The 208,979-nt window shown below is 39.1% G+C and overlaps 2 protein-coding genes, 2 non-coding genes and 2 pseudogenes across 5 annotated transcripts; 2 read left to right on the top strand and 4 right to left on the bottom strand.

The window, feature by feature from the left end:
• Nucleotides 1–7,154, top strand: part of LOC134384205 (MICAL-like protein 1) — an 11,035-nt pseudogene extending 3,881 nt beyond the window's left edge.
• Nucleotides 7,155–32,198: 25,044 nt separating this feature from the next.
• Nucleotides 32,199–32,511, bottom strand: LOC134384973 (large ribosomal subunit protein eL37-like; annotated as a pseudogene).
• Nucleotides 32,512–82,270: 49,759 nt separating this feature from the next.
• Nucleotides 82,271–190,865, top strand: DIPK1A (divergent protein kinase domain 1A). 2 transcript variants are annotated; one of them, XM_063107093.1, is made up of 5 exons: nt 82,271–82,388; nt 162,615–162,749; nt 183,931–184,038; nt 186,183–186,359; nt 187,633–190,865. In XM_063107093.1, the coding sequence occupies exons 1-5, from the start codon at nt 82,335–82,337 to the stop codon at nt 188,443–188,445; spliced, it is 1,287 nt and encodes a 428-aa protein (XP_062963163.1). In that variant the 5' UTR covers nt 82,271–82,334; the 3' UTR covers nt 188,446–190,865. The 2 variants fall into 2 exon arrangements, with proteins under 2 accessions (XP_062963163.1, XP_062963164.1); XM_063107094.1 differs by lacking the exon at nt 162,615–162,749.
• RPL5 (ribosomal protein L5) lies at nt 189,930–200,279 on the bottom strand. The gene is made up of 8 exons (XM_063107095.1): nt 200,191–200,279; nt 198,852–198,921; nt 198,651–198,766; nt 197,225–197,359; nt 195,528–195,730; nt 193,848–194,025; nt 191,271–191,359; nt 189,930–190,088 (listed from the first exon to the last, which is right to left on the bottom strand). Exons 1-8 carry the CDS (start codon nt 200,191–200,193, stop codon nt 189,989–189,991), a joined length of 894 nt encoding a protein of 297 aa, XP_062963165.1. The 5' UTR covers nt 200,194–200,279; the 3' UTR covers nt 189,930–189,988.
• Nucleotides 191,044–191,176, bottom strand: LOC134385358 (small nucleolar RNA SNORA66). Its single transcript, XR_010024339.1, has one exon. It is a non-coding gene; the product is annotated as a small nucleolar RNA SNORA66 (small nucleolar RNA).
• LOC134385360 (small nucleolar RNA SNORA66) lies at nt 193,194–193,330 on the bottom strand. The gene has a single exon (XR_010024341.1). It is a non-coding gene; the product is annotated as a small nucleolar RNA SNORA66 (small nucleolar RNA).
• Nucleotides 200,280–208,979: the final 8,700 nt, after the last annotated feature.

Genomic DNA, 208,979 nt, shown 5'->3' with positions numbered 1-208,979 from the left:
CAACTCTGTACCCCACACATCAGTATAATAAATTATGTTTCAATAAAAAAAAGAAAGAAACATAAGTTACTTTTCCCTTCCTTTTGGGTTCCTTGACAATTGAACATGTCCACTGTTTTGGGGGGGGGTTCTTTTTTGTTTTTTGTAAGGAAAGTCAAAACTCCTTGATAAACTGCAGTCATATTCAAGGGTTATTAGAGCCATTCATAATTAGATAATTTCAGTAATATTGACCTAATAGTTTTAGATAATACTAGAATCAGGTCAGTATACAACTAAGGTTAGAAATTAATCAATATAGCAGATCATCAAGATCTTTTCTTTCTCCAACTTTAAACAGCTTTTGATTACACTATTGAAAACAAAACTTTAATTATAGTGATACTTAGAAATACTTAAAAACTTGTAAATAAATAACATCAATTATGTTTAAAAACAATCCTTTTGTAAAATCCATGTGCTTTCCGTCTGCTTTTTTTTTTTTTTTTTTTTGAGTTAGTGGGAAGTGCTATGCTTATGGACAGGCTATTTAATAATTTTAGAATGAGTTTTCAAATAATCCTTTGTAGCCGGAATTTGATAGTTTGATACCTATTATGTCTTAACTACTATTAACATTTCTAAAAAGTTGTGATCTACAAGGATTTCTTGTATTTTCATATTTTTTAGGTTGCACTTACTCTCCTAGGAAGAGCTCGCTTTTAAATTATTTAGTTTCGGGCTGGCCCGTGGCTCACTCGGGAGAGTGCGGTGCTAATAACACCAAGGCCATGGGTTCGGATCCCATATAGGGATGGCCGGTTTGCTCACTGGGTGAGACTGGTGCTGACAGCACCAAGTCAAGGGTTAAGATCCCCTTACCGGTCATTTAAAAAAAATTAAATAAATAAATAAATAAATAATTTAGTTTCATTTTTGAATCTTTAGCCCTTTAAAAAATTTTAAACAAGTTATACTATACTGTGATTGAAAAGAAACAGTGGAAAAGAAATGGAAAGGAAAGCCATAAATATTAGTCATAAATATTTGTCATAGTTGACAAATGTTGGGAACTCTAGGTCTATGTAACTTTCCTAAGTTGCACTCTGTAGTCTCAATTGATTTCACTGAGGATTTTTTTTTTTTTTTTTTTTTTTTTTGGTCAATCGAGTGATGATAATTTCTACATAGATTTCATTCTTATTTTCCCCAGCTTGCATTTTGACTCCATAGCAAACTCAGTGTGGGTAATGAGTATATTGTATTTCACAATAATATGAAAATTATTGCTCTGAATTTTGTTTTAGAGTGCCAACTGCTGTGGTATTCACTTGTTTCAATCAACTATAATGTATAATGTCAAAACAATACATTGGAACTAATAGCTCTTAGGGTAAAAATTATCCATGTACAGATGGTGACAAGAGTGATCACTTAAACTCTAGATGTATAAATACTATAAGCACGTATTCAGAGTTGTGAATGGAATCAGGATTCCCACAGTATTAACCTACTTTCAATGAGCTGAGCATATAAAGAAAGTGAAACATAATCTGTTCTATACATTTTTCACAATCTCATGCAACATGAGAAATGGTTTTGTAAGGGTAGAAACCCTCAACTGCTGTTAGACCACAAAAAGTCCATCAGTTTACAGCTGGAGGCTTCTATCCATGCAGAATATTTGGTACTGTTATGGACAATAGTCCCACTGTTTAAATTAATAGATTCGTATCCTTGGAGTAAAGTGCTTTTAAGATATGACATGGCTTTTGCTTTGGTTTTGATTTTCCTTTTATTTCTAAGGAACTTCTGTAAAAGGATCCCTTTGTTTACATATAACATGTTTTCATTGTAATGTATAAATCTATAACATTAGATTTTTCCTCTGTATTTTCACAAAAGCAAAAAAAATTTTTTTGTACAAGCCAATAGTTGTCTCTAAAACATATTTTTCTCATTATAAAGCATTGATATTATCTCCTGAAAAATATTAAAAACTATAAAGCAAAAATGTTTAATTACTTGTAATATACAGAGGCTAACATTTTGGTGTCCATATTCCCATATAAAATACTTCTTTTAAAAGGAAGAAAGAAATTTGATATCCATGATTTATTTAAATTGGAAGTAGAAAATACTGAGTGTGATTAAATATATTTGTAAATATTTTCTTTTCTAATACCTGTTTTTGGAGACTACTGATAAATATCTCCAGGAAACCAGAAGTGAAGACAGAGGAGATTCTCAAGAAAAGATCAATTAATTTCAAAAAAGCTTTAAACATATGACATTATAAAATATCACCATAAAGAAGAATGAGAAATGAATAAACATTATCAAGATGTATCTCTAAACTGATTAAGAACATCAGAAAAGCACAATAAAATAATATGAATCTTCATACGTTACCTCTTTCACTGATCTTTAACTTCCTGGGAAGTAGGAAATATGTATCAATCAACTTTGAATTACCCTATTATCAAGTGTGGTACTAGGATCACAGAAGATAATGAATGCTTCAATTCATGATAATCAAGCTTTGAGCAAAATTCTGACTTACTATACTGTTTTTTCACAAGATGCCTGTTAAATTGAGTTGAAACATTTATGGGATTGGTGTCTGCAAGAAATATTCTTGAAATATTACGCTTTATAATTTAATCTCAATAAGCTTTTAGAGTTGAGAGTCATGTATTTCTTGCTAAGTCATCAAGAAGCATCCAATTTAAATTATAATAAAAATAAATTATAAAATAGAGAATTATACTTGTAAAAGCCTATTGAAATGAACAAAGGCTGGTAATGTAATTTTTAAAATACCATCAAAAAGAGATTGAGTCGCAATCCAGAAAAAGTAAAGTTGGAGACTAAAATTTCATTAGTGTGCTTAGAGCATAGTGCTATAACACCACGGTCAAGGGTTCAGATCCCTGTACCAGCCAGCTGCCAAAAAAATAAAAAATAAAATTTCATTAGTGTTTCTCTAGAACTTTTCAAGGAGAGAGAACCTGGACTACTCAATTTGAGTATTTCACTTGGCAGGAGAGCCAGTCTCATGTGAAACATCAAATATTCACAAAACATGTTTAAGAGGAATATCACACATGGGTTCTTTGTTTTTTGTTTGTTTTTTACAAGAGCAGGACTTAAATCATACCCTGAGTCTCTGGTCACGAAGATGTATAAATAAGACATACAAATAAACTGCACTGATAATCAACCAAGTGTATTTATTAATTTAGACTAGAAGAATATAAACACTTTAATTATCAGTTAATGAACATATTTGGAGATGGAGATGGAGTATGCTGCAGAGAGTCATTTAAAAACGAATCATTTAAAATGCAAATAGAAGGGTCAGCCCGTGGCTCACTTGGGAGAGTGTGGCGCTGATAGTACCAAGGCCATGGGTGTGGATCCCTACATAGGGATGGCCGGTTGGCTCACTTCGGAGAGCGTGGTGCTGACAACACCAAATAAAGGGTTTGGTCATCTAAAAATAATAATAATAAAATAAAATAAAATGCAAATAGATATTAATAAAGGAGCAAGAAATAGAACATCTTAGAGCAGAACTTCAAGATCAGCACGAGACACAGAGGTATGAAAATACACAGAATATGATTGGAAGCAAACACGAATCTTTCCCTCCTTTCCTTCTTCCTTCCTCTAATAAAGGTTAACTTAATGACAGGCATTGTGCTAGAAGCTGGAGACACAGAAATCAAAAGCCTTTATGGACCCTACCCTAATAGTTAAGTGAAGGAAAAACAAACAATTGCAATACAAGTTAAATGCTTTAATAGAAGTAAGAACAAAATTCTGTGAGGAGGAAGTAAGTAGTTCAGCACGGATGTCTACCTACTTTTGCTCCTTGTAAGTCAGCTGCTGCTATGTTACTCATCTCACACACTACTAGCTTTTGCTCCCAATATATTTTTATTCCAACCTTGACTCTCCTGACAAATTGTGGACTCTTGGCTCTTCACTCTGGCTCCAAAACACTCTGGCCTTTAGGACATGTGGCTTACTCCAGTTCCATGCCATTTAATTCTACTCTTTCTAGTACATTGGCTTAGACTAGATTTCTCGAGTTTTGTATTTTTGGGTGCCATAATTAAAAGTGCAGATTCCTTCCTTCGCTGTGTTAAACCCTGCCTTTAGCTGACCTTCCTACTGACCTTTCTCTGAAAACGCCACCCAGTGCTCAGACAGCTAACTTAATCTTCCACTATGGCAACAGAAAATAAAATTCAAATGGCCTTCAACCATATGAAAAGATGTTGTAGTGGATTGAATTGCATCCCCCCAAAACTCTCTGAGGCTTGAATTGTGTCCCCCAAGTTTTATGTATTAGAACTTGACCCCCACTGTGACTGTTAAGAGGGTAGGAAATCCTATTATGGTAATTGAAAGCTGGAGCCTTGAAGAGGTGATTGGGTTGTAGGACCGTGCAGTAGTGAATGGATTAAAAATGGTGATTGGGGGTGTGGTTCTGAGGGCTTTAAAAGAAGAGGAGTCTGTTGTGCTCTCTCTGCTCTCTGCTTCTACTATCTTGCAATGTGGGACCCCTGGGTCACTGTCACCACCACCAGATGGACTTTGGACTTCTCAGCCTCAGAAACTGTAAGCAATAAATTTCGTTTTTCTTTATAAATTACCCAGCTCCAAGTATTCTGTTATAGCAACATAAAATGGACTAATATATAGATGTTATCATAAGATAATTGCAGAGGCCGCCCTCTCCTGACTCCCCCAACGGAACAGAGGCAGCTGGACGCTTGTGCCCACGGCCAACTCACAATGAGGGAACTGGGCCGTGAGATTTTGATTTACTTTCCAAGAATAATGTCTTGGAGAATGACCGTTTTGCCTTTGAAGTGGCTGAGAAGGAGCTGGGAATCCCTGCTCTCCTGGACCCCAATGACATGGTCTCTATAAGTGTCCTTGACTACCTCAGCATCATGACCTATGTGTCCTAGAATTACAACCACTTTGCCAGTCCCGGCCAAGCCAGTATCTCACCACCTAGAAAGGACCTGGCACCCTTGTCCCTGCCATAAGTAGCACCTACTACAGCAGAACCAGGAGATGGGGCTTGGGTGAGAGCTCTCCCTGGGCAGCTTCTGGGAGCAGGGCACCCACCTGCTTGCCAATATCACGTGCACCTGGTACAGTGGTTCCTGGCTAGGGGGCAGGCTGTATCACAGACACTGCTTCCGTAACCTGTTCCCTGGGGCTTACAGGAGTGGGCCCAAGGACGAGACCTTTGTGTGTGCGGAACACTGCGCCAGGATGGGCCCTGGGGGGCAGCCGGGTACCAGATCAGGGCCCACACACCAGCCAAAGCAGCAGTATCAGCAGCAACTCGCAGAAGCAGCAAAGGATGTCCAGGGAGGCAGACCCTGTGGCTGAGGCAGATGGACCCAAGGCCAGCCTGGAGGCCTGGCCTCAGATTCGCACCAAGCCCTGAGTTCCCAGCAAACCACAGGAGCTGGCCAGCTCCCCGGCCAGCTGCCCCATGCCCACCCCCAGGAAGGCCTCTGAGAGCACAGCACTGCCACCCCCCATGCCTGGGCCCTGGTTTAGCCCACAGCAGGAGAACCTGGTAGAACACGGTGGCAGTATCAGCCTAGTGAATGGAAGCCTGCACGAACTCCCTGTCCCCAAGCCAAGAGGAACACCTGAGCTGTTAGACTGGGATGCCAGCCCTCAGGAAAGACCCCCATGGACCATGCTTGTGTAAGCAGAACCAAAGAAGAATCTGACTCCACTCCCCGCAAGCAGCAGCCCTGGGCCTCCAAGCCAGAACAGCAGGAAAGAAGAGAATGGAGGTGTGGAGGAGGTTGCCCAGCAGAGCCCAGAGGCTAGCTGGGGGCCCAAGCCCTACAATGCTTTTAAAGAGAAGGAGTCCCCAGCTCCATACCCTGCCCCCAGCCCCGCCCTGACCTGTCCAGAGTCCACACCCAAGTCCTTGCACCCCAGGTATGGCATTACTCCCATCAGCAGCCCCAAGACAAAGAAGTGCCCTGGCCCCCACCCCAAGCACCCAGCCCAACCTGCTCACTCTCCATGCCTCCCACCTCTGGCGTGAAAAGCCACCCTCTGCCACGCCACCACCAGCCCTCAGGGTGGAGAGCCTGTCATCCAAGAGCTCCAGCCAGACTGCTGGTGGGGAGCTTCTGGAGGTGCCAGTGGTGCCCAAGAGCTTCTTAGAGCCTGCTTTCTATGCTTCTGGCACCCCAGCCACCCTGGGCAACTCTGCCAGCCTCTCTGCCTACTCCTCCTTGTCCTCCTCTGGGGAGCTGGTGCAGCCTGGTGTGGAACAGGCACCTCAAGCCAGCCCTGGCCTTACCCCCAGGACTAGGTACAGCCCAGGTCCCCAGGCAGCCAAGCCCTGCAGTGGTGCCACACCAACCCCTCGTGCTGGTGGGAGACAGGAACCCTGCACCTTCCCCTGGAACCTCAGGCCCATAGCTGCAGGTAAAGTCTTCCTGCAAGGAGAATCCTTTTAACCAGAAGCCATCACCTGAAGCATCCCAACCACAAAGAAGGCCACAAAGGGATCCAAGCCAGTGAAGCGCCAGGACATGGCTTTCCATTCATCAGATGCAAGGTCCAGGCTGACTAGTACATCCCTGAGGAGGACATCCATGAAGAGATGGACACTACTGAATGCCAGCTGGATACCCTGGAACACTGTGGGGTCCTGCTAGAGGAGAAGCTGCATGGTGGAATGAATGAGGGCCTGAGGACAACATGCTGGTGGACTGGTTCAAGCTCATCCACAAGAAGTACCTACTGATGTGGCAAGAGTCTGAGCTCATCTACATCTTCAAGCAGCAGAACCTGGAACAGCGCCAGGCTGACATTGAGTACAAGTTCCGGTGCCTTCTCAACAAGCCAGAAAAGGACCGGATAGTCAAGAACTGGGGCCAGTAGAAGATACTGATGACCTTCTACTGCAGGAGCATGTGACCTTCATTGAGCAGCACAACATCACCATCAGCTGCCTGGACAAGGACCGGCAGAGGGAGGAAGAGGAAGACAAGATGTTGGAAGCCATGATCAAGAAGAAAGAGTTCCAGAAGGAGGACAAACCCGAGGGCTTTAAATATAAACTAACTGAAATATCTTGCACTTCTCAGACTGCTAAAAAAAAAAAAGTGTGACTACACACTTTGTTGATGAGGTTATAGAAATAAACTGCTGTTAGGAGTGCAAAATGCACACCCCCCTGGAGAGCATTTGGAGGACATTTCAATTGCACTTATTCTTTGACCCAGCAATCTCACTTCTGGAATTCATCTGTATTAGTCCATTTCTGTTGCTTATAACAAAGTACATGGATCTGGGTTATTACAAAGAAAATGAAATTTATTGCTTACAGTTTCTGACGCTGGAAAGTTCAAAGTCCAGGGGACACAGCTGGTGATGGCAGAGTATCATATTGCAAAAATGGTGGAGCAGAGAGAGCCTAGAGTAATCTCCTCATTCACTCTCTTTGTAAAGCCCCCAGAACCACGCCCGACCACCATTATTAATCCATTCACTACAGCAAGATCCTACAATCCAATCACCTCTTCAAGGCCCCACCTTTCAATTACCATAATAGAATTTCCCACCCTCTTAACAATCACAGTAGGGACCAAGTTTCTAATACATAAAACTTGGGGCCACAATTTAAGCTTCAGTGAGTTTGGGGGGGACATTCAGTCTACTACATCATCCTCCAAATATATTTGTATTTATACAAAATGACATATTTACAAGGTTATTTGTTGAAGTATTGTTTGTAATAGCCAAAGACTGGCAGTAGCTCAAGTGTCCATCTGTCTTGGTCTGTTTTGCTGTTGCTATAACAGAATTCCACACACTGTATAATCTATAAACAATAGAAGTTTTTGGTTCAGGGTTCTGGAGTCTGTTAAGTCCAAGATCAAGGGATTTCATCTGGTGAGGGCCTTTTTGCCACATGATCCTATGGTGGAAGGTAGAAGGACAAGAGAGGGCTGAACTATTACAACAAGCCACTCTGCAATAACAGACCCATCCCCAAGAGAAGGACATTAGTCCATTCATGAAGCTCTTATGGCCTAATTACCTCTTAATAGTCCCACCTCTTAATACCATCACAATGGCAATTACATTTCAACATGAGTTTTGGAGGGAACATTCAAGCCATAGCACTTTCCATAGCAGTGTTTCTCAATCTCAGCAATAATCGACATTTTGGACCAGACAATTCTTTGTTGTGAGGCTGCCCTATGCATTGTAGAATGTTTAGCAACATCCCTGCCTCTACCCACTAGATGCCAGTAGCACTCTCCCCCAATACCAAAATGATTGCAGACAATGCCAATTGCATTGTCTGTGGGAGAAAAAAATCTCTCCCATTCTCACAATGAGAACCACTGATGTATAGAGAACTGGTTAAATACACAATGGTATACCCACAAATGCAATACTATGCCGCTGTGAAAACAGTGAGGAGGTTTCAATGTACTGTTATGGAACGTTGATTAGATAATAAAAAGCATGGAGACAAGAGAAGAAAGGAAGCTACTGTTTTGATGATTACCAGGATGCTGAGAAGAGGCAAAGAGGAGCCTGTATCTCCATTACCCATAATAGTTTTTTTTTTTTTTGTGGCAGCTGGCCAGTATGGGCATCTAAACCCTTGACCTTGGTGTTATAACACTGCACTCTAACCAACTGAGCTAACCAGCCAGCCCTCATAATACTTTTTTAAAGTATATTTTATAATAAGAAGGCAAGAAAAGAACTGTGGTTGCTAGAGATGGGAAAAAGGGAGGGGGAGGAGGGATAGTGAGAAATTGGTTAATGAAGACAAAAGAGCTAGTCAGGAAAAATAAGTTCTATCGATGCACAGTCAAGCTAGGCATCTACATATAACATTAATTTACTGCATGTTTTCAAATGGCTAGAAGAGAGAAGATCAAATGTCCTCAGCACTAAGAAATAATTATATTTTGTAATGATGAATATGATAATTATCTTGATTTGATCATCACACATTGTACACAGGTATTGATATTCAGCTCTGTACCCCACAAATATGTATAACCCATTACGTTTCAATAAACAAATTTTAAAAAGAATATCAGCAACATACATTTTAAAAATTTAATAAAAGTAGGAGGCTGGACAGTTAGTTCAGTTGGTTGGAGCACAGCCTTGCAACACCAAGGTCAAGGGTTCAGATCCCTCTACCAGCCAGCCACCAAAAAAAATAATAAATTAAATTAAGGTATATTTTAGGTAACTTAAACTTTTAGCTATGTGAAAAGTCTGTAATTTTCATCAAGATTGCAGTCAAGGTAAATAGTGAATCTATAGAAACAGAGAGCAAAGGGTAGTTTTATAAGACATAACAACATGTCTTATATAATTTGAAGTTATTATTTCTAGAAAGTATTGTAAGATTGGTTGCACTTGCTTTTAACTTAGGCTCTTAAAAAGCCTAAGACTCTAAAGACCTCTTAGACTCTAAAGAATTTCTCAGAGATCTGTTCTAGAATCTATTAATAACAAGCTATGGAAGTTATAAACTTATATTCTTCCAATGCATTTTAATTTCATTTTGAAGATACTTTATTCTTTATAGTTCTAAGCCAGAAAAGTATCAAGCTGCTGCCTTTATGTTCCCAAGAATCTAAAACCATCCTCCAGTGGTGACTCAAATGAAAATAGCTACTTCATAAGAGAAAAAGATATCCTGCTGATAATGTATGTTAATGATGAAATCCATCTTTGATTAATCCTGCAGCTGAACCCTGAGCTCCATGGAGATATGTTTATTTCTCCATCCATTCAATATCATGTTTAAGTTCTACTGTGCACCAAGCATTACTTTAGGTACTGAGAATATAGCCCCAGCCATGAATGATACATTTCTTGCTTTCAAGAAATAGGGAATTAAAACTTAAAAACCCCATATCTACAGAATGTTATGGGAGTACAGAAAAAGAAGCAGTGAGCAATTGGTTTATGAATCTGCCTTGTTTTGTTTTTAGTTTTGTTTGTATTATTCCTCATGATCATAGTGAATGTCTTGCTCTTTCATTGTCTACAAAAAAAAATCTACTCATCCTACAGAATCCAGTTTAAGTTCTGCAAGATTCCACCTCCTTTGAAAAGTCTTCCTGGACCACTCCCAAGCCATTATAAATGTAATACTTATTTGTTGATCATATACTATGTGCAAGGCCCTATTTATGCAATGCTTTTATTATGTTCACATTAGCACTATATGACAGCGATTATTATGCCCACTTTACAGGTGAGGAAAATGAGGCTTAAAGAAGTTAAATAACTTGCCCAATTCTCGCTGCTCCTAGTAGTTGTGCCAAGATTTTTAAAAGGCCCGATTCCAAAGCCTGTACTCATAAACACTGCACCTAACGGTATGCCGTTGTGTTAGTTTGAACTTTCATAGCATAGGTCAATTGTATTACTCATTCATTCATTCATTCATTCATCAGGCATTACGTGTCTATCACATACCGATCACAATAAATGACTCTTCATTTACTGCCTAGGCTATTGTTCGTTTGCTGGACTCACTGTGTGTTGTGCATATGCATGAGTAATTGTCTTGCCTTTTCAGCTTGATTGTAGACTTCTCTTATGGGTGAGAACTTTCAGGTAGGCCCTACAATATAGCTTTCAGCTTGTATTTGACTATATTGAGCTGATTCCTAAATCTTTTTTATTTTACCTTGAAATGCCCACAGATCTCTTTCTTCCCTTGCCTTCCCATTGCCAGTGCCCTAATACAACTCCCATGATTTCTCGCCTTGTCTCCTAACTGGTCTTTGAGCCTCCATTTTCTTCTTCTGCCTTCAAAGATTCTTTCTCCCTGCAGCCCAGAATTGTCTTTGTAAAATATGCACCTGATGATACAGTTCCTCTTCTTGAACACCCTGATTCCACAGGACAAATGCGACATTCCTAGTCCATCGCCTCAGGTCAGAACCCTCATCTCCTGGGTTGCTGTCTCCTGCCCCCTGCTGTGCACTCCCCTCTCCAGCCCTCTATTCCAGTCACATTCCCCAAATAAATCATGTTCTTCCAGATCCCCGGGGCTTCTGCCATGCTGTTCCCTCTGCTGGAATGAACTTCCTCTCCTTGTTCAGATTGTGACTTTATCCTCATCCATCAAACACAAGTTCAAATGTTCTAGACTTTAGTTCCATTAGTGCCCAAATTGGAAGCTCCTTCCTCTGTGCTTCACTTTGTTCACACTTCCCTGTTTCACTTGTTTACACTGTGATTTATTTAGATATTGACTTATCTGTTTCTTCCTTTTAGCTTGAGCTCCTTGAAAACAAAGGACTATGTCTTTTTCCTATATGTGTTATCATAGGGCAGGCTCATAATATAAATAGGTGATAAATCAACAATTAGATAATATTTCTTTTTTTGTGTGTGTGGCATTTATTTTTGCCTATGGTTTTTCATTAGACTTAATCTACATATACCCATAAAAGAGTTTTAAAAAAACAAAAAAACATGTGCTGTTTGTTATGTGTTTGCTTCTCCTAAGATTTTTTTCTTTCCCACTTCTGTAATGGCAGGGAACCCAGGGATTGTACTAAAGCATGTATTGGAGACCATCCTTCCTTGGTCCCCACTCACCATATCTGATTCTGAAATATTAAAGGAGCCTACAGACTTGTCCTCACTCCTAAGTCATAGAGGTACTTTTTGATTCGGATTGATGTCCTAGTCTTTTTTTCATTTGGACCATTCACCAGTCAACTGTGATTTATTATAATGGCAAACATAAGTCACAACAGAAAGACAAAATCAGATAAAGTCACTCTAATGGCTTCTACCAAAAATTAAACCCTTTCCTCTCCTATCTTCAATGGTCAGAAGCTGGTTTTCCCTGGTCCTTATCAGCATGTCTGCTGTTTTCTGCTTATTTCAGGGAAAAGGCACTCATATTTATTAACCCTCAGGGAGTCAGTATCACAGTGAAATTGAGCAATGCTGTTCCTGAAGCTGGAGCACACTCTTCCCTGTCCAGCTCTAACTGTACTCTATGTATTGAAGTGTTTCAGTGTTGAGTACATTTTTAAATATTCTAATTTCTTCAAAATTAATGATCCACGTATGATATGTATATGATTTATACTTGCTTACTGCAGTGGATTGAATGCCCCCCCCCCAAGTCATTAAAGCTTAATCCCCACTGTAACTGTTGAGGGTGGGAAATCCTATTATGTTAATTGACAGGTGGGGCCTTGAAGAAGTGATTAAGTTGATGGTTTAAGGTGGTCATGGGCATGGTTCTGAGGGCTTTAAAAGGAGAGTGCATGAGCAGCTATCTCTCGCTCTGCTTCTGCCATCTCATAATGTAATACCCTGTGTCATTGAAGCCACCATCAAGGAAGACCCTTACCGGATGTGTTCCCTGGACTTTGGACTTCCCAGCCTCAGAAACTATAAGCAACAAATTTCATTTTCTTATAAATTACCCAGTTCTAGGTATTTTTGTTATAAGTAACAGAAACTGACTAATATAGAAAATTGGTACCAGAGAAGTGGGGTATTGCTTATAACAGATACTTGAAAATGTGGAAGTGGCTTTGGAACTGGGTGTTGAGGAGAGGCCGGAAGAATTTGAAGGAGCAGGCTAGAAAAAGTGTAGCTGCTCGTGGGAGTTTAGAAGACAAGAAAACGAGGGAAAGTTTGGAACTTCTTAGAGACCTGTAATGATGGTAAGCAGAATGTTAATAGAAATATGGACAGTAAAGACCATATTGAGGAGGTCTCAGATAGAAATAAAGAGTTTTTTGGAAGCTAGGGCAAAGATCACCCTTGCTGTGAACTGGCAAGGAACTTGAATGCATCCTGTTCATGACCAAAAGTTTTATGGAATGTGGAACTTAAAGATGCTGAACCAGAGTATTTGGTGGAAGAAATGTCTAAGCAGCAAAGCATTCAGGAAGCTGCATGGCTACTTGCAACAGCCTATGCTGAGTTATGGTGGCAAAGGCATGATGTGAAGCCAGAGTTTACAATTCAGAAGAAAGCAGAGGGCAAAAACTTGGACTTTTCAGTCTGGCCACAAAAGCAAGAGTCTAGCCTAGTGACTGTTTGCTAAGGAGATTAGTACAGAAGAGAGGGACTACCAAGGGAAGAGGAAAAAGAACATGATGACATTTCAGAGCTCCTCAAAGCTGTGTCTTCCATTACAGGCCCAGAGGCTTAGGGAGAGAGAATGGTCTTATCCTCCATGGTCTCGCTACCCAGGGCCACCTCAGGATGCTGCTCCCCACACCAGCACCCCAACTGCTTTGGCTTCTCTAGCTATGGCTAAATTTGCCCCAGGTGTGGCTGGACCAGCAGCTTTGGAAAATACAAGCTGGAAGCCCTGGCAGTGTCCGTGTGGTCTGCAGGCTCACAGAATGCCAGAACTGTGAAGGCTTAGGAGCCTCTACCCCAATTTCAAAAGACGTATGGAAAAGCCAGAAAGCCCAGAAAGAGATCTGTCACAGGGGCAGAGTCACCACATAGAGCCTTCATGAGAGCAATGCCAAGCGGAAACATGGGGTCAGATTTGCAGCAGATAAACCCCATCAGCACCATGCTTAGTGGAGCTGTAGGAGCAAGATTGCTATGGAGACCCCAGATTTGTGGAGCTGCAGGCATGTAGTGCCAGCCTAGGAGAGCTAAAGCATCACCTGACATCAGTAAAGCCACAGGAGCACAGCTGCCCAAGGACTTGGGGGCCCGATCCCTGCACCATCTTGCAGAGGATGCCGAACATGGAGTCAAGGTACATGATTTGTCAGCTTTGAGATTTAATGCCTGCCCTCCTGGGTTTTGGACTTGTTTGGGACCTGTTACAACTTTCTTTTGGCCTTTTTCTCTCTTTTTGGATATGTATCCTACGCTCGTCTCACCATTGTATCTTGAAATCAGATAACTTGTTTTGATTTCACAAAAGGGACTTTGAACTTTGAACTTTTGGATTGAAACAAGTTAAGACTTTGGGGATGGAATGAATGTATTTACTTGTGAGCCAGACATAAACTGTGGGGTCCAGGGGTGGAATGCAGTGAATTAAATGGCCCCCCAAAGTCATTAAAGCTTAATCCCTGCTGTAACTGTTGAGGGTGGGAAATCCTATTATGATCATTGAAAGGTGGGCAACCTCCTCCACACCTCCATTCTCTTCTTTCCTGCTTTTTTTTTTTTTTTTTTTTCGTGACCGGCACTCAGCCAGTGAGTGCACCGGTCAGTCCTATGATCATTGAAAGGTGGGGCCTTGAAAAGGTGACTAAGTTAATGGTTTAATGGTGGTCATAGGTGTGCTTCTGAGGGCTCTAAAAGGAAAGTGCATGAGGAGCTCGCTCTCTCTCCGCTCCACCATTTGGCCATGTGAGACTCCTGCTTTACTGCCAAGGAAGACCTTCACTGGATGTGTTCCCTGGACTTTGGACTTCCCAGCCTCAGAAACTGTAAGCAATAAATATTGCTTTTATAAAATATCCAGTTCCGGGTATTTTGTTATAAGCAACAGAAATGGACTAATACACTTACCACACTGTAGAACACTTAAGGGCAGGCACCATTTCCATAATCTTTATGTCTACTATAATACCTTGCACACAGTGGACACCTAACAAATATTTCTTGAATTAACTGAATTGAAACCAGGACTGGCCACATAATATGTGGAGCCCGCTGGGAAAAAATTAAAATGCAGGACCCCTTGTTCAAAAAGCAGGGGGAAAGTGCCATTAAAAGTACTAAAATAACGATGTTTATAGCAGCATTATTCATAATATTCAAAAAATGGAAATAACCCAGATGTCCATCAACTGATAAACGGATAAATAAAATATGGTCTATTTATACGATGGAATATTATTCGACCATAAAAAGAAATGAAGTACTGACACATGCTACAACATGGTTGAAACTTGAAAATGTTATGCTGAGAGAAGCCAGACACAAAAGACCACATACTGGACTGGTTGGTTAGCTCAGCTGGTTAGAGTGCAGCCTTATAACACCAAGGTCACAGGTTCGGATCTCTGTACCGGCCAGCCACCAAACCCCCCCCCCCCAAAAAAAACCCCACATATTGTATAATTCCATTTATATGAAAAAACCAGAACAGGGAAATCTATAGAGACAGAAAGCAGATTGGTGGTTGCCTAGGACTGAGTCTGGGAGAGGGATCTGTAGGAGTAAGAGGATGATAGCTAAAGAGTACGTTTCTTTTTGAGGTGATGAAAATGTTCCAAAATTGACTATGATAGTGGTCGCATCTATCTATGAATATATTAAAAACCATTGAATTGTACACTTTAAACAGGTGAATTATATGGTATGTGTATTATATTTCAATAAAGCTGTTTTTTATTTTTATTTTTATTATTTTAATTTTTTAAAAAGATGACCAGTAAGGGGATCTTAACCCTTGACTTGGTGTTGTCAGCACCACGCTCTCCCAAGTGAGCCATGGGCCGGCCCTAAAGCTGTTTTTTAAAAGTGTATTAAAATATAAAGCTTTTTCCTCCCTTCCAAGGTCTCTTTCTGGTCTTGCAATGGTATTTTTTATTTGCTATTTAATGTTGTTCCAAATAAAGAAAAATTTTAATTTAAAATTATTAGCATGGATTTTAATGTTCATCTTTGTATTATGCAATGCCAGTTTTAAATGCAAATATCAGAGCATTTAACTCATGCAGAATCACCAATTTTACCCAATTCACGTATTGTAGCTTAAACATTCACATGTATTTTGTTCCTACCAGAACAGCAGAAACATTGCACAAAACTAACTGATCTGTTTTTATTTCACTTCTTGATATGCACACATTTTACCAGCACTATCTTCAGCTTGCTGATGAGTAAGGAAGAACAGAAAGGAAAGGAACTATGGGTTGCTATTTTTCCCATTCCTTATATGGCGTCATTTTCAGCGTTAGTGGTTGGCTAATACAGGGAAGCACTATAAGTATGAAAGGATAGGATATAGTTCCTTGGTCATTTGTTTCTTAGGATGCCATTGCTTTCTTTCTGCATTCAAAGCAAGTTCTGGTTTGAAAGGAAAACATGCTCTCTCAAGACTGTCAGCACCCCACTTAGTTGTGGATGTAACACGCTAGTCTTGTACTTGCTTCGTGTCTTGCTGCATGCACTCCCAGGTATTGTGGGTCTACACTGGAATTCTGTGTTCATGGGGCAAATCTAGAGAGCTGTATGCAAATTTGGCAGCAAAGAACAGAGAAGACGCAAAGCTAATCTGCTCTTGCCAGTGTCACATTGGATTTTACTTACAAACTATAAGTTCAAAGATAAAATTATTAAGAATTTCAAGATGAAAACAGCAGAGCATCCAACCAAGTGAACCAAGTGTGGGACCTTCTTAACATGGGCCCTGTGTAACTGCCCATGAAGCCAATGCTAATTGAAATATTCAACTTCTAAATCATTTCAGATACATCTTTGGATAAGCAATGCATCTGAGGGCATAACATTTCCTGAGTTCTAATGTTTTTTCAAACTGAGTGACTTCGAGCAAATGATGTGTTGTTTGGCAGGCTCTCAGAATTGAATTGAAAGTTTTCATCTCTCTCTTATCCTGTCCTGAACTGAAAAAACTAGAAGAGTAAACTGCTGAGTCATTTTGCTCAATTCATTAAATTGGGGAACAGATGGCCCTGTTCAAAAGGTTTTAACCCCCAAGAGGGGCTGTGGTTGACTGAGGGAACAGGAGAGGGTTTGAGCAGTTGCATGTTGCTGGGAGCACGGCTGTTGTTCCATGGGGCATGCATCTGCTCCGGACGTGCATCAGGTAAAACAAGAGAGGTCTGATGCAAAGCTCTTCAACCTCCCAACCCTCTCTCAGAAGCACAGCAGAGCATCAGAATAAATGAATAGAAAGGCAGTTTGTAAATTAATATTGTAGATACTCAATGATAATATTTTAAGTATTGTTTTTTATCCACACGTAATTTAATGGCCTTTTGGGCAGGCCAGTTAGCTCGGTTGGTTAGAACGTGGTGTTGGTAACACCAAGGTCAAGGTTCGGATCCCAGTAAAGGCCAGCCACAAAAAAATAATAACAATAAATTTTAAAAAATAATAATAAAGTAAAAAATAATAAAGGTCTTCTATACAGATTGCCTACGAGAAATATTGAAATAAGTTATTTATAATACTCACCATTTAACCAAAAAAATACTTTCATCAGGTTTATAAGGCTAAAGCACAGAACACTTCTAAGTTATTTTATAACTATTATAGTAATAGGCGCTCAAAACCAGTTACTGAATGTAGAATTAGAAGAATCTAATTTTGAAGAAAGCAGTTTAAGCTGGGGTGATAGGCCACTGGACGCTATTGAATGCAGTAAGTTCTACTATCCATCATTCTATTAGTAAGAAATGCCTGTTAATTGACACTTCCCTTTTTAACCTAGTACTATATAATGATTATACAGTTTCATATGTGGCCCTGAGACTCATGTAGTAATTCAGAATTTTTAAATGGTGACATTGCATTTAATTTTATTTTAATAATATTATAATATTTCAGCGCTTTGAAGATTTAATTCCCACAATATTTTATTTATAGCATACACATGCTGTTTGATTATCAATACACCCTGTTCTCGGACCAACTATAAAGACTTTAGTAAGTAAATATTTTATTTACTTAGTTTCTAGATTAAGATTTCCAAATTTATATAATGTATCAAAAACATACTTCTGTTTTTTAAAAAAAAATTGTTTTCATTATTGTCAAATAAATGTAATGTGTTTATTTACTTTTCCAGGCCCCTGTCCTTATAAGCATATAAAATTCACTTTTGTTGACTTCTTGTGTCATAAGCCCTGCTATTGATATAACATACTCTTTTAAAAGCTTCATGATGAAAGTGTAAATTTTATCCCTGTGCAGATGGTTGATACACTACTGATTGGTAAAGGGAGGTGGAAGCATGAGAAATATCCTAGACCAATTTTCATTGGCATTGTTCAAGCACAGAACAATCAGGGAGCCCACCTGGGATCTTCTGCTTTTAAGAATGCTCAGTGCATGAAAAGACATCAACCTAAACTTTTTAAATGATGGTGCATCCAGTTTGGTTGTTTTTTTAAGAAAACTATTTTACTGTTTAACTAATGCCAGAGAGAGATGTTTTTACTTCTCTCTCGATTAAATTTCCTGGGCATAAAATTACAGAAATCAAAGCTTTCCCTACATTTACTTTTCCATTTCCTTTATTTGAATTTTGTGAATTCCCATGGTATCGGACTTTGTATTCAGGAAAGAGCTTTATCATGGATACCATTAATCCAAGCTTCATCTAAAAGATTCTTTATTCAAAAGAAGTAAGTCTAGTTAGTAATCTAAGAACCTATAAATGGTCAATGCCAGTATCGATCATCTGTGAACTGGGAAGTTGCCTTGTAAACAATGAAGCCAAAGAGAAGCAGCATCCCTTCTCTATCAACCACACTGCTAGATTGAGGAAATGCTAAGAATACAATGTTTTCTAATAAAAACAGAGCAGGTGACAAAACTTTCCCATATTCTCTTTGTGAATAAGATATTAAAGTCACAGCGTTTTGTTTCATTTGTTTTTGGCAGCTGGCCAGTATGGGGATCTGAACCCTTGACCTTGGTGTTATAACACTGCTCTAACCAACTAAGCTAACCAGCCAGCCCAAGATATTAAAATGTAAGCAGGATGATGGCATCACATCAGGATGGTGGCTTCATAGTTGATGGGACACTGTACCCGAAGGATATCTACCAATCTGGAAAGAATTTTATAATAAAGTATCCTGGACTAGTTCTTGGATTTGCCTGTTTCAAGATTTATATCAGTAATTTAGATCATGGTTTTGAAGTTTTTTTCTGTTTCACAGCATAACTGCTCACTCAAGCAGTCTTCACAGAAGACAAATACAAGAAGTAGATAAAAATGGAATGGTTCTGGAAGCAGGGGGGGTGGTGGGTGAACAAAGGCACTTCTGCACACTTCTAGGTCTTTCCAGAGCTCAGCTCAGTTGGAGAACTCCTGACCCAGGTTAATAATACTAGCTAACTTTTATTGGGACTCTCTATGTGCCAGGCATTGTGCTAAGAACTTTACAATCTATTATCTCATATAATCATCACTACACCTTTCTATGAGAATCCCTTATTAGCTATTATCCCATTTTACAGATAAAGAAACTAAAAGTCAAGAGCTGTTAAGTCCATTGTTCATGGTCACACAGTGGTAAATAGTGCAGCAACCCAAACCCCAAAACACAAAGTCCAGCCAAAGTACACTTGGTTTCTTTGTACCTGCTTTCCCATCTCCTGTCTCCTTCTGCCCCTTCCCCCTTTCCCAGCTACTATTCTGTGGCTTCTCTTTATACACTGTGGCATACTTTGATCAAATTTGTCGCCTTGTGGTTAAACACAGTTTTCACCCTGTGATGTTTCTGTTTCTTCTCTGATTTAATCTGACACTTACTTCTGCTTTTCTAGGAGCCCCGGCATCTGTCCGCAGTTTTGTGATGCCCCAGGTGTGGCCCCCAGAATGCCAGATGTGGGGCAACAGTTGGTACTGTGAAAATTAAGAGTGAACATCAAGTGTGCTCTGTTTCTTTTACTTAGAACAAGACCCATGTGAGATGAAATTAAATGTTCTGGTTCCCACACTTGTATGTGAACTTCTTCCTTCCTAACAATTCACTAACTTGAGCAAAAGTATTTCAATGTTGCTTCAAAAAGAAGTCGGTTATTCTATACTGGCATGTATTATGAAAAAAATACTTGTAAGATATGTGAGGAACTTAACTGCTTATTTCTTTCTCTCATGGCATGTATATAATATATATAGTATATATAATATAATATATAGTAAACACTTCAAATACAGTAGGCATTTAATATTTGCATAAAATTAAATGTATAGATAGAAAGCATCTTTCTGTAACGTTCAGCAACAACATATGTAAAGAAAAATATTTTTTCTTTTAAAGTGAATTAGACAAAATATTTTCATTTGGAACCTTCCAAAGTTCTCTCCGTGATATAGTCCAAAAGAACTATTAGTTCAAAGAGTGTGGGTTACTGCAAGAACCTGATCTTGGCTTTCATCACAGCAGCTTCCTAGGAAGGAGCCTTGCAGAAGGCCAAGGAGATGAGGCCCCAGACTGCTCCTACCTCCACAACTGGTTTGTTCAGACCCCACTGTCACTCATAACTCTCTGTGAAGGGACAATGTTTTTTCAAGCTGCTTTAGGCTCCTATGTCCACCATGGGATCAAATATTCCTGTAATTCTCTAGGCCCAGGGGAACTCCTGCTTCTCTCAAGAAATATTAAATCAGGAAAGCGCTGCCCATTTGCTTGCCAAAGCCCCAGCTTTGATACTTTCTGTCGGTTTTCAGGTTGCATAATCAATATCATTTCCAGAGCTTGGAATTCATTAAGAGAAAGATGTAATAGTCAGGCAGTTGGAGATCAAAATATCACCTTAATTATGATAAAGTCTAGTTTTGAGGACGTAGGTTAGCAGCAGAACTCTACAGACTGACCCACCCACTCACAGGCCTCACTGGGTGGCCCTAGACCTATCCCTGTAAAATTCACAGTATAGAGGAACAGCCCAGAATGTGTGTATTGTCTGTGGGAGGGTAGATGCCAAAGAGCAACAAGGAAGGAGCATGTTCATCTTATTCAAACTTTACCAGTCAGGTAATTCACTTCCATGGGGGTGGAGTGAGAGGAGAAATGGTCTGAGATGAGAAGATATGTAGACTTCTGGCAGTAGCCAATGGCCTGACCATCTGGCCAGGGGCTTGGGGAAAAAAGGACAGGGAGATTTCAAACAAGGAGCAGAGGAGTGTGGTAGGGCATAAGAGAGTAGGCACCCAGTGTGAAGATTTTTGTGTCATGTTAATACCCGCCAGAAGCATCCTCCACAGAAGTGCTGAACAAAGTAGGCACAATTCTTAGCTAGTTGATGTTATCCAGCCTTTGTCATTGTCAACCTTAGAGCAGGCACGATCGGCACATGAACAGACTGGCTGTGGTGGCAGAAGTGGAAGCTATGCATCAACTCAAAAGCATGGACTCCCACTTCCCAGGGTCAGTCTAGCCAGTGCTGCCTCTCAAAGTCCAAATTGTCAGCAACATAGACCAATGTGGGGGTCCTCATGAGAAGGCCAGTTTGAGGGTCCCTTCTATCCTGGAAGGTCAAGTAGTTCATCCTCACAGGGATAGATACGTATTCCAGATATGGATTTGCCTTTCCTGACCACAGAGCCTCAACTCACACCATCTTCTGGGGGCTTATGGAAAGCCTGACCCCCAGACATGGAACCCTCTCCAACACAGCCTCTGACTAGGAAATTCTTTTCATAAGGAAGGAGCTTTGGGAATGGGTCCATGACTCCATTTCCTGTTTGAATGACACGGTCAGAAAATAATGTAGGTTTTCCATTTCTCATTTGGCATTGCCTGAGTAGACATTGTGGGATTGTTACATTTTGTTTTTCTTATACACTGTTATAGGCTGAATTGTGTATCCCCCAAAGTACCTATGATAAAGTCCTAACCTTCAGTATCTGAGAATGTGACTATATTTGGAGACAGGGCCTTTAAAGAGGTAATTAAGGTAAACATGAAGTCATATGGGTGAGCCCTAATCCAGTATGACTGGTGCCCTTATAAGAGAGGAGATCAGGACACAGACATACAGAGAGGAAAGACCAAATGAAGACAGATGGAGGAGGCAGTCATCTACAAGTCCATGAGAGAGGTCTCAGATGAAATCGACCCTGCTGACAACCTTTTTTTTTTAAGAAAGGCAGATTGACACATGGAGTGTCTTATTTAGATCTGTCTGGAATCTTAGAAGTTTGACTACCCTATATTTTCCTACAAATGGACTTTGAGAGCTTGTCTGGAGGTCCCAGTAGGGGAACACAACAACTCATATACCCTTGACCAAAGAATGGTCCTCTTCTACTGGGGAAGATCGTCCTCTTTGACCGAGTGTGCAGCTTTAGAAGGAATGCACATGGAGGGGTGAGAGGTAAAGGGGACACTTGCCTAGTTAGATAGATCAGCCAAATGAACCCTGGTGATCAATGAGGTGGCAGATGTCGAACCTCCTCACATCCCCTGCCCATACCTTGATCTCAGACTTCTAACCTCCAGAACTATGAGAAAATAAGTTTCTGTTGTTTAAGCCACCCAGTCTGTAGTATTTATGACAGTCCTAGCAAACTGATACATATGTCAACTTAATAATAACTAGCATTTACAGTTAGTTTTACAGTTTACAAAGCAATGTCTTCTACATATTTTATTTGAATCTCATCACAACCCTCTGAGGTGGTTGTTATGATGTTATCCTTTTCATTTAGGAAATTGAGGACATGCGAATCCTGAGATCACATAGTAAGTGACAAAATTAGGTCTCAAGCCCAAGTGTTATGACTCCAGTTCTTCTCTACCAAGTAGGGTCTTGTCCATTTAAAAACTATCAGTGGCTTTCCATTGTCCAAATTCCTTTTGGGGGGGTAGGGGAGGCTGGTTGGGGGTGTGAACACTTGACCTGTTGTTATAACACCATGCTCTAACCAACCGAGCTGTCTGGCCAGCCATTTCCCAAGCTCTTTGCTTCAAAGGGCATACGAGGTCCCTCTAGTTCTTGCGTGCCCTAGTTTGCCAGTTCCATCTATCACTCATCCCCTTTCAACCCATGGTTTATCAGTATGGAATTACTCACCACTCTGCACATCAAACATACCTTGCTCTCTCATGCCATGGGTGAGCTATTTCTCCAGCTGAGATGCCTTCACTTCTTTCTCAACTTGACAAATTACTGTGTATGAGATCTAGCTCAAACATCACCTTCTCTGTGAACCCCAACATGACTTTCTCTCCTCTGTGATCCCATATTTTGTATACATTTCTACAATTGCACTCATGTCATGAAATTGGAAAGCAAATTAACAGAGTGGAAAGGGCCAAGGTTTTGAAGCCCAGCACACATAGCGTCCTGACTCTGCCATGTTTCATTCAGTCAAACACTCATAGCTTTTATTAAGCATGAATTACATGAAAGGTACTGAGCCATGTTCCAGGGATACGGATATGACAAAACTGTCCTCATCCTGAAAAATTACAGTCCTAATGCAATCTACTTGAGGGTTTAGACAAACAGTAAGTTAAAATGTAAAGAGACAAATACACTGCACAAAGGAGAGTGAGAGAAAGGCAAGATACCTCCCTAAGCCTCAGTCTCCTCATCTGCACATGGGGAGACGCGCACCTGCCCCTTTGGGTTGATGGTAGAATTAAGTGAGATATAACATGTAAATCATCTAGTGAAGTGCCTGGCATAAAGTACTGAAAATATTGGGCCTATTATTGTTAAGTTGTGGTTATTTCTGTTTCTGTTTCTCCTGCTTGACCATGGATAGAAGCTCACTGAGGGCCAGAAACAGTCTTACTTATCTTTGCTTCATAATATTTTTTGAATGAGCTCATGATGCATGAGGGACTGAGATATGTTTAAAGAATCTAAGACCAAGTTAAGAAGGTTAAGAAAGGAACCAGAGGCTGGCTGATTAGCTCACTTAGAGTGTAGTGCTAACACTAAGGTCAAGGGTTCAGATCCCTGCACCAGCCAGCTGGGGGGGAAAAAAAAACAACAACTATAGAAACCCTGAAAAACTTTTCAAACTTCTCAAAACATTCCCTTTTTTCAATTAGTAAAACAAGTAGGTCTTCCTTCTGTGATTTATGTCTCCTAATTTATCAAAAATGACCAAATCTACTACCTTAAGCAACTCAAGAGAGCAACAGATCTGGAACAGGTTGATTTTGATATGAAAAAGGGGAGTAGTACGTGTAGATTTGACAAAATATAAATTCAAATCCCCTGATCTTTTCCCCTTCAATGATTACCAATACTTTATTACAGAGGATTTAAAACATATATTTAACTGAGAAATTGGTAAATGATAGAAGGCTGGGAGACCCATGTCTCAGGAACATTGTCTCTTCTTTCCCCCTCATGGCAACCCCGGAGGGGAGTCCTGGGAACGTGGTCAAAAACTAAAACAAAACACGGCTTTAATAAATTTTATGAATACCGTGTATGTAAATAGAAGCTTCTATGACTTCATTATAATCATTTTTTTTTAGCAACAAAAAATGATCATGAGATAAATGCACATCAGTCTTCAAGGTCAGATTCTCTTGAAACAATCCCAAGCTATTAACTGCGAGGGTAATTAAATTGTAATTTAAGCACATTTTAAATAGCTTAACAAATCTTTGTCCAGTGAAGCATTCCTGGAGGAGATGCCATATTTCTAGATTAATCTTAAAAGTTTTCCAGCTGTATGTGCAATCTGAATTTACGCTCCAAATTACCAAATTCATATTCTACTCTCTGCCATTCCATCTATTTTCTTCAGCTTGTATACGGATTCTGCCAGCCAGGTGGTCTGTAGCTTGCAATTGACAACACTTACCAGCTGTTAAATTTACACATCATTCTAATTTAAATGCTTAATTGCTCTCAGTGCACTCAATTTACAGCTCATAAACCCCTCCCAGATGGCCACCAAACCTCTTTGCATATGATAGATTCTAAAGTTAAATGAACCGTAGTGTCCCTTGGTAGAAAATGAAATATCTGAAAAATCTCGTTATCCTCTTTGAATGTTTATAATTATTTGTTAGAAAAAATTAACATCTGAGGGTTTTCTTTAGGTTCACTTTGGAGAGAAATAAAAGGTTAGGTTCAACATCTGTTGGATTTTCTACTAGTCCCTTAACATATGAGGGTATGTAGGGAAAATATAGAATAATGATCAGGGCTCCTCAGATGTTCAGAATCTTGCTGAGCATTTGTTGTAAATGGCCACGTGCGCCCAGGTATTCCTTGGTTACTATCTAATGTAATTGTGTATGGGCACCCAGGTGTCCTGGGTTATGGACCTAAGTATAAAGGACTAACTGTTCTGATACATGGCGCTTCTCACGACACTCCGGGAGGCCACTAGGCCACTAGGGCGGCTGCTCCTAGCTTCTGAATAAAGCTTATTAATTTTTTACCCATGGTCCCTGGGATCTTTTCCTATTACCTAGCTCATGGACCTGCATGTGAAGGATTTGTGACTCAGTCTGTACAATGGGCTTGAGGGGTCTGTAAGCTCTAGCCCTAGCTTGACAGGGTACTTCAAAAAGTTCATGCAAAAACAGAGTTAAAGATAACATGAAGAGGTCAGCCTTGGGAGAGTGTGATGCTGATAGCACCAAGGCCACAGGTTCGGATCCCTACATGGGGATGGCCGGTTAGCTCATTTGGGAGAGCGTGGGTTAAGATCCCCTTACTGGTTATCTTTAAAAAAAAAAAAAGATGATATGAATCTTTCCATGAACTTTTTGAAGTACCCGCATACATGCTCTTTGAAACTGGAAAACAAGAAGGCTCCTGCCCTTATCTATATAGTGCCCAGGATGACCGGGGGGGATAAAGAAAATATTAAATACTTTGCGACAATGACTGTGTCATCACTAACTATCCCAATGTCAATGGCATCTAATTAAGGTAAAGAATACAGGGGCTGGGCCCTGGCTCACTTGGGAGAGCGTGGTGCTGACAACACCAAGTTAAGGGCTAAGATCCCCTTACCGGTCATCTTTAAAAAAAAAAAAAAAAAAAAGTTAAAGAATACAGGTACTCTGTCATAGTCTGGTTGGAGAGTCTGTGAAGTCCCTTCTACTATCTACATGCCCCCTTACCTGGGAAGTTGAATTTTAGGTTTGAAAGAACTCATCTCATTCAACTCCATCTTTTTATGGATGACGAATCCAAGCCCAGAAAGATCAAGAGGTTTGCCCAGCTAATGAGTGATGGAAGGCATGACCGGAACCTCAGGTCCTTGCCTCCTTGGGCAGTGTCTTAACCACTTGACCACCTAGCCTCTCTTGTCCCCCAGTTTGTTGCCATCAACTACAGCAAGGAGAAAAGGCAGAAGATAAGTGAGCCTTTCTTAAACCTTGCACAAGATACAGAAATGAATTTTTATTCAACCTTTGATGCCCAAGTGGTTTCTGCTTCAAGCCAAACCTCTATGAAAATAGAGGTTCACACTAGGCTAAATTATGGAGTGCTTTTTGACTTAATTGAAAAGGATTCGCTATTGGATTCCCTTAAATATCTAGCTCCCTAGCGAATTTTTAAGTTGGCTTATGCCAGCCTCAAGAACATATTTATTATGTAAATTAAGGTATTTATGCATTCAAACTAATTAGCAAGTGTTTATAAAGTACCTATTTGTATACCAGATGCTATACAATTTTTAAAAATAGTAAGTGCAATATAAGCCATGTTTCCTGCTGAGAAGTATGTATCTTAGTTGTGAGCACAAGACAACTTGAAAACAAGACAGTATATAATGAAGTGTTAAATTGTACAATATGGAAAATTTGTAGGCCATGTATAATAAAGGGAAAAAAAGTGAAAAACTTTGTAAAACTTAAACATCTCTGAAGTAATTTTGTTTGTGTGTTTTTCTGTTTATTCATGGGCTGCCAAATGAAAACAGGTTAAAAGCAATGCAGATGAGAAACTGTCTTACTCCTTTTGCAATACATGTTAGGCAGGTTTGTAAGGGTTTTGACGCCCCCTAGTGTCCAATTGTAATGATACTGCTCATCTGCACTCAACTGTTTTGTGTTCTCTAAGAATTTTTGATGCCAAAAATACTGTAGAAGGCTTTAATTTAAAACCACTTTTCAAAGTTTTATTTAGAATAAGAGAGACTGTACGGCGTAGTGGTTAAGCACGTAATCTGTGGAGCTAGACTGCCTCAATCCAAACACCACCTTTGCCACTTACAAGCTATTTGAGTTGGGTAACTGCAGCTGAACCATTCCATGTCTCAGCTTCCTTCTGTAAAATGGGAATTATAATAGTATCCTCTTCGTGAAGTTATGATGAGGATTAACTGAGGTAATATTTGTAAAGCACTTAAAATAGTGCCTATCACATAGTAAGCATAATACAAATGTTTGCTAAATAAATTAGAAGAAATCACAATAAAGATCATCGTTGTACTGATAATAATTTATATTTTTGCCAATTTGGGAAAATTATTTAACTTCTCTTGGCCTTAGTTCATTTCATAAGAAATAATTATGTGTCAGGAATTTTTTAAAATAGATTTTATTTTCTAGAACAGTTTTATTTTATTTTTTATTTTATAACAATAATTATTGAACAAACAGTGATAGATAATGTCACTCCTCTGTTAACAAGTGTCTTTCTGAAGAGTTGACATTTCAGTTTATTTTGAATGACAAAATACTGTTCTAAACTGGCTAACTCTATTTGCAGAGAAGCAAAAGTAAACTAGAAGGTATTAAGTCATGTAATTGAAATGGCAATTTTTTTGTATATAGCAAGACTTCTCTAACTTAATATTTACATTTCATAATTATAATACATGTAAAGCTGCTTATAAATATCAGTTTCTTCTTTCCAATACTTTAACATTATTTATACTTTTCTGTTTTGAAGAGTTCCACGTTGATTGAATAATAAATTTTAACATATTTCATTTTTCCTTAATTAATAAAGATAAAGTTCTTTTACACATACAAATGTCATCTATATATAATTACCTGAAATAGAAATATTCTTCTAAGTAAACAAAAAAAGAATGCCAGAACAGTTTTAGATTTACAGAAAAATCGAGGAGAGAGTAGGGAATTCCCATATACCCCAAACCCAGTTTCTCCTATTATTGCCCTTTTGCTTTAGTACATTTTTTACAAACTATGTACCAATACTGATACATTATTATTAACTAGAGTTTATAGTTTATTGAGATTTCCTTAATTTTTGCCTTTTACTGCTCCAAGGTCTCATCAAGGATACCACATAATGTTTAGTTGTCATGTCTCCTTAGGCTCCTCTTGATTATGACAGTTTCTCAGACTTTCACTGTTTTTAATGACCTTGACAGATTTGAGGAGTACTGGTCAGGTATTCTGTAGGATGTCCCTCAATTGGAATTTAACATTTTTTTCATATTAGAGTGGGATCATGGGATTGTATGAGGAAGATCACAGAGGCGAAGTACCATTTTTATCACATCATATCAAGGGTATATACCATCATCATCATTTATGACTGATGTTGACTCGATCACCTGGCTGAGGTAGTTTTTGTCAAGTTTCCCCACTGTAAAGTTACACTTTTTCCTTCCTTTCCATAATCTTTGGAGGGAAATCACTATGCTCAGCCCACACTTAAGGAGTACGGATTTATATTCCCCCTCCTTGGGGGCAGAATAGCTACATAATTTTTGTGGAATTCTTCATATGAATAATTTGTTTCCTCTCCCCCACTTATTAATTCATTAAATTACTTATTTATAAGAGTATTAACTCATAGATGTGTGTTTTATACATTGGTTATAATCCAATATTACATACACATATATATTTTTTTTCTTCTCAAATTGTCCCACCTTTGGTCATTGGAAACTCTTTCAGTTGGCTTCTCTTGCTTCTTTGACATAACCCCAACAATATGATTTTTGTTTTTTAGCACTTTCTTACTTTCCGGCACTACAACATGTTCCAGGCTCGTCTTATATATTTTCTGCCCCAGTCTTAGAATCAGCCATTTCTCTAAGAAAAGCCCTTAGTTCCTTTTATTGGAGAATGGTATTAGAAATCAAGATGTAGGTGGTCAGTATCTACATGCTAGGGAATGTGCTAGGTCTTTTAGGACCTCTCAGCTAACAGATCAAAGAAATGTTTCTATATGTAACTATCCATATCCATATTAAACTAAACATGAGTTGTTACTGATGTTTCCCATTCTAGTCCATTACTACATGAAACGTTTTAGGCTTCTCCCCTTATTTATCTGTAAATTCTCACTCCAACAGTGAGAAAACTGGCTCCCATAATTTGCCATTCATTGACTCAGTCGTTTAGTCCGGGTATATAGGTATAGCAGTATCAGAATTGTTAACCCATATCCCCAAGTGAAACAACTTTATCATCTAAAACAGAGTTCTTATGTATAATTTATTTTGCCATTAGTCTTACAGATTCCACTCATTTCCAAAGTTACTTAAGGGCAGTACCTTTCCCCCCTCACTTTTTCAGTGACGTTGTTTCACACATTTTTAACACAGTTAGATTTTGCTGTCATGGTCTGCTTTCCTTCCTGGAGCTCTCCTACCTCCTACATGATTTTATTTTAATTTGCATGCATTAAGGCTAACTCTAACAGTTTTTTTTCTTACAATATCCACAGAACTGGACTGGTGTATTGTAACACACACACATGCAACATATTGAAGGACTCCATCATCCTTCCTGTTGGTAGATGGTTCTACTGATGGGACAGCTATTCAAGCGTGTGGGGGTGACTGAAGAGACTGTCTTATACGAGTGTGTAAAGAAAGACTTACCTTTGATCTCTGGATGTAGCGGCAATTTCTAGCCCCCCCCACCCCACCCCAACATCTGTGCCCTGGGCCTCGGAGCTTTAGAAAACTTGTTATTTTTTGCTGGCCAGAACAGGTGTTGTACAGTTCTACAGTGCTGGCAAATGCGTAATGTCATACATCCACCATCACAGTATCATACAGAATAGTTTCACCTCCTAAGTATCCCTTGTGCTTCATCTCCCCACCCCACACCCACCCTGAACCCCGGGGAACTGCTGCAGTTTTATTGTCTCCATAGTTTTGCCTTTTCCAGAATGTCATATAATTGGAATTATACAGTATGTAGCCACTTCAGGCTGGCTTCTTTCACTTCAAAATATGTATTTAACTTTCCTCCATGTCTTTTCATGGCTATGTAGCTTATTTTTTTAAATCTCTGAATAATATCCCATTGGATGGATGTACAATTTATCCAGTCAAGCAATGTTTTAATAATTGAAAATGCAAAGATAAAGAAGAAATCACCCTTATCCTGGAGAGGTTCATTGTCATTGGAGTTGGTGGCACATAAATAAATTATGGCATGATGTGAGCTGTATTACATGTATAAGCAAAGTGCTGTGGGCACCCATAGAAGAGAGTGGGCATCTTTGTGAGAATGGGATGGGGGGTAGGTACAGAGAAAAAATGGTTTCTGTCTTGGGCTTTGAAGAAAAAGTAGGCATTTGGTGGTGAGCTGGAAAGGAAAGAGGAAGGTGATTGTGCAAAAGGAACCTACAAACAAGTACTGCAAGGAGATGAGAGAGACTGCGTCGGGTCTCAGATAACCAGTACATTTTAAAAATCTGCGTATATGACCCCAGAGTTGGATTTGTAGGCCAGAAGGAAGGGGCTCTGTGGTGCCCCTTCACTCTAATAATAACAATAATAGTAACTCTCACATGGACAGCACCTACTATGTGTCCAGCACAGTGCTGGAACTTTATACACCTTTTTCCCTCACAGAACTGGACTGGTGTGTGTGCAACACACACACGCAAGATATGGAAGGACTCCATTATTCTTCCTGTTAGAAGCTGCTGCTACTGATGGGATTGCTATTCAAGAGTGAGGGGGTATCCTACATGTATAAAGAAAGACTGCTCTTTGACCTCTGGCTGCAGTGACCACTTCCTCGGCTGGCTCCTTTGCTCTAGGCCTCAGAGCTTTAGAAAAGCTGTTGGACTGCCAATTTCTGCATTTTCTTTTTTTCTCTGACGGGTAAGGGGATCGTAACCCTCAGCACGGTATGGTCCTCATGGAGCTCAGCCAGTGAGCGCATGGGCCGTCCCTATATAGGATCCGAACCCACAGCCTCAGCGTTACTAGCGCCGCACTCTCCTGAATGAGCCACGGGGCCGGCCCCCAATTTCTGCATTTTCTGAGAGTGGCCACCTCCTCTGATTTATCCAGGGACCAGGCCTTGAGATCGCCTCATTATCTTCTCTATCTCTAAGACTCTCTATGTACCTAAACAATTCCAGAAATGAGCCACGATAGGAACTGAGATCAGAATTGGAGGACACCAAGCTTTTCTTTTATGAAAATAATAAAATGAGATCAACTTTCTCTTGACTCTGCCCCAGGTAAGTTTCCTAAGGAAAGTCAAAGCAATTCTGAACAGCAGTTCTGTTCATCTGCATTTATGCTGTCTACTTCCTACTCAGAGAATTCAGAACTGAGCTATTCTCCCTCATATTGACTCTATAATATGCGGTAAAGCCTTGGGATTGGGCCAACACTCCATGGAGGCCATCAGAACAGCACTCTTATGGAATAAAATTCTCTAGGGGAAAGAGCTATAAGAATGTAGAAACTGGAAAAGTAAGAGCTGCCTCAGTTCCAACTCTGTTCAGTCACCATGACTTTTGGCACTGGAAGATGTCATGTGAATTTGTACCGAAAAACAAATTACCAGTTTGGGATAATCTCTGATGAAGACTTGGCAACCCTATTGACTCTGCAGATCTTTTTCATATTTCAGCCAATGCAATGTGCCAGGGAATGTGTATTGAGTGGCCTATCACATAGCTAAAAATAAAGCAGCAGTTAATTTGACACCCACTACTAGATGACAAAAACAGAACCACCAAGTAACTCATAATAATTATTTCTAACATTTCAAATACTGGTAATTGAGTTTCCTGTATTCATTTCCTAAAATGCAAACTCTTCCAAAAATTAAACTCAAATTTGTTGTAGAATAAAATTTTAGGATCTGAGGAATTATAGAAAGTCACAAATTGTAAACATGTATCCTTCTCTTCATGTGATTAGTTAGTATTTAGTTTATGGTTCTCATGATTTTATCATTATTGTAATCATACCTTTCCCTTTTGGAAAAAAGTTATTTTCGTTAAGTTAAACTAGAGGTAGCTGTGTATACAACCAATTCTGCTAGCAGACTGAAGCATCGGAGGGTAGTACTCAAGTGTACTCGTACCCTCTGTGCAGCAGAGGCTTCTGGCTGTCCTCTAATAGTATTATTATTTTTTAAAATTTATTTTTATTTTTTAAAACCAGAACATTTAGGGCCGGCCCCGTGGCGCACTTGGGAGAGTGCGGCTCTGGGCCGGTGTGCTCACTGGCAGAGCGCGGTGCGGGCGACACCAAGCCATGGGTTGCGATGGCTTTTTTTGTCATGAAAAGGACAAAAAAGCAAAACAAAACAAAACCAGAACATTTATTGCATAACCAATCATTGAAATTCTTAAGGTGAACTGGATGCTGCAACAGCTGCTTTCTTGGGTTTAGGCGTTTTTCCTTCACGGAATCCATGCCTGAATCTGTGGTATACAATTTTTAGGTGCCTCATTAGAGTGGCAGTATTTTGTCTTTCAGCCTTGGCACTCCAGTTATACTTTCTCTTGCACTTGGCAGGGTAGCCACATTTGCCACAGGTTGACTTCTGAAACTGGTAGTCCTAGGCCACAGCAGTGGTATAACATATGCATTTCATTTTGATGCTTTCCAAACAATGACATTCCCTTTGTCATCTCAATTCTGTGGCCAAGACCAAAAGAGTTGTCCTCTAGGGCTGGCCAGTTAGCTCAGTTGGCTAGAGCACAGCTTTATAATCCCAAGGTCACAGGTTCAGATTCCCATATTGGCCAGCCACAAAAAGAGAGAGAGAGAGAGAGAGAGAGCGAGAGAGAGAGAGATGTCCTCTAATGTTCATGGTACCCGCCAGTTTTTAAGCGGGCCACATGAACACTCAGAGTAAAGACCACATTTCCCCAGCCTGCCCTGCAGGTAGGTGTGGCTCAGTTCAGGCAAATGAGAAGTAAGCATAAGTGTTATACAGCAGTCTTCCGGAAACTTTCTTAATTTAACTTTCTTTTTGCTCCTGTCCTTCTTTCTGCTGGCTGGATGGCAGATCTGATGGCTGGGAGTGAGCCACTATCATAGACTGTGAAGTGATCTTAGAAGAGAAGCCAGGCCCACAGACCAACTTCAGGGAGCAAAATCACCACACCAGTTCAGGCCTGTCTCACCCCGGCCTTTTATGTGAGATAAACTTCTATTTTGTTCAAGTCACTATCACTTGTAATGGGACATAACTTTAACCATTAAACCCCACAATCTCTAGCATATCACCAGAGCAGAATATATAGTAATAAACATTTATTGAATAAATATTGCAAATTTGGGTTTTGGGAATGTACATTATTTTTGTTGATCTAGAAGTTCATGGGCTGAAACAGGACAACAGTGAGGTCATCCAAGGCAAGAGGGAAATGAAACCAAGCTGCTCAAGCAGCCAGAGACCAGCATTTGTCAGGCAAATAAGGAAGAAACAGTTAAAGCTAAGGCTCAAAGAAAAAAGACGCCACTCAGTCTGGCAACTTAGAGGAAGGGAACTTTGGGAACATCCATCTCTGGCCTGGAGGGTAATGAGCAAGTAGCTCAGGGTCTACCTCAGTGGTTCTCAACTGGGAGTGATTTTGCTCCTCAGGGGACATTGGCAATATCTGGAGACATTTTTGGTTGTCACGACCGGTTGGGAGAGGAGTGGTGCTGTGGGTATCTACTGTGTAAAGACCAGAGATGCTGCTAAAAATCCTACCATGCATGGGACAGCCTCCATAATAAAGAATTATCTGGCCCAAAATGTTGATAATGCCGAGGTAAAGAAGCTTTGGTCTAGCTGACTGTAGCTATACAGTTTGGACCCCAAACTCCAGTCACTCTTGGAGTTCAGGCCAGAGGTAAAATGGGTCATTTAGCCAGCCTGGATAGTAGCTTGGAAATAGACAATCCAGACTTTTGTGTTCAGCGTCACTAAGCAGACTTCGTGACCAAGCTGAGAACCTGCAAATTGCTCTCTGAATATTAAATAGTTCATACCTCCAGGTTCTTCCCACAACACAAAGATTATTGTGCCCTACCCAAGGCTAACAGAGGGTGTGACATGCTCACAAGCCATTAAGGAGAGTCTCGGATATAGAACAGATATGCACTGGGATCCTAAGGTCTCAGTTATAGAAGTTCTCTCCCGTTCTGAATGCAGGGAGGGGAGTGCAATTGACAAGCAGCTTCTCTTTCGATGTGTGTCATCTGAGTCCTAATGGTGCGAATCATCCTCACATTCCCAAGGCCGGGGTTTGCGCAGGAGAAGGTCCATGCCAGAGGCAGCTGAGAAGCCATATCCATTGTTTTTTTTTTTTTTTCCCCCACAGAATGAAATGTTTATTGATGAATTTGTTCATAATATATACCTGCCCTATTCTGAGAGGGTGAGGGAACTAGTGCTTTGGTCTGGAGAATGATTTGTTGTTCTACTTTCTGTTTCAGTAGGGTCAGAAGACAGTTTTAGTTGGCATTTCCACTGGTTTCCTTCACTTTTTTGTTTTTTAAAACTAGTTCAAGTTTCTGCTTCAGACACTGGAAGGTGAGTAGACTCCAGGTTTTTAGACAGGGACAGACACCTTATGACACTTGTTATACTTGATTCTACAGTTGACTTGCCGTTTGAACTGGAATAAGCCTCTTACTTTTCCAAGAACCACTTTTCCTTATAGTGGGAAAGTCAAAATTATCATGAGCTGGAGGGGAGGCCTGAGTCAGAGAGAGAGGAAGAGCAAGTTGATTGAACTGGTCTGGCTGCTAGGCCCTATGTACATAATCAGCAAGCTTAAACCTCAGAATATCCTTGTTGACTCTGGGATGACAGAACTATGGAAATAAAGTCCTGTTTATATTCCTGCATCTGTGTTAGCATACATACATTTATTTCTCATATTAATTTGATAATAATAATAACTTTTATTTCTCAAAAAAATTTTTTGCCCAACTGCATTAAGTATTAATTGCACACTTATCATACACAAAGTATTATGCGTGGTGTTACATGGTTCCTGCCCATAAAAGGCTTTTATTCCATTGGGAAGTAGATTCACACAAATAAATCACAATACAAGGTAGAAAGTCATAATGCCATAAAAGAGACATAAAAATAGTGTTACAGGTTCACAGGAAATGGAATGATTAGTATTGTTGGAAGAGGTAGGTTCAGTTATTCATTATTTTGTTTAAAAAATATTTATTGTACCTGTGCTATAGGCCAGGCAGTTTGCTAAATAATGGAGATGCAAAAATGAATGAGACCGAAGAGCCCTTAGCTGAATGGGGCAGAGAGACGTACACGGAGAGATGGTGTTTAGTGTCATAATGTTGAAAATTCTGTGTGATTTCTTCAAAGGTCAGAAACGGGGGTGAGGGCAGGTGGGGGAGAGGCAAAGGAAAAGAATAAGCAAAAGCTCAGGGGGCCAAACCAGCTTGTATTTCATCAGTCTCCATGTGTTCCCACCACATCCCAATCCCTACTTACACCCATTAGACACTAATTTAGGAAGGGGCTTCTTCCTGAATGTGCTCTATAAAGCCCATGGGAAGAGTTTTTTTGTTTTTTTAATAGGTACACAATAATTTTCTCATTAGCAACTATCCAGGTTGTTTCTGATTGAAAATTATTATTAAAATGATAAAACAAATATCCTTATACATGTGTCTTTGTGTATGTATATAAATATTTCTACAGGCTGAAGTTTTAAAATGGAGTAATAATAAACTAATTTCAAAGATGAGTCACCAGTAGATGGGGATCTCAGACTCCTAGGGAGATGAGAGATGTGTGAGAGAGCACTAAGCCCCTGAGGTAGACAGGGAAGACGGAAAAAGGCAGACAGGGAAGATGGAAATCTCTGAAGACACACTCCACCTACCTCTTAATTTCATCTAATGGCAGCTCTGTCTATAACCTCAAAACCAAGGTTTGCCAAATAGGTCTGCAACCCTTCCAGCATTCTGCCTTAATGAGACTCATGCAGTCTTCTGTGACTGGCTTTATTTAATTAGCACAATGTTTTCAAGGTTCATTCATGTCGTAGCATATATCAATCCTTCATTCCTTTTTATGGTCAAATATTATTTCATTGTATAAATATACTGTATTTTGAAATGCATTAAATAATTGGTGAATATTTGGGTTGTTTCCATTTTTTTCCTATTGCGAATAATGCTGCTATGAACATCTGTGTACAGTTTGGATACGGACATATATTTTTCAGTTCTCTCGGTTATATACCCAGGAGTAGAAAAGCTTGGTCATAAAATGGTTCAATCTTAAATCTGAAGCTCCAGAGAGGTTTTTCTTTTTTTTAAAGACTTTATTTTTTAGAGCAGTTTTAAGTTTACAGCAAAATTCAGAAGGTACAGAAATTTCCTCTACACCCCCTGACCCCCCCACATGCACAGCCTCCCCCATTATCAAAATAGGGAAGCTTTTGAATTTTCCATATTTCAGTGTGAATTCCTTCAAGGAGCAATTCCTTCTCCTAGCACCTTGGAGAGAAAGCAGAGGGAGGGGAAGTGTAATTTTGGATCTTCGGGCAATACGGAGGAAGACATTTGTATTAGGACCTGTGTGACAGAAACTGACCACAGCTAGATTAGGCAAAAGGGGCATTTGGAGGCAGCCTCTCTTAACTGCAGAAGGGATATAGTTGGAACTCAAGGATATCTGGAACCAGGAGCTCCACGACCTTCACTCTCTCATCTCTCTGCTTCTCTCAGCATGACGCTTCACTCTCAGCTCAGCTTCCTGCACAGCAGAGAAGGGCTGTAACAGATGCCCTGCCTCAGCTCTCATGGCTTGCCACTAGACAGAGACCGAATATTTTTCCTAAGCTCCAAGTCAAAAAATTCCAGGGATGGATGCTAATCTACTTGGTTTCTAATGTGACCTGGCTGTTTTTTGTTTTTGTTTTTTATTTTGGTGGCTGGCTGGTGCCGGGACGTGACCCTTGACCTTGGTGTTACAACACCATGCTCTAACCAACTAAGCTAACTGGCTAGCCCTGATGTGACCTAGCCTTGACCAGGCAATGAAATGCTCTGTGGTCAATGCATGAGATACTCCAATTGGCCCAGTTTTGGTCACATTCCCACCCAAAGACTTATCAGTTGTGGCCGAAGGGCAGGATTTGTAATAACTTGGCAGCTCCAGAAGAAAAAGGCAGTTCCCTGAGGAGGGGAGGAGTGCTGAGCCACTCATATGAATACTAGGTGTACACCAGAACAGCCTGGGTAGGTTGTCATGGCCTTGGGCAGTGTGAGAGCCTTGGGGGCCAGGGAGTGACAGAAGGTTCAGAGAGAGATTTAAAGCAAAGACAAACTCCTAATACTTTAAAATTTTTCCAAGGCCTGAGAAGTCCTAACAGCCCTGCATAGCCTCCCTAAGTCATCCCTGGCTTTTGCTTCTGATAATCCCACTAACTACACACTTACTGAACTGGATTCTTCAGAGGCTTTTTACCTTCTGCTATTCAGGTAGTTGGGGAAGGAAATGTACCCAATTCTGTTCATTAGTAATTCTTCACCAGAGGATTAGGTTGTAACATGAACCACAAGGCTCTAAAGCAGCATATCATATCAAATATCATACTGCTCTGCTCTCAGGATGTTTTCTGGCTCCCTCCTGCACTGTATTCACAGTATTCACATTGAAGGTCACTTCTTCAAAGAGACCTCCTCACCCACCCAGACATCCTCACCTCTACTCTCGTATCTGCATTCATTTTTCTTTATCCCATTTATCATTACCTGATGTCTATGGTCTCTTTATTGTCTATCTCCCGACAGAATATAGGCTACATGAGGGCAAGGATTGTGTCCACTGCAGAGCCGCCACACCCAGGGCAGCAGCACTGGCCACATAATAGACTCTTAGTAAATATTTCTCAGCTCCTCTGATAGAGTGGTGGTCTTCACACTCAGGGTGCAATATTAGGAAATCATGATGTCCTTTTAGGGGTAATAATGTATTTGATTTCATCTTATGGGGTAGGAACAGTTTTCTTACAGAAAAATAACTATATGCACATACTTTTCGTGGGTATCTCAGCTGGGCCTAAACTATAATTCAGACATCAATTTGAGCATGTGGATCCTATGACCACCCCACCATAATCCTACGTTATCATTGGGTAAGTGGCCGAAGGGTTCATGGTATTTGTATATGTGTATAAGAGTATAGGAAATGGAATAAAATGATACTCATCATATTTGAAATAAGGGTTATCTCTGAGAACCAAGAGGGATAATGTTCAAAAAGGACTTTAGCATTAGGTTAATATTCTAATATTTTTAAAAGAAGGATAGATAGAAACAGAGACACAGAGAGAAATATTTTTAAAAACAATATACATGAAAAAAGATTGGAAGCAAATATGCCAAAATATGAATAGGAGTTAATTTTGAGTGGTAGGAATATGGCTGAATATTTGCCACTTGATTCTCTTATTTGTTTTTCAACTCTCCCTCACTAAATAAAATATAACATAAAAACAAAATTAATCATAAAAATGGATGAATTAAACTATTGCAAAGATGAATTTTACTGTTCTAAAGTGATGCAATAACTTAATTTTTTTCTGCAACACCAGATTCACATTCTTGCACTTTTCGTTCCTAAGCCTAGAATTTATCTCCCTCTCTTTTCTTTCAAACTTTTCCTTTTTAATACGGAGCTGATGTTCTGAAAACCTCTGGAGAGGAAAGATGTCAGTATGACCTTATCTTGACTTTACAGAGTCATTTTAGATTCATAACTGATTACGTATTATCTCTAACCAGCAGAGTGATTCAGCTCTTTGAATGAATAGAATTTTAATGTCTCTTTCTACTAATATCTTGCATTTTTAATATGCTTTGTAGAGTAGATTAAGTCTTAGAATCCATAAAATCTATGGTAAAACTTATTTGATCACAAAAGTCTTTAATTGATCCAGTAAATGCTCTGCATCCCTTTTTAGCACTCAGAATTTTAGCAATCACATGACTGAAACTGTCTGAGCTACAGAATTGTCCAGGGCAGGGATTTTTGTCTGCTATGTCCATTGCTATTCATCTCCCCAGTTCCTAGCACAGAAAGTGCTCAATAAATGTTTGTTGAATAAATACATGAATGGATTTGAAACATTTATCAAATTCTTACTTGTATAATGCTTAATTTAAGACTTGGTCTACTTTGTCTGCGGGTGACAGTCTCTAATAATATGCATAATAAAAGCACCAGAAAATGAGAGACTAGACTGGTCAGACTTGGGTCACATGCCCGCTGGGGGAGTGGGTGGCAGAATTAAGATTGGGGTGGGACCCACTTATATCAGGAATCAAAAATAGTAAAACTTACAGAAGCAGAGAGTAGAATGGTGGTTACCCAGGGCTGGGGGAAAGGAGAAAAGAAGAGGTGTCGGTCAAAGGGTATAAAGTTTCGGTTATGTAAGATGAACGAAGAGAGCTACTGTGCAACATCGTACCTGTAGTTAACAATACTGTACTACACACTCAAACATCTCCTGAGAGGTAGATCTTATGTAAAATGTTCCTATCACACACTCACACACACACACACACACGCACACACACACACACACACACACACAAGAGGAAACTTTTAGAGGTGATGGTTATGTTTACGGCATTGTTTATGGTGATGGTTTCATAGGTGTGTACTTATCTTCAAACTCATCAACATGCAACATGAATTATGTGCAGACTTTTATATATGAATCTGTCCTCAATTAAAAAATAAAAACTATTAGAGTGGGAGAGAATCTGCTGAGGAAGAGAAGTGCAGTTACTGACAGAACAGGAGATGGGGTATTGGGGATACAAAAATCACAACTGTGTACTGAGACCCCATGAGCACATCGTAAACTATTCAATCACATTAGAAATTTCAGGGACAAAACTTAAAATGAGAAAGAGGGAAGAAATGGTAAGTGTTATAGTGAGGGGCAGATACTGGAAGACAGAAGAGAGGATCAAACAAGTGAAGTAGAGAGCACTTGGGGATGAAAAAGGGGAGGGAGCCACGCAGCAGGTCAGCAGGTGGCTGAAAGCTCCCAGAGGGTCTTGAGCTAGCAAGGGATGCAGACTGTTTATGTTTTAAAAAGATCGTTCTGCCAGCCATGTGGGAACCGAACACAGAGAGGTGGCAAGAGTGGAAGCTTGGAAACCAATTAGGAGGTCATTTTTGCCATCTGCACAAGGGATGCAGAGGTAGAGGGGTAGCAGGCCAGGTAGTGAGACATGTTAGATTCATCAGACATTAAGTGACTATTTACACAAATAATTAACTGCAACTGGGATACGTGCTACAGAAGAGATGAATAAGGCAACTTTGACTGGTCTGGGGGGGCAGGGGAGGAGTCAGGTAAAGTTTTGGTGAGCATATGACATTGAAGCTGGGACACAAAAGATGAGTAAAGAGGAAGAGGAGAAGAAAAATTTCCAGCACAAGGGATGCAGGTGGAAAGCTTTGAGGCCAGGAAGAGCGCAGCTCCCTCCAGGACCTAAGAGGAGGCCAGTGACCGGAGCAGAGAGCAGGAGGAGAAATTATGTGAGATGGGGCTGGTGGCTTCAGCAGTGGCCAGATCCTGTAGGGGCTTATAAGCCTTATAAGACTGTTGAGTTTTAGCCTAAGAGTAGTAGGAAGCCATCGAGGGATTTTAAGTCTGAGAGGAACATCATCTAATCCCTCATTTAACATATGTTTATTAAGCATCGCCTGCATGACAAGATCAGATTCACAGTTTAGTACTTTGACTACACTAAGGGAAATGGATAAGAAGAGTAAGAGAGTGGATAAGAGGAGCAAGACCAGGGGGCGGGCTTGGGTGTAGACATTGGGAGACAGTGGTGGTTTGGACCACAGAGAAGACTGTGGGAATAGAGACATGTGGATGATGTGGTGATTGGCAGGCTGGGGAGCAGGGGTGAGGAAGAGGCTGCACATTAGGCATTGGCAGGGGGGATTCAGCAGTGGACCAGGACATTGCATCAGATGAGAACTAGTCAGTCCCCTGCATCTTACCCTATAGTAGCTTAGAATGTCCTTAGAGGACTGTGATAAAACTTGCAGAATGACTAGCAGGAAACAGATGGCACACAACTTAGAATAACACTAAGTGGGTTTACTTAGAAAGGGTTGCTCATAAAGATGTGGGCAGGGTAGGGAACCACAAGGGATCAGCTGAGGCCCAAACTAGAAGTTTGGCAAGGAGCTGTTATCAGAACCCAGCAGGAGATAGTCATATAGAGAAGGTCACCTTGAGAGAAGCTGTAATCGTGGTCTAGGGACTCACAAAGAAGCCAGGGGAGTAAACATTTTCCCTGACTCATTTTCCTTCCTCTCATCAATCCACTGCCTGGGATTCCCACGGGTCAACACCAACTAGAAGCCAGAGGGCTTGGAACCTCTGGTGTGGGGGTATCAGGTCAGCCTCCAGGCGGGACACAAGGGTGAAAAGTGAACCCGGAGGGCAAACAGAAGTCAACCAAACTCAGCCTACCTAATTTACAATTCAAATTCTCACCTCTGGGACTACATAGGGGTAGGATTTCAAACACTTTAATTGGGAATCAAAAATAAAAGAAGGAAAATGTTCTCAACTGTTGGTGGACGTAGAAGCCCATCCTTTTTTAAAAAAACTAAGGTATAGTTGACAAACAAATATTGTATAATTTATGGTATAAACATGCTGTTTTCATATATGTATAGATTGTTAAATCAAGCTAATTAAAAAATCCTTCACCTCACATACTTATCTTTTTTTTTTTTTTTTTTTGTCTTTTTCGTGACCGGCACTCAGCCAGTGAGTGCACTGGTCATTCCTATATAGGATCCGAACCGCGGCGGGAGCATTGCCGCGCTCCAAGCGCTGCACTCTCCCCAGTGCGCCACGGGCTCGGCCCCATACCTATCATTTTTGACCTGAGAGCCCTACCCATCCTTATCTGTTATTCAAGATATTTGGTTGTAAATTCTCATCAAAATAACCTTTTGGGATCTGCAGCTTTTGCCAATCTTTCAGCAAAATTTTCTAAAATACATTTTTAGAAGCAAAGATTTTACAGCGAAGTTCAAAAAAATTCAGTTTGCACCCTGCACAGATATGGGTTGTTTTCTACAAAGACAACCTAAGCAACTACCGTGAGTTTAAAGGCATCAAGACCAGGGAATCCTGGCCAGAAAAAAATTATTCTGCTGCATCATGAATCTGAGCTACCCAGGCTTTCTGCCTTTGTTTTCTCCATTACCCAAGTTACAGCAGTTTTGTTTTTCTAAGCACATTGTCTTTTTTAAATCCATGATATATGGAAAAGTTGTCATTCTTGCTTAAAATTCAGCCAGTCAGCACAGTTTTCATCTGTGACCTAGTAAAGCAGGTTAGCCAGGTATCCTATTTGTTTGCCCCCTAAAATGTTATAATCCTGGAAAAGGCTTTTAATATTTTTCTTAATGGCTCTGGTTTCCACTGCAAGTTAACAATGATTACTCGTGGTCTGACAGTTCCCTTGGCACCACACCAAAAACAGGAGCGCGAAAGCACATTCTCAGCCAGAGAGGCTTAACATCTAAGCCAGACATTCAGCTGAGAATCCAAATTTCCTTCTCTTCTCTACCTCCTCCCTCCCTTGAACAAAAATGTCATCTGGCACGTTCTTTGGTTTCCTAACTCCAGAAAGTTATTTGAGCCCAGCAATTCCCAAAAATGTCACAGCCTTTTTAAGTCAGTATAAATGTCAACCTGTTTTCTTAAGTAGAATATTTGTCTCCAAGTTAAAAGAAATTGGTACTTTTTCTCTACTTAGAATGTTGATTATCACTTGCACCGGCCACCAAAAAAGAAAAGAAAAAAGAAAAAGAAAAAAAAGGAAGTTGATTATCCAGTATTGTCTTGGGGCAGAATTGCAGCCTGAGATTAGTAATGCAGACGGGTCAACAGCAGGTTGTGATGCAGATCCAAAGAGAGTGGAATGCGACCCCTTTTCTTCCTTATTCTCCTCCAGCTCTGTCCCTGACCCCCCCTGCCCACCTAGGACAGCTCTCCCCTCCAGAAAGAAAAGTGAGAGGAGGAGAAGGGGAAGGCTGCGTGAAGAACTTGGGAAAGCTAATCAAAGTTCAATAGCAGCAAAGAAGTTTCCATCAAAAGCCTTAGAAGTGAAAGGCAACTTAATTTAGCCTTTTAGTTTAAAAAATTAAGAGCAGGGAACAGAAAATTCTATTTAACAAAGATAAAAATTAATTTTAAAAGTCCAATTCTAAGTTATAATCACTTGGGGGCAAGAGAGAGACGGCAGAGAAAGACAGGAAAACGAAGAAGGGGAGGGAGAAATAGAAAAATGACCTTAATGGTAGTCAAATTCCTGAGAAGCACAGATCTAATGTACTAATTAGGACTAATTTATTAATTACGTTCTTTTTTTAAGTACAACCCCTTAAGAAAAGCTGATAAATAACAGTTAGAACCTTTTTTTTTTTTTTTTTTTGGCTGTTGGCTGGTACAGGTCTCTTGGTGTTATCAGCACCATGCTCTACCTACTTAGCTAACCTGCCATCCCTGAACTTATTTTTTTAAAAGATATTTCTACCCAGAATTTGGAAACCTAAGCATTTGTAAAATCCTCTATCTTTATTATTTTAAAAGTAGAAAAACTCTTACTTCCTGATATGGAAAATGGAAAGTGTCGTATCATATGTTACAGACGAATGGGTCGAGTTACATGGGTTGATGTTCCCATTTTAAGATCATTTAGAATATTGCCGCAAGAGGTGTAAATTGGGCAGTGGGTTTTTTTGTTTATTTCTTGTTTGGGGCAGTTGGCCAGTATGGGTATCTGAACCCTTGACTTCGGTGTTTACCAGCACTGTACTCTAACCAACTGAGCTAACCTGCCAGCCTAGTTTTTACTTCTTAAAAACTTTCACTAATGGAATTACTTTGTGTGGCTGATGAAATTAAACTGAAATACAGAGTTCCCTTTTCCCTCTTTTACACGAAATCAACCTCAAAAAGTTGAGGGGAGCCTACAAACATCTTCAGCTTCTTTCATAAAATTTGAATATCCGCAGGCCTCTATCCTGTAAGTACAAATGAGGTCATATAGGCATTTTTATGCACATTTTGTGAGTTCATAATCCCCACCTAGTCATGATTTCATCCTCCTTCAAAGTTCTCCCTCCCAACTCCACACAAGTGTTTCTCTAATTCTCCAGGGAGTGTCTCATGTACTGAGGAAGTTGAGCAAGTTCTGGCCCCACCAGACTACTGTAGGGCATCTCTGTGTCATGAGGCCATCTGCTGTGTGGGAGGAGTGAAGGGAGTCACTTGGGCTCTCAGTTCCCTTTTGGATGGCCCCCCTACCCTTCCCACTCTTAAAACTCCAGGCAGCTGTGTGGTGAGATGGTCCTGAGGTTGCTACCTGGGCTCCTCTGCTCTTGTGAGGCCTAGGAGTAAGATGAGGGTCAGGGAAGGGGCTGATGACTCCGGTGAGACCCAGTGAAAGGGATCCCTTGAGGGAGGGACTTGGGCCTGGCTCTCCTACTAGGACTTTTATAGTTGCCATGGTTTACAGCATAGCATGCTAGAGTAGGAGACCAAATGGGATTTGGGATCAAATTCTGGACCAAAACCAGCGCTATTTTGCCTGGCTCCATCCCCTGGGTATATGACTTTCAGGGACTTATAGGGACCATGCATATATCTGGTTGGTGGGTCCCATCAGTCACATTCAACACAGTCTTGCGTCAGAGATGCCCCACAGCAGAAAGGGTTTGGATAACTTTTACTTTGCTTTGCCTTAAACTTTCACTAGGAACCTCAGAAAATCTCTCTATGAATAACTCAACACAGCGACACTGATTCTTCCCATCACAAAGCAAATCAGCCAGGATGTATGAAAAGAAGTTTTATTAAAAGCAATTTGTGAGGGCCAAGCCCGTGGCGCACTCGGTAGAGTGCTGCGCTGGGAGCGCAGCGACGCTCCCGCCGCGGGTTCGGATCCTATATAGGAATGACCGGTGCACTCACTGGCTGAGTGCCGGTCACGAAAAAACGACAAAAAATAAATAAATAAATAAAATAAAAGCAATTTGTGAAAGCTAATTCTTGTTCATCTTTAACAGTAAAATAATAGGGTTCCGAAGTCCACATAGTCCCTCAAAAACTTTTCCCCAGGGTTACTAGCAGTACTGAGCATTGCACAATGGTTCTTGACTTTTGATCTGCCCCATTTCTTGCTTTTGTAACATGGTTTTCCAGCTCTCACTTACCTGTCTGATTTCTGACCTCGCTATGATACTATGTCAGATCTGGGTCAGACCCCACTACCATGCAGGGAGATTGGCTGGACTCCCACAGGCAAATGGATAGCAAAAGGCAAAGGCAGTGGTATTTCTTGGCAGGCCTGGAAGCAAGAAACTAGAGGGCGAATTCTAGAATTGTGTCCAAAACCAAGAGCCAGTCTGAACCAGAGAAGTGTATCCAAACAGCTCATCAGGGCAAAGAGACTCAGTATTGGTCAAGTTGGATGGCATGAGGGAGGGAGATCTTGGGTAGTGGGATTGACTGAGGTCATAGAAGGTGGCAGAATGAATTTCACAGAAACCAAGGCCTGGGAGATGTTCGCTCACTTTCCTTGAAGGTTTTGCACAGGCAGGCCATACCCATTTAAAGGTAGCAGGGTGGGATGGACAGACATTGTTTCCTGATTGTATCCTGATAGGACCTCACTCCCTGCCCGCAAACTCCCCTCTAGCTTATTACAAACTCCACCTCTACACTCCCAGAGCCTGCGCAGTTGCTGACCTGACTTGTGAAATCTACATCACCCTAACTTCTATTGGTCTAGTTTATAAATTAAAATTCTCTGCTTTACATTGGCCTCTAATTTTTGTGGGCACTTGGACAAGACATTTCTTGCTGATAAGTGACCCTTATCTTTTTCTGAGCAATGTATCTAGTAGAATAGCCCAGACCTTAAAATTTGGCAAATCTGAGTTTGGATCCCACCTTGACAACTTACCAGCTGTGTGATTTTGGTTAAATTACCAAAGTACTCTGATCCTCAGTTTTCTCATTTGTCATATGTGGGCAATGAGGTCAACTGTAGCGTAATACCCGGCAGCATAAATGCTTTTCGTTCTCCTTTCTTTCTAACCCATTTTGTAAGGAAAAAAGTGAAGAGAGAAGCTGTGGTTTTGAGGGTGTCTAAAGTTCTGAATTATATCTCACCAAGAAGAGAAACGGGATTCTCTGGGCTTATGAGTACTATAATAATGAATGTTCCTGGCAACAGATGAGTATCCTAACGTCTCAATCCCAAGATTAAGAATCATAAGAAAAGCAGTGGTGTCTGCAGTGTCTGTGTCATGAATCAACACTGTTGGAACACTTTGGTCAAATCTTAGCAGTGATGTTTTTTGCAGTAGCCCTTTTCTTTCTTCTCTTGGCAAAATGCCATGGCCTAATTTTTAGAAAGTAACTTGGATAGAAAAAGGAAAAGCCCGAATATTAATCAGTTCCCATGCTTATAAATAGTAAACAGAATTAAAACTGCCTGATGAAATTAATTCATTAAAAAACCTCTTTCATAAGAGCAAAAAGAATTCTAAAAAGGCATAAACAAATAAATTTAAAAGCTTGGCATAATATGCCTATAAAGAAATAATCTTTTTTTCCCCCCAAGCAATAAAGGTGATGGTAGAAAATGATGGATAATTAATCAGAATAAATGTAGTTAAGAAGAGCTGTTTTATAAAGTAAAAACCAAGAAGTGAAGAAAAACCCAGGCAAAGATTTCATAATAAATAATAGAAATGATTAATAGACTGACATTAAGGAAAATAAGTGGCTCTCATAAATGAGTCTTGACTCAGGAAAAGCACTCAATGATTTAGAAACAGTGGAGATAATCTCATGATAGGACCACTGCACGATGGGCAGCTGGGGAAAACAGGGAGGTACATGCTATAAAACAGGCACCCATGGCTTGTGATTGGACTTGAAAGCCTGGCATCCCTCTTGCTCTTTTATGGAAAGATATTATTCTAGGTACAGGAGCTATGAGTCACTGGGCTAAGCTTGCTAATATCCTCATGCCCTATAGATCCTTTCAGAGTGTCTGAGACTTGGAATAACAGGTCAACATGCACCTCCTTCCTTCTACAGCAATCCCAAGGCTTCTCCCAACCCCCCCATCCCTGGGACATAAGAAATGGCTAAGTAAAAAACGCAAGACTTTAGCCAGCTCCTGATACAGCAGGGTCAAAAAATTTGCAAAATCTGAGTTTATCTATGATTGCCTTATAGACGGTCATGGATTTTGGTTTGTCTTAGGCTTCCATTCCATCTTATTTAAAACCAAAGGATAATTCTCTAGGCAGCCAGCCTAATCTCCCAGAATACCACAGGATTAAGGAAGAAGTCAAAACTGGCATGTTCCAGATGATGGCAAAGGACACAGGCCTGCCTAATTTGAGAGTATGCTGTTAGGGCTGGCCTAAAACCAAATCCTGGGTTTAGCCACCACTCCCCAATGTATTTTGCTTTGTCATGGTACTGGAGACCACAGGCAGGAAAGATTATGTGACCATATCAGTAACAAATGAAGTTTACTTTTCTTTCTATTCTGTGGCTTCTTTGCTCAGTAATCTTACTTCTTTATTAAGCAACATTAATGGTAGGGTGAGGAGTGGTGTTGTAGAGATTCTATGAAAGAGGGGCGCAGCAATAGACGGTTGAGAAAGAAGAGACTACACCCCATCGAGTCCCTTGCTCCTTACATCGCTCCTCTAAACACGTTTTCTCCACTCCTCAAGCAAAATTAAGGCCCCGTCTTCATGCAACCTCCCTCATCATGTCAACTGATTCTTCAATTTAATCAATCACTTATTTATTCAAATGATTATTGAATGCCTGTGATGTACTGTGTTATGATCTCTGCCCTCCAAGAATGCCTAAGGCATTTACTCCTTATCATGCTTGGTCATATCAGACAATCAATCATTCAGTGTGCATTTGTACATATCTGTGTCAGTTATTGTGCTCATACTGTGAGGTCTCCAAGATTGCCCCTGTGAATCCACTTGGGAAGACGAGATATGCCCACTTATCATCAAAGAATGAATGATAAGTGCCAAACATATGATACAGACAGAAAGTATGGCTCAAGAAAAAAATCACTGTGGGCTCATGTGGCCAGTAAAGGAAGACTTCCTGGAGATGCTGGGGCATGAGTAGTCATCAGATAAATGGAGAAAAGTAAACCAAAAACAGTGTAAGAAAAGGCACAAGACCTGCATTTAAAAGGCATGTTGAAGGAACAGGGATATGACAAAACTGACTTAGGGGCTCCCCAGCTGAGAGCAACCCTAAATGCTACAATGTCACCCTGAACATGAACCTCCTGAAGGCCCTAGTAAAAAGAAGCCAGGTCCCCTTCTGCATTTCTTCTTGCTTGACCTCATGGCTTTTCCATCCTTATAATGGCACCACAAGAGAGGGCTCTACCCTGAACCCCTGTTAGAAACCAAGGCCCTGCCTTCCCACCTCATTCCTGAAATCCCATTTCCCAGGAGGTGGGCCCCCATTCCTTCTGGGGCCCTCTATTTTGAATAGATTATCTTGAATGATTCTACTCTGCTTAGAATTTCTGGGGGATGAGATACATGTTAACACCAGAGAATCCCGTAAACACAGCTTTACTTCTTCTACTGTAAAATAAGTTCCTTGATCAGAAACAATGTTGTACGGTATAGCACACTGGTGAATGAGGCATTAAGTCTGTGAATAATATTGCTGACAGATGTATGGTTGGCAAGAAAGGCAGATTATACAGAATTAATTTCTATTCCAATGAGGACAAATTACCAAATTGCTATTCCTTAGCAAGTAATCGAAGAGGGCAATGTAATCAACCTGCCACCAGGTGGCAGTGTTTTCCTGCTGAGTACACACACACACACACACACACACACACACACACACACACACACACACACACACACACACACACACACACACACACACACACACACACACACACACACACACACACACACACACACACACACACACACACACACACACACACACACACACACACACACACACACACACATCTGGGGATCCAAACCCTTGATCTTGGTGTTGTCAGCACTACGCTCTACCAACTGAGCTAACCAGGCTGTCATTCTGTTTGTTTGTTTGTTTTTCGGCAGCTGGCCATATAGTACTGAATTGAGGTCTCAAGGTATGTGGTTGAGGGCTCAAGGTCAGGCTGACATTCAGCAGTGGCAATAGCCAGATCAGCTTTTTTGAACCCCTATTAAATCCATGAATATTTATGCAAGTACTGAAGTGTTTGGGGAAAGACTCTGAGAGTCACAAAATGAGTAATCTTACCCACTGGTCATTCAGAACATCTCAACCACAAAGGCTATTTGATGGTCATTCACATGGGACACAAATATTCTCCCACTCTGGGATCATTCCAAGATATTCATTCATATACATTTCCCCTAAATCTCCAGCTACCAATCCCTTGGTGTTCTGTTCTTCCTTCCAAGTTTTCGAATATGTGACCATACCCTTAGTCCTTACCCTTTGATTTCTACAGATTTGCATCTCAGTCCATCTCTCTTTCTTGGCAAATGGGCTGTTAGATGTACTGATCAAAGTTATGCTTAGTGGGAGAATTTCCAGTCTTAATCATTTTTCAGGCCACACCTAAGTTGGACTGCTGTTGCAGTTCAATTTTGTCTGGTAACATCAAATCATGGACAGACATCAGTAAACCAGGCTTGAATTTCTTCTTCCCTTGTCAACTGATTGTAGGGAAGTTCCCATGAGGATGTAGGTGTGGATTGTGTGTGAAAGGAGTAGGCACACTGTGAGTCAGTGAGAGCAAACTGCTCATGCAACTTACCTGGGTTTCAGTAAATGCTTACACCTGATCTTATGTATGCCACTTCCCCTGATGATGGGATGCTCTGGGCTTACCAAATTTATAGTGTGGTGGTTCAAAAAACTGTCAGTTAAGATAGGCAACTCACTTCATATTGGGTGTCCTGTGGTCAGATAGAAGTGTTTGGATGCCTTGGTAAGACACATGTATTCCAGAATTGGAAGATAAAACTCCTTGAAGGTTCAGGGGCTAGCTACTTCAGTGTGTTTTTTATGAGTCCAGTGGTCAGAGGCTTGCCAGAATAACCTCTCCAAAGTGGAAGACAAATTGTGGCATCCTTTACCCTCATCATAAAGAAAGAAGCACAGAGCCTGGAGCTCTCTTTGGATTCTAGAGCAATATATTCCACACTTAGGAATATTGCTTCCGCCCATATACTGGGTGACATGGAAGGATGCCAGCTTTGAGGGGGCTTTGAGCAAGAAAGGGCACTCTCCCAAGTCCAGGATATGATGCAAGCAGCCCTGCCACTTGGGTCACATGATCTAGTAGGCCCTATGGTGTTGCCGGTGTCAGTGGTGGAAAAAGATGCAGTAAGGGGTCTATGGAGAGCCTTGGTGGGAGAATCACAATGCTGACCCCTAGGATTCTGGAGAAAGATAATACCATGCACAGCAAAGAATTATAAAGCGTATATAATTCTCTTTGAAAAACAGTTCTTGGAAAGTTACAGAGGGCAAGTTACTTTGCTAGAGGCAGAACTCTTTTCTATGGAAAATCAAATGACACAGATGTACAGAACTTCCCATTATGAACTGTATTCTGTCAATCCCACCAAGTCAGAAAGTTGGATGGGCCAAGAGAAATCCATCATAAGATGGAAATGCTAAATCCAAGATCAAGTCCAAGCAGGACCAGAGGGCACAAGTAGGCTGTATGCGCAAATAGTTAACCCTCATGTTACTCATCACAGTTGCATTAGTTTGTCTCCCATGTCTTGTACCCATGGCCTTGTGAAGGGTTTCATATGACTTGTTAAAGTGGAAGGAAAAGCCCCAAATTGGTTTATAGATGGGTTGACTCATTAAGTGCATACAGGCTGAGAATGGATGGTGACTGCATTATGGCTGCATTCAAGGTGGTCCTGGAAAACAGTGGAGAAGGAAAATCTTTCCATAGGCAGAGCTGGGAACAAGTACCTGGTCATCTTCTTTGGTGAAAGGAAAAATAGCCTGAGGTAAGAATACATACAGATTCCTGGGCTGTGGCCAACGGGTTGGCTGTGTGGTTGGAGATTTGGAACGAAAAGGACTGGAAGACCAGAGACAAAGAAATCTGGGTAGAGGAAGGTGGAGGGACACGTGGGAATAGGTACAAAATATGAAGACTTTTGTATCACATGTTAACACCCATCAGAAGGCATCTACCAGACACTAAACAACCAAGTAGACAAAATGGCTTTGCCAATTGATATTAATCAGACTTCATCATCAGCAATCCCAGAGCTGAGATAATGGACACATATAGGAAGTGACCATATGGCCGAGATGGAGGCCACATATGGGACCAACAGCATGGACTCACATTTACCAAGGCCAAGCTAATTACCTCTGAATGTCTAACTCGTAAGCAACAGAGACCGTCACTAAGCCCCCAATATACCATTATTCCTCAAGGAGACCATCCTGGACATTGGAACTCTCCTACTCTGAAAGGGCTAGTGGTTCATTCTCATAAGGATAATACCTATTCTAGGTATCGGTTTGCCTTTCCTACCCACAGAGCCTCAGTCAGGACTACTATCCAGGGACTTATGGAATGCTTCATGCACAGGCATAGAATCCCACACATCATAACATCCAGCCAGGGGACTTGCTTTAGAGCAAATGTGCAGGAATGGACCCATGACCATGGGTTTCACTGGCCGTATCACATGCCCCACCCTCCAGATGCAGCCAGGCTCAAAGAATGCCAAAATGAACTTCTAAAGGGGCATCTGAAGTACAAACTTTGTGGGTTGGTTAATCTGTCTGTCTGTCTGTCTGTATTTGTCAGAGTTACATACCAAAAATGCTAATGGTGATTATTTTTATATGGTGATTTTTTAATTTTCTTCTTTCCACCTGCATTTTCCAAAGTTTCCAAATGTGTCAGTGTTAAATGAACAGGAGGAAAGTAAGGAAAACTCTTCTTTTTCATTGCTCTAGATAATATCCCTATAACTTCTGAGCCCCTTTTCACTCTTGAACTCTCTAGAATCTGTGCAGCTCTTTAAGTGTCATAAACAACATCCGGTACTTCCCCAGAACCACTTTCCCTCAACCAATTACCATAGAAATCTACATTGCTGAAGCAATTACCTCCCATTGTCCCTGGACCCTCTGAACCTACCATTGCTGATGTCCATCAGTGTTCTGAGAGCTTCTTACGGAACATGATAAAGAAATTTACCCTGGTGTCTTCTGAGTTCTAGAAATCTGCTATTCTTTATCTCAAATCCCAGAAACTCCTATTTCACAGTAAATCTGTATTACATATCTGTTGCGGCATAACAAATTACCCCCCCAAACTAGCAGCTTAAAGCAACACATTATCTCACACAGTTTCCAAAGGTCAGAATCCGGGAATAGCTTAGCAAGGTGGATGTGGTTCAGGGTCTTTTATGATGTTGCAGTCAAGATGTCAGCTGGGGTTGTGTCATCTGAAGCCTTGACTGGAGCTGCAGGGTCTGCTTCTACGATGGCTCACTCACATGGCTGTTGGCATCACCTATGATTCTCCTGAGCTAGGGAAGCCATACTTACTCCTTCTCTTGAGCACACATGGATAAACCCTGGATGTCATCAAATCCTTGAGACTTTTAAAAAATAATTTCTCTTCTTAGAGTGCCACTCATGCTGTCATTTCTCCTAAACCCAGAAATGTGTGGAGCTCTTAGGTCACAAAATACAAAGTGCTATGCTTTGAATGTGTTAGTCCCCTCCAAAATTCATGTTAAAATATAACCCCCAATGCAACAGTATTAAGAGGTGTGGTCTTTAGGAGGTGATTGAATCATGAGGGCTCCACCTTCATGAATGGGATTAGATGCCCTAATAAAAAGGGCTTAATGGAGGGAGTTTGCCTCTTTTTGCCTCTTTCAACCCTCCCACCACATGAGGACACAGAGTTCCTCCCTTCCAGAGGGTGCAGCAACAAGGTGTTATCTTGGAAGGAAAAACTGGGCCCTCCCCAGACAACTGAACCACTGGAGCCTTGTTCTTGGACTTCTTAGCTGCCAGACCTAAGAGAAAGTAAATTTCTGTTGTTTATAAATTACCCAGTCTCAGGTATTTTGTTAGAGCAGCACTAACAAACTAAGAAACAAAGAAAGGCCATAGGATATAAAAAGGATAGGTATTTCACTCAGAAAGAACTACTAATTTTATTCTAATTTTGTTCAGAGAAACAAATGAAAAACAACTTACAGAACTCTGATGACTCTCTGGTCATCAGTAATGGTATCAAATAACAGATCTGGAACCTGTAGGCCTAAAAGTATAGAAAGAAAAATCTAGGTTCAGTGATCCATAACAGTTTGATGAAGAGCCGATTACTATTAATTAAATCTAACTTCATTTCCAGGCAAGAGGGGATACAGAAACTAGATTTACTCTTCCTCCAGACACAACAGCAATAAAAAACAAATAAACAAAATACCTTTGAAACTTAAGAAACTATTTTTAAGAAACTAGAAAAAGAAGAGCAAATTAAACTCAGAATAAGCAGAAGAAAGGAAATAATAAAGATAAAAATAGAAATAAATAAAATAGAAAACAGAAAAACAATAGGAAAAATCAATAAAATCAGAAGCTGGCTTTTTAAGAAGATCAATAAAATTGATAAACCTCTAGTCAGGCTGTTCAGGAAAAAAGAGAGAATATGCAGATTATCAATATCAAAATATGAGTGGTGCAGCATCCAGGAAATGCAAATCAAAACCACACTGAGATACCACCTAACCCCAGTTAGGATGGCTAAAATCCAAAAGACTCTGAACGATAAATGCTGGCGAGGTTGCGGAGAAAAAGGAACTCTCATACATTGTTGGTGGGACTGCAAAATGGTGCAGCCTCTATGGAAAATGGTATGGAGGTTCCTCAAACAACTGCAGATAGATCTACCATACGACCCAGCTATCCCACTGTTGGGAATATACCCAGAGGAATGGAAATCATCAAGTCGAAGGTATACCTATTCCCCAATGTTCATCGCAGCACTCTTTACAATAGCCAAGAGTTGGAACCAGCCCAAATGTCCATCATCAGATGAGTGGATACGGAAAATGTGGTACATCTACACAATGGAATACTACTCAGCTATAAAAATGAATGAAATACTGCCATTTGCAACAACATGGATGGACCTCGAGAGAATTATATTAAGTGAAACAAGTCAGGCACAGAAAGAGAAATACCACATGTTCTCACTTATTGGTGGGAGCTAAAAATTAATATATAAATTCACACACACACACACACACACACACACACACACACACACAAAACCGGGGGGGTGGGGAGAAGATATAACAACCACAATTACTTGAAGTTGATACGACAAGCAATCAGAAAGGACATTGTTGGGGGGGAGGGGGGGAGGGAGAAGGGAGGGAGGTTTTGGTGATGGGGAGCATTAATCAGCCACAATGTATATCGAGAAAAAAAAAATTAAAAAAAAAAAAAAAAAAAAAAATATGAGTGGTGGTGTCACAAAATTCTAAAGCTATTAAAAGGGTAGTAAGGAAATATCATAAATAACTTTGTACCTATAAATTCAACAGCACAAAATGAAATGGACAAATTCCTTGAAAGATGCTAACTACTGAAATTCACTCGAGAAGAAATAAGTAACCTGAATAGCCGTATATCTATTAAAGAATTTAATTTGTAGTTAAAAACCTTCTCACAAAGAAAATTCCAGTAAATTGCTTCACTAGTAAATTCTTCACTAGTAAATTCTAGCTAATATAGAAGGAAGAAATAATACCAATTCTATACAAATGCTCCCAAAAAATTGAAAAGCAGAATTTTCTCCAACTAATTCTATAAAGGCAGTATTATCCTGATACCCAAACCAGACAAAGATATTATAAGAAAGGAAAATTACAGACAAATATCTCTTGTGAACAAAGTTTCAAAAATTCTAAAAGTATTTTTAGCAAGTCAAATCAAACAATATATAAAAAGGACAATACATCATAGCCAAATAGGGTCTATCCCAGGAATGCAAGGTTGGTTTAACATGTGAAAATCAATGTAATTCATCATATTAACAAACTGAAAAAGAAAAGCCATATGATCATCTCGATAAATGCAGAAAAAGCATTCAACATAAGTCAACATCCACTGAAGAATTAAAAACTCTCAGCAAACTAACAGAAGGGAACTTCCTCAACTTGATAATGCATACATGAAAAGCCTATAGCTAACATCATATTTAAAATTGGTGAAAGATTGAGTACTTTCCACCTAAGATTAGGAACAACCCAGCAATATTCATTCACACCATTTCTATTCAGCATCATATCAGAGGTTCTAGCAAGTGTAATAAGTCAAGGGGAAAAAAAAGACATCCAGGTTAGAAAGGAGGAAGTAAAATTGTCTTTATTCACAGATGAAATAATTATCTATGTAGAAAATCTGATGGGATCTCCAAAAACCTGCTGAAGCTAAAACAACAACAAGAACGAAAACAGAAAACAAACAAACTATTAGAACTAATAAACGAGGTTAGCAAGGTCTCAGGGTATGAGATTAACATACAAAAATCTATTGTACTGGTATACATTTGCAACAAACAATTGGAAACTGACATTTTGAAATATCATTTACAATAGTGTCAAAAAACATGAAATACTTAGGGATAAATCTGACATAAGATGTGTAAGACCTGTACACTGAAAACTATAAAACATTATTGAGAGCAGTAAAAGAACTAAATAAATGAACAGCTATATCTTGTTAATGAGTGAGAGACTAAATATCGTTAAGATGCCAATTCTTCCCAATTTGTTCTATATATCCAATCAAAATCCCAGCAGGCTTTCTCATAGAAATTGACAAACTATTTCTAAAACATATATGGAAATGCAAAAATCCTGCAATAACCAAAACAGTTTTTTGAGAAAAAAAGGACAAAGTTGGAGGGCAAACACTATCTGATTTCAAAACTTATTACAAAGTTACAATATTCAAGATTGTGTAGTATTGGTGTAAAGATAGACAAACAGGGCTGGCCAATTAGCCCACTCAGAACATGGTGCTGATAATACCAAGGTCCAGCGTTCAGATTCCCGCACCAGCCAGCTGCCAAAAAAATAAAAAATAAGATAGATAAATAGAACAATACAATAGAATAAAATATTATGAACTGAATGTTTATGTCCCCCACAAAATTTATATGTTGAAACCCTATCCCCATTGTGATGGTATTAGGATGGTATTAGGAGGTGGGGCATTTGGGAGTTAATTAGGATTAGATGAGGTCATAAGGGTAGAACTCTCATGAATGGGATTAGTTTCCTTATATGTCATGAGAGAGCTTGCTTCCATTCTCTGCCCTCTGCCATGTGAGGATACAAGAAGTAGACAGTCAGCTACCCAGAAGAGGGCCCTCACCAGACCCCTACCGTGCTGGCACCCTAATGGACTTCCAGCCTCCAGACTGTGACAAATATATTTCCGTGTGTATAAGTCACCTGGTTTATGGTAATATGTTATAGCAGCCCGAATTGAAAAAAAAGACCCATATATTATAGACAATCATTTTCAACAAAGTAAATTCAGTGAAACAAGAATAGTCTTTTCAGTAAATTGTGCTGGAACAATTATATATCCAGATGCAAAACAATGAACTTCAATCCATACCTCATACCATACACAAAAATTAACTCAAAATGGGTTATCTAAAACCATAATACTTTTTGGGTGGGGGTGCAGCTGGCTGGTATGGGTGTTTCAAGGCCATGCTCTAACCAACTGAGCTAACCAGCCAGCCCCTAAAACTACAATACTTTTTAAAAAATAAGATAAAATATTTGTAATATTAGGTTAAGATTTCTTAGCTATAACACCAGAAGCGCAATCCTTAAAAGAAAATTGATAAATTGGACTTCACCAAAATTAAAAACTTCTGTTCCTCAAAGGATACCATTAAGAGAATGAAAAGACAAGCCACTGAGTAGGAAAAACACTGAGAATGAAAAGACAAGCCACCGCGTATGAAAAGCAGTTTCAAAGTATATATCTCATAAAGAAATTGTATTCAAAATACATAAAGAACTCTCACAACTCAATAAGAAGACAAACAACCCAATAAAAAATGAGAGATTTGAAGTCACTTCACCAAAGAAGCTACACAAATGGCAAACAGGCACATGAAAAAATGCTCAATATTATTAGTCATTAAGAAAACGCAAATTAAAACCACCGTGAGATACCACTATGCCATTGTAATAAAAAAGACAGACAAGGGCCGGCCCGTGGCTCACTCGGGAGAGTGTGGTGCTGATAACACCAAGGCCACGGGTTCGGATCCCATATAGGGATGGCCGGTTGGCTCACTGGGTGAGCATGGTGCTGACAACACCAAGTCAAGGGTTAAGATCCCCTTACTGGTCATCTTTTTTTAAAAAAAAAAAAAAAAAAAAAGACAGACAATATGTGTTGTCAAGGGTGTGGACAAACTGGAACTTCTTATGCTGCTGGTGGAAATATATAATGATATACCTGCCATATTATCTAGCTAACTCCTAGGTATTTACCCAAGTGGAAAGTAAGCATATGTTTATACAAATACTTGTACATGAATGTTCATAGTAGATTTATTTGTAATAGTCAAAAAATGGAGCAACCTAAATGTCTATCAGTGGGTAAATGGATAAACAAATAGTGATGTATCCATATAATGGCATACTACTTAAAGTAAATAACAGCAAACTATTGATACACACAACAATACAGATGAATCTCAAATAATTATGCTGAGTGAAAGAATCCAGCCCCCTCCCCAGGAAAAAAGAAGGATGCACACTGTATTATTCCATTTATATAAAATTCTAGAAAATACAAACTAATTTATAGTGATGGAAAACAGATCAGTGATTACCTGGCGAGGGGTACAAGGACACTTGTGTGGTGATGGATATGTTCCCTATTCTTGATCATGGTGATTGCTTCGCAATGTATACATATGTCAAAACTTACCAAATTGCACACTTCAAAACATGCAGTTTATTGTGTATCAATCATACTTCCTGGGCTGGCCAGTTAGCTTATTTGGTTAGAATGTGGCTTTATAACACTGAGGTCAAGGGTTTGGATCCCAGTACTGGCCAGTCACGCAAAAAAAAAAAAAAAAAACCCATTATATCTCAATAATGTTTAAAAAATGGTAAAAGTGATCATTAAGCAAGAATTTGAAGGAAGTGAGGAAATTCACCTTGTGGATAGCTAATGGGAAATTTTTTAAAATTATTAACCAAATCTTTGCTGTGGACATTCTTTTTAACCCAGAAACTTTCCCTTCTTCTGGTATAACAGCACCTTCTGCATCAGTTAGGATTAGTTTTGGCTGCAAGTGACAGCAAATTAAAAATACTAGGAACCTAAACAAGTTAAGAGTTTAATTTTTCCCTTCCATAAATCTAGGCAGTTCCCGGGAGGTATGTCTCCCCTGTGATCATCAGGAACCAAGTTTTCTTCTGAATTGTTGCTACAGTTTCCATTTTGTGATCCTGGCTATTCCAGGTCCAGCCAAAGCATTTCCATCCCAGCTAGCAGGACGGAGGAAAGGGACATGACCCTCCTATTAACGACACTTCCTGGAAGTTGCACACATCCTTCTGCTTCTATACCATTGGCTGGAACTCAGTCAAATGATCACAGGCAGGCAGGCAAAGCTAGGAAATGCTATCTTTATTCTGAGCTGCCATGTGCCCAAATGAAAGTCAGAGGATGAAGGAGAACAAGGCTATGGAGAGACATCTTACTAGTCTTCGCCAAACTCATTTCTTTTTTGGAGACTCTTCTTCTTATAGAAACCATGTGGTTCTAGTGAGGACCGCCAAGCATTATCCTAACATTTCATTGGTCACAGAGACGGGCACATGACCTAAGCTAGGCCAATGAGCGGTGATAAAGATGGGAGGGAGATGGGGACTTGGGAGCGCCTGGAAATTATGGGGCCATTCCTAGGAAAGCCAACATGCAGAGAGCAGTGAGGACTGAAAGAAGGGTTCTGGAGGTGTCTGCCTCCCTGCTCCAGTTACACTTGAAGCGCACCTCTCTACATTGCTCACCCTTATTTATGTTATCTGAGACAATATACCTTTTACAGCTCCCAATTGTTAACCAAAGAGAACATTAAGGGGCTAGTTTTGGCCCTTGAACAGCCTCCTAAGGGGCCAGCTTCACTAGATAATTAACATTATATTTGAAACAATTCATATAAGAAGAAATAATAAATGGTTAGTAAACATATAAAAAGGTGCGCAATCAGGGCTGGCCAGTTAGCTCAGTTGGTTAGAGTGCGGTGTTATAAGGTCAAGGGTTTGGATCCCCATGCTGGCCAACTGCCAAAAAACCCCAAAAAACCAAACAAAAAAAATGCACAATCTCACTTCTAATTAGTTAAATAGTTATTAAAATGAAAGGAAGATAGTCATCTTTGATCCACAATTTTATTTCTAAGACACTGCACTCTAAAGAATGTCTGCATAAGGATATTCATTAAAGCATTATTTGGATAAATTATGGCACATTCATATGATGGTACATTTCATAAGAATTTTATAACAAAATTGCTTATAACTGTAGCCCTATGGTATACATATATAAAACTGTTATAAAAAATAGGGTAAATTTAGGTGGTAGCATGTAGGCAATATACTATAAAATGAAAAGAGCAAATCGCAGAACAGTATATAAAATATAATTTTGGTTATTTAAAAAGTACATATATATATAGAACCTGCCAAAATTTAGGATTCCTCATCTCTCTGAGTAGAACCCTATTTTCATTTTTTAAAAAAATCAGGAGATGAAAATCAAAGGATTCTTTGTTTCTTTGTTGTCGTTCTGTTTAGCTTAAACATATATACATATAATACATGAGGGAACTTCAAAAAGTTCATGGAAAGATTCATATTATCTTTCAATTCTATTTTTCAATGAACTTTTTGAAGTTCCCTCCTGTGTATGTGTGTGCATGTATAGTATGTGTCTAAGGGGGTGTTGTTTCATAATTAGACCAGGCAATGTCCTGATACCAGTCACAGTACCCTTGTCCCTCTGCCTGAAGATGAGCTTGCTCAATGATTTCAATGGGATTGGGCCCTACAATAGGGGTTTTGCTTGTTAGGCAACAAGAGTCGACATCAGGAGAGACATCTTCTACCTCTGCTCAACCTCTGTCAAACTGAGCAGGCAAATGTTCCAAAATGGGAAGATGTTCTGTGCCTTCTATTAATTTTCTCAGGGCATACATTGTGACCCTATGGTGATGGCCAGTGTTAGCCTCTTAATTCATTTGGGACCCTGAAGGACCAACAGGTTCTCCCCAGTCTTTTGTAGAAACACAAAAAACAAGCATTGCTTTCTAAACTAAGAAGCTTAAAGTAGGGTATTTATGGATGCTCCAGAAATTCTTCCTTATTGCAGATATGACTTCTGTCTCCTTGGAAGGATAACAATGATCTTGGTGTATTGTGCTTATGATTAATAGACAATAGTTACAGCCTTTTCATCTCATCTACTCACCAGGAAAAAAAGAGAATCATTACATAACAGAGTTAGGGATATGAGGCTCCTCAGAGGGGATTTCCTTAAAGACGTACATAGACAAAGGTCAGGAAGGAGGCACAAGAAACAGTCCTTGGTGATTACCCAGAGGTAGCAAGAATGAGGAGGATGGGTGTAGGAAAGCTATTGGTGTGGTTTCGGTATTTTGCAAGTGTTTGCTACTTTTGTAATTAAAACACTTTTTTTTTTTCCTGCTGAGAATTCATGGTGTACGCCCATTGTGTGTGTTGGAATGGACCCAAAAATACAGTCTGAAGAAAATCTCGGCCCTTCATTTTCCACCCTGTCCCCATGAGAAAGCTGGGCGGCTTTCTATTTAAGTATGCATACTGGATAGGGGTTTTTCTTTCATAAAGGGCATCGATTCTGGGTTAATTATGCTTAATTATACCATAGAACTTTCACACTTCAAGTTTTTCTCAGAAAATATAATATTGAATTATCTGGTGTTCAATTACTAGCAGAAGTCTAGTTGTAAAAATTATGTTCAGGAGAAATGCCTCAATGGGAACAGACCCATTCTCTAGCCATTCTAAATATTGTCAGGTTTGGAGACGGATCCTTGGAACGATTTCTTGGACCACACTGTCTCAATACAACTCTCCTCCATGGCATGGCCCTTTTCTGACTTACATTTGGAATTTTGCCTTAATCTATATTGAGAGGTATTTGAAGAAACAGTCACATTACATTCACCATTGTATAAACTGTAGGATTATTGTTGATAATGATGGGGTTCAGGACACACTATCCAAAACATGGTACCTTGGCATATTGTATATTTTAAGCTGAAGGACTTTGAGAAACAACATGTGCAAGAAGGATCTTCTGACCTTCCTCTGAAGCAGGTCATAAGACCCCCTCATGTGAGAGGTGCCCTCCCTATACCCTGAGGAAAGGAGCACCTTTATCTTGTAGACACAGGGACACCAAAAGGAATCTGGATGAACCGACCTTGCTGTTTCCACAGTTTATCCAACTTAGCTCATACTTTTTCTTTGTCCTATCAAATTTTGCCACGACTCTCTACTTTTCATCAATCTTAGCAAAAAAACTCAGGTTTAACCACTTCTTCAGATCTTCATTTCCTTATGAAGGCTCCTGTGTCATGTAAAACTCCTATTTAAAAAATCTGTACACTTTTCTCCTGTTAATCTTTTTGTGACAGTGGCTCCAGCCAAAGAAACTTAGAAGGGTAGAAGCAAAAGATAATTTCCCCCCCAACAAGAATTCTGTCTATTCATTACAACAAAGGAAAAACTGATTTGTTTTTGTGAGCATCTAGTCCTCCTTTATCTTATGGAAACTGTGAATCTTGTAATAGCTTTGTTTTTCCTCAGGCACTAGGAAACTCTGAGCCAAATTTGTGTGCTTCTCAGTGTCTGTATAGGAGTTCATGGATGAATTTTAGTGCCAGGATATTATATTATTTTTAACCCTAGGTATTATATTTTCTTACCTTTTTGCTTTTCCTTTGCCCCATTTCTTCATTTATTTTAGTACATTTTAAAACTGTTATATTTTATATATTTTTGTAAACTACCTCAAATCCTTGTTTTTTTTTTTTTTTTTTTTGGAACAAAGGGTACTAAGGAATTCACTTTACTTTTGGAGCATATAATTTACTAGACCCCATGTAAGAACCCAAATGCCCCAAGGGATCACACACACCCTGATCACATAAGTCCTTCTCAGCCACACCCCATCAAGGCGCTGGTTGTCCTCTAAGTAGGGATTGTATTTTAAGCCAATCAGCCTTCCCTAAAAGCCCTATATATATGTGTGTGTGCCGCCTAATAAACGTGCTCTCTCTGGTGGATCGTCAACTGGTGTCGACTCGTCCTTTCATTTGGTGCCAAAACCCGGGATGGAGCTTCTCTCGAGCGGCGACACTTTTTGGATCGCAGCGGCAACACCTTCCAAGTCGCCCCTCAGGGCTCTCTCGAGCTGTAACACTTTTCGAATCTCAGCAGCAGCACTTTCCAAGTCGCCCCTCGGGAACCCCGTCCCGCCAGGACCGGCCTCCCTTCCACTGCTCACCATTGACGGTCCACCCTCATCCATTGTTTTAGGCGCTGGCTCCTTCCACTCACCACCGAATCATCATTAGGTAAGCCCCCTTTCCTAAAGGGCACCAGCCCTTTTTCAGGCTACCACAGGGAGTCTAGATCATCTGGTAGCCCCTAACGACCATACCCCACCCCACCACGGTCTTCATGACCACCATAAATTCCCAAACTATAACAGGTTCCAAAGCCCCGGTAAACTTTTACTTTCATTTTTGGAGGTTAAAAGCCCCATTCTGTTCTCTCCTTCACCCTCCTGTCCACCACTCTCTTCTCTCCACTTCCCGGGTCCGGGACCCGACCAGAAAATCCTGGCGCTAGGTTCCTTCAGGCACCGGGCTTTTGCCCTACAGAAGTGGAGGTCTGAGTGACGACCCACACCTCCCTTCTCTCCTCCTGGTTCGTACCTGAACCTGCTGGGACTGATGTGACCTACTGGGGACGCCCTCTAGGATCCCGCCTTTCCCAACCTGTGGAAGGATCTGTCTTATCACTAATCTCTGTCCTATTTCTGCCTAAATTCCCATTAAGAGACCAGAATGGGCGCTTCCTCCTCCTCCCTAGGGGACTCCTCACTTCAACGCACCAACCTTTCCCTCAGGCCGGATATTAAGCCCAAACTCCTCACCAAATTCTGTACACAAGATTGGCCTTATTATCCTTTAGATAATCAAAACACATGGCCCCCTGAGAGCACACTAGATCCTAACATTCTACGAGACCTCTTTAACTACTGCCAGCGCCTAAAAAAATGGAAGGAGATCCCCTACATCGAGGCTTTTCACCTCTTAGCTCAGAACCCTGCCCTCTGCTCCTCCTGTGCTCCCTCTCAAGTCCTTTTAGCCTGTAAACCATCTTCATAGTCACCCCTCGATTGTTCCACCTTCGACCCTGATGATGAACCCCCACCCTACCGACCTCCTCCTCCCCCAGTGCCTCGGCGTCGGCTCCTCCTCCCCCGTCATCCGCGTCACCTTCTGCACCTCCTGCACCATCCACTCCCCCGTCTTTACCCTCACCTACTCCTGACCCACTAAGCCCCCCTTTCACCCATTCCCGAGGACCTCCCCCCGCCCCTTTAACAATCGCCCCACTACGTGAGGTAGCTGGGGCTGAAGGAGTAGTTAGGGTCCATGTTCCCTTTTCCCTAGCTGACCTTACAGAATTAGAAAAAAGACTAGGCTCTTTCTCCACCGACCCTACCACCTACATTAAAGAATTCCAATGGATCCTGCAGGCCTACAGCCTCACACATCATGACATCTTCATGCTCCTGGCCAATACCCTCCTCCCCGAGGAACGCCGCAGGGTCTGGGATACAGCCCAAACCCATGCCACTGACACCCATCGTACCAATCCGAATCACCCGCCAGGCCCCCAAGCAGTCCCAGAACAGGAACATAATTGGGATTATAACAGCCCAGGGAATCCAGGCTCGAGACCGTTTTGCCTCTTGCTTAATAATTGGCCTCAAAAAATAGGCTCACAAGGTCGTCAATTTCCAAAAAAATTCAAGAAATTGTCCAAAAAAAGGGGGAAACTCCCTCCGAGTTCCTCAATAGATTAACTCAGGCCTTTCAACAATACACTAACTTAGACCCCAACTCAGAAGACGGCCGGCATGTCCTTATGACCTATTTCCTGGCCCAATCCTACCCCGACATTAAAACTAAACTTAAAAAATTAGAGCAGGGTCCTGCAACCCCTCAGACCGAAATCCTGTCAGTGGCCTTCAAGGTTCTTCATAATTGGGAGGAGGAAAAGGAACGTCGAAAACAAAAGGCCGACCACGCCAACTTCCAGATGTTGGCCCTGCTTATCAAACCCCCTGGGCGCCCTCCCACAGCCTCCACCTCTAAGCCTCCACCTAGAGCCTGCTTTAAATGTGGAAAGGAAGGGCATTGGGCCAAGGCTTGCCCCACCCCCAGGCCACCCACCACTCCTTGTCCAAAATGCAAAAAGAAGGGACATTGGGGATCTGATTGCCCCCTCGCCCAAAGGGGTGAGGGACCAACTGCCCCACAGTCCCCCGAACCGTGGACACCACCTATGGTGGGCCTCGCTGAGGAGGACTGAAGGAGCCTTGGGCCCTTCCCGACCATCTCTATAACAAAGCAAGAGTCCAGGGTATCCATGGTTGTGGACGGCCACCCAATATCTTTCCTCCTGGATGCTGGAGCCACCTTTTCGGTCTTAAGGGAATATAAAGGGCCCACCACCTCCAGCAGCTCTCCTATAGTCGGGGTAGGAGGTAAACAGACCTTTCCCCAAAAAACCCCTCTTTTAACCTGCTGCCTTCAAGGCACTCAATCCGTTTTCTCCCATTCCTTTCTAGTCATGCCACAATGCCCCGTCCCCTTGTTGGGTCGGGACATTCTATCACGGCTTCAAGTCTCCATTACTTTGCCCCTGTCCTCTTCCTCTTCCCCCGTTTCCTTCCTCCTAGCGCTAGTTCAAGCCCAAGATCCTACTAATTCCACCCCTCCAAAGAAGTCCTTACCCATGCTAACGCACCCTGTTAACCCCACAGTTTGGGACACTGCCATCCCCCTCTTGCCCAGTGTTCCCGTGTACACATAAAACTAAAAGACCCCTCCAAATATATTTGTCAGGCTCAGTATCCATTAACCACAACAGCCCTCCTCGGGTTAAGCCCGATCATTCAGGACCTATTAAAAAAGGGGTATCTCCGTCCCACTCGCTCCCCTTTCAATACTCCCATACTTGCTGTAAAAAAACCTAATGGCGCCTTTCGTCTCGTCCAAGATCTCCGCCTTGTTAACGCCGCTGTCATTCCCATTCACCCCCTTGTACCTATCAAAACAGTTGGACCCCACTGTACAAGGCTGGACACCCTGTCTAAGAGCCCTAGCAGCGGGGCAGTTACTGCATAAGGAGGCATCCAAATTAACATTTGGGGCACCTCTCACCATTCTCTCACCACATCACCTCAAAGACCTCCTTACCTATAAGGCTCTCCAATCCCTCCCACCTTCCAGAATCCTAACCCTCCTATCCTCATTTCTGGAAAATCCTGCCCTATCCTTCAATACCTGCCCACCCCTAAACCCGGCTACCCTACTGCCTATACCAGATTCCCCCAACACCCCTTTGCACAGCTGCGTAGAAAGCCTTCAGAATTTCATACCTTACCGCTCTTCCATCACTGAGGGGCCCCTGTCTCACGCTGATCTCGCATGGTTCACGGATGGGTCCTCATTCAAGGAAGGAAACACTCATTATACAGGTTATGCCATAGTCTCCCTTGATTGGGTTATAGAAGCCCAACCTTTACCCAAGGGTACTACCAACCAGCAGGCTGAACTTATCACTGCCACGCGAGCCTGCGTTCTAGCTGAAGGAAAAACTCTTATACACTGACTCCAAATATGTCTTTCATATACTTCTCTCTCATGCCGCCATATGGAAAGAACGTGGTCTGCTTAACACCAAGGGTAACACAATCACCAACTCAGCTTTAATCTCCACATTAATTCAGTCATCCCATTTACCTTGTAAATTAGGAGTCATTCATTGCAGATCCCACCAGAGGGACGATTCCCCAATCATTCGCGGGAATTGTAAGGCTGACCTCGCCACACGCACTGCGGCACGGCACCCACAGACACAAAACCAACTTCCCATTCTTCCATATGGCTCCCAAGGTTCACAGACACCCTCTCAGCCTCAACCGCCTAATGATGATAAGTCCTCTCTCTTTCGCTTGCTCCATGACCTGTTTCACTCTAGCCCCCAAGCTTTATCCCAGTTTTTACAAGCCTTCTTCTCAGTCACCCCATCTGACAAAGCCCTCTTACAAAAAATTTCCTCCTCATGCACAATCTGCCAGCGTACCAATCCTAACACCCCTCTCAAACCTGGGCCATACCCCTCCCACCAGGCCAGAGGTCTCAAACCTGCGGCCGACTGGCAAGTCGGTTTTATGCACATGCCTTCTGTCCGGTGCCTCAAATACCTCTTGGTGTTTGTTGATACCTTTTCTGGATGGGTAGAGGCATTTCCAACATCCAATAAAAAGGCCTCCACCATAGCCCAGACTCTCCTTTCCCAAATCATCCCACGATTTGGGATGCCCTCTTCCATTCAATCTGACAATGGACCTGAATTTACCGCCCAGATAATACAAAAACTCTCCCAGTCACTCTCTCTCCCCTGGCACCTACATTTGCCCTTACCGACCTCAGGCATCCGGAAAGGTAGAACCAACAGAACCTTAAAGGACATACTAACTAAATTGTCTCTGGAATTACACCTTGATTGGGTCCGTCTTCTACCTCTAGCTCTACTCAAGACCAGAGCTCTCCCAAAAAGGCCCTCCAATCTTTCCCCTTTTGAAGTCATGTATGGTAGGCCCCTCCTACCCCCGGGGATCACAGCAACTGAAGGACCCATACCACCCACCATGGCCTTACCCTTGCTCTCCCACCTTCGCACCGAATTATGGAAGTACCAGGACTGGCTACTTCCAGATCCTTCACTTTCCAAAAATAACCTTTCAGCCCAGGCCAATTAGTATTCTACACTTCCCCGGAACCCAAAACCCCGCCTAACCCCTAAGTGGGAAGGCCCATGTCCTGTCATCCTTTGCACTCCAACTGCTGCTAAACTTGCCCTGCCAGGTAATCATGTTACTCCATGGATTCATATTTCCAGGCTGAAGCCTTACACTCAGGATCTGCCCTCGGCCACTGAGAACTCCAATAACAAGCTGCAAAAGAACTTAACACACCATTCTTTTAAGTGTATCCCTCATCCTAACCCTTTCAAACTCCGCCTATCCCGGACCTCAGCCTTACCCCCAATTCCGGAGACATGAACCTTCTCCTTGGCCTTCTCCTATTCTTTTCATTTCACCCAGGGAGCTTTCAGGCCCCTCTGCTAGCTCCCCAGGGTCACCCATTTACACCTGGCAACAGATCATTTCTGAAACACTCATCTTTCTCAACCACACCTCACCAGCTCTCTCTCCTGGAAATTGTTTTCTCTCCTCCCCACCATCAGAACCCCTGAACCTTCCGGACGTCCCTCTCTGGGAGCCTGACAACAAACACAATAACACTTTGTTGCCCTGTCACTGTTTCATCAGAAACTCTTCCTCCCTAACTTTTCCTCCGTCTTATTGTAATCTTAACACAACCATTCGTACCCACACCGTCGCCCCACCAGGCTCTTTCTTCTAGTGCAATGGAACCCTCTCTACCTCCATCCTGCCTAATCTTACTGCCCCATGCCTTCTTGTCCCCATCGTCCCTCAACTCACTCTGTACACCAGTTCAGAACTGTTCCATCGGGCTGAGCCCGTGGCGCACTCGGTAGCGTGCTGCGCTAGCAGCGCGGCGTCGCTCCCGCCGCCGCGGGTTCAGATCCTATATAAGAATGGCCGGTGCACTCCCTGGCTGAGCGCCGGTCACGAAAAAAAAAAAAAAAAAAAAAGAACTGTTCCATCTTCTTCATCCCCCCTCAAGGCAAAAAAAGGTCCGCCTTCCTCCCGATCATGGTTGATATTTCCCTAACAACATCAGCGGGTCGGAGCCGGCCTGTCGGGAGGAACCTTAGGACACAGTTTATGGGCGGTCGAAGACATAAATGCTAGACTTGAAGGGGCTCTGACCTCCACTGCCGAATCTCTTTCCTCTCTACAGAGACAAATTACCTCTTTAGCTCAGGTCACCCTCCAAAACCGTAGAGCACTCAGAAAAAGGAGGTACTTGCATCTTCCTTGGGGAAGAATGCTGTTATTATATCAATGAATCCGGTTTAGTAGAAACAAACATCATCAAACTCACCGACTTAGCTTCCAGCCTACGAACCACATCCAGTTCTAACCCTTTTTTTTTTTTTTTTTTTAAAAGATGACCGGTAAGGGGATCTTAACCCTTGACTTGGTGTTGTCAGCACCACGCTCAGCCAGTGAGCGAACCGGCCATCTGTATGTGGGATCCGAACCCGGGGCCTTGGTGTTATCAGCACCGCACTCTCCCGAGTGAGCCACGGGCTGGGCCCCCCTTTTCTTCTTTTATCTTAAACCCTATCCTAACTTGGATTTGGCCCATTTTGGGACCTCTAATCATTATCCTCATAACCTGCCTTTTCTTGCCCTGCATCATTAGGTTTCTTCAAACCCAAGTGGGAAAAATCTCTAATCAGGCCTTTAACCAGCTTTTGCTTAGAAACTACCAGCTTCTAGGTACCGATGAACCCCCCCGCCTCATCTCGTGAGCGCCTCAGCCAATGCTGACCGATGAACCCCCCGCCTCATCTCGTGAGCGCCTCAGCCGATGCTGAAGAGACACCACCTTACAGAGGAAACGCATTCCTACATGTCCTTGCCACCGAAGCCTGGCTGCTCCCTCCAGTCTCCAACTACGAACAATGGAACCGGTGCATATTCGACTTGTGGCTTCAAGGAACGTTTATGGACTTCTCCCCTTTTTTGAAATTACTTGTTTCTCCACCCTCCTTTGGGGTTTCATAATGGGTATTTATGTACCTTCCTCCCTTTGCCCCCCCCACAATGCCCCAGTTCAGCAGGAAGTAGCTCGATGACTTCAACGTCCCCTTTCCTAAAACAAGAAAAAGGGAGGAATGTAAGAACCCAAATGCCCCAAGGGATCACACCGAGGAATGTAAGAACCCAAATGCCCCAAGGGATCACACCCTGATCACATAAGTCCTTCTCGGCCACACCCCACCATGGCGCTGGTTGCCCTCTAAGTAGGGATTGTATTTTAAGCCAACCAGCCTTCCCTAAAAGCCCTATATATATGTGTGTGTGCCGCCTAATAAACAGGCTCTCTCTGGTGGATCGTCAACTGGTGTCGACTCTTCCTTTCACCCCACATGATTCAAACCAGGATTACAAAGTCTTCTATGAGGCTTCTGATTATGCCATATTAATACCAGTGTTCTCAATATTAACATCAAACTTTTTGTCAGAACTCTAGAGTGACCGTGAGAGTAACAGACTCCTAAGTCAACATTGTCTAGATCAGGCTATTGTGTTTTGGGTTAGTGAAAAAAAGTCACTAAAACCTGAATTCTAGACCTGGGTAATTCATTCATTTATTTAAATACTTATTACTAGTTTACTATGTACCAGGCATCCAGTTAGGTTCTGCAGATATAATGGTAAACAAAAAAAAGACATGGACTATGCCTTTGTAGAGTTTACGATCTAGAAGTGAAGACAGACATTAATCAAATAATTACAGAAATGTAATTACAGGTAATTTTAAATGATGATGAGAAGGTAGGACTTTGGGGTCATATGATAAGGGATCAGAACTTTTCTTGGAAGTCAGGAGAGACTTCTCTGAATTGAGACCTGCAGAATAAGTAGGAGTTTGGGGAGAGGATGAGGAGAAGCAAGCAGCATTTTGGGAAATGGGAACAGCATGTGCAAAAGCCATGTGGCAGGAGGAAAAATATTGCCATGGAGAAACTGAAAGAAGAGCCTTGTGGCTAAAGCAGAACATTGGAGGGACAGTGGCATTAGCAAGGCTGGGACAGTAGACAAGTGCAATGCCACTGAACCCTGAATCGTTTCAAATAATGACTAACCATGTGAACTATGATAAATGACCCAACATTTTTAAGCCTGCTTTCTGGGGTACAAAATTCTGATCCTTAAGTGTATGTTGATGCTGAACTACCTACTGAGCTACTACTAAAGTTATAAATGGATTTAAGCTAAACTTTCTCTAGGGACCAGTGGAAATTTCCACTTACTCAAGAGGAAAGCCATCTATGGAAAAAGGGCCCTTGGGAAGTTTTTCAAAAAATCAAATTATGCACTATGAAAAAACAGTCTCAGGTGAGACTGTGATTGATGATAACCTGGAGGAAACAGTGTCTGCTCCACCCCCTTAACATCCACAGAATACTTACAGTATGTAAGACACTTTCAGATATACTATTTTGTTTAATACACACAAAAAGCCTGGGATGTAAGTATCATTTTTTTTCTATTTTGGGGTGAGAAAACTAGGGACCAGAGAAATTAGGTAACTTACTCAAAGCCATATAGCCAGAAGACCTTGAGAAGACCATATAGAGCTGGGATTCAAATTCAGGTAATCTGATCCAAATCCATACAAAAACACTTACCACAGGAGTCTCAACAAGACTGAATGTGGCCCAGAATTGCCTGTCAGACCTTCTAGTGACCATGAAGATGAGGAGGGGAGGGAAAACTGGATCCACCAACTCTCATTCATGAACCCAATTAAAAGGAATTTTATTTTCTAAGGAAATGCCCTCACTTCTGCTATCAACCCAGTCAGGTCTGACAGGGGCAGAAAGTAATTTACCTATCAAATATCTGCAGGAGAAGGCCCCCAGCTAAAAAAAGGAAGTAAAAATACAAACTCTTCTCTCTAGAGAGATAAAAGATTCTGTTTCCCCAGATGGCCTTGACAGGAAGAAGGTTCTGTGAGACCTGTACTTTATAAAGACAGGGAAACGTCACCAGACTTTCATATCAGTATAACTTCGTTAGAGTCTGTAAGGAGGAAGAATATAACATGGTACCAGCTGTCAATACTTATATTTTAATAAGAAAACCACCTTTGGAACAAAATCAGACCCACACTGGGATAAAATAGGATATCCTAGACATGACAAATTCCAACTTGGTGTGGGATTATTGAGAAGCAAACTCTCCAATCCTGCTGAGTCAACAGGCAGGATCTATTTTCAGTTCTCAACTTGTCCCAAGACGCTCTAAGTCTCTTGCCAAATTGAATCATCCCAGCATCTGTGGGTACTTATTAAGAACTCTACATTATCTGAGGAAGAGAGAAACAGAGAGTGTCTGGATAAAAGTGTCCAAAAGTGAAGAAAATTAGCCAACTACCTAGTATGGAGCCATACCATTTGTTAACAGTAGGAAAAGAAGGACCTGTTCTGGCTGGCCAAACTACATATTCTCTGGGCAATTAGGTGTGTTTTGCTACTTCTTCTGACAGTCCCAAACTGGACACCATTTGGCTTATGAATCAAGGTTTTCTCGCAGACTTCTTTGCCTGGGTGTTTCACTTCTGCTGCCCAGATCTCTTGACAAGGGTACGCTCTTACCTCCTGACCTGCCTGGCTTTTGGCATTCCTGGTCTCCTAGAGCATTCTTTTGGGATTTCTGGTCTCCTTGTCCTATCTGCATGCTTAGCTTCTGGCACACTCTGAATTCTGCATGCCTTTGGCTTCTGGATCACTGATTTTTCCTGTGCTTTAGTTCTTGTGTACTTCTTGACTCCTGTTTTTCTATGCTTGCTGGCCCACTGCCTAGAGGATACCCCACTTCCAGCTTCCTTCACCTATTTGATTTCTTTTTTTGGTTTTTTACCTGTTTTTGCAAAGCAACACTATTGTTCACAATCCCAGAACTGTAATATATTTAGAGTTTGAGGTGGAGCAATCAAGAGGAAATGCCTTTTTGGAAAGAGGAAATGTTGGATTAGAGTAGAGGCAAGTTTAGCCTTCTTTAGACCTGAATCTCAAGAAGGCAATAATGGAGTATACAAAGTGAAAAAGATCTGAATTCAAATAGAAAGCTGTTTATTATTGGTAATACTGGTAATAAAATAGTAATCATCTAAGAAGAATTTAAAATAAGAATCCTGATAGATCATTGATTCTTAATAATATTTTGTTTTTCATATCATGAAAATTTAATTCTTTTGAACTAAATGCTTTTAGCTTATCATCAAATTTTTAATATAACAATTTAGATTTTTTTAAATGGGTAAAATAATTTAACATTCACAGACATTTATGATAGAGAAGTTATTTTTAGTATCCCAAATTTGAAACCAGTGTTTAATTTTAAATCTAATTGAATTGTGCTATTTTCATAGAGATACACTGGATCCTTTTGAAAGGTTTAATTTTAGGCTGTAGAAATTTAGGAGAGTTTATTTTTAAGGTACCATACAGCAAGCTGTTTTATACCGTGTTTTTTTTAAATAAATAAATATGTAACTCACTCTTGTCCCTTCAAAAATTATGAATTATGTGACTCTTAGAATTGTACAGTTGGAATTTTCCTTGGAATCAGAAAAACAAATCCATCCAGTCATTTCTTTATTTGCCAGAATAGTAAAACATTTCTTTTATTTTAAAGTGAATTAAAGCAAAGTAGCAGAAGTAGGTAGGAAGTCAGACAGCCTGTGATAGAATTCTGGCTGTGCACCTTCATAGCATGACCTTGGATAAATTATTCAACTCTCCCCACCTGAGAAAGGTTTCTAACTAGCTCCAGCCCTGCCTTTTGCGAACTAGGGTCAAGTCATCTTTGCTACTGGTTTCACCTTGAGGGGATTCTAAACTTTAGCTCTCTCCAGAGTCCCTATTCTTTTTTTTTTTTCTTTTTTTTCTTTTTAAAATTTTTATTGAATGATAATTGATTATACATATTTTGGGGGTTCAATGTTGACATATGTTGATCAAATCAATATTACTATTATATATACTGTTACGAATTGTACTTATTCTTTATGCCCCTTGTCCAATCTCTCCCAATCTCCTTCTCCCCCCCTCCCACCACTGATAACCCTAGATTTCTTCTCTCCCTCTGAAAGAGTAATGGTTACTCTGTTGATTTGTTGCCTAGATGACCTGTCCCATGCTGAGAGGTGTGTTCAATTCTCCCAGTATTATCATAGAGCAGATGCTTCTTCTGTCTCTCTAGAATGGGCTATGTGGAGAGAGACCTCCTCTTCTTTGGTCTCTGCTGGTGACTCTCCTTCTGTCAATGCACTAAAGTGGCTGGTGGACCATCTGTGTGGTGGTTGTAACATCTAGCCACTTTCACAGCAGCCATAGTTACCGTGGTAGCTGTGGTGCACCACCCAGATGGAGGTGATGTTTTTGGAACGCTCCTTGGCACTGGTGGTGTGCCTGGTTGTGGGGGGGTCCAGTGTCCGCTTCTATGCCTCAGGTCCCCAGGTGGGACCCGAGGTGCTGGTGGTGTGTCTGGGCCAGAATTAATTTTTTGTCCTTTGCTTACTTCTAAAATGGGGGAACTTCCTGTGGGGACCAGTACTTGAGCTGTGTGGTTGAGCTAAATTGCTGCTTTGCTGCTGTTTCTCTAGGGAAGGCTTTTTGTGCAACTCAGGCTTTAATGGTTGACCTTATAGGTACTTCCAGCTCTCCAGAGACCTGGTGGACCTGGGTTGTGTAGAAACTCTGATCTGGGCCTGAGTTTTTTCATCAAACCGCACCCCATGCAATTCTATATTCCTGACCAGTCTCCTCTGAGTGGTCCTGCACTGATTGGAGGGCAGATCAGCTGTCCCTGCTGTGTCCCAGTGTTCTCCTGGTGGGCCTGTCTCCCCCACCGCCCTTGCTCCAAACACTTCCCATGGGACGGGCCATGCACCAGTCCCTTGCGATGACTCACTGGCCTCTGAATGGCTCTTTTTTTTTTCAGTTTTGTGGCTCCTTGCTCCTGTGTGGGTCCACGGGTACTCTATTAATGGTCTTGCTGTCCTGAGGGCCACCAAAGCCCCCTTCCCCCTGCCGCCTCCAAGCAACTCCATCTGAAGGGCACAGCTGTGGCTTCTGCCGGCTCCTGCTCAATGCACTTAGCAACTCCAGCCTTAAAGCGGCCACAGCCCGAATGCTCTGAGCAGGTTTTTCTTTCTCTCATCGTGGCTTCTCCCACCTTCATGAACTCCATAGATCCCTGCTCCTCTTCCCCTGAGCTCTAGAGGCCCCAGCTTGGCTGTTGTTGCTTTTTTATAGTTGTACATTGGTTGATTTGTGGAGAGAATGATGCTGGGGGCCATCTATTCTGCCATCTTGACTGGAAGCCTCCAGAGTCTCTATTCTTATATAACTAGACCTTTGTCTTGGCCCCTATTCCAAAATTTAACTCCCATTTGCCTGCAAAACACAATTGATCTCTAGGTTTGGAGCCCTGCCCTGCGTGCACACAGGTAATGGTTATAGAACCTGATAATCTTTGAACAGACCTTCCAGTTACCACCTCCAACCTACTGGTCTGGATTTCAGAGTAGTATATTTCTTTGAACTATTTGATTCTCTGTCAACTTGACTCTGTACAACTGCTGCCATCCAGAGACAACTGCCTTCATGAACTATAGCATAATACCCCGAAATATTTCAAACACCTGTTGACGTGTCAGTATCCCCAAGTTCCAGTCCTATCCCAGTGGATATGTTCAGGACTGGTTCTCTTTGCCTCTCTGGTATTAGCAGGCCACACTCAGCCTACTCCCCAGATGCCAGACATGAGATTCTGTATTGCATGATACTACAGCATCAAGAAATCGTTAGATTGTGTTCATTATAATATGTTTAGTAAGACAGGGACATGGGTGACATAGTTCAAAAAGACCTCTATTAATGTAACAATGGTCAAACGTTTTACAAGAGTTGGTGCCTAAATGGACTAGTTTTGTTTATTAAGAAAATTAATTTGTGTGAGAAAGCTCATTCCCCTATAACTCATAAATGAGGTTTTTACCTAGAGCTTTTTGGGAAAGTTTATTGAATATGGTGGCTCTCCATGAATTTGTTCAATAACAGTAATAATTGTACATGGCCTTACAGCTTGGTATTTTAGAAATCTGTTTGTTTCAAACCTTCTATGTGTGTTCAGTGCTTACTCTGTGCTAAGCATTATGCTCAGCATTTTTTATAACACATAACCTTATTTAATCCTCACAAAGGTTAATTAACCTGTCACTGAAGATGAAACTGAGACATAGAGATTTTAAGTAACTTGCTCAAGAACACACAGCTAGAAAGTGGCAGAATTAGATAAACAGAATCTATCTCCAGTGGTTCATATAGAGCTCTCAATCACTACATGGAAAAAGAAACACTGAAAAAATAAAAACTCAGGAAAAGATGAGGAATATGCTCCACAATAAGTTTGGAACCCTTACTACCTTTTCTGAATTGGTTGGTTCTAATTGGATTTTATGGGGATGATCAGCAAGGAAGCATCTGGGTCCTTTAAAATCTTTGCTGTCTTCTGAGGGAATCGGATGTTTCCTGGATTTGGATGGTTATTCCTGTGCTCAGGAGAATTGGGAAGTGTTTAGGGCTGGACATTAGAAAGAAGAAAACACTACAAATCACCAATAAACAGTGCTCTGGCAGTGCTGCCAGGTCATCTCTTGTGTTATGTCTCTATGCGATTTTCCTCTTCCGGGGAAAACATGCCATATGATTTCACAGAAAATTAAGAGAGTAGTGAAACCGTATTGTGAAATGCTGTTTTACTATTATGAAATTGACAATCAGTCTACACAAAAATCCTGACACTATTGACAGGGGCTGAAAATATTCTCAGATGGTCTCAGGACAAGTTCACGTCCTTCTGAAGATGATAATCCACCATAATAAGGTGATCTCTTCCATAACTTCCATGTGACAGGTTTCATATGATGTTCATTTCTGACATGCTTGCTGCTGTCATTGTGAATTCTCAATATGTCTTGTAGTGCAACATTTTCATTAGGAGGAATTTCAATTTCCAGAATTATAGTGTTATGCCTCAGGTCAGACAAAATCCTGGCACCAAATTATTACAGGCTGTTTATTTTCTTGAAGAACTATCCCCTAAAGCAGCATTTCTTCAGAGAATGTACCAATAAGAATAATCAACAAAATAAAGATAGTTATTCATGATTCTTTTTCAGTTTTTGAATGTGGCTTTCAAGTTAAAAACATCTTTAAAATCTATTCTATTTTTAGACTTTTTATCCTCCCGGCAGCCTCATTTATTCATTCATTTTTTTCAACCAGTGTTTATGGATTACTTTCAATATGCCAGGTATTATGCTAGGTATTAGGGTCCTAACAATGAATCAGAATTTACCTTCAAATTCTAAGCATTTTTTTTTAAGCATTGCGTTCCATACTAAAACCAGATACACAAAATACTTAATGTACTTCACGATAAGTTTCTTGTGTTCCATACTCTGAACAGCATTTTATAACACTTTGGATGCAATAGATTCTTAATATTCAGTGGTGGTGTTTAGTGGAAAATTAGAGAATCATTGTGTTCTTTTACTCCAATATCCAATGTGCCTTTTCATAGAAGACAAAAAAGAGCCCTATATTTCTTTTCAGTCTATGTTGTCGTGGCTAAATCACAACAGATTTCATTTTTCCTGGGTGCAAATTCAGTTGCCACCTTGCCTTCCCAATACCCTGCACCATCTAGTGGCATAAGAAGGTGAATATAGGTTACACGGTGTACCGAAGAATTCGTCAGTTCTGTTATGGGGGGAATTTCAGGTAAAACACAGGTTCCCTTGCACAGGAATCATTAATCCGAGCCTAACCTCCTACCGATTCTCTCCACTGCTCCCTTTGTTGCTCCCCGTTCTGAAGCTTCAACGAAGCTCCTTTTTGAGTCTACTTTCCCAAATCACTTGCTATGACTTTAACTCAGAGCTCACAATGTCAAATGCCTCCTGGTCTCTGACAGTGCAGAGGAGGGCCAAACTAGAGGCAGAAAGTGTTCTACCCAAATTTACCACAGGCCAACCTGCTTGGATCCATCTTGGGACTCATCCAAGTGGACTTGAAGCCAAAGTGCAAGTCCTCTGGCACAAGGGCTCATCATACTCAGCTGGGTGCAAGGTCCCTAGCATGGACCTGAGGGGGCCCCTCTAGCCTCAGGTGTTTCTGCCAGGGTCCTGGGGCATATGAAGACAAGGGAACCAAGCCAAGTTTGAAATAAAATGATCTAAACTACTTTTCCTCTTTCAAATAAAATATTTACATTTAGTCTTTGTTGACTCTAAGCGGAAACTGAATAACCATTTCTTCTCATTAGGTTCAAACTTTGTCCTTGTTATCCTTATTTATGTCTATTACCATGAGAAATCCAGATTCCCAGGACACCCCCCATCTCCCACCTCTGACCCACTCAAGGCTTTTCACATCACCTATTTTGAGCCCTTCTCTCACCACTTCCCAATTTCTGAGACTCTTCCACTGTGCCCTCAGTCCACCATTAGCAAAATCCTCTTCAACCTCTTCTCTGAATATGTCCTTCACCTCTGTTCTAATGTCAACCTGGCTCCTCCCTGAGGATGTTGTCCTTGCAGTATTCCCAGAGCCCTCATATCACTGAACCTGGAGGTGGGAGAGGGTTCCTCCTTGCTCTTCATTGTTTTCAGGCTATTTTCCCTTCTTCCTCTCTAGTTCCTCCCCCGCTCAGTATTTTTTTTAAACTCATGTCCCCTGATGTTGTCACCTTCCTCATTGTTGTAGTCACCTACTCACTCACAGATCACTCTGTCTTATTTATCAAGGACTTTAGCTTTTGCTACTGGCATTCTCCCCAGCAACTCTCCTGTCCCATGTCTTGTTGTTTTTAATATGTACACATACAACCCTTATGATACTCTCTTCCAATAATCCTGCATTCTACACTCTCAGCTGCTCTCTGCCATGGTCACATCCCACCCTAGACTTCATTGCTCCTCCAAAGTCTTAATTTCATGCATCCCGCTCTAATTACCACATTGTTGTGGTTACTCTACAGAAGCACGATGGACTCCTCCTCATAAAATTTGGTTTGGATGTCGAGACTGATGATGCTACACATGCACCAAGAAAGTATGAAAAGGTTTGTTACTCACATAATGAAGCATCTGAGGAGAGCAGGGAAGTCTTCCAAATTGGTCCAAAAATGGCTTAAGGAAGCAGAGAAAGGAGACTGTCTTAGGGTTTCATGGTGGTTGAAGTGGGGGGACCAGGGTAAGTGTTCTCTCACATGGGCTGGGTCTTACATGATTTGAACTTCTTGCTGGAATCAACAGCTTTCTTATCAGTTTGCCCAGATGGAGGCACAGGGAAAAAAGAGTGGTTGTACTTGAAAGCCCTCAGCAAATATAAAAACTGGAGTCAGACTCTTTATGTTACACCTCCTGTCTTTTCAGATCATTCCCTCTTTTTCCTTGACTCCTACAATCCCTCAACCCCACAAGGATTTGCAGTTAATCGATCCTACCAACTTTTCACTATCATTAACCTCTCCATATCCACTCTTCCCTCTTTACTCATCTTAAATTTCATGGTGAATGATAATCACTTCCTTGCTTACATTCTCACCTTCCTTGCTCCTCTCTTTTTGCTCTTATTCCCTTCATAAAATTTGATTAAATAGAATTCTTAGTCTACTCTAAGACTGCATCCTGGCAGCTGATTATTGCTGAAGAAAAAAGCACAATTACACCACCTTGTCCTGCTTAAATTCATGACCATTAACCCATGCAGGCCCTTAATGTTACTCAGCAAGCATACAATTTTTTTCTTGTCTATTCATCTTCCCATTCTCTCAGATGACTATTTCACACTTTCTCTTCTCTCCTCAAACCTCCATTAATCTTTCCCACCTCTCAGCTGGTAACATTACTTCCTACATCTCTAAGAAAATTAAAACAATCAGAAAAGAACTTCCAAATATTCTCACCAACACCCCTACTGTATTAGTCTGTTTCTGTTGCTTAAAACAAAATACTCAAAACTGGGTGATTTATGAAGAAAATGAAATTTATTGCTTACAGTTTCCAAGGCTGGGAAGTCCAAAGTCCAGGGAACACGTGTGTTGAGGGTCTTCGTGGTGGTGATGGTAATGGCAGAGTATCACATTGCAAAAATGATGGAGCAGAGAGAGCAAGAGAGAGAGCAGAGAGACCAACCTCCTCATTTATTCTCCTTTTAAAGCCCCCGGAACCACGCCCCTGACCACCATTATTAATCCATTCACTACAGTATGGTCCTACCATCTAATCACTCTCCAAGGCTCCACCTTTCAATTACCATAATAGGATTTCCTATCCTCTTAACAGTGACAGTGGGGACGAAGTTTCTAACACTCAAAACTTGGGGAACAGAATTCAAGCTTCAGTAAGTTTTGGGGGGACATAATTCAACCCACTACACCTATCCACCTGCCTGCTAATTTCCACAGATGAACAGTCTGTGCTCCTATCTACAGATTATCCTTGTGTGCTAGGTCCCAAACCCTTTTTACCTTTCAAGGAAAAAACTCCAGCAATTCTTCCTTCTTGCTCCTACATTATGTTTTTTTCTTCTCTTCTCGATCATTCCTATCAAAAACAAATATTTATCCCCCAATTTTTTCAATCTGCTTTTGACCGCACTTCCACCACCAGTTAGTGTCCCATTTTTGGGCTCCCCTTTGTGGGAGAACTTCTCAAAAGAATTGTCTATATTGGCCATCTCTAATTACTCTCCTCCCATTTTTTTCTTAAACCTACTCCAATCAAGTTTTCTCCCCATTGCACTACTGAGTGTTATGAATAGCTTCCATGTTACTAAATCCGATGGTCAATTCTCAGTCCTCACACACATAGGCGTACTCGTTTCTCCTTGATACGTTAGCTTCACTTGGCTTTCAGGGCACCTCACTTGGTTCTCCTACTTCCCCGGCTGCTCCTTTTCAGTCTCCTTTGCTGGCTCATCTACTTCTCCTCCCTTAAAGGTGCATTATCTCCAGGGCTTCATCCTTAGTTCTCTTCTATTTACACTTAATGTACACTATTTTCACTCCCTTGGTGATTTTATCCAGGCTCATGGCTTCAAATACTATCTAAAGGCTGATATGTCTGTAGCTTGAACCACTCTTCTTCACCCCATACTCATATATACAGTTGCCTATGCAATACCTCCACTTCAATTTCTGCCAGATATCTCAAACATAACTTGTCCAAAACTGAACTCCGCATGTTTTTCCTAAAACCTACCCTACCTGTAGTATCTCCATCTCCCTTGTTTTTCTTCCATAACGCTTAACAGTTTTCTTATCCTATTTTATTTTTTTATTGATTACATTTATTATTTATCGCTTCTTTCTCTCACCCTCCAAATGTAATATCCACAAGAGCAGGGATTTTGGTCTGTTTTGTTCACGAAAATTAACCCAAACAAATTGAAGAGAGTTTGGGTACTCAATATTTATTAAATGAATGAATGAATGAAACCAGTAGGATGGATCCTTAGCTTTCTCAGAAATTATTTGTCTCTTAACCCAAACTGAAAACGAATGAAAAATGGGTTTATCTGCAAGCAATGAAATACCACCAAGTTTTAAAACCTCTGTCCGTGAGCCGGTTGGGGGAAGCGGCGAACAAGGAGGCATCTCCTCAGAAACTGAAAGCACCAGAACAATGCTTATGAAGAAACCACGGTGAGAGTAAGTAAAGGTTTGCCTCTGGGGAATCCACTTCTCAGAGCAACAGGCCCAAGTGAGTTCTATGTGGCCACCTAAACTTTGCTGGCATCATGTGAAAACGTGGTTATGTGGAGTAAAAAGCAACAACAACAACAACAACAAAACGCATCTTCCTCCATTACAAGTCACTCGGATCAGCAGCTGTTCTCCCACTAGGGTGGCTCTTTTTTCGGTTATTTGGACTTCACTGTCAAAAGAAAGACACCACAGGCCGGCCATTGGCTCACTCAGGAGAGTGCGGTGCTGATAACACCAAGGCCCCAGGTTCGGATCCTATACAGGGATGGCCGGTTAGCTGACTTGGGAGAGCGTGGTGCTGACAACACCAAGTCAAGGGTTGAGATGCCCTTGCCGGTCATCTTTAAAAAAAAGAAAGAAAGAAAGACACCACACCCTGCATTATGTAGCCTTATTGAGTAGTTATGCCACGTCCCAGGTCTCCTGCCCTCAGGACTGTATTTAATTTCAGTAATTTTTTCTTTTGAATCAGGGTTCCTGGGCGGAGCCAGGAAAACTCCGAAGGCGTCTGAAAACAATACAAACCAAAAAAGTAAATAAATAAAAGACGGAATTTTAAAAAGTACTTAAGAAATAAAAGTTGAAGGCTGTTAGCTGCGAACTGGATGGGGGGCGGGGGGTGGACACCGAGTCCAGCAGAGGGGAGCCCTGTCCGCGTCGGGCGCAGAGCCCAGCCTCGCGGGATACGCCGGTCCGCGTCTGCGGCTGCGGCAGACGCCCCCTTCCCGCCACCGTGAGCGAGGGAGAACGAGTCCGTCCCCAGAGAAGGAGCCCCAAGCTTTCCTTGAATTTCGATACAACCCGCCCAGACACGTCCCGACTCCAGGAGCAGAGTCCAGGGACAGCGTCAGTCCTGCCGGGGCGGGGCGGGATACGCGGCCCGGCGCAGCGCGGGGAGCGGGGAGCCCAGGCAGGAGGCGAGGTCGGCGCGGTCCGAGGAGTCGGTGCTCCGGGCCTCGCGGCGCACGCCCTTCACCCGGCTGCGCCCGCCCCTCTCGGCGCGGAGTGTGCGACACCCCCGCTTCCGCGCGCCCCATCCCTCCCGCGCGCCTCCCCTTTAACGCGAGGCGCAGTTGGATTTGTGTCGGCGGAGGCGAGGCGCGACTCCCCTTTATGGCGGAGTCGGCGGCAGCCGCTCTGACAGCCGCGGCAGCCCCGCGAACGGAGCAGGAGGCCGGCCTGCGGGCCGCCGGCCGCCGTCACTGCAGCGGGGCCGGGGGGGGGAGCGCGGCGCGCGCCGCGGCGGGGGCGGGGCGGGGGAGTGGGCGGGCCCGGCCGGGCAGGGGGCGGGGAGGCGGGGGGAGGCGAGGAGCCCGGCCGCCCGCGCTCGGTCCGCCTCTGACTGCGGCGCGGCGGGGCGATGTGTGATTACGATGGCGAGGAGTCTCTGTCCGGGGGCCTGGCTAAGGAAACCCTATTACCTCCAGGTAGGCCGGCGGCGGCGCCGCCACCCGCCGCGGGCACACTCGGCCGCGCGCCCTTCCTCGCCGCGCGGGACTCGCCTGGCTCCCCCCTCCGTCCCTGGGCCGGCGCCCGCCCGAACCCCGCTGCCCCCTGCCGTCCGGCACCTGGCGGCTCGCCCTTCCCCTCTGCCCCGGCGCCGCAGCCCCCTCTGCGGCGCTGCCTGCGGCCCCCACCGCGGCTCCTGCACCTCGGCTGGCCCGGCTCGGGGACCTGGGTCATCCCGCCCGGGCTCGCCCTCGCGCCCCTCGCACCCTGAGAGCCCCGAGACGTGACCTGGGTGCGACCTCGCGCTCCGGGCGCTGCCCTCAGCCCTGCGCCTCTCAGGAGTTCGGGACGTGCGGTCGTCTTCTCCCCCGTTTGCTCGGTGCTTCCCCCCGTCCCCCGTGAGCCCCGCAGGGCTGCTGTTCTTGACTCTATGTCTTGGGTCTTCAGTCGTGGTAGGAAAGGTGGTGTGTCATTCCTCCATATTTTAGAAAATTATGACAATTTGTCACATCAGTGTTTCCCCAAACCCCGCAAAGCGGCGTGTGCCTTGTGCTGAACCCCGTGGTTCGATCTTTCTCTCATCCCCGAGATTTAAATGGGAGGTAGGGATCGGAAGCCCGAGCCAGGAGGATGGGTGTTTGCCTTTTAAAAGGGAAGGGGACAGTGGCTGGTGTGCGGATCTCAAATACCCCAACAATGCAAACGTAATTCTCAGTCCTGTCGTGTTACTGTTCGCGTGTAAATTTTTCATGATTTCCCGTTCCACTCTCTCTTCCGCTGCCAGTGTGTGTGTTCGAACCCTACTACTGCCTTCATGTACTGTATGGTCGCCAGGGGGACCTAGTAGACACCGTGAGTAGCTCAGCACAAATCCATCACTCTGATGGAAAAACAGCTACTAAATCAATACCTCGTGTGGGTCAGCAGTGTTGTCAGCATTGAGGACAATATTCCTTTACCGCTTACATTAAGAGGTTAAAGGTATTGGTAGATTATTTTGGGTTAGCTGGTGTTTTTATCAATTATGAAAAAAGTTAAGAAAGAACCATCATGGGGCAAGTAAATCTTACATTTTTGTTTGTGTATGTGTAAATCATTACCCAGAAATAAGTGATGTACTTCAAATTGGAAGTATGATCTAACAACCATATTAAGAGTGTAGGAATAAAGCTGAATGTCCTGAGTCTTTGTAGCAGCGCCACCAGTAGTAATTGTGCCCTTGAGTAACAGTATCACAGTCCAGTCTAGAATTCAACCCAGGCTAGGTACCTCTTTGTAACCCTTTATGTGAGATAAAAAATATCTTTCCAGACTCTATTCCCAAAACAGATTTCTTAGGATACTTAAAATATTTTTATTAAAACTGCCTAGCTATCTATGCTTAATATTTTAGATTCGGTTGCAGACTTTTAGACTTTGATATTTTTGGCTATAAATGTTCTCCATTTATATCACATATATGTCTGTATATTACATATATATATCACAGATGTGTATTTGACTTTTTTTGGTAACTACAGCACAAGAGCATTCAGATTGGATGAGTTAAGATTAGTTTTACAAATAGTTATGTTTCCATTAGTGGCAAACATTTGGCATTTCTGACTTTCTGAATTTGCACATCATTATCTATTACCAAATTAAGGGAAACTCAGATTTTAAGCATTTCAAAAGAATTTGGGGACAATAAAATAATTAAATAGAAACTTTATTAGCTATAGTATTATAATTAAATAAAAAATGTAAAACCTGGTAACTAGGATCTTGGGAGACTGGTGTTTAAATATCATCTTGGTATTAATAATTATTCTCTTTATGAATTTTCTTGTTATATTCCTTACCATACTGTTTTAATTTAACCAGTTTTTTTTAAAGGCCTTCAAATTACTCATGTCATACCTTCTACATTTCCCTATTGCCTAAATGTCTCACCTAGTGTTTTGTACATTTCCTCTACCACTAGGTGCTTCAACCTCAAAATTGTTTGAGGCAGAGTCAAAATAAAATATTTCAAACTGAGACTATATTACACAGCGAGTTTCTCAACCACTGAAGTTTGAATTAATATATATGGTACTCCTTTTCCATTTTAATTTTCCTTGAGAATAAAATCATGTTCCTTTAGTAACAGCATGAGGCATGAGAACAGAGCTGAGTTCTGTTCACATTTGTACATCTGGTTTATTATGACCTTGAAAAGTTAATTTTTTGGTTCTATACTTTCCATCTCATAAAGTGGAGATTGTAGTTCTTAGCTGAGTATGTGACATAAACGTAGTTACATTAGCTGGATGGAGTTAAATCTGTTTTGTAACACATATAACTACATTTTTAACATAAAAGCATGTGAATTTAAGTGATAAATACATTTAGGTGAATACGTTGGATCCCTTCAACTAAAGGTTCCAGGCTTTCCACCCCCCATTTATTTATTGAGCATTTATTGACCTAGGTGCATGCTATGATTTATTTTATTGATTCAACCACTTACTGAATACATATTTGTTGGATGCCTGTCACATGCCAGAAACTATGTGAGGTGGCAGGGATTCTGTGGAGTTAAGCAAATAAATGCTTTTGTGGTCCTTATGGAGCTTAAGGTCTAGTCAGGGTAACAGACATTAATCAAATAATCTCAGAAATAGGTGACAGCAGTAATGGTATGAAGGAAAAGAGAAAGAGCAAACAAAAGACTGCCTGAGAAGAGAGGACAGTGTCTTTCTCTTTTAAAGGTGTTTTACCTTGGGGGAAAAAATGTTTTTTTTCCTGGGGGTTGGCCAGTACAGTGATCAAACCCTGGACCTTGGTGTTATCAGCATCACGCTCTAACCAACTGAATTACTATGGAAATTTTTAGACATACGTAACAAAGAAAATAATGAATTCTTATGTGTTGCTCACCTGCCCTCAACAGTTATCAGTATCTTGGTTCATTTCCTCCACCCCCCCCAACCAAGGTATTTTAAAGCAAATCTCAGACATCAGATCATTTCATCCAAGTACCTCAGAATGCATTTCTAACAGATAAGGATTTTTTTTTTTTTTTTTTTTTTTAATAAAAGATGACTGGTAAGGGGATCCTAACCCTTGATCTGGTGTTGTCAGCACCACGCTCCCCCAAGTGAGCTAACCAGCCATCCCTATACAGGGATCCGAACCCGTGGCCTTGGTGCCATCAGCACCGCACTCTCCCAAGTGAGCCACAGGCCGGCCCTCAGATAAGGATATTTTTATACATGGTCATAATTTTTTCCCTACCCTCCTCATAGATATGCATCACCCTGAGAGTACTGACTAACTTTGTTTTGTCATGGAGTGGACTTACTGTCATTTGAAGGGTCTCTAGGCAATAACAAAAAATCCTCTCCCTTACCAGCTTGTTCATGCCATAAATTCTTTATATGAGGGAAACTAATTCTCATTTCATATTTTGAAAGAATATCTTTTAATACACATGTCTGGTTTAAGTAAAATTTTCATGTGTATGTATTATTTGAATTTAGAGCGAGGCTGTAATTATTCAACAGGTATAAGAGATCTTGTTTGGGGAAGGAGCAAATAGTACAGGAAGGAATTGGATTTATTTCAAAGATAAGAGGAAGAGACGAGGGCCAAACGAGAGGAGGAGGTTGCAGAAACCATCTTTGTATACTTGCAGTTTTGCTGTTTGTCTGCAACTGGCTGGGGTCAAAGAATAGTTATGTCCTGAGTTGTTTAGGTCTTAGGGCTTGCAATTTCCTTTTTTTCCTACAATTTATAGGGGAAAACTTTTAAGCAGTTGGCTTAATTGTAAAGGAGCTTCATTCCCAGTATTTTCATTAATTCTGGTATCACTGTGGTAGTTGATAACACTTCTATAGAACTGTAGCATTATGCAATTAATGACATATTTTCAGCTGTAATAGGCATTTATGAGCTAATATAGGCAACTAATCACCTTGTATAACTTTGTTTATACAGCAAAAGAGATTCTACTGCTTGTGAAGAAAAGAACTTGTGTGGCATATCTATACAATAGAATATTATTCAGCAATACAGTGAAATGAAGTACTGATACATACCATAACACAGATGGACCTTGAAAACATTAAACATATGAAAGAAGCCAGTCACAAAGGACCACATATTGTATAATTCCATTCATATGAAATATCCAGAATGGACAAATGTATAAAAATAGAAAATCAGTTAGTAGTTGCCTAGGGCTGGGAGAGTTGGGGGAAAGTGGGGAGTGACTACAGATGGGTATGAGAGGGTTTTTTTATGGGGGGAAGGATGGAAATGTTCTGAAATTGGTAGTGGTGATGGTTGCTCAACTCTGCGAATATACTAAAAACCACTGAGTTTTTCACTTTAAATGAGATATTATATGGTATGTGAATTATATCTCAATAAAGCTGTAAAAAAAAAAAAAGGAAAAACAACTGAGTTTAGCCCATGGATGTGGTCCTTCTTTGCCCCTTGCTGCAGATCCCAGCAATGCCAGCTTTTTGGTGCAGGGAGCACTTCTTCCAAGGGAGCAGTGTAGGCAGCCTTTCTGTGAGCCAGGAGCGTTTGTGACCTGCATGAAACAGATAGCCAACAAACATTTGCCTGAGCAACAAGCTTTTCATGGCAAGGCATCATTCTCAGAGCAAGCTAATTTAGTTCCCTCCTTTCCAGTTATTTTGCTGAAACATTGGGAAATAGTGTTGCTGGACTGGCTAAATATTGCAGCTATTTGAATAGAGTAGAATTCTACTTGTAAGGTCAGAAACTGTTGGCGTATTAACTGGCTTAAGCCATTTTTAGGTGGTATTTTTCTTCAGTACCCCATTATGGTGCATAACTACTTGTGGCCTGCTGAGTGTTGTAACACAGGATGACACCTGCATTTGCCTATTTTTAGCAGACTGTTTTCTACAAATTAGGATCTACTTTGGTTAGGGTTTACTCATAGTCTGAGTGAGGCTGATAACACAGTAGCCCTATAATTCATCCGTTTTAGTTTAGAATACCTTCTTCCTTCTCACTATCATTAAGTTCTAGAAGAATGAAAGTTAAGGCAATTTAGGGTAATTCTCCATACTTAGATTATACACATTTTTCATTCCAGTCATTCTGACTACATGCCCTGTTGCGTATGAAAATTAGTGCAATTCTAATGGAATTTGAAGTCTGAGATACTTGAGTCCTTTAAAGATTTTTATGCCCTTTAGATTGCAAAAGTTTTAGATTTTTTTGAGGTGTCCTCTTAAATCAACTTTGAGCACTTTCAGTATGTGTTCAGTAGGGCTGTCATGAATAAATGGATGGATGGCATGTTCTAATTGGGGTATTGGTGCTTGTTTAACATTTCTGATACCTGGCTCCTGGGCTTATATCAGTACTATTTTTCAAACATGACTGTTGTAGTCGGGTTGGTTCTTAATGACTTAATGTGGATATTTTGTGGGATTTAGTGCTACATAGAGTTACTGATGCAGATTAACTGGTAATAGTAACAGTGTTGACTAAAATACTATAGGAAGAATAATATGGCCTTCTTGACCATTTTCAGTCTCCAGGATTATTTTAAATCTAAAGATTAAATTAGAGCTGGTGGTTGTTCCCTATCCCCCAAACAATATAGAGTGAGAAGGCCTATACGTGATATAGTTCTCATCAACCTTATTAGAGCTGCTTTTCAGAGCTTAGCTTTTGCCTTTGCCTGAAACTAAATCTCCAGAGCTATGATTAGCTTTCTGAGACTGGTGTGTGTACAGAGAGCTTATGTATCGTATAATATCTTAAATTCAAGCATAGAATTATAATTCAGCCATTTGATAATACCATTAGTTGCTTTTCTGCCCTTGTTAGAAACTCAAAGAAATGAATTCTCAGGCAGATTTCATTCTCACCATGCTTCATTCAGACTGGAGCATACAGTAAGGGTTTCTTCATTGTAGTCTCCCTGGTGCCACAGTTTTTGTTTTTGTTTTTTTAATTAAAGACTTTCTTAGAGCAGTTTTAGATGCATAGCAAAATTGAGAGGAAGGCAAAAAGATTTCCCATATTCCCCTTGGCATCCCCCCTGCCCCCTCCCTGCCACATACATATAGCCTCCTGCATTATCAACATCCCCACCAGAGTGGTATATTTTTTATAGTTGATGAACCTACACTGACACCTCATTATTGCCTAAAGTCCATAGTTGAGATTAGGGTTCACTCTTGGTGTATATTCTACGGGTTTTGACAAATGAATAATGACATGTATCCATCATTACAGTCTCATACCAGGGAAGTTTCACTGCCTTAAAAGTCCTTTGTGCTCTGCCTAGTCATCCCTTTGTCCCTCCCCACTGATCCCTGGCACCACTGATCTTTCTGCTGTCTCCACAGTTTTGCCTTTTTCCAGAATGTCATGTAGTTGGAATCATATAGTATGTAGCATTTTCTTTTCTTTTCTTTTAGGCTAGTCAAATGAAGTAGTGGGAGTGGAAGTATGTATCTTTTTCAGATTGGTTTCTTTCACTTAGTAATATGCATTTAAGTTTCCTCCACATCTTTTTATGGCTTAGTAGCTCATTTCTTTCTTCTTTTTTTTTTTTTTTTTTGGCAGCTGGCCAGTACAGGGATCCAAACCCTTAACCTTGGTGTTATCAGCATCACACTCTCCCAAGTGAGCTACCAGTCAGCCCTCATTTCTTTTAAATGCTGAATAATATTCCATGGTCTGGATGTACCACAGTTTATCCATTTACCTACTGAAAAACATCTTGGTTTGCTTCCAGTATTTGCAGTTATGAATGAAGCTGCTATATAAACATCCGTGTGCAGGTTTTTGTTTGGAATGCCCCAGATTTTCATCTTGATGGATTATAGTGTTGTTTTGTATCCTCCATAAAAGTTTTCTTTTTTTAGCAGTTAGGTCTATTTTAATATTTTCATTTCTTGACGTTGCTTCTAAAAACAGTAGTATACCATTCTGTTAAATACCATCTTTTGGGCCGGCCTGTGGCTCACTTGGGAGAGTGTGGTGCTGATAACACCAAGGCCACGGGTTTGGATCCCTATGTAGGGATGGCCGGTTAACTCATTTGGGAGAGTGTGGTGCTGACAACAAGTCAAGGGTTAAGATCCCCTTACTGGTCATCTTTAAAAAAAAAAAACAAAAAAAACCCATCTTTTTACATTGTCTGATTAAAAAGGTAAATTTTTTAAACATTTTTAACATATCCATTTCTAGACATTCAAATATTTTGTGAATAATTTTCCCTTAAAACTTCTTAACCTACAAAATACATGAGTTTAGAAAACCAGGATATTGTAATGTGAATATGTTTATGAAAAGAAAAAATATTAGTAGATGAATTTATCTTTAGAAATAACTAGTTCTTTTTGTTGTCAACTGAGTATTTAATGAAATTAAATAATTATCTTTTTTAGGTATGATGATAGTATTGTGGTTATGCCTTTTGTTTTGTTTTGTTTTTATTGTGATCAAAAACACATAACATAAAATTCACCATCTTAACTGTTTTTAAGCATACAGTATAGTAGTGTTAACTATATATGTCTTGTTGTGCAGCAGATCTCCAGAACTTTTTCATCTTGCAAAGTTGAAACTCTACCCATTGAACAATTCTCTGTTTTCTCCCTCCCACCCTACACCCTCCAACCACCCTTGGTAACCACATTCTCCTTTCTGTTTCTGTTAGTTTGACTGCATTACATACCTTATATAAATGGATTCGTGCAGTATTTGTCTTTTTGTGACTGCTTTACAAGGGGTCTTTAAAAAGATCATGGAAAGATTTGTATTAGCTTTTGATTGTATCTTTCCATGAACTTTTTGAAGTACCTTCATACTTAGTGTAATGTCCTCAAGGTTCATCCATGTTGTAGAGTAAGACAGGATTTCTTTCTTTTTAAGGCTGAATAATTTTCCATTGTATGTATATACCACATTTTCTTTATCCATTCACCAGATGATGGACATTTAGGTTGCTTGCAGCTCTTGGCTGTTGTGAATAATGCTGCAGTGAACATGGGAGTGCAGATATCTCTTTGAGGTCTTGCGTTCAATTCTTTTGTATACCTAGAAGTGGGATTGCTGGATCATATGGTAATTTATTTTAATTTTTTGAGGAACCTCTGTATATTTTCCATAGTGGTTGTACCTTTTTACATTCCCACCAACAATGCACAAGGGTTCCAATTTTTCCACATCCCTCCAGTACTTGTTATTTTCTGGGTTTTTTGAGAGTGGCCATCCTAATGGGTGTGAGGTGATAGCTCATATTTCTCTGATGATTGGTGATGTTGAGAATCTTTTCATATGCTTGTTGGCCATTTGTATATCTTTTTTGGAGAAAGTTCCTTCTTGATTTATTGTTTCAAACTGATGTTTATTCAACAGGATTATGGGTTATCATAAACAGAGTTTCCCTTTCTTTCCTATGAACAGAGAAATCATTTTTAAGAATATTCTTACAAGGGAGATTTTTAATGTACTAACAACCTTTTGAGTTAATTAGTACATCTGTTTCAGATATAACATACAGAGTCACAGACTATTAGATCTTACAGCTACCACAAGTTTTACTCCCCATACCCCATTGCTTGAAAATTAGAGTTTCTTATTTATTTTAAATTTCAAATTTGATCAACATGCCCACCAACGTACCCTGATTGGATCCTGTATTTTTTAAAAAAGCCGTAAAGGATATTTTTAGAGATAATGGGGAAATTTGAAAATGGATATATGTAATAGTAGTATTGTATTGATGTTAAATTGTGCTGTATTTATAGTAAAAAGTATCAAAATGTCTGTAACTTACTTTCAAATAGTTCAGGAAAAAAATATTTGTTCACACATACACAGAGAGCAGGGTTTCTTAACCTCAGCATTATTGACACTTTGGGCTGGATAATTCCTTGTTGTGTGGGATTCTGCATTGCAGGATGTTTAGCAGCACCCCTGGGCTCTACTTAATTGATTCTAGTAGCATTCCCAATTAGTGACAATCAAAAATGTCTCCAGACATTGCCAAGAGCCCTCTGGGAGGCAAAATATCTTCGTTTTAGAACCCATAATACAGAGGAGAAAGAGGGAGAAGGAGAAATATTTATGTACATTTAGAAAAAGTGAGAAAACAAGCAAATGTAGAACAGTGTTAGCAATTGATGAATACAGGTATAGGGTATTCATTGTACTATTCTTTTAAATTTTCTGTAGGTTTAGACATTTTCAAAATAAGTTGAGGGAAAGTAAATTAGACTGGGTTTCATAATAACTGAGTATGACTGAAAATGTGTGAACTCTGTCCAAACTCACATTAAGGAACAGAACACTTTTGAAGTCAGTGATAAAAGAAAGTGTATTAGTTTTCCAGTGAACCTATAACAGATCACAAATTGGCAGCTTTTAACAACACCCATTTATTTGTACCCCAGCCTAACAGTTCCGTAGGTTAGAACTCTGGGCACAGTGAGACCCAGCAGTTTCTTTCTCTAGGTTTCACAAGGTTGAAATCAAGGTGTTGTTAGGGCTGAGTTTCTTTCTAGAGTTCTGGGAATTAATCAGCTTTCAGGCTCTTTCAGGTTGTTGTCAGAATTCAGTTTTGTGTGGTTGTAGGAGGTCTCCATTTCCCTGCCAGCTGCTGGCTGGGGGTTGTTCTCAGCCACTAGAGGCCACCGACATTCCTTGGTCATGGCTCCCTTTCTCCATCTTCAAAGCCAGCAACAGTGGGTGGAGTCCTTTGCTCAAATCTCTCTGGCTTCTGCCTCATCTCTTCTCTGTCTTCCTCTGCCACATCTCACTAACTCTTCTGCCCTCCTTTTCTGCTTTTAAGGGCTCATGTGATTACATTGGGTCCATCTGGATAATCCAGGATAATCTTTCTATTTTAAAGTCATCTGATTAGTAATCTTAATTCTATCTGGAAAGTCCCTTCACTTCAGCAGTACCTAGAATAGTGTTTGATTGAATTACCAAGTGATAGGAATCTGGGGGGAACATTGTTAGAATTCTGCCTACCACAGAAAGATATAACAGAATTCTAACAGTTAAAAAAAAATCAGTCATTTTCTAAAATATTTTATGTTTCTTTCCCATTACTACTAGGTTTAAAGGTGGTACCCAAGAAGAGATTTTATGAGAGAGCTATTATTGTATTTATCCTTCTGGCAATTACTGTGAAAGGAGTCTTGGATATTTATTAAAGGAAGGAAAATGAAAATAGCTGCTGAACAATCACATTTGGAAATACTTGCTTTTATAATAGACACTTCTTAAATCTTTTGTGCCCTTATACAAATTTAGGAGTGGGAAAATACTACTTTATGAACTCTATAAAAATATCCTTTAAAAGGTAACCTATTTCTTTCTATTTATTACTATAACTAATTAAAATTGTTGTTCTTTATCCCTTAAAGAAGACAGTGCTTGGTTTTGTTTTAATGTGCCAGCTTTCAACATTTTCTATCATCCCTGTAGTAAGAATTTGGCCTCGACAAATACAGGACCTGTTTATTACCCTGGTCTTGTCTTTTATTCCACACATATACTCAGGATATGCAAAATTATGCAATACAGTACACATATGTTTACATATATTCAAAAATATTCTGTAACCTTTAAGATTTTGCGCTCCAGTAGCTCACACTAAACACACTGTCCTCTTTCCATTCTCTCACCTTTACGTTTGCTTACTGTTCCCACCACCACCGTCGTGTTTATCATCATCATCATCATCAGGATCGAGGCTCTTGCCACTCCCATTTCTTCTCATCTGTTAATCCGCTCCTGGCTTCCCTCCTTTCCCCATTCAGTCTGGATCCCATGATCTGTTGTTTCAGCTACTCTTCTTTGTTCACTTACCACCTTCTTGCTTCTCTTACTTTCTTCATTCCTCTCCTGGTACCCCCCACACTTTCCTTTGCAGAGTCATCTTCCTTTGCCTGCTGTTTTCCCTAGGACTCCAGCTGTCTCCTACTTTTCATTTTGTACAGTCTCTTTGGTAATTGTGTCTCTTCACAAGGCTTGCCAGCCCAAACCTCTCCCCCAGCACTTCAGTTCTGCATTTCCATCTGCTTATTTGATATCTACCTCTAGATAGCACTTCATATTCAATATGAATTCAGACCTAAACTCCCACACACCAAAGTTGCTTCTTTCCCTGTTTCAGTTAGTGGAAGTCTCCAGTTACACAAGAGAGAAGTATACCCACGTCTTTCTAGACTCTCCCTCTTTCCTTATCCTCATGTTTAATCTGTCAGCAAGTTCTAGAGAGTGCATCTCCTAAATAACTGTTGGTTTTGTTTTGTTTTGGTTTGTTTTTTTGGCAGCTGGCTGGTCCAGGGATCGAACCCTGGACCTGGTTATCAACACCACATTCTAACAACTGAGCTAACTGACCAGCCCTGAATAACCTCTGAAAGCATCATTACTTCTTTCTTTTGCTGGTACCATGATTCACACCCTCCTTTTGTCTCAGTAGAACCACCATAATAGCCTGATCTACCCCTTTCAGATTCATTCTCCTCATTGCTTCCAGAGTAATTTCCCCCAAAGTGCCAATCTGATCAGGTCTCCCTCCCTGCTGATGAAATCCTTCAGTGGCTTCCCACTGCCTTCAGGAGACCCTGCAGAGTTCTGAGCATGGCCCTTCATTGCTGGCCCATTCCTATCTCACCTTTTCATTCCTGCCACTACCATCTCATGCACCATTAGCTGTAGCAATCCTGAAAATCTTGCAGTTTCCCATACACCATGCTGTCTCTCATGTGTCAACTTGTCTATGCCACATTTTCCGCTTTGCTCTAGAATGCCCTTCCCCCATTTGCCCTACATACCTGTTCACCTGGTTTATTCTCACTGTTTTGCTTGTCCTTTCACTCTCAACTCAAAGAGGAAGTGACCTTTCAGCAATCCCTCCCTAACACCCCACATGATATTAGTGTACCTCTTCTGTGCCCCGGACCGTGAGCATATGACACCTGTCACACACTTCTCTTATAGCACTTAGAATACTGAAATGTCATCCCTGGTTTTCATATCTTTCTTCTGCCTCAGAGTATGATTTTCTTAAGAGCCAAAATCTTCTTAAGAGTCAGTTTCCTTGCTTTGTCCTTTGTGCCTAACCCAGAGTAGATGGATGGTTAATAAATGTTTGTTGAATGAATGAATCAGCATAAACATTATTGAGGTACAGTTTTATGGAGATGATTAGATAAACTAATTCCCTATATGAAAGAATATGTATACACTGTAAGTAATGTAGTATAGATGAGCCTTTGATATAAACCATAAATTTCTCCTTCTACTTCTGTTTGTTCCCAGCTTTACTCTGTAAAGGTAGCTTCTTTTTAATCATTTATATTTTTGGATTTCCTACTGGCTACACCTCCAATATCTAGAGCTGTCTCTAAATGTTTATTTTTGTCAGTATAGCTGATGATTTTCTGTAAGTATTTTGGTTTATTGTTATAATAAGCATTCCCCCCTTGAAAAATCCATTCAAAATTATTCTTATGTACTTTTAAATTCTATTTTGTATAGTTTATAATATACATATAATAGATTAGTATAGTCATAAATTTATGTAGAATATAAATAAGTAAATATACTTATGTTGTGCTTAGAAATATTTTCCTGAGAGGGTTGTACCATCAAAAAAATTTGACACCACTCCTCTGAACAATGGACTTTTATCTCTATTTCTTGATCAAATTTAGATAATATCTACTGACTTTGTATTTTTTAAAATAAGTATTTAGCTTTCTTATACTACAGTCATTCTCTCTCTTTCAGTTTTTGATGTATTTTTAATTTTACTACTTCTGTTGCTTAATGTGGTAACCTCTGATAATAAGGACTCTATTTCTTATTTCATCCATGTTTGACAGTCTTTCTTAATTCTCTCCTTTGTAAGAAGGGGCATTAGAACATGTGCTCCTTTTTCTACCTGTTTTTCCCTCTCTTCTACTTCCTACTTTCTGTCAGTTACACTTTTACTTTTATGTTGTCAAAGGTGATAACATTTGTATTTTGTCCTGTTACCACAACCAAGTCTTAATGTAAGTGGAATCTAAAAGATGAAAAGTATAAATAGTATTATATCATTACAACTTGTTAAATCTTTCATAAAGGAAAATCTCTTATAAACCTGAGACCATTGACTACAGCTTGTAGTTATTTTCCCTTTGTCATAGGAAGTAAGTAAAATGAACAGACCTCAACAATTGCCTCTTGTGATTAAGCATATTACTACAAGGATTTGTCCCTTCTCAAAAGCTATACCATAGTTTTGCCAGTAGGGAAAAGAACATGTGACATTGTCAGTTCTCCATAAAAAGTCCCTTTTTATTTAGAAATCATGCTTGCACTTTTTTTATGTTTCTGCTAAAGAATGATAATTTATAGCCTTGCTTTCAGGATCTCAAATGAAGTCATAGGGTTGTGATTTGAGATCACCGTGGGCCACAATTTCTTCCCTGAGCAGTCAGTATACCTCTCTTTTGGAATGGGTACCTGGTTATGCTCAGCTGCAGGAAGCAGACATTTCCTCTGTCATCTGCCTCCCAAATCCAAGTGAACTGAGCTGATTCTGGAGCGCTGGACTGTTTGAATGATGAAAATGACTCTCACTTTCAGAGAGAGCATTGCAGGTAGGAACTGGGTATCATTTTATGCCACGTTTATAGAAAATAAAGGGAGAATTAAAAACACTTTTGGCCAGTCCTTTTCTTAGGTTTCTGAAATTTATGTCTTGAGACTAAATATATCAAAGTTAGTTCTGGCCTAAGATGAAGGACATGTCTAATTTTAGCACCCCTAAAATATGATTCTATAAATATTATTTAGTGCAGAGCCAGTTTGTATGCTAGGATTACATTTTCTTCTCTCCAGGGCCAGGGTAATGACCCCTGGGCTCTCAAGATTCCAACATTAACAGCAACTGGATTGTCTTTTCTCATACTGCATCCATTCCTTATAAACAGGGTACATATAAGATTGCTTCACTTTTGAAATGTAGCTTTTGTGCTACTTGTCATTTTCATTTCCTTCTTTCTTTCTTTCTTTCTTTCTTTTAATGTTTCAGGGAGTTTCTAATTGCCTTTCTTCCTTTTCTGGTATAATCTGCCTTTATCATAGCCCCATTTTTTCTATCTCAGGTACATTTTATATTCTGCAGAATACCTCCACACCCTTCCCACCCACCCCCTTTTATTTTTACCAGAAACTTCCCTCCTCTGTTCTCCAGTTCTGATGGTGACCAGATGCTTTCCTAGGCCTACTACACAGCCGTCTTTCTAGGATTTCCCGACTCTCTTCTGGGTTGGAATCACTGTCCTTGGGATCCTGAATCTTCCATGATTTATGCCATCATCTTACTAGGGTATATCCTGAAATAACTTCTTCAGAAAGGGTGTCTGGGAAGTAAACTTCCTGAGTGCTTCATGTCTACACCTGTCTTTGTTGTACTCTAGTCCTTGTGTGTAGTTAGGCTGGGTGTAGGATTTTGGGTAAAAATAATTTTCTTTAGAAAATTTGAAGACATGGCTCCATTGTCTTCTAATATCCCCTGTTGCTGACAAGAAACCAGTTTGTTTATTGATCCTTTGTGGATGACCTGTTTTTCCTGTTCAGGATCTCTTTTCTCTACTTGTTTTGAAATTCCATTAGGAAACGTATACATGTGGGTCTTTTATCAGTTGTGTGGGGCACTTGCCAAGACTTTCCTCAGTTCTGGGGAATTCTATTATTTGTTTTATAGTTTCTCCCTTCTCTTTTCTCTGTTTCTTCTTTTGAGGGCTCTTATTAGTAAAATGGTGTACCTCTTGGATTAGCCATTTGTGTCTCTTATAGTTTCTCTATTATTTCCATCTCTTTATCCATGTGCTCTCATTCTGAGTTTCTCGATTTTATTTTTCAGATCATCTGTTGATTTTCTTTCCTTTTGTAATCACTTTTTAAATTCCAAGAATTTTATTATTTTATTTTATTTTTGGTCCTGGCCAGTATGGGGCAAATTCCAAGAATTTTAAATTTAATTTTAAAAAGTTCTTCCAAGTCTTTGTTCTTTTTCATGGTTTCCTATTCCTATTTTGTATGGATGCACTTCTCTTCTTCAATATTTTGATTATGGTAGGTTTTTAAAAAAATGTTTTTATGTTCCTTAATTATCTTTGTTCCCTTTGGAGTTTTCTTTCCAGTATGTTTTTCTTAGCTCTTCTTTTTCATGCTGCTGGATTTCCTCATGTGCCTGGTGATCCTTGGTTGTCTATTCATATTTTAGAAAAAAGGACTGGGTAACTGGTGTGGATTTCCTCTGCTATTTTATTTTATTTTTTATTTATTTATTTATTTATTTTTTTAAATTTTATTTTGTCGATATACATTGTAGCTGATTAATGCTCCCCATCACCAAAACCTCCCTCCCTTCTCCCTCCCCCCATCCCCCCCAACCATGTCCTTTCTGTTTGTTTGTTGTATCAACTTCAAATAATTGTGGTTGTTATATCTTCTTCCCCCCCCCCCCTGGTTTGTGTGTGTATGTGTGTATGTGTGTGTGTGAATTTATATATTAATTTTTAGCTCCCACCAATAAGTGAGAACATGTGGTATTTCTCTTTCTGTGCCTGACTTGTTTCACTTAATATAATTCTCTCAAGGTCCATCCATGTTGTTGCAAATGGCAGTATTTCATTCGTTTTTATAGCTGAGTAGTATTCCATTGTGTAGATGTACCACATTTTCCGTATCCACTCATCTGATGATGGGCATTTGGGCTGGTTCCAACTCTTGGCTATTGTAAAGAGTGCTGCGATGAACATTGGGGAACAGGTATACCTTCGACTTGATGATTTCCATTCCTCTGGGTATATTCCCAACAGTGGGATGGCTGGGTCGTATGGTAGATCTATTTGCAATTGTTTAAGGAACCTCCATACCATTTTCCATAGAGGCTGCACCATTTTGCAGTCCCACCAACAATGTATGAGAGTTCCTTTTTCTCCGCAGCCTCGCCAGCATTTATCGTTCATAGTCTTTTGGATTTTAGCCATCCTAACTGGGGTTAGATGGTATCTCAATGTGGTTTTGATCCTCTGCTATTTTAAAAGTTGGTCTGTTTTCCCACAAGACCTGTATCACCTGAGTGGATGGCTGACTGAGCCCTCTGTGTAGGGCAAGATGCAATGACTGGTCTGTCTGCTCTAGCGTGAGCCTGTTCTGGGCTCTGGGGATACCTTATGCCAGTGGAATACTTTACTCCGATCGTACTGTAGCCACATGAGAAGCCTTGGCTTTCCCCTGGTTGTTTGTTCCTTTATCTGTCTGGTTTTTTGACTGAGGGTTAATGCCAGGCTGCCCGTGATCTATGTAGGGTGGGGGAAGTGGAAGGAAATGCCAACCAGTGCAGTTCCAGGTACAGACTTTCTATTACTCGTGCTGTCTTCAGCCCTACTTCTCATTCCTACCCTCCCTTGTACCTGTTGGCTCAAAGCCCGGAGCTATCAGGTGCTCCAAGGAGGCAAATCTCTAGATTCCTTCTAGCATTCCAACAAACAATTTGGCTTCCAGCTCATTTTAGATTGCTGGTAAAGTATTATGGGCTGTGGCTTTCTGTGCCTGCCTCATCCATCGACACAATTCCATTTGCTTTTTGAATTCTAGTAATTTATTGGATCTTTTTTCTGGTGGTGAATCCCCTACTTTCTTTCTGCTATTAGAGGTTTATGGCTTCTTCTGCCTCCCTTATTTGAGTGTGGTTTTGCAAGCTGTAAGTAGCAAACATAGATCTTCAGCCTTCCATCTTGAACTAAAAGTCCTGATGTGAATTTTAAACTGTTTTCTGAATATTTACCTACTCTTATTTATCTTTGCAGCTGCAGTGTCTGTCTAAGCACTGCATAATTAATAAATTATTTCAATAAAATAAGGAAAGAGAATTAGAATAAATAACTTCAGAGGAAAAAAGATATGATGGCACTTTTTTCCCCCCAGAAAATCTTGTATAATAACAACAGTTTATTTTAACAAAAAAAGAAAAAACTACCTAATTAAAGATTACAGTCTTCAGGTTAGCATCAATTTGTGCCTATTTCTGTAGGTTCTAAGTCAACAATATCCTTTCCACTTTATTCATAATGCTACTACTCACACTTTGGTTTTAGTCATACATCTGTCCTATAAAAAGTCTTTATATTAATGTAATGAATTGCTTAAACATTTCATCAGCTTTTAAATAGCACCTTGGTGAAGTAGAGAGACTCATGAGATAATTCATTCCCTTAGGACAGAAAAGGGGTAAACAAGCCTTTTTAGTCTGTGATAGAATGGTTTGGTGAATTTGAAAATCTTAATTTTTATGCTTTCAGCAACAATTTAGTATGCTTCAGTCTGATTCTTAGCTTTCAAGTGGTGTTCTCCCTTTGATATACTGTATTATGTTGCTGTTTTGGTGCTTGTCATTTTGCTGTTTCACTTTTCCTCATCAAAAAGCATTTACTGTTCACTTCCATTTATTTCCTGTGCTGGTGTTCATGCTATGGTCTGTAGATGCACACTTTATCTTTAAACTTAGGCGTACTTTTCAAGGAGTATGAAACATGGATAGTTTAAGGGAATCAATTTCTAGACCCTTGAATTCCCCATGTACTTTTGCTAACATTGTTGTGACTGAAAATGCACCTGTGATGGAGGTGAAGGCACTGCTTACCCATCTTCTCTAGCACAGTTGCCCTTCTCCCAGTTTTATTAACAGCAACAAAAAAAGGCTCATCCATCTAGGATTTTAGAGAGGTTCATTGTCCTGGATGTAAAAACCACCAGGGCACCTAACAAAAGGCAGTCAAAAATATTGGTGTCTATGTTAAGATGATGAACGACTAACACTATCTCAGGGAATGACTGGATAACAGTTTCCTTTGCAATTCAAATAGTTTCCAATACTTTTCTCTCAACAAGACTGAAAGAAGACCTAACTGAGTTTTCTGCTAAGAACTAATAGATCATTAAGTATATTTTTTATGGTACATTACTGTTATTTTTGTCACCCAACTCAAAAAATTTCAAAGACTTGAAGGAGAATTGCTATAACAAGACTTGCATTCTCATCTCTGCATTTATGTGAAAAGGTTTCTCACCACTTAAAGTTATAAAAACAAAAAATAGGGTAGAATTGAAGCTGAGTCCTATTTTTCCTGGCATTATTTATAATAGTCATTGCATGGAAATGTGAACTAATTGAAGAAGAAAAAAATATCACCTATCTCTTTAAGACATGCACATATAAAAAAATTTTCCCTCTTTAAGAATTTTTAAAATCAAAACTTGTAGTATATTTATATCTTAGTTGATTGGGTAGTAATAATAATTGCAAAGAAAACTCAAACCAGAAGAAATTGTTTGAATACTTGGAGTCTTTTATTACAGAAAATAAAGAGAAATTTATTTTCAATTTATAGACAGATGTTGTTAAGGAAAAATATAACAAAGTGGTCAATAAAAGACTCTCAAACATAAAATGTATTATGTTAAAAATAATTTGTGTGGAAGAAATCACCTTTCCCAATATTATGGTTTACTCTGTAGCCACATTAATCAAGATAGTGTAGTACTGGCAAAGGGACAGACATGTAGATTAATGGAATAGAATAGGTAACCCAGAAATAGAGCCACATAAAAATGCCTAATTGATTTTTAACAAAGGAGCAAAAGCAATCCAATTGAGGAGGGATAGCCTTTTTAATAAATGGTGCTGTAGCTACTAGATATCCATTGGCAAAAAGAAAAAAAATATTTAACCTAAACCTTACACCTTATACAGAAGTTAACTCAAAATGGATCATGGACACAAGTGGAAAGCATAAACTATAAAACTTCTAGACATAAAAGGAGAAAAATCTTTGGGGCTTAGGACTAGAAAAAAAGTTCTTGGACTTGTCACTGAAAGCATGATCCATAAAAGGAAAAATTGATAAATTGGCTTTCATCAAAATTAAAGTCCTTTGCTCTGGAAAAAACCCTTTTAAGAGGATTAAAAAAACAAGCTACAGACTGGGAGAAAATATTTGCAAATCACATCTCTGGAAAAGGACTAGAATCTAGAATATACAAAGAACCCTCAAAGCTCAATTTTAAAAAACAAACAATCCAATTAGAAAATGAGAAAAAGACATGCACAGACATTTCACCAATGATATACATATGACAAATAAGCATGGTTGAAAACACATTCAAATTATAAAAAAAAGAAGAAGAGTTTCTCTTTCTCCACAAAGTACTCTCCAGAGTAATAGAAGCAGCATCTGATTTATGATAATAGGGGAGGACTTGATCACACCTGTCTCAGTACTGGACAGATCATCTAGGCAACAAACCAGCAGAGGAACAATTAATCTATCAGGTGGAAAGAACAAATCAATCAATCCCCATCAAAATTCCAATGACATTTTTCTCAGAAATGGAAAAAACTATGCAGACATTTATATGGAATAACAAAAGACCATGAATAGCCAAAACAATCCTGAGGAAAAAAAAAAAAAAAAATGCTAGAGGCATAATACTACCTGGCTTTGAATTATGCTACAAAGCTATAATAACCAAAACAGCATGGTACTGGCATAAAAACAGACACATGGATCAATGGAATAGAATAGAGAACCCGGAAATCAACCCATGCACCTACAGCCATCTGATCTTTGACAAAGACACCAAGTCTACACATTGGGGAAGAGAATGCCTCTTTGGAAAATGGTGCTGGGAAAACTGGATATTCATATGCAGGAGAATGAAACTAGATCCATACCTCTCACCATATACCAAAATCAACTCAAAATGGATTAAAGAATTAAATATACATCCTGAAACAATAAAATTCCTTAAAGAAAACATACGGAAAACACTCCAGGATGTAGAAGTGGGTGCAGACTTCATGAATATGACCCCAAAAGCACAGGCAACCAAAGGAAAAATAAACAAATGGGATCATATCAAACTAAAAAGCTTCTGTACAGCAAAAGAAACAATCAACAGAGTGAAAAGACAACCAACAGAGTGAGAGAAAATATTGCAAAATATACATCTGACAAAGGATGTATTGATATCCAGAATATACAAGAAACTCAAACAACTTTATCACAAAAAAACAAATAACCCAATTAAAAAATGGGCAAAGGACCTGGATAGGCATTTCTCAAAGGAAGATATATGAATGGGCAACAGACACATGAAAAAATGCTCAACATCACTCAGCATTAGGGAAATGCAAATCAAAACCACTTTGAGATACCATATCCAGTTAGGATGGCTAATATCCAAAAAACTGAGAATGATAAATGCTGACAAGGTTACAGAGAAAAAGGAACCCTCATACACTGTTGGTGGGAAAGCAAAATGGTGCAGATTTTATGGAAAATGGTATGGAGGTTCCTCAAATAATTACAGATAGACCTACCATATGACCCAGCTATTCCACTGCTGGGAACATACCCAGAGGAATGGAAATCATCATGCCAAAGAGATACCTGTACTCGCATATTTATTACAGCACTATTTGCAATAGCCAAAAGTTGGAACCAGCCCAAGTGTCCATCATCGGATGAGTGGATACGGAAAATGTGGTACAACTGCTCAGCTATAAAAACGAATGAAATACTGCCATTTGCAACAACATGGATGGACCTTGAGAGAATTATATTAAGTGAAACAAGTCAGGCACAGAAAGAGAAATACCACATGTTCTCACTTATTGGTGGGAGCTAAAAATTAATATATAAATTCACACACACACCAAAAAAAAAAGGGGGGGGGAGAAGATATAACAACCACAATTACTTGAAGTTGACACGACAAGCAAACAGAGGGGACATCGGTGGGGGGAGGGGGAGGGAGGAGGGTGGGAGGTTTTGGTGATGGGCAACAATAATCAGCCACAATGTATATCGACAAAATAAAATTAAAAAAAAAAAAAAAAAAACTGAATGTGCAACTAACTACCATATGACTCAGCAAGTAAAATCCCAGAGAAATGAAAACTTATTGCTATGGACTGAACTGTGTCCCTCCAAAATTCATATGTTGAAGCCCTAACTCCCAGTGTGATGGTATTTGGAGATGTGGCCTTTGGGAGATAATTAGGTGAAGATGAACTCACGAGAGAGGGGCCTTCATGAGGGGATTAGGGCCCTTATAAGAAGAAACATCAGAGAGCTCACTCTTTACTGCGTGAGCATGCCTTCTCTCTCTCTCTCCCTCTCTCCCTCCCTCCCTCCCTCCCTCCCTCGCTCCCTCCCTCCCTCCTTCTCTCCCCCTCTCTCCCTCCCCCCCATCTCTCTGCCATGTGAGGACACAGAGAGAAGGCCGCTCTATGCAAGCCAGAAAGAGAGTTCTCAGCAGAAGCGGACCATGCCGGCATCCTGATCTCAAACTTCCAGCCTCCAGAACTGTGAGAAAATGCATTTCTGCTGTTCTAGCCATACAGTCTGTGGTATTTTGTTACAGCAGCCTAAGCTGACTGATACACTTATATTGTTTTAGGTTCATACTGTGGAATACTACTCAGCGGTAAAAAAGAATTAACTGTTGATATGTGCAATCATTTGGATGAACCTCAAGGAAATGATGCTGAGTAAAAAGCCAGTCTCAAAAGAATACTGCATGATTCCAGTTGTACAACATTTGTGAATAACATAGTTACAGGGATGGAGAATGAATTAGTAGTGGCCAGACGATAGGGAAGGGGCAGGAAGAGGAAGGATATAGCTGTAAAGGAGTAGTATGAAGAAGTCTTACAGTCACGATACAGTTAAGTATCTTGATGGTAATAGTGTCTACATGAAGTTAACACGTGGTAAAATTGTGTAGAGCTACACACACACACAAGTGCATCTGTATCTGGTGAAATCTGAATAAACTCTGGATTGTACAGTTGTCAGTGTCCTGGTTTTGATGTTGTACATTTGTTATGAGTGCATCTGTATCTGGTGAAATCTGAATAAGCTCTAGATTGTACAGTTGTCAATGTCGTGGTTTTGATATTGTACAGTTGTTATATAAGATGTTAACGCCGAGGAATGCTGAGTGAAGGGTCCTCCCTGTACATTTCTTAGCACCTTCCTGTGAATCTATAAATATTTCAAAATAAAAGTTTAAATAAACAGTTTGTGGTGAAAGTAGAAAGGAAAATAAGATCAAGAGGAAAAATGAAGGATGTAAAATTTCCAATCATTCTGAACCATCAATTCATCAGTTTTTTTAAATGAATAATGGTGGCTATCAAATTTGCTATAGAGTTTAAATTCCATTTGATATATTTATGAGTGATATAACAGCCTTATATTAAAATATCAGTATTTACAATGTGTTTGTAATTATTCTTTTGCAACTATTTAAACTTACAGTAAAAAATTTTAGATGTCAACTTAAAATTTTGCAAGCAGGTGTGTAGTTTTCAAATTCTTTTGAGGGACCCACAAACAAAAATGCTGGATTTAACAGTATAATAATATCTCTGTTAATGAAAGGGCTATATTCCAAAAGAATGTTTTTTAAGAAATAAAATCTTAATTACCAGAAGTAGTTCAAATATTAAAGAACTTGGGATCTGTTGGTTAACAGGTAGGGTTGTAGTATCAAAAATCCATTGATTAAGAATACAAAATATGGCACTAGAAAGAGTAAGAAGAAAAAGCAGTTATGTTGTACCGTGTTAAGATGTTATTGGTCTTTAATGCCTATTTTTTGAATCAAGGTCAGGGGATATATTCAAACAGATGTGTTCAATAACAGTTCTAAACAGGCAAGAGAAGAAAATGAAAGGCAGGAATTGGGGGGGCAGGCAGAAGAGAATTGTGTTTTTAGCAGCCTGTATTAGGGAGGGCAGAGTGACAAGGGACAGTCATCTCTACCCCAGCAATCGTCCTGAAAGGTCTACCATCAGGTTTACTTTTAGGTAACGCATGATTTCAAATTTTCTTTTTCAACCCCCACCCCAAAGAAGATCTCTCTGTATACTTGATCATGTCCCAGTCTTCTTATGTAGGGGATTAAGCCTTCCATTTCACCATTAGCCAGCTTAATATACAAGTACTTGTAGGATTAGTTATAGTATAGTGTAAATGAATTTCAGTCATTTACATTGTGAATTTATCATAATATACATGATAAATGTATAATTATTTCTGATCATTTTCTAGTTGATAGAGGAGAAGACTGTGGAGCAAAGGGGTATCACAGGATAAAAGGGGGCATTTAGGAAGGTGGAGAAGCAGAAAGTTAAGCTTTGAAGGCTCCAAATGAAACGGAAAATGAGGTATTTTGGTCTTGCTAACACATTGCTTCACATGATTTATGAATATTTTGGTTAATTTTTTAAAATACTGTTGACCGCTCTATTAAGGAATTTATATCTTTGAAAATTTATTAACCTAAAATAGATCCTATTAAATCAGATTAATGTAAAAATGGCCCATAGCTAGATCTACCAAGTAAATGTAAAGGTCACTATATTATGTAGAATTCCCTTCCCAGAGGTGATCGAAATTAACTATACAAAATGATAGTATCGGGTTATAAATGTCTTATGTAGCAAGTATTTTTATTGAGGTAATTTTGAAGTTAAGGAAAAGTGGAAAGAATTCTGATGTTATATGATTTTAAGATGAGTAATACGCTTTAGCATGAGATTTCAAGTATGTGATTTGACTTGTATCAATTTCCTTGTCTTTCCGAGCCTTAATTTTTCATTTACTGGTGAGATGATGATAATGATTGATAGGACAGTTTTTTTCTTACCTCCCTAATAATACTTCTGGGAGAATTAATTGACTATTGAAAGAGGAATGCTTTAGCTTTTTCATAAAGTGGTATGATATCCAAAAATTATAAATTTTTGAATGGCTTTCAAAAAAACACATTATGGCTTTCTATTTTGGACTGTTGCCTATTTTCTGAGGTCAGTTAAGTGAAATGGCCAATTTACTCTTTCAAATTGATTGTCTATTTATCTTTGATATATATTTATGAGTTATCTTGGAGGAATCAACATTTTTTTTTCTTGTTGAGAGCTGTTAGCATACCCATTATATAAGGGTTTCTAAAACTTTGTGTGTCAGCTCTTTTTAAAATTTTGTCATATTGAATATAAAAATTTCATTATTGTGTACAATAATAAACAGATGCTGTAAGAAACTACAAAGTTATTCAATTTTTTTTCACTTTAAATAAGTAAATGGGGCATATTTACTATGTTATCTAATGTGAAAAAGATTTTTCTAGTATTTTTATAGAACTTTGAGTAAGAAAACAGTTTACATTTTTCCTTTCTATGAAAGGGCCTAGATAGAGTAACACAATGGAGATATAAATGAATACTATGTGTATTTACTAATAAGAACTACCTCCACTAGGGAAGTTGTGGAGATTATAGCAGCACCAGGAAGCTGCTTTACCTGCACGTATTGGGAGGGGTGGAAGTGGGAAGTATCCCTAGTTCAAAATTTAAGATTATGACTTTCTGTTAAAAACTTTAACATACTCATTCATTAAGTATTGAGTTGTATAATATTGACAAATATGTTTTCCCTCTATTATAAAAACAGACATTTAAATTTTAAATGACTTTGATGTTGAGTGGTTCAAAAATAAACTTTGAAATCCTTACATGAAGGATGATGGAACTACCCTCTGGTCAAGGTGTGATTTTTAACTCTGAAATTGACACAAACTAGCAGTTACTTTTTGAGTTTTGGATTTTTTAAAGTAAAATGAGTAAAAGTACTTATCTTCTCTTACGTACTGTATCTGCAACTTGAGAAGGTATCTGCTAACTCACTGAATAGAGAAGTATCTCATTAAAGATCAGAAGCTGATTAAAGATCCATAGCCCAATTAATCATATTATTTCTATCAACCTAAACCTTATTAAGACTTTAATAGCATTCATATTAAATAATCAGTACTTGTCAACATAACTTTTGGGAAAAAAATATTTCTGAGGAGGATTTAAAGAAATGCAGGCCTGGCCAGTTAGCTCAGTTGGTTAAAGTGTGGTGCTGATAAAACCAAGGTCTAGGGTTCGATTTCTGTACTGGCCAGCTGCCAAAAAAAGTGCAGACACCTATGCACAGTCAAGAACCTTCATATCAATCTTCATCTTTGATGACTGCTTAGTTGAGACTTGTTTCTTCCATTATGGCCTAAGTAAACCACTCATCTGAATTGTTGGCTTACTTGAGACAAATCTGCTAAGACCTCTCTCAATTTCCCACTTAGTTGTTGAAAGCTGTCAGACATTTTTCTGGTAGATCTACTGGTGGCATGGGCTCTCTATCTTGGCTCATTAATGCCTCAGCTTTCATTCCATAGCAGTCCAGTCTCCTATGGGTCTTTATAAAACAGCATGTAGGGGGAGGGAGAGCTGTTCTGTTCAGTCAGATCTGGCTTTCAAAAGTGACTGAACAAAAGCCAAAGAAGATTGTCATCATTCCATGCTGCAAAGCCCCCAGTATGACCATGAGGCAGTATAAAAATGGTGAAGAACACGATGAGCTTAGGAGTCAGACAAACCAGGATTCAGATCTTGACTTTACCACTTACGTGCCATTTTTAGATACTGTACTCAACATAAATCTCTTTAACTGGTCAAATTATAAAAATAATGAAAGTATTATTTCATTGAATTATTATAAAGATTAAATGAAAAAAAATGTATGTAATGCACTTTGCTCTGTGTAGGGCCCATAATAAAAACAATAAGTAGGAGGGGAAAGAAAATCATTCCTTTCTATACCTTTTTAATTTTTTTTAATCAGAAAAGAGAAAAATTTCTTCCACCATACTTACTAGGTTTCAAATTTTGTGAAGCTGTGAGCTTGGGTAAAGGTTAATCTACAATTAGCTTATAATCAGTTTCATTACTAGACTTTATAGTATATGTTGGAGTTTACATAAGGAAGGGCTGGCTTTTTATAGGCAAGGCCAGAACCTTAATATGAAATAGCAAGAAAAAGTAGTCCTTGACTTTTTATTGAAGTCTAAAATGCATGTGGAAAAGTACATATACACTTGAGAACTAGAACCTTACCACCGCTCTAGAAGCCCTTCTGTGTTCTTGTCCTGTCACTACCATCCCCTGATTTATAGTGGAAGTCCAGTTTTAACCTTTTTTTTTTTTTTTTCTTTTTTCTTTTTTGGTGGCTAGGCCCTTACTGGAATCTGAACCCTTGACCCTGGTGTTATAACACAGTGCTCTAACCAAACTGAGCTAACTAGCCAGCCCCTGTTTTTGGTTTTTATATAATTGGACTCCTATCTTTTGAATGTGGTTTCTTTTTGTTCAGCATTGTTTGTGAGATTCATCCATATTGTCATGTGTAGTTACACAGTTATCCCTTGGTATCCATGGGGGATTGTTTCCAGCCCACCGTGGATACCAAAACCATAGAAGCTCAAGTCCCTGATATAAAATGGCATAGTATTTGCATATAACCTGTGAACATCTTCCTGTATACTTTAAATCATCTTTAGATTACTTATAATACCTAATACAATGTGAATGCTACATAAATAGTTGTTATACTATATTGTATAGGGAATAATGACAAGGAAAAAGTCTGTACATGTTCAGTAGAGACACATTTCCCCCCCAAATATTTTCATTCTGCAATTGGTTGAATCCATGGATGAGGAAGGCAGGGCCAACTGTATATCCTTCATTCTCATCGCTGTGTAGTATTCCATTGTGTAAACATACCCCAACTTATTTATCCATTGTACTATTAATGGGTGTTCGGGTTATTTCCAGTTTTCAGCTATTACAGATATTGAAGCTATGGACATTCTAGTACTTGTCTTTTGGTGAACATATGTAAGCATTTCTGTTGGAATGTAATGGCTGAATCATGGATATACCTATGCTCAGGTTTTTTTTTTTAATAATGTATTTTAATTGACAAAAATTGTATATATTTATGGTGTACAACATGATGTTTTGAGATTTGTATACATTGTGAAATAGCTAAATCAAGGTAATTAACATGTGCATTACCTCACATACTTACTTTTTTGTGGTGAGAACACCTAAAATATACTCTTAGCAATTTTCAAGTATATAATACATTGTAATTAATTATAGTCACCATGTCATACAATAGCTCTCCTGAACTTATTTCTTCTGTCTAACTGAAATTTTGTATCCTTTGATCAACATCTTCATTTATGTCTAGTTTTAATAAATAATTGCAATCAATTTTCCAAAAGATTGTACATTTTTGTTTTTTTGTCAAACTCATGGCAACTTTATTGTCAGTGTGGTCAGGGTGGTGGGAGAGAGTCCTCGATTATGATAGAGGTGCAGGACGGAGTTACAGAGGGTGTCCGTGTAGCAGTCCCAGAGGGCCTGGTGCCAGAAGCCATCCAGGGAGTGAACAGATGCCATGAATATTGATTCAGAAGAGCTGCACATTATTCAATGGTCAGTTGTCGGAGTGGCAGATTTCCATGAACTTCTTCATGAGGTCCACAAACATCAGCAGTGTCTTAGTCCATTTGTGTTGCTATAACAAAATTCCCATGACTGGGTAATTTATAAATAATGGAAATTTATTTCTCACTGTTCTGGAGGCTGGGAAGTCCAAAATCAAGGCACCACAGGGTCAGTGGTGAGGGTGTGCTCCATAAATGGTGTCTTCTTGTGGCAGCATCCTTACGTGGTGGAAGGCAGAGGGCAAAAAAGGGCGAGACACTGTATGAAGTTTCTTTTATAAGGGCCTTAATCCCGTTCATAAGGGAGGAGCCCTCGTGACCCAATCACCTCCTAAAGGCCCCACCTCTTAGTACTATTGCATTGGAGATTAAGTTTTAACATGAATTTTGGAGAGGACACAAACATTGAAACAATAGCAAGCAGTGTATGAGAGTTCCAGTTGCTCCATATCCTCACCAATGCTTAGCATTTTACATTGTCTTCATTTTAGTTATTCTGATGGATATAGAGTGATCTCACATTGTGGTTTTAATTTGCATCTCTCTGAAAACTAATGAAGTTGGGCATCTTTTCAGGTTTATTTCCCATTTGGATTCCTCTTTTATGAAGTCATACAAGTCCAGGGATATAAAGCTTCAGTGTTTAATCAAAACAAAATATTTTAGGTCTGACAAATGAGTTGGAGCCTGAAGGGTTTTGGCTGATAAAGCTCAGTAATCTCATGTTTTCTTTTTGTCTTCCTCTTACTACCATCAATTAGATTAGCTCTTTATGATGCTTTAATTCCTTTTTCTACTACCTTACAAATTAACTTTTCTGTTTTATGTCTGTTAGCTAAGAGACAAAGGACCTAAATGCAATTAATTTGGACATTAAGTACGAATTTAATAGTATAACTCAGAGGTCATCAAATTTGCATGATCCTACTCAGCTGTGAAGACTTGGCAGCTGGTGGGTACAGGGACTGTTTTTATACTTTTTGATTTTTCCTAGAGTAAGCTAACAGTGAATTGCATGTAATGGACATCTGTAGTCTGCATGAACTAACAATTGTCTCAAGTAGTATAAAAGTGAAGGTAAAAGTTGTTTCTACTAATGGTAGATATTTTTCCCCTCCAAAAGGGAAAAAAATTTAATGACCTGTTCATTAAATAGGCTCAAACTTAGATCATCCAGAGCCATATGTTATGGCACTCAGTAAAGCAAAAGATTCTTCATAGCTGATAGTGGTGCATGGTACTTGTACCTCTTGGCAGAACTGGCCCAAAACAGCTGCTCTGAGCTTTTTGTTCTCTTCTGTTCACTCTTCAGAAAAACTATACTTAGATTTTCAAAATAATCTACTTAGTTAAATGAATGCAGAAAGATGTGATCCAAATCTCTATAACTTTAACTGTGTACTACATTTTTCTGACATCTTTTCTCTCTGACTCTATGCAGAGCCAAATCTACAGCTTTTTTATAGTAGAGGTAACATTTCTGTGTTTTAACTTCTTTAGTTAATTAGGTTTGAAACAATATGTTTTTTTCTTTGATCTATTATTTGAATGTTATAAGATAATAAGGATAAGATAAATATCTTATCTGGAGTTATCTAGAATTGCATTTTAAATTATGGAATTAATTTTAGTGACCCTGATCCAACCAGCTTGTTTTACAGATAAGGAGAAAATCAGCTCAAGTCATACAGCTAGTTAGTAGCAGAGGTAGGGCTTAAATCCTGGTCTTGTGACCCTGATTACAGAGCCTTCTTCCTTTTAAAAATATATTGGACCATAATTTTTAAAGAATCTTTCCAAATTTAAAGACTCAGAATTTCTTAATTGTGTTTAATAATTTTTAAATCTATTCTAATCTCATTTACTTTGGTGAATTAGTATACACAGTCCTTTTGAAAACTATTATGTATAGGATCATGTCAAATAAAAGTATGTTGCCATCTCAAGCAAAATATTGAATGGGGGAAAGAGCCTATGACTTTCAAGTTTTTTTGTCTTTTGGGTTTTTTTTTTTTCATGTTTGTTTGTATTGGCCAAAATCTGTATTAGTCAGGGTTCTCCAGAGAGACAGAATCAATAGGATATGTTATAATTATATGAGAGGGATTTATTAGGGGCATTAGCTCACGTGACTATGAAGAAAAGTCTCACAATAGGCCGTCTATAAACTGGATGCCGGGAGCCTGGCTCAGTCCAAGTCCAAAGTCCTCAAAACCAGGGAAGCTGATGGTGTCCTTGGTATAAGTCCTGGAACCCAAAAGCTGACGAGTCTCGAGCTCTTATGTGCACGGACAGGAGAGAAGAGTGTATCCCAGGTCCAGCAGATTAAGAGAGAGCTTCACCTCTTTCCTTTGTTGGACCTCCAGCAGATTAGATGGTTCCCACCCACACTGAGGGTGGGTCTTTCCCACCCAGGCCACTCTCAGACTCTCTCAACTGGAAACACCCTCACAGACACACCTAAAAAGATAGCTTTACCAGGTTTCTCAGCATTCCTTCACCTAACCAAGTTGACATCTAGAATTAACCTTCACAAGTCCACCCCTTATCAACTTGGCTGGAGGTACAGTGATCTGAACCTTTGACCTTGGTGTTATCAGTGCCACACTCTAACCAAGTAAGTTAACCGGCCAGCCCAACTTGAGATGACTTAGATAAAAAGAGTGTAAGACATGAACAACATATTCTTTTCGATATTATTTAGAAGGTCGTACTGCTCAATAGAGAGATTGAAAGATTATTGAACTGAGAGCCTCAAGACCTGCATTTTGTTCTGTTACCACATAGCTGTATGATTTTGGGCAAATGACCTATCCTCTGGGCTTCAGTTTGCTTGTCTAGCATAAAGGAATAAGGCTGGAATTATAACTGTCTCTTCATTAAATATCTCTTATCATTGCGGAATGTGAGAAGTTAGGCAGAGAAAGTTTGTTGTCAGAAGTCTTTGGAAATTAAAATGATCTGTGCCTAATAGTCTTCATCTTGACACTACTAAGTAACCACAGACCCACCAGCCAGCCAGCAATCAATCTCCATCTGTAGAACAGCCACTGTTGTTCATGTACAGCAGTCTGGAGAAGAGCCAGATTTTATTTTTGCCAGAAACACTCTTGGCAAATCTTCATCCCTAGAGATGTCTGTTTAATTTTATGGTGCAGTATACAGTTTAGTGAAAAAGGTGAGGAATGCTGAGCTATTTGATTCTGAATGCTCCCAGAGATAGCTCATGTTCATTTGTTTCCATGCTATCTATGTTTCAAGATGTTTTGAGAGTGGAGGTGAGCCAAAATAAAATGAAAAGAGGAAGGTGAAAAACCTTCCACAGTATATGCTGACCTAGGCAATGAATTTGAACTGTATATGTATACGTTTACCCAAATTGAAAATTCTGATATATTTATATAATATTAAATATCTTGCCAGATTTGTCATTTTTAACATTCTCATGCTTAACTTTTTATTTTAAACTACTCACCAAGCTTTAAACTGTTAACAAAAGAGATGTTTTTATTTTATGAAAAATTGGCACATTCTACTAGATATCTCAAAACTATTCCATTATCTTGCCTTCTGGAAGTATGAGGGATCTTCAAAAAATTCATGGAAAGATTCTTATTATTTTTTTTTGGTTTTTTTTTTAAAGATGACCGGTAAGGGGATCTTAACCCTTGACTTGGTGTTGTCAGCACCACACTCTCTGAAGTGAGCGAACTGGCCATCCCTATATGGGATCCGAACCCATGGCCTTGGTGTTATCAGCACCACACTCTCCCGAGTGAGCCACGGGCTGGCCCCTTCATATTATGTTTTATTTCTATTTTTCTATGAACTTTTTGAAGTATCCTCATAAAGGTAAAAGTATTTGAATTTGAATAAATGCTCCACTGTTTTTTATTCATTTGGAGGGTAAAGATCCCAGTTAACATCTGGATTTAAAACTCATTTGTTCAAGAAAGTTTATTTTAGGGCCGGCCTGTGGCTTACTCGGGAGAGTGTGGTGCTGATAACACCAAGGCCACGGGTTCGGATCCTATATAGGGATGGCCGGTTAGCTCACTTGGGAGAGCATGGTGCTGACAACACCAAGCCAAGGGTTAAGATCCCCTTACCAGTCATCTTAAAAAAAAAAGAAAACATTTATTTTGTGACCAAAAGTTGTATGCTGAAAATTAAATACCCAAATTACTTAAAATATAAGAATAAATCCAGTTGAGGTTGCATTTAGTTAAAATGTCATTGTGTGTCACCATTGATCTGTTTTTTATCATCTTAATTGTTTCGGTCTTTCAAATATCTTTAACATTATTTTTTCCTAACTTCCTTACTCATTTATTGACAAATCTTAGTAATTTTACTTTCATAATGTTTCTTAAGTTTCACCCTTTATCTTTATTGCAGTTGGCCCATCCTAATCCAGGCAGGGCCTAAATTGCTGCAACAACTTCCTAACTAGTCTCCTTGTCCTCAGTATTCCCTTTCAAATCTAAGCTAACATCAAGATTAATCTTCTTTAAACATCACTTTTACCAGACTATACATCTATTTAGGAATCTTAAACCCTCTTCATTCAAGGCTTAATACTGTAAAGCATTTAAAGCCCCCTATATGAATGAGGTCCTTTCTTTTCCATCCAACTGAATTAATTCAGCAAATATTGTAGTGAGCATCTACATGTGAGACACTGTGCTAAAGTAAAAATAAATAAAATCTAGCTTTTGCAAATATTAATATCAGCATTAATGTTAACACATCAAGGATTTTTTTTTTTTCCATTTAGGGACTTGTTCTACTTTATTTCATTCCACTTAAACTATTCTTGCTAAAGTTATCAGAGATCTCCTTATTGCCAGACTCATCAGTCAGTTTTCATCCTAATCGTACTTTACGTTGTTATGACATCGTGTACTACTAGCCATACCTGCCTCCTTGACACCTTTTCCCCCCTAGTTTTTAGGTATAGAAGCTGTTCACGTTTTATATTTCTTCTTGGAATCTTTTTAAGAACTCAAGTTTTGGTTTTGTTGATCTTTATTTTTAGGTTGTTTTCTATTTTATTATTTTGTTTCTTTATTATTCCTTTCTTCTACTTCCTTGGGCTTTTTGTTTGTTTTGCTGTTCTTTTTCTAACTTCATAAGATGTATGTTTAGCTCTTTAATTGTTTTAAAAAGGAGACTTTATTTTTTAGAGCAGTTTAAGATTTACAGCAAATTGAGCAGCGAGTATAGAGTTCTCATATACCCTCTACCCCAACACATGTACAGCCTTCCCCATTATCAACATCCAGCACCAGAGTGGTACATTTGTTACAACTGATAAACCTACATTGGCATATCATTATCACCCAAAGGCCGTAGTTTGCATTAAGGTTCATTCTTGGTGTTGTACATTCTATGGTCTTTGACAAATGTGTAATGACATGTATCCATCATTATGGTATTGTACAGAACAGTTTCATTGCCCTAAAATTCCTCTGTGCTCTGCCTGTTCACCCCTCCCTCCTTCCAACCCCTAGTCTTTTTACTGTCTAAATAGCTTTGCCTTTTTTAGAATGTCATACAGTTATGTATAGCCTTTTCAGATTGGGTTTTTTCATTTAATAATATGCATCTAAGTTTACTCCATGTCTTTTTGTGGCTTGATAGCTTCTTTCTTTGTACTGCTGAATAATATACCATTGTTTGGATGTACGACAGTTTATTTATCTATTCACCTACAGAAAGACATCTTGGTTGCTTGCAAGTTTTGCAAATTTTTAAGAACTCTCTGTACTTTGCCCATTTTTTCTGTAAACCTAAAATTGCTCCAAAAATAAATGTATTAATTTTAAAAAATAAGAAAAAGAGTATGTTTCTCAATCTACTCATTTGACAAACATTTGTTAAATACCTACTGTGTGCCAAGCAAAGAGTGAAGTATTAGAAGCAATACATTACATAAGACATTTCTTTCAAGGAGTAGAGAGTCTAGTGGGGAAAGTAAATCAATAATTGGAGTGATATTTGCTATGTCAGAAGTGTGTATAGAGTGTTATAGGACCCCATGAAAGGACCATCTTAGTCTGGACTGGGATAGGAGAGGCAGTGACAGAAAAGGCGTCTGAGAGGTCTCACAGGTTTGGGATTTTTAGAGTGAGTAGCAGTTAACTAGATACAAATTTCTGTGTGAGGGAGTGGGGACCTTGAGGAGATATATAGAGAAAACAGCACCTGAAAAGGTATAGAAGTAAGAAACAACATGGTATGAACGGAGAATTATGAAAAGTACTTTCCTTAGCAGAGGGAAAGATTGCATTTAGGAGTATACAGGTCATGAAACTCAGGGGGGAGATAATGTCATGCAGGGCCCTGTGTATTAAATGAATTAGCGATTGTACTTTATCCTGAAGGCTAAGGAAGGTCACTGGAGGTAGGTAGATTTAGCTGATAGGAAAAGATCCTTTCTTCTTCAAATATATACAAATGATTGAGAAAATATAAGCTCCCTTTCCCACGTTTTTTTTTTTTTAACTACATAATTAAGCTTGAAAGCAAGAAAAGGAAACCTCCAGATACTAGAGATGAAGAGGAAACTAAAACCTAGATATGAAAAGGAGCTAAAGCCAAAATGGAGAGTGGGGAGTGGAAGCTACATGAGGTGAGGAGAAAAGGCGTTAGGCCTGTGAGAGTCAGAGAATTGGAAGTGCTCTATGTTTTTAAAGTTGGGAGCCACAAAAGGCTGTGCTGCCCTGGAGGAAGGGTATGTAGCAGCTTCACTCCCCTGCCTTATGAAAGCAACAAGGGACTTGGAACTGGAATTTTAGGCCTTCAAGGAGTCAGAAACAAGGAATAGGGCTGGAGAGAGAGAAGATGGCCAGTGACCCAAGCTTAAGCCAGTCTGCTCATGGCATTCCACTGGCAACAGGACTTGGTTCAGGGATAGTTATAGTTCCTAAAAATTTGTTCAGTTGGAGTGAAGCCCAGGACCACGTTTGATGGCTTGGCTAGTGATAATCTCTTTCCCTGGATCTGGAGATGGAAGCATGTAGCTCTGAAAGCTGCTGGTTCCATCTTGTGATAACTTGGAAAGCCAGCCTTAGGATGAAGATGAACCTCTTGGATGATGGATGGGGAATCAGAGAAACTGACTCTTAGATAACAAAGTTGAGATACTGAATCAAAACAACACTGAAAACTTTACTTTCTGGTAATGACATAAGTACTCACACTACCTTCCTACATATAAAAATTATTGAAATCTGGATTAGAAAACATATATATATATATATATATACACACATTGAATATATGTGTACATATATGTGTGTGTATGTTTATTTATTTTTAGATAACTATTTAAAGGCACTGGAAAGGAACCAAAAGAAAAGAGGAACTCAATTTGAATGAAAGGAACTGCCCCTGAGGGCACTTGCCAATCTGTGCCTGACTCTAGAGACAAAGTTCTTGGATAACAGGGTTCAGGATTAGCAGAGCAACCAGGAATTTAAGGAGAAAATCTTAGAATGTAAGGAGCTGCTGAAAGATTAGTCCCAAAGCCTGCATCTAAACTTGTCCCAACTCCTCTGTATATATGGGGAGGCCTCAGGGAATGTAATGAAAAAGTAGCACCAGGAAGCTAGAAGAACTGAAAAGAGGTTTCAGCAGTTGCTGATGGCAGGAGAGACAGAATTTGGAATGTGAGTCTATCCAAATTAACTGCCTGCTAGAACAAAGATCAATCTTCAGAGGAGCATAACAGAATCCATACATAATGTATAGTATTTAATCAAAAATCACTAGACATGTGAAGAAACAGAAAACTGTGACCACACTCAAGAAAAATGCAGTCAATAACAAACCATCTCTAAGAAGATCTAGATGTTCAAATTAGAAGTCAAGGACCTTAAAGTAATAAATATGCTGAAGGACTAAAAAGGAAAATATGTGTATAATGATTGAATAGATGAGAAATCTCAGCAGAGAAAGAATTTTATTAAAGCAAAAATTATGGAACAAAAATATAACTGAAACAAAAAATGGATTTAACAGCAGGTTTGGGGTATCAGGAGTCACTTGAAGACATCAATAGAAAATATTTAAATTGAAGAACAGAGAGAAAAAAATTCATGAAAGCTAGACAGAGCCTCAAAGACCTTGGAACACTAGCAAGTGATATAATACACATGCAGTTGGAGTTACTAAAGGAGAGGAGAGAGAAAATGGGGAAAAACATTTTGAGAAATAACAATAGAATTTGGTGAAAAATATTAACTTACAGATCCAAGAAACTCAGCAGACCCCAAGATGAATAAATACAAAGATAACCACATCAAATACATTTTAATCAAACTGCTGAAATCTTGGCTGCAGCCAGAGTAAAACACAACTTTACACACAGGGGACCAAGAATACATAAGTACAGGTGATTTTTCATTAGACACAGTGAAGGTCACAAACCATGGAATAACATCATAATTTCTGTAAAAAATAATATGTCACTCTAGAATTTTTTATCTAGATAAACTGTCTTTCATGAATGAAGGTGAGAAAAAGACATTTTTCGATTAAAAACAAGAGTTTATCACCAGCAGACCTGTACTATAAGAAATGCTGAAATACAAGGGTACTTCAAAAAGTTTGTGGAAAAATGGAATTTAAAGATAATACAAATATTCCAATGAACTTGTGAAGACCCCTTGTAAGTTCTTCAGATTGAAGGGAAATGACACTAGATGGTAACGCATATCTTTAGAAATGAATGAAGATTAATAGATATAGGAAAAAGGCAGATAAATGTAGAAAAGTATATGTTATTTATTTTCTTCTCTTAATTTCTTTAAAAAACATATTAACAGCTAAAGAAAAATTAAAACACTTTATTGTGGGGTTTATAACAATAGCACATAGGATTGGGGTAAGTAGAATTAGGCTGTTCTAAGATGCCTATATTTAATGATTAGTACAGTATTAGCTCTAAGTAGATCGTGTTAAGTTAAGGATGCATATTTTAATTTCTAAAGCAACCAGTAAAACAAAAGTGCAAAGAGTTAAGCTAAAAAGCCAATAGAGGACCACAATGAGATACCACTTTACACCCACTAGGATGGCCATAATCAAAAAGATGGAATAATAACAAGTGTTCACAAGGATGTGAAGAAATAGGAACTCATACATCGCTTGTTGGAATGTAAAGAAGCACATCTGTTTTGAAAAACCGTTTGGCAGTTAACAAGTGTAGAGTTACATAAGACCCAGCAGTTCCACTCCTACATATATACCCAAGGGAAATGAAAACATACATCCACTAAAAAACATGTACATGAATATTTATAGCAGCATTATTTATAATAGTGCAAAAGTAGAAACAACCCAAATGTCTATCAACTGATGAACAGAAAAATGAAATGTGGTATATCCATACAATGGGATATTGTTGAGCAATAAAAGGAAATGAAGTACTGATTCATGTCACAACATGGATGAATCTTGAAAACGTTATGTTAAGTAAAAGAAGCCAGTCACAGAAGACTACATATTATATGATATCATTTACATGAACTGTCCAAAATAGGCAAATTTATAGAGACAGAAATGTGATTATAGTTGCTCAGGGTTGGGGGGATGAGGGGAAGGACAGATAATGGGTATATGGTTTCTTTTAAGAGGATGAAAATATTCTAAAATTAGATTGTGGTGATGGTTATATAACCCTATGAATATATTTTTGAAAACATTGAATTGTACACTTTAAATGGGTGAATTGTGTGGTATGTGAGTTATATTTCAATATAGCTCTTTTTAAAAAGCCAAGGGAGGGGCTGGCAGGTTATTAGCTAAGTTAGTTGGAGCATGGTGCTGATAACACCAAGATCTAGGGTTTGATCCCTGTGCCATTCGGCCTCCAAAAAAAAAAAAAAAAAAAAGCCAGTGGAGAAACCAAAATGGAATACTGGAATCTTTTTTCCAATTAAACCCAAAGCAGGAACAGAGAAACAAGCAAACAAATGGATGAGATGATTAGAACACAAAAATAGCAAATCTAAATCCAGCCAAATCAAATGTAAATGGGTTAAAAGGCAGAGATTATCAAACTGGATAAAAAGCATGCCCCAGCTATAAGCTGTTTACAAGGTATGCACTTTTAACACAAAGACACCAAGGTTTAAAGTAAAAGGATGGAAAAGGATGAAAAGATACACCATGTAGACGTGAATCATGAGAGTTGATAGATATTTTAATAATGGAAAAAATAGACTTCAAAACAAGGAGTATTACCAGAAATAAATAGGGATATTTTGTAATGATTAAAAGTCAGTATATCAGAAAGACAAAATTACAAATATATACGTGCCTAATAATGTAGCTTCAAAATACATGAAGCATAAAACTGACAGAAGTAAAGGAAAAAAGGATTCAAATCCACAGTCATAGTTAGAGATTTTTATATCCCATTCAGAGTAATTAATAGAGTGACTAGGCCAAAAATCTGTAGAGATATAGATCTGAACAGTACTGTTAATCAGTTTGACCTAATTAATATTTATAGAACCCAGCACCCAACAAGTACAGAATATACAGTCTTTTATGTACCCTGGAACTTTTACCAAGATAGACCATAAAAAGCGCCATGAAACAGTCTTAATATGTTTCAAAAGATTAAAATCTAACAGTAAAATTAAAATCTACAATAAAATTGAATTAGAAATCAGTAACAAAAAGACAGTTGGAAAATTCCCAAAGATTTGGAAATTAAACAATATATTTCTGAATAACCCATAGATCCAAAGGAAATTGGAAAATATGTTGAACTGAATGATAATGGAAAACAAATAGCATTTTGGAATGCAGTGAAAGCATTGCTTAAGGAGAAATTTATAGCTTTAATTGTTTATATTAGAAAGGAAGAAGTGTTAAAATTTAATATTCAGGTTTCCAGGTGCTTGAAAAAGATAATCAAGTTAAACCCAACAAGGAAGAAAATAACGAAAATACTATATCAATTGAATAGAAAGTAGACAACAGAGAAAGATCAGTAAAACATAAACAGACAAAGATCAATAAAATTGAAAAACCCCTAGAAAAAACATGTAATCAATATTGGGAATGAAGGAGAAGTATCATTATAGATCTGTACGTTTTGAAAGGATAATAAGAGAATTCTAAAAATGACTTTATGCCAATAATTTAACAACTTAAATGAAATAGACAAATTCCTTGAAAAATGCAACTTTCCAAAACTGACTCAAAATGAAATTAAAAATCTAAATTGCGGGGTGGCCCGTGGGTCACTTAGGAGAGTGTGGTGCTGACAACGCCAAGTGAAGGGTTAAGATCCCTTTACCAGTCATCTTTATAATAAATAAATAAATAAATAAATAAAATCTGAATTGCTTTGTATATGTAAAAGAAATTGAATTTGAAATAAAAAACATTACCACAAAAAACAAAGAAACAAAAAAACTTCAGGTCCAGAGAGTATCGCTAGTGAATTCTATCAAATATTTATGAAAAAAACTAACACTTCTCACCTAATTTTGTGAGGCCACTATAATCCTGATACTAAAACCTAATAAAGATACTATGAAAAAAATTAAAGTAAAAGTCCTTTATGGACACAGACATAAAGCTCTTTAACAAAATATTATCAAACTGAACCGAGCTATCAATAAAAAGATTAATACAGTATGACTAAGTGAGTTTTATTCCAGGAACATAAGATTGGTTTTGCATTTGAAAATAAATAACTGTAATCCACCAAAAGAAATATGGCCATCTTAATAGAAGCAGAAAAAGCATTTGACAAGACCAGCATCCATACTTGGTTTAAATAAAATCCACCAAACTGGAATTAGAAGGTAAATTCCTCATTCTGATGGAAGGCATTTACAAATGTCTTCAGCTAACATCATTCTTAATAGTAAACCACTGACCACTTTCCCTTTAAGATCAGAACAAGTCAAGCGTGCCCACTCTCACCATTTCTACTCAACATTTTCCTGAATGTCCCTGCCAATGCAATAAGGCAAAGAAAAGTAAAAAGAATAACGATTGAAAAGGAAAAAGTAAAACTGTCCCTATTTTCAGATTATTAATATAGTGGAAAATTCTCAGGAAAAAAACTACTATAATCAATAAGAGAATTTTGCAAAGTCTAAGATAAAAAGCCAATAAAATTGGTTATTTTACATATATATAAGATTTTAAAACCAATTACATTTTAGTAGCATCAAAAATAAAATACTTAAGAATAAATTTAACAAACACGCACAGCTCTACACTGAAAAGTACTAAATACTGCTGAGAGAAATTAAAGAAGATGTAAATAGGTGGAGAGATATAAAATGTTCATTGAGTAAAAACTTAGTATTATGGAGATATCACTTCTTAATTAATCTGTAGATTCAGTGCAATGGTAATCATAATCCCAGCCAACTTGTTTTATCAATAAAAACAGACCAGCTGATTCTAAAATTTATATGAAAATTCCAGGGACCTAGAATAACCAAAACAGTGTTGAAAAAGAACAAAGCTAGAAGATTTCTTCTATCTGACTTCAAGACTTAATTATAAACTGACAATAATCAACATAGTACGGTCTTCTCCCCTTCCTCCCTCCCCATGCCTCTTTCACCCCTCCTTCCTTCTCCCTCTTTTCTTCCTTCCTTCCATAGACATTCACTAAGCACTTCTGCGGTGAGCCCTACTCTGGCTGAGTTTATGGAGATACGTAAATAAGACATAAGCCTTGATCTCAAACCACTCATGATGACAGGCATGAAAAGGTACACTCACAGTAAGAAACTGGCCTTGCAAAGTTCAAGCTGTCTCGCAGGTGGTAATAAGGACAGCATCTCCTGGAGCTGAGCTGCCCAGCATGACACGCAGAGAGGAGAGGAGTAGGAGAGTCCAAGCTTAGGAAGAGATTTACAGATGCATTTGACTGAGTAACATTGGTTAGTGGTGGGTGGGGTAGTGATTTGCCTGTCAATCAGCTGAGTGGTAACAGCGTCTTGAGTGCTGGCTTCTCCCTGTGCTAAGGGGCTGTCAACATCAAGGTGAATCAGGCACAGTCCCTGCCCTCCAGGAACCCCCATCTAGCGGCAGCACAGACACCTAGACGAGGCATGACTGCACTCTGATGGGACCGGAGGAGAGTGTTGTGGGACCCAAGAATGCAATGTCACATGCAGAAGGAGAGTTGTTGGCTGGGCACAGAGGGAGGTGGAGAGAGTGCAGAATGCCAACTGCCTAAAGTCTGGAGGCATCCTAGCACGCTCCTCAAGGAGTTGGAGGAGGCTCAGTGTGGCCATGGGAAGACTGTGCATCAGAGAGGCAACAGGGCCAGATGCTGCAGTGGCTCATTAGTAGCCAAAAACAATGAACACTTACTATGTGCCAGGTGCTGGGCTATCTGTATGTATCTGTACATCTACTATCTCATTTAATCCTCATAAAAACCCTATGAAGAGGGTTCTCTTGGTATCCCCACTTTACATTTGAGGGTTCTGAGGCACAGTGAGGCCAGGGAACCTACCCAAGGTCACACAGGACTTGAACCTAGGTAGGTGGCTCCATTGTCAGGGCTTTATGCATGCAGGGGCCTGTGGGATTCCACATTGCCGTGTCAAGAGGCTGGACTTTCTCTGAGGGCTGTGGGACTACTGACCTAAACATGACATGAGCAAGAGGAGGTGCTCAGGTTTGCTGGGCCACCCTGGCTGCAGTATGGAGAACGGATTCCAGAGGGCAGTAAAGAAATCCCAGGAGAGATGGCTGTAGTGGGGCTGGAGGCAGTAGGGAGATAGATGCTGATGTGGGAGATGCACGTTTAGCAGGCAGGAGAGCGAGGGTGACTCCAGGTTTCTGACCAGGCTTGCTGAGGGGTTGGTGGTAGCGTGCACGGAGATCAGGGCTCATGTGGTGATTTTGAGCTGGCTGTGGGATGCCCAGAAGGAGCAGTCAAAGAGGCAGATGAAAGTCTGTGTCTGGGGACCAGAGAGGCCTGTGCTGGAGAAGCAGATGAAAGAGTCTAGGAGTCATCCTGAAGCTGACTTAGGACATGAGGATGTGGATGTGATTGCCTGGAGTGAATGCAGGGGGCAAGGCTCAGGGGAGAGACCTGCCTTATGGCCTAAAAGATGTTATTGAAGAAATCCTTTCAGTGAGCTAATTAATTAATCTACAACTAATCTGTCTGTCCATCCATCTGTCCATTCATCCATCTACACTTTCTCTAAGTTAAGCATTAGGAATTTCTTGTCCATCCTGAGGAGCTATTTCCTTCTCTGTAACTAATACTTGCTTCTCTTTTCCTTTTGTCCACTAGAAAGCCCAGAATCAATATAAACTGTGAAATAAGTTATGCCCTGTATAGCTGAAGTTTCAATTCTACTTTTCCTGGCTTTGACTATATAATATAAATTCATACATATTATATGTGGAAAAAAAGAAAAAACATGGCATGATATTGGCATAAGGATAGACACAGAGAAGTGAAGAGTTCCAGAAATATATTCACTTGTACATAGTCAATTGATTTTTCCTAAAAGCACAAAAGCAATTTAAAGGAGAAAAGAAACTCTTCAAGAAATGGTTATCTGGTAGTCAAGGGTTAAGATCTCCTTATCGGTCATCTTTAAAAAAAAAAAAAAGAAATGGTTATCTGGGAAAAAATTAAACCCAATCCCTATTAAACCCAAACCCAGTGACACCATACACAAAAATTAATTCAAGATGGATCAGATATTTAAGCATAAAAATTAAAATTATAAGGCTTCTAGAAGAAAATGTGGGTGAATACCTTTGCAACCTGAGGGTCAGGCAAAATTTTCTTAGGCACAGAAAGCAATAACCATAAATGCAAACATTGATACATTAAATATCATCAAAATTAAAAACTTCTGCTCATCAAAAGATGCAGTTAAGGAAATGAATGTGGAACTCACAGACTGAGGGGAAAGTCACAAAATCTAAAAAAAAGAACTTGTATCAAGGATATAAAATAAGTTATTCCTAACAACTCAATACATGACACCTGTCCCCCCAAATTTAAAAGACTTAAACACTTCACAGAAGAAGATATATGAATAGCTAATAAGCATAAAAATATATAACATCAGTAGTCATCAAGGAAATGCAAATTAAAATCACAATGAGATACTTTCTGTTCCCTAGAATGCCTAAAATTAATGACCAAAACCACCAAATGTTGGCAAGAATGTAGAGCAACTGAAATTCTCATACATTGTGAGTGGAAATATAAAGTAATATGACCACTTTGGAAAATTTTTGTCAGTTTCTTACAAAGTTAAACATACATTTCCCCTGACTCAATAATTCCACTTCTACATTTTTATACAAAAGAGATGAAAATGTATTCTACAAAAAGACTTGTAGAAGAATGTTAATAGCAGTTTATTCACAGTATAGAAAACTATAACAACCTAAAAGTCCATCAGTGGGAGAATAGATAAACAAATTGTGGTTATATACCTACAATGGAATACTACTCACCAATAAAGATGAATGAATTATCGATACATGCAACAAAATGGATGGATCTCATTGACGTACTGCTGTGTGATAAAAACAACATTAAAAAAGCATGTACTGAATGATTTTATTTATATGAAATTGTAGAACAGGCAAAGTTAATCTCTGGTGAAAAAACTGCAACAGAGGTTGCGTAGTAGGGCTAGAGGTGGGGACTATGGGTTGACTGGGAAGAGACTTTCTGGAGAAATGGAAATGTTCGATATCTTAATGGAGTGTGGGTTATACAGGTGTAGCCACTTGTTAAAATTGTACAATTTAGATTTACGTATTTCAATTTATGTAAATATTACCTAAAAACTTCTACTAAAAAGCTATCAAGTAGGGGTAGGGAGAGGTTACATAGATGTTACAAGAATGGCAAAATCTTGGTAAGTTTTTGAAGCTCAGTGATGGGTACATAGGGATTTACTGTATTATCTGTTTACTTTATATAGGTTTGAAAATTTTCATAACAAAAAGTTAGAAACAAAAAAAAGCACTCCCCATAGAACAGAACTTTCCAGTTGTTTGAGCCCATAAATTCTGTTTTTGTTGAAGCCAATTAGAGATGGATTTTCTGTTACTCATAATTAATAAGCACCTCAAATAATACACTGGAGATTGCAGGTTTTGTTTTGTTTAATATTTCATCATTTTTGTGTGACAGTAAGCTTTACAGTCAGATCTTAGTTTAGCAGACCTGCACCAGATGGAAGCCTGTTAGGCACCAGGAATTAGATCAGAAGTCACGCTTATCAACTGTACAGCTGTAGATCAGAGTAGGGGATTCCACTAGCACACACACTGACAGAATGGGGCCGGTGACAGTCCACACACCCTGTTTGTTGTCAAATACCAGGTCTAGATGTTTTTCTTATCTTCAGATGAGAGATCACATAACCACAAGAGACTTATAAAACTTTCAGAACAAGGGAGAAGGAACATCATTATGAAGATTTTGAGGAAGAACAACTCTCTAAAAATTACTTATTATAAGAATTGTAAGAAATTTTAAAACTTTTCTGGCATCCTTAGTTGATTCAGGAAGACATAGTCTCTATAGAACTGAAGCATAAAAGTATAAGGAACAAGCTGAGATGAAAAGGGGCATAAGCACAAGTAGTTACAGGTAAAGTGGACATATGTAGCAGTATTAAAATACAAATTGGAAACAGTAAAAAGCAGGATTCACACTGGGGTGTACTGAAGTGATGATGTGGAAAATATATTTGAGAAATTGTCTTAGAAAGCAGAGGAAAAAAATAAAAGAGATGAAAACTGTGGGAGAGATGACAGCTATGGATGACACACTTTTCTAAAACACCAGTGTCAGAGAATGAGCCAAAGTTTTCAGGAGAAAAGGTTGTGACTAGACAGTGTTGTACCTAGCTGCATTTTGTTTTATTCTTGAAGGTAACAGACATTCATGTATGCCAGGGTTCAAAGTATGCTATTCACATTACCTTCTTGGAGATAAAACAAACTTGTAGTTGACTGAAAGATAATCGAAATGAACTTAATAGAACATATGTTATGAAAGACCTGCAGACTTTCAAAGGACTGAGAAAAGCATGAGGCCATCCCAAGTCCTTAGTGGAGTGCTCATTTTAGCAAACCACCCTGCTTGAACTGAGTACACTGATGAATCTGCAAGAATGTGTATTGTGTTGGCATCTGGATTGAACTTAAAAGCAAACAGTTTCCTCATGAGTAGTATTCCCCCCGGACAAAATTGTGCAATTGGGCACAAACAATTCATCTGGAAAATCCTCTCCCTCAGGCTTTGTTTACCACAAGATTCAGAAGTTCAATTAAATAAGTTACAGTACAATAATGTTAGAAAAAGAAAAACACTCAGAAAAAAAGACTGAAAGGAAATACTTCAAATATTAAAGAAATTACATAACTACCATGAGACTATGTGATTTTTTAATCTTCTACTTTCTTGTTTTTTTCAGATTTTGAAATGAGCATGTATTAGTTTTCAATGAAAAAACTATGGATAAAGGAAAATTGATGAAAATGCTATTACTAAGCAAAAAAGGCATACAAAATAGTAGAACAAGAGAAAGCCAAAAACAACTAAGGTTTTATTAAACAGTTAAAGAACACAAATATTATTCAAAGGATAGTTTTAGCTAAAACCATATAAAAGGAAACATTTAAAACACTAACCTTTTTAGATTTTGAATTCTTAAATTTTAAAAACAGTAAGACAAATATGAGGTCTTAATATCCTTGTGCAGTGACTGCCAACCTAAGGCAAATAAGATGACCACATTCTGATGACCTTCAAGCTTGATGGCTTTCCAGGTCATTGTTCTGTGGGTGGAAAGCCAAGGGGCTGAGGATGGAACTCCTGGTCCCTTGCCTTGTGCTTTTACAGATGACTTGCCTGCACTTCTTAGTGATTACCCTAGTTTGATACTGGAAAAATAGAGTCAGGATCAAACTTTTAGCCACCACAACTACATAGGCCCCATCTCTTGCAATTAGTAGCCCATTCAGTCACCCCTTCTCCTCAGATATCTGGAGAGAAAAGCAGAAATTTCCCTGTCTTGCTGGCTCTGGACGGGTCCACATGCTCATTCCCTACCTGCCACCATTGGGCAACAGAAAGGCAATTAAGTCAAAGAGCCTTCCTTGGGAGCCTGCAGCGTGTTCAAGCTGGGGACCTTTAACAGCTCACCTCAGTTTAAAGATTTCTTAGAGAGTTCTCTGGATGTGCTACTCCTGACTCAGGAAATCTTTCCCCTGAGTTCCTCAACCATCAGAATCTTGTAGAACCTTCACTTTGTTTTTTTATTTTTGTTTTTATTTTTGGCAGTTTGGATCCAGCTCTTACCTCATACCCAGCCCTGAGGAACTAGTCTTTTTCCAGACTGTGTTTTCACTCCTGAGACATCCTGCCCAAGACTTAGCCCCATAGCCACTTCCCACTAAGGCTGGTTCCTTGGATCCCACTCTCCTACTATCTTCAGGGGCCCTTAGAATGTAATGAATTGTTTTATTTTTTATTCTTCACCACTAAACTCTCCTCTCTAGTTAGTAAGCCTCTATATCCCACAACCTTATTGTACTTCAAAGGTTTTCTTTGTTTGTTTTTTTTTTTTTACACAGTATGTTTTCTGTATAAATCCTCTGGATTTGGTGTGATATTCTCATCTTTGTGTTCTACTTCCATTTTCTCCTTTTCTGGGCAGTCTTTCACAATTTGTCCATCCTGAGTGTATTTCTATAGCACTTAAAAGCTAAAACACAGGGGTTCCGGTCAACTGGAGTATGGCGGAGTAGTCAGTTCCTGGTGTCACTCTCTCGCACAGAACAACCAATTTGCAACTACTAAGGAGCAATGACAGAAGACCCAAGATCTGTGCTGGAACAGGCAGGAACTGTGTGCCATGGGACCCCAGTTCAGTTTGCTCCCCCTGTGTAGAGAGACTTTAGAGCTTCTAGGCCCACATGTCCCAAGCCTGCTGGGGTGGAGAAGGCAGATGCGGCGGGACTTCTGGCTCAGGCCAGTCCCTGCCACCAGGAGAGACCTAAGAGCCTCAGGGCCCTCTCACCCCAAGCCAGCTGTGCTGGAGAAGGCAGTCAGGGTGGGACCTCTGGCCCAGGCGGATCCCTTCCCCCAGGAGAGACTTGAGAGACTTAAGAGCCTTGGGGCCCCAACACCTCGAGCCAGCTGCCTCAGAATAGGCAGGTGCAGTGGGAACTCCAGCCCAGGCTAGTTCCTGCTGACCAGAAGTGGCAGTCTCTTCAGGATCCAAGCCAGACATCAGGGTGAAACGAGTGGACTGTGATACCCCTGGCCGCAATGACAAAACACCAAACAAAAGATACCAGAAATATGAAAAAGTACATCACCACCAAAGGAAAATAATAACTCTCAAGCACTAGATCCTGTAGAACAGGAAGTCTTTGAAATGACAGACAAGGAATTTAGAGTAACAATTCTAAGGAAACTTACAAGAAAACTCAGTTAAACAACACAGTGAAATGAGAAAAAATATGATGGATCTGAAAGAAGAAATGTACAAAGAAATCAATGCCTTGAAAAAGAATGTAGCTGAGCTTGTGGAGCTGAAGGATTCATTCAAAGAAATAAAAAGCACAACAGAGAGTTTAACCAGCAGACTTGAACAAGCAGAAGAGAGAATTTCTGACCTTGAAGACAGGCTGTTTGAATTAACACAGGCAGACCAGAAAAAAGAATTTAAAAAATTGAAGAAAATCTAATAGAGATTACAGACAACCTTAAGCACTCAAATATCCAAATCATGGGTATTCCAGAAGGGGAGGAAAAAGGAAATGGCATTGAAAACATATTCAATGAAATAATAGCAGAAAACTTCCCAGGTATAGGGAAAGTCACAGATCTCCAGAATCAGGAAGCCCAAAGATCCCCAAACACATTCAACCCAAAAAGATCCTCTCCAAGACAGGTGATAATCAAACTGGCAAAACTGAAAGACAAAGAGAGAATCTTAAAAGCTGGAAGAGAGAAGCGGCAAGTCACCTATAAAGGGAGCCCCTATCAGAATAACATCAGACTTTTCATCAGAAACCCTAAAAGCCAGAAAAGAAAGGGATGATATATTCAAAACACTAAAGGACAAAAATTGCCAGCCAAGAATACTTTACCCAGCAAGCTATCCTTCCGAAATGAAGGACAAATAGTATATTTCTCAGACAAACAAAAACTGTGGGAGTTCACTACCACACAACCAGCCCTACAAGAAATTCTCAAGGAAGTACTGGGTTTGATACCACAAAAACAACTATCATTGCCATGAATACTCAAGAAAGAACAATACCTACCAGCAAAACAAAAATGCTAACAAAAGAGAAAAAAATAGTTTATCTATCACCCCAAGAAACCAATTACAGATGACAAACAGAAAATTAGAAAGGAACAGTAGGTACTTAAGACATCTGAACAAAAATCATTAAAATGCTAGGAGTAAATCAACACCTTTCAGTAATAACTCTATAGGTAAAGGTATTAAATTCTCCATTCAAAAGACACAGACTGACTGGATTAAAAAGATGGACCCAACAATATGCTGTCTTCAAGAGGACTCACCTGACCTGTAAAGACACACATAGACTAAGAGTAAAAGGATGGAAAAAGATATATCATGCAAATAGAAAAGAAAAATGAGCTGGAGTAGCTATTCTTATATCAGATAAGATAGACTTTAAAGCAAAAACCATAAAAAGAGATAAAGAAGGTCACTATATAATGATAAAAGGATCTATCCATCAAGAAGACATAACAATCATAGATATATACACATCCAATGTTGGAGCAGCCAGATTTACACAGCAAACATTATTAAAGAAAGAGATAGACACTAGCACCATAACAGGGGGGACCTGAACACCCCACTCTCTTCATTGTGCAGATCATCTAGGCAAAAAATCAATAGAGAAACACAAGATCTAAACAATACATTAGACCTGTTGGACTTGGCAGATATCTACAGAACATTCCAAACAACAACCTCAGATTATTCATTCTTCTCATCAGCATATGGAAGATTCTCCAGGATAGACCACATGTTAGGTCACAAAGCAAGTCACAACAAATTCAAAAAAATTGGAATTATTCCATGTATTTTTTCCAATCACAATGGATTAAAATTAGAAATCAATAATAAACAAAACTCTGGAAACTGTACAAGCACATGGAAATTAAACAACATTCTACTTAATGACATATGGGTCCAAGAAGAAATTAAACAGAAAATCCAAAAATTTCTTGAAACTAATGAAAATAATGACACATCATACCAAAACCTGTGGGATATTGCAAAAGCAGTATCAAGGGGGAAATTTATCACATTAAATGCTTACTTCAGAAGAATGGAAAGATGGCAAATAAACAACCTAACACTTCACCTTAAAGATCTAGAAAAACAAGAACAATCCAAACCTAAAGTTAGTAGACAGAAAGAAATAAGATCAGAGCAGAATTAAATGAAATAGAAACAAAAGATCAGTGAAACAAAAAGTTGGTTCTTTGAAAAGATAAATAAAATCAACAAATCTTTAGCAAGGTTAACTAAGAAAAGAAGAGAGAAGACCCAAATAAAAACTAGAAATGAAAAAGGTGATATTACAACTGACACTTCAGAAATACAAGGAACCATTAGAGACTACTATAAACAATTATATGCCAACAAATTTGAAAATCTGGAGGAAATGGATAAATTTCTGGATGAATACAAACCAGCAAAACTGAGCCAAGAAGACATAGAAAATCTGAACAGACTAATAACAATAAAAGAGATTGAAGCTGTTATCAGAAGGCTCCCAACAAAGAAAAGCCCAGGACTGGACAGGTTCACTTCAGAGTTCTACCAAACCTTCAAAGAGGAACTGATACCAATTCTCTACAAACTGTTCCAAAAGATTGAAACAGAGGTCATTCTCCCAAACTCATTCTATGAGGCAAACATCACCCTGATACCAAAACCACACAAAGATGCATCAAAAATAGAAAACTACAGGCCAATATCCTTGATGAATATAGATGCAAAAGTCCTCAACAAAATACTAGCTAACAGAATACAGCAACACATACACAAAATTATACACCATGATCAAGTGGGATTCATCCCAGGGATGCAAGGTTGGTTCAACATATGCAAATCAATAAATGTGATACACCACATCAATAAAAGCAAAGACAAAAACCATATGATCATCTCTATAGACGCTGAAAAAGCATTTGACAAACTTCAACATTCTTTCATGATAAAGACTCTCTACAAGTTACGCATAGACAGAAAGTATCTCAACATAATTAAAGCCATATATGATAAGCCCACTGCCAGTATCATCCTGCCATTATCAACACATAGTGTTGGAAGTACTAGCCAGAGCAATCAGAGAAGAGAAGGAAATAAAGGGAATACAGATTGGAAAGAATGAAGTCAAGCTGTCCCTGTTTGTGGATGATATGATCCTATATATTGAACAGCCTAAAGCCTCTATAAGAAAACTCCTAGAGTTGATAAATGATTTCAGCAAAGTTGCAGGATACAAAATCAACACACAAAAATCAGTAGCATTTCTGTACTCCAACAATGAACATGCAGAAAAAGAAATCAAGAAAGCTAGCCCATTTACAATAGACACCAAAAAAATAAAATACTTAGGAATTGAGTTAACCAAGGATGTGAAAAATCTCTATAATGAGAACTACAAACCACTGTTGAGAGAAATTAAAGAGGACACAAGAAAATGGAAAGATATCCCTTGCTCTTGGATTGGAAGAATTAACATTTTGAAAATGTCCATATTACCCAAAGTGATCTACAGATTCAATGCAATCCCCATCAAAATTCCAATGACATTTTTCTCTGACATGGAAAAAGCTATCCAGACATTTATATGGAACGTAAAAGACCATGCATAGCCAAAGCAATCCAGAGTAAAAAAATATAAAGCTGGAGGCATAACACTGCCTGGCTTTAAACTATAGTACAAAGCTATAAAAACCAAAACAGCATGGTACTGGCATAAAAATAGACACACATATCTATGGAATAGAATAGAGAACCCAGAAATCAATCCATATGCCTACAGCCATCTGATCTTTGACAAAGCCAGCAAATCTACATACTGGGGAAGTGACTGCCTTTTCAACAAGTGGTGCTCGGAAAATTGGATACTCATATGTAGGAGAATGAAAGTAGACCTGTACCTTTCACCCTATACCAAAATCAACTCAAAATGGATTAAAGAATTAAATATACATCCTGAAACAATAAAACTCCTTAAAGAAAACATAGGGGAAAAACTCCAAGAAGTAGGAGTGGTTACAGACTTCATGAATAGGACCCAAAAAGCACAGGCAACTATAGGAAAAATAAACAAATGGGATTATATCAAACTAAAAAGCTTCTGCATAGCAAAAGAAACAATCAACAGAGTAACAAGAACCAACAGAGTGGGTGAAAATATTGCAAAATATACATCTGCCAAAGGATTAATATCCAGAATATATAAGGAACTCAAACAGCTGTACAGCAAAAAAACCAAATAACCCAATGAAAAAATTGGCAAAGGAGCTGAATAGGCATTCCTCAAAAGAAGATATACGAATGGCCAACAGAAACATGAATAATTGCTCTACCTTACTCAGCATCCAGGAAATGCAAATCAAGACCACTTTGAGATACCATCTCACTCCAGCTAGGTTGGTTAACATCCAAAAGACTGAAAATGATAACTGCTGGAAATGTTGCAGAGAAAAAGGAACTCTAATATACTGTTGGTGGGTACTACAAAATGGTGCAACCTTTATGGAAAATGGTGTAGAGGTTCCTCAAACAATTGCAAATAAATCTACCATATGACCCAGCTATCCCACTGCTGGGAATATAGCCAGAGGAATGGAAATCATCATGCCAAAGGGATACCAGTACTCCAGTGTTTATTGCAGCCCTATTTACAACAGCCAACAGTTGGAACCAGCCCAAATGTCCATCATCTGATGACTGGGTAAGGAAACTGTGGTATATCTACACGATGGGATACTACTGTGCTGTATAAAAAAGAATAAAATACTGCCACTCACAACAACATGGACAGACTTAGAGAAAATTATATTAAGTGAAACAAGTCAAGCACAGAAAGAGAAATACTACATGTTCTCACTTATTTTGGGGAGCTAAAAATAAATAGATAAACACACAAACAAATCAGGGGGCGGGGAAGAAGACAGAATAACCACAAAAATTCCTTGAACTATTTAACTCAAGTGAACAGATCTGATGTGGTGGGGGATGGGGAGGGAGGAATGTGTAATGGGGCATGAAAATCAACTACAATGTATATTGAGAAGTAAAATTTAAAAAAAAAGAAATTGATGAACACACTCAAGCTCAAAAAAAAAAAAAAGCTAAAACACAATTGCTTTCTCAACACAATTGTAAATTCCTTGAAGGCTGGAATAGGTCTCATACTTTTTTGCAACCTAAGACAAAGCAACCTGGGATTTAAAAATATAATAATAAAGTGTCAGTTACAGCATCAAGTAGTAGATCGTTGGCTCTGCCTCCAATCATAGAAACTCTGGCTTCCTCCAGACTCTTCCCCAACTAGTTCATAGAGTCCCCAGGGATAGCTCAAACCTGCCTTTTAATCCAGTTCTCTGGGCTTCTCCATGTGTGGCCATTTCCCCCAGTCTGTGTTCCATAAATGTTTTTCTCTCAACCACCATGTCCCACACCCCTTTCCTCCCTCTTACGCTCTGGCTCCTATGGTAAAATCTGCCACCCCCTTGCTCTGATACACAATGTTTTCTGAAACCCAGTTCTTCTGTTTAGTTCTTCAGCTGGTTTAGTTCAAGTGACAGTATTGCCTTACCTTTCCAACACCATCCTATTGTCTTTACCATAGCTTATGTGCCAGGATTCGCTTTCCCTAAGATGAGTTCTTCCTAGGTGGATACTTGAGCCATAGAGCAAGTAGTCCCCTTCATGGATTAACCTGCTAGCCAAGCATGTTAAAACATGTCTTAATCATCTAAGATTGAATTCAGAGACCCTCTCTTCCAGGAAGTCTTTCCTGAACTTCCACCACTACCATTTCCTCCAGCTAGACAATATACTTCTCTTCTTTGTATGATGGCACTCTGAACATGTCTGAGATATAGTTTTTATCATATTGTATGATAACTACCTCTTTTCATACATGACTCCCTATTTTAAACTATGAGCTCTTTCGATAAATGCTGGCGAGGCTGCGGAGAAAAAGGAACTCTCATACATTGTTGGTGGGACTGCAAAATGGTGCAGCCTCTATGGAAAATGGTATGGAGGTTCCTTAAACAATTGCAAATAGATCTACCATACGACCCAGCTATCCCACTGTTGGGAATATACCCAGAGGAATGGAAATCATCAAGTCGAAGGTATACCTGTTCCCCAATGTTCATCGCAGCACTCTTTACAATAGCCAAGAGTTGGAACCAGCCCAAATGCCCATCATCAGATGAGTGGATACGGAAAATGTGGTACATCTACACAATGGAATACTACTCAGCTATAAAAACGAATGAAATTCTGCCATTTGCAACAACATGGATGGACCTTGAGAGAATTATATTAAGTGAAACAAGTCAGGCACAGAAAGAGAAATACCACATGTTCTCACTTATTGGAGGGAGCTAAAAATTAATATATAAATTCACACACACACATACACACATACACACACAAACCGGGGGGGGGGGGGGAGGAAGAAGATATAACAACCACAATTATTTGAAGTTGATACAACAAACAAACAGAAAGGACATTGTTGGGGGGGAGGGGGGAGGGAGAAGGGAGGGAGGTTTTGGTGATGGGGAGCATTAATCAGCTACAATGTATATCGACAAAATAAAATTAAAAAAAAAAAAAAAAAAAAACTATGAGAGAAAGAATCATGTCTTACGTATCTTTGAATTTGGAGTGTCTAGTTTAGTTCTTGGCAATTAGTAGGTTCCATGGAAACTCAAGTTGGGCCCCTGATGTGTTTCTGTGCACCCCAATAGATTTGGCTCAAATAATACATTGTTTTGATTAATAGCAGTTTTCCCTTTGATAAGAGTATCTTGCCAAGGTGATCTATTTATTTTTTTCCTTTAAGATTTATGTCAAATCAATTTTTTTTTTTTGTCTTTTTCATGACTGGCACTCAGCCAGTGAGTGCACCGGCCATTCCTATATAGGATCCGAACCTGCGGCGGGAGCGTTGCTGCGCTCCCAGCGCCGCACTCTCCCGAGTGCACCACGGGCTCGGCCCATGTCAAATCAATTTACCATAGATTTGATGAGCATCTATGTGTCCTAAGTACTGCCCTGCTCCCTGGATATAAGGAGATGAATATGACATGATTTCTGCCCAGAGGAGGTTCCAGAAACTTCCTTGGTCCTCTCTCCCTCCATTTCTTCATTCTTTTTCACCATTCTTTCTTGTCTGGATAAGTTTTTACTGAGCCTGGAATTGTGTCTAATGGAATGTAAAGAAGTTAATTACAGTACAATACACTCATTGTAACAATTGAAGTTTGTTCCAGATATGGAGAGCACAGAGGAAAACATGATAGAACTGTTAGGGTAGGCATGGGGGATCCTGGAGGAGGTGACTTATGAGGGAGCTGTAAAGGGTGAAAAGAGACTCCAGATGCTCAGGTTGGTGGAATGTACTCCAAGAAAAGAAAAAAACATTTGCAAGACCTAGAGATGTGAAATAGCACCATGTGTTCCCGAAACAATAAGTATTTTGATATTTTTGCAGCATAAAGTTTAGCAGAATAAGGTTGAGCTGGTGGTGAGAGATGACACTGGGGTAATAGGTAGTATTTTAAGTGCTAAGCTCTCTTATTGTTTGGCAACTTTTAGTTAAGAGAATGATAGGGTTTTTAATATAGTTGATGATATCAGTAATTCAAACATGAAGCCATATATTGCACCTTTTCATCCCCTTCCATCATAGAATTATGCAAGATTCTGTGGTCCTCTGGCTGCATTAAGTATCTGTTGTATGGGTGGATAAGAATGAAAAAGAAGAGCTTCCTGGAGTATGCAGTCTTGCTGGGGATACAGAATATACCTACACAGTTTAGAGCCCTTACTAAATATTGGACAGACCAGTGCAAACTAAAATCATAAAGATAGTGTATAAACATAATCTTGATTTAAGGTTTTAGGAATGATTAGGAAAGTGTGAGACAACCTGGTTTTTGGCTTAAGAAAAACAATTTCCATCAGAGCTAGCTGAGCATAGAAAATGCAAAATTTAGGAATGTAAATTGGAAAACTTTTAGTGTTCTGTAATCTACAATTAAGAAATGACCTCTTACCGAGACCAACAAGTCATTATCTTTGATCTTTGTAGTATAAGCAGGAGACAAACTTATTATTTCTTTATAATAATTATTTTCTTATTCTCTGCTAAGGACATGAGCCTGTGTTAAGTCTTTAGTTAACAGTTATCTTCCACTAATTTTATTTTTATGTATTTTTAGACATTCAGTTTGCCTTGGAAATTGTTTATTGCTTTCTATACATAAAATGGGTACCTGCATTTCTGCCAAGACACTCTCAGTTGAGACTACACTGGAAATATCTTAGCCCCTCCTTTCATCTCTTTACTCTCAAAAATGCACCACAGTCTCTTCCCCTTTTCCTTGTGGAATGTATTAACTCAACATCTCCTTGCCCCACTAGTCCTCACATTCCCACCGCCCTCTGCTTAGGTATTCTTTCCTCCCATTGAGCTAGTGTGGGCTTTTGGCAGGCTATGTGGCTGAGGGCTTACGGACATTCCTAGAGCCTTTGATCATTAAATACATTTCATACTTAGATAAACTCAAATTTAGGAGGCAATGTGTTTTAATCCAACCTCCAAAGAAGGGTAGGGTAAGCCTTCACTTTCTATTTGTATACTTTATAAATGTTTAAGTTTGACAATGAGCATTTGCTATTTTTATAATTAAAAAGTAAAGATGTTTTAGTTTTGAAAAATGAAATTCAATAACAGGTCTTTTAGTACTATTTCAGGTATTTTAAATTAACCTGTGTATCTATATCTATACACATACCACCACCACCACTACCACAGCGCAAAGTAGTGTTGAAAATCTCAGTAGTTTGGATAGCAAGAGCCATAAAAATGTTCATATTTGTATGACCTAGAAACTGCTCCTGAGAAACAAAAAGGAAATAATTCAAAAGAGGGAAAATCTAAATATATACAGCCTTGTCTACACTCAGAAAAATTGGGGAAAGAAAACTTTAAAGTAAGCATAGGGGAAAAGTTAGGTAAAAAATAATATTTCAGCTGAATGGAATATTATTGCAACACTGAAAATGATTGTTACAGAAACTATGTTAACAACATAAAATGTTTACAGTACAAAGAGAAAAATAATACAAATTAGATATACACTGATCACAGCTGTGGACAACTAGAAACGAAAATGGATAATGAAAACAGCTGTTCTACTGTAGTGGAATTATGGACAAATTCTTAAATTTTACTGAATGTTTTTTCAGTAAATAAAATAGGAAAAATGTAAAGAGTTTCAGATTGTCAGTTAATTCAGATTGTTATTTCCGGGGAGTTTTGCAGGAAAAAGAAGGAAGGACTCTGAAATCTGAGCCCCTTTCTTTTTTCTCTCATTAGCCAAAATAATTATACCCTAGGAAGGAAGGAAACCTCTACTTTCTTAGAAAGTTAGGAAAATAAACATTTTCAGGGCATATGATACCGGGATGGCCTTCTAGAGGGGGACTGTAGACTCCATCCTTAGAAATCATTAAGAAAATTAGAAAGTGGTCCTGATGGATTTATTCATATTATTAAAGATGGATCTTTTTTTATAACAGCTTTATTGAGATAAAATATACTATAAAACCCACCCTCTTAAAGCACACAATTCAGTAATTTTTAGTCTATTTATAGAGTTGTACAACCATTGCCACCTTCTAAATTTAGAACATATAGGAAAAAAAAAAGAGTACCCATTAGCAACCACACTCCCAGTCCTCCTTCCCCGCAGCCCCTGACAACCCCTGATCTACTTTCTATCTCCATGGATTTGCCTATTCTAGACATTTCATGTAAATGAAACCATGTAATATGTGGCCTTTTGTGTTTGTCTTTCACTTAGCATAGTGCTTTTAAGGTTCATCCATGTTGTAGCATGTATCAGTACTTAGTCCCTTTTTGTGATAGAATAATATCCCATTGGATGGTGCATCACATTTTGTTTATCCACTCATCAGTTGATGGGCATTTGGACTGTTTCCATTTTTTGGCTGTTCTGAGTAATGTTGCTATAAACATTTATGTACGAATTTTTGTATGGACATATGTTTTCAGTTCTTTTGAATATACACCTACAAACGGAATTGCTGGGTCATATGGTAAGTCTATGTTTAACTTTTTGAGGAACTGCCAAACTGTTTTACAAAGTAGCTGCACCATATACAACCTCACCAGCAATGTGAGGATTCCCTGATGATATTTTGACATTTCTTCCAGTTCTTAACATTTAGTAAACATTAAATAGATGCCAACTATCCTGGCTGATATCATCCTTACTATCATTAGGGAAAACTGAAAATTACCCTGATGAGATCCATTATCTATAAGTAAGATGAAGTAACTGTACTATTTCCTTCACTAGGTTGTATCTTGCCTTTGTTCCTCTCATTAATTGGTAATGGTATATATTTTTCTTTAATTGTATTTTATAGAAAGAGATCATAAGAGTGTTTGTGTGTGTGTGTGAATCTCTTCCTTTTCCTTCAGGTAAACTACTTGAACTTGGATGTGAAGTCTGTGAATACTAAGTACTCATATATTTAGGGCATGCCAGTTCATCCTTCCGAGTCCTAAATTCTGCTGCCCTGAATGTATGTAGTGGAGGTAGATCTGCAGATACTGCTGTGGCGTGGTAGCAGGTTATTACAGCAAGGCAGGATGAAGAAGGAAAATAGAGACCTGGGCCTTGAACACCACGCTCCTTGAGGTTAGAAATACAGCAGGGTGTGGGGTGTGTGCCCACTTTCTTATGTGGGATCTATCTCCCCTGTCCTCACCTTCTTTGCAATATTCTTCCTCCCCTACTCCCTCACTGCCTCCCTCATGCCTTCCTGTTCTTACTCTAAGGGAAAGTTTATATAAAAGAGCCTCACGTATGATAATTGAAATGTTGACAATACAAAGACCTGGTATAAGCCATTGTTTAGCATCGTTTATGTTTTTTCCCCATTGCCACATTTTAAAAATGTTTTCTTCCCTTTCATGCTCATTAATCCAATTCATTTGACAGATATTTATTGATCATGTAGTATGTGCCAGGTACTTTTTTAGGTACATGCTTCTGTTCTCCATTGCCTTTTGCTCTTACCTTTTTAAATCTCTTTTGATCCTCCTTTTCCCCAATTGAAAGTCAGAGAGAGAGAGAAATGAGGAAAAGAAATTGTATGATGAAGTATCTATGTATATTATATTCTCTGCATATTCTAATAATCATCTTACTGATTTTCTTTGATTTCAAAAAATTGTATGCATTGATTGAACACCTGAGAACTTATATGCTGAGACATCCCATTTGTGTGCACATTGGGTTTAAGGACTTCTTGCCGGTTATTTTACCTGTTTCCAGAATGGCAACATTGATCAGTTCTTTATTTTCTAAGTTTGACAAAATGGGAAGGAGGGCCTGGCAGGAGGAGAAAGAAAGATATAGATCAGAGGAAATGGGCAGAAAGAGACAAAAGGCTCTGCCAGAGCAGGGGCTGTGAGGCAGGGAAGCGTGTGAGGCCTCCGGGTACATAATATGTTATGCACAGCATATTACATTATGTTGCCCTCTGTGTGCCAATTCAATAAAATAATTTAGTTACAGCTCATAGAGCTAGAAGGAACTTTAGAGATTATTTAATTCACTTACAAAGAGTATGTTATGGAACCTGCCAACTATCCAATTTTCACCCTAACTGATATAAAAGGGGCTGATTATAGAGAGAATAATTATGTATTTTTTTCTACCCTTTACTGACTGAGCATCCATCTTTGTAGTATTCTCAAAGCAGAAATATTCTTCAACTAGGGAGACAAATGAATAAACAATTATTTCCCCATTGTTTTCACATCACGGCATGAAAGAGAAGGATAATGTATAAAGCACTAGGGCAAACTGACCGGGCTGCTGTCAGCTGGAGATGACTGACCTGAGATTGAGGTGATTGGTATCTTGACCTGCCTGTAACGCCTCACATACCAGTTGATAAGCTTGGGAGTAAGTTATGTAAACTACAGTATTTTAGTGTGTCAGTGTTGAATTTTACCCTTAGGAAGAAAGCGAATATGTTTTGTCATGAGTAAGGTGGCTGGAAATAATGGCCTAATTAACTCTATGGCCTCCTCTATGCATGTATACGTGTTGTTGTGTCTCGTAATATGAGGTATTAGGTATAGCTATATCCAGAAAAAAATAGATAGTGCATATTTTGCATTATTAAACCTGGCCTCTAATTTTTAGATTTTCATGACCACTTGGACTTTGTAGAAAATTTGAGTGAGGTTGTTGGACTCTAAGCTCTAGACCTTTGGACTTATCAAGCCTTGGAGAAGGAAATGTGTTGGGCTTGAAGGTTGAAGCAAGTGGTAGTTTTCTGCACGTATTTAATACTCTATAGTATTTTGAAAATTATGTCTATTTTAATATAACACTTTTGTTCTCTGCCTTTCTCCCTTTAGGTCTAAGGGAATTCTTTAGATTTATAATGAGAGGTATATTCTGGTCTTTAAAAATTCAAGTAATGTTTGGCATACACAAATATATATATATATTTACATATATAATATTTGTAAGTTATGAATCATAGTGAAAAACTAACACCCATGAACCTATCACAACTTAAGAGTTTTAAGTTAAAATTTGTCTTTGTTAGTAAATTCTGGGAATGGGACAGGAACCTAAACTATGCAACAATAAAATGGAAGGAACAATAAAATGAAGTAGTCCCTTCAGGCTACTGTAACAAAGTACCGTAAATTGGGTGGCTTATAAACAACAGAAATGTATTTCTCACAGTTTTGGAGGCTGGGAAGTCTGAGATCAAGGTATCTACAGATTCAGTGTGGGGTGAGGGCCTACTTCCTGGTTCATAGAATGGCACCTTCTAGTTGTCATGGTGGAAGGGGCAAGGCAGTTCTCTGGGGCCTTTTTTATAAGGGCATCAGTCCCATTAATGTAAGCTCCATCTTGATGGCCTAGTCACCTCCCCAAAACTCTACCTCTTAATACCGTCACAATGGGCATTAAGTTTCAACATGAATTTTCGGAGAGACACAAACATTCAGCCATAGCATAGAACAACCTGGGTGAATCTCCAGGAAATTATGTTGAGTGAAGAAAGCCAATATCAAAAGTTTATATACTGTATAAATCCATTTATACAACAGTCTTAAAACTGTAGAAATGGAAAAGTGATTAATGGTTGCCAGGGAATCAGGGGAGAGGATAGAGGTGGATGTGGTTATAAAAGGGCAACGTGAGGGATCCTTTTAGTGATGGAACTGTTGTGTATCTTAACTGTGGTAGTGGATACACAAACCTACACATTATAAAATTGTATAAGGCCGGCCTGTGGCTCACTCGGTAGAGTGCGGTGCTGATAACACCAAGGCCACGGGTTCGGATCCTATATAGGGATGGCCAGTTGGCTCACTGGGTGAGCATGGTGCTGACAACACCAAGTCAAGGGTTAAGATCCCCTTACCGGTCATCTTAAAAAAATAAATAAATAAAATAAAATAAAATTGTATAGAACTAAATACACCCCCCCCACCTGAGAGTATAAGTAAAACAGGAAATCTGAATAAAATCAGTAGACTGTATCAGTGACAATATTATTGTTGTAATATTATAATTTTGCAAAATGCTATTACTGGGAAAAACTGGGCAAAAGGATCTCTGTATTATTTCTTACAACTCCATATTATTCTATAATTATCTAAAAATAAACAAATTTGATTTTAAATAAAATTATTGGTTCAGATTAATAACTATAGCATATTCCTCTTATAATAATTATTTATTTTATTGTTTATTATTAATAAACCACTTATTATTGAATGAAATCTTGGAATGGAAGGAACCTTGAATGATGCACAGTTCTGGTACTACTGCTAGTAAAGTAGTTGTTCAATATAATCTCATTTTAATAAACCAGACAGATGTTCCCTAAGAGGTTTTCATTACATATTTAGCTTTTTTCTATAACCCTTCCCCCTAATTTTTTTTCCTTTTATGTGGATGGACAATATGGTGATCTGAACCCTTGACGTCGGTGTTATCAACAACATGCTCTAACCAACCAAGTTAATGGGCCAGCCCATCCCTCTAATTTTAATATGGATAACCTAGGGAGGTTTTAAGATGCCTTTTCTCAGGATTCTTTTTTTTTTTTTCTTTTTTTCAAAAGATGACCGGTAAGGGGATCTTAACCCTTGACTTGGTGTTGTCAGTACCATGCTCACTCAGTGAGCTAACCGGCCATCCCTATATGGGATCCGAACCCATGGCCTTGGTGTTATCAGCACCGCACTCTCTCGAGTGAGCCACGGGCTGGCCCTATTCTCAGGATTCTGATTCAGTAAGTCTGGGCATGGGTCCTAGCAATCAATGTAAAAAATTACATCAGCTGATTCAGTTTGAAGAGATCAATCAATTGAATTCTGCTTCAAGATATCAACAATTAAGAACAACGAATCATAATTGTTTTGGCGAGTGAATAAGAATCCTTTAAATTCATTTGTGGCATAGAGGATTTGTGGTTAAGTGAGAATTTTAAAAGCAAAGTACTGATAAAACTTTCTAAACACCCACATGTTGGAAAAAGAATGTTTGGCCAAACTGAATATGTACATGCTCTGAGTCAACAAGAACCAAAAGAGCTTGCCTTTGGTTCTTACTCTTGTTGAAGAAGCCCTGCCTGTATCTTAACTATTTGGCCTGCCTGGCCGCTCATGACTCTTGCTTTGGTTACATAGACTGTATTAAGGGAATGCTCTGCTAGGGTGAAGAGTGCTGAAGCACGTTATAAGCTCTGAAAATAATGTATTCCTTTAATTTCTTATTTTTGTAAATGAACTTACAAATAAAGTAATTGGTTCATCCTCCCCCCCCCCACTAAAACCCTAGTAGTCAAGTCCTTTGAAATGATTGCTATTATTGAAAAGCAGATGGAAATATAATTTATTCTACCTTCTGGGGATGCAGCTTGTTGAAATCTGGGTGACACTCTCTCTGCTCTGCCACCTCTAGCAAGTAATTGGAACATGTTCACATGTGGATTCTTTAGGTTTACATCAGAGTCCAGTCCAGCCGCTTCTCAAACTCCTAGGTATATGCTTTGAGCTAGGGAGTTGTCCTGTGGAAGCCACTGTCTCCCCTAGGCTTGATGTCAGGAAGGGTCACCCCACCCCTTCCTCTCAAGAGTAATCACAGTAGAACAGTACATCTCTCCAAAGAAACCTCTGCAAATCCTCTCTCCTCTTAACCCTGGATGTGACTCAGGGGTGGAGTCAGAGGACCAGCGCTGATTGGCTTTTACTGTGTATACTTCTTGGGCACCTCACTTTGGTATGCAGCTTTATTGTAACTTTGTGCCTCATAGCACAAAGCACATAGCACTCCGTGTTCTATATAACTTGCTATTTTATATAGTAAAAATATAAACATATACATGGGAATGATACAGACTGATTTCCAGGTAATGATTTCCTCTGAGGATAAAGAGAAAGATGAGAAATGTAAGGAGAAAGGGTTTAGGTCTGATCATAACATTTTATTTCTTCCTAGAAAAGAGTTTTAAATTAATATGGCCAACTGTTGACATCTGTTTACATTTAGTGGTGGGTATGGAGCTGCCTTCTATATTATTTTCTCTAATTTTTTTGTTTGTTTTTGTTTTGGGCACCTGGCTGATGTGAGTATCTGAACCTTTGACCTTGGTGTTGCAACACTGCACTCTAATCAACTGAGCTAACCAGTCAGCCCTCTCTAATTTTCTATATGGACATTTTTTTCTATATTTTGAAGTGTTCTATAATTTAAAATTAAATGGAGGAATCAACACAGGTTAACAGTAATTTTTTCTGCTTTAAGTTTCTGTCTCCCTTTATTCTCAAGACAGAAAATAGAAATCATCTGACAGAAACTATCCCACCTCTCCACTCTCAGATATAAATATGTGCACCCTCCATTCTTTCCTTTAGGTACAGTGAAGTCAGTGTCTCTCCTGGAGTCTGAATTTAACCCCTTCATCTCTTCTCTGGATCTCCTCCCTTCTAACCTCTGCCTCAAGCCCACTAATGCCCTTTATCTTTCCTCCTCTTCATCGTCAATTTCTCTTAAGAGGTAACTACGTGGTTTTTATTTTCATGCCTCCTACTCTTCAACCTACTGCAGTCTGGCTTTTCTTAAATGAATTTGCTCTTGTCAAGGTCAACAGTGACTTGTATGTCACCAAATCCAATGGATACTTTTCAGCTTCCAGGTCTTGACACCACTGACCACTTTCTGCTTCTTGCAATCCTTTCCAGATGTGCATGTTACACCATTATGGTTTTCTTCTACCCTGTCTGCTCCTTCATGCTCTCCTTTATCAGCTGTTCTTTTTCTACCCAACCATTAGATAGTGCAGATCCTCAGGGCTAGTCCTAACTCCTTTTCTCAATCTAAATTTTTTCCTCAAACAGTGGCAGCTATTCCCGTGGTTTCCGTTACTTTCCCTATGACTACCAAACCTCTGCCTCCAGCTCTGATCTCTATTTTCTCAGCCCTAGATCTGTACATCCAGCTGTCTCCTAAATATCACTTGCATGACTCATAGACATTCAGTCTTAACATGTACAAAAACTGAACTTATTCTTTACCCAATGTTTTTGTCCTCCAGTGTTCCTTGTTTTAGAAAATGGAACCACAGTCCATCTAAGTCCATTTCTCAAGCCAGAAACCTGGGAGTCCTCCTTGATTTCTCCCTCACTCTCACCCTCATGTCCATTTAACCATGAAATCCTGTTCATTCCACCTCCTTTCTTTTCCTTTCATTCCTCACTGTCAAAACCCTAGTGCTATAGCCTCCTAACTGATCTTTCTTTCTTAACTCTATAAGAGATAGACATTTTTCAGTATTTGAGACTTAGATTTTTTTAAATTTTTTAAAAAAATTTATTTTCAGGGGCCGAGCCTGTGGCGCACTTGGTAGAGTGCTGCGCTGGGAGCGCGGCGATGCTCCCGCCGCGGGTTCGGATCCCATATAGGAATGGCCAGTGCGCTCACTGGCTGAGTGCTGGTCACGAAAAAGACAAAAAAAAAAAAAAAAAAAAAAAAAAAAAAATTTATTTTCACATTTATTTGTACACATTCGTGGAGTACAGTATGTTGTTTCAATACATGCATATACTGCATAGTGATTCACTTAGAGTAGATAGCATAGTTTTGTACCCATTAGTCTACCACTTTTCCTCGTGCCTCCCTCACTGCACCATCAATTTAGGTATTTTTAATCTGATAGTATTTTGGTACTTGATATATTTATTTTTAAGTTTTTCTTATTGAGGTATAATTTCCATACAATGGAATGCTCAGATTTCAAGTCGTACAGTTTGATCATCTTTGATAAAAAGCATTCACTAGTGTAACTCTCACCCGTATTAAGACATTGGACATTTCTATCCCCCTAGAAATTTGTCTTGTGACTCTTCCCAATCAGTCATCCACCAAAGTAACCACTGATGTGATTTAATTTGAAAATATATTTTATTGTATTTTAAAAATAAAAACACCCCAGAATAAAACATAAAAAGATGCTGTAAACCTTAAAGATAATTTATTGGTAATATTCAATTGGAACTGTTCTAAAATATAAGACCTGTGACATGTGGTGATTAACTTTAGCTATTCTGTTTTGTTAAGTAATAAAATTTTTACTATTAAGTTTAGTATAAATTGGTAGAAAAATACTTGCTGATTTTCTATTTAAGCTACCTATTAAGTATGATGGAAATATGTTAGACTAACCATTTAAGTTAACTTATAATTTCAATGCTGTTCTAATTCTGATATATATATATAATTCTGTTATATAAATATATACATGAGAATGGAGATATATATATATATATATATATATCTCAGAATATATATATCAGAATGGATATCCATACACCTCATTACCCTTTGAGAATACTTAGAGCTGAGGAAATGGGGGAAGTGAGTCCAGAAAATATCTATGAAAACCTAATATAGATCCTTATACATATCTTCTCAATACCTATGAGAACCTAATATATATTCTTATGTACATAAAACAATAGTTATTTTAGCTTACAAAAAGCTCTACATTTTTATTTAGATGAGATGTCTAAAAGAGCACCAAAATCTCCAAAACTGAGGGAAAAAATGTTTTTGTAGCATTTATGGACGGGGCTATGCCAACGTCTTTCCATTTTTCTATTATATTATTTTCCCAATTAATTTGTTTCAATAAATTAAAACTTAAAACTCCTAGTGACTAAAAATCTACTTTAGAAAATTTATATTATTTCGTCATTCACTTGAATATTAAACATTTAAAGAATCTAATTGAACCCAAACACTGACCTCTTCTTCTTATCTACCGGATAGGTACAGAAGAGTCAAATGAAATGTTAGCTTGCTTATACTGGTCCATACTGGATTCAGTTCTAATTCAGAGGGACCATCTGTAAGGATAAGAGGCAATTCATGCTCCTTTGTACAGGTAGCTCAGCCTTTCTTCATTTACAGCTAGGCTGGTTTTGGGTCCCTAGATTCTTGACAGAGACACATGGAGAAGTAAAAAGATCAAGAGTGCTAGATCTGACAATTTCTTGGGAGAAAAAACACTATCAGCTCCCATGTACTGTATCTTTTTCTGCTGATCTTCACACTTTTTTCATCCTGCATCTCTATTGTAAATTTCTTAGAGTGTATATACCCCAGTATGTGTCACTGTATTACTATTATATACATTATCATACTTACATGAATAGGAATTTGAACATATGTTTTTCTTTTTGTCCGTGATTTTATTTAAATTTTACAATATGTACATTTTATAGATGAAGACACTAAAGCTCAGGGAAGTTTAGTAACTTGCCCAAGGTCACATACCTTATTAACTGGATGATATTTGATAAATCCCAAACCATTTGGGACCTCATTTATTAAAATGGGCCGCAGCTGTAAAATTAGGGATTCCAACTATGTGATCTTCAAGGCCTCTTCTAGCTCTTAACAACATGTACTTCAATGCTACCTAACACTCACCTATCTAAGACTTAATCTCTCAATTTAATATTTCTTAGCAGGTAAGGCACTTTTATTAATAGTTAGCAATTGTAGGAAATAATGGGTGATAAAAGACAAACATATTTAAAATAATGTTGGGGGGTATTTCTGCTCAATTTCTCTGTAAACCTAAGATTGCTATAAAAATAAAGTCTTTTTAAAAAACATAAATAAGATAGTGTCAAGCTAGCTTGGTCTTTGGTGTAATTTTAAAAATCCATTGGTGTATTTTGCTTATTAGGTATATGCTGCCTGTTTAAGAGATTTGTAGCAACAGTCACTTCAAACATAATTTACGAGGTATCTGTTACCTTAAGCACCATAGGTATTTCTATCATATTTTCATGAGGATTCTTGGGTAATTATTTTTCAGCATTTTCCCATATGGCAAAGTGAAGCCTGTTACTGGGCTTAGTACTTGTGCTATGGTAAATAACCACCACTGTGGAGGGTGCCTCAATTCCCCACAATGCCACAGCAAAAGCATTTTCATTTGGAAATAGTCTCAGTGCCTTTTCTTTATAAGTACTTTTCTTTATAAGTACTTTTCTTTCTTCTGAGTAAAAATTGCTATGGTCAGAGCTGCTGCCATTTGTCTGAAGCATTTTTCTATATGTTTTGTTTTGTTTTGTTTTTAGCTTTCTTTGGAATTTAAGGGAGAATGGGAAGACAATTTTGGATTAACACCTGTCTGAGAAATTCCATAATTAGAGATAGCCATCTGGTTTGCATGATTTGCAAAATAGAGTTTTACCATTCTGAACAGATTTTTAGGCTATTCTAAAAACTGCTACAGCTATCAACCTTTTACTATCCAACTGAAAATAGGATAGTTAGATGTTAGTCATATTCACTCCAAAAAAGGAATGCTATATAACCTGTCTGTTCTCTGAGAGACTGTATATGAGCAGTGTAAGGTTATATTTCTCATTCCTTGGACACATAGAACCTGAAGGCCCATCTTAGATTCGTCTAAGATTTTATTTTATTTTATTATTATTATTTATTATTATTATTATTTTTGATGGCTGGCCGGTATAAGGAACTGATATTATATGATAACCTTCGTATTACAAGGCTGTGTGCTAATCAGCTGAGCTAACTGGCCAGCCCTCCTCTAAGATTTTAGATTCTAATTTATCTAAATTAAAATTTAGTTATTATTGTTTTAATTATTTTAAGTCAGGCCCAAAGAATTCAATCTTGATAGCTCTTAAGATATCTGAATTTGGGGCCGGCCTGTGGCTCACTCGGGAGAGTGCGGTGCTGATAACACCAAGGTCCTGGGTTCGGATCCCATATACGGATGGCCGGTTCGCTCACTGGCTGAGCGTGGTGCTGACAACACCAAGTCGAGGGTTAAGATCCCCTTACCGGTCATCTTATTTAAAAAAAAAAAAAAAGATATCTGAATTTGACCTAGGTCATCTTTGAGGATGTATCGTGGGGGTACTTTAAAATTTGACTAGCTCTTCTGCCTTTGAAATAAATTTCCTAGATAGATCCCTGAAGTTTTGCATTTTAGAAGTCCTTAGAGTGCAGCCTTATAACACCAAAGTTACAAGGTTTGGATCCCTCTACCAGCCAGTTGCAAAAAAAAAAAAAAGTCCTAAGGTAGTTATTCACCAGCTGTATTCAGTGCCCATTGGTCTAGGTATACCTGGGCTTTAGTCAGACGTAGTGCTAAAGATTCAAAGAGCATATAAAAAGATGTCAAGACCACTGTCAAAGAAATGAAACTAAAATTGTACTTGCCCATGGAAGTGGATGCTGGGGAAGGTAAAATAGTGCATTTTGAAAAACCAGTGAATATTCATTGTTACAAACTTTCTGGAAAGCAGTATAACAATACAAATCATAAACCTTTTAAAACTGCATACCCTTTGACCTAGAAATTTTATTTACTGAAACCTCTCCTGAAGAAATAATTACTATTCAGAAAATATTTATGTGTTTAGTACAATAGGCAGTAGAATAGAACAAGTTCAGGCTTTGAAGCCAGGTTGCCTCAATTTGAATCCTCCTTCTTCTACTGTGCCTTACTTATCCTATGTGTGTTTCTCAGTTTCTCCATCTATAAAATGAGGAATAGGCTCCCACTCATAGAGTTCTTATAAAAAGGGGATAATAGTAGTCCTTTCTAGTATCAGTTGGTTACCACAGCAAGGCTGCATAACAAATTTCCCCAAAACTCAGTGGCATACAGTAAGCATTTATTTATCATTCACACATTTACAGGTCAGTGGGAGTTCAACTGTTCTAGGCTGGGCTTGATTCCAGGTGGACTACAGTATCGCTTATCCTTTTGGGATCAATAAACTACCAGGACTGCCTTCTTCTCCTGGCAGTGTCTGGAGTGGAAGAGGGCAAGTCCAATTGCACCCTTTTCTTTGCATCACATCTACTAACAAATGTTAGCCAAAGCAAGTCATATGGCTGAGCCCATCATTGAGACAGGGAAGGTGAGGCATGAGGAGAAAATGAATATTTGCTGAACAGTCCAAGAGTCAGCATACTATTTCTGTAAAGAGCCGGATAGTAAATATTTTTGGTCTTGCTGGCCATATGGTCTCTGTTGCAACCACTCAGCTCTGCTATTATAGCATGAAAGCAGCCTTAGATAACATATCAATGAATGGGATGACTGTTCCAATAAAACTGTATTTATAAAATCATGTGACAGACTAGATTTGGTTCATGGGCCATAGTTTTCTACCCCTGACTGATTTACCACACCAACTCATAGAGTTTTTGTGAGGATTAAATAAATTAATATATAGAAATTACTTATAACAGTTCCTGGTGCAGAATAGCACTGATAAATATTGGCTCCCATTAATAGTGTTGTTTGTTTTATTGTTATTATAGCACAATATTAGAAATAATAAAAATGCTCAATAGAGATGGGGTTAAGTAAATTATGGCATACCCATAATGTAAAATGTTGTGCAACTACAGTCCTTTCCATGATGCAAAGGTAGAATGCTGGTGCACAGAGGTGAACACCTCTTCCACCCATGCCCTGGCAACCCCAGTATTTGGGGTTGTATATGTCCACATACATATCTGCTCTTCTTATGTATCAAAGGAAGGTTAGGTTTCAAAATTTAAATGCCATGTGTCTAGAAGTCACAGTAAAGACTGGGAAAGGAAGCTTCAGAACCCTGCAGTCTCCTTTGTCAATCTCACAGAATATTGGCAATTAAAGTTAACTTATTTTTAAAAACCCTTTATAATTATCAAATTTTATCTAAATTGTAATCAATTGGCCTCTGGATACTCCAAGTCTAAATTTTGTTGAAAATAGTTAGATTAATTAGGCTATACAACCTTAGAAGTAACTACTCCAAATAAGTTTTGCCTTAAAATATGCTTTGGGGATGGCCAGTTAGCCCACTTGCTTAGAGCACTGTGTTGAAAATACCAAGCACAAAGGTCAAGGGTTTGGATCCCTGAACCAGCCAGCCACCAAAAAAAAAAAAAAAAAAAAGTTTTAGAATCCAAAGTCTAAAAGAAACATGGATTTTAAACTTTAAGTTTAGTTAAAAGGTAGCTAAACTTTATTTTTAGTAAGTGGATTTAAGTGGCAATTAGGATTTCCATCTAAGATTTATATGTGGTGATTGTATGTCATTGTAAGTTCTAGATACAGTATGGTGCCTCAGGCCTACTAAAAGAGGGAAATAGATACCTCATTCGTCCATTTTGGGTGCCAGAATCTTAACTGAAATAAAAAGTTAACATGAATCCGATTATAATCATATCTCAAAGAGTTCTTTAACTTGGGACTTTATGTACATAAGCAAAAGATTTGTCAGTAGTTATTGAGCCCGTGATATAGAATGAGAACTATATTTCATCAACTTAAGCATAAATGTGTATAACTACAAACACAACTAATGGATTCTAATAGCAATTTCCATTTCTTCCTCACTAAGACAGAAGGAAGAACCATTAATTAGAATAGTCAAGAAAATTGTCTGTTCTGGCTGGAATGTCCGTCCACATTGCTTTTCTCCTCACCCTGAGACCCTGCTTTGCAGGTACCCTCCTGGAGTGGTAGCCAGTCTCCAAAGCTGACTCTTCAGTGAACCATGCCTCCTGGTAGTCATACCCTTATGTAGTTCTCTCCTACATTCGTTCTGGGTTGGCCCTGGGTAACCAAAAGAATGCTGCAGAAATGATGCAGCTTCCACTTAGCTGTCTTGGGATGCTTGCTCTGTGGAGAATCATCCACCATGTAGGGAGTCTAAATACCTTGAGACCACCATGTTCTGAAGAAGTCCAGCTAGCCACATCAAGCTGAAGAGTTGGCAGTGAGAATAAAGAAGCCATCTGCACATCCAACCCAGTCAGTCCTTCTTCAGGTGCCTCCAGCCCTACTCAGATGCAAGAGAGAGACCTGCCTAGCTGAATCCAGTCATCCCTCAGATCCATGAGAGATAAATTGTTGTTTTAAGCCTCTGCGTTTTTTTGTTATACAGCAGTAGAAAAACAGAACACATAGCTTTCTTACTCCTTGTCCTTCGTCACTGGAATGATGAAGAACCCTACAATTGAGTTCTTTTCATCGACAATTGTAAATGCTAATATTCCTTTTATGTAGATTGTGAATGGAGGCTACTCCTCCCTCCCATGTGCTCTGTAAAATGCCTGCTATCAACTTGTTCCTCAAAAGCCTTCTTTTTTAACCAGGGGTATGGCTTTGATCTTTGCAGCTCTCTTTAACATGTGCCTGGCCTGTGTTTCTCTAAAGCAGCAGCAAAGATGAAGGATTATAGATTCTTAAGCTTTTGGTGGGAAAACACTACCTGACTTCAAATTATACTACAAAGCTATAGTAACCAAAACAGCATGGTACTGACATAAAAATAGATACTCAGACCAGTGGAGCAGAATTGAGAACCCAGAAATCACCCCTCATGCTTACAGCCATCTGATATTGGACAAAGGCAACAAAGATCTACATTGGGGAAAAGACTTCCTCTTCAGTAAGTGGTTCTAGGAAAATTGGATATCCATAGGCAGAAACTAGATATGCACCTCTCACCATATACTAAGATCAACTCAAAATGGATTAAAGACTTAAGTATAAGACCTGAAACTGTAAAGTTACTAAGGGAAAATATAGGTGAAACACTTCAGGAACTAGGTCTGGGCACAGACTTTATGAACAGGTGCCCAAAAGCACAAGCAAAAAAAGAAAAAATAAACAAATGGGACTAAAAAGCTTCTGCACAGCAAAGGAAACAATCAACAGAGTGAAATGACAGCCTACAGAGTGGGAGAAAATTTTTGCTAATTATGTATTTGACAAGGGATTAATATCCATAATAGACAAGGAACTCAAGCAATTACACAATAAAAAACAAATAAGCCAATTAAAAAATGGGCAAAGGAGCTGAATAGACATTTTTCAAAGGGAGACATACAAATGGCCAATAGGTACATGAAAAAATGCTCAACATCACTAGTCATCAGGGAAATGCAAATTAAAACCACACTGAGGTATCATCTCACCCCAGTTAGACTGGCTATAATCAAAAAGATGGTGAATAACAAATGCTGGCAAGGGTGTGGAGAGAAGGGAATGCTCCTGAGCTGTTGTTGGGATTGTAAATTAGTACAGCCACTAGGAAAACAGTATGGAGGTTTCTCAAACAACTACAGATAGATCTTCCATATGATCTAGCAATCCCACTTCTGAGTATATACCTAGAGGAATGGAAATCATCATATTGAAGGGATACCTGCACTCCCATGTTCATCACAGCTCTGTTTACAATAGCCAAGATATGGAACCAGCCAAATGTCCAATGATGGATGATTGGATAAGGAAACTGGTATATATACACCATGGAATACTACTCTGCCATAAAAAAGAATGAAATTCTCCCATTTGCAACGACATGGATGAGCTTGGAGAAATTTATGTTGAGTGAAATAAGGAAAGCCCAGAGGGATAAATATCACATGTACTCACTCGTAAGTGGGAGCTAAGAGAGAAAGAAGGAAGGAAAGAAAGACCACAGTGATGTGTTGGACTTGCAGAGGGAGAGAACATACTTAGGGATACAAAGTGGACTGTGGGAAAGGGGGAGGGGGAGGGAGGTTGGGGATAACTGGGTGTGGGAGACGGAGTACAATTGCAGTCTGTGGTAATGGGCATGCTGCCATATGGATCTGTCCTTCACATCTAGGGCCTGAGGGGGGACAATCAGCTTTGTATCTCATGAATATTTATAACCCCCCCCCAAAAAAGATGTTCTAAAGCATTTCCCGAGGAACATAGACCATGTTATATTGGCCTGTAACAGAATTGCTTTAATTAAATTGAATCTTATTCTTATCTACCACCTAAATGGAAGGTGGTTACAAGATACAGACCCTGAGGACTCATGAATGCATCTTCTGAAAGATGACGTTGAGGATATGATTCGTGTTATTTGGAGGCCTTCTCACCCCACCCTAAAAGAAACACTTGTTCATCTCCTTGTAGCAAGAATAGTTGTATTTCTAAACAATGGGACTATGTGTCTTATAGACATTTTGGATTGTGTAACCATGACAAAATTTCACCTTCTTCTCTTTGGCTTCTTCAGAGTTTAGAACCAAATTTGGGATTTATAACATATTTAGCCTCACTGTTTTTGGGTTAGTTTTTTGTTTTCACATTTATATTTCTCTGTTCTTTTACCTCATACTTACTTTGCACTCAGTAGATTTTTAATACCCTTATTAGTAGTTTTAAATCATTCCTGAGACAAGACGTATTGTTTAAAAAGTGAATTCATTCATTCACTTCTCTTAAGAGTTCATGAATCTTCAGCCTATAGATGGAAGTCACAGAATAGGACAAGATATCCAATGTGAGCACATTTAAAAAGAAAAAATGAAAAAAAAAAGGAAAGCACATAAATGATTATCATAAAAGTCAGGAGCATGTTAATTAACCCTTTATTGGGGAGGGCAGATCAAGGTCAGACAAGGTACTAGAAAATTCTATTTTTTAACTCAAGTGGTAATTACGTGTGCATTTGCATTATAACTATCATTTAAGCTATATTTATGTATTTTAAATAATTCGACATGAGTGATATATTTCACAGTAAAAAAATTTTTTAAAGCAATCAAGAGACTTCTAGATTCTACAGATATATTTTAAAATATGTATGTTAAACACATATATACAAATATATAGTTTTTCTGATTAAAAATAATACATTTATAATAGAAAATTTGTGTAATAGAGAAGAAAAATAAAAATCATCCATAATTCTACTGCTCTTGACGTTTTGAAATAACCCTTGACATTTTGGTTTTATTTCCTTGCAGTTTCTAAAGTTTGTTAATGACTTCCTCTTTTTAAAAGTAAAATTGGGAATATACCATACATGTAGTTCTGAAAACTGTTTTTTTCACTTAATATATCATGTGCATTTTCCCATATTTTGACACTTCTTTGAAATAGCATTTTACTCTTTAGCCTAGCCACAGGCTTGAGACTCCCCCCATGCAATTAATTTCCCAGGTGTTTTTGCATTTTTTATTCTGTCATCCTCTAAGCATGAGAAATATGAGCCAGCATTTAGAAAAAATTATCTGCTCCTTGGCTTCTTGTTGAAATTTTATTTCAAGAGTTCTCAAAAAATCAAAACAGAAGATGCTCATGCAAATAAAATCTTTAGACTTTAGAGAACTAGGATATTTTCTATAAATGTGATAATTTACCTCTTAGAAAGATTAAGAATGCTTAAACTCTGACCAACAGACTAACAATACCCTTTGGCAAGGAATTCTTATTTAAAGTTTTGTCATAAAAAAACATTTTTCATGCTAAAAACAAACAAAATGAGGGACATGGACATTTTTCTTTTCACTATTTAAATTTCTAAAAACTAAGCATTTTTCTTGTTTGGATTGGCATAAAAGTTCTTTTTTTGTTTTTCTTTGGTTATTATAGCTGTGTTTTGATGTTTCTAAAAATGATCACTAGGACAGTTTAAATTCGTTTCATTTAGATTTCTTTAATGGTTTTCCAGTAACCCTCCAATTGGCAGTGAGGTACTCTTTAGTAAGGGTACAGGATCTCTTCTGAATAAAGTTTATTTGCATGTGTTGTGATGTACAGAAAATATTTGTGCTCTTAAATGGTTTCTTCATATCTCTGTTTTTGTATAACTAGCATATTTTTGGAAAGTATTATTACTGTAAATATCTAGAATTTATTTAAAGAACATGGTGAAAGTTTTATTTGAGGATATGGGTAAATAATTTTAACTCTAGTGTTTCTTCAATCAGTTTACTCATAAATTTGCTGTAAAAGTCTGTTAGCTACAATGTTGTCAGTATAACAATAGGAAAAAATGTTTTTGAAGATTATTTCAGATCATTGAAAAACGTGAATAAAAAAGGCAAGCATATTTCTAACCTTTTGCTATGAAACAATGAATGATGAAATGATGGAATGATTGTATTGGGGATTTTGCAAGTGATAACCTTATCAATTCTTAATACTTTCTTAGTGTTCGAGTCCACTAAATATGTTAAGCAAAATATTCATGGACAAAAGTAAAGATATAATAGATATATTTCTTCCCCACTTCTCAAAATTAAGGGCATGTGTGTAGGGAATATTTAAGGATAAAGTAAATGAGACTTTGTGCTTTACATGTTTATAATAGATGGTGAACATGAAAAACAGACTAGTAGTAGAAATCGTTTTAAATGTCTAAATTATGGTGTGTTGCCTCTTTCTGACTATTTCTAAAACTTAATGTCAAATTACATAAACAAGATCAAAGATTTTCAGATTTGTTTTGAAATAAGTTATCACAATGCAATCAAGCAATATAAAAAAGAAAAGTTATCACTATTCTTTAGGGTGTAATTGGTGGAGAAAGTTTGTGTCATCATGTGCATATTTTCCCTCTCCAGTGAATTTTCTTAATTTACAATAAAAGATTGGTAATCATTTACTCTAGTCATAAAGAACTGCTTCTGGGGGCCGGCCCGTGGCTCACTCGGTAGAGTGCGGTGCTGATAACACCAAGGCCACGGGTTCGGATCCTATATAGGGATGGCCGGTTTGCTCACTGGCTGAGCGTGGTGCTGACAACACCAAGCCAAGGGTTGAGATCCCCTTACCGGTCATCTTTTTAAAAAATAAAAATAAAAATAAAAATAAAAAAATAAAGAACTGCTTCTGTTATTTCCAGACAGATGTTATTATATTTTTTAAATTAGTAATGGTTTATGCATTAAAGGGTTATTTAAAATAAAACGAGAGCTTCATACAAATTTGATTCTTTCAACCCCATAATTTTTGTTTTCATTTTATTGTGTAATGTTAATATCGAGTTTCTCACACAGCATTTTAGACCTTTGTTTAAATGCTTTGTTGTGGGGCCGAGCCCGTGGCGCACTCGGGAGAGTGCGGCGCTGGGAGTGCGGCAACGCTCCTGTCGCGGGTTCGGATCCTATATAGGAATGGCCTGTGCACTCACTGGCTGAGTGCCGGTGATGAAAACGACAAAAAAAAATAAATAAATGCTTTGTTGTGCATTTTAAGATGTTCAGCAGCATCTCTGGCCTCTAACTACAAGAGTCCAGTGGTGTTCGTCAGTCATGCAACCAAAAAATGTCTCTAGAGGAGAGTTCAGGTCAGATGGAGGAATAGATGGTCCCCAGCATCACTCTCTCCCAAACATCAACCAATTTACAACTATAAAAATGTCACATCAGCCAAGCTGGGACTGCTGGAGCTCAGGGGAAGAGGAGGAGAGACCTACGGAGTTCACCACAATGAGAGAAAGAAAAAACTGCTCAGAGTGTTTTGGGCCGTGGCCACTTTAAGGCTGAAACTGCTGAGTGCATGGAGCAGGAGCTGGCAGAAGCCGCAGCTATGCCCTTCAGATGGAGTTACTTGGAGGCGGCAGGGGAGAAGAGGGTCTTGGTGGCCCCCAGGACAATAAGACCACTAATAGGGTTCCCGTGGACCTACACAGGAGCGAGGAGCCAGAACAGCTGAAAAAGGGGAGTCATTCAGAGGCTGGTGAGTCATTGCAAGGGACCAGTGCAGGGCCCGTCCCATGGGAAATGTTTGGAGCACAGGCGGTGGGGGAGACAGGCCCACAGGGAGAACACTGGGACACAGCAAAGACAGCCGATCTGCCCCCCAATCAGTGCAGGACCACGCAGAGGAGGCTAGTCAGGAATATAGAATTGCATGGGATGCAGTTTGCTGAAAAAACTCAGGCCCAGATCAGAGTTTCTACACAACCCAGGTACACCAGGTCTCTGGAGAGCTGGAAGTACCTATAAGGTCAACCATTAAACCCTGAGCTACATAAAAAGCCTTCTCTAGGGAACCAGAAGCAAAGCAACAATTTAGCTCAACCACTCAAGTACTGGTTCCCACAGGAAGTTTCCCTGTTTTAGAAGTAAGCAAAGGACAAAAAATTAGTTCCGGCCCAGGTACACCACCAGCACCTTGGAGCCTGCCAGGGGACATGAGGCACGGATCCGGGGACTGGACCCCCCTCTCACAACCAGGCACACTGTGCCAGTGCCTTGGGCCCCACCCGGGGACACGAGGCATGGAGAAGGGGACTGGACCACCCTCCCACAACCAGACACACCGCATCAGCAGCTCTGGGCCCACCTGGGGACCTGAGGCATGGAGAAAGGGACCAGACACCCCTCCCACAACCAGGCACACCACGCCAGTGCCTTGTGGCCTGCCTGGGGACCCGAGGCAGGGAGAAGGGGACCAGACACCCCTCCCGCAACCAGGCACACTGCACCAGTGCCTCAGGACCTGCCCGGGGACCCCAGGCATGGATCTGGGGACCAGACACTCCCCACAACCTGGCACACTGCCAGCACCAAGGAGCATGACAAAAACATCACTTCCTTGTGGGTGGCCCACCACAGCCACCACAATAACCATGGCTGCCGTGAAAGCGGCTAGACACCACAGCCAACATGCAGATGATCCGCCAACCACTAGAGTGCGTTTATACAAGGAGAGTAAAAGAGAGAGATAAAGAAGAGGATGTCTCTCTCCACAAAGCCCATTTCAGAGTGACAGAAGAAGCATCTGCTCTATGATAATATTGGGGGACCTGATCACACCTCTCAGCATTGGACATATCATCTAGGCAACAAATCAACAGAGTAACCATTATTCTTTCAGAAGGAGAGAAGAAATCTAAGTTAATTGGGGGTGGGGAAGAAGAGAGGGGGATGGGGAGAGATTGGACTAGGGGCATAAAGAATAATTACGATTTGTAACAATATATATGCTAGTAATATTGATTTGATCAACATATCTCAATGTTGAACCCCCAAAATATGTATGATCAATTTTGATTCAATAAGAAAAAATTAATTAATTTTTAAAAAGAAAATAAAATGTCTCTAGACATTGCCAAGTGTCCCTAGGGGGCAAAATTGACTCCAGTAGAGAATCACTGCTATAGTGTATTTACTAAAATTCTTATCATGCTTTTCAGGAGCATAATTTGGAATAAAGCAGTATACCATTAATACCTAGGCACAAAATCAGCAGAATAAAAAAGCTGCTAGGCAGTAATTTGGATAGTTCAGCATAAATAAAAAGGTCAGACTACATTTCTTAATCAAAGAGTAGATTGTCTAGGTAACTGGTATAGAACAGACCACTAGAAACATTTTAGTGAGTGCTATAAAAGAAAAAAAATTAGTTTATAGCAACAGATGTAATTTATGGCTGTTTCTTCAATCATTATTTTAAAATGTGAGGCCACAGGATCTGTAGATTTTAAAGGATACATGAAGGTCCTTTCACTATTTTGTGATACCCCCAAATCACAGCAATTTTCCATGGCATCCTGGAATAAAAATGTGTTTCACTCCTTTTGTCATTATGTCTACAATAGGTGATGCCCAGTACCCTGCTGAGAATGTCATTAAGCTAATTTCCTTGCCAAAATTTTTGGCATCCTGTATCACGATGAGCATTCATCAGGCAAGCCAGTTCACATAGTGTACTTCAGTCTAAACATAAGCCAGAGGAGGTATTAAAATGTAGCTAGTTGAGAAAAAGAGAAAAGTAAAATGTTTAAATATTACCACAGAACCATTATCACACCCCAAAATATCAAAATAATCCCTTAATATCATCAAGTGTCCTGTTATTCTTCAAGTTTGCAATTGTATCATAAATTTTTTTACAGTTTTTCATTTGAATCAGGATGCAAAAAAGATCCACATTTTGTGATTATTTGATATATGAAGGGTTTTCAAAAAGTTCATGGAAAGGTTTGTATTATGTTTTAATTCTATTTTTCCACGAACTTTCTGAAGTACCCTCATATTTCTTAAATATTTTTTGATCTTTGTTTCCCCTTCTCTTTTTCTCCCCTTATAATTTATTTGTTGAGAAACTGTGTTATTTGTTTTGCAGTGTTTCCCACAGCCTGGAGCCTGTATCTTCATAGTGTCATTTACTTAAATGTCACTTATGTTTCTCTGTCTCTTGTATTTCCTGTAAACTGGTAGTTGAAGCTAAAGGCTTCATCAGATTCAGATTCAGTTTTCTTCTTGGCAAGTCCAAAAATAAGGTGATAGCCAATGATAATATTGTTGTCCTCTTGCTCAGTGACTTGCAAATTGATTTAGCTAAGATTCGTTGAGTATTTACTATGTGCCCAGCAATGTGCTTAGGTTCGGTAGGCATTATGTCACTTAATTTTATTTAAGCTTCACACTACTAGTACATATCGATTTCTATCTGATCACCACATCTCTTATTAGGGCCAAGTAATCTTAAATATCTTTCAGACAACCCCCTGTTGTCATTTATGTGATTTAATTTTATCTGAATTTTCTTTTTACTGAATGCATTTAGAACTATACAGAAATACTTTGCATTAAAGTCACCTTTTAATTTTAATGGTAAAGCTAAAAGACCTATCATTTAACTGTGAGTTCATTGTACTCAAGCTTTTTGGTACTGGGATTCACCATCTGTTAACCTTACAAAGACAGATATTTAAACCGCTAATAGGGCCAACAGAATTCAGTATTTCCTGAGTCTCTTTTTCCTTTGCACTCATTGTTTTCTGCAGGTGCACTTATGTCTCTTTCATCTGTTTCTGCTTTCTTTGCATGCTCACAGTATACTACTGTTTCCCAGTGTGAGAAACTGGCTTTGATTGTAAAAGCAAAACTAGCTTGTCATTGTTTGTTTACATATCTTTAATTTTTCTACTCAATTCTCTCCATAATCCTCAATCCTACTGTTATAAAATCAGACCAGTGGAATGCCAGACCCAAAATATAAATGTCAAATTATCTTGACCAACTGCCACTTTTGAAGATTAAACTGTTTGATATTCGGGTGATGGAGAAAAGGCACTAACTGGCCCAAGTTTTGCAATTAGATAGCAGAGCACTGGAAGCAAAACAATGCAAAGAGGATCCTATTGTGTGGCTTTATAAGCTGGCATGCAAGGAGTAATTTACTCTTATTATATTCATTTCTTCTCCAATCCTTTCTCCTTTAATAGTTGTAACATTCTCCTCAGTTTTCAGAATACTAGGTGAAACATTTGGTTGGTTGAATAGAAGGAATGGACTTAAAGCCCTGGTGAATACAACAGGGAAATAGGAATGACTGTGGAGTTGAATTTCTTATTCTGGTTGTCACTATGAGACATTAGACAAATAAGCAGATTATCTGTTCTTATTTCTTTAAAACAAAATTATTTTTATCATGATTATTCACAAAGACCTGTAATATTCTTATTTGAAACACTCTTTTGTAAGCTCCTAGTGAATGGGAATTGTATCTGTCTTTACCTGTTCTTATGCAGTGCCCAGGGTATCGTGGTGCACGTGCTTGTACTTAATAAGAAGCTTTTTTTTTTTAAAGATGACCAGTAAGGGGATCTTAACCCTTGACTTGGTGTTGTCAGCACCATGCTCAGCCAGTGAGCAAACCGGCCATCCCTATATAGGATACGAACCTGTGGCCTTGGTGTTATCAGCACCACACTCTCCCGAGTGAGCCACAGGCGGGCCCCTAATAAGAAGCTTTTGAGGATGGTGGTATTTGAAAGGTTATACATCTTAAAGGATATTTTGTTTCCTTTTTACTTGGCAGGACCAAGGAGCTTCCTTTTCTAAGACCAGTGCTGTTTGTACTCAGTGAAAGTACACTTTGTTCTAGAATTGCCATATGAAAGCCTAGAATATATATTGAGTTAATTCCAAGAAGGGGGTGGAAAATCACGTTCTAGGATAGTGAGTGTTGACTTGGTGCTGAATGAATGATTATGTGCTCTTTTACTCACAGGCTCGCTTCTCATATGTACGGATGAAATATCTTTTCTTTTCCTGGTTGGTGGTTTTTGTTGGAAGCTGGATTATATACGTGCAGTATTCTACTTATACAGAACTATGCAGAGGAAAGGACTGTAAGAAAATAATAGTAAGTATTTTTAATTTTCTAGTTTACTGGAAAACCTCTTAATAACAGTATATTTACTACTTATGTACTTAATAATTGGTGTCAAAAATAAAAGTTAATTTGACATTAGAGATGTGCTGAACTTCTTAGTTATGTTTTTTTTATTTTTATTGAATCAAAATTGATTATACATATTTTGGGGTTCAACATTGAAATATATTGATCAAATCAATATTGCTAGCATATATATTGTTACAAATTGTAATTATTATTTATGCCCCTTGTCCAATCCCTCCCCATCCCCTTTTCCCTCCCTCAGCCCCTCTCTAATCACCCTAGATTTCTTCTCACCCTCTGAAAGAATAATGGTTACTCTGTTCATTTGCTGCCCAAAAGATCTGTCCAATGCTGAGAGGTGTGATCAGGTCCCCCAATACTATCATAGAGCAGATGCCTCTTCCATCACTCTGAAATGGGCTTTGTGGAAAGAAAGATGCTCCTCCTTTCTTTATCTCGGCTGATGACTCTCCTTGTGTTAAAGCACTCCAGGAGCTGGTGGACGATCTGCATGGTGGTTGTGGCATCTAGCCATCTTCATGGCAGCCATGGTTATCGTGGTGGCTGTGGTGGGCCACCCACATGGAGAAGATGTTTTTGGCATGCTCCTTGGCACTGGTGGTGTGCCTGGTTGTGGAGAATGTCCGATCCCCAGCTCCATATCCCAGGTCCCTGAGTGGGTCCTGATGCGCTGGCACAGTGTGCCTGGTTGTGGGAGGGGGTCCAGTCCCTGGCTCCAATCCTCGGGTTCCTGGGTGGGGCCCCAAGGTACTGGTGGTGTGAGTGGTTGTGGGCAGGAGTCCTGCCCCTGGCCTCATGCCTCATGTCCCCTGGTAGGCCCCAAGGCATTGGTGGTGTACCTGGGTCGGAACTAATTTTTTGTTCTTTGCTTACTTATAACACAGGGGAACTTCCTGTGGGAACCAGTACTTGAGCTGTGTGGTTGAGCTAAATTGCTGCTTTGCTGCTGATTCCCTAGGGAAGACTTTTTGTGCAGCTCAGGATTTAATGGTTGACCTTATAGGTACATTTTGCTCTCCAGAGACTGTATGTACCTGGGTTGTATAGAAACTCTGATCTGGGCCTGAATCTTTCATCTAACTGCACCCCATGCAATTCTGCATTCCCGACCAGTCTCCTCTGGAGATCCAGGATCAGCTGTCATTGCTGTGTCCCAGTGTTCTCCCGGTGGGCCCATCTCCCCCACCACCTGTGCTCCAAACACTTCCCATGGGGCGAGCCATGCACCAGTCCCCTGCGTTGACTCACTGGCCTCTGAATGGCTCCCGTTTTTCAGCTGTTCTGGCTCCTCACACCTGCGTGGGTCCACGGGAACCCTATTAGTGGTCTTGCTGTCCTGGGGGCCACCAAAGTCCTCTTCTCGCCTTCTGCCTCCAAGTAACTCCATCTAAAAGGCACAGCTGCGGCTTCTGATGGCTCCTGCTCCATGCGCTCCAGCATTAAAGCAGCCACGGGCCGAAATGCTGAGAGGAGTTTTTTCTTTCTCGCATTGTGGTTTCTCCTGCCTTCATGAACTCCGTAGGTCTCTCCTCCTCTTCACATGAGCTCCAGTGGCCCCGGCTTGGCTGATGTTACATTTTTATGTTGTAAATTCGCTGATTTGTGGGAGAGAATGATGGAGGGGACCACCTATTCCGCCATCCTGACCGGAACTCGAACTTCTTAGCTTTTTGATATGACTTAGTAGGAGTGTTCACCACTTTGAAAGTCCAGTATCCAGAAATCTAAATAGTAATACAGATAAATTAGTGTGGGAGCATCCTCATTACAAAAAGTTGTTTTTCAAATATATTTGAAGTTTAGTTTATTCTAATCAGATGAGTTTTTAAATGTATAGAGTATAAAAGTGTTATTTACATGCAGTCTTTCTGGAGCACATCTTTTGAATAAATGAAGTCATTCTTGAATACCAAAATTTATCTAAAAAGCATATAAGTGTATTTATTATTTAATTTCTATCCTAATGATTGGATATATCTCAGGAAAATCACTGTATCAATCTAAGATTTCTAGTAGTAATTGTTGGTCCCTAGCACTTATATTTTAAATATAAAATATAAGGAGGATTCAAGTAAACTTAACTCCTTGCTTTCTACTAATACCTTCTAATATAGATAATATTAAAACACTTCATCTCATAATTATATATTTTTTTGAGTTTATTTTTTATTTTTATTTATTTTTTTTTATTTTTTTTTTTTAAGTTTTATTTTGTCGATATACATTGTGGCTGATTGTTGTTGCCCATCACCAAAACCTCCCTCCCTCCTCCCTCTCCTCCCTCCCCCGCAACAATGTCCTTTCTGTTTGCTTGTCGTATCAACTTCAAGTAGTTGTGGTTGTTATATCTTCTTCCCCCCCCCAGGTTTGTGTGTGTGTGTGTGTGTGAATTTATATATTAATTTTTAGCTCCCACCAATAAGTGAGAACATGTGGTATTTCTCTTTCTGTGCCTGACTTGTTTCACTTAATATAATTCTCTCAAGGTCCATCCATGTTGTTGCAAATGGCAGTATTTCATTCCATAATTATATTTTTAATAATGATGACTTTGAGGATCCCAATTATCATAACTTACTAAAGATTCTGTAATTATCGAATGGTTACTCTTTATCAGGCCAGTGGTGCTAGGTGTGTACATATTGCAGGGAACAAGATGTCATTCACTGTATAAAACTTACAGCTGAGCAGGGAAGAAAATGAGTAATTACAGTAAGGTAAGATAAATATTACTATAGCGAGTGTTATAGGAACGTAAGACAGGGAGACCTGAAGCTTCCCAAACTTCTGAGAAAATACAAATCAGTTTAATACTAGGCTCTCTGTCAGTCAGGATAAAAAAAACATTCCCCAGGAGAGTTACAGTCTCTTCAGTAGTCAAGGGAGGAAATGAGTTAGCAAAGAAGAGTTATAGTATCTTAAGTAGTCAAGCAAGGAAATGAGTTAGCAAAGAGTCCCAAATCAAGGTTCAAATTTGTCAATCCTGTGTCCATTCCAATTGGCCATTCCAGATCCTTGCGGCATTTTAAGATCAGAGGAACCGCTGGGGACAGTCAATATACTGAGTACTTTACAAGTTATTAATCCTTAAAATAATACTATGAACCCCCCACCCCCACCCCAAGCCCATTTTACAGACAAATAAATGTGACCCAGAGAGAGAGAGAAGAATTGGCCCAAAATGATAGAGCCATAATTTGATGCTAATTCTGTTTCTATACAAAGCTCATATTCTTCTGCTGCCCTATGTCAGAAAATACTGACAGAAGAAGTTATGTTTAAGAAAGCTAACAAAAAACCCCCACAAAACTCAGCTACTCGCCTTCAGCAAAGGAGGAAGCAGGAGTTACGTAATCAATTACAATAACATGCAAATAACCAGAACTATTTGAAATATTTATTTCCCTTCCTCTAGGCCACCTTTCTCAAACTAGGAGCATTGGGGCACATTAATAGGTATTCCATGGATAAAATATTTTCTTGGTCAGATATATTTAGAAAAAGAAGGTTAAACAAAGACAAATAGCTTACTTTACTGGGGACTTCTGAGAGTCTGTAATATACTAATGTGTGTTATGCATTTCCAAGCAAGAGCAAATATACTTGGTCAGAAGAAAATACATCCCCACTACCACCCTCCCAGGAAGACTTGTTAACATCCTGTGGTGATGTTAGAAATACTGTTCTAAGATATTAAGTCTAAATGAAATGGATATGCTTTTAAATAGTGACACAATATCTTTCAAAATATAAGGAACATATTGGTATGTATTCCGTCATGAGTGAATTATATTTGAAGTGCCTCATTATTTTTCACTTTAATTTTCTTTTAATTTATAAGAAATGGAAACAGAACATAATCCTAGAATAATTTAATGATTATCTTAACTAAAACTTGAAAATGATGAAAAAGCTTTCTGAGTCTAAAATACATCATTTTCCTAAGGCTGGCTTTAAAAAAAATTGTTGTTACTCTGCATTTGGGATTTCATTCTTAAAACTTACCATAATTGGTAATACTAAGGTCAGTAGCAAGAAACTAAGACAGAACGAATATTCATAAGGATTGTGGGATTAGAACTAAAAAGCAAGCAGAAAAAAATATTTTAAAAGTATATTTTAAAGCTTCAAAGAGCTAACAAAATAGTGATGAATTACTTGATCAAGATCTGGCAGAGGATAAGATTTGAGAGAGATGAGACTAGTTTCTGTGGCTGCTTTTACCTAGATATGTATGATCCTGAAATATACAATCTTATGACGCTAGGGAAATAAAAATCCAGTCCAGGTCCAGCCAAGGGTAGGAACCCTGGTATACCGTGCTTCAGGCTGAGACCCTGAAGGGCTGACCCCTAAAGGTGAACTAAAAGAATCTCAGAATGGTAAGCTAACTTTTTTAGCCTCTTTTACCCAGGGGGAATTTGCTGATTCTGGGCATGGGCAGGGTTCTGAGAAGCAGAACTATATACTGGAAGTGAGCCGCTGCTGGGCATAAGAAACCAGCAGAGCCTTTGTAGAAAACTAGGGGAACTCCATGCATATAGCCAGTTATCCCGTTGGGATATTTGCCAGTTTCTGGGGCTCTGCAGAATGGGAAGCTACAAATCTCACTGGAAAGCCTTTGAAAAGCAGAGCAGGCATTTTGGCAGTCTCACAAGATACAGATTAGAGTTATGAACTTGCCAGAGAGAGAAGCACCAATGAATGCCAGGCTCTCAGTTGAAAACCCTGAAGGGCTTTATGCCCTTGGAATGGGGATGAGCCAAATGTAGCTTGAGCTTTAACAGAGCTACAGTCCAGCCTCAACTCAACATAGCCCCTGATTGGATAATGCAGTCAGCAAGCATTACATGTGCCTACTAGAGGGAAAGGAAACCTGCTCTGGAGGCATTATGTAAAAAATTACAAGGAAGGACAAAAGGCAAGACAACATGACCAAAAATCAATAGATAAACACAGGTACTGGAAACGGATCCATGGATGATCCAGATATTGTAGTCATCTAAAAAAAGGATTTAAAAATAACTATGTTCATGTTCAGTGAAATAGAAAAAAGGGTAGAGGAAATAGATAAAACAATTTCAACAGAGAATTGTGATATATAAAAAAGAATCAGTAAGATAGTATAGAGCTTCTCCAAAACATTAAACATAGAATTACTGTATGATCCAGCAATTCCACTTTTAGGCATATACCAAAAGAATTGAAAGCAGGGACTGAAAAGAGATACTTGTACATCAGTGTTCGTAGTAGCATTATTCACAATAACCCAAAAGTAGAAACAACCCAATGTCCATTAGCAGATAAATGGATAAGCAAAACATGGTAAATACATACAATATTATTATTTAGCCTTTAAAAAATGAAATTCTCACACATGCTACAACATGGATGAATATTGAAAACATTACGCTAAGTGAAATGGCAGACACAAAAGGACAAATATTGTATAATTTCACCAATATGAGATACCTAAAATAACAATTGCATACAAATTGGGAGAAAGATAAAGGGAGTTAAAGGTCTGAAAAGACGGCATTTTGAATTGGAACCTGATGAGAAAGAAGCAATTATGTGAAAATCTGGGCAAAAAGCATTTAAGAGGAAAGGACAGTGAGTGCAAATGCCCTAAGAGAAGAACAAGCTTGAGAAAGATGGTTGATGGTTTTATGTGTGGCTTATGAAAATCTGTCGCATTACTTTAGTCACACCAATATTTGATGTTAATTGTACAATCCACTGAGCACAAGGAACTTCTTCGTTATCAGTAGCTCAACCATTATTATCATGTCAGTCTGTTGGAAAAAAGACGAGGCTGGAGTCAGCACCAGCCTCACCCTTTCTTGTGATGTACTGTATGACTTTGGGTAAGTGACTTCACTTCATTGGCTTGCTTTAACTCCATGGTAGCAGTTTACATCAGTTTAACAATCATGGTCTATCTTGGCTTACGTAGATTTCTTCTTGTCAGTCCATCTCTGTCTTTTTCCCCTTCTATTTGTGTGTCAGGGGTCATGTCTATTGTAGTGGTTAAGAACATAAATGTTGGAATAAAAGAGCTTTAGTTTTGAGTTCCACTTTGCCATTTCTGAACTGTATAACCTTGGGCAAGTTACTTAGCCTTTGTAAAATGGAGATTAATGATACTCTCACATCAGGTGGTAGTAAGTATAAAATGAGTTCATGTATTAAAAGATTTAACACTGTGCCTGACACGTAGTAAGTACTCAGTAAATTATTATTATTATCATCACATTATATTCTCAAGTTCTTGCCCTTGAGTCTGACTGGGAGGATAAGACACACACACACACACACACACACACACACACACACACACACAGACACACACACACACACACACAAACACACACACACACACACACACACACGACCTTGAGTGATCAGATGTTTCAGTCAGGGTTCAACCGGAAAAGCTAATATAAGGAGATTTATTGTAAAGACTTGGCTTATGCAAGTCCAAAACCCATAGAGTAGGCTGTCAGGAAGGGCAGGCTAGAACTCTTGGGCATGAGCTGAAGCTGCTTTCTACAGGTAGAACTTTTTCTTTTTTTTTTTTAAAAGATGACCAGTAAGGGTATCTTAACCCTTGACTTGGTGTTGTCAACACCACACTCTCCCAAGTGAGCAAACCAGCCATCCCTATATAGGGATCTGAACCTGTGGCCTTGGTGTTATCAGCACCATGCTCTCCCAAGTGAGCCAAAGGCTGGCCCTAGAATTTTTTCTTCATCAGGGAAACTTCAGCTCTGCTCTTAAGGCCCTTCAACTGATTGAATAAGACCCACCTAGATTATCTAGGATAATCCCTCTTAATGTCAGCTGATTATAAACTTTAATGTCATCTACAAAATACATTCACAGCAACACCTAGATTGTTTGCTTCAATAACTAGGGACGATAGCCTAGCCAAGTTGACACATCAAAAAATCATCACATCAGGTTAAATGATTTAGTTTATACGACAAGTAGTTGTACTACAGAAATTTACAGATAGAATGCTCCAACGAATAGAGAGATTATTGTAGGTAGAATAGTGAAGACAGACTTTGTAGAAGAGATAGAACTTATGCAGGGCCTTATAGAATAGAAAGAAATTTGAAAGGCGCCAAAGAGAGTCTTTCTCCTTCTAATCTTTAACCAGGTTTGTCTTAGCACTTTTATCCCAAAGAGCAAGAAGCTGATAAACATTAGTCCAGAGAATTCCTGGAACCATGCATAAGTAGCCACTGAACCACAGGCTTGGTTAGGCCTTTTGGCAGCCTGTAAATGAATGTAGTTTCCTCTTTTATAGTAAATTTTAAAAACAAACTTAGAATGTTGAACAAATCTGTTATGTATTTTATATAAATTATGTATTGTGTGTGAATTAGTCTAATTTAGTGTCGTTTTTATCATTTGGACATTGGAAATCACTATAGAATATTAGTATTATTTCCCTGAGATATTTTTTCTACCCAATGGATAATTTTTTTTAAAAGATATAGGGTAATGCTACAAGGTTAGAGGGATTCTTAATTTATCTAAGCTTCTAGGAAGCCAGAATCCCAAACTGGGATTAATTTTGCATATTGTACATTGATCTGCAATTAGAATTCAAGTTTCTTGTTTTCAGTTTTGTTAAACATGGAACTTTCTATTCTCACACTGGTTATTTAGAGCTTACCCTAGTAAAATGGGTAATAGGCTTTTAAAACTCTGAGAAGGGAAATGAAGTGGAGGTGGTACATGCAGAAAAGTCAGGATCAACTCATGAAAGTTGTAAGGAATGAGAACTGTTCTGCTTGTCTTTGTTTAGAGGCAGCTCTCAAAAAATGAGAGCAATCACTAACCCTAGTCAAATGTGCTTGGTAGGATCCATTTTTTCTCCTAGTTGTGGTTTTTTTTTTTCCACCAAGCTGATTGCATAATGTGTTATGTAATTAATTGTACATTTTCTATAATTATAGAAATCACTAATTCATTTATTATTTCAGCAAATCCTGTTTGGTATCTAACCATAAAGAAATTTTGCACAGTTTGACCCTGTGGGTGAGATTTCCTTGACATAGCATATTTCCCACTCCATATGGTGGGCGTTCTGAGGCCTCACTCAGGAGCTTGAGTGAAACCTCCGGTAGGTATAGTTTAGGGTTTCCAAGAAATTTAAATCATATAGACCACATTCTCTGACCACAAATAATTTTTTTTTGAATTGGGGGAAGAAATTCAGGTTAAAGTCCCCCAGCTCAAACATGGCCCACTGCAAAAGAAAAGAGAAAATGAAATGACTGAAAACTGTAAAGGCAAAAAAAAAAAAAAAAAAAAGTAAAAACAAGCAGATATGTTTGGAAACTAAAAAGCACATTCCTAAATAATATGTAGATTAAAGTAGAATCACAATAGATGCTTAAAACTGAACAACAAAGATATGCATCTCAAAACTTGTGGGAGGCAACTGACACAGTTCTTAGAGGGAAATTTACAGCTTTAAATGCAATAATAAAAAAACAAGAGACTGAATATAAATACGTTTTATAAATAAAAAAGGAAAAAAAGAGGCAGGGAGGAATATTTCCATTCTATGTACTTCTCAGGACAACATTGTTTAATATTGATATCTTCTAACATGTTCTTCTGTGATTGAGAGTTCTGAGGTTCTACCCAGATAATAATTAGGAATCACTCACTGCACCTCTCTAGTGAACCTTTGTGACTATTATATGAGCACACTCTTTAAAATGGAAGCATTAAAAAATGAAAGGGCCTCTAAATTTTATTACAGTCTCTTTTGAGATTCAATTTCTAGTGATAGTGGTTTATTGCTTAAAACAACTAGCTTAAAATATACTAAATTTAAGATATTCAGAATCATGTTTTCAATTAGATAATAATACATAAGTAACTGTATTTGATTTAGCTTTGCCTTTGCTTAAGATCAAGTATCATTTGACTTGACAGGTTCATTTTGTGCCATCATTCTATATTTTTAAAAAGTACCGAAAAGGTTGATTGGTTAGCGCAGTTGGTTAGAGCACTGTGTTATAACACCGAGGTCAAGGGTTTGGGTCCCCATACTGGCCAGACACCAAAAAAACAAACAAAAAGTACCGAACCAATCCTACTTGGAACATACTGTTTTTAAAGTACAAACTTAATTTTTTATTTGAAAGGAAAATACAGCCCTTTTCCCTTTATGCCAACTCAAGTTAGGTTACCAATCTCTTCTTTGTGAACTTACAGAAAAATATTTACTAAACAAATTTATTTCAAATCTTGACAAACGTTAAGTCCTATTCTAAGGATAAATTACTGGTTAAATTATAGTAAAATTTCTGGTGACCTTCATGTGTTATATGCTGCCCTGTTTTATATCATGTTCACCATAATCTTGAGACATAATTTTGTATCATTGTTATTAGCATCATTTCTGTGAAGCAATAAACAGACTTAGAGTTAAAGCCAACTTAGAAGAAACGAGCCATCAATAAAACACCATGTTATTTTAGTTGAGCATTTATTATATGCTTACCAGCACTGTGCTCAAGCCTGAGGATACAGAGGTGAGACATGTCCCTGCACTGAAGATGCTATAGACCAGTAGGGGATATGGAAAAATAAAAAGGAGGGGCACATAACTGAGTCTGGGAGCAGGGTTGCTAGATGTAGCAAATAAAAATACAGGGTGCCCAGTTAACTTTGAATTTAAAAATAAACCATGAATGCCTTTTTGAATATAAGTATGTCCCAAATATTGCCAGTGAACAACAAATAATTTTTCCAATAGCAAATAATAGTATGTCCTATGCAATATTTTACTGGGCAACCCTAACAGAGAAGGTCCCCGAAGACTCTCTAGAAAAGGTTACATCTGAGCTGAATTTTGAAGAATGAGCTTGCAGGCAGAAGGAGGCAGGTGCAAGGCTTCAAAGATACGAAATAATACTACATTCCAGAAATAGCATGGCTGGAGCAGAGAATGTGAGGGGCAGTCTACAGAGGTGAAGTAAGCAGAGTCAAAATCATAAAAGACCTGGTATGTCATGTTAAGGAATTTGCCTTTTATCCTCAGGAATTTGTAGGGAATCAATAGAAGTTTATAAGCAGGGAAGTAACTGATCAGGTTTATGTTTCCGAAGAATTTCTCTAGTTGTAGTGGGGAGAATGGATTGGAAAGGAGAGATCACAAGCAGGGAGACCAGTTTTATGGCAGTTGTAATAATCCAGGCACAAAGTGGTGAGGGTGTAAGCTATGGCATTGGCAGTGGGAATGGAGGGGAAGAAACAGCTTCGAAGATTATGAAGGAGATAATTTGGTCACCAGCACTTGGTGACCATTTGAATTTAGGGGGCTGAGAAAGAAGAAGGAATTTAGGACAGCTCACTGTTTTCTTTTTTCTTTTTGGTGGCTGGCCAGTAAGGGGATCCGAACCCTTGACCTTGGCGGTATCAGCACAACTCTCTAACCAAGTGAGCTAACTGGCCAGCCCTACAACTCGCTGTTTTCTCTCTTGGTACCTGAGTGGATGATGGCTCCTTTCACTGAGATAGGGAATAAAGGAGGACAGCCCTTGGGGGAGAGGAGGGCAGGAGACGGTGAGCTGTTTTGGATAGGTTGAGTGTGGAGTACTTGCAGGTGATCCAAATGGAGGCAAGAGGTGCACAGGAAGCACTAGGATATTTAGCTCAGAAGAAAAGTCTGGGCTGGGATAGAGCCAGGTTTCCTCAGAGCTGTGGGAATAAATGCATTCATGACAGTGTACAGAGAACCCAAAGAAAGTAGAACAAAACCCTGGAAAACAATAATATTTAAGATAGTGAGAAAGGAAGAGAACTCCATAAGGAAGACTCATAAGGAGTTGCCAGGGAAGAAGGAGAAAAACATGAGATGCCAATTAGGAACGAGTTTTTAAACAGCGTGATCAACAAGGACAAATACTGAGAGGCGTCAAATAATATAAGAATTGAATTTGCAAGTCACAGTTCATTGTTAAAAGTGTTATGAGTATTTGCAAACAATACTAGGGTCAAAAGTCAAAATGTGTTGGATTGAGTTGGGATGGGGGAAAAACATGTTGATAGTGGATATAGACTACTGTTTCTGGAAACTGCTGGGAAATGGTTTTTGTTGTGTTTTATTTTGTTTTTAATTGCAGAACATTTACCATCTTAGCCATATTTAAGTATATAATTGAGTAGTGTTAAGTATATTCACATTGTTGTGCAACTGTCTCTGTAACTTTCTCTTTTTGTAAAACTGAAACTCTCTCTTTTTTTTTTCTTTCCTTTTTTTATTTGGTGGTTGGCTGGTACTGGGGATCTAGAAAACTGAAACTCTCTACCCATTAAACAACAACTCCCCTTTTTCCCCCATCTAGTCCCTGGAAACCACTATTCTACTTTCTGTTTCTATGAGTTTGACTATTTCATTGTCATAATGTCCTCAAGGTTCATCCATGTTATAGTATATATCAGAATTATTTTACTTTTTAAGGCTGAATAATATTCCATTGTATATTTATACCACATTTTGTTTATCTGTTCATCCATTGATGGACATTCAGGTTGCTTCCACCTTTTGGCTGAGAAATTATTTTAAATGGACCTAAACCAGTTGGTCAGTCACACTCCTTAGATTCTATTTGAAAGATAATGGATCCTGACAAAGTAGAATTTATTCCTATAATACAAGTTGGTTCAACATTTGAAAATCTATCACCTTCTTTAAGGAATAGAGAGAAAAACTATATGATTATCTAAATAGACACATTTGACAAAATTCAATAAATTCTTAGCAAATTGAAGGGAACTTTCTCAACCTGATAAAGACATCTACAAAAAACCCATAGCCAACATTATATTTAATAATGAAAGTCTGAATATATTATCTCTTAGATCAGAAAGAAGGCAAGGATATACATTCTCTTTACTTCTATTCCACATTTTACTGAATATGTCACTGTAATGAGACCAAAAAAAAGAAATAAAAGGCTAGAGATTGAGAAGAAAGAAGGAAAGAAAGAAAGAAAAAGTGGAAGCCACTGAAAATGTTTAGTATACATGAGGATTAACTACTCCATACTACCTTATTACCAGTTTATAATGAAAAAATTTGTTATACATATAAACATTTATTCAGCCATAAAACACTTACTTATTTGCAATAAATTTATTTGCAAGCAGACACAAAATGTTTCATTATAATCTGTCTTAAACCCATTAAAGTTCTAACTCTCTCCTTTTAGGTGCTTTATCATCTTGCATAAAAGATTTACTCAAGGCAAAAGCAAAGATAATTCAGAGGCAGGCTTCTGTCACCTTATAATTAACATCAGACAACTAGAAATTCTGAACCAGGGATTCTCAAAATATGGTCTCTTAGACCAGCATCATCAGCATCACCAGGGAATTTGCTATAAATGCAAATTTTTAGCCCCACCCAAGGCTTAACTGAGTCAGAAACTCTGAGATTAGGGTCCAGCAATCTGTGTTTTAACAAGCCCTGCCAGTGACCTGAAGCTCCCTAAAGTCTCTACCTCTACTGTAAAATGATTATCTCTGGGTACCTCTCTAAAGATAAAGATTGTAGCCTCGTCTGGTTCTTATAACTTCTTCATGAAAGGGTATAAAATATCTTGTATTTTATCTCATCCACATATTCTAGATACCTTTAATTTCACCAGTGACAGTCCATTTCTAACATTGATTACACTATTTAACAAACCACAGATTTCACCAATAAAATCCTAATTTTCTAATCAAATCTCAGAAATGGGTCAATGTTGATCAAGATAAGGAATATAAAGCACTTACGATAGTTGCCTCTGGAGCACTGGCTTTCTGATTAGAACTCTAGCCAAGCACCTGTGCATTCCTGATTAGGATATTAGAGTCTTCCTGACTATAACTTGCACAAAAATATCATACTGTGTGTGCTGAAGAATGTTAAAGTAAGTTATTGGCATTATAAAAGAAAGGTAGGAAAGGAAAGAGTGGAGAGGATTCCTCTCTTGGTAGAGAGAGGGAGAAAGATTTGAGGACCTTTAATGGCTGAGAGAGAGGTCAGTAGAAAGGAAGAGAATGAGAATTTGAAGGTAAAAGTGGGAGTGCAGACAATGGTGATGATTTAAAATAGTTGATATAGGGAATAGGAGAGGATATTGACTAGAGACATATGTAGGATTTTCAGGCATTGTTAAGGACCAATTCTGCTATTTTTTTCCTTAGGAGAAATTGATGTTTGTCTAGAACATGGATCTTAGAAAATTATTTAAAACTTAGTACGGTATACCTGTTCATTGTTGTTGCCACTTTGCAGTACAGTTCCCATAGTTTATGAAATTATTCCTTCAACACAGGCGGGTTTTGTAAAATAAAGCCAAAGAGTGCCATCCTCTGGTACTATGAGGTATGTGCAAGAAAAGAGGTGTTTAGAATCATCACAGTAAAAAAAATCTTAGGACTGGAAAAACCTTTGATGTTTTCTGCTGATTATCCTATTGTAAAGTTGGACATTCTCTATAATTTCTGTCTTTTTATTTAGAAGATCATATTACTGAAAGTGATTATAGTTTGTGTGTATAGCTGTGCCTGAAAACAAAACAGTTTGTGGCCAACCATCCTCTCCCTACAAGTGTGTGAGAAATTTGTTTTTGTTTGTGGTGGAAACCACAAGCTGGAGAGCCTGTTCTTTGTGAATGCCTCTTTGTGCAGGGTTGGCTTGAAGCCTTTGCTCAAAACAAGAATCTGATCCTTGTAGCTGAATGCCAGACTAATCTTCACTGCTTACCAGTTTGCTAATAAGATACCTGGTTTGTGCTTTTTTAAAAAAAAAATGTTTTAGACATTATGGAAAGGTATTAATTTTATCCACAATGAGGCTTAAAAACCAAAACCACTATGTTCTTTGTTTTGGTTATTTAATAACCATTTACTGAACACTTAAAAACCAAACTGTGCTGTGCGCTAGAGAGAAGGGGAAATTCAAAGATTGATGTGACCAAGTCTCTTGCCTTCAAATCATCTTACTTTCTAGCAGGGAAGATAACATGAACTCAAATGATGTTAGATTTGGGAATATGAGGAAAGAAGGGAGGAAGAATATAGGCTCAGCAAAGAAATATACAGCCTCAAGATTAGTCATTGGGGGCCGGCCCGTGGCTCACTCGGGAGAGTGCGGTGCTAATAACACCAAGGCCCCGGGTTCGGATCCCATATACGGATGGCCGGTTCGCTCACTGGGTGAGCGTGGTGCTGACCACACCAAGTCAAGGGTTAAGATCCCCTTACCGGTCATCTTTAAAAAAAAAAAAAAAAAGATTAGTCATTGGAAGATGGGTGTTGTGGAAAGGGCCGTTTTTAAGTCTTGACCTTAAACAGAGTTCATGATAAAGTGTTCTCGGGATTCAGGAGGTCAAGATCAGGAAGTTGAAGATGATGGCTCTTTAAGTCCTATCCCAGAAGTTGTTCATAACAGAATGCCTAACTTCTGGATAAAAACCCAGCATATACTTCACTCATTCATCCATTTGACAGGTGCTTTTTATATGTATTTGATTGTGTGTCAGGCATTGTGCAAAGTCCTAAGGAAACAAAGATGAAAGTCCCGGCCCTGTTTTGAGTTGCTTGTGTGGAGGGGATGGGATATACCAGAGAGACCTCTCGTGGAAACACTGGGGAGCGGCATTTGACCCAGCGGTTATTAAACCTCTACATGTTCTTCTCCAACATAAGTAATTCTAGTTGTTTTTTACCTTACTGGTTAAAAGCACAGGCTCTGGAGGCAGGTTATCTAGGCTCAGATTCCAGCTCCACCATTAACCTGTTTCTTCACCTCTTCTCTTCCCTTGCTTCAGTTTCTTTATCAATAAAATGAAGATAATGATAATGTCTAATCTATAGGAAGATTGTGAGGATTAAAGAGATACACATGCAGATCACTTAGAACAATGCTGGCATACAGAAAACAAAATGACAAACACTCATGTCCCTACCACCTTCTTAACAAATCTTAATCTCTTCCATATTTGCTTCATTTTAAAAAAGAAATAAAACACTATAGGTACGGTAAAAGCTCTCCTTATCCTCCCCAATACCCTGCTTTCTCCCTCCTCAGAGTAAACTAACCACTATCTTGAATTTGGTGGGAGTCCTTGCCTTCATGTTTTTATACTTTCACTACTTGCATATGGGTACGTAAACAATATATAGTATTGCTTTGCTTGTTTTTAAACTTCAATAAATGGTACTAAACTATACATATTCCGCAACTTTTTCTACTTAACATTATGTTAAGATTTTTCCATGTCGATATGTATGGGCCTAGTTCTTTCATTTAATCACTGTAAAGTATTTCATTCTATGAATATACCACACAATTTATTCAACCATTTTCCTGTTGATGGGCATTTACATTGTTACCCATGTTCCACTCTTACAAATAGTACTACATCCTGATGGCATCCTGAGGTCCTCCCAAAAATGTACCTTGGCCAGCTTTCTTTGAAGGGAAAGATTTTTGGTTACTAGTTCAATTTTTTAAGATGTTTATTAGTGTTACTTAGCTTTTCTATTTCTTCTTGCATTATTTTTTATTATTTTCTAGAGAAATTCTCTATTTCAAATATATTGCCATAGTGTTTTTTTGTATTTTTCACTATCACTAACTTTTCCTTTCCTAATAATCTTTATTTGTGCCACCTCATTTTTTCTCATGATCAGTCTTGCTAGAGGTTTATCTTTTTTGTTAAAGTTTTCAAAGAACTAGCTTTTGATATTGCTGGGTTTTTTTCATTAATTTCTTTATTAATTATTCTACTACTTTTTGAAGTTTACTCTGTTGTTATCTTTAGGGTTTTTTAAGCTGCTTTAGTTGAGTGCTTATTTATGTACAGTCTCTTGGGTTTTTTTTTTTTTTTTTTTCCTGACCAGTAAGGGGATCACAACCGTCGGCACGGTATAGTCTGCACAACACTCAGCCAGTGAGCACACCGGCCATCCCTATATAGGATCCAAACCCGCGGCTTCGGTGCTACCAGTGCCGCACTCTCCCAAGTGAGCCACGGGGCCGGCCCTCTTGGTTTTTTATTATTGCATTTAAAGCTGTAAATTTCCCTCTAAGAACTGCATCAGTTGCCTCCCACAGGTTTTGAGATGTATATCTTTGTTGTTCAGCTTTAAACATCTATTGTGATTTCTACTTTAACCCACACATTATTTAGGAATGAGCTTTTTAGTTTCCAAACATATCTGTTTGTTTTTACTTTTTTTTAGCCTTTACAGTTTTTCAGTCATTTCATTTTCTCATTTCTTTTGCAATGGGCCATGTGTGAGTTAGGGGACTTGAATTTTTTTCCCCAAATTAAAAAAAAAAAAAAAAAATTATGGGCCGGCCCGTGGCTCACTCGGGAGAGTGTGGTGCTGGGAACACCAAGGCCCCGGGTTCGGATCCCATATACGGATGGCCGGTTCGCTCACTGGCTGAGCGTGGTGCTCACAACACCAAGTCAAGGGTTAAGATCCCCTTACCGGTCATCTTTTTAAAAGAAAAAAAAAAAAAATTATTGTGGTCAGAGAATGTGGTCTGTATGATTTAAATTTCTTGGAAACACTAAACTGTACCTACAGGAGGTTTTACTCAAGCTCCTGAGTGAAGCCTCAGAACTCCTATCACCTTTGCATCAATGAAGAAACATGCCAGTGAAATTGCTGGCCATCTGCTACCAAGCACATATGCCAAACAAATGGTTCTGCATTTCCTAAAAGTCCCCAGAGGTTGACCAGATGGAAGAAAGGCACTGAACATCTTCCTGTGTGGCACCCACACTTGAGTCCGGGAACTAAATTGCTATGCTCCTCCTAAAGCAGGTCATGATCAAGGGCTCATCTAAGAACTTCTCTACTTTTGGTAGCTGAAGGGTAACGACTTACAGGTGTTGACAGTGAACTCTGCACATCAGCAGATAGCCTTGATCTCTATCAAGGCTATCCCTATCCTCACAGCAAACTGTAGGGAGTGTTGGTAGGCGGGCCCAGTGGGCAGGTGTGAAGAGCCTGTGCCATTCTGAACAATATTCAGCAGTGATTAAGAGAATGGGCTCTGGAGCCAGACAGCCTGGGTTGGAATCCTTGCTTTATCATTTTGTAGCCATGAACAAGTTACTTAACAGATATTTGTTTTCTTATATTTATAATGGATATAACAATAGGTTCCCTCCCAGGGTTGTTGTCATAATAATGAATTATAGCTCTTGGAACAGTGCCTGGCACACAGTAAGCATCTAGTGACTGTCAGGTATTGTATTAACAGTTGTTATTAATTCAATTCTCAGGGCTGTTTTCATCCCAGTCTTACATTTCAACTGGCTTCCACATTCAGTTTCTCCATTCATCTCTTGGTTGGCTGGAAGTCATTCTCTAATAATTTCTTCAAGAGATGCTAATAGTAATTATAATCTCCGAACCTTATATGTTCAAAAACATTTGATGCCTTTTACTTTGAAAGAAAATGTGTGGCTTTGTAAAATAATAATAGCTACCAATGAGCACTTATTAAAGTCACAGGTGATCTATACTTATTATACCATCTAATCCTCATGATAATGCTATAAATCAAGTACTATTAACATCCCTTTTTTAAGATGAGAAAATTAGGACACAGGCAAGTCACACTTTCTTTCCCAAAGACTTTGCTGGCATTGAACCACTGTTGTCTACCATTGATTGTGGCTGTGGAGAACCTGAGGCCAGTCTGATTTGTTTCCCCTAAAAGGTGCTTTGCTCTTTTTGCCTGGATGCTCAAAGGATTATTTATTTTTGATGTCCAGTAAACTTCAGTAGTGTATGTTACAGGGGTCATTCATATCAGTTTTTCTTGGGATATTGTATTTCCTTTCAATCAGTGATTAAAGTGTTCTTTCATTTATATCATGTTCATGGTTGAGGGTTCGGATCCCCATACTGGCCAGCCACCAGAACAAAAATTAAAACAAAAAACACGAGATTCATTTATATGTTGTTTCCTTGAATTCTACTTCAAATATTTTTTTCTTTACCACTTGTTCACATTCTTCCTCTTTTGCACATGCTGGATATCTTTTTTCTTCTATATCTATAAATTAATCTCAAATTCATTTCAGTTCTTTTTAAATTTTCATTTCATTTTGCTCGCTTTTTGTTTGTTTGTTTGTTTTTTGTTTTTTTGGTGGCTAGCCAGTACAGGGATTGAACCCTGGATCTGGGTATTAGCAGCACCACTTGCTCATTTTTCTTTATCTAGTCCTAAGTCTTGCTGTGTTTTTATCCTTGTCTGTTCTTCTTCCTACTCCCACCCCCATTTATAATGTGGCTATTATTTCTAGCATTTTTTTCCTTCCTTTCTGAGTTCTGGTAGCTTATTTTACATTTCCTTCTGTTGCCTCATCATTTGGTCTGCTTTGAGGTCTTATTTTAAACTGTTTTGGTAAGTCCTTGAATTTATAGCAACATGTTTGGTCTGCTTCATAGCAACATTTTTCTGGAAAACTTCTTTAGCATTTGCTTTTCCTATTCCTTTCCTCCTAATTCTTGTAGATTTGCTATATAGATCTTTTGCTTGTTTTCTTTTGATTATTACTCATTACCGAGTGAAATGAGTTCCTTCTCCACCATATGCAGGAAGCATCTGGGCAGGGAACTGAGATTGTAGTGAAGCTGCTTGTGGCTGTGTGTGGGGGGGGGGAGGGAGGGAGAGAGAGGGAGAGAGAGGGGGAGAGGGGGAGAGAGCAAGAGAGAGGGAGTGGGGGAGAGAGAGGGAGGGAGAGAGAGTGGGGGAGAGAGGGAGGGAGAGAGAGTGGGGGAGAGAGGGAGGGAGAGAGAGAGGGAGGGAGAGAGGAGAGGGAGTGGGGGAGAGAGAGGGAGAGAGAGTGGGGGAGAGGGAGGGAGAGAGAGAGAGGGAGGGAGGGAGAGAGAGAGAGGGAGAGGGAGTGGGGGAGAGAGGGAGAGGGAGTGGGGGAGAGAGAGAGGGAGAGAAGGAGGGAGAGAGAGAGACAGAGAAAGGTAGGGAGAGAGAGAGAGAAAGGGAGGGAGAGAGAGAGAGGGAGAGAGAAAGAGGGAGGGAGGGAGAGGGAGAGGGAGGGAGAGAGAAAGAGGGAGAGAGAGGGAGGGAGGGAGAGAGAGAGACAGAAAGGGAGGGAGAGAGAGAGACAGAGAAAGGGAGGGAGAGAGAGAGAGAGGGAGAGGGAGTGGGGGAGAGAGAGAGGGAGAGAGGGAGGGAGAGAGAGACAGAGAAAGGTAGGGAGAGAGAGAGAAAGGGAGGGAGAGAGAGAGGGAGAGAGAAAGAGGGAGAGAGGGAGGGAGGGAGAGAGAGGGAGAGTGAGTGGGGAGAGAGGGAGGGAGAGAGAGACAGAGAAAGGTAGGGAGAGAGAGAGAAAGGGAGGGAGAGAGGGAGGGAGGGAGAGAGAGAGGGAGAGAGGCGGAGGGAGGGGGAGGGAGGGGGAGGGAGAGGATGTGGGGGAGAGAGGGAGGGAGAGAGAGAGGGAGAAGGAGGGGGAGAGAAAGAGGGAGAGAGGGAGGGAGGGAGAGAGAGGGAGAAGGAGGGGGAGAGAGAGAGGCAGAGAGAGGGAGGGGGAGAGAGAGGGAGGGAGGGGGGAGAGAGGGAGGGAGAGAGAAGGTGAGACAGAGAAACAGACACACTCACAGATTGGTTTAGCTTACATATCTTCCCGGCAACTATAGGGCTGCCCAATAACAGTCTTTCCCAACCCTAGTTCATTAACAGATTGCTTCCAACAAAGATAACATTTTTAAAAATTTTATCATTCTGGCCTGCTTTGTCCTACTACTTCATGTTGCCAGATAGAGTCCTGAGAAGTACCCACAGCTTGTGCTCCGTAAAACCTTTGTTGCAAACCAGTGGTGGTTCTGCTCCTCAGATGTACCACCTAACTTTGGTCCCCTGCCAACTTTGTCTGAGAACTGAGGCTACAACAGGAATTTAATCTCAGCATATTTCTGGGCTCTGGTGTAATCTCCACTGAATTTGGCAAGTCATCATTTATTGTGCCCGTGGTTACATTGGTACCTTATTTTATCAAAGACAGAGTTTGCATTTCTTTTTCTTATTTTCTTTTTTGTTTGGGGGTGATCTAAAGGATAACGGGATGACAAAGGCAACTTTATCTTGTTATTTTAAATTATTTTTTAAAACTTTTTCATTTAGGGCCGGCCCGTGGCTCACTCGGTAGAGTGCGGTGCTGATAACACCAAGGCCACGGGTTCGGATCCTATATAGGGATGGCCGGTTTGCTCACTGGCTGAGCGTGGTGCTGACAACACCAAGCCAAGGGTTGAGATCCCCTTACCGGTCATCTTTTTTAAAAAAAAAAAAAAAAAAAAAACTTTTTCATTTATTTTAAAACCAGAGCCATTTTTTAAAATAGAGTGCCTCTATTCTTGGAGGGAGTATATACTGTCTTAGTCAATTTTTTGTGTTGCTGTAACAGAACACCTGAGACTGGTAAAGAAAAGAGGTTATTTATTTGGCTCACAATTGTGGGGCATCTGTGACTGGCACGAGCTTCAGTCTGCTTCTACTCACAGCGGAAGGCAGAAAGTGGCGGGGCAGCCAGTGGGTGCAAGGAGATTGCATGGAGAGAGAGGAAGCAAGAGAGAGGGAAGGAGGTGCCAGGCATCTTTTAACAAACAACTAATAGAGTGAAAATTCACTCACCACCCCTCGCCCAGGGAGGGTATTAATCTATTCATGAGGGATCCGCCCCCATAACCCTAACACTTCTCAGTAGACTCCCAACACTGCTACATCGGGGATCAGATCTCAACGTGAGCTTAGGGAGAACAAACATATCCAGACTGTTACGGGTACCATACCACCTCAGGCCATTAGTGGGAAAAATTGTTTCAAACTTCTGTGCACACCCCAGTCAGTAGCAACTAGCTCTCTCATCATCATATAGCTAGTAAGTAACAGCTTATATTCAAATATAGGTCTGTCTAAATCCAAAGCCTCAGTTTTTCTCGTCATAGAACCTTCTCTTAATGGATATAGATATTTCTTTATGATGTCTTTTTTATGTTTCTTCTTATGAACATTTTTCTGTTAACTACTTTTTTATTTCCTGGTTTTTAGTGTGACAAGTACAAGACTGGAGTTATTGATGGGCCCGCATGTAATAGCCTTTGCGTTACAGAAACTCTTTACTTTGGAAAATGCTTATCCACCAAACCCAACAATCAGGTATGAACATTATAAACAAACATTACAGAATGACAGTGTCCTCTAATTTTACCTTAAACTAAAGGCATTATTAAAAGAGTTCTTGAGGGGCCGGCCTGTGGCTCACTCGGGAGAGTGTGGTGCTGATAACACCAATGCCATGGGTTCAGATCCCATACAGGGATGGCTGGTTAGGTCACTGGGTGAGCATGGTGCTGACAACACCAAGTCAAGGGTTAAGATCCTCTTACCGGTCATCTTTATATTTAAAAAAAAAAAAAAAAAATTCTTGAACCAGAGCTTTAGGACATTATATGTATTTCAATTTTTCATGCTTTAATTTATTCATTCAATGCATATTTATTATTCTCCTATCCCCAGTATATTCCAGACACTGTTTTAGTTACTAGGAATACAATGGTGATTAAGACAGATCAGATTAGTTCCCTTATGGACTTTACATTATCTTAGAGAGGTGGGAGAAACAAACAGTGTATAGATAAACAAATAAATAAAATAATTATGGAATATGGTATGTTCTATATAGGAGATACACAGGGTGAATTGATAGGTAGGTCTTCAGGGAATACCTTTCTACGATAACATTTGCATTCATACCTGAATGAAGAATTGAATCACAGGCATGAGCAAAGGACAGGATGAGCTAAATCACAAAAGAACTACAAACAGATGATAAACATAATGGAAAAAAGTTCTACTTCACTTATCAAAGAAATATAAATCAAAATAATAGGATACTGTTGGACTAGAAGAAAATACAACAAAATATCCTTGGGCAGTGGAAAATTACATTTTTACTTTCATCTTATTATTTCTAAATTTTCCAATATAAAATAAGCACTGCTCTTATAGAATTATAAAATAATTTTTAAGTTGATGGTATTAATCATATTTAAGAGGATTTCTGAAACAAAGTCCAACATTTGAGTGTCTGCTGTATGCCTGGTACTGTTTGAGGCAGTGGGAGAGACCATGGGGAACAAGATAGACAAAGCCTCTGGCCTCCGTGCCTTACATTCCTAATGTGAGAGAAGACAGGTAACAAATGAATCAATCAGTAAATAATATCATTTCAGACAGTGCTAAAGGCTATGAGGAAAGTAAAACAGAGTAATCAGTTAGAGGTGACCTGGGGGTGGAAGAGGACTCTGTTTTAGATGGGGTCAGAAAGACTTTCTAAGGTGACATCTGAGCTGAGACTTGAATGAGGTGAAGGAGCCAGTCACATGAACATGAGAGAGTACATTACAGGCAGAACCAACAGCAGGTGAAGCAGGTCATGAAGCAAGAACAAGCATGTTAGGTTCAAAGAACAGAAAGACCAGTGTAGCTAGTACATAGAAAACCACAGAGTAAATGGTACAAGATCAAATTAGAGAAGTAGGCCCGGCCAGCTCAAATGAAGCCTAATAATAAAGCGTAACTTCAGACTTTATTCCAATTGAATTGGGAATTTACTGGAGGGCTTGAAGCAGGGAAGTGATATAATCTGCTTTGTTTGGATTAATATTATCAATTCATATGATCCTATTTGTTTTTTACGTAAAAGTAAGAGAGGCAGCCTATCCTAGTGGTTAAGACCATGAGCTCCGAGCCTTGACTGCCTGGGTTCAAATGCTGCCATTGCCACTTAACTGTGTTACTTCCAGCATGTTACTTCACCTGTCCCTGCTTCAGTTTCCCCATTAGCAAAATGAGAATAATAGTTCTTACTTCACAGGATTGGTACAAGGATTAAAATAATAAAATAAATTAGTATACCATAGGACATAGTTAGCACTATATAACATTAATTTGATAAATAGCTAGATACTTAATAGTGATTAATTCTGGGGAGTGGAATTAGGGAAATGGGATGTGGAAGAACTTTGCTATTGTCTTACATCCTCCTGTCTGACTTCAAAAAATGTATTTAGGCATGCTTTACTTTCATAATTGAAAAAATTAAGGAAAAAGGAGTATAATATCTTTGGAGTATAATTTCAAATTTGCAGTTCAAAAATAAAGTCAGATCTATCTCAATGTTTTGATGCTTGTTTGTGTTTTATATTGTTTTTTAGGGGAGCAAGACTCTAAAAATATAGTGGTATATTTTTCAGAGTTTTCTACTTAGTGTAGTACATAACTTACTCTTTTTTACACAGATGTATTTAGGGATTTGGGATAATCTACCAGGTGTTGTGAAATGTCAGATGGAACAAGCACTGAATCTTGATTTTGGAACTGAACTGGAACCAAGAAAAGAGATAGTGCTATTTGATAAGCCAACTAGGGGAACCACTGTACAGAAATTCAAAGAAATGGTTTACAGTCTCTTTAAGGTAAGTATATCCATTCTCATTCTTATGTTGCTAGTGTGAAGCAGCACTCTTCCAGAGGAATTGACAGGACCTCATCCTAAAGCATTAAAATATTGACATTCTTTCACCTCTATCCAGGGACTCCATACTGAGGAAATAATCCAAAAGGCGGGGAAAAAAAGACATGTTGGAGAATATTAACTTTATCATTATTTATAATAACTAAGAATGTCTAGATATAAGGGAGAAGTTCATTAACTAGTTGAACTGCTGTACAGTTTGACATTAAAACTGGTACCAAAAAAAGGTGAAAAAAAATTAGTATACTCTGATTGCAAATTATTTTTTAAGAATTTAAAGAAATACTCATATAAAGATTAAATAGAAATTACAAAACAAATAGTTTTAGAAAGAATTTATGTTTTCTCATTTTCATTGCTCCTTTCATTCCAAATCTTTTCTTTGGCCATTTTACTAGGGGTCTTCAAAAAGTTCATGGAAAGATTCGTTTTATCTTTTTTTTTTTTTTTTTTTTTGGTGGCTGGCTGGTAAGGGGATCTGAACCCTTAACCTTGGTATTATAAGACTGTATGCTAACCAACTGAACCAACGAGCCAGCCCTAAAATAGTTTTTTTTTTTTTTTTTTTTTTTTTTTGGCAGCTGGCCAGTACAGGAAACCAAACCTATGACCCTGGGGTTATGAGGCTGCACTCTAACCAACTGAGCTAACCAGCCAGCCCTATACTATCTTTTAGTTCTATTTTCTTACGAATTTTTTGAAGTACCGTCATACACACATTTCAGATTATTTTATCCCAGAGACTTCACAGGAAAATACTTTTTTAACCTCCATTATTGGAACAATACAACTTGAACAAAATAATTCTGTTAATGTGATAAATACAAATAGGAGAAAATAATTTTCAGTTGGCCCTTATTGTAACTTTGACGTGAGTGCATTACAATGCAGTTTTGCAATTAAATTTGAATAAGACAAGGAATAATTAGTGCCTTGGTTAACTATCTAAAGTGTCTGAGGGGGCTAGGGGAGTTAGGGTGGCCACTTCTGAATGAGCAAATATAGTGGGTTTCACTGCGATTACATAAAATATGGTTCTAATTCACTTAGGAAACATCAGAAATATTTAGAGATGTAACGTAAGTTCCTTTATGGGGATTTAGTATAAAGATTATTACAAGCATGCTAATAATGCCCATAAAGGAACTTTGTGTGTTACATGGGAGAGATTTTTCATTCCTTCTGTATAATTAGCCAAATTCTTACCTTGACAGGCGAAGTTGGGTGACCAAGGAAACCTCTCAGAACTGGTTAATCTCATCTTGACAGTAGCTGATGGAGATAAAGACGGCCAGGTTTCCTTGGGAGAAGCAAAGTCAGCATGGGCGCTTCTTCAGTTAAATGAATTTCTTCTCATGGTGATACTTCAAGATAAAGAGCATACCCCCAAATTAATGGGATTCTGTGGTGATCTCTATGTGATGGAAAGTGTTGAATATACCTCTCTTTATGGAATAAGCCTTCCGTGGGTTATTGAACTTTTTATTCCGTCTGGGTTCAGAAGAAGCATGGATCAGTTGTTCACACCATCATGGCCTAGAAAAGCTAAAATAGCCATAGGACTTCTAGAATTTGTGGAAGATGTTTTCCATGGCCCCTATGGAAACTTCCTCATGTGTGATACTAGTGCCAAAAACCTAGGATATAATGATAAATATGATTTGAAAATGGTGGATATGAGAAAAATTGTGCCAGAGACAAACCTGAAAGAACTTATTAAGGATCGTCACTGCGAGTCTGATTTGGACTGCGTCTATGGCACGGATTGTAGAACTAGCTGTGATCAGAGTACCATGAAGTGTACTTCAGAAGTGATACAACCAAACTTGGCTAAAGCCTGTCAGTTACTCAAAGACTACCTACTGCGTGGTGCTCCAAGTGAAATTCGTGAAGAATTAGAAAAGCAGCTTTATTCTTGTATTGCTCTCAAAGTCACAGCAAATCAAATGGAAATGGAACATTCTTTGATACTAAATAATCTAAAAACATTATTGTGGAAGAAAATTTCCTACACAAATGACTCTTAGTTCATTTAGACATTGTCACCCATGTAGGAAACTTAACCACTTCTGAACAATTTGAGCATTTTAAAAAATGGCTTCTGATTCAGAGTTCCCTGCCAGATACACAAAACCCCTTACCCCTGGGCCTAAGAATCCATCATCTGAAGTAAAACACATGATTACTGAAGTAAAAACCGGAGGTTAGGATGAACAGGTCCAAAAGATTTCATTCCTGTCCTTTCGGAAGCCCTGTTGCATTTCCCAAGTACGTTCACTGTGTAACTGTTTTCGACTAATGACTTAAAAAAAATAATGCTGTGTAAAACCTCATTCCATAAACATCAATGGTGAGTTTTGTAGATTTGTTAGCCAAAATACCATTGCAGGAAACATTTGTGTTTGCATTGAAGCTGCTGTTTCAAAATGATTTATACACAAATTTACTAATGTCTTAGCATGGTAAAGTTTGCACATTAACAGAAATTAAGACTACAAAGCAGGTAAATTAAAACTACTCCTTTATAAACAGATGTTGGGTTAATAGCATGGTTTATTGTATTATAGACTTCTTATGCACACATTTTTAACCTCATTCAGATCTCACATTATCAGAATGTTTCCTAGAGTGGCTTCACAAAGTGTTCTACTTGACAATATGCAATTGCCAGTTTTAGTGGCTGAAAATGGATGAACTTTCAGCACCCTAAAGATGTGAAGGGTCCATCTTAGTATCTTCAAAACTGACATCTTAAGGCCATAGACCCAATCCAGATCCATGTATTCTGAATGTGAGATATGGAGAAAGTGGGACTACAAGAGCAGGACTGAAATAAGTCGTAGAAAACAGTTCAGTAATAATTTTCCATTTTCAAACAGTATTTCCTGTGGGCCAAAGGGCTGTTTCTTCAAGAGGCATGTAAATTTAGTAACATTTTTTCCTATGTAAAATCAATATACAAGGCTTAATATTTGCTCCTTTCATGTTATTTTTCTATGTATATTAAGATCTGGCATGTACCTTTCAACATCTCCATAAAATGAAACACCTCCTTTTGGAGAAAAGCCCCAGTATTTTCTGTCCCAAGGTTTCACCTGGTTAAAGTGAAATGTGTTAAATCTATGTGACCTTCACTAGACAGCTTTCTCTCAAAAGTTATTTAAGCCATGGATTATCACCAGTTGTTTTAAAACTGTGTACTTTGAAGGTACTTTTTCTTCCCATCAGTCATCTGGTTATAATAAATGGATAGAAGAAATATTTCCTAGTGATGGTTGGTCTGCTGCTAGCCAGATTTTTAGGGAGCTGCACATCATACAATGTGAGGGATAGCAACTGTCAGGTTGAATAGAAGCCTAAGAAGGTGTAAACTTTGTTGGAGTCGACATGCAAGACAACTTTTTCTGCAAAAAGCAACACTTGTTTCTTGGAGGAAAAAAACTGTCAATTCCTTTGCTTTTACACTTCAGGGTATTTCCAATAGTTTCATAACAAGATCTTAACACAGATATAATTGCTTATTCAATAAGTTTATTGTTTTTATTTGAAAAACTCTCATAGAAAATTGTTTTAGTTCTCAGCAGCCCGCTCCTGAGCTCTGAGGAAGCTTGCCTTCTTTTGAGCTACCCGATCTTTCTTCTGGGCAAGGGACATTTTGGGACGGTTCCATCTACAAAACAAAGTAAAAGTAAGAAAGACAGGAATATATTTTTTATAAGCTAAAGAAGATAGTATTAAATTTCAATAGACAGACTTTATAATCAGATGAAAGGTAAATAATCCAAGTTCTAACACACGTACTTATTTACGATCTTAAGCTAACTTTCCCAAGCCCCAACTTCTGTGTTGTCCTATTTCCACAGGGCCAAAAATCAAATAAAAAACATAATGTTAGATCCTGTAATACCACTTTTGGGAATTTACCCAAAAGATATGAAATCAGTTTGTTGAAGAAGATGCCTTCCTATTCACAACAGCCAAATTATGGAATCAACCTAAGAGTCCATCAACAGATGGACGTGGGTAAAGTGTAGTGTTATAACACCAGCATATGGATCTCTGTACCTGCCAGTTGCCCCCACGCCCTACCAAAAAAACCACAGATGAATGGATAAAGGAAATGTATGTGGAATCTAAAACAATCAAACTCATATAAGGAGAGAACAGAATGGTTCTAGAGACTGGAGAAAAGGGAGTGGGAGGAATGGGGAGATGATGGTCAAGGTTACAAAATCTCAGGAGGAATATGATTTTTTGTGTGTTCTACTGCATGGCATGGTGAATACAGTTAATAGAGTATTGTTTAACATTTAAAAATTGCGAAGACAATGAAGTTCAAATGTTCTCACCACAAAAATGTTAAGTATTTGAGGTGATGTTAACTAGCTTGACTTAATTACTTAACAATGCATTTTGAATATTCATAAATTATGTCATATCACTTTGTACCCCATAAATTTATACAATTATAAATTGTCAATTTACAGTAAAAAGTAAATATTTAAAAACCATCATGATATTTAGTTCAAAGCTTATTTCATTCAAAGATCAAAATATGAAAGATCACAAAAAGCAACTCTTTCTTTAGACAGCCAATAGAAATGCAATTAACTGGTATTTATTTATACTGTAGTAGGATAGAATGGGCCACCTCAGTAGCTTCTGAGGCTAATACATCTCTATCACCACAGTTACTTTAGCAAACCTGGTTCCCTTCGCTTCTGCTACATCCCGCAGAGCTAGTGATCGAGTTTGCACGACTTCACTGAGAGTCTGACCCACTAGATGAAATGAGTGGCTGGGAAACACTCCCAACCTATTTCTCTTGAAAAGATAACAGTAAGGTACTCACCTCTTCTTTTTAACTTCTCTTTTGGGCTTCTTCTCATAGACTGGATTCTCTCGTATAGCAGCATGAGCTTTCTTATACATCTCCTCCATCTGAAACAAAGGAAAGCAAACAGTACTTGGTTTCATTTCATATGCCCTACTATATTAATGTACTGTATTCCACTACTAGCTCTATTTTGTCCTTCTAAGCCAGATTCTCAAAAGGAACTTAAATTTAAGTCAAAGTTGGTATCTGATTACATTTCTCAATGTAACCCACTTTTCCCTAACAAATTCCCAATTTTTACCTTATGCAATGAAATTGACACTGTTCACAAAACTCAACTCTGCCTCAAGAAAAATGTGTGGGGCCGAGCCCGTGGCGCACTCGGGAGAGTGCGGCGCTGGGAGTACTGCGACGCTCCCGCCGCGGGTTCGGATCCTATATAGGAATGGCCGGTGCACTCACTGGCTGAGTACCAGTCACGAAAAAGACAAAAAACAAACAACAACAAAAAAAAAAAGAAAGAAAGAAAAATGTGTGTATTTCTGAGGAATTCAGCCCTATTCTGAGTCACTCTAAAGCAAATTTATTTCTGCAGAAACATACATTGTGCTCCTTATTTGAAACACTGTCTGGCCTAAACTCTTTAATTCAAGTGAGGATATATGCCAAAAATATTCAAAATGTTAAGATGCAGAGTATGTGGGACCAAGACAGTCACAACACTGACACAGCTTAATTGACTAAGAACTGGACTCTGGGGCCAACAAACAACTGCCAAATTCATTTGTTATCCCACATTCCCCAAATTTACACTTTCCATCTTTACATGATAGGTCTTTTAAAACAATTCCCAGTATTATGTACCAGGGACCTCTTCTATCTTACACTGTTACCAGACACTAATATCTAGGAGTAACAAAAGACCTCTAAGAACCAGAAAAGTCTGAAATTTTCTTGAAAAGCTATCCAACTAGATATCTTATTGGGCAATTTTGTTCTAAAACTCACCAAAAAAAGTTACAATTCTCTGAATATCTAGTAGCAATGATAGATTATGTCAAGATAATCCAGGTCTCCAAAATTACTTATTCAATGTGGAGAAAGAGTGATTATTACATGCATTTGTATAAAGCTTAGCAAAGGAAAGTAATGCAAAAATGTTGACTGCATTTGAGACTTCAACTACCTAAATTCCTTTTACAAGCTAATTTCCTGCCTCTTAGCACTCTATTACAGCTGTCCATTGTATTTTACAAATCTACTCAGTGACTTCAGTTATAGTAATTTAACAAACCTAAGCAACCCAGTGCCTTCCTTCCAAGAGATCAGACAAGTAGGAAATACAACCATGTTACATGGATAATGCCATGAATTTAGGTAAAGACCACTTCCTGTTGGAGACACATCGAATGTCTGCAGAGGACTTCAGCAGTCACACAGGAGGAAACAGGCCACTGTAGATAAATTCTGAGCAAGTATGACATGACTAGATCAAGATGTGGCTTAGGAAGGAAAATTCTGCAGGCCAAGTAGAGTCATAGTGTAAAAGTAAAAAACCTCTTTACCAGAGTGAAGTCAGTAGTAATATAAAGGAATATACTGTAAAAACTAACATGATCTACACAACTGACATAAAACTATCCTTATTCTTTCCTAACTCAAAAACTCAGTTATATGTTTATTCAGCCTTAGACTGTGTCCAAAGCATACAAATAACAGAAAGTGATCTTTCCCCAATCACGACTTTATTTTTTAAATTTTCATAGCCAAAGTTGTGCCAAAATAGAAACTACTATGCACTAACAGAAAAGAACATAATCAAACATTACGTGACACATAACCTATTTATTTAATTTTAGTTATGACAGCTCTATACTTACTGTGATTTGTGTTCTACATTTTAATTATAATTTCAAAACTGGAACTATCATCTTCAATTACTTCAGTATCTTAACAGAGGTAGCCTTGGAGATGCAACTTCAGGGCTGATAAATTTCCAACATTAAACTAACTTTTGCAAGTATTGTTCCCTTCATTTCTGCAACATCAGGCAGAGCTAGCAATCAAATCCACACATCTCTTTCTGTGTGTATGCCTGCGATATTTCCAAAGTCCAGAACAAAGCAGATATTTGCTATAAGAAACTTTCCTCCCCCATAGCCTCAAAATTAGTGAAGTATATAATATCTAGCACCTCATATCAAACTACATTACAACTATGACCACAGAAATGACATCTATATAGAACAACCAAAGCATAAATGGCACCAAAGGCTTTAGATGCTTGAAGCCTACCACACTTCAGCATGTAAAAGATTCCTAAAAGCATGTTGACAATTCTAGATTATTATTTGTACTAACTTCCCTGACTTGTTAACCTAACCTAACCTTCCCTGATGTCAACTAACATCCTAATGCCATTTTAATCTAAGAACAGCTTATGTGAGTCTATTGGTACCTACAAATACGCCCATATTCAGCTTTCAACTGTAAACCTAAAATAAACCTATATGAGTGTAACCCATCAAAAATAAGTAGTTAACCCATTTCTATAAATTAACCAATACAGGTATTTTCAGGTAAATTTTTTACCATGTCTGGAGTCACGTTGTTCTTTATGTATTGAGAGAATTGTTTCTTATAAGCATCTTCATCTTCTTCCATTAAGTAACGCATATAATCTGCAACATTCTGACCCATGATGTGTTTCCGATGTACTTCTGCATTAAATTCCTTGCTCTCAGAATCATAACCAGGGAATCGTTTGGTACTAAAATAAAGTTTTTCATATTTTAGTATAGATTGATAGAAATTAGTTATTGGAAAATTCAAAATTTCCTACAGAAACTAGTAGGAATTCACTTCAGTAGCTGCCATCAGTCCCGTCTTGAAACAATTATTGCATCATATGTTCAGTTAGTGGGATATCATCACTCAGCAGCTCATCTCTGAATGCCAGGATAGGAAAAGTCATACCACAAACACCTTTAAAAACTGTGATCAAGGCTTTCTACCACTACAAAATTAGTTATCCTGCATATTAGCCTAAGAAGAGGTTTTGAAACTTATCCCCCAAATCCTGTAATTTCTCAGTGATCCCTCGGGTACATGGGAATAAGTGATTTGTCCAAGACCACAGTTAATGAAATCATCAAATTGCACTGCATGTCACAGTCCCTTCCTTGCCCTCAACTCCCAGCAGCCCATTTTTTCCCCTCCTATCACATTTAAGTCATGTGTATGGGATAATGGAGCAGCTGATAATTTGGGATTCTGTCAGTGCGTGTTTCTGAGAGAAATCATCAAGAGAGAATGTTCTTGGTACACTTGCACCTCACTAACTTTTCTTTAACAGTGAGGAATTTATAATGTTGACTGATTATTACTGTTATAGACAGTGAATAAAAGAATACAAAAACATTCAATAGGTGCCTTGCAAGAGATCTAACACGTCCTCAAAATAATGTGCCCCTCCCCCCACCCTACATTATAAAAGTAGAATTCCAGTTACGTTATATTTTATGCTTACCAAAAATAAAAAAAACTATTTCTAAAAATTACTCGGGTTGTTAAATCACCAACTACTAACATATCCCTAATAACAAGTTAATCAATCAAGTTGCATCTACTCAACAACAAAAAATCATTAATGCAAACTGAAAGAACTACAAATTAACCTACTTTCAAGAATGGCCTACAATCTTATCTCCAATTTTAAGTTTAGAAATCTTTCATAGCCTTTTTCTCATACTCTTATTGTAGGATCCAGATTTTTCCGTTTTTATTGTAGGATCTATATTTTCAGTACATCATTTTTATTCTGAATGGAAAAAGAAAATACATGGGGGAAGAAAGATGGAGTTGCTTATTTATAACAAAGTCATATGCAAAAGGTAATAGTTTCAACCCCAGCTCTTTCACTTATTGGCTTCAAAACCTTGGACAGGCTGGCTGGTAGCTCAGTTGGTTAGAGCACAGCCTTATAAACAACAAGGTCACGGGTTCAGATGCCCCTACCTGCCGGTAACCAAAACCAAACAAACAAAAAAACACAGAACTTTGGACAAATCACTTTACCTCTGAGCCTATCTCTTCATTTATAAAATGGGTTACAATTCCTTCCTGCCCTGCCATGTTCCTCACAGTAGCTAGCATATAGCAGGCATTCAACGATATCTACCTTCAACTGACTCAGCAATCTCCACAGTCCAACCAGTTAGTAATAGCAAACTATTGGAGGGTAGGCTCTGAGGTCTTGAATACTACTATTACCTGTGAGGGATAGACAAGCCTCCATCCACTGCACCCTTTAGGGCCCCAAAAACTTTATTGCCAGTGGTAGTTCTGGCAAGGCCTGCATCCAAATAGCAGGTGAAGGCACCAGGTTGACCATCAATGCTTTCCACATTGTATTCATCTCCAGTCACCTCCACTTGGCCTTCATAGATCTTGTCCATGCCAAACCTATTGAGAAGCTATTACAAAGAAGCCAACGTAAAATGCCTGTTTGAATTTATTCAAACTACTGTAAAATTAAAATATCTCATGTCACAATTTTAATGACCTCTAGCATCTGGGAAAAAAAATTTTCTTCTGATTCACAGAGCCCCTAAATCTCAATCTAGTTTTAAAGGTCAATTTTTAAACGATATGAAAGGGAACAGTGAATTTCACCCACAACCAACTTTGTTTTGTAGTCCTGTATCTTTGTTATATGTCCATACTTAATTTATATTATAATCAATTAGAACATATAACATTTATTTCAATTTTTATACGAGGGTACTTCAAAAAGTTCATGGAAAGGTGTGTTTTATCTTTTCATTCTATTTTTCTATGAATTTTTTGAAGTACCTTTATATTTACTCAAGGGAGGTAATCTTCACATTTCTTCTGTCATATGTGGCTACAATAATTCAATAACTAAATATGGAATGTTACCACATGTAGTTGTATTTAACGTTTTCCAGAATAAAATTTTAGGGGTAGGATCCTGGGCTGAAGGGAACATCTTTCATGACTCTATTCTCCAACTAAATGTTAATTTGGGCCACCCCTCTTCTGGTACACAGTCAACTAGCTATAGTTTCACCACAAGTAGTGCCTTTGCACCAACTTGCTCTCATATATAATGACGATTCCCCCCCTCCACTCCATTCAAACATGATTATAACCAATAAAGATGTCTTCAACATTGATGCACATGCTTGACAATTCCACTGCAAAACTAAGTCAGCAACTGAGATAACAAAAGTAAAGCAAAATTACATTTTCATCCCCTACAATACAGCCCATACAGGAAATGCTGCCAACCAGATGAAAAAATGATTAAAACAAAAATGGACCTCCCATCAATGCTCACCCCCCAAAATGTTTAAGACACTGCTTCTCAAATTTTAATGTACATATAAATCACTTGGGACATCCTATCAAAATATAGATTCTGAGGGTCTAGAGTGGAGTTCTCATGAGTCTGCATTTTTAATGTATGCTGACAGTCAGAAAATGCATACCTCTGTATATCGAGGGTCTTCAATGTCCAGTTAAGTAGCCACTAGCCACAAGCAGCTTTTCAAAGTTAAAAACTCAGTTCCTCAGTAGCACTAGCCACATATCAAGTGCTCATAGCCACAGATGGCTAGTGGCTACCGCACCTGACAGCAGATTACAAACCTCCATCATTGCAGAAAATTCTTTAGGATGGGGCTGGGTCTAGATATACTCACAAACATGGCAGAAAATAGGAAGACAAACACTACTTCCCTCAATTATTAAAAAATGCATTGCTGTCTCAATCTGTATTTATAAAATCATCTTCCCTGCTGATCCTTTGCAAGCCACATGGCAATAGCAAGAACTCTCCTGAAGCCAAAGCTGAGAGTTTCTTATCCATGGATAAACATCTTGCAGATAACTCCAAGCAATGAGCTAACCCCAAAGTACATCAATTAAAGTCATCTTGTACATACCCTGCGGGCCAGCAGCAGACCAGTACAATACGCTGCAGCATAATTTGTCAGGCCAACTTTCACACCATATTTTGGTAGTTCATGTGCATAAGCTGCACAGACTATCATATCCCCTTCTATACGGGCATAAGCAATCTATAGTAAGAGAAAAACCAGATTAGTAATATATTGCTTTCATTGTTCTATTACTTGTCCTAAAGTGCCTCCTTTTTCAAAGGAATTTTTAAAAACTGGATGGACATACATCTGCATCACTTAAAAATTTATCTGTTAAATCCACTTACCTTCAACTATAATTTATAACTTGGTCAACTATACTCGTATAGCAGATGAGCAGCTGCATCACACATAAGACTTAGGAGTTTGTAAACATGTTTGACTAATGTCAGAGTATTTGAGGCTAAAACTACCAAATGAACACTGAATTTTAGAATGTATTGGAATAAATTATACTGTAGTTCCTAACTTCTAAATACTAAAAAGGCTTAGCTGGTGAATCAAAGAGGTACTTTAAAGAATCAAAGAGGAATACCCAATTATTTCAAACACCTTTTGAACTAAGCATAACTAAGTTCAAAGAAGTTTCAGGTACCTAATGTTTAGTTATCTGAACTTGGGTATGAAGGAAGACACTGCTTTCACAATCAACAAATTAGTTTGCCCAAACAGGTATGCCTGCCTCCTGCAAAAGATCAGCAAATCTCAACTATCAAGATTTTCCCTAGTTATAAAAGCCCAGAATACTAGCTTCCAGGAGCAAACTGCCACTTTTCTAAAGGTCTTTCATGTGTGAGATATTTTATTAAAATCTATTTCAAACAATAAACAGAAATAAGAACAATGTTAGAGTGTCATTTAACCCTCACAACTACCTACCTCTTCGATGAGCAATGATTAAGTGACATGTAAAGCCATACAACAAGAGTCAGGACTTAGTCCATGACAAACTCTTATTCCATGAGAATTGGGATGGGCAAGAATCTTCTATTTGTCTCGTTTATCTCCCCATCCCATCTTATCCACCTAAAACAGAGGTTTCCCTAAGCCTCTTCCCACCAAGTTAGAAAATGAATGGGATTAAACTTGGTCAGGATTTCTAAACATGGCTGATCTTTGGGGTTTTTTGGATGGCTGGCCCCTACAGGAATTGAATCCTGGACCCCGGTGATATCAGAACCATGCTCCAACCAAGTGTGCTAACCAGCCAGCCCTGAGCCAGTGTTTTTTAAAGTACCAATTTCCCAGGCTCCAATTCTTGATCTACTAAAAGGAAAAGAACTACTTGGTGTTTCTGGAGGCACTAGACTAGACAACCCTTCTAACCCAAACATCATGTGCTTTGTTTCCCAAGTACAACATTTCTAAAACATTGAGTAAAGGAGCATGGGGTTAACCATCTATTGCTTGAGTCTAGAATACAACTTACCTGACAAATGATATCTCTGTTAGTCACACGAACTATCATCCTGTATTTGGGTGTGTTGTACTTATTTTTATCCTGGATCACCAAGCGTTTCCTAGCATAGTAATCGGTTTTACCCTCTGAAAGAAAAAAATAATTTAAGAGAGGCTACTTCACTTCACAGCAGATTCTTTTAATACTATAAATGCAAAAAACTGACCATACCTCGTCTTCTTCTAAATTTCACTTGGTATCTCTTAAAGTAGGCCTTATTCTTGACAACCTTAACAAACCCCTTAAAGAAAAAAAAATACCATTAAAACCGATAAATGTTTTAGCCTGTGATACGTTTAACATGAATTAACCATGTAACAAAATAACACTTGAACTTCAAAGACCGAATCCAGACAACTGTCACTTTGTAGAGTCCCATGTTTTTCAACCAATTGAGGTCAAGAACCATTTTTCTTCTACTTCCCATCTGTCACAAACCGATAGTTTTATAAAACATAAGAAAAACGAATCTTTAGAAAAATGTTGAATGAGAGAAACAAACATACGAAACGCAGACCCCAATTTATTAGTCAACAGGTATAAAACTACTATCATATTGCTTTTTAAAGTTTTTAAACGCTTACTCTCAAGGTCCATATTTGTTTCCTCGCAGACACGTACAGACCCTTGGGACAATTTTGCGAAGCACTGCTTTAGGCAGCAGTGATGCCAAACGTCACCATATTAACAGCCTAAGTCCCACGTCGAGAACCTACCCTCAGATAACTATACTTCTCTCACTTTCCACGTACGTTTTTCAAAAGCCTAAATCACCTGCCACAATATTTAACCAAGCAAGAGCACATTCAGCAGTTATTCCCTATTAAAAGAGCACTGTTCCCCCACCAATTAAAGCAACACTCCACCCCACCTTTGAGGTGCCATCTCAACAATCATTCAAAACTGATGCCAGCGACGAAACTAGAGACAGCAGGAGGCGCGTATTCCCAATTAAACGAGCTTCCTTCGGGGGCCCAGGGACGCCACGGCCTCCAAGCTCCACGGACGGTTTTGGCTTAAAACCTGCTCCCTCGGCCTACGGGGACAGGCGTTCTCAAAGACTCGCCTCACCGGCTCCAACGCTCTCGCGAAAAACCCACGAAGAAGTCGGGGGTCGAGCCAGGTCCGAGAACCCAGAGCCCGTCTCCACTGCGGCACCCCCAGCTAGTCTAAGGCGGACTGCATGCAACCGCCCCCGCGCGACAGCCTGCCCAGTGTTCCCTCAGATGCGCCCGTCCCATTCCCGCAGGTAGACTACTAAACTCACCCTTCTCCCCAATCCGCCGCCCCAGCTCTAGCTACCCTTCTTCGCCAACCCCTCCCCCCCAAGCTCGCGCACCAGGCGGCAGCCATTAAGGCCACGCTGGGAGCAGCAGCCCGACCATCGCAGAGCCGGCAATCTAATGCCATCCGATCCCTGCACCGCACGAGTAGGGTCCTAGGCTGACGTTCGGGAGAGGAGATGAAACTCCCGTGTATCCGGCGCTCTCAGACCGAGGTTCCCACTTACCATTCTGCGGAACACAGACCCGCGTCTGCGGCTCAACACAGAGCGGCAGGGCCGGCAGCGCTAGAGAGGGGGGAAAAGACCGTAGCCTGTGCGCAGGCGCAGTATGTAGCACTGACGATTACGCGAGCGACGTGTGGAAGAGAGAGCGCTCCGGCCCCAAGGTGTGCGGCGTGCTGCCCCCTGCTGGCCGGAGGGTGAATGCTGACCTCCTCGTCGCAACAAACCCTCAATGCCGCTGGGTCCCAACACTTCTGGCCAAGGATCCGACCAGAATCGACAGTGAGCTGGAGTACGGAGAATTACAGGAGGCTTTCGCTTTCTTTGCTAGAACTTTTTAAAATAACAAACATACATTATTTTTGTAAGCAGGGACAAAAATTAATGTTAAATAGAATGAATTTGCTCTGGAGCCCTCTTGCCGTCTCCAGTACTGTACCTTCTGCTCTATTCACCCCTGTCCAGAACATACAGGGCCCCTCCAGGAAGCCTTGCCTGGGAGCCCCAAGCTTCGGATAGCGTCCACTCCTCTGCCTTCCCACAGCACCTTCGTACCTACTTCAGCACACAATAGACTGTAAACTCTCTGAAGGTGGGTCCTGCTGTCAAGTGCACCTTTCCATCTCCAGCACCTAGCACAGTGCAGACATTCAGTAAGTGCTCGGTATCTGTTACATGTAGAACTATAGCTCTCTCTTTTCTGTCTCCCTTTACCTGCATCGTCTTCCCTGATCCCTGACCCACTCGTTCCTTTTCTCTCCCTCCATAACTCTGAGCTAGTCAGCTTAACTTTTTTCTTTAAGTCCTTCTTCTTTCTTTCAAAACTCGCTGTAACTGGGGGAATGAGCCTTTCCCGTTTCCCCTTCTCCACATTCAGACTGAGGAGAACCAACCAAATAGGCAAAAAAGCACTTCAAGAGAAAGCACTCACTCACTTAACAGTATTTCAGAGGTGATCTTTGAGCTTTTTGCATGGGGACCATTTGGGTACCAGTTGAAATGTAGATATCTGAATATCAACCGCCTCTACTAAATCAGACTCTGGGGCTTGGGGACTGGGAATGTGCATTTTAAATTTGGCCTCAATCAAGCGGGGTGTAGGAAGGCAGAAAACAAATCCTACTTTGTCCAATAATGGAATTTACTGGCTCCATCAGGAAAAGAGGACACATTAAACTATGAAGCAGTTTAAAATATTCCCATTCTCAGTATGAGTTTTAACTCTATACCTCCATCCTCCAGTGATTTAAGCCTGTCCTTAGGAGATGGGTGTACATGGGTATCAACTAGCAGGAAAGGGACTGGCTGGTTAGCTCAATTGGTTAGAGCATGGTGTTATAACACCAAGGTCAAGGGTTTAGATCCCCTTACCAGCCAGCAGCCAAGTAAATAAATAAACTAGCAGGAAAGAGGGTATCAGCTGCTCACTATCAGAGCTGGGAGAAGGAGCTGCTAACCAGGATGACAAGGTTAAGAGGCTCCGAAAAACTGTGACTGGAATAAATCAAAATTATGATGCCAATTGCCTCCAGCTTAAACTTGTAATTCCTTACGTAACAAGAAAAATGGACATTGAGTCTTCTCTGGCCTATGTCAACAGAGCTCTAGAGGAAAAATGTTAAAACACCTCTCACAGGCACGTGTGGCTCAATCTTTGCTGAGCAGCTTTTTAAATTGTAAAGAAAGAAGCCTACAATTTGTATGTATAGAAAATTCTTAAAGACCTTCATTTTGGTGGTTCATCAAAGGTGCCACATATCTTGGTCAGACCCTTCTTACACCAGAGGTAGAAGTACCAGAAAGGGAAGTCTATCTGGAAACAGGCCCACCTCTAATTTTTGCATGTATTAGGTCATGAATATACATATGAAAGCCCACATACCATTCATCTGAATATTTAGAAGTTATGAAGCAAACTAACATGTTGTTGAATTAAATATGTTTTATCCTCATTATCTTTCTTCTTACCTTATAAATCGATAACAAAATAAAAAACATGTGTACACATTCCCCTTGGTCGAAGTTGGGGTTTGTGGCTAGCATGGCTGGCACAGCCAGGGTAGTTGGTAACACCGAGGGTGAGGGGGTACTTGTTCAGTGCCCTCAGCTGATATCACCTTATTCAAGTGGTAAAAGTTAACAATGTCTTTCTTTGTAGTTGGTTTTTGCTTTACCTAAGTTTGTAGTCATACACTGAAAGGGTGAGCCACTTCGCAGTTGGATCCTCTTTATACATATTAATCCTTTAGAAAATGTTCAAACATTTTTAAATATGTACTTTTTTCTAGAAAAAAATAATTAGCCAAAGAAAGAATAAACTTCTTTTCTTTTAAAAAAAATGTATAAAGCTTGGTTTATAATGGGACTAGAAGTTAGCAAAATGTCAAAGACAATTATTATTGAGCATGTCTGGATGTTCTGTTGATAGGCTATTGATGTTTGGATGACTAATAAGATAAAGACCTGTACAACTCATAAATTAGAATATTGTATCCCATAAAGGTTCCTTTTCCTGTCTTCATTTCAGCAAAACCTCCAAGTTATCATTAAGATATTACATCACTTGTGTCTTCCAGATAGTAAAGCCAAATTAGACACCTTTCTTGGCTTGTTGTTGTTCTTACATACTTTTCATTAATTTCAGTTTGGAGAAATTTTGCTCTACTGAAGCAAGAGAAACTAGAATTTTAAATAAAATTTTTAAAGCAATATTTAGATTTGGAAATTAACCATGATTTTTACATATCACATTCAAACAATGTGATGGTGTCATATGTGATAAATTATTGTTTACATAAATACTATGACTAGATATTTTAATATGTCATATAAGTGATCACTTTTTTTTTTTTAAGATGACCGGTGAGGGGATCTTAACCCTTGGCTTGGTGTTCTCAGCACCGCACTCTCCCGAGTGAGCCACGGGCTGGCCCTTAAGTGATCACTTTCATTGTGATTTTCACCATCGCTTGTAGTGGCATCTTCATCCATGAAGGTTTTGGCAAATTCTTCTTCTTCCCAATATTTTGATGCGGGGTATGATAAAGAAAAACAAAAAACAGCAGTATGTTGCTCAATTTGTTCAAATGTCTTTTTGATTAGACTATACACTGATCTCTCAGGGTCAGAAAATAATCTCTATAGAAATCAGCGTTACGTTTATTTGTACATAAGTCTTTGTTGTTGTTTTGGTTTGGTTTGGTTTGGTTTTTTTGATGACTGGCTGGTACAGGGATTGTACATAAGTTTATTCTTCATAGTCATGCAAAATTTTTTGCTTCCTTATTCTAATTCCCTTGTATTTAATTAGAATGTCACTTTCGTTGAATATTTCTCATGAGGTTTCATTCCATTTTTTAAAAATTTCTCTAAAATTTTAATCCTTTTAAAATTTAGATCTGTTTGGGTTTTTGAACACTTGTATTAACATTACTAAGAGCAAGCAATACTGCATATCAAATAAATAGTACATTCAAATAAGAGTACATAATCAAATAATAGTACATAAATACTACATATCAAATAGATAGTACAAACTCGAAATTCATTTTTCTGCTAAGGACTCTGATTTGCTCTTTATTTGAGCATCTTCTGTTGTTTCACTTTACTCTTCTAGAGCGTCTCATATCTTGTCTAAACCAAATCTGACTGTTTTAACATGATGGATACCTCTGGAACCAGGAATTAGAACATGAAGACAAGCTAGAATATGGATGCTTGGCTCTACTCAGACGTGCTACTTCATTATTCAAGAATCTTTTGCATTCTTATTATCAGAAAGGAGGGATTTGAGAAGTTAATTTGTTTTTTTCCTCTTAAATAAAAAAAATTTCCATTATTTAAATCCTCCTGAATTCCAAAGCAGTGTCTATTTCAAATGTCAACAGTAGCACAACCCCAAAATCTTCGTGACGTTCAGGCACAATTGCCTTTTATTTTGAGGACAAAACACAAGAAATGTAGAGTAGCATCTCCCTGGGGCCTGGAAGGTGTTGATTACCAGGGCAGATGTTTAGAGTTTCTGGTTAGAGCTGAGTGCCAAGTCCTAAGTGACAGAAGCAGCCATAGTCAGGCTTTGTTTTTCTTTTGTGGCCATGCATTCTTTAATAACTTTACTTTTCTTTGTGTTTGTGATATGCAAGGTTTTATAAAGTGCATGGCAAGAGCAATGTTCCCTCTTGCCTGGGTCAAAGGGAGGTACTTCCTGGAAACTTCATACCCACCAAAGATCACGGGACCTGATAGGTGTTAGCCTCTACCCACTGGACTGCTCTGCAGGACTTTCAGTGGCTTCTACTGATCTGTTGTTGATCTTAATGACTCAGACTTGATAGGGGGATAGTGCATGAGGAAAAGAAAGGGGGCTCTCAGATTTCTATATATTAAAAATAGCATGGTATTCTAGGCTGACCCGAGCTAATAATATTATACTGCATATTTCTAAATAGCTAGAAAAGAGGATCTAGACTGTAATCACCACAGAGATAATGTTTAGGTGATGGACAGGCTATCTACCCTAAGTGAATCATTGCACAAAATTTGCATGTATTGAAACAACACACTTTACCCCATAAATATGTAAAATTAGATTTTAAAATTTAAAAAAATAGCAAACATTTATTGAAAACTTAATAAGTGCCAGGATCTATGCTAAGCATTTATTACATTATTTCATTTAATCCTTGAAACTACTCTAGTAGATAGCATTATTATCCCCATTTTAAAGATGAAGAAATGGATGCCACAGCCTGTCACAGGTGGCAATCATCAGTACAATCTTCAGATCTGAGCCTGCCTTAAAACTGTGCTAAAAAAAAGGTACTCCGAAAAATTTGTTAAGTCTGTATATTTGACTTTGGCTTTTGTTTTTGTTTATCTGGGGCTGGCCAGTACAGGGATCAAACCCCGCACCTTGGTGTTACCAGCACCATTCTCTAACTAACTGAGCTAACCAGCCAGCACCCATGTATATTTGACATTGGAATATATTCCATGATGTATGTTTGTTTGACTAAAATGTGAATGTTCTTTGGCTTGATTAATTACAATAAGCTTTGTTTAAAAATAAAGGTGAAACTACAGCTAATAAACTGTAGTTTTCTAGGTCATCAGGCTGAACCTGAAACATTATAAGCCTCCAGAAAATCAAGACTTACAAAACTCTGATCCATATGAACTAAAGAACATGGTTTTGTTTACCAGAGATAGCCCATATTACTAGAAATATGAGGGAAGCCCTAGAAGCCTGAAGAAGGCAGCTTATGACAAATCTGGGAAGTTAAATGCCAATTTACCAGATGGTTAGTTAATATATGAAAGTCAAAATTTTTAAATGATTCTGGATGGTTTCCTGGAGGTTAGGTTTATAGCAAGTCATTAAGAAAAAGTTAGAAAAGTGTAAGGACCGCTCAACTTTAGAGGTCAATGCTGCTTTAAGGGCAGTTGCCATCCATCCTACTTGCCTAAAAAATATCTCTTATTGTCACCGGTCTGAAGTGGTTTGAAATAAGAGGAAAGAAGCAGCTGGCTGGAAGCTTTTACATGGTAGGAATCCTGCCTGGGAATTAAAATTATGTATGTCTACATCTTTCCTGGAGTCATCAAAAGTGACTTTAGTCTTATTTTAATTCTTCTAGGCTTAAAATATATGACTGTGTGCTGGCCAGTTAGCTCACTTGGTTAGAGCGTGGTGCTGGTAAAACTGAGGTCAAGAGTTCGGATCCCCATACTGGTCAGCTACCAAAAAAAAACCCCCAAGCCCCCCAAATATATATGTATATGTACATGTATATATGTATGTATGTATATGACTAATGACAAACTCTATAAATCCTTTTGAAAATCCATTTGTTAAAGTACATTAATAATATCTATCTCCCTCTTCAGTTATGAGGACTTAGATGTTAGATAGAGAGGACTTAAGATGTATACATGAAAGCTCACCAAATTCTTTGAGAGAAACAACATACATTATTGATTCTCTTCTTAGCACATGACAATAAAACCAACTTCTTCAAGGAAATATTGTAAACCTAAAGATATAATTATATTTGTTATAGACAGTCTTAAAGTGATGATGTTCATAACCCTCTGAGTCATTCCTACATTTCTGCAAGGGATCAGCATCTTAGAGAATCTGTGCCAAAAAGAGTCGTCTGAATGGCACTTGGTACTGACATCATAGTTGTCAGATGAGTAAATACACAGAGTGACTCCAGGAGCTCTGATGAAGGGGGCAGGACAAGTACATAAAATATACCTGATATAGAGCAAATAAGACCAAAAACCTTAGAGTCACACTTGGTGCTTCTCTTTTTCTGAAATTCCACATCCATATCCTCGTGGCTGTACTTCAAAATATATGTGTGAAGTATCCCACCATTTCTCATGCCCTTTCCTGCTACCACCCTGGTCCAAGCTACCATCATCATTGCCTGGGTCATTGCATTAACCTCTTAACAGTTCCCTCTGCTTTGAAACTTGCCTCCTGATGGTCTCTTCACACAGCCAGACTGATCTTTTTAAAATATGTCAAATGATGTCACTCCTGTGCTCAAAACCCTCCAATCACCCAAATCCTCATCACAGCCTGCAAAGCCCTACATGCTCTGGCCTCCACCATGTTTTTCTGACCTCATCTCTTCTCATTCCATCCCTTCTGCATTCTGATCCAATATACTGGCCTCCAGGCACACTCCCATCTCAGAGTCTTTGTACTAGCTGTTTCCATCTGCTTTGACTGTTCATCTGCCACATATTCATTTGGTGTGCTACCTTACTTCTTTCAGGTCTCCATTCAATTGTCTTCTTTTCAGAAAGGCCTTCCCTAACCACTACATCAAAAACAGAACACCCTATCACTCTCTATCCCTATATCCTGCTTTTTCTCCACAGCATTTATTACCACCTACCAATTATACATTTATTTGTTAATTTGTTTGTAGTCTGTCTGCCCTCCCTACCACGAATACTGCATGAGGGCGGGGAGGGAACATTATCTGTTGGAATCACTGCCGTGTTCCCAACATGCAGACCAGAGTTCGATATAAAATAAATTTAATGAGTAAATGAAATGAGTATAATATTATGGCAGGAACACTATAATCTCTGATTGCTTATTCTAGTTGTTCCAGTGGTATGTAACAATCTATCCCCAAAATATCTGGCTTAAAATAGTAACTCTCATTTATTTTGCTCACAAATCTGCAATTTGGGCAGGACTCAATTTGGAAGGTTTATCTCTGCTCTATTCAGCATCAGCTGAAGCACCTCAGCTGAAGCATGGAGGTCCCATATTCCAGATGGCTCATTCACAGGACTGGCAAGTTGCAGCTTGCTGTTGGCCAGGAACTTGGTTCATCTCCACGTGGGCCTCTCCATGACTTCTTGGGCTCCCTCACAGAATGTGGCTTGGTCCCAAGACTGAGTGTTCCAGAGAACAAGGTAGAAGTGCATAGCATAAATGACTTCTACAGCACTTTATTGGTCAAGGCAGTCTGAAGGGCCAACCCAAGAAGGAAAGACACATGGATTTTACCTCCTAATGGGGGGAGTAGAATGGTTCTAGAAGGGCATGTAGAATGGGAGACATTGCTGTAGCCAGCTTTGAGAAATACAATCTGCTGTGCTAATTAAACAAATTGTTAAGAAACTTTAAAATCATTGTAACAAATACATCGGTATGTATGGAATTGTTACATAATAACTAGGGCTTATGTTAAAAAGTTATGTTTAGAGGATCTCAGAAAAAAATCCAATTTCTCTCTGGACTTTACTTATGGTACTGCCTCCTGTGGTTCTTCTCCAGCTTCAATAACCACTTCTTCCAAAGGGACTTCAACCAGGACTGAATTCTTACTTCTTTCTTTCCTCTACTGTTAAACAATTATATTAAATAAAACTAAAGATACCAATAAAACAGTCAATAAATGGGGCCGGCCTGTGGCTCAATTGGGAGAGTGTGGTGCTGATAACACCAAGGCCACGGGTTCGGATCCCTATATAGGGATGGCCAGTTAGCTCACTTGGGAGAGCGTGGTGCTGACAACACCAAGTCAAGGGTTAAGATCGCCTTACCAGTCATCTTTAAAAAAAAAAAAAAAAAAAAAACAGTCAATAAATGTATTCTGGCCACATATCCCAAATGTTCTAATTCTTTTTTTTTTTTTTTTTTCTTCCTGGCAACTGGCCTGTATGGGGATCTGAAACTTGGAACTTTGTGTTATAACACCATGCTCTAATCAAATGAGCTGACCAGCCAGCCCTCAAATGTTCTAATTCTTAACCAACTCCTTTTTCTTTTTCTTTTTTTTTTTTTGTCTTTTTCGTGACCGGCACTCAGCCGGCCATCCTATATAGGATCCAAACCCTCAGCGGGAGCGTCATCGCGCTCCCAGCGCCGCACTCTCCCGAGTGTTCCACGGGCTTGGCCCCAACCAACTCCTTTTTCAAATATTCTTTCTTCTGTGGAGTTGTATAGTCATGGTTAAAATCCTGGCCTTTGCAAATACTACTTAGCAACCTTTGTAAGTTACTTGTTTGTATTCTTTGTCAATTTTTCTATTGGCCTGTTGTTCCTTTTTCCTATTGATTTGTGAGTGCTCTTTATGTATGAAGAGCATTAACTGTTTTTCCCTGGGTTGTTGTTCACATTCTAATTTTATTTGAGGTGTTTTTTGACTAAGTAAGTTTGCAGTTGATTATGGGTAGTTTGATTTTGCTTGCAGTGCCACTATGCACCAGAGGGAAGAGTGTGGCCAGAAAGCTGCCGGAAGTTGAAGCTGTATTTCTAG

Source organism: Cynocephalus volans, chromosome 8 (genome assembly GCF_027409185.1).
Source record: "Cynocephalus volans isolate mCynVol1 chromosome 8, mCynVol1.pri, whole genome shotgun sequence".
NCBI classification, from domain to species: Eukaryota; Metazoa; Chordata; class Mammalia; order Dermoptera; family Cynocephalidae; genus Cynocephalus; species Cynocephalus volans.
The sequence above is the reverse complement of the archived record's forward strand: the minus strand, read 5'-3'. Positions and strand labels throughout refer to the sequence as shown.

Coding starts and splice junctions, on each gene's coding strand:
- DIPK1A (XM_063107093.1), top strand. CDS start 82,335: ATGGCGAGGAGTCTCTGTCCGGGGGCCTGGCTAAGGAAACCCTATTAC. Junction 82,389..162,614: donor GGAAACCCTATTACCTCCAG/GTAGGCCGGCGG, acceptor TTTTACTCACAG/GCTCGCTTCTCATATGTACG. Junction 162,750..183,930: donor AGGACTGTAAGAAAATAATA/GTAAGTATTTTT, acceptor CCTGGTTTTTAG/TGTGACAAGTACAAGACTGG.
- RPL5 (XM_063107095.1), bottom strand. Junction 197,360..198,650: donor ACAGAGATATCATTTGTCAG/GTAAGTTGTATT, acceptor CTCTTACTATAG/ATTGCTTATGCCCGTATAGA. Junction 191,360..193,847: donor ACAACGTGACTCCAGACATG/GTAAAAAATTTA, acceptor CCTTTGTTTCAG/ATGGAGGAGATGTATAAGAA.